This window comes from Macrotis lagotis, chromosome 1, assembly GCF_037893015.1.
Source record: "Macrotis lagotis isolate mMagLag1 chromosome 1, bilby.v1.9.chrom.fasta, whole genome shotgun sequence".
NCBI classification, from domain to species: Eukaryota; Metazoa; Chordata; class Mammalia; order Peramelemorphia; family Peramelidae; genus Macrotis; species Macrotis lagotis.
In genome coordinates, this window is record NC_133658.1 from 392,141,577 (window position 1) to 392,429,934 (window position 288,358).

Here is a 288,358-nt window from a genome sequence, read left to right on the forward strand (position 1 = left end):
AACAAATCCTCCCATTGGCCATATCTGAGAATATGACTCACCATTCTACATTGTCAAATGAGGGAAAGCATGATGCATCATTAATAATTTCGAGTCAAAATTGGTCATTGGATTTGTCAGGGAGGTGACTTTACAATTTGTAGTCATTGTGTAAATTGTTTTACTCGTTCTGCTCACTCTACTTTCTATCAGTTTATATGCACAAGTCATCACATGTTTCTCTGAATCCATCTTTTCATCATACTTTGCAGTGCATTATAACATTACAGTCATATACCATAATTGGTTTAGCTAATGGGCATCAACTTTGCTATCAGTTCTTTCTAACAAGAAGGGAAAAAGTTACCTCATATGGTGAATTTCTCTTATAAAGCTCCCTTAAATATCCTAAATTCTCATATGTTCAATCTATTCATTTTCCATTGCCTCCTCTTCAACTCTACCTTGCCTATGCACAGAAATAGCGATACCTTCAATCATTCCAATCCTGCCACCAAGTGTTTCACTTTCATGTTCATGAACTCCAAACTTCCTTTATCTGATCAACATCTTTTATCATGCCATCTTTCCCTGTCTTATCTACCTGTTGTTCATCTTTACTATGGTCTCTCAATGTGCCTTCCTCAATTTTTTCCTAGGTCATCACTCTCCCATTGCCTGTATGCTTTTTCCTTTCCTATATCAGTGTCTCAGTGAATCAATTAAGCTCTACACCATTCTCTACCCTCAAGTCTCTTGTCTTCTTAGGCTATTGACAATCATGCCTTGTTGAGCCCCAACCTTGAGTTATTCATTCCACCTACATCTCATTCACCTTGATCATTCAGAGTGAATAGAAATAGCAATTGTTTCTGTTTTGGTCAGATAACCTGAGGGTCTTTCACTTCCAGATTGATTTTATTTTTTTGGACTATGAAAGAGACTCATTTTGCTTCTTGCTTTCTTACCTGTTGTCTCAGTCAAATTGTGACCTAGGAAAGACCTAAAAAGACCTAAAAATGTCTCCCACTGCATCCTCACTGGATCCAGATGTCTCTGAAGGAGACACACCCTCACTTAAATCCAACTCACTTGCATGTCATGGTATCACCTCCTTGATAACATGGTCTTTTTTGAGAATGAAGGACAAATATCATCAACCATTTTAAATATCATCAATCTATTTAAAAGAGCTAGAGAAAGTCATGAAATTGTTGGCCAGGGCTATGCAACATTCGTGAAACATAACCTCAACTGAATTGTCTCTTCAGCAAGGCAATTATTTTACACTTCCCTAATAGATGTACTGCCCTATTCACTATAGCTACTTTTCTAAAACTTTTCATCCCTCCTTAAACCTTACCTGATACTCTTCCTCATACACTTTTTTTGCATTTTACATACATATTTCATCACATATTTACAAATTAGTAATTTTGGCATGGGGAATTAGGGAAAGAGATACATAAGGTATCATTTTTATAAAGTGTCCATCAGATTCAGAAGGATTATTTTTTTCTGTGTGTTTTGTTTTGTTTTTCTTCCTCTGGTTGGGGATAATATAGTCCATAACCAGTCAAGAATTTCTCTTTCTATCTCTTGTCCTAGCTCTCTGGATTGTCCAGAGGAGTTGCTTCCATCAAGGTTGTTCATCTCATAATGTTGTTAATGTGTACATTGTTCTCTTGGCTCTACTCCCTTTGCTCAGCATCAGATCCTGTAAGTCATTCCATGCTTCTCTAGAGTCCGACCATTTATGGTTTCTTATAGAACAATAATATTCTATAGTATTCATGTGCCATAATTTGTTTAGCCATTCCCAATTGATGGGCATCCCCTCAATTTCCAATTCTTTGCCAATACAAAAAAGAACTGCCATGAATATTTTAGAACATGTAAGACTTTTCCTATTTTTTACAAATTCTTCTGGATATAGTCCCAGAATTGGAATTGCTGTGTCAAAACGTATGAACAGTTTTATTGCTCTTTGGGTATAGTTCCATATTGGTCTCCAGAAAGATTGGATCCATTCACAACTCCACCAGCAATTCATCAATGATCCAATCCTCCCACAACCCCTCCAACATTGATCATCTTACCTTTTTCTCATTTGGGCTAATCCAATATGTTTGAGATGATACCTCATTGTTGTTTTAATTTGCATTTCTCTAATCAATAGTGATTTGGGGCATTTTTTCATATGTTTATATATAGTTTTAATTTCTTCATTTGAAAACTGTCTGTTCATATGCTTTGTCAATTGGGGAATGACTTGTGATCTTATAAATTTGATGCAATTTTCTATATATTTTAGAAATGAGACCTTTATCAGAACTCCTAATTGTGAAGATTGTTTCCCAGCTTTCTGCTTTTTTCCCCTAATTTTGGCAGCATTGATTTTATTAGTGCAAAATCTTTTTAATTTAATATAATCAAAATCATTCATTTTGAAGTTTATAATGTGCTCTAATTCTAGTTTGGTCATAAATTTATCCTTTTTCCATAGATCAGATAGATAGGGTATTTTTTGGTCTATAAATTTATCTATAGTATCGCTCTTTATGTCTAAATCTTGTACCCACTTTGACTTTATTTTGGTATGGTGTTTGAGATGTGAATCCATGCCTAGTTTTGCCATCTTTTTTGTTTCCTGTTTTTCTAAACTATTTTTGTCAAATAGTGAGTTCTTATCTTATCTTTGGGTTTGTCAAATAGTAGATTGCTGTAGTCATTTACTGCAGTTTCTTTTGAAGCCATACTAATCTACTGATCCATTACTCTCTTTCTTTCTTTTTTTTTTAGGTTCTTTGAAAGGCTATGGGATTAAGTGGCTTGCCCAAGGCCACACAGCTAGATAATTATTAAGTGTCTGAACCTGGATTTGAACTCCTGACTCTAGAGCTGGTGCTCTATCTACTGCACTACCTAGCCACTCCCATTACTCTATTTCTTAACCAGTCCCAGGCAGTTTTGCTGACTGCTGCTTTATAGTATAGTTTTAGATCTGGTAGTGCTAGTCTACCTTCCTTTACATTTTTTTTTTCATCAGTTCCTTTGCTATTCTTGCCCTTTTGTTGCTACAGATGAATTTTGTTACTATTTTTCTTTAGCTCAGTAAAGTAGTTATTTGATAGTTTTATTGGTATGGCACTAAATAAGTAATTTAATTTGGGTAGAATTGTCATTTTTATTATATTAGCTTGACCTATCCATGAGTATTTGACATTTTCCCGGTTATTTAGATCTGACTTTATTTGGCTGAGGAGAACTTTATAATTGTGTTCATACAGTTTCTGGGTTTGTCTCAGTAGATTCCCAAGTATTTAATGTTGATTTGTTAATTGTTTCAGGAGTCTTTTAAGTGATTTTTTTCAGGTTCTCTAGATATATCTTCATGTCATCTAGGAGGAGTGAAAGTTTTGCTTCCTCATTGCCAATTCTGATTCCTTCAATTTCTTTTTCTTCTCTTATTGCTACTGCTAGCATTTTTAATACTACATTGAATAGTGATGGTGATAATGGGTGTCCTTGTTTCACCCCTGAATCTACTGGAAATGCTCTGAGTTTATTCCCATTAAATATAATATTTGTTGATGGTTTTAGATAGATACTATTTATTATTTTAAGGAAAACTCCACTTATTCCTAAATTTTCTACTGTTTTTAATAAGAATGGGTGTTGTATTTTATCAAAGGCTTTTTCAGCATCTATTGAGATAATCATATGAGTTCTGCTGGTTTTACTATTGATATGTTTAATTATGTTGTATGTCTTCCTACTGTTGAACCATCCCTGACTGCTTGATATAAATCCAACCCGATCATTGTGTATTATCCTGGTAATAACTTGCTGTAGTCTCATTGCTAAAATTTAATTTAATATTTTTGCATCAATATTCATTAGGAAGATTGGTCTATAATTTTCTTTGTCTATATTGGTTCTTCCTGGTTTAGATAGCAACATAATGTTGGTTTTATAAAAGGAGTTTGGCAGAACTCCTTTCTCTCCTATTTTTAAAAATAGTTTATATAGAATAGGAATTAATTGTTCCTTAAATGTTTAGTAGAATTCACTTGTAAATCCATCTGGACCTGGAGACTTTTTCTTAGGGAGTTTAATGATGGTTTCTTCAATTTCTTTTTTGGAAATGGGGTTATTTAAATAATTGATTTCCTCTACTCTTATTCTGGGCAGTTTGTATTTTTGTAAGTACGAGTTGTCCAATTTATTGGCATACAGTTTGGTAAAATAGCTCCAAATTACCTTTTTGATTCTTTCCTCATTGGTGGCTAGTTCACCCTTTTCATTTTCGATTGTGGTAATTTGGTTATTTTCTTTCTTTTTTTAAAAATCAGATTAACCAGAGGTTTGTCTATTTCATTGGCATCTCTCCCTTGGTTTTCAGAATTTCTAATTTGGCATTTAATTGGGGATATTTAATTTGCTCTTTTTCTAGCTTTTTAGAAAATACCCAATTCATTGATCTCCTCTTTCTCCATTTTATTCATATAGGCATTTAGAGATATAAAGTTTTCCCTCAAAATTGCCTTGGCTGCATTCCATAAATTTTGGTGTGATGTCTCATTAGTACCATTTTCTTGGATATAATTATTGATTAGTTCTATTATTTGCTATTTGATCCAATTTCCATTTAGTTCTTGGTTTATTTTTCCCTGACCCTTTATTACATGTAATCTTTAACATCATGGTCTGAGAGGTGTGTATTTATTATTTCTGCCTTTCCGCATTTGATTTTAATGCTTCTGTGCCCTAGTACATGGTCAATTTTGGTGAAGGTGCCATGTACTGCCGAGAAAAAGATATATTCTTTTTTGTCCCCATTAAGTTTTCTCCAGAGGTCTATCATATCTAAGTTTTCTAAGATTTCATTCACCTTCTTAACTTCCTTCTTGTTTATTTTGTTGTTAGACTTATTTAGTTCTGAGAGAGGGAGCTTGAGGCCTCCCATTATTAAAGTTTTGCTGTCTATTTCTCCTTATAATTCACTCAGCTTTTCCTCTAGGTATCTGGATACTGTACAACTCAGTGCATACATGTTTAGTAATGATATAGCTTCATTTTTCATGGTGCCTTTGAAGAAGATGTAGTTTCTTTCCTTATCCCTTTTAATGAGATTGATTTTTGTTTTTCTTTTGTCTGAGATTAGGATCACTACCCCAGATTTTTTTACTTCAGCTGAGGTATAATGTATTTTGCTCCAAACTTTTAAACATTTACCCTGTGTGTATCTCTCTGCTTCAAATGTTACTCTTTTTTTAGGTTTGTTTTTTTTTTTTTTTGCAAAGCAAATGGGGTTAAGTGGCTTGCCCAAGGCCACACAGCTAGGTAATTATTAAGTATCTGAGACTGGATTTGAACCCAGGCACTCCTGACTCCAGGGCCGGTGCTTTATCCACTACGCCACCTAGCTGCCCCAAATGCGTTTCTTATAAACAACATATTGTAAGATTCTAGTTTTTGATCCATTCTGCTATCCACTTCCATTTTATGAAACAGTGCATCCCATTCACATTTACTGTTAAGATTAGTAATTCTGTATTTCCATCCATGCTATCTTTCTTCATCTGTGTTTATCTCTTTTCTTTTCTCTTATTCTTCTTCACCAAAATTTTACTATGTTTACCTTTTGACTTTTCTTTTAAAAATTTAACTTTCAGTTTTTTTCACTTATACCTTCCCATCCCCTTTATCAGTCCCTTCTTCCCTTATCTTTCCCTCTCCCAACCCCCCCCCCCCAGTAGATTTAGATTTTTAAACCCAAGTTGGAATGTATTTTATTCCTTCACTGGGCTAAATCTATTGAATAGAATTTACTCAGCATTCACATTCTCCCTTCTTTCCTTCTAAAATTATAAATCTTTGTGCCTCTTTCCTCAGTGTTATTTATCATTCTAATATTATTAATCAGGTATCATCAATCACAGTTTGATTATTTGATTGCTTGATAAGCTCCTATTGTTATCAAGATATCCTCGCAGACTGTGTTACTTGATTGCTTGAAAAACACCAAATTATAATCACAATCATTTTTTACCTCACCCCATTTTCAAGTATCTTTCAAGTTCACACAGTCCTCCACACAAGCCAAAGTATAATCCAAAGCCTTATCATTTCTTGAACTATTTGTGCCCCTCCCCCCAGGCCTATCTTCATTTACACTTTACCTCCTGCCTTCCCCACCCAAGCTATTTAACACCTTGTTAGGTGAAGCAAAGCACTACTGTCTCTCCCATTTTACCCCCCTCCCCACTCCCTACCTAAGATACTTAACCTTGTTAAGTGAAGCACATCTAATTAACTGTAAGAATCTTGGAGATCACTAAGTACTGAGAGGCTCTGGAGATCTCACCTGAGAACTTTACAAATGATTGTAAGTAACAGAGACACTGTCTCAGGTCCTCACAGTTTATGATGCCCTCATTAGACAAGGTACTTACTGCCTTGTGATTAAAGTGAGTCAAAGTATAATGAAGCATTTAAGTTAAAGTTAACACCTCTGCTTTTTTTTTCAGGGCTTTTTGTAACAAATGTAGTGATCTCACCTTGGACCTCTTAAATTGAGAGACAAGACCCAATTATATCCATACCCTTTAGGTTCATTCTCTTCAATTATATTCTACCCTCTAATTATCTTTAGAGAAGTAAAGTTCTTAAAAATTAGAAGTGTTATATCTTCCCTTTTAGGGTTGTATACAATTTGATAGTCAACCAACATTTGTTTAAGACAATTTTGTTTTTTCAGGCCCTTTTTCCATTTACCTTTTTTATGCAACTCTTCAGTCCTGTATTTGGTGATTGAATTCTCTGTTCAATTCTGGTCTTTGTGTCAGGAAACTCTAGAAGTCCTCTATGTCATTCAACATCCATCTTTTCCCCCTGACAATATATGCTGAATCTTCAGGGTAGTACATTTTGGGTTGTAATCCCAGGTCCTTAACTCTCTGAAATATGTTATTCCAGTTCTTTCTATCCTTCAATCTTGTGGATAATGGGTCCTGTGTTAGTCTGATTATGTTCCCTTTATATTTGAATTGTTTTCTTTTTTGCTGTTTGCAATATTCTCTCCTTTATTTGAGGGTTCTAGAATTTGGCTATTACAGCTCTTGGAGTTTTTATCCTGGGGTCTCTTTCTGGAGGGGTTCTGTGGATTCTTTCAGTGGTTATATTGTTTATCTTGTTCTAGTAGATTTGGGCAGTTTTTCCTTTTAATTTTCTGCATGATATTTTCTAGGTTATTTTGTTGGTCCGGGTTTTCTGATCATCCAACGATTCATAGATTGTCTTTCCTGCATCTATTTTTCCAGGTCATTCATTTTTCCTAGAAGGTACTTTACATTTTCTTCAGCTTTTTCAGCCTTTTTATTTTGTTTGATTGAATCTTGTAATCTTGTAGATTCATTGGTTTCTAATTGTTCAATTCTAATTTTTAGGATTTTATTTTCTTCAATTAGCTTCTGTGTTTCCTTTTCCAGTTGGTTATTTTTACTTTTAACAGAGTTGATTTCTTTGGTCAACTTTTTACAATTTCCCTGCATGATTTCCATTTCTTTTTTTTCCCCCATTTTTCTTCTTCCTCTCTTCTTTGGTTTTTAAATTCTTTTTTAAGCTCTTAGATGAGCTTTTGTATTTGAGTTCAATTTATAGACTGTTTTGATACTCCTCTTGTGAGTGATTTTTCACTGCTTTCTACTTCAGACATGACATTGCTGTCATCTTTGTCTGTAAAGTATAGTGAGCACTATAGTGAGCACTCTTTTAGTTTTTTTTGTTCAGCTTTGCTGTTTTAGTTCTGTTCCTGGGGTATATGTAGTATAGATTCAAGCTTTGATTTTTCTAGGGCTGGGTTCTGATCCCTGGCTTGTTGTTGGCCAAGATGCTGCCTATGCAATCCAGGTCTTACCTTTGCAGAGGTTTCCCCCCCCCCCCCCCACCTTATGTCCAGGTTCTGACTTAACAGAGGATTGTTCCCAACCCAGGCCTGTCTTTTACTTTGGTGTTTTCAAGGTTCAGACTTTGTTTGGGGTTGGGATCCTCCCAGCTGGCTTATTATTATTATTATTATTATTATTATTATTATTATTAAACTGTTGGAAACTGGATTGCACTGTGGCTAAAAGTCTCCTGCTGGCTTTCCCTGCTCTTCCACCTCCTGGACTTTATTTTCCCTTTTCCCTCAAAGAGACAGACCTTCACTGAAGTTCCTCCACAATGTCTACAACTGAAAACTTCTTTGAATCTTCTCTTTTTCTTGGTGGAATCTGTAGTGTGAATATCAGAGTAGAGGCTTCATTATCTTTGGTAGGGAAAGGCTCCAGGAGCATGTTAGCTTCATGCTGCCATCTTGGCTCCATTCTGGCATTCTTGGCTCCATTCTGGCATTTTTTTTTCTCAAGGAGTTTAGAGAAGATAGTTAGCTTTAATGATCAAATCAAATGAGGGTTTCTAAGGATAAAGAGAACCTAGGCATATTTATATGTAGCAAGGAAGCAGCTAAGGAAAATTGAAAATTAGAGACTATGCATGTAACAGGGATAAGAAGAGAAGGGACTTGATAAAATAGTATAGAACTGAACTGGTCCACTAAGAGACTGAAATAGGAATGGAAAACAAAGTTAGGTGATGGAAGGGAATTGAGGATGGAGGAGTTAGAAACCATAGTAAGGATGTATAACAGGATTAGTGTCTGTAAGATAGTGAAAGATGGAATGATAAAAGATACTGATCAGAAAAAGGAAGCTTGGAATTCATATTGGGGGGAATGGGATGGGACAAAAGCAAGCATGAAAAGAGAAGGGCCACTTCTTTATGTGAGGTGGCAATGAAGTAGTAGATGAATTATGTGAATTGAGGAAGAAGGAAAAAAGCAGGACCTCTAAGCAAATGGCTCATTTTTTTGTGAAATATTTGACAATGATTTGATCATTAAAGCTAACTATCTTCTCTAAACTCCTTGAGAAAACCATGATTGGTGTTTCCATTTCTTTTCCTTTTACTCTCTTCTAAACCCTTTGGTTAAAAAAAAAGTAAATTCTAAGCCTGATGTGCTAGTTAAGGAATTATGGGATCATAGATACAGAGCTGAAGGAACATTAAAGATCCCTTAGTTCAATCTCCTCATTTTACTATTGAATTTGTATTGAATAAGTGAATTTTCCTATACAGGTAGGAACTGGCAGATTCAGAATTTGAACTCTGGTCCTGTAACTCCTTGTTCAGTGCTATTTCTGTTGTATGAACTAAATACAATTAATCAATAAGCATTTATTGAGCACTTAAGATATTTTAGGCACTTTGCTAAACTCTGGAGGATATAAAAAGAGTCAAAAGACAGTCCCTACTAATAGGAGCTCACAGTCTAATGAGAAAGACAAGTAAATATGTACAAGCAAGCTATATATATATATAGGGAAAAGAGTTGTAAATAATTTTAAAAAAAGGTAATATAATTAAGAGGAGTTTGGAAAGGCTTCTTATAGAAGATGGGATTTTAGTTGAGACTTAAAGAAAAGAGAAGAGTCAGTAGGCATGAGAAGGGAGAGCACTCCAGGCATAAAAACTGCCCAAGAAAATGCCTGGACCAAAATGATGGTGTTCTTATTTGTGGAATAGCAAATCACTGGATTCAAGAGAATATGTCAGGATGTAAAATATAAGAAGATTAGAAAAATTAGGTGGGAGTGGTATGAAGAAATTTGAACCACAGATAGAGAAGATTTTGATTTGGAGGTGATAAGGAACTATTAAACTTTATTGAGTAGGTGGGTGGTATGGTTTAATCTGAGTTTTAAGAAAAGCACTTTTAGTGACTGAATAGATGATAGATTGGAGTGGGGAGATATTGGAGACAGGCAAACCCATCAGCAGGCTATTGCTGCATCAAAGTGGAGGCTATATCAGAAGGAGACATATTTGAGAGATGTTGCGAAGGTGAAATCAAAAGACCTTGGCAACAGATTATATGTGGTGTGAAAAATAGTGAGAATTTAAGTATTCTTGGATTGTGAGCCTCAGGAACTGGGAAGGTAATGATGCCTTCTACATCTTGGGAGGGGAGGAGGATTTGAGATGAAGAGATAAAGAATTCATTTTGGGGCATATTGACTTTAATATGTCTAATGAGCATCCATTCCAAAATGTTTGAAAGATAGTTGAAGATTCAAGACTGAAGTCAGCAGAGAAGTTAGGGTAGGAAAGATAGTTTGAGAATCATTAACACAGAGATGGTAGTTAAATTCATGGGAACTGACATGATCATCATTGAAGTAGCTTAGAGAGAGAAGAGAAGAAGGCCTATTGTTAAAGGTCATTGTGGATTCAGCAAAGAAGATTGAGAAGGAGTGCTCTAATTTGTAGAAGAATGAGGAGAGCACTAAAAACCTAGAGATAAGTGTCTATCAAGAAGAGGGTAATCAACAGTTTCAAAGGGCAAAATAAATTAAGCAGAATGAGAGTTGGGAAAAGTCCATTGAATTTGGCAAATAAAAAATTGGTGCTGACTTTGGAGATGGCTTTTTCTTTTTTCCCCTTTTTAAATAAATATTTTATTTTTTTCAAATTATATATAATAGTAGTTTCTACCTATCATTTTTGTAAGGTTTCGAATTTTACAATTTTCCCCCCACTTTCCCTTCCCTCCCCCCCAGCCCTTACAGAAGGCAGTCTGATAATCTTTACATTGTTTCCATGCTATGCCTTGATCAAAATTGAATGTGTTGAGAGAAAAATTATATATTTGAGGAAAAAATAAAATATTACATATAGCAAAATTATGTAGTACATAGACAACTTTTTTTTTAAATTGAAGGTAGTAGTCTTTAGTCTTTGTTTAAACTCCTCAGTTCTTTCTCTGGATACAGATAGTATTCTCTGTTGCAGATCCCCTAAGATTGTCCCTGATTATTGCACTGAAGGAATGAATAAGTCCATTAAGGTTGATCATCTACTCCGTGTTGCTGTTAGGCTGTACAGTGTTCTTCTAGTTCTGCTCATCTCACTCAGCATCAGTTCATGCAAGTCATTCCAGCCTTTTCTGAATTTCCATCCCTCCTTGTTTCTAATAGAACAATAGTGTTCCATAATGTATATATACCACAATTTGTTCAGCCATTCCCCAACTGATTGATATCCCCTCGATTTCCAATTCTTTGCTACCACAAACTGAGCTGTTGTAAATATTTTTGTTCAAGTGATATTTTTACCCTTTTTCCTGCTTTCTTCAGGATATAGACCCAGTAGAAGTATTGCTGGATTAAAGGGTATACACATTTTAATTGCCCTTTGGGCATAATTCCAAATTGCTTGAGATAACTTTTTCAAGAGGTCTGATGACAAAGGGTAGAAGAGGTATGGAATTATAGTCAGTGAGGATGGAAGGATCAAGTGAATCTGGAGTATATTGTCCTGAAAGATCATAATGAAAATTTCTTGAGAAAGGATACCTATAATCCTAGTCAGCAACTCAAACCCAAGTGACAGTTCTCCAGACATCCAAAGGGTTATGAGCACATAACTTTTCTGAACCATTGTGTTTGGGGTGAATCAAATTGTTAGGAGGACTTTAAATACCTATATCCATTAGATTGCTTAACATGATAGAAAAGGAAAATGGCAATAATAGGTACACTAATGTATCATAGATGGAGTTGTGAAATGATTCAGTCTTTCTGGAAAACAATTTGGAACTATATCCCAAAGGCTATAAAATTGTGCATACCTTTGACTGCTACTAAGTCTATATCATAAAGAGATCATGGAAAAAAGGATGATTTATATGTTTAAAACATTTTGTAGCAGTTTTTTGTGGTGGCAAAGAATTGGAAATTGAGGAGCTGTCCATAAATTGGTAATTGGCTAACCAAGTTGTGATTATAATGACTATATTATGATTAAGAAATGATTAAGGGTTCAGTTTCAGAATGATTTCTATGAGTTGATGTGAAGTGAGAAGAGAGTGTTGTACATAATAACAGGAATATTGTAAGAATGATCAAATGTGAAAAACTTAGCTATTGTGGTCACTATAATGATCCCTGACAATTCTAGAGGACTCCTATTGAAAAATGCTATCCACCTTGAGAAAGAACTGGTGCTCTCTGAATACAGAATGAAGCATATTTTTCTCTTTGCTTTTCTTTTTTTGGCAACATGGCTAATATGAAAATAAGTTTTGAATGTCTTTACATCTATAATGATTGGGGAGGGAGTGAAGGAAGGGAGGGAATTCAGAACTCAAAATTAAAAAAAATTTTAGAAGGACATCTATGGTGCCATTTTTGGGACAGACATTATGCCATCCATGGTTACTAATTCTATTGGGGACCAAGAAAAACATATTCTGGGATTCATATCGCATAGGATACAGGAAATCAGGAGCATGAGATAATTCCACAAAGTTCATGTGACAAGTTAGTGGGAATGGGATAGGACTGATAGTTTGAAATACACTCTTGAGTCTATAGATGAACAAGCAAAGTTTCAGAAGAATCTTCTTTACTTCTCCCCTCAGCCTGTTATGAATAAGATGGTTATTTCATGGGGACATAGAATAGTCAGAGATAATTTAATTCAACATTTTTCATTTTACACTCAAAGAACTATGGTTCAAAAGAGGTTGGACCAACTTCTTATACTAATCCTATTTTTGTGGTTGCAAAAAATAAAAACAAATTAAATTGAGATGATGATGATGATGGTGACAAAAGCAAAGTGTTTTACATATATTGTCTCATGTTATCTTCACAGCAATCCTGGGACAGAGTTATCTCATTGATAGCTGAAGAAACTGAAGCAGACAGAGTTTCAATGACTTTCTCAGAGTCCTAAAGTTAGTAAATGTCTAAAGACAAATTTGAACTCAGGTCTTCCTGACTCCAAATCTAGTACTTTATTTAATGAGTCATCTAAAGAGAAATAGTATTGTAAAGGGAGAGGCCTCCCATCTTTCTCATCCAAGGTTGATGTGTGGTTCATAAATACAAGCTTTGATCCATTGCCTTGGCATTTGTTCTTTTATTTTTAGTGAAAGAGAAGGCAACTATAATAATATTATGAGTTTCAAAATATCAGAAGTGTGAGCCACAAGAAGGTCCAGGAGCAGATTCCAGACTGAATTTTGTAGTCAAGCCTGAAAATCCTCCTAAACTCACACTTCCAGGTAGGTCTTTGACAAAAGTACAGATGTTGAGTATCACAGGGAAGAGACAATGGAGTAGGGAAAACCCTTGGAAAGGCTTTTAAAATCCCTTTAATTCATGCCATTTTTGCATCAATATTATAGTTTGAAGCCTCTGGAAAGGAAAAAGACATAGAGTTTGCCTCATTTCTAATGAGTATGGTTTTTGCAAACTGATTGAATTAAGCTAGAACCACATCAAATGTCTTAATTTTCCATTAAACATATCCCTTTTCTTAACTTTACCAAATATTTTGAAATTCCAAGTAGAAAAAAAACAGGATAGTTCCTGGTTGAGGTTCATGTGATTTTTAAGGCAAGATCTGAGAAACCATGATATTTGTAAGAAGAGGTCTTGACCTCAATTCCTAGCTCTTCTCATTATTTGAGTGACCAGAACTAATCAGTCTATGTTTCTCTCTCTCTCTCTCTCTCTCTCTCTCTCTCTCTCTCTCTCTCTCTCTCTCTCTCTCTTGCTCTGTCTCTGAGTTTCTTTCTGTCTCTGTCTCTCTTTCTCTCTCTCTGATTCTCACTCTTTCTGTATCTCTTTCTCTGTCTTTGTCTATTTGTCTTTGTTTTTGACTATTTCTGTCTCCATCTGTTTCATTCTGTCTCTGTGTCTCTCTGTCTCTCTCTGTTTCTTTCTCTGTCTCTCTCTTTCTCTCTCTCTCTCTCTCTCTCTCTCTCTCTCTCTCTCTCTCTCTCTCTGCTATCTGTCTCTGTCTGTCTCTCTCTTTCTGTTTTTCCAAAGAAGGAATTTTACTTGATGATTCAAATAAGGACCCATATAGTTCTAAATCTTATGAGCCTATAAATATTAAAGTAATGGGCTCATAATAAGAAAGTTAAGAATTAGATATCCCTAGGTTTCCATAGCTCCTCTATTTTTTGGTCCATCTTTGAAAGTTTATCTGCTCCACATTAGGAAATTGAAATTTGAGAAGGAGTCAAGAAAGGGGATGGGGGAGAAAGATCAGTCTTCAAGCTTCTCTTCTTAGCATTGAAGCCCTGGGCTCCTCTTTCTCCTTAATGCCATTCTTCAGGCATCCCTAATTCTGGGCTCTTTGTGGTCTAGTCCAGACTCCCCATACTATGCCTTACTTTGGGGTCTGCTATATTTGCTCATTCAAAATGGCATATCAATCACTTTTGAGGAGGACGAAGAAGAGAAGGAAGAAAATAAAGAGTAGAAGGAAGAGGAGTTGTGGTGAAGATCCCTAGGAAGGTCAGAACCTCTACCTTCTTCAATATCTATTCCTACAGGAGTCCCTCACAGGATTTCTTCTTACTCCCTATTTATCAGGTTTTATCTGAGTATCTGCTGCCCTAGAAAATGGGTTTTTCTGTGAAGGTCAGCATCCTGAATGGGACCCAACATTATCGGACTATAAGGCCAAGTACTTCCTCATCCTTGCCTTGATCTTCTCTCTACTCCTGGTTATCCTGATCATCATTGATGACAGAGTAATCCTATAGCTGCTAAGGGGAGACTCTTCCCCCATTAATTTGATGAAATTACCACAACCCTTTCTTTCACTAATTGACCCAGATTCAGAAAGATGAATTCTGGTTAGGGGAGCTGCCTCTCTTTATTTTACAAAAATGAGCTGATGGATCAACTCAATCTCTCTGGTGCTTCCTTTCAAATGGTCTGGAGTGGAATGGAGCAGACCTGCATGATGGTGCGTGAGAGATGGTGAGAAGTTGTGAAGTGACAATCACCTTCTTCTAGGAATTGCAAATGGCTGCACAGACTGTCTCTGATGGGTAACCAGTCATAAGAAGCCTCCTGATGTCCTCTCAGCAAAGGGTTATTGGTGATATCCAAGCTCTCCATAAGAATGTGTCCCTCAGATAAGATGCTTCCAAACAAGGTTCATTAGAAACTTGAATTGCCTGGGAGGAACTCATCAAATAGATCAGGAACTTACTGTTAGCTGTAGTTGTTTTTAATCAGTTGTGTTTGACCCATGATGACCTTATTTGGAGTTTTCTTAGTAGAGATACTGGTAGTTTGCCATTTCCTTCTTCAGTTCATTTTATAGTTGAGAAACCTGAGATAAAAGGGGCAAAGTGACTTGCCTAGGGTTATACAGCTGGTAAGTGCCTGAGGTTGGATTTGAACTCTGGTCTTCTTAACTCCAGGCCTGTGCTCTGCTTACTGCACCATCTAACTCTCTTCCTACTGAGAGGTAGCAACTTATGGAAAAGAGGGTCCCTGTGTTTTTCTGTTTGGTATCACTATTGTCTAGCAGTTTCCTTACCTCTCTTCTGTATCAGTTGCCTGTCAATCATGTTTGTTCTGAGTTTTCCCATGCAGAGATAATTTTCTTTTCATAGAATAAAGAGAAAATAAAGATCAAGCTAAATAACAAGGAACTCCTTTTACCTTAATCCAATGGAGAGATTCCAGTGCGGTGAATACTGGACTTTGTGGCAGATGGTTGGGGTAGATATTCTGGGGGAAGATGGATCTTTACATTGGATCATAGTTTTTCACATTGAGCCAGGATCCTTGCTTGTAGTCTGAGCTGCCTCCCAAGAGACATAAAGATGCCAGGAGTTTTTAGCACCTTTCAAACTAAGTTTCTTAAGGTGTGTTTTAATAATGCAACAATTCAGACTGTCATCTCCAAGGTATGCCCCAAGGATTTAGCATTGTCAAATAAAATGTCCAGTTTGAATAGTGCAGGAATTTCGCTGTAAAAACTCTTCTCCTCTGATCCTCCTCCTTCAGCTTCAATCTCTCTCACCATACCCCAGGCAATTTACTTTTTATTTTTTTATTTGTTTTGTGGAATTAGATTGTAAGCTCCTCCAGGGCAATGTGTGTGTGTGTGTATTTTGTCTTGGTCTCCCCTACAACTAGACTAGGCATTTGAGAAAAGTTCCTGAATTGAATTGATATTGAACTTACTATATTGTTCTGCTAGGTTTAAGGCCAGTCCTGATAATGTCAGTAGAGAGTGGAAGTGATGTAAGCTTCCAGAAATGGTGACATGACTAGGGAAAAGCAGACTTTGATATCACTCTTTGCATTAAAAGCTGATCATAGTATTTTTTTTTAATTTTTGCAAGGCAATGGGGTTAAGTGGCTTGCCCAAAGCCACACAGCTAGGTAATTATTAAATGTCTGAGGTCAGATTTGAACTCAGGTACTCTGACTCCAGGGCCGGTACTCTATCCACTGCACCACCTAGCCACCCCTGATCATAGTATTTTGATAGGGAGAGTTGATCTCAAGGAAGTATTTGTCTTCCTGTACTGGTCTGTCTATTGTCTTAATATCATGGGGTTGAGGTGAGGTGAAAGGCAAAGATTAACATTGTCTTTTGTCCTGGAAGCCTGCAAGTGGGGTCAGTCAGAACCGCATTAAAAATTTAGTGACACAAATTATTAGACTGTCAATCAATGCACATTAATCAAGCATCTATATATATATATATATATATATATATATATATATATGTGTGTATACACACACACACACACATATATATATATGTATATATATATATGTATATATGTATATATAATGTGCCAAATGCTTTGCTAGGTGCTAGAAATACCAAGAAAAATATAGTCTCTATTCTCAAGTTGCTTTTACAGGAATTCCAAAAGCCTAAGATTAAGACTTTTGGTATATCCTTTATTTTATTTTGGTAAGGTTCTAAAGTAACACTTTCTGTAAAAAGCCTTTCCAATTCCTCTTAGTTCCAGTGCCTTCCCCTCTGAGATCATCTCTAAATTATCCTGTATAGACAGTGATGAGCTGGTAAATGTTTAACACCTGGTTCTTTGGGATGAAAAGCTCAAGTCATAGACTTTCAAGTTTAACCCACACCCTTAACATTTTCTCTTCGACTTTCTTAAATACAGCAAGTCAGTAAAACAATAAAAACAACCCTGCATTTGGAGCATTTGCTGATTTCCATGGTGTTAATGCTCATTATGAAAATTTAATAATGGGCTCTCAGTTTGAACTGACTCCAAAACACCACAGTATACAGTTTTGTATATATTGCTCATATACATGATTGCTTACAAGTTGTTTCCCCTTTTAGTCTGTATCCCCTTGAGAGGTAGATTATTTTTTTTCCTTTTCTTTGTATTCTCAGCTCAAGTCCTATCCTATGGAAGAGGGATAAGACATATTCTGTTAGGCCCAAGATGGCAGAATTAGGAATAACAGGTAGCAGTTGTAAAGAAATAAATTTAAATGATTTGATGTCTTGGAAAGCATCCTTACAAATTGTTGTTCAGTGGTGTCTGATCTTAGTGAACCCATTTGGAGTTCTCCTGGTAAAGATACTAGAGTGGTTTGCCCTTTCCTGCCCCAATTCATTTTACAAATGGAGAAACTGACAAATAGATTAAATTTGTCCAGGGTCACACAGGAATTAAGTGTCTGAGGACAGATTTGACCTCAGGTCTTCTTGACTTAAGTTCTGGTGTCTCTGTGCCACCTAATTGCCCCTTCCTTACAATTAGAGCCATATAAAATTGAAAGAAGCTGCTTTGGGCTGGTCTGGGAGGGAGGAGGGGGAGTGAAAGGGGAAAGGGTGGAAGTGATCCTAAGAAGCTACTGGATGACCACTTCTCAAATATATTGTAGATTGTTAACTTGATAGACTTTGAGGTTCTAACTTTGATATTTTGTGATGCAATCTTGCAAGATGAATCATGAGACAATGGAGCCAGGGGAGCCTTTTCAAGTCGTCATCCTGCTCAATCAATCCAACCTGCTCAGGTCATAGATGAGGAAGCTTAGGTCCTTAGAGGGGAAGTTAATTACCTAAAATCAAGATTGTAAAGGCTGTAACTGATGCATCAGGAAGAATCCTCCCCAGTCACGAGATCACTACCAAGACAGCCCTTCCCTCTCATCTCCCTTCCCTTCTGAGACCCATTCAGTTTGATATATTATCTAGGTGATGAAAAAAACTCAAATATTAATAAACATTAGGATTGGTCATAGACCCTTGCTGGTAATTGACTTCTGTAATTAAAATACTGACAAACTGACTAAAATTGACTTGTAACTCTAAAAATGACTTGTCCAAGTTAATGGGAGAACCTTGACTAAATTCAAGCCTCAGTACTCCTATGCATCCCTCTTCCAACTAGACTGAAAACTCCTTGTGACAGGGGGTTGGCTTCTTTTGGACTTTGTCTGGATCTGTACTTTTTAGACACAGAATCTATACTAACCACAGAAGATGAGGCTGTACAGCTTCCCCTGGTTTTTTTTTTAATCTCCCCATTTGATCATTAAAATTTTCTAAACTATTTCTTTCAATGAGTCATTCTTTCATAGTTTGAAAATGACAAAAACTGGAGACTGTGATGCTGGTTTTACCAGTTCAGAAGCAGTTTTAATGGAGATGGAAACATCTATCAACTCAACACAAATACCCCCCAAAATACAAACCAAAATATCTTCTTCGGCTGCATAGCAAATATGATGTAAGAATTTAACACCATGATTTTATCACTAGAGTAAATATAACTCACCATAAATAAATGTAAATTCATTGTACAAAAAATCCCCAAAGACTCAATACAAATATGGTACATTTGACAATTTCTGCAAACAGATTTTTTTTAAACTCTTAAAAACCAAGTTTTTTCTGGTTCTTGGACACACACCAATTAAGCTGGGCCAATAATACTGGGGGTGGGGTGGGGTTAGGGAACAGGGAGGAGGTCATGGAGATATTGGACTTTTATGTTGAGTGTCCATAAAGAAGTGCTGCTAGAAAATAGAATGAAAAAAAGAAAATACCACAAATTCACAAATTTCCAAAGGCTTCAGATTTGACATTTTCAGCTGCAAGAATTAAGAATATTAACTTGCAAGGGAATTTGAAGTGGGAGATTTTTGAGGTGATGTCATCCTTCTATATAACCTAGGACAAACCTGTGAAAATGAATCATTCCCAGGTAAATCTATATCTTAAAAAGTAAATAAACCTTAAACCTGAGATAGGGTTATCTATTTCCCTGGGGAGGGGTATTAGATCAGCAATCTGATTAACCTACTCTCAGACAATTACAGCCATGTTGAGTGGATTGAACTCTTATTGATCAACATTGGCTTTTCAAAGAGTCTATAGTCCAAATTCCAGAATTGACTCATATTTGCATTGGATGTCTTTTGGCAAAAGCCAGGTAGGTGTCTGCTAGTGTTAGAGAGAGCTTCATTTCATCCCACCTGGGATTGTAAGAGGATCTAGGTGTCTTCTTTGAGCTGCCAGGACTACATCTTGATTGAAAGCCACCTTCTAAGATGTTCAAATGGCAAAGTGCCCTGAACCAGATTCTATCTTTCTAAAAACCCTAGAGACAGGGTTCACACAGAGAATGGGCTTTGCCTAAGGGCTATACTCAGCCATAGGGTTAGCATAAGACTATTGGAAGAACAACCCACCTTGACTGGGAACCCTAGATTGAATGTGGCAAATCAAGTACTAAGGAACTCAATAGCAGCTTGAGATATCTTGATAGGTCAATAGCTGTTCTTCCCAGGAAGAATCTGATTGACCACACTAAATCTTTTGACCTAATAGACCTAGGATTTGTGGCTCTTCTGGTAATTTTATTAGCAACAAGAAGAGAGGATCTGGGTTGCTGTAGCTTCTGATTGCTAATGAATCTGTCCCTTCCACTATCTTGGGAAGCACCACTGGCTTGATGTAGAAAAGGAAAGAATGGTTCTCTCCATTAGAGAATTCCAAGCTTTTACCTGTTGATAATCAGCCCCTTTGATAAATCATAGCATCACAGATCTGGAAGGGACCTCAGAAACCATGTAGTTCAACCCCCTCATTTTATAGATATGAAAACGGAGACCAACAAAGGTTAAGGGACTTGCCCACGGCCACATAGGTAATAAGTGGCAGGGCTAGGATTTGAACCTTAGTTCTTCAACTCCAAATCCAGTGTAATTTTTTTGCACCCCAATGCCTCTTATCTTTCTTTCTGGCCCACAGTCTCCTCCAACAGTTTGGGGAAGCTGCTCAGGAATGCCCAAAAGGTTCACAGAGCCCAGGTGGAGAGTAGTGCCTCTCAGGAGTTCTCTCATAGGAGGCCTCTGTGTGTCTACCTTCTGTTTTCCCCTTGCCTTACTTGGGGCATGAATGTATTCAACTAGCTTCAAGTCTCTTTTCCTCTTGCCTTTCCTTACAGTAAAACTGGCCTAGCTGATCAGCATGCACCCTCTTTCAGAGATTGCCCTTTGAATTCCATCTCTCAGGGGACAGAGACTGCCCAAAGAGGCACTTTAAATGTTGTCACTTGCCCATGGCCAAAGCACCCAATGAAAGAGAAAAAGAACCCCCACCATGGGACATTTACCTCAATGCAATTCTGACATTTATATTAGAAAAGGAATTCCTATTCCCTTTGTAAAAGTCATTTATCGTCCTATAGGCAAGTGGAATTTTGGAAAAGTTTAACTAGGGAGCTGGGAGTAAGTGGAAGCATTTGTGAGAGAGATTCATGCCCCTAAACTTAAGGTAACAAGTTCTCCTTTACCATTTCCCTCTCCACCCCACTTCTTCCTGCAACAGGCTATATCTGATTGTGAGTGAAATGATTTCTCCCTGACATTTACTGAGATTTCATGAGATTATAGATTTAGAACTGGAAAGGACCTTAGAGGTCATCTAGTCTGATCTCTCATTTTGCATATGAAGAAACTAATGACCAAAGAGATTAAATAATTTACTGAAGGTCACATAGTAAGTATCAGAAGTGAGATTTGAACTCAGGATATCTGACTATGGAGTCAATACTCTGCTTCCTCCTTTGGTCAGAGCTGTCCTTTGTACCTGGTCCCCAGGAAGATTTACAAATGGATTGCTGCTGAGCATCTGCAATTCAATTTCCAATCCTAGCAACAAACCATAGAGAAGACCATAAAGGTCCCTAGGTTAAAAGGGCTTTTATATTTAGGAATGTAAAGGCCATAAATGCTTTAGGAGGGCTGTGTCCTATAGGTCCTTTGCAGTTCTTCCTAATCTTGATACTATTCCATGTGCTGTAGGGAGAATGAAATTATAAATTCCCTCCTGGAGAGCAGCAGTTGGGTGGGGTGGAGAGGATTACTAATTTTCTTTTAGAGTCAGAAAAAAGCAAAAGCAAGCACCATCTCCAGCAGGAAACACCACCAAGAAACTTCATGTACTGCATGTGGGTGGGCACTGCCCAATAGCCCTTGGAGGACAGCTATTCAGTCTTTGAGTGCTCTTGGGGCTGAAGTCCCTGGAGTCCAATGTGGTTTGGAGGAGTAGGAGAAGACAGGTACCAAAGAGAATGGACAAGATCAGGAATGTGGGATGTGCTGAAGAGTTGGGGTCTGACCAAGACCTGTGTCTCAAGGCAGGCAGGCAGGTACTCCTTGCCCTTGGTTCTAAGTTCTGCTGCTGCTTCTCCAGAGAATCATGGACACCAGAGGTTTCCATCCCACTTGAAGCCTGCAGATATCAGCACGAGGTCATAGATGGCTATGTTTGCAGAGATGGACACAAGATGGAAGGCCTTAAGGATCAGCCACAGTCGTGCGATGGGAAGAGCTGGAGGCTGTGGGGATGCCAAAGGGTCAAACTATAAATTCTTAGTATCAACACAGAAGAAAATGAGGAAGAAAAAGCACGCACTGCCATTTTTGAATGTCTTTTTTTTTCTTTTATAAGCTATGGGAGAAACCAACCACGAAGATGTCATGGAAGAGCATGCACATGCCCAGCTCTTGGCTTGGGTCAAGGTGTGCTTGGGGTATCTGGTTTGGTTCGATGTCCAGCCCACAGGTCACCAGTTTCCTGAGCCAGCCCTGACACAGTCTGGAGGCAGTCCCTCCCCTCCAACTCCTGAAAGGTTCTTCTTAAGGAACCTCTACACTTAGCAAGTGGTAGCCAAGGACTGGTGGATGGGTGGCTGGAAGCAGCGAACGTGCTCCACGGTGGTACTGTCCGTCTCTACTGATTTCATATATTTGTTCAAGATAGCAAAGACCTCGTTGTTTAGAATCTGGTATTTGCGAATTCTGTCAGCCATCTTCTTCAGGGGCTGTAGCAAAGATGATGAGTGGGGATGGGAAATACAAGGAAGGACAGACAAAGAGAACAGAGAGATGAGAGAAGGCACAAGGGTCACAATGAGAAAGTGTACCGTTTCCTACTCTTACAGTCTAATCCTGATAAAACCCAACCAGATATTCTCAGCAATACAATGATCCAAAACAACCCCAAAGGACTCATGGTTCAGCATAACTGACTATAGAATTTTTACTCATTGTACTATGCTTCCTCCTTTGGTCAGAGCTGTCCTTTGTACTTGGTCCCTAGGAAGATTCACAAATGGATTACTGTTGAGCATCTGCAGTTTAATTTCCAATCCTAGCAACAAACTGTGGAGAAGACCAGAAAGGTCTTCCAGAGAAAGAAATGATATTGATTGAATACAAACTTAAGTATACTATTTTTCACTTTCTTTCTTGTACATGTATAACCAATATCTGATTGCTTACCATCTCAGGGAGAAGGTGGGAATGAAAGCATTTGGATCTCAAAACTTAAAAAAAATTTTGCATTGTTTGAACATGTAATTGGGGAAAATAAAAACAAGTATCAAAAATAAAATAAAATACAAATCTCTCAAAAGAAAGAAAGGAGATTTTGGGGGGGAATTCTGTATTCTTTCTCTGTCCTGTGAGGTGACTTGACTCATTCCATTATCTTATGAGCTCCAAACTCATTGCTTCACACTAACTCCTCACCTAGCTCAGTCATTATATCTTTCTGAATTTGTTGGAATAGTCTGATTTCTTTTCTTTTATTTTGTTTCATTTTAATTTAATTTTTTTGTCTTTTCTACTTTCTTGCACTCTGTCTCTACATTCTCCCTTAGACCCCCCATTTTCCCATCCACCCTGTTTTACTCACCACATTTTTTATGATCTCATCCTTCCCATCCTGCCTCTGCACCTTCAGCAGATGGTAACAGAAGTCAAACAAATCAAACCGCCTCTGCTGTCCAAGGAGGACAATGACAGAGCAGCCAGCCCAGTTCAAGCCATCTCCAAAGCATTGCCTAGGAGAGAAGAAAGCAGGATCCTGGAATGAGGAGGAAGTTTGGGAAAAAAGATTCTCCTAAATCCCTACCAGGACCTGACTGGTAGCATGGTCCCAGAGGTAGAAGGGTTTCAACCATTTTGATCATCTTTATCCTTTTATTCCCAAACTGTACCTTGGTATGAATGAGCAAATCTTATCCATAGGATTTGGAGGTGAGATGCATGATATAATGGAGAGTGTTTTGGATTTGAGTCAGAAAGGCCTGAGTTCAGATACCATCTCAGACACTTTCTAGTTATGTGACTGTTGGCAAATCACTTGACCTTTTTGTGCCTTGGTTTCCTCATCTGTAAAATGAGGTAGTTAGACTCAAAGACTTCTAAGATTCTTTTCCATTTATATCAATGTTCCTATGAGATAGTAGGCATCAACTTATTGATATTTACTATCCTTAATAATAATAATAATAATTTTAATTTTATATATAGTTATGTATATACATATATAGTTATGTATATATATATATATACATACATACATACATACATACTATTATCCCCATTTTGCAGCTGAAGCAACTAAGGCAAAGATAGGTTAAATGATTTGCCCAGGGTCACACACCTAGTAGATATCTGATGTGGGATTTGAACTCAGATCTTCGTGACTCCAGGCTCAACTAAGAAACTTGGAAGACTAGCTTCTTAATACCTTTTATTCTGATTCTGACTTTCAAAATCTGGTTCCACACAACTTAAGTCATCTTCACTATAAATTACTTGACCGACATACTTGTCACTATGTAAACCCTTTACTCCAGTCTGGCTAGTCTCTTCTTTTTCTTTCTGCTTCTTCCAGCTTTTATACTTTGTTTTACTCTTTCGTTTTTTCTTTCTTCTGATTGCCTTCCCTCCTCTCTTCCCATCTATATCTTATTCATTCTTTGAAGCCTAATTCAAGTACTTTTTCCCCCTAAGCAGCCTTTTCTAATGGCATCATCTGACCATGAATTTTCCTTTTTCTAATTTTTCTCAGTATTTGCTGTTTATATTGAAGAACAAATGCCTTTATGATACACCATCTTATTTTGCCTATGATGTACTATTTAGGGTTTGCTTCAGTTTCTGTATGCACATCTTTATCTTTCCAATAGACTATACAATCCTTGATGGCAGGCAAGGACTCGTAATTTTAACTTATCTTGTATTCTCCCCATAGGGATTTCCAAGAGTGAATTACTGAATACTTAGCAGGGAAACTTTAGAGATGGGGGCTTCTTCCCCTCACCTCTCCAATCACTTACTCAGCTGTAAATTCGTTGGTCCCCACAGGGATGCAGTATACAAATTGCATGGCACTCCAGAGACGGTGAAACTCCACACACTCATCCACATGCATGACGCCATTAGTAGGGGGTGGGCCTCGCCATATGGGATCCTGGAGGTAGCTCCGGATGCGCGTCAAGATGACTTCGAACATGGACAGCCCACAACACAGTCGCTCCTTGGTCAGAAGATCTCCTTCTCTGGCAATCGCAATTTGCTGGGAAAGAAAGTATCTGTGAAAGCTTGAGGGTAGTTCTCTCTCCTCCTGTTCTTTGAGATTTTCTTTCCTTCCTTCCCCTCCCTTTGCTCTAGTTCCCAAATCAGCAGAATCTGGAATTTATTCACAAAGAAGACTGAGGTTTTGGTTGGGGATGAAATATCAATGGATTCTCCAGTACTCTAAGATTTCATTCAACATTTTATGATTTTCTTAGTGTGAATATTTCCTCCACTACTACAGACTGGGACTCTTCCATATCAGAGTCCAATCAGAGTCTTCATGAATTGCATCACCCAGTAGTGATCTTAGAAGGTTCTTCAGATGACAGTCACATAATCTGAAGTCCTTATACCCTCTCTCAATTTATTTTACTATATATTATGTTTCAATTTATTTATGTATAAGTTGTTTCCCCCACCAGAACTTAAGCTCAATAAAGGCAGGACTGCTTGCTTTGGGTCTTTTTATCTCAGATTCTTGGCAGATAGAGGGCACTTGATAAATGGTAGTTTGATTGATGCTTTTCTAGTTTGGTAGGAAATGCCAGAGATGATACTCTGCTGCCATAGCTTGAGACTCCAGGGTCATTTCCATGCCACGATGAAGCACTGGAGGAGGTCTTTGGTGCAAAAGAATACTAACCTTACAACACTCAGAACCCTGTCTATCTTGCTATCTCTCCTAAGCTTGTCTTGCTATTCTCCACCTGAAACAGTACCTTGGGATTGAACTACAAGAAAAAATACCCACAGTCCTTGGAGGAATTAATTCATCCAGGTTTGAAACCTCCTGCCCTGGATTTAGCTGTTCTGATTGGTGAGTGAGAGCAGACTTAACTAGCTTGTTCTAATTAACAGCTCCAGTCCATCAGATCATCCTTACATCTCATCAAGTCATCCACCCTGGATCATTGTGGATCATCCCTTTACCCCTCTAGCTATTCACCTTTTGTTCTGGATTCATTAATCAAATGAAATTACCACAATGTCACTAACATGAAATGGGTGTTTCAACAGACTGTCTTGGAAGAGTTAATTCACCGTTTTCTGTCCTCAAACATTAGACAGAACATAAAATTTAGGAACCAGGTCATAAAATTCCACCTTCTTGAGACTTTGAATGAAAGCCTTCTCAGAAATGTCTCATTCTACTATATCCTTATGATCCTAGAAATTTAAAAGAAGTTTTCTTATAAAGTTAAGAATTTTCCTCCTCCTCTTTCCCCCAGGAACTTCAAATGTAATCAATGAACAATAATTGGTAAAGTTGAGATTTATAGTTCATTAGAAAAGCCTGTTGCAATGAAGCTACTAGGGATTGCTATGACAGATACAAACAAGAGAGTAGTCTGCAAGAGTCAAGAAAAAGGATTTCCATACATGAAGATATTCTTGATGTTTCTCCAACTCTGTCTTTAGGGAAAGGATGCCCTAATTCTAGGTGACCAGTTCTGGTTTTTTTTAGACAGAAATATTTCCAGAGTTGAGATTAATTATCCAAACTTGGTTCAACTATCCCTTATGGTAGCCTTTGGCTCTAATTTTGTACTACTCAAGTAACTTTTTCATTTCTGTCTCCTAAGTCAACTTATTTACTAGGAAGAGAAGCCTTATATCTATGCACCCAGTCTCCTCAGGTCAAATAGGCAAGGAAGGTACAGTACTGTCATTCTGTTTCAGAGGGAGGTGCCCCTAAGTGTGTACCAGATACAGGTTAGGGCTAGGGTTAGGGCTTGGAAATACAAGGACAAAAGGAAAAACAGTTTCTAACTTCAAGGAGTTTACATCCTACTGAGTGACATACAGAATGTGTCAACAAAATAGTTGACACAGCGAGTTAAAAATGAAGTGACTTCTAATCAAACACTTTTCCTACTATGCTAAGTTACAATAGAAAACTGCCACTGGTTTCTGAGACATATCCCAATTGTCAACAATAAAAGACCTCTTATCTTTGTTAATTGGGGGGGGGGGTTGTCCTTGACACATCCCTGCAAACTCGGGTTCTAATGTTTCTAGAAAATATGGCAACTTAAGAAGACAAGTTCAGGGGGCCCCTTAACACCTTTTGTATATGTGGTACAACTCATTAGACACTATTCTAGCTTTTGCTGAGTCCTCCGATGAACTCTTACTGGCCCCCAAACTGTTTTGTTAGCTTTCCTGACATTGTTTGGATGACTAAGGTTTGCATCATTTCTTGAAGGGAGAATGGTTTACAAAATTGCTAGCTCCTTTCCAACTTGGACAAAACCGAAAGGGAATTTAACTTGATAAATACTGAGTGTTTGACTAGGGAATTCTAACAGGCCCAAAGACAGTTTATTAAACAGAACCATGAAGTGATTCATATTTTTCTAACAGTAAACAGATGCCAGGCATTAAAAACTGGAGCCCAAATTCTTGTGGGAGAGCACTTACACACATAAGACAAGTTTGCACTCTGCTGGCTTAAGGGAATATTCCCTAAAAGGAAATCTTGGACTATCTGATCCTACCCACTGGGGAACTAGCCTGAAAATGTGCTCATTAACATGGTATCTGAACTGCTGTTCCAGGATGCTTTCAAAAGTTCCCTTCCAGCTCAAATAACAATGATAATAATAAACATTCAGGGGTCTTTAGAATTGGCAACATATTTTACATAAATAGGGTATCCCTAAAGTTTTAAATGCAGCTTAAAGCTTCAGTCTACTGCAGTTTTAAGCTATTAAATTAAAACTATACTAAGATCTATCTATCTTTCTAATCTATCTTTCTAATTGACAATGAAGTGACAGAAGACTCCAAGAAGAAACCCCTAAGTGCCTGTTGTGGGAACTTTGCGGGGGTGGGGGGTGGAGAGTTGGTGGCTTCCTAGTCATGGGAGTCTACACTGTCTGATTCCCTCTACTAAGGAAAAGAACAGGGAGGCATTAGGGTGGTGGCATTAAGTCTTCTAGCAGTCAGCCAGGCTATTTAGGGCAGGCTGATGAAAGGAACAAAACTTGTATACTAGTTGCCCTCTATGTGGTAGTGAGTGCAGAGAGTATATAGGAGAAAAACAGGAGTCCATGGGTCTGGCTCTGGGAATGCTCCAAGTGTTACCTGGGTTTTCGTAGTTACATTTAACAGGGCCTAGAGAGTTATTCCTATGTCCTATCAGTCTGCATCCCCTGAAATCCTCATGTCCATGATATTTTGGGTACTTAATATTTATTTCATTGAATTCCCCCCCCCCCCCCGCCAGGATGTTTCGTACGCCTGAAATGTTGTGTGGTATTTCTGGTCATATTTTCCTGAGTCCTGCAGTAATAATGCCTACATCTGAAGGATGTATCTGGGATGGATGCCACATTCCTAAGAACAACCATAAGGCCATCCATTTAGAGATGAAAGGGACTTTAGATTTCATCAAATCTAACCCTCTCAATTTTATATATGAGGCACAGAGAGGTTAAGTGAATTACCCTGGGTCACATAACTAGTGTCTGAGGCTAAATTTGATTCCTGATTCCAAGCCAAGTACTCTATTCCCCATCCTGCCTGGCTGCCCCAGTCTCTCTGACATACTGGAAGAGCATGGTTGTGATATGATGCCAGAACCCTAGAGTCTTCTAGGCAGGGTTGACATTGGGAATACCTGGGTTTGTATTTTCTGTAATGCTTCTTGTATCTATACTCTATTCCCATGTTCACTGTCACCAACATGATTTAGGAACCTTTTCTCACCTACTTACCTAGACTATTGCAACAGCCTCCAAACTTATCTCTCTGCCTCCATCCTCCTTCCAGAATCAGGGAATTTTGTAACCATAAGGAACTTCAGAACCCATCCAAGCTATACTCAAAGGGAATCCCCTCAAGAACACACCAGATAAGAGATCATCTAATTTCATCTGTTTTGAAGTGTAAACCACCACTTTTGGACAGCATCAAATATTAGCAAGTTTTTTTTTTTCTGACATCAAACTTAAATTTTCCCCTTTGCAACTACTAGTTGCTCCTAGTTCTTCCTTGTGGAGCCAAAGGGAACAAATTTAATCTATTTTCTGAATGATATCAATCCAAATGAATGAACAGAGCTATAATTTCCACCTCAAACTTGCTTTTCTCCAAACTAAATATTCTCAGTTATTTCAATTGATTCTCAAATAACAAAGACACTAGGTAGGCCATTCAAAAGCTTGATTGCCACCCTCAGGAGGGTCCCATGTATGACTTTCAGTTTCTTCATCTGTAAAATGGAGATAAAATTTAGACTACCTACCTAAAATGGTTGCTATGAAGAAAAACTTTAAAGTTCTATAGAAATGGAAGTTATTAGAGGAATATTTCCTAAACAGTAGCTTAAGGCAGTTCTCAAAGGACTCTGGATTTCCACATTTTCATATTATCTAGTATTCTGGGTCAGGTATTACAAAACTTTCTTACACCAGATCCAATTCACATGTTGTCAAATTAATCTTCCTAGTGGACAACATAGACCTCTTCATTCCTCTTCTCAAGAAACTTTGGTGGCACTCTATACTCCCCCAAATGATATACAAACTCCTTGGCCTGGTATTTAAGGCTCCCTATAATCTGGTTTTAATTTACATTTTCAGACTTACCTCTCTTGGTATAAAATGAGTGGCCCATTTCAAGGGCAGTCTCCTAGAGGACCATCATTGAGTCCCTTTCTCCTCCTATTATAACCCTGAATATCAAAGTACCTAAGGTCTGCCCAGCTCCCCTTCTAGGGACTAACACCCGATGGCTTCTTTGCCTTGAATCCCATTTTCGTTCCATCTATTCCCTCATACCCTGGCACCTGGGCATCTTAAGTTAGGTCTCATGCATTCTAGTGTGAATTAAAATGTGCCATTATGCATGATTTGTGCCTCTTTATATTATTAACCTCTTGATTTTTTTTTAATTCTCTTTTTCATCAATCCTAAGGCTGCTGGAATAGTTGGGAACACTTCCAGAGATGTTGAAGGAGGCTTTCTCTCCACTTGAGTTCTTACCTGAGGGGTCCCCAGCCGTTCTATGAGAGGGACAAGGTGAAGAGGGGCATACTTTGCTTCCAGTCGTTTCATCCGGACTTCTAAGCGTTCCCCTTCTGTTTAGGCAAACAGTGGACAAAAAAAAAAGAGAGCAAATACTGAACCTAGAGACATAATCCTATTGTAATATCTAGGGGGATATTTATAAATGAACTTGGAAGTCAGATTTAAACTCTGATTATTAATCAGTGAGTTCCATTTTTGTGTAAAAGGCATGAAAATCCTGAGTTATATGCTTACTTGGACTGAAATGGCAAAATCCTCTCTGCTTTTTTATTATTATGCCCTATTCATCCCTTGCTGGGAGTCACTAATGCTTGAATAACAGCCTCAAGTCTGCTCATTTACAAAAAAACTTCAAAGAAAGGCAAATCCCTTTGGGAAATATTTCTGAGAATCAGTTAGACTCAGGACTAGTCCCTTAGTTCAGCCTATGATATCCCTCAGGATTTTCTTACCTTTAATGTAGACTCGAGGCAAAATGTTCTGGAATGGAGCAGCATGGAGCAAATCACAGACTTCCTCCTGAGACTATAGGGAGGAGGGAGAAAGGAAGAATGAGGGAGGAAGATAAAGTCAGTCATTTTAATCTAAGAATGCTAATGTTTCTAGTGTTCTGGGTGGTTGAGCATATGTGATCAATCTTTGCCTGATGAATCTGAATGCAAGACTCTAAGGACCAATTGTCATGCTCAGTCATGCCTGCCCTAGTTATCTGTTTTTAAGATTTTTTTTTCAATAATGCAAAAGCAGCTCTCTAAACCAAAGCATTCAGACTTTAGCACCATGGCCAAATGGATCTCTTTGACAGAATGGTGAAGCCAGTGGATCTCTTCTCAGAATAATATTTTTAAGTGCATAAAAATATATATCTGATTAAAAGGAAATTAATTTTGTTGAAATATAGGGAGTCCCCAAAGTCCTCACAAGCCTAAAGATATTTTTAAAAAATTGATCATAGATCCCAGGTTAAGCTCCTATACTAGTCAACTCATATGCATTTATTAAATGGTTACAATTTGCCAGGCATTGTACAAAATGCTAGAAGAAACTTACATTCTAAGCAGTGAATTGAAGAGGAATATGGATTTGGCCAGAAGCTTTGGGGGCAACACATCTTGGCTTTTATCCCTTCTGGAAAACGGGAATTGTCTGATAAGCCAATGAGCCTAACTGTAGTTCCTGGACATGTTAACTAAGAGAAAATATTGTACATTCTTCTAGCCCAGCTATCTGAACAAATCAGAAAAGGAAATCAGTATGCCAGAGTGAACAATATGATCACAAACTAATCACACAAACTGCCATTTGCAGAACTCAACTTTTCCCCTAGATCTATCTCTCTTTTGAACTTCCTTATTACTCCTGCTATATTATGTAAATTCCTTCATATATCTGATGACTGTATTCATGCCCATTAAATTTTTTTGCTAGGACTTCTAGGTTCTCTACCAGCTAATCCTAGAAGTGATTGCCATTTCTTCCATATATATGGGAAAAGATGAAAAATGTGAATTTACAATAGATATGCTTTAATAACTTCCAAGATACTCTGAACATTGTTTGCATGCATATTTATTACATACTGTATGAGCTAGACACATTGTACTATGATGCAAAAAAATATGTTTGTTCAGAATTTGAAACTTTTTTTAAGAGATTTAAAATTAAGGAGGAAGATAGAAGAGTATTCCTACTCCCTATCTTTACACAGACACAGAAGGTTCTGTGCAGGGATTAACAAATTTCCCTTTTAGGTGTCAAACCCAAATTGATTTTCCCCTCTTCCTGGTATATCTCTAGTCATCATCCTCTTAAAAAGCTGGATTGTAAAAGCTTCTTAGTAGATTTTTTTTAGACCAATGTTTGGACCTCAGAGGAACTAAAACATAGCATTTCCTTGGGACTTCTGGCTTTGCCATCTTAGTGGGGCTGTTTCTTAGTACAATTGTGGATTTTCAAAAACTTAAATGAAATACTTTATAAAAATAAGAACCTTGGGAAGAAATCTTCCTTGAGCCCGCAGAGGAAAACAATATTGTACAATAACAATACTATTGTGGAAATAGCAGAGGGTTTAGAGTTGGGAGACTTGTGTATCCCAGCCTCTATGACCTTGGGAAAGTTATTGCATCAAGAAACAATGAATATGAGGATTTGAGAGAAACATGGGAAGCTCTGTGTGAACTGAGGAATATTGAAGAAATCTGATCCAGGAGAAGAGTTTACAAAATGACAACAATAACATCTATGAAAACAATCCTAAGAGACAGAATTCTTATCTCATTATCACTAAAATTATGTCTAATTTATGTCTAAATTATGCCTAATTATGTCTAATTTTAGTTTTAGATAATTGATGATGCATACATCCCTTCTTTCAGTAGAGGAAAAAGGGTTATTGGTGTGGATTTTTTCATGTTGTCAGTCTGATGGGTTGGTTCTAATGGGTGAGAATGCTAAATTAGAAAGTAACTAAATTGAGAAGTAACAGTGGAATAAAAACAGAAATAATCAATAAAATAGTTAAAAAAAGAGTTAACAACTTTGAGTCTCAGTTTTCTAACCTATAAATGGACTAGATAATTTCTAAACTCTAATGTTCCTAATTTCATACATAGCTTGTCCTTAGGGTCTCATTGCCAGTCGGAATTCTCCACCAATGAAGCCATGCTCATTCAGTAAGTCTTTTAGTGATGCCCTTTTTATGAACTGATTTCCCTTTCCTCATCTAAATTCCAGAGGAAATATTCAGAGCATCTCCTATCGTGATTATCCCTTGCCATCCATTACCCTTCCCTCTTAATATACCCTCTTCCTTTCAATGAAAATTCTATTCCTCTTTCAAAATCCAATTCAAACTCCACCTACTCTGTGAAGTTTTCCTGAATATCTAGCTCTCAGAAATATCTCCTTTCCTTAGACTCCAAACTTCTTACTATTCTCTTTAATTTTGGCATCTATCCAGGTGAACAGAGCAGCACTGACTAGTGGATGACCTTAGAACATATGACCTCATAGCCCACTTCTGCTGTTTATTGACTGTGTTAGCCTGAGCAAATAACAACACCTTAGTATCCAGGAAACTATAACACTATAAGTTAGACTGAAGATTCCAACTTGCCTTGCTAAAGGCTCTTCCTCCTTGGAAACTCCATATACGATAAAATCACAGATTTGGCTCACCAAATATATGTATGTAATTTTTCAAATATGCATGTCTTATCTTTATAAGAAGATTGTTCTTACAGTGAATGGTCTTTATCTTTATTTTAAACACCTCTTATCTCTCATAGAACCCCAAGCTCCTACAGTAGGACTCAGGACAAAAAGTGGGCTTATCAGATACTCAAATTAATATTCTGGTTAAAAGCTGGATCATACCAATGAGTCCTAGAATCTATATACATTGCTGAGAGTCATGAGCTCAGTAAGGGGCACTGTTTACCAGGGCCAGGGAATCCTGTCAGCTCATGTTGTTTCACCATTACTTAATAACATCATCAGGTTCATTAACAGAGGGTCTGGAGTCAGGAAGATCTGACCTCAGACACTATCTGTATGACCCTGGGCAAGTCACTTAAATTGTTTTCTCAGTTTCCTTACTATAAATGAACTGGAAAAGGAAATCGCAAAATGGGGTCATGAAGAATCAAACATGAGTGAAATAAGTGAAAAACAACAAACCTCAAATTAATTGCAAGGTGAGTCAACAAATCTCAACCCAATTCAGAATCCCCAGGGGAGGAAGTGAAAGATAAGCCTGGGATACTGCAAGTACATCTGAAACTAGAGATGCTTTAGAAATTATGTAAGTACATTACTTGTGATGGGGGTGGGGGAGCCTCTTCGGGGCAACCAGGTTTACAGATTGACAATTCCTTCAGAATAAGAAAGAGGATCTATCCCCTTGAGAGTTTGGCTGGAAGCTTATTCGGTGAAAGGGAGGAAAGGCTGCCATTTTCATCATTTTTGTTCTGCTTGGCCTATTCTTTCAGCAGAGGCTATCATATCTTTGGTTTCTGCTTGATACCTCAGAGTGGACACTAAATCCATACGTTTGACTGTGCAGATTTCCTCCTGGGAAGAGGGCAGGTTGGCATAAAGTATTTTTTAGCATTTAATTATAGTGGGCTAATTTGAGATCCTATTTATTAAAATGCTAAGCATTTGTATGATAAGACCTGTGTTTACCCTTTCATGTATCATACCTACAACAACATGCACAGACAAGCATTCAATGACTTTTAGATTTGGGGATTTTTGCCATTCTTTTTATTCCTTTCTTCTATGAAAAATTCTCTTGAAGCTATGAATTTTATAACTTCAACCACAGTACCTGCAACTGGTGACTATTTTCTAAGTAGAGCAAGGATTCTTGGAGTTTGTGAATTTTCCTTTTTTTAGAAATGTATTGTAAACTATATTTTAATGTAGTTGGTTTTCTTTATCATCTTAGATGTTCATCACTGCAGAGTTGGCTACCGGATGATGAATTTTTTGGCCACAAGAAGTCAGCCAATCAAAAAGAATTCATTTAGTAGCTACTATGTGAAGATAAGCACCTGTTATTGTGAGTTCTTCATTTTGTAGAGGACCAGTGTCATCACAGGTTATGTTCTGACTTGCACATGAATTGGATTCAGGTGAGACAGAGTTGCGCAAAGTGGTCAGCCTCACTATTTCTTCCAGAGTCATTAAAGTCCAATAGAAAGACAAAAATCAAAATGACTGACAATGTCCTGGGATGCAGTGGATGACTTTAGTGTCTTCAATGTCTGACCAATCTCTAAGTACACCCACCTCAGTTGTTTTCATGGCCATTGGAACAAATTGTTCTCATTCGCCCATTCTGCTGGGAGAAGTTTTCATATGCTTGGAGATAAACATATCCCTAACTTTGTTGGATTTCAGACCTTTTGGCTAATTTTAACCTGATTTAACCTGTCTAGCCTCAGAAATTTACTAGCTGTGTGACTGTGGACAGACCGCCTAACTTTGCTTCAGTTTCCTCATCTGTGGCTGCTGTTCATGCTTTAGCTTTATAAGCACCCAAGCTGTACTAGGCTGTGGGACACGGGTTTCTTGAGGTCAAGTTCTATGTATTTCCTTTTCTTTGTATCCCCAGTAGTTAGCTCGGTGTTAAATACATAGAAGACTCTTAGGAGATGCTAACTGACTGACTTACTGTGATACAAAGACAAAAATAAAACAATTTCTACCTATAAGAATTTTATATTCTATCAGGAGAATTAACATACATGCATATAAGTCTATTAAAAATGTTTGCAAAATAAATTGAAAATAATTTTGTGGGTGAACTCTAGCTTCATGTGGTGCTTTGAAGGAAACTAAGGTTTTTAAGAGATGGAGGTAAGGGGCATGCATTCTAGGCTTGGGGTGCAAAACAATGAAGAAAAGGGATAGAGTGATATAATAAATATATATTATATCTATATATGTGAAACAGCAAGAAGTCCTGTTTGACTGGATTACTTTTGCAATATATGCCTCATCTTCATAAAGTTCTGGGCCCACAGATAGAATCACTTGAGTTAAAATTCAAGCTTAGGCACTCACTAACTGTGTGATTTTGGGCAAGTCCCTTGAACTGGTTGCCTCAGTTTACTCATCTCTAAAATGGAGATAGGAAGGCTAGGTGGCACTGTAGGTACCAGGCCTGGAGTCAGGAAGTTATTTTCCTGAGTTCAAATCTAGCCTCAGATACTTAATAGATCTGTGACTCTGGGCAAGTCCCTTGACTCTGTTTGCCTGTTTCTTCATCTCTCTAAAGTAAAATGGAGAAGAAAATGGCAAACCACTCCAGTATCTGCCAAGAAAATCTCAAATGGGGTCATGAAAAATCAGCTGAAATGACTGAACAATAACAACAATAAAATGAGGCTAATAATGCCACCTACTTCCTTAGGCTATTGGGAGGATCAAAGGAAAATATCTATAAAGTACTTACACAGGGCCTAGCAGACACCATATGTTAGCTGATCCTAGCTGATAACAAGAAATTAATCTTTCTAAAATGTAAGTGGAATCATATAATTTCCTTTAAAAATCGCCCATCATTGTACAGGGTCCTGAGCTTTTCAAATTGTCTGCAATCTGTTATTCCATTTTCTCAGATTCCTCCCCAACAGAAACCCATTACTGTAGCCATGTTGATCTCCTGAGAGAATGTAAATATAATTTCATGATCACTTTTGGTCCCAGGATTTTGTTCCTTCTTTTTCCCTTTTCTGGGAAGCCCTTCCCTCATTCCCTCTGCCTATTAGAATTCTACCTAGAATAAAAGTTGCACTTCCTCAACAAAGCCTTCCTTAAACATTTCAACCCCCCAGTGATATCTTTCTTTTCTAAGAACTAAGTAGCACTTTAAATAGAACTATTACTCCTTTGCCACTCTTTTGAATTACTGCTTGTTTTGTGTATATACTTGTCTTGTCTTCAAACAAACTATATCACCCATCCCCAGAAGGATCCTCCTATGATACTGCATGCCTGACCACCCTTTCCAACCCTGGTTATATATTCAATCATATCTCTGACTCTGGTATTTTCTGGGAGCTGTAAGACTTCTTATTCTATATATTGCTATGACTGGATTCTCCTTTTACCAGTCATTCAGGAATATCCTTCTTTGAGATCCATATTATTCATGTTTATTCAGATTCTGGCATCTATTAACCCCTTCTATCAACCCCTGGCTAGAATAATCTTCCTTCCTCGATAAGTATGTATGTATGTATGTATGTATGTATGTATGCATTATATGGGTTACTCAGAAGAATATAACACCTCTGGTATGGGTACTTTTTGAGCCTTTTCAGTGCTGCTGCTTATTCAGCTTTGGGGTCCACATGATTCACCCAACTATCCCCCTTGGCTCCAATAAGCTGAAGCATGTGCAGTGGCTACACTCCAGTAAAACTGTCTCAGTTTTACTGCAGATGACCTAAACTAGATGTATGACAACTCACAGATGTCAAACCCATTGGTGAGTTAGGGGAATATCTACTGTCAAGCATACCCTAGTAGAATGGGAAGATGGGAACAATTTATTCCAATGGTTATGAAGGCTGCTGGAGTAGGCATTGTAGAGGACTTGAAGCTTGGTCAGGCATAGAAGATGCCATGGTCATCCCCTGCATCCTGGGCCATTGCCAGTCATTGTCTTGCCTCTGGACTTGAAAACTCAGAAAGACAGTGAGAGACTGATGACTCTATCTCACTTTAATCCAATTCATGTGTAAATCAAGACATCACCTTTGATATCCTTAGTTCTCCTCTAAAACAAAGGACAAACAATAATAGCAACAATTTAGCATCTGGCTCACAATCTAATCTTTCTACCCCAACAACTGTTCAATATACATAGCAATACTCTCCCAAATACCCTAACTTCCCAATTCCTTAATTTACTCAATTTCTATTACCCCTCCTCTACTCTACCCAAGTTACATAGAGTTGATCACATAGATGTTCCATTCATGAATTCTGCAATTTCTTTATCAGATCATAATCTTTTATCATTCTAGTTTTCCTTTATCCCAACTTTTCATCTTCACTGACTTTTGATTTCTCCATCTTTCAGGTCTTTGCCAGCCCATCATCCCTAAAGTGAATATATACTCCTTTTTTTTCTTTCTCAACCCCTTAGTGAATCAGTTCAACTCTCATTCTCTTCTGCTCCCAAGCAAAGGCCTCTTTATCCTATCCACTATAATGACTTGTCAAACTTCCTCTTTGGATTACACCCAGCATCTACTGCCTTCACTTCCATTACCTGGCTGGCTCAATGGAGCTTAAAAAATCATGAAACCATGCTGACTAAATCAATTACAAGTTTATATTACATAATCTCAACTGGGGTCCTCCCTACAGTTAGGTGATCCTTTTATACTTTCTTAATCAATTCAACATCCTTCCACCACAGCCATAAGTACAAATCTTTTTCCCTCTATTGTACTCCTATTCTATTGTACTCCTCCCTCAGTCTCTTAGGTAAAGACCTTGCCTAAAACTTCACCAAAAAAGTGAGACCATTTGCCAAGAACTCTTAGCATTACAATAGATTAACTATACATAATGAATTTAAAAATATTAATAACAGGGTAGATTGAAGGCTAGGCTTAATTATTTTTGTTTGTTTAAGACTGAGTCTTCCTACTTTGCTGAGGTTGGAAATGAAGTGACCCATTCATAGACCTGCTTGCTCCATTTCTGATCTGGGTTAGTTTGCTTCTCCTTAGACGATTTAGCATTCTGCTGCTCCAAGACTCAATTTACTGGTGCCAGATTTAGAGCAAACAAATGGTAAGAGATGCGATCTCCTTTTCTATCCTCCTGAACTAAACATGAACTATATATAGGCGGTCTTCTTATCTCTAGGGAAAATATTTTTGTCAAAACCATTGTCACATTTTCCCTCAATTTTCCTTGCAAAGCTGTTTATGAGTAACAGATTTGAGTGGGACGAAAGTCCCTCTCAGTGGAGCAAGGACATAACATAAAGATTCTAGGGAAAGGGGATCTAGTAAGTCTTAAATTGTAACTACTAAAAAACCCTGGGCACCCAATGCTAGTCTTCTGTATCATAAACACTTCCAGGATCTGGTGGGTTTCCTTATTGCTAAGATACAGGCCAGCATGTTTTCCTGCTTAGATTATGTGTTGCAAGTCACATATTAGGTCTGGGGCTAGAAATGTTCAAGGGCTGAGGTTTACAGTTGGGGATCAATTCCATTTATTATAAATCACTGGGATGTGAAATCACGAACTGAAATTAAATCCACATCTTGAATAAAGTGAGGGGCATTTTTTCTTTTCTCATGCTGTTTAGAGAGAAGTCAAATGAAAGCAAACTGCTACTTTTTTTTTTTTTAGGTTTTTTCAAGGCAAACGGGGTTAAGTGGCTTGCCCAAGGCCACATGGCTAGGTAATTATTAAGTGTCTGAGACTGGATTTGAACCCAGGTACTCCTGACTCCAAGGCCGGTGCTTTATCCACTACACCACCTAGCTGCCCCAAATTGCTACTTTCTAGATACTGCTAGCAAGTCAGAGATAAATGCATATCTGGATGGTTTGGAATTCACAATACTAGGATACTAAATCATTTCTAGGATCTTAGGTCAAGTAGATTCCTAATCTCTTTATGAAAATGTTTCATATTAACCCCTTCTATCAACCCCTGGCTAGAATAATCTTCCTTCCTCGATAAGTATGTATATATGTATGTATGTATGTATGTATGTATGTATTATATGACCAGGTAGAAATAGACACCTGGGTTGGCAAATCTTTTCTTTCCCAAAATGTCTCACAAGGCTACCCATTACATGGTATAGGGGAAAGGGTCTTGGTCCTGGAATCAAGAGACACAGATTCATATCTCAGCTCTGATACTAGTTATATGATCCTGAGCAGTCACCTGCCAAAGCAGATCAGTAATTTAGATGTAACAATTTGGTTGGCAGTAATCAAATTGTAGTTACTTAATTGTTACAGACTTAAGTGACTGGAACACTGAAAATCCAAGTGATTTGCCCACCTGACCCATAGGTCCAGGGCAGGACTTGATTCTAAGGTCTTTCTTCCCTCTATCTCCATCCCCAATTCCATGCTGCCTCTCAATATGTATGTACATATATAGATTGTTATTGTTACTCCTTAGGGCTATGCTACTCTGCTCAACTAATCCCTACTAAAGTATGATCTCACTTGCTCTTCCAAGAGAAAACACTTCCCAATCTAAATGAATAAATGTCTTTAAATCGTAGGTATGCTTGACAGGTCACCATCTATTCATTGTCTTTGGGTGAGTCTGCTTCTGTGTCTAGTTTGACTTGATTTTATACAGGTTCCACCCCTACCATGGAGGTCACTGGGATGACAAAAGGCACTTTCTACCAAATTGTCTGGGCTTGAAGCCATCTCTCTTGAAATAAATCCAGAAGGAATGGCACCTTTGTGTGTCTTTTAAAAGGAAAACAAACTAACCAACCAATTAGCTTTAAGGAGAGGGGTTCAGAGGCAGAGACATTAAAGAAGAAAGATCATGCTATGGTCCACTGAGTCAGGGTGATACATGGCAAACCCTATGACCTCATCTCTTAGAAGAAAGAAGTCTCTACATTGTCTTTCTAATCAGGGCTTGAGAGCATGTAGGATTTTGTTTGCTTTTTTTCATATTCCAAAATTTTGTATTATCTTGTAATAAATCAAATGAATCGTTGGAATTAAAATGGATGTTGAATTATAAGGTGGTAAATGGCTTAACAAATTAAAGACAAAGGGAAAAAAAGGCAAATCAACAAACCTCAAACCTAAGGTGGGAGTAGCTCTGAGGCATATATTATGGGGAACAAATCTCCCAAAGAACAATTTATGTACAAAGAAAATATAATATCCTTACTCACTTACTCCTCTCATCTCTCTGCTTATAAATTTCCTCTGCTCCCAAAATAACTTGATATGGTTTTAAAATTGGGTCTAAGTGGTATCTCTATGAAAAACAAAACAAAAAAGCAAACCATAACCAATACTTAACAGAGGCTCTCATTTATCAGCCATGCTTAAATACATGCTAAATGAACAAAAATGGTCAGAAAGTACTTTTCTTTTTTTTTTTTTTTTAGGTTTTTTTGCAAGGCAAATGGGGTTAAGTGGCTTGCCCAAGGCCACAGAGCTAGGTGATTATTTTAGTGTCTGAGACCAGATTTGAACCCAGGTACTCCTGACTCCAGGGCCGGTGCTTTATCTGCTTTATCCACTGCGCCACCTAGCCATCCCCAGAAAGTACTTTTGTGAATAGAAAAGCCTAGATCAATACAAGTATTCTCATTGACCACAATATTCATGATTCCATATATATAAATGGATGTTTAGGGATTAAGAGAGATTAAGGGAAATTTCTCCCTGACAAAAGGATAAATTATAAAAGTTGAATGCTAGGTTAATGTTCTAGAGGCCAATTAGAAGCACAGCTTTCTGTCAGAGAGAAAAACAATTCTGACTTTTACCATCAAAGGTGCTTCTAATTAGACCGAAAATCCTCCTACTCTGTAACCCTAATCACAAAATCAATAATCAGTGACCAATCAATACAGGAATGCCAATGCTTTACCTGGTTAATAACAAGATTTAAGTCTCATCCTCTCTTCTGGACTAAGCTTGACTGCATTTTGTCAAAGGCCAGAGTAAAGGATGAGTACAATGTGGGTCTTATGGGGGGAGAGGATAGGTGGATACTTTTTCTGATAGAACAAAATTAATAAATTTGACAGTGATATTCCCTAGCTGTGGTGGGATCTGTTTTGTCATCTGATCTTGTAGCACTTGGCACTCCTATATAAATGGAGAATCACAGAATTTCAGAGTTGGAAGGGTCCACTGAACCCATAGCTAAAAGAAATCCATAAGTAGAACACAACTGAAAAGTAGTCATTGGATTGCTCTCTCTTTGAAAACTGGCAATGGGGATGGGGGAGACCCCACCATATCATTTGGAAAGAAAAGAAAGTTCAACTGAGATTCACAGGACCTGAGTTTGAATATAGGTTCTGCTACTTAACTGCTCCTCTTTACTTAGAGTGTAAGTACTTATTTAATTAATTACAGTGATGATGGTGGTGGGCAAATCTCTTAACTTTTCAAGTCCAGTTTAATAGACTCATGGGATTTGAGAAATGGAAGGGATATCAACAGTCACCTGGGGAAATTTCATATTGAAAGGACTCCCTCCTAGAACATAACTGACCAGTGGTTGTCTAGCCTCAGCTTGAAGATTTCCAAAGAGTCCATTGGCCTTCTTACCATTCTTCATCCAAGATACTCCCTCTCCTGACTGCATTTTCACCAAATGGCCCTCCTTTCACCAAATGCTCTCCTTTTTGTCTCTAGCTCTTAGCTTCCCTGAGTTGCTTTGAGTGTCAGTTAAAATCCCACCTTCTGCAAGGAGCCTTTCCTTGTATGCCCTAATGCTGATATCTTTCTTCTAAGATTATCTCCACTTTCTCCTGTGCAAATATCTATTTTGTCCATAATTCTTCAGTGTCTTCTCCACTAGATTGCAAACTTGAGGGAATGTACGGTTTTGTCTTTTTTTTTCCAGTCCCCAACACTTAACAGAATCGCTGGCATATAGTAAGTGCTTAATAAATAGTTGACAACTAGATTTGACTGCCACTTCTGGAAAGCTGTAATGGTTAGGAAGTTTTTCCCTGACATTATTTACTTCTTTGCAATTTTGGCACAATGTTCTGTCCTCTGGGGTCAAACAGAGGAACCTAATTTCTTTTCAATGTAACAATCTTTTAAGTATTTGAACAGAACTACCATGTCTCCTTCCTAAATCTTCTCTCTTTCACACCTTTCAAGATGAAGATCCTTCTGGATCATGTGATCAACAAGATAGGGAGCCAGATATTTTTTCTGATTCTCCAGGACCTATCAAACTTCTCTAAAACAGAAATTATTCATCAAAATAAAAGTCTTGATGATCTAGGACATCCAGATCCTAAAAGAAGTTTTAAAAACATTCAAGCTAGGACTTGCTCATTCCATCAGGGCAACAATCGGGAACAATTTTGGGCTGTCTGAAAAGGAGAGTACCATCTGTATCCAGATAAGGAGCTGTGGAGTTTGAACAAAGTGCAAGGACTATTCCCTTTAATTTAGAAAAAAAAAAAACAGATAGCTTATTGTCTGATCTTATTACCTCTTAGACTTCTCTTCTCTTTAAGGATATGAGTTCTCTCTCATCACACCCAATTTGGATCAAGGTACAACATGGAAACAAAATACTGACAGAGTGCTCTCTGTGGGGGGGGGGAGGGGGGAGGGAAGCAAGATTGGGGGAAAAATGTAAAACTCAATATCTTTAATAAAAATAAATTTAAAATAAAAAAATTCAAGCTAAAATGAATTAATCTAGCTAACTTTTAAGGTTTCTTCCAGCTCTAGATTTATGATCCTATAAGCTGAAACTAGAAACTAGAACTGAAACTAGAAAGAACTAGAATTCACTTGCAAGTCAGGATATTGTGAAGGTCGTTGGTCCTCTTCAAGTGGACCAACAACAACATAACAACATGGCATGAACTCAAGGCCCTTTGCTAGTCTAGCTGTCCTCTTGTTTCTCTTCAACTTTATCATGTCTTTCCTAAGATATGTCATCCAAAACTGAATAAAATATTCCAGAAATCATCTGACCAGGGCAGAATACAAAGGGACTGTCTATCATCTCATTATTCCTGAAATCTGTGTTTTCTTACTTTGTCTTAAGATCTCATTAGGTTTCTGGCTGCTCTATCTTATTGCTGACTTATATTGAGCTTACATTGATATTACACAACCTTCCCATCCTGATCTTTTTTCAAACTGATTTCTTAGCAGTCATTCCCCTATTTGTACTGGTGAAGATGTTTTTGGAGCCCAGGTGAAAGACTACATTCATTAACATTAAATTTCATCCTATTGGATACTCTTGTCTCAAAAGATCCTTTTGGATGCTGGATTTGTCATCTAGTATGTTAGCTTTCTACTCTTAGACTTGTATCATCTGTACTCCATCTATGCCTTTGTTCAAGTCATTTGTAAAAATGTTAACCTACCTAACTCCAAGCAAATAATCCTTGAAGCACCCCATATTGAGACTCTTGCCCACTTCACATTGAGCTACACTTCTAATGTATCTGTCTTATCTTTGTAGTCCAGCAATACTATTACTGTCTTTTCTTTTGGTTCGGCCAACTAGATGCTTAATACATTTTTTTTGTGCTTGAATGAAAATATGTGACATTTTGTAAGGGAAATCATCAAGCTAACACATTAGCATATTAATCAAAGTGAATTATCTAAAGTCATTTTACTTCTGAGTTTTGAGACAAAAAAAGCTTTAAGAGTTGAATACATGTCAGTATTTACCAGTTTAAAAATTTACATTTTCTGGAATTGTTATTGTAAATAGTTAGAACTATTCCAATAAATTTGGGTATGGCTCCAACCCCATGAGGAAAAAGAAATGGTAATAACAAAGAATCATGAGATATTAGGAACTTAGAAATCTTCTAGTCTAACTTCTGCTTTCAATTTATGTTGCAGAGAAGGAAATGGTACCCTTATCAAATTCACGGAATTAGGGGGTGAGCAAGGGACTAGATTCCAAGTCTTCTGACTCCCAATCTAGAACTCTGGTTTAGGGATAGACCAATCCCATATTATCACTGATATAGCAAACATTTGAAACAGGGAACTTTATCTGCCAAGGTAGATTAGTATCTTAACTGCATTTTATAGTTTCACAGAGTTACCTGAGAACCAGTATGTGTCAGATCTTTCTGATCCTGAGGACAGCTCTCTAAATCCACCACTCTCATGCTGCCTAAAACACTCCTGCTATGATTCTATGTAATAAGGTCACCTTTTATTATGCTACCAATTCCCAAATGTTTTGATCACAATACCCTACAGTTAAAAGGGTTTTGATTAGCTAAAATGACAATTTGCAAAAGTCAAAAAATGAGTTCTCTAATTATGTAGAAGGACAGGTTTCAATGACTGATTTTGTTAGAGATTGTAGTGAATTTTCCATTGTTGAATATTCCTGAATGTGTGATCTGTCATGCATGTTTCTGTTTTTGTCTTGTATCTGGTCTATTAATATCCCTGGGATTTGGATAAAACAAGGAGTCTCTTTGTGTCAGTGCTCTCCTCTGTTTAAAGAATGTAGATATAGATATCTGAAACACAACTAGAACAAGTAATAAAGAAGAAAGCTACAACACCAAGAAAAGCTTTTGTTGCAGAGATAGTAGTCATAGAAGTAGTCAAGAATTCCTGAACCAAGAATAAAAATTCAGCATCTGGTTGAGAAAGCAGAAGTTTAAGAACTCACTGAGATTTGGTGGTCTGAAGAGAAAGGAAGACAAGCCAAAAATCCAATTTGATCAGAAGAGTCAAATCCTACAATTTCTGTGCTAGAAGGGAGCTCATTTATCATTCATTGTGATGGATGAACACACTCTAATATCCAGGCTAAATACCCTTTCAGTCTCTTTGTAATAGTCTACCATAACAGCAATAACTATTCCCAATGCTAGTCTCTGCATCTATGTGACATTCTAGGATCACCTAAACTGAAAAGTTTACACTTATATTATCTTCATTGATTAGAGTAGTTATTGTAATTAATGCTGTTGCTATTACTAATTGTTAATTGACCTGAGTGGGTGTTACTGTTGAGTAACTGGGCATGTTGGGGATGGGGTGGGAATATGAGAAAACCTCACTGCTTTCTGTGGGAAGGTGGCACAGTAGATGGAGTGTCCAGCCTAGAGTAAGGAAGACTCATTTTCCTGAGTTCAAATCTGGTTTTAGATACTTCCTAGTTGCGTCATCCCAGGCAAGTCAATAAATCCATTTTGTATCAGTTTCCTCATCTGTAGAATGAGCTGGAGAAGGACAAATTATTCTAGTGTCTCTGCAAGAAAACTCCACATGGGGCCATGAAGATTTGGATATAACTGAACAACACCAAAAAGCTTTCTAGGGGTGGATGTTAGTAGTAAAGTATAACTATAAGAATACTGGGTGGAGTCAGTAGAGAACAGGGTCTAGGATTATGAGAAGATCCAAGGTTCAAATCCCAGTTTTGCTACCCCCTCCCCCACCCCCAGGCTGCAGATTTGTCTTTTGTAAAAGGAGAGGCTTGGATTAGATCATTTGGATGGTCCCTTCCCGCTCCAGTGTGATCATGGAAATATAGTTATGAGCTGACCCCTTCTGGCATGTGCTGGTATAACCAACAAGCAAACTCGAAAACTTGAAATTGCCAAAAGTTTCTTGACTGATTTGCTTTCCAAAGACTATTCCCTCTGGCACTCCTTGGATAGGGGACATTGTAGAATGGCCAATCAATACCTCATCTAAAAAGACCTATACAAGGGAGATGCATAAGTGTTTTTGATTGATTGGAGGAATTGTTATTTTTGTCCTTCAGTCTAGAAGACTATGACATCAGGGTAGCGATGCCACGACAAGCAAGTGAATTGGATATGAGTGAGGAAGGTACTGTGATAAGTTGCCAACCTCACTTTCTCTTCCATAGTCAACTAGTCCAGTGACCAGATACTGATCAGGACAACTGGGAATGGCCCTGGATGGGAGGCAATTGGGTTTATGTACTTGCTTAAGCAGGTCACATAGCTAAGAAGTATCAAATGTCAACAGCATAAAGCTATTAAAGCTGAAAGGAACCTCAGAAATCATCTGGTCCAACCCTAACTTAATTTAATTTTCTTTCTCTTTTCTTAAAAAAGGTCTTATTAATGTCTTTAGTGTTTTTTTTATCACAATTACATCCAAAGATATTTCCTGTTCCCCATGAACCTTCCTTTGTTACAGAGAAAAATAATTAAACAAAACTGGTGTATACTAGGGTCAGCTCTAAACTAAGGTTATCTTTTCAGGGTGAGCATTTACATGTCAGAAATCAACCAATGCTCTGAATCAGGCTTTGATTTATTGTTTATTCATTGTCTAGACTTAAGAGAATGATGGAGAAAATGTTAATTTAAAAGTGTGTGTGTGATTCATACATTCCCCCTCCCCAGTTGTTGTTGTTTGGCAAGGCAATGGGTTAAGTGATTTGCCCAAGGTCACATAACTAGATAATTATTAAGTGTTTGAGGCTGGATTTGAACCCTGGTACTCCTGACTCCAGGGCCAGTGCTTTATCCACTATACCACCTACCTTGCCCCAATACATTGTTAAACATTGGCCAATATACCACTCACTGAAAAACCAAGAGACAGTGACCATATCTGATGGCATATCCTAGTATTTTGCAGATGAGGAAACTGAGACAAAATGGAGTGATAACCTTGGAGGGGCTCTGAAGTCCCTTCCAGAACTATCATATTATGATCATATATTATTCTGTTTTCCTGAACTACTATGCTCCAGTAACCTCATTGGTTCTCAACTTCATTCTCAATGTTTATCTCAAAGAATTTATTCCTTAGTACTTACAATTTTCTGAGTGCATTCATAGCAGAAAAAAAGTAAACAGTTCTAGATAATCTTAGTCCATGTTTTTAATACTCTTCCCCAAAGACTTAAAACTGCAGAAGCCATCAAAAAAAATCAAAGAGAGAGGAAGCCAAGGCTCTTCTCCTTGTTCCATCATAATTAGCTGAGTGACTTTCAGCAACTCTGTCTAGTCCTTGGTTTCTTCTCAGTAAAATGAAAGGGCCAGGCTTAGGCAATCACTGATTTCTTACTCTAACATCCTCTGATTCTGTGTGTGTGTGTGTGTGTGTGTGTGTGTGTGTGTGTGTGTGTGTGTGTCTCTGTGTCCTTTAGGGGACACAAGATGATTAACCAGATTGAAGTGAGTCAGTCTGAGTGAAAAGACTTTCCTTTCCTGATCAATACTCATTCATTTCTATTTTGCTGAAAATTGGTCTTCCCCTGGGGCAGTATGAGGAAACTTGATTGATGATTTCTGAATCAAGGCTTCTAATTAAAGGTCAGTAAAAGGGGATAAAATGAGGCATATGAAAAGAAGCATCTGTACATTTCCCCACCGGGAGCTTTTATCCTTCCAAGGCCTTGAGCTGTCTTTCCAATCTTCCCCAGATGCTTCTGAGGATAGGTCACCATAGCAACAGAAGGCCACTCAATGATGCTGAAAATCTAGTACCAGTAAAAGAAACAAAGAGCTGTCTCAAGTGTTCATTAAAGAAGAAAGTCAGTACTACCTCCCTAAAAGGAAATAGGAAGAGCAAAGTCATTCTCATTACATAGAAATTTAAAAAAGTATTAGAGCAGGCAGAGACTTCTGAGATCTTTTAGTTCAACCCCTTTATTTGACAGATGAAGAAACTAAGGTCCAGAGAAGTTAGGTGATATCTCTGTGATCACACAGATAATTAGTAGTAGAGCTAGAACTGGGACCCCCCACTCACCCTCCCCCCAAATAGAACTAGAGTCTAGGGGCAGCTAGGATACAGCATAGGCTCTGAGTTTGAATGTGCCCTCAGTTACTTTCCTTAACCCTAATTGTCTCCAAGAAAGAAAAGAACTAGAACCCAGCTATCTTGCCTTAGAACTCAGTGCACTTATCCTTGACTTCTTACCCTCCTTCATCCATTCACTTACTAAGTCCATTGATTGTATCTCCCTGAAATCTCTTGCACATGTCCCCTTCATTCCATCCAATTGTCTACCCTTTTAGTAGTTGGATACCTTCAATGATTTTCTAATTGATCTCCCTGCCTCTATTATGGCTCCTTTTCAATTTGTCCTCCCTGAAGATGCCAATGTTCTTATAGCACAGATCTGATTACATCCCAACACTGCTCTTGCTTCTAGGATTAAAAGGAAATTCCTCTGGCATGTAAAGTTCTCCACAACCTGGCTCCTGTCTACTTTTCAGACCTATTAAATAATATTCCCTTTCATACATTATGTGGTACAGCCAAACTCTCCTCCCTTATTTTTGATTCTTAGAATTGTTAGGGTGTGTGTGTGTGTGTGTGTGTGTGTGTGTGTGTGTAAGTACATATGTACCTTTTGTCCCCCATGAGAGAAAGTACCTTGAGAGCAAGGACTTCTTCATTTTAGCTTTTATATTCCCAGAACCTAATGAAGTAGTGGGATAATAGGTACTTAATGAAGACTCATTGATTGATTTCTGTTAATATTTCCCTACTTCCATCTGAAGTTTACTTCAGGCTATATCAAATTGCCTCCATAGACTTTTCCCTACTTTGTTTCTAATCACAAAACTACTAAGACCAAAGTGGTAAATTAGGGGAAATATATTAAAATGGACCCAAACATTGGGGGTGTGACTTTTTAAACAAAAAAGTATGGGGAAATGAACTAAGATAAAATGTAAATTGTGTGGACAATATAAGGAAAGAGATCCCAGGCCTTACCAGAGCTTGCTCTATGAGGAGACAGAAGAGAATGGCATTGCCCACTTCCCTCAAGCTCTGGAACACATCAGTCTTGAGTTCTGCATACTCAATGATGTCCTTCAGCTGGTGATGGAAAAACTCCAAGATCCCTAGGAGACAGAGAAGACAGATCATCAGAGAGCTCCCAGCTGGCTTTTTTGGGCCGAAACCCTGCATGAGCTTTAGGGATGTGAAGAAAGGAAATCTGGGTTCCTAAGATGCATCCTTGCTGACCTATTCTAGATTTTACTAAGGAGGATAAAAATTGCTTGACTCCTAATTCACAATCCACAAGAAGAAAACTCAGGTGAAAATTGAGTTTCTCATTGCAAGAAAATAGCTCAGTCTAACTTGTCTATAATCTTTTCTTGCCTATGTACAATGTGGTCCCAGCCTGGACCCCTGCCTCACTCCACCTGGACACCAAACATCAAAATGGAAGGGGACAGTTATTTGCCTGAATAATTGTGAAATGACAAAAGCCTTGCTTCCTCGCTGGTTTTCTAGGCTGCTATGAACTACCTCAGAGGCCTTTTTCATAGGGGCAGATCTTTTCAGGAATTTGGAGGAAGAGGTGAGACAAATTGATATATAATACTGATAATAAAACAGTTATATAGTATGTGCTAAGCACTTTCCAATTATTATCCCATTTGATCCTCACAATTCTAAGAGGTAGGTACTGTTATTAACTCTGTTTTAATAGTCCTTTTTATTTCTCAACTCACTTCTGTATTCATTATCTTCAAAGACAGAAAAATCTGAACTCAAGTCATGTTTAATTTGAGTTGGCTCTGTCTGTGACCCTGGCCTAGTTATTCTCAGCACTCTAAACAACCCTTTGAGACTCTAAGTGGAAGAGAATTTGTCCACCTGAACTATAGAAGCTTCCTCATCTGGGAGTGCTTTACCAATGAAATCACAAATCCAGGACCCTAGCTTATACTGCTCCCACTACCTACTTTGGGACATGGGAAGGGAACCCTCTCCACAATGACAGAGGAAGATTCTGAGGTACAGAGAGGTGGCTTACTCAAGATCTTCTAGGTAGTTACTCAACAAACATTTATTAAGCCCTTATCATGTACCAGACACTCTACTAAGTGCTGAGGTTAAGAAAGGCAAAAACAGGCTCCAAGAAGCTCACATTCTAATGGGGAAGACAACATGTAAACAGCTAATCATAAACAAGATTAAGATCATAAACAAATTAAGACTTGCAACTGGAACCCACTTCTCTTAAATCCTAGTCCAAAATTCACTATGATGCTGACAACTGGTGTGCTAAAGGAGAGCTTGCCAAAGGCATCTACTTGAACAGTAATGGAATGAGAATGTAAGCTCCTTGAGGACAAGAACCATGTTATTTTTGTTTTTGCATTACTTCCTGGTGAACTGTTTTGCTTGTAGTAGCCATGAGGCAAATGTCTGTAGAATTTAATGTCTTTCCCAACACTAACCTGGGGAACCGTATTCATGCCGTGGCAACCTGCATATCTTGGGCATCACCTCTATCAGGGTCTTCACATACTGGAGGATGGTTCCCTGTAACTGGAAAAGGAAAAGGAAAAAAAAGAAAGAATGGGAAGAGAAGAAAATATTAGGCTCAAGATCCATTCATGCCAATGCTCTTGCTTTGACTATGGTTCCCTGAGAGGTGAATGTGATATCACCCAATTTGATATCAGTTCCAAAGATGTGAGTCTGAGCATAGATACTGTTTCCCTGAATATTAGTACATGAAACTACAGACTCCTTTGCGTGACATTTAAGACCCTCCACAATCTCATGTCACCACACTTCTTTTTCAGCCTCATTTCCTTATTAATCATCTTCTCCCCCTTTATGTTCCAGCTAAATTGCATTGAATCCTCATTCTTCATGACTCATATAGAAGAGGGATTAGTCATGTTCTCCTTGACCCTCTTAGGACAGAAGTAGAAAAATCAAAGAGCAGATTTAAGGTTGGATGTTAGAAAAAACTCCTTAACAATTAGAGTCATCTATGGGGTGGCTAGGTGGCGTGATGCAGTGGATAAAGCACCAGCCCTGGAGTCAGGAGTACCTGGGTTCAAATCCTGTCTCAGACACTTAATAATTACCCAGCTGTGTGGCCTTGGGCAAGCCACTTAACACCATTTGCCTTGCAAAAAAACAATTAGAACCATCGAGAAATGTAATGAGATGCCTCCTTGGGAGAAAGTAGGTTTTTCTCACTAAAAGCTTTCAGTCAAAGGCTATTGGGTATGTTGTAAAGCTGCTCAGATTTGGAGTGAACTAAAGGGCCTTTTAGGTCTCTTCTAACACTGACTGGGCTGGTCTCCCTCTTCCCATGAAGCCCTCTTTGATTCTCTTTACCTGCTCCTTCTCCTGATCCCACTTGACAATGACCTTTTGCCTCATTCTCCACATAGCATGATGTATCCTTGGCTACTCTTGTTACCTTTGTTGATATCTTGTATCTCTACTGTACCAGAAGTTACATGAAGTCAAAGATTATGTCTGCTCTATGCTTTGAACATCTATTAGAACTTAGTAGAATTCTCTGTATATAGTATGTACTTAGTAAAAGTTTGTTCTATTTTACTATATAGTATCTAGCACATTATTTGCAATATGATGGAACATATGCAGTACAAGGTACTGTAAGCCAAGAATTTATCTAGATGTTTTTTGAAGCTATTTCTACTTCTTCATCCAGACTACACCTTGTTGGTGAATTCCCCAATCATTATACAAATGTCTGTAGTGATGCTAACAACCATTTAATTACCCTCAGGACTTTAAACCCAAGAATGTGGGAGTTTCACCTTCTCCCCTTCTTCAAGAGAAAATTGAGCCATGTTTCTTCACCTTGGTCACCTTTTAAGCCCTGTGATTTATGCCCTAATGCTGGTGATTGCTGCTATACCCTCTAACCCCATCCTAGGAATAAGCCAGATTTGTGCTGAAGCTAACTTGGTGAGAGCTGATAGTTAAATTTTCAATTTGGGCATTTACACTTTGAAATTAGCAAAGGCTATAAATCAGAGTTTGGTGTACTGTTATCTGCATTGTCTAGACTTGATAAAGTATAAAATAATATAGATTAAGCTTTTTATTAAGTTGTGGATACATTTTACCCTCCGCTTCCCTGAGAGATGACTGTAAAACATTTACTAGTATTCCCCTGGATTGTTGTCCATTTTGGGGACAGTCTATTAAATCTAGCCAGTCATCAACCCAATGATTGATTTCTTCATTTTCTATCCCTTGTATTCAAATCTACATACAGTACCATCACTTGTGGAAAGGATGTACCAAACACCTTTGCCTGCATCCCCTTATACGTATTGCCTCATCCTATGAGAATATGGGATTTAATGGGCAAGGTCTGATGCACTATTGTATTTCTATCCCCAGCCTTTAGCAAAAGTAAAATGCTTTTCATTTATTCATTCACCAAAAAAATCATCATTAATGGCAAAACTTAACTAAAAATAGACATGAGTCAAGCCTTCTGAAGGCAAAATAAGGGTTTGCTTAAGCCTAAACTTACCAAACTCTTGACAATCTTCAGCAGCTCTTCCATCACCACAGCAATTCCCTGATAACCCAGGAGTCTGCAGATTGTCTTGAAATGAGGTGGTCCCACAAAATTCCTATAGGAGCTGTAGATGTGGCTGTAGGCGATATTGAGGGGCTGTGGAAAACAGAAAAAGTTGTAACATAAATGGAACACTGAATGATGGAGCTGTTTTTTCTTTCCCTGAATTGTTTTAAAATTCATCTGCTTCAGTGACTAACACTTATTTTTAAAAGAGTTATAATGAAATATATCACTTGCCTCTTAGAAAAGAGGTGACAGACTAGAGGTAAAAGGTGAAGCATGGTCAAAGTGTTGGTTTAATCTTGCTTGATTGTACTTATTTGATACAAGAAAGGATCTGGGGAATAGGTAGTTAACAGGAAGTGATTAATGAAAAAAAGAGCATCTATAAGTTCTTTTTAAAGAAGTAAATAAATGTATCTTTCTATTTCAAGTCTGCATAAACATTTTCTAGGTAGATTTTTAAACATATTGCTTCTAAGTTTTGAGTTCAATTTTTATAATCTGAAGGATAAGGATACTTAGATAATGTGCTCATGCCTAATAGTAATGTTGAATAAAAACATTTATAGCAACATGACTAACCCTTCAAAAAATAGTTACACAGACCTTTCATGTCTTCTTCAATCACCTACTAATATCATGAGAAGGAACCTTTTTCCATTTCTTGGCCTCTCAAATCTGTGATATAAGAATGGCCTGCTTACATCTAAGTTTCTGGAGCTAATTATTTTGCTATAGAATAAGATATTTTGGTATTAAATGCTCTTTGGGATCCACACTCAGTAGAGCTGCCACTGATGACAACTCAAAATCAATTATGATCTGAGTTGTGTGGTAGAAATTATTCTCTCTCATTATAAGCATTTCTGTTATTAGAAATTGGTTGGGAATATTTGGATACTTTTACAATAGACCAGAAACCACATTTTTTTCCTTATTTTTTCTACTATTATAATTAGGGGAGATTGATATAATAGGAAGAATATGCTCCCGGAAGTTGAGAGACATGGATCCTAAACCTGGTTTTACCATTACTAGTTATGTAACCTTGACTTCTCAGGGATGGAGTTAGATTATCTGTATAGTCCCTTCCAGTTCCAACACTGTATATTCAAAAGCTTTAGTTTCATACGTTCTAAGGTTCTCCGAGTTCTAACATTGTACATTCTAAAGTGTACCCCAATTTTAACATTGTATGTTCTAAGGTTCTAGTTCTAACACGTATGTTCTAAAGTTCATCCCAACTCTGACATTGTACATTCTAATGTTCTCCTAATTCTAGTGCTGTATTTTCTAAAACCTATCCCAACTCTTACAGTCTATATTCTAGCTCTTAATTCTGATTCTATAAGTAAACTTACAATTGAAAAGGAAATTTCTTTTGCTATTAATTTCACAATAGGTTTGAAAACCTAAAAAAACAAACAGCTAACTAAAGGAAACAAATATTCCAAAGTCTGGATACTTGTTAGTTCTCCTTACTCCTAGTGCCTTATCCTTTAAGACTCCCTTTCATTTACTCTGTCTATATCTTGAATATACTTAATTATGTGCATGTTATCTATAACCCTCAACCTAGCCCCCATTCAACCAGAATGCAGACTCCTTGTGGTCAGATGCTTATCCTCGCACTTAGCAGGGCTCAGTGACTGACATAAATCAAAAGCTGGCAGGTTGATTACATATATTTTCTTTTCTTTTTAAGATAAGATTGAGTTTATTTTTTAAAAAATAATTAAATTCTTAGTTTATTTAAAAAAAAAGAGTTCTACAATATGAGACCTTAAAAGAAATCCTCTCTGCAACTGAAAACTCTTGGTTTCTATCCTGGTACCTAAAAATGCAATAAAATATTGGAATTATCTTGCTTTAAATGACTCTGTTGTAAAATGGTGAGGCGAAATATAAAAGACATAATATCCCATATTTTCTGAAATGTATCTGTATGTGTTTTTTTCTTTTGCCTTTTCTTTCCCTTTCTTTGGAAAAAGAATTTTGAACATCATCACAGAATAAGTAACTGAGATTGAGCTGCAAAACCACCTTGACCTGTCTCTTACAGGTATTTTGATATTTACAAAACCACAACACCAACCAATTTGGTGGGAGAGAAATGATGAAAAGAACCAATTAGAATGGTATAGACAATATAGCCAGCTAACTTAAAGAAATTTTAAAAAAACTATCTTTAGTTTGTATAAAAGGACTTACTTAACTTGAATTTAGTTTTCTCCCATATCTAAGGTTTTTCTTTGGTCTGGACCTGAGAGTTCACTGGTGTGGTGAAAGATCAGAACAGATTAGCTGCTGCCCACAGATTTGCCCAGGACTTCAATCTTTTTTGGTTGTATATTTTTGTTATATAGCTATCCCCATATGTATAGAGTTATTTATGCTATGTGCATGAACTACTGTGGTATATATATGTATATATATGAAATAAAATTTAACCCCAAATGGACATTTTAAAAGGATAAGATGAATAAAAAATAATATTGGATCCTGGAGTTAATAGTGAGCAATTAGAGTTTAGTGAGTAGGGAAATGATATGGTTAGACTTTCGTTTTAGGAAAATCTCTTTGACATGGAAGATGGAGTAGAGTAGAGAAGGGAGAGATAGGAAGGATATTGTGGAAGGCTATTGGCAATAATCTTGGTGATAGGTAATAAGATCCTGAACTAAGGTAGTTGCATTGTAGGTGGAAAAAAGGAGATGGGCTGTGAAAAATATTGTGGAGGCATAATTGGATTTGCTAGTTGAATGAGAGGGAGGTGTGAGAGAGGCTGCAGTAAGGTGAACCTGAGTGACTGGAAGGAGGGTAGTGCTCTCATCTGTAGTAGGAAGGTATGGAAGGTTGGTTGAAGATTACCTAATGAGTTTTGCAATGCAAATAACAACCCCAAGCAAGACTGCTTATCTTATAGAAATCTTTCTGTCCCACCCAAAATCAAAAAGGAAGAGGTAGATTTGGGCTCTTACTCACTAGTGAGTCCACCCTCAGAGGGATACCTACCATAGCTAGCAGGTGACCTGGGAGGCAGAAGTTAGATAAGCTAGAGGGAGGGTAGGAATTTTCTAAATGGAATCTACATAATTGCCTTTGGTTCTCTGGGTAGCAGTTAGATACCTGCCTTGAGGATCAGAAAGGACTCAGAAAGGGAGAGGTGGGGAGTGACTAAAGGAGAGGCTAGAGTAGGATGCTTCAAGCCTAGAATGGCTGAGAGGGAAGCTGGTATGCAATCTGGGTGTGCTGAAAAATGTTTAACAACCAGTTTTCCAATGTATGAAGGGTCCACTTTAAAATTTAATCTATATCCATAGTTTGCAAATGGTAATTGCATTCTTATTGAAAATTTAATAATCAGCTCTCCAGCCTGTAAGAGCTGACTTAAGCACTCTACAGGATGTAACCTACATTTACCTCTTCCTCCCATTTTAGAGTGCTCTAGGACACTGAGAAGTTAAGAGGGAGGAAAAGAATGAACATTTATTAAGTACCAACTATGTGGTAGGTAATAGTACTTTTTACAATTATAATTTTATTTGATCCTCACAACAACATGGTAAAGTGAAGCTATTATTATTCTCCTTTTTCTCTAGTTGGGGAAACTGAGGCAAGTCATAAGTTTAAGTGACTTGCCTAGCTGGGAAGTTGGATTTGAACTCAGACCTTCTTGATTTATCCATGATCACACAAATAGAATGTGCCCGAGGAAGGACTTGAATACAGGTTTTCTTGACTTACCCACTATCAGAAATGAACTAATATACTTTATTTTAATCAAAGAAACTGTTATCTGATACTTCGTTAGCCATAGCTTTCTGCTACCCAGCACTTTCACAAATAATGTTAATGGCATTCAAAAACTATACTTTAGAAACTTTATGGGTCCTCAAAGAAAAAATCTGTTCCATTCAGTCCAATTTTCCAGCTGCAGGGATCTTACTGAATCCTGATCATCTTAAAACTGAAAATATCTACATTGCATATTTGGGAGCTCTTAAAATCATGATATTTGATCAACTACAATCTCCCTCCCATTCCTTGATCATTTTGGATAACAGAATACATTCATTTTATGAAAATTTCACCTACTTTGAGGTCCTAAAGGTACGTTATATAAAATTATAACATTAATTATGCAAATGCCCACTTTGGTACTATGGAGATGAATTCTTAATATTACTTGAGTGTCATGAAATTCTCAACTAAATAGAGTTAGCATCACAAGGAGTCACAAAATAGTCAAAAGGACACTTTAGTGGGGGATAGGAGTTGAGTTTGGAACCATGTGTCTATTATAGACTCAAAAATATGATAAATTGCTCAAGTTAATATCATATACATATCAGGCATATTCTTTCTTTTTTTTGCAAAGCAATGGGGTTAAGTGACTTACCCAAGGTCACACCATTAGGTAATTATTAAGTATCTGAGGTCAGATATGAAGTTAGGTCCTCCTGACTCCAGGGAAGGGGCTCTATCCATTACACTACCTAGCTGCCCCTATATCAGGTATTTTCATGAAAATGTCCACTTCAGCTCAGTAATCTATTTAGCTGGCTAGTGCCATAATTAAGTTTTCATGTGTAGAGCAAATAAATATGTTAATAACTGAGAGAAATGATGATTAATAACCAATGCTTTGAGGAGATCCAGAGTTCTGCTTTTTCTAAAGTCATTTCAAGGCTCAGTAGCAAAGGACTGATGATAGCAGACATTAAACATTCTCCTCAATCTAGATACTGCTCCCCTATCCAACCTCACTAGAAATTTGGTTCTCTCCAAACCAGTCTTCTGTTCAGTCTTGGTTGGGGGAACATAAATTCTTTGATTAGATTGTTCAAGGTTGGGTAATTGAGAAGTAAATGACATAATCAAAGTTACATTCCCCCAGCCCCTCATTAAAATATGTCCACCTCTCACTGTAATATTCATTCTCTCTTATTATTTACCAATCAGAGTTGATTGCCACCTGAGGTGAGGTTTCTGAGGAAGCATCCACTCTTCCAAGGACATATAAACCATGAGCCCATCACCATGACTGATCTTTGCCATTTGAGAGTGTCATTGATCCTTTTTTAAAAATAAAATGCTAGCATTATTAATAAAATGATTAATTACCTAGAAATGATAGCTCTTAAACTTTTAAAGTGTCATACAATGTAGTATATGTCATGGTATTTTGTATTGTTATTATTATATATGTTTTTTTGTAACAAATCTTTGATTTTATTTGATCTGGAGATTCTTGGGTCACTTTCAAAACGGTTCTCATTTTTATAAATCTTTTATAATAATAAAAAGTCATTTTTATTTCAAATATGATAAGTACTGATAGATATGATTCACATAAACAAAAGCTCTTTGGTGGGTCCTCAATAATTTTTATGAACAAAAGGGTATCCTAAGATGAAAAAGTTTGAGAATTGGGCAGTTTAGTACCTCTTATTTTCAACTTTCTGATTCTGAACTGGTTCTATAAATTTTGTATCACAATATGCCTGCAATACAAGCACTACAAAAACCAAGTTCTCTATTTTTTTCTGTTTGCTTTTAAGAAAAGGGATTTTTTCTTCAAGTGAGTGCCTCTTTAGCTAATGGTCTTTGATAAGAACCACTAATGGTTTGGCTTTGTTGCCTAAGCCCACAGGAGCATGCTAAGATGCTGATCTGGTAATGGTGAGCATTTGAGAATTCTGCCTTGGATAAAAATGCAATGTTTATGGTCCATTAGGCAATTTTTTTCAGTGCCAGTTAACTGTTTCTCCTAACCCATAGTACAGCAAGTGTACATCCTAGGCCTTCTTCAGGACATGCTATTAAGGAGATATTTGGAGAAGATAATGATCACTTTTCAGAACTGTGACTGCCAAAGGGAAGTCAGCTATTAGTCATTTTCTTTCTCCATCTTTTGGCTTTTTCTTGCTAAGGCTTTCTCTAGAATTAGAGATAATCAGGGCTAAATAATCAGACCTTGGGGGAAGTTACTCTAATTTGATTATTTTATATATGTTTTAGGACTGAGACAAACATAATACCTAATAATTCAACTCCTATATTTATATAGCATTTCAAGTTTCACAAAGTCTACATAGGAATGTAGGGTAGGGACTTGAGGGCAGGGACTCATCTTTGTACTTCCAGTGCCTGACACCACAGCACAGGACACCTAGTAGACTTAAAAATGGTTATTGAATGAAAGGATGTACAATTTTCTATAGTACTCTTCTGCACTTTATGGTTTATGACCCCCTCCCATTTCACTATTTCCCTGGAAAGTGGACAGGAGGGTTATCTCCAGAATCCAGCTGAGGAGTCACTTTAGAGTAATCAAAAGCCTGATGTAGTCCTAGAAATATGGAATAAACTCCACTGCCTTGTTCCCCAAAAGTCTTGTTTTTGAAATGCTTGTTTTCTAAGGTCATCTACTGTCAATGGCAGCTCTTCTTAGCAAATATGAATAAATCATACAAAGATGGATGGCAATTCATGAGCTACTAGACAGATTTTAAAGATCATAGATTTAGAACTAGAAGGGACCTTAAGAAAACTTTCTTCTTCTCCTAGGCAAGAGTGAGGGATAAATCCATTATACAGTCACTTTACCACCGCAGGACAAAAATCATTTAAAAAACAAAACAAAACAAAACAAAACAAAACAGGCACAGACCATGCAATTGGAAGACCTTCCTTTGGACATGTTATAGGACTAAGCTCCTTGAGGGGAGGAACCATATCTTTTGTCTGCATCGCATCTTTCATGGATCTTTACCCATAGCAGATGTTTGTCAAATTGAATGGGATTGTTTTCTTTATGTCCTTCAGAAGCCTATGCTTCAAGGTATGACTCAAGCCTCTTGGGAATAGAATTGAAAGTGAATTCCAAAGTCAGCATTAGGCAAAACAAATCCCTTCATCCTTCCCCAGGACACACCAACACATGCAAATATAGAAACACACACATGCCTACAGAGACATGCACATACAACCCCTAAGGGCACCCAGTCTAACCTGCTGACTCAATAGGAAGCTGGACCTTACTGCCCCATAGGGGAATGGGTGGAGAGGCAGAAGGCTGGACATATTCTGATGATGTGAAGAAAAATAGGGATGCAATGGTGATTCTAAGTATTTGAAATTTATCACAAATGTTCCTAGTGGGCATACTACCAATTAACTAAATCTAAATTGATCCTGCTAATTGACTTCGCTAAAAAAAAAGCAGAGTCAATTAGTAGGATTGGTTCATTAGTAATCTTGAACATCCTTTCTGAGCTGACTCAATTAACAGGGCTGAACATTCCTGTCTCTTGAATTCAATGTCTATCTAGTCTTTTTAGGAATGCTCACTTAAAACAGGCTTCATTTAAAGTCAAACTGCATGAAATAATAAGTCACTTAGCTCTCTGGATTTTATTTTTCCCATCTGTTGGACTAGATGAGCCCTAGGGTGTATTTTAGCTCTAAAATTATATGATTCTTCGTGTCTAAAATAACAAGCAACCCTAATTTAAGACTACACATTAACCAGGTTTGATGATGCCAAGTGCATTTTCTTCAGGCAAAGAAGCATCTTAAGGATGGAGGGGAAAAGGGATGTTTTAAAATGGCAAAACAAAACCCAATTAGTATCTGAAATCGAATGTTGTGAGTCAGGTTATCTGCATTCCTTGGGACTCTCTATTGAACATAAGATAATTCCTAATCTTATTTTAAAGAAAGCACAAAGTTAACTAACACTGGAATCAATAATCACACATCTATCAGTTGCTTTTCATCTGATGTTATCCAGTCTGTTAGTTGAACAATCCATATATTTGTTGTCACTCCGACCTCCTTGGTATTTAATTACATAACAGCCTATCTTCCATTGCTTACCCTCAAAGGAACTCCTTAATATTCAAGTGGTTCCATGGACAGGTTTTATATACTATAACTACCAAAGCTGAGATTTCACTTTGTTATGAACTAATATTCTTATAGATCATGATGATTAGTATCAGGGAGTTATATATTTCTACCTTTACTTTTATGGAAATCAGATAATAGTGTCTAAGTTTGCAAGTTCCTTTCAACTCTGACATTCTACATTCTAAATTCCTTTCCAGTTGGAACTTTCTATTAGTTCTAAATTCTTAAATCCTTTCCTACTTTCAACAGTCCAGATTCTAAAGTCCTCTCCATCTCTGAAATTCTATGTTCTTAGCTTCCTTTAGCTCTAACACTGTGTTCCATGGTCCTTTCTAGCTCTGACATTCTATGTTCCAAGATTTCTTTTAGTTTTAACATTCTGTTTCTTTCCAGTGTGTGTGGGAGGTGAGGATGGGAAAAGACTCAAAGCACTTAATTCCATTATAAACTGTTTTGTAAACACTTTGCTTCCCAGAATTCTGGAATCACAATTGCCCTTTTTCTCAAAATTTCAAAAAATGGACTACTTTCTACTTTAGGTTAAAAATACTTTTGATTTTTTCTCTTTCCTTGAAAATTTTACATTTCTCTACTTCTCCTTGTCAGTAATTACATATAATTAGCAAGTCACATTTTGAGAATTGAACTAGTGGAATTTGTGGATCTCCACATTCTAAATCATTTTGAAAAGCCAAAGTCTTTGAAAGTTGAATAAGTTAGCAGTAGCCAAGTTTGGGGTAAAAGAGGGAACTGGAAGACCTGGTTAAGGACAGAATCCTATAAGGTCAGAGCTGAAAGGAACCTCAGAAAATAAAACATAGAATGTCAGATAAAGAAAGGCTGTTAAAGATGGTCGTAAACATCTCCCTCATTTTAGAAAGGGCAAAATTGAGACAGAGAAGAGAAGCAGCCAGTTACATAGTATTTTTTTTTTTTTAGATTTTTCAAGGCAATGGGGTTAAGTGGCTTGCCTAAGGCCACACAGCTAGGTAATTATTAAGTGTCTGAGGTCGGATTTGAACCCAGGTACTCCTGACTCCAAGGCCAGTGCTCTATCTACTGCACCACCTAGCCACCCCGTTACATAGTATTATTACTTGAATCCATTCTACAACTCAATTCTCTAACCACCAGATCAGCTGTGTCCAACCCGCAGCCCTCTGGTTGTATGTGACCCTCAAAGTCATACTTTATTACATTATTACATCTTATTATTATACTCATTGGTATACAGGTTACATTGTAGTCATAAATAAATATTAAATCCGGGGCGGCTAGGTGGCGCAGTGGATAAAGCACCGGCTCTGGAGTCAGGAGTACCTGGGTTCAAATTTGGTCTCAGACACTTAATAATTACCTAGCCGTGTGGCCTTGGGTAAGCCACTTAACCCCAATTGCCTTGCAAAAACCTTAAAAAAAATTAAATCCTATATGTGGCTCTTAACAAATTATTGTTGGGTGATATGGCTAAAAAATTAGACCTCCATGCACTAGATGGTCCAGGTGAAGTAAGCTAGCTGATGGTAGCTATTCTGTTTTTTTTTGGAGAGTGGTATGATTGAGAGACTGTATATAGTAAATGGAAAAAGAGCTAATATGAAGATCAGTGTCAAATCCTGCTTCTGACAAATAATTTGATCACAAATGCTCTTAAGAAGAAATATTAGTATAGAGCTATGTCTACTATGCACACTTCGGTGCTTAAGAGGCAGTGTAGTACAATAGAGAGAGCCCTAAACTTGGGCATTATGAAGACTGGGCTCAAATCCTACCTATGATGCTTATTAACTATATGACCCTGGACAATACTTCACTGCTCTGAGCCTCTGTTTTCTCTTCTATAAAATGAGAATAAAATGAAGAACATATAAATCTTACTTCACAGGGTTCTAAATGAATTAATATATATAAAGTGCTTTTGAAATTTTTAAGTGCTATGTCAGTTGTTTGAAAAATGTCTGGTTAATTGGAAGCTCTCTGTGGTACTTTTATTTTGGAAGTGAGGAGTTGGAACCAATGATTTTAATGGTGTCACAAATACTTATCACTAATTTACAACAGTTGTGTGGCCATTGGAAGATTAAGAGACTTCACTAACATCACACAACAAGGAGAAGCAGGACTTGAACCCGTATCTTCCTGACTCCAAGCTGGCCTACTATGTCCTAGATTAAGCTCCATTGGCACTTGAATGCTCTACTTTGCTAATTATTACTCTCTAGCTCTCTTCTCCTTGCTATACCATGAACCTCTGTCCTCTTGTGTATTCAAGAAAGTATAGTCTTACGTGCATTGGAGAAACCTGTCCTGCCCAGTGAGACTATGGGACATATCCTTTACCTGGCTAGTGAGTAAACTCCATGCTACTTAACCCCTCTACCTCTTTAGCTGGAAAGCTAAGTGACACCATAGTGCAACAGTGCTAGGCCTGGGGTCAGAAGACTATCATCAAATCTAGCCTCAGACACTTACTAGTATGTGACCCTGGACAAGTCACACTTCACCCTGTTTGCTTCAGTTTCCTATCTGTAAAATGAGCTGAAGAAGGAAATTGCAAACCACCCTAATATCTTTGCCAAGAAAGCCCCAAATCTGGGGCAGCTAGGTGGCACAGTGAATAGAGTACTGGCCCTGGTGTCAGGAGGATCTGAGTTCAAATCTGACCTCAGACACTTAATAATTACTTAGTTATGTGACCTTGGTCATGTAACCCTATTGCCTTGCAAAACCCCCCCTCAAAAATAAAACAAAACAAAAAATAAAACCCCAAATCAGGACATAAAGAGTTGGACATGAGGGAACAACAACAAACCCTCTTTAATTCTTTTATTCCCTGACCTAACTGTGACTGGATATTGATTGTGAGACTGATTGTGCCATTCCATAGCTCCTTCCTTGTCCTATCCAGGTGGGGTTGAATGTAGTGAAAAGACCATGCTCAGGATTCATTATTGACTGAGGAACTCAGCAGGAGGATGAAGTAGATGCCTCCAGTCAACTCCCTACTCCTCCAGGCATACTGGCTGCTCTTGGTTTTGAAAGACATCAAAATCGACCTGGCAATGTAGAAAAAGTATTCCCCTAGAAGTATGGAGACTTGGGTTCTAATTTCACACTCAGTCCTTGGGCAAATCATTTTTACCTCTAGGTCCTGATTTCCTCAACAGTAACATAAAGAGTTACTAGTTAATTTCTTAAAGTTTCTTCTTATGATAGTCTGTCATTCTCCAGAATTGGATAGTTAAAATTCAGGTGAAAAAAATGCTGGTGAAGAACACGTAAAGGAATTTCTATCTTTGCAGAATAGGATGACGAGCTCCATCTGACCACTTTTTGGCTTTACTATTATCACTGACTTCCTTTCCCACACCCTTTCTTTCTGTGCTCCTAAATAATCCTATTAATACAAAAAGAGTAGAAGCCACATGTGGTCTTCCTTCTGTGGAAGAGCAATGTTATACTCTGTGGGAGACTGGATTTTAGGAGATTATTATTAATGTTTGGAAAGAGATTTTATGCGGCTCATGATTCCTATAAATCTTGGATTTCCCTCTTAATTAAGTTAAATCCCACTTGTAAATTATGGGATAACCTGTAATAGTCATGAAATGTTGTTTATTACATCAAGAGAATATTATTCAGAGAAACCTGTTTGCCAAGGCAAAGATCTTTGATTCCCTCTGACTAATGTCACAAAACTTTCTCGTTATTTCTGACAACCATTTCAATAATATCACTGGGAACTGAAGACTCTCCAAGACTTCATTTCTTCATGTATAACCTGAGGTGGTTGGATTAGTCGACTTCATAGAATCATTCTGGCTATGACCTTTTAGAGAGTGATCATTTCTCAGATGTGGAAATCTTAAGAGACAAGGATTAAATAAACAAATGAACAAAACTGTTGGGGAACATTGGGAGCTAACTATCTAGTCCTTGCTTTCTGGCATTGACTAGTCTGGGCAACAGAAAACAGAACCAGAAAAGTTGACTCATTTAATAACAGTTCACATGTGTATAACTCCCTATGATTTACAAGGACTTTCCACATAATAGTCCTAAGGGGTAGTTTATGCAAGGAGCACCACTCCCACCTTGGAGACTGGAAAATTGAGACTCAGATGGTGTAAGGGACTTGCCTATGGTCACTAACCATGTTGGAACTAAGGGTCTACCATAGCTGGATCTTCAGACTTTGATTTTAGTGCTTTTTAAAAAACCACACTATGAGTTTGTGTCTCTCTGCACAATAAAGTTATACACCCATTTTATTGGAGTAAATCTTGTTCCTGTAGTCCCCAAATAGGACTTTTGGTGGCTCATTTTGGACATATGTTGGATAAAAGGAGCTGGGATCTCATAACAGAAAATGCTGCTGTGGAGAAAGGGAACATTGAATCATTAAAAAAAATTCTGGAATCACTGAACTCAAAGATGTAGTAGATCAAAATAGAATAACCCTCCCATTTTACAAGTGAGGAAACTGAGACTCTGAATGGTTAAATGGTTAAGCCAAGCCCAAGATTGCATAACTAATGCATAATAACAGAATGAAAAGTAAGGGCTAGAAAAGTTATTAAGGAAGTGAAGAGGCAGGTGGGGGAGGAGAGAAGGTGATGGGTGCATTCAGATAAGGGGGGGAGAGTAAGAAGGGAAGGTAATTTTGCCACAAAAAATTAAAATGAGATCTCTTATATCTTCAATCATGGTTGAAGTGAGCAAAGAAAAATATGGAGAAATAGGAGCATTAAGGAAGAGATAAAATCAAGGTAAGCATGAAATTTGATTTGACTCAAGTTTTTCTTTTTTTAACTCTTTGTTCAAATGGAAAGGAGAAATGCCCCCCTCCCAAGGCTGCAGGCTTTCAGGAGGCAGACCACTGACTGGCTCCCTGAAAACTATGGGCATACAGGTTCCATTGGTTGCCATGGTGAGGGATGCTGACGCTGAAGAAATGTATAATACAAAGCTTGGGGGTGGGGCAGGGTGGTAATGGGCTTTCTCAGTCTGCAGCAAAAGAGACATCAGGGAGAACCCTAACTGTGAGGGAAGAGAAGGAAAAGCGTCATTAATTCTGATTTCTGTCGGCTCTATCACCGAGAGCTGGGCTCTGGCTGAATAGTTCTCCAGGGAAGAGAACTTGGAAGGTAAGATACACAGCCTTTCTTTCTCATGCTCGGTCTGGAGAAACCCCTGCTATTACTAGGAACAGAGGAGAGAACAGGGGATAAATCAACAAAGTCATGGCTTTTAAGAACAAAGGCAAGAGAGGAAGACAAAAAGGACTTATACAGGAATGCAGTGGCATGAGGATTAGGAGAAGGAGAGGATAGGAGGATGAGGCTTAATTAAAGGAGGCAGAGAGACAGGGAATAAATGTATATATATATATATATATATGCATGAAATATATATTTATACACATTAAACATATTATTTATTTATCAGGGAACTTGAAGAGGCTTTCTTAGGGAACTCAGTCTGGCAAGTGAACCCTGGACCAGAATTTTGTTTTTTTTTTACTCAAGATGATGAGGTAACTGTCACAAAAATCTCCTATCCTATCCCTCTATGGGGTACACTTATATATCTAAAGTAATGAACAGCATAGCTCTGAGGGAGTGACTGGCAATCAGCAGCTGGGATCACATCTCAAGTCTGCCACTACTAAGCTATGTGCTCATTTCAAATCACATTATGACTGTGAGACTCAGTTTCCTCAATTTATAAAATGACAGAATAAAATTAGATCATCTCTAAAGTCCCTTCCACTGGATATTCCATGTGAATGAATTGGGTCTTTCATTCCTAGTCAAATTGGGATGGAGAGAATATGTGGCTGTGTGAGAGCAAATGAGAGATGAGAGAAAAGGAACAAGATCCCCAAGATACAGTCCTCTAATAGCCTTTCGAAGATGGGTTCTGAAAACACTTGATGAATCCCTTTAGAACCCATTATTCAGGGAAGAGATGCTCAGACAAATGGAAGTGATATTTCTAAGCCTGAGTGTTTGAGCTCAGATGAAAAGTAAGAGCTATAGTTTTCCTACAGTTCAGTTTCCTTAAGAGATATAGGCAAGATAGTGAGGAGATGGTGATTCGAAAATAACAGCACCTTGGTGAACTCAAGTTCACATTGGATTGTCGAATTTTTACTGGATTATAGTGATAATTTTGCAGGTATGCAAATAATGAGTGTGGTTACTTTCTATTGTTATAGTAAGGGCTTAAGGGGGAGTTCAGGAAGTATTGGTAGCATGGGAGGAAAGTCATTAAACCTTCTAGGTCTCAATTTCCTCATTTGTAAAATGAGGGGATAGGAGAAGGCATCAAGGTTCCTTCTAGCTTTAAGTCTACAAGTAAACTGAAGAGAAGCAAACATGACTTCCCTTCAGATGTGGCTGGGTTAATTTCTTACATTTGTGCCCTTTTTAGGGAGCCTCTTTCGAGTTTTACTTAACTTGATGAACTTTCCTTGTAGCCAGGTTCCAAAGCAATGTTCCTCTGTCTTTTGCCAGGGTACCCAGGCAGAGTACAGTAGTTTTGACTTTGGATGTACCCCTACTGTGAAGGGCTGGCTGAGTGTTTGCAAAGCTGTTTTTTTCTGGGTCTGCCATGTTGTCAGACTGAAGCTGTTCATGGAAGGAAGCCAGAGATTCCAGGAGCATGGATGAAGAGGGCCTGGGGACAGTCTAGGTCCAAGGAAGTGGAAGACATCTCTAGTACCCCACTGTGAAGGGGTATCTCATGTTATCAGCATGATGCATTTTAAAACTTAACGACCTGACAAAGGGGAGCTATCACAGTGGAAAGAATCTATATAAATTGAATTTGAATAGGTATCTGGGAGCTCTAGTGACTAAGTTATTTGTCTGCCTCTTCCTCTCTCCTCATCCTTTTTAAAAATGTTCCTTTTTAAGACCATTCAAAGGTATTCATGAGAAGGGAAAAGGGGAGAACTATCATTGCTCAAGGATCTTGGCCAAGGGGAAGCACTCTCCTATTTAACCTGGAGAGTTAAAGGAGGTTGCCCAATATCCATGGGGACCACTGGATCCCATAGCAAAGGCAGAGCAAATGATAAAAAGAAGGATGCAGAGAGGGAGATGGAAGGGAAAGGAGAAGAGGATGGGATAGGGAGACAAAAAAATATGAAATGGAGAGGGAGATGGAGAAAAGCAAAAAGCACAGATGGTAAATGGAGTTTAGGTCTATTCACTGTTGATCCATCCTTGAGGAGTGTCAATGCTCAGAATTACCCAGACCCCATTTGTATCAAAGGCCCGAAATCTCTCCCATGCTAATAATATTGACTGCATTTTCTTTAGGCAGGGCCCCTCAGAGTCCTGGATTGATCTGCTCTTAAGAGTTCAGACCAGAAAATCATTCTAAATTAAGCTAACTGAGGTCGTTTCAATCCTTCCATCTCTATGACTTTTCCTTTCACTCTGATTTTTCCCTCCCTATGCTTTCACATATGTGTTATTAAGTCTCAGCCATGCTATCTCTGCAGTGTCTCACATCCCAGCCCCTGCTCTCTATTCCCACAGATACTAGATAAGCACAGGCTCTTATTCTCACTCTTTTACTATTTCAACAGCCTCCTAAGCAATATTGCCACATCTGTTCTTTCTCACTCCCCAAAGACATCTCATGTACCCTGCCAGACTAATCTTTCTTTTGGCACAGAACTGATCATTTCATTTCCTTGCACAAATTTTCTTCATGTCTCTCATCATATACTAAGCAAAACTCATCCTCTTGAGCTTGGTTTTTTAGTATCTTCCATGATCTGGCCCCATATTATATTTACAAACTTATATTATTTTCCTCCATATAACGTGTGCTGCAGCCAAAATGGATTACTCATTTTCTCTTCTATGTGTCCTGAATTTGCCTGCCTTTGCTCATACTATTCCCAATAACTCCAGTGCACTTTCTATCCACTCTTTACTTTAAAAAACACCTACATTTTAAATCAATAATCCTTGATTTCTATCACCAACCCTGAAAGAGGGATAATAGCTTCCCTCCCAATCTTGAATCTCACGCAGGTCTTAGCTTATTTTACTTTAAAAATTTTAAAGACCTCTTCTTTCATGGGGGTGAAACATTTAAACATTGCTACTTCAGGAAACATTCTCCAACTTAATAGTGGTGGCCAAACTGTGGCCAAACAGAAATTCATCATCTGGTGCTCAACCAGATATGTCTCTCCAAACCCCAGTGTTTGGCACTTAATAAATGTTGTCTGATTGGTTTAGCAAAGCTCATCTTAAAATGATAGGCCTGTGGTACATCTCTGGGCACAAAGTCAACTCTTTTTTTTTGCAAGGCAATGGGGTTAAGTGGATTGCCCAAGGCCACACAGCTAGGTAATTATTAAATGTCTGAGGCTGGATTTGAACTCAGGTACTGCTGACTCCATCTATCCACTGTGCCACCTAGCTTTCCTACAAGTCAACTCTTGATAGGACTTGCCTGGCACTGTCATACCTTTCAAGAACCCAGGTTCACTACCAGGCTGGGCTGAGATGAAGCACCAGTGGGGAGGTAGGATACAGATGTTACTGGAGATGCCTCCCACTTCTTTGGACTTAGACTCTCCCTTCTTCAGGCCCTCTTCATACATGCTCCTGGAATCTCTGGCTTTCTTCCAGTCTTAGGTCAAGTTATATTTTCTATTTGAAAAACCTTTCCTGATCCTTTAGTTGTTAGTGTCTTCTCTTTCTCTTTCTCCTCTCTCTCTCTAATTTAATGGGTAAATTATCATGTATATTTGTAAGATAGATAGAGATCACATATAATGGCTAAAGAGTTGTTCTTGAAGTCAAAAATATTTGAGTTCAAATCTTGCCTTGGACATATTCTGGTTATTTGTCTTAGGATGAGTCATTGAAATTTTTAGCACTTTAGATAACTAGAAATTGCAGAGGAGCAGACCTTAACTGATAGAGAGCATTTCCTTATTCGAGATTTTTCCATGGCAATGAAGTACAAGTCCAGTTCCTATCCCTATATTTATCTGTTAAGACATTGTTCCACCTGTCCCCCATCTTCTCTCCTCAGTAGAATGCTCCATGGGGGGCAGTGATTATTTTTAGGATTTCATGGTATCTTACTTCTTAGCAGAGTGTGTTGTAAGGTCTTCACAAATGCTCATTGAATTTAGACTGTATTATAGTCACTTTCCTTTTATCTCCTTAGACAGCAAGCACTGTATAAATTGAGATTAAACATTTGAATTGTCCATAGTCTTCATGAAAAGCACATCCTGGTCAAGCTAGGCCATGCTTGCTATTCTTCTTCAGGTTGCTTTCTTTGAGATGGAGATACATTTACCAGAATAAGGAAAATTGATCTTTTCTTGTGCTTTGGATTACAGAAACGTGATGAACATTGAAGTTAAAAATGTTTCTTATACCCAAGCAACTATTTCCTGGTCTACGCTGGAGCCCTGTCTGGAGAACAATTACCATATCATGTATAGACCCAACTGGAACAGCATCTTCTCAGGCTACCTGCGCCACCCCTTTCACCATGAAGAAAGGGTGCCCCAAACACTCAGTTCCCTGGTCCTTCGCCAGCTTGCTCCATCTACTCTCTACTTTTTGTGCATCACCTGCAAGAATTCCTATCCTTCCAGCAACCACTGCACTTTGTTTCACACCCTGGATCAAAGCTCCAAAACTCCTCAAGGTTCCCAGATAGACCCTGGCGTATCTCTCTGGGTGGTCACAGCCCTTCTCCTTACTTGCTTCATGGCCATCTTGGTTTTCTTCTGTCTTCAGTTCTGGTGTTTGAGGTGTCATGAACCACGGTGGACATACCACTCGAGCCAACAGGAGGAAGTGGATGACTTAGTGAGGTGGGCCGAGGGCACTCTGGGCCTTGGGCAGAAAGAGGAAGACCTACAGGAGTTCCCTATGACAACCCTACTGATCAAGAGTTCTAGTGCCACACCTAACAGCTCACCCAGCTCTCCAACTGCTTGCTTCTCCCAAAGGGGGACTCATGATCAAGGTGTTCTATTACCTCATTGTGGACCCTAAATGATAGATGAGTGGTTCAAAAAGAGATGTGCCAACAGAGCATAACCAATTTCATGACATATGTTTAAATAATATTAGTTAGATTGTTTTTTTTTTTCTTCCTGGGCCAGGGAAGGCACAGTTTAGACTTTGGGCAAATATGTTGACAAAAATCACACAGCCCACTGCCAGCGTTCCAAAAAACCCCCATGGCCTCCAGCACCCAGTGGTCTAGTCTCAGTTTATCTCAAGTACAAAACACACATTTTTCACCCTACATTTTGGAATGGAGAGGGCAGAGGTAGAGACATAGTTCCTTCGAGGCAGGGGTAAATTTATTGATTACCTACTTCAATCACCCCCACTTCTCACTTTACACTGGAGGAAGTGAAATCTTAAGGAGATTATATGAATCTAGGTAGTGTATATAATGGAGAGAGAACTGACCTTAGATTTAAAAGATATGAGTGCGAGTTTATTATATGACCATAGACAAGTCAATGAATCTCAGGGATACTTATTTCATTTGTAAAGTGAGGATAATGTAAAATGAGGATAATTTGAACTAGAGAGAAGGTGTGGTATCCTGGACAGAAAGCTGGCCTGGGAGTCAGGAAGACTGAATTCAAGTCCTACCTTTAGTTCATTCTGGCTATGGGACACTGAGTAAGTCACCTTAAACTCTCAATGTTCCAGGACATACTTTTTTGCCCCCAAACTAAAAGTTGTACAATAGTTATTGATCCACAATGGTAGAAGAAGTTCATGAGAAATGAAATGAAATTGCCAATGAAATTTTAGATTGAGCCAAGAACAAAACCAGAGAAATATGCATACTCACTATTTCATAAGGGTGCCGAGAAGAAAGGACTTAAGTTTTTAAGAATGAGATAATGGGTAAGCATTGCCCAAGACCAAACAATTTCTTTCTACAGTGGTTGTTTCTATGGACCCTGAGTCCCAAGCCTGATACTTGAAAAAGAACTTGAGTTTATTTTTTTTGTTCAACTGAAAAGAAAATTATTCTTGTATTTTGGTGGATTTTACTACAATTTGCTACTCCTTAATAATTGAAATGTTCCTCTTTTGTTTCTCCCATTACAAAGCCCCCTGGAAAGCCTCCTTAGCTGTATCTAAGTGAGTATCAGTGAGAAGTTGTGGCTGATGATCTAAAAAGAGCAAGATGGTCTTAGGTTGAATTCATGCATGTGACTATAAATTGAAGGAAGGGAAAAAGATATTCATCTTCGAGCTCTGGTTTCAGTAGTGTGAGACTTGCTGGCCCTTAAGAGTAAAGCCAGTGAGCAAAGATAGTTATCATTCAAATCCCCAATGCTCCCACTATCCATCCCTTCCTTCCACCTCATTCCCATGCCATCACCTAGCAGAGTCACAATATCATGAGCATTTTGTAATTAGTACTGAGGAAGCACAGTGGGGGCAATTGAATTCAGAGAGTTATTGCCATTCTCTTCCCATCCCCAAGCCCTCCCTGATATCAGTATGTGACAGGGATAAAATGAAATACCATATACCATAATTTTATGTTTCCATGAACAATCTAGATTTACAAACTAAATAAAACTGATATTAAAAAATTCTCTAGTATCCTTGTTTCTCTCTGAAGTCCTATCCCTAATCCTTCTGTCTTACTCAGCTACCAGTTTGGGAAACCCTTTGCACTGATGTGGGGTTTCCTACTGATAATTTTATAAGGAATGCACTGATAAATCACTGACCTTGGACCCATAGAGGTAATATGGCTGAACATTGGCAGGTTTGTCCCTCTGTGGTTCCTGGGTGAAGGGAATGGCTGTTCGGACAAAGCTGACAGAGGAGAAGAAAAAGACCAAGAGTTAGATGTGTTCTGAAATCCCAATGCAAGGGTATATGCTGTAACAAAGCCCTTTATGAACTGAATAGAGAGGACAGGCTTCAAAACCATTATTAGTCCAGGGGAATCCTCAAAGGCTGTGATGATCATATTCCATCATATTCAATCAATAAGCATTTATTAACCACCTTGTACGGGGTGAAGCCCTCAGACAGATGTTATAAGTCACTTTTCTACTTTTCTTTTTTTGAAGATTAAATGGATAAGGTGACCACAGAAAACTGAGATGAGTTTTTAAAGCTCTTAGAGAGCTCTATCTAGGTCAAGTAAGTTGAGAGGAGGATTGGGGTTCAAGAAGCCCATGTTTGCATCCAAAAGGAAGAGTATTCTGTTAAAACAGCAAAAAAAAATCATGCTAAAAAAAGCTATTAGTCATAATTATCAAGCACCTGACTTTCAAAGTTTTCCACTTTTTAGACATTCTGTCATTAAGGAAGTTTTATCTTTCCACAGATGAGAAAACAACAGCTTGAAAAAAGTGGTTACTTGGCCTATCAAAAATCAGCAATTTAGTAGGAGAGAGAGGGCTGGATCTTTAGCATTTTATCACCATTTCCTTATATTCTGCCTATATGTGTATGTGTGTATATGCATATACAGGTGTCCATTCATAAGCAAACACATATGACCTATGTATGTAGAGGTGAGTAAATTGGTTAATGGCTGAACCTATGATTTCCTATGTGTCGAGAACTTCCTGGTAAAGAAGGGTATGCTATCGTTCAAGTTGGCACTTTCTCTCCAACTTAAAGTCTAAGTTATCTGAAGCAGTGGTGTCAAACTCATATAGAAATGGGGCCATTAATGATGCATATGGATCCCTGCACCCTCACACTGACATAGAAAATCACATATTAAGATTTTATTTATTATACATCTGACTATTTATGATATCTTGTGGGGTTTTGTTGGCAAAAATACCAGAGTGGTTTGCTATTTCCTTCTCCAGCTCATTTTACAGATGAGGAAACTCAGATAAAAAGGGTTAAGTGACTTGCACAGGTTCTTACAGTTAATAAGTGTCTCTGGCTAGATTTGAATTCAGTCTTCTTCACTCCACATCTGACACTATCCATTGTGCCCCACATTAACTATGTTTTATTGTATTTTTGCTTATTTTCTTAGATGTTTACCAATTTAATTTTCATTTGATTCAGGTTCCATTAAGGAGTATTTCAGGCTGCAATTGAGTTTTGACACCTCTAATCTAGAGAATGGAGACCTCTACCCAGGGTCACACAGATAGTAAACGTCCAGTCTGTAGCTGAACCCAGGTCCTCCTGGCTTCAAGGCTGGCTTTCTAGCTATTATACAATGCTGCCTTTCTTCTCCCCTTTTATGAGGAAATGAAGACCCAGATTGGGGAGGTGACTTGTATAGTCAAATAGCTAATAAGTGGCAGAGAATGAATTCTAGTTCAAGATACCTGACTTTGAGTCCATTCTAATACACTAAGTTGTCTCTCCATCTACCAGCTATCTCAATGTTTTTCTAGGATATAGGGAGGGAATTAAAAATCCTTTCTGAAACATGTATTCTGTTGTGTTGGTGTGTGTATATATAAAAAAGTAGACCTAGGTGCATCTTATGCATGAAATTTGAACATATCTATGAATATTTTCTATATACTGAATTCTATGAATTCATTTCTGTACATACAAGTTCACTGAGTATCACAGTTATTTGTGAACATGATTTATTCTCCCACCCAGAATGTTAAGGAGGGTAAAGGGTCATTTCTTGTACTCCTTTATGTATAGCACACACAACTAGAATGTAAGCCCACTACTCATTTGCATGATATAACTTGGTCAAGTCCATTACGTTCTCAAATACTTAGCTTTATTATGCCCATTATATAGAGATAATAATAATAATACTAGTTACAGTCACAAACCTCATAGCATCATAATGAGGAAAATCACTCTGAAAACATGAATTCTGGCATCTCCTAGAATGTCAGGCCATATACAATGCTTTATATATCACAGTGCCATGCACTGAGGAATTTTTGTTGACTGATTGCAGTTACGTAAAGGCTAATTGGGTTATGTTCTTGTGTAAATATATTCATGAACACAAGTATAATACAGCTGGATATCTGCATGGTCCCTTTCTGTATTATCTCCCCCATTTAGAATGTGAACTTCTGCTTGCTCTTTTCTTTATAGTACTCATTCATTCATTCATTCATTCATTCATTCATTCATTCATTCATGTATATTCTGCTTTCATTCAAGGCCCTTCACAGTCTGGAACTTTCTAGTTTTTTCTCATATTACTTCCTTCATTGCATTCTATATACCAGCCAAACTGGGTGATGCTATGCTCCTAATACGCAATATGTCTTTATGCCTCTCCCTTCTTTTCTCATGCTGTTCCTTATGCCAGGAATGCTGTTCTAGGTAGTACAGTAGATAGAGGGCTGGACCTTGAGTCAAGAAGTCCTGAGTTCAACACTGACCTCAGATACTTACTAGCTGAGTGACCCTATGTATGTCTTCACCTATGTTTGTTGATAATAACAGCACCTATCTTGAAGGATTGTTATGGGGGATCAAATGCAACACTATTTGTAAAGAGTATAGATGCCTTAAAAATACTTATTCCTGCTCCCCCCCCTTCTTTTTCTTCCTTTGAAATTCAATCCAATACCATCTCCTCTGGCATTGTGTTTCCTGAACTCCCTAGTAGATAATGACCACTGCCCCTTAGTACTTTGCTTTGCACTTCTGTTAATGAATCAATCATGTAATATTGTCCATGTTGTCATTGTGCCCTATTAGACTTTAAGCTGCTTAAGGATAAGGACCATGACTTATCTGACTCTGGATCTCCTAAAGTGTCTACATGGTACTCTACATACAGTAGGTGCTTAATATTTATTGTAAGCACATAAACTATGCATGCTCAACTACCCTAGAAGCTAAACCCCACAGCTTCCCTTCAACCTTCACAAAAACTCTCTTACCGGTTAGTGGATCCATTGTAGCAGTAGTTAGGGAGGAAGTCAAAGTTCAGCTCCCAGAACACATGGAGAGTGATGCGGCCATAAGGGGCAGAAACATTATGATTAGCTTCCCGGAACATGGCATCAAAGCTGTCCAGGGTCATGTGCTTACAAAGTAGCCGATGTGTTAGGCGGTTGATCTCCAAAAGCCATTCAAGCTCCTGCCCCAGAGAAAGAAGACAGAGGTGGTCATCTGAGCCTTGACTGACACCTAGGATTTTGTGAAGGGGAATTGAAATAATGGTATATATGAAAATTATTTGAAAAGCAAAAACATGTTAAGGCAATATAATGGGATATAAGAGATTAAGGGCCTTGATTAGATAGAAGTGAAATTGATATAATAGAAACTTAAAAACATACACAGAGCTACTGGTATTGTAGGTCTGAACATGACACACCCCTCTCTCAATAAAATCTAGTGGTTCCCTTCTACCTCCAGCCCTTTGTTTGGCATTTCAAGCTTTTCACAACCTGGACCTTCCAGTTTCCTTATACTTTAGCCCCCTCCCTGTAATCTGCAATCCAGTCATATTATCCTCCTGGCTGGTGTTTACAGATAGAACCTCACCCTCTTCTTTGTGCATTCCCTCATTCTCTCTCTCTATGTCCTCTCTTTTTTAAAAATTTATTTTTACAAGGCAAGGGGGTTAGGTGACTTGCCCTTGGATCACACAGCAAGGTAATTATTAAGTGTCTGAGACCAGATTTGAACTCATACTCCTGACTTCAGGGCCAGTGCTCTATCCACTGAGCCACCTAGCTGCCCCTCTCTCTGTGTCTCTTTCTGTCTTTCCATCTTTTACTCTCCTCCCTTTCTTTTTTATCTATCTTTCTCTCTCTCCCCCTCTCTTTCCTTCTCTCTACTTCTCTGCCCCTCTCCCTTCTCACTGTCTCTTTTTTTGTCTCTCCCTCTATCTTTCCCCTTCTTGGTCTTTCTCTCTTCCCATCATCACCTCCTCTTAGAATTCTTGCCTTTCTTCAAAACTCAGCTCAAATATTTCCTTCTTCAGGAAGTCTTTCCTAGTTCTCCCAAATACAAGAGCCTTCTTCTCTAAGGTTACTGTCTTTTTGCTCTTTATGTATCTAGTTTTGAATTATTTATAAGTTATTTCCTTCCAAAAGAGTAAATTCCTTGAAGGTAGGTACTATTTTTGTCTCTCTTTGTACCTTCATACTTTATCACAGTGTCTAGTATATAGTAAGTACTTAAATAAATGCTTGATTGTTTTGACTTATATTATCTTTTTAATTCTATGTATAATTTTGTGATGTAGTCAGGTGATACAGTAGTATAGAAGGGGTATCTAGGTGGTGCGGTGGGTAGAGCAACAGCCCTAATGTCAATCAGACACTTAATACTTACTAGCTATGGGACCTTGGGCAAGTCACTTAATTCTGATTGCCTCTCATCCATTTCCAGTCATCCTGATTCATATCTGGCCACTGGACTTAGATGACTCCAGAGGAGTAAGCAATACTAGTGACTTTGTAGAGCCCTCCCTCACTTAAATCCAAGTCACCTGCTTGTCATGGCATCACCTCTCTCATGTCATGGTCTTCAAAAACAAAAGACAAACATCATAGATAGAGTGCTGGGTCTGGAATCAAGAAGCCCTGAGCTCAAATTTAGACTTGGACCCCTACTACCTATGAAACTCTGAACAAATCACTTAATCTGATTGCCTCATTTTCCTCTACTGTAAAATAGGGATAAATAACAGCATCTATCTCACAGGGTTATTATGAGGACCAAATGATACACTATTTGTAAAGCATTTAACAAAAAGCATTAAATAAATGCTTATTTCCTTCCTTGATATATACCATCTCCTTTAGTTCTATGAATAACTATGAGGTAGATTGTGTTGTTCAGTCATTTTAATTCTCTCTGTGAACCCATTTGGGGTTTTCTTGGCAAAGATATTAAAGTAGTTTGTTGTTTCTTTCTCTGGCTTATTTTTACAACTGAGTGTTATGTGACTTGCCCAGGGTCACATAGCTAATAAGTGTCTGAAGCCCAATTTGAACTCAGGAAGGTGTTCTGAGTTAAGTAGTACAAGGAATTGGTCCAGATTTGTGATTTTATGAGTGGAGGGAAACCTCACCATAGAAACTCCTACCAATGAAGATCTTATTTGATCCTCACAACAACCCTAGGAAGTAGGTACCAGTATAAGACCATTTTTTTTTAGGTTTTTGCAAGGCAAATGGGGTTAAGTGGCTTGCCCAAGGCCACACAGCTAGGTAATTATTAAGTGTCTGAGACCAGATTTGAACCCAGGTACTCCTGACTCCAGGTCCAGTGCTTTATCCATTATGCCACCTAGCCACCCCTATTATAAGATCATTTTGACAGATGAGGAAACTGAGGGAAACAGAAGTCAAGTGACTTGCTCAGAATCATATAACTAGTAAGAGTCTGAGTTCATATCTGAACTCTGGGACCAGCATTATGTCATCTAGCTGTCTGAAAGGTTACTTTGTGTATGGTCCCAGAAGTTAAGATGAGAATACTGGATAGAATTTGAAAAGAGGCAGATATAAGTTCAATATAAGGGAAAATTTCCTAAAAATTAAAGCTTCCTAAAGTAAAAAGTGCTTCCCTGGGAATTCATGAGCTTCCTCTCCTAAGAGTTTTTGAAGAAAAGTATAGATGAGTACTCACTGACTTTTTTTTTAGGTTTTTGCAAGGCAAATGGGGTTAAGTGGCTTGCCCAAGGCCACACAGCTAGGTAATTATTGAGTGTCTGAGACTGGATTTGAACCCAGGTACTCCTGACTCCAAGGCTGGTGCTTTATCTACTACACCACCTAGCTGCCCCTCTCATTGACTTCTATAGAGGGAATTACTGACCAGGTACCCCTTGGACTACATGGCTTCTGAGGGTCCTTCCAGCATCAGGATTCTAAGAGGTTAAACCTGATGGTCTCTAAGGTCTCTCTTGAAAAAATATTGACTCATAAACTTATAAAGGCCACCCTGGATTCAAATCATTTTTCCTGGTCCTGAGGAAGACTTTGTGCTCCTGTGAAGTTTATAGTCTAGTAGGAAGATATGAAATATATCCATGTAACCATAATATTAATGAAGCATGAAAAGTACATGAAATAGTCTTTAAGGCTTAAGGGGAGAAGACTCATCACTGCCTATAACATTCTATTATTCCCTCATTAGGTTGCAGGTTTCTATAGCAGAAAGCAATGAGACAATCTACCTTTTTGTTGGATTGTGGCTGCTTATGCAGAACCAAACGCTTCTCTCCCCTAATCAATCTGAACTAAGGCCAACCTGACCCAACTGTTTGCTGGGTCATTACCTTGGGCTAGCTGTACTGAGATCTCAGAAAATGATGCTCTCTAGGGTCTATCTTTCTTTGCATGATCAAAACCTGCACTTTTTAAATTTACCAGCAAAGAGCATATTTTCCATTGTGAGGAAAGAAGAGAGATCATTCAGGTCTCTGAGTTGGTCAAAATGAACTCCTGTTCTAACATTATACTTTTCTGAGGTGGTTTAGAGTCACAAGAATGTGCCAAGTGATTGTTTTTATTGTGAAAAGTTGGAAAAAATTCATCACAAAGAGAAAAGTTTCCATTTTACTCTCAGGTTCTATTGAAAAAAATGCAATTATGTTTGCCACCTAAGTATTTTAAGTTCTGGGACATTCAAAAGACATACAGAGAAATTTAGAGCTGGAAAGGACTGTAGATATAATATTGAGGCATCAAAGTAGAAACTGCTCACTTTGGATGATCTGAGTTCAGATTCCATTGTTGTCATTTACTACCGATGTGACTTTGGGTGAGGTCTCCCTAAGCTTCATTTTTCTCTTCTAGTGATTTTGGAACAAAAAATCTCTAAGTTCTTTCTCAGTTCCAGATCTATGATTCTCCATCAGAACTGGAATTAGAATGTTGAATTAAGAAACCTTAGAACATAAAATATAATGTTTTGTTCAATCATTTAGTCATATTTGACTCTTTGTAACTCAGAGATTCTTTTGGCAAAGATCCTGGAATGATTTGCCATTTCTTCTCCAGTGGAACAGCTTTTGCCAGGCAAATAGAGGTTATGTGACTTGCCCAGGATCATATAGCTAGGAAGTATCTAAGGATTGATTTGAGATTTATTTGGTGCAATTCTTTCATTTTGGAGAGGTATTAAACTGACACTCAAAGAAGAGAGGACCTATACAATGTCCTTCAATATTTGTGTTAGAGTAGAGAGTAGATATCAGGGTTCCTATCTTCTACCCCTGGTTTTTTCCCCTTCTATGTCATTGTCAGGGAAACTTTGAGAGATAGTTCCAGGATAGGGTAGTCATATTTGTGTTTCAATCTCCATCATTCCAGTGATACCTGTTCATAATTTTGTTAGTAGCATCTTAGGAAATAAACAGCTATGCCTGTAATTCAGGAGTAGAATTCTAGGAGGCTCCTGGAGAATATCAAAGAGTTGGCAAAATGACTGCTCTGTTTTTGTTTCCAATGAGAGATCATAGGATCATAGATTCTGATCAGGAAGGGACTTGAGAGGCCAATGAAAATGACCCTCTCTCTTTTAAAATGAGGAAACTGAGAAATAGATAACTTTATGATTTGTCCAACATCATTCTGCTAGTCATTGTTGGAGGCAGGATTTGAACCTGGGTCTTCTCTGGCTCTTCTGACAATGCTGCATCTACCCTACTATGTTTATCTCAATCTTGCTCTATTGAGGATAGGAAAAAATAAGTCCTTTTTCTGTTCTTGGGAAAGTTACTTTATAAGCTACAATCAACACTTTTTTCCTTGATCTTCTAGCTCCATGACCCTAAACTCAAGGGCCAATTCAGGGTCCAGACCCGCCGAATTCCCATTTCCCATTCCCTTACCACTATAGAGGTGAGGTCCTCACTCTCAAAGCGGCTGATGGCTTGGTCTAAGGATTTATACATTGCTGCAGAAATGCGCTGGGTAATGAGCCTATTTAGGTCAATTGACCTACCGAGCAGCTGTGGAGAAAGGAAAAAAGTTATTTAACATTTATGAGGGCATTTGAAAAAATGCTAACAGAAGGCTTGGGGCAGGGATTCTGGGCACTGACACAGGTGCCTTTTGTCACTCGTATTCTAAATTTAGCCTCTCTGTTTCTCCTGTACCTCCTTACCTTCCCTTCCCAACCCCATATTCCAACAAACCATCTCAGAGTCACTGAAAAGCAGCAGGTACCTTAAGCATAACCTACTTCTACTACATAGTTAATGCTGTCATATCACAGAGTTGATGCCAGTGGTATGAATGAGGAGTTTATTTCAGGAATGCAAAATATAGTAGAGAGGAAATTTCTTCAGTGGTTAGACATGGATATTATCACATGTGTCCTACATAATAATAAACACTTCATTGGAAAAGTCTTATATGTGTCGATAACATTTGACTGCATGTCATTACTATCATCATAATTTTTACTGTTCCTTAAATTTTCTATCCCTCTAATCCCATAGGGGACATCTTGTAGTGAATGAGTTGCACTGCATTCTCTTAGAGCCATCTTGTGGATCATTATGGCTGTTTCCATAACTGAATTTGATGTATTAACTTTTGGGAAAATGAAGTCACGTTCAATTCAACACATTTCACAGACATTTATTAAACTCTTTCCAGATGTCAAGTTTCCAAGCAATAGTACAAAGTTGGGGAGACTTGGGATCAAAATTCACCTCTGATATTGATGCTGTTTGTCCTTCATTCTAGAAGAAAACCATAACATCGTGGAGGTCATGTCATGACAAGCACATGAATTTGAGTGAGGGGGTGCTGTGCTAAGTCATCAACCTCACTTTCTTCTCTAGAACCATCTGGGTACAGTGGCCAGATATGAATCAGGAAAACTGGAGATGGCCCTGAATGCGAGGTAATCAGGGTTAAGTAACTTGTCCAAGGTAACACAGCTAGTAAGGGTCTGAGGGTGGATTTGAACTACAACTCTCCAGATTCCAAAGCCAGTGCTCTAATCACTGTGCCATTTAGCTGCTCTCCTCACTTCTAATACTTATGTGTTGCATGACCCCAGGTAAGTCTCTTAACCCCATTGTACCTCAAGATACTTCTTTAGGATATATATATATACTTATATACTAAGTCAAAGAGAGGTGGTGATCTGTAAACTAAGGTGAGTGAATAGCCAAATCAGAAATTCCTAATATTAATGAATTCACAGAAGACTCCAACCTACCTTTCCAGCCTTATTACACAGTACTGTCCTTCATGCAATATTTGGTACAACCAAATTGTTTTTTTGTTGTTGTTCCTTAAACCTGAAACTCCATCTCTTGTCTCCATATCTTACTTGTCTCTAGAGGATCCCAAAGCTTAGTATGTACTGTCTCCCATCCCTTAAATTTATTTCAAAGTCCAACTCCTACCTGAGACTTTTTCTTATCCCCTCAGGATTGAGTACATCCCTTCCACCCCACCGTTATCAGGTACATAATCATTTATTTTTGTATATACTCTTTATAAACAGAGCCATATAGATTATCTCCTCCAGAAGAATGTAAGTTCCTTGAGGGCAGTTCTATTTCTACCTTTCTATCTAGCAGGGTCTAGTATGCAAACAATCTAGTATGATTGGCATATGTGCAAGGAGTGTTGAAATGACAAAATGTTCATGGTTACAAATACTTCTTTTCAAATCCTGCTAATTTCTCTGAGGGATCAGTGTTCAGGGACTCAAAGATGTAGAGCTGAAAGAGATCAAGTTTAAATCCCTCACTTTGTACATGAGAAAACCAAAGTTAGGAAAAGCAAAATGACTTGCTCAAAGTTACATACCAATAGAGCCAATACTCAAACCCAGGTCATCTCATTTCCAATCCGGCACTGTTTGTATTACTATATCATGTTATAGATAGTCAGTTATAGAAAGGGTGGGCTGAAATTGCCTCTGATTGTTCAGTTTGCAGTGTGAGCATTTAAACTTCAGAAATCATCAAATGCTATAAAGTCTGGGTTTTCTTTATTGTTCCTATGATTGTCTAGACTTAAGAAAGTATTAATAATGCAAATTAAACTTAAGTATGTGTGTGTGTGTGTGCATGTGCATACGTGCATACATTTTTTCCCCAGTCTGGCTATTAAACATTTCCCAGCACATCCTTGTGTTGCTCCATAAACCTTACTTGAGTTCAACAGGGGTCTGTCCAATAGAAGGGTCAGGGAATGAAGTCATCACCAGACTAGAGGTGTTAACAACATCATTATCATGATCTTTATGTAATAGTTTAAAGTTGGCAAAGTGTTTCGCACGCAGGATCTCATCTGAGCCCTACAACCCCTGATTACAGCAGCTACCACTTCCTTTTGCTCTTTGGGATCTTTGGTACTCAGCCTTTGTTGTGACATTACTTCTCTCCTCTCTCTGAAAAATCAATGGGCAAGGCAGGCCTGTGCACAGACCATTTAATCAGAACAGAGAACTAAGAGCTGCAGGATTGTTCAACTGACAGCTTGTCACACAGTGGGGTCCCCAGAAGTAGGATAGGAAGTCTCCATAGTCTATCTGGATTCTGACTGTCCTGATTATACTCAAATTCTTCACTGGGGAAGTTTTCATGCTTAACTTCTAGACTATTTCCTGGACACTAAGAATCAAATATGAGAATGGGGAATATCAATGTTGATCTTTGGATTATTTAGGTATCTCATAGATCTCATAGCTCATAGATTTCCCCATCCTTCTAAAGTTAAAGGTCTAATCAAGGATGAAATCTCCCACTTATATATAGTAGACATAAGTAAGAAGAGAGGAATTAAAATTTATGTATGATGAATAAAATGTTGATAACTGACTAATCAACAAGTATTAATTAATTACTGTGACAGTTATTGTGCAATGAGCTGGTGATACAAAAACAAAAAATGGCACAATTCTTATCCAGGAGCTTATGTTTAGCCAGTAGAGATGATACTTACCTATATGGGTTTTATCTTATAAGAGAAGTAGCTACTAAATAGATAGCAGTTGATTTGGGGGAGGAAGAGCCTAGTATCTGGTGGGGGGGGGGGGTCAGGAAAGACTTCACATAGAAGGTGACACTTCAGCTGAGCCTTGAAGGACACTAAAGATTCTAAGAGATAAAGGTAAGGACAGAATGTATGCTTGGTGGGGGCATACACAGAAAGGGCCACAGTGGACAGCAGCTTAGGGATAGGTGTGGAAGGTAGGGAAAAAAATAACTTTATATAAAATCTACTTTGTGCTAATACTTTTACAATATTAAGTGTTTTCATAAATACTATCTTATTTAATCTGCAGAAAACCCTGAGAGGTTGTTGTTGAGTTGTTTCAGTTGGGTCTGACTCTCTGTGTTCTCACTTGATTTTTTCATTGTACAGATGAGGAACCCCCACTTCCTCTTCAAAGTTGAGAAAACTGAGGCAGAGGTTTAAAGTCACTTGCCCTGGGTCACATAGCTAATAAATGTCTGAGGCTGGATTTGAATTTTGGTCTTATTGAATCCCTAATCAATTTTCTAACTACCTAGTCACCAGTTCCCTCTGGTGCAACCAGTAGCTACCCAAGGGAGTTAACTAGAAGGAGGAGGAAGAATAATCACTCAGGCTAGTATTCATATATATTATCAAACATGAAATATTATGATGGTTTTTACCCTTCAAAGTTCTAATGTTGGGAGATATGGGGCCTGATATGGTTTCTTGGCCCACCTTTAACAGATCAAGTAGTTGTTTTGGCCCATTCACTCATCTCTAAAGGAGTTTTAGGGATTCTTTGGTTATTGGTTGTCTCCCAACTTACCTGGACATGTCTCTGTTTCAGTAGTGTTTCATAGCGGTTGGATGGTGGATATGGAATAATGACTCCATAATTCTTGCATTCTGCTCTAAAACGTTTATCCAATAGTACACTAGATGGAGAAAAAAAAGATCAATGACCATCTGTATCCAGATAAGGAGCTGTGGAGTTTGAACAAAGTGCAAGGACTATTCCCTTTAATTTAGGAAAAAAAACAAAAACAACCAGATAGCTTACTGTCTGATCCTGTTACCTCTTAGACTTCTCTTCTCTTTAAGGATATGATTTCTCTCTCATCACACCCAATTTGGAACAAGGTACAACATGGAAACAAAGTAAAGACTGACAGAGTGCTTTCTGTGGGGGGAGGGGGGAGGGAAGCAAGATCAGGGGAAAAATGTAAAACTCAATATCTTTAATAAAAATAAATTTAAATGAGAAAAAAAGATCAATGAAAAGAACTATCCTCTGACTCATCAGTTATATCTGATCAGAACAGAAGATCTATGTTATCAAGGTGGTAGAAGTTGAGGGTGAGGAGTCAAATTGTCTGCTTCTTGAGCATGTCCTTCCTTTTCTTTTTACCATACACAGTTAAACGGCTTAAGGAAGGACATGAATGATATTCCTAAATAGAAAAATTGCAAACAAATCAAACTTGGGTAAATCTAAGCATATTTCAAACCTGTCAGAGCAGTTCATCTAAAGCAGTGATTCTCCAATGAAGTATATAACTATGGCCTGACATTTTGGATGTTATACTATTGCAGATAAGGGGAAAATTTATAAATAATTTCATTTAATACAAATTTTACTAATTTTTATAGTATAATATTTCCAACATAAACAAACTTGCCTATTTTACATAGTAAACTCAATGATCAGCAGACTACAAAAATGCTACTGTGTATGTCTTAAAAGTCCTAATTCTCCTGTGATGTTGCTAACTCAAATGTCCACAGGCCAGGACTCCTCACAGTAAAAAATATTGTATCATAAGCCAAAAATTTCACGACCAGAAGTAATTCTCTTTAAATCAGAAAAAAATCATTTTATAATACAAATAATCTCTGCCTATTTTATTTGGTTTGAAAATTCAGATTTTCTCATATTAGGTTTTCTTAAACTGGGCTATAACTATGCTTGAGGCCCCTTCTGATAATCATACTGAGACTGATAAGGAGTGACAGATTGGAGTATGAGTCAGATATTGTCATAATAGTATTGGAATGAATTACAATGACCTTCTGAATCCTGATTTAGGTTCTATTGGTGAAATCATGGATAGCATATCTCTTTTTTAGGGAAGCAAGAAACTAAATCCTTGGCAAATGGGAATATTAAGTTTTACCTTTGGATCATCTTTACCTCAGAGATCTCTACCCTATCCCTCCAAACTTAAAGGTCTGATTAAAGATGAAATCTCCTATTTATAAATGATTGCTATGGATAAGAGGAGAGTTACTTTGCATTTGTGTAGGTGATGCTGATACTTTGATCAATGAATACATATTAATTGCTATGTACCAGGAACTTTGCAAAGAGCTGGAGAAGCAAAAACAAAAATACCACAGTCCTTTCCATCAGGGATCTTATAGTTTAGCCAGGAGAGATGACTTGTTTCAGTGGAGTTTTTGGAGGTAATATCACTCACCACTTAATCCAGGGGATTTTCATACCTGCCAGCCATTGCTTTGTAGTAGGCAAAGATCTGATCCGCTAATTTATACACAAACTGATCAAAACATAGATTGACCTGATGAAGAAAAAGCAGAAAGAATTGTTGGTATCTCTTTATCAATATTACTTGAATTTATGAAATGGAAGAGAAAATAGCTCTTCAATGCTAACTTGGCCCACAGTAAGAATTGAGGTGGCAGAAGGAAACAAAATTCTGGACTCTTAGTGAGAAGGCTTGGATTCCTATTTCACTTATGATATATGATCCTGGAAAAGTCTCTTCAATTTCTTTAAGCTTCAGTTTTTCTCATCTATAAAATGGGAATGTGATATTTGCACTATTTGCCTTCTAGGGTTATTGTGAAGAAAGCCTTTTGCAAATATTAAAATGCAATGGAAACATGATGAATTAGCACTATTATTATTTTGTAGGTGAAATCCCAGGCCCTTCTTCTCTGGGCCTCCAGCTTGTCCTCAGACAATGGCAGTTGCTTAGTCACAAAGTCACTGAATTTCAGAGAAGCAGGAACACAAAGGCTAATCTATTATCAATCAATAAACTACACATTATGTAGGATGTGCCAGGATACAAAGACAAAATGAAAAATTTTCTGCATCAAAAAACTTGCATCAGTGCGAGAAACAAAAAGATCTAGGGTGGGGGAAGGGTCAGTATCTCTCACAAGTTTACCTTTTATCCTGCAATGAATGGCATGGGACTATCTCTCAACCCTAGCCTCTTTCATTTATTGCTGAACTGGTGTGTTTCCATTTCCCATCTAGCCTGGGATAGGCTTTCCAACTCTAACACAAAACTGTTGGGGTGATTTTTTTACCCCCTCTGGCTTCTGAATACTTTTTCCTTCCTGTCTGTCACTTCTAGTAGTTTTCCACATTCCTTCAAAGACTCATAGAATCTCAGAATTAGAAAGAATCTTGGATAACATCTTGTCTAAATTGTATCTTTAAAAAACTTCCTCTATGACACTTCCTGATGAGTGATTATCCATCTTCTACTTGAAAACCTCTGATAATGGGAATTGTGCTTTACAAGGAATTCCATTTTTCATTAGAACAGATTTAATCTTTAGGAAGTTTTTCCTTATAGCTAGGCAAAGTTGATCTCTCTGCAACTTCCCTTTGCTTTCCAGGACAAAGTAAAATATGTTTAAATCTTTTTGTTTTCCCATGACCCCCCCCCATATATTTGAAGGAAATGATCATGTCCTATTTATATCTTCTTTTCTCCAGGTTAAATATTCACAGTTCATTCAATCAATTCTCATATGGCATGGAAAGTCGATATTGATGACTTAAAATATATGGTTTCTATTCTAATCCAGAAATTATAATAAACTGGGTCATCTTTTCTCTCAATTATTAGTCATTGAACAGTTGAGACCTCAGACAAGCTGAGAGCAGGGAAAAAAACCTTAACTTAAAAAGACCAAAGCCACTCACTACATCCTGAGTCATTGCCAAATGTCTTGACCTTTGTCTACCATTGGACTTCTTGACTCTGGAGGAGAGAGTCAGGTTGATTTTGGGCCCCTTTGCCTCACTCAAATTCAACTCATGCTCAAGTCCTATTTGTGAGAATGAAATAAGGACAACAGTAACTATCACAAAATAGTCTCTTCACCAGCCTTAATGCCTCTCTCTGGGCAAACTCCAACTTGTCATTATCTTTCCAAGAATGTGGTGTTCAGTATAGAACACAAAGCTAAAACTTCTATCTCCTAACACACATTGAAAACCTTTATTATACTGACTCACAGTCCATTAATGGTGAACTTGATATGTTCCAGCATGAACAAAGGTTAACATCAGACATAGAAGTTCAACCATCCAACAAAGCAGGAGATATAAATGGTCCAAGGCTGGAGACATAAAAGAAATGGGGATGAGGAAAGGGCAGGGTGTGAAAATAATTGTATAGGAAATGGGTTATATTTGACTGTTCTATCCTGCATTCTTTTCTCACTAGATCCTCAGATCTGGAAGACATAATTCTTTGTGGAAACTTCTGACAGAACTTTTGTATCACTACAATGGTATATAAAACAGAATAAGTTGAACAGTAGGGACATCTGCCTCCCCATTTAACTTAGATGTTCTTTGTTCTATTGGTTTGCTTTTGCTTCCTTTGGTGGTAGTTTTTTTTTTTTTTTTGAAGAATAAGGTATCTAAAATCAGAAATGAGTATCTAACCAATCATCTTCTCTGGACAAAGACCTATGGTAGGCACTGGAGAAACAGAGATGAAATAAGAATTGGTTACAATGGCCAGATTCAGTAAAATCAGTTTTATGCCACATTCCACAAAGCCTTGTCATGCCTGGATCTGTGGCATTCAACTTAGATTGGAATTCACAATGATTTTGGTGTGCACCCCACAGTACTGGATGAAGTTTGGGAAGAGGTTGCTATTCTTGTTCATTTTCCCCCTGAAATAAATATACAAGGCATTTTCCCCCAACCCAGAAACAGGAATTGTCCCCAGGGCTTCCCCAATCATGACACCTTGATTGGTCCTCTACTTTGATATTTCATAGTGCTTTTCTCATCCATTATCTTATCTCATTATCTCATTATCTCTTATGACAGCTCTTCAGGTTGGGTAGGGTAAGGTATTCGGAATGATCATTCTTTACAAGAAATGGAAAATGCCTCAAATAACTGACTAAAAGTTGGTTTGTTTGGGGATGATGATGGGCTCCAGACAGATAACTATTTTTGTTGTAATTGTTTGGATAAGTGACTTTGCCCATATACTGAATTTCCATTATGGAAACTACTTCCACAGATGCTGATCAACAACTCATATGTAACTGAGTCTTACTTAGATGGTAATTTGGGGCATTATATGGTCTCATAGCAATATGGTTCAGAGGCCAGAACCCTACAAGTGGACCCCTTTCCATTCCATCATACTGCCTCCCTGACCCATACTGACCCAAGATGACCTAGACATAAGTGCCCCTTTATTATATTAATCCTTCCCAAACAGCTGTCATTCAGTTTTAGGTCCTAAGGGGATACTTTATAAATTTAATGTCTTTTCTTTTTTATTATTAAAAACATGAAAGGGGCAGCTAGGTAGATAGAGCACCAGCCCTGGAGTCAGGAAAACCTGAGTTCAAATTCAGTCTCAGACACTTAATAATTACCTAGCTGTGTGACCTTGGGCAAGTCACTTAACCCCATTGCCTTGCAAAAAGCAAACACAAAAAAAATAAACCAAAAAAATGACAGATATGATCAAACATCAATATTCATTCACACAATGAACCAAAAAAAAGAGGAGTATGTAGGATACTGTGAATCTATTGTGTATAGATTGGGATTTTTTTAAAAGTAGACATTAAATTTAACTCAGAAGTTCCAGTACTGCCTTGCTTATCTCTGTCTTCTTCTGAACTTCCTTCCAATTTCTTTTATGTATTTTCTAAAATGTTTTCTACTGGCACATCTTAGAGGAGGCTGCCTCTATATTCAAGATTAGAGACCTCCTTTGTCACTTTTAGAGTAGGGGTGAGGCAGAAATGTGAGGTGATGCTTGGTCCTTACCTCAGCTTCAATCTCATCATACAGGAACTGCTTTTTGAACTTTGTCAAGGCGTAATATGCACTGTCATTGTAGAGATCCAAAGGATACAGCACATACCTTAAGGGAAGAAACAAAGGTTGTTTATTGTTAGCTCTGAAAATGATCTCCATCACTATGCAGGATTTTTGGGTTCTCAAGGGGAAACAAGAAGAATGAATAGAATTTAGGGATTAATTAAGACCTGATATATTATATATATATATATATATATATATATACATATATATATATATATATATGTATATATATATATATGTATATATATATATATATATACACACACACACACACACACACACACATGTCCTTGGATACAAGGTTGTCGTTGTCTTTCAGTGTGTGACTCTTTGCAATTCTGTTTGGAGTTTGCTTGGCAGAGATAATAGAGTGGTCTGCCATTTCCTTCTCTAGTCCATTTATAGATAAAGAAACTGAGGCAAACAGGATTAACTGACTTATTCAAGGTCATACAACTAGTAAGTGTCTGAGGCCAGATTTGAAATTAAGGTAGCCATTTAGAATTAGGAAAGAAAATTTTTCACATTTTTTATTGTTTATAGCACTCCTAGGAGGCAGTATGGTATAATGGATAGGGAGTTAACTATGTAGGGAGGAAGACTAGGTTCAAGTTCTACCTCTAATACACATACTAGCTACTTGTTCATGGCCAAGTAACTAAACTTCTTAGTATTTTAAAAATCTAAGACTAAAATTTGCAAATGAATTTCCACACAAAGAGTTCCTTGTACAAATGAACTGCTCCCCACTCCCCAAACACACAATAGTGCACATAGTCTTGAGTGAATTTTTTTTTTAATCCCAGAAATCCACTGATGGGGCAGTATATGGTGCAGTACATAGAACTCCAGCTTTGGAATCAGGAGGACCTGAGTTCAAATCCTACCTCAGACATTTAATAATTGTTTAGCTATGTGACTTTGGGCAAATCACTTAATCCCATTATCTTGCAAATAAAAACAAACAAACAAAAAACTCACTGGGGCAGTACAGAAACCAAAAGGTTAGGTCAGCTAAGCAGTAAATGTAAGGCCCTAAATAGTCTGAACAAAAAAAAAATTCAGGCAGCAGATAGAAGTGTTGGCAAACATACAAAGTCAAATACTCCTGAGAGATCATTTCTTCTCATTACTATTGATGCTCACTGCCATCAGACCTGACTATTATGAAAGTAGCTACGAGTGTAAATGGGGCAGCTGGGTGATGCAGTAGATAGAATACTGGGCCTGGAGTCAGGAATGCCTGCGTTCAAAAGCTGGTCTCAGACTGTGTGACCCCAGGTAAGTCACTTCACTGTTTCCTTCTTTGAAAAAAAAAATGAACTGGAGAAGAAAATGGCAAATTACTCTAGTATCTTTGCTAAGAAAGCCCTAAATGGGATCACAAAGAGTTGGATACAACTGAAACAGCTGAACAGCAATAACAAGAGTGTGTACCTTTGCAATCTATCTCCAAAACTATTTGGGCTAATGCCTAACCTGAGTTTCTCTGTACTTTTTTGCTTTTGTGGGACAATTGGGGTTAAGTGACTTGCCCAGGGTCACACAGCTAGTAAGTATCAGGTAACTGGGACCAGATTTTAATTCAGATCCTCTTGACTTCAGGGCTGATGTTCTATGATGCCCTATCTATTATACCACCTAGCTGGTCCTTAGCCTGAGTTTCTTTTGGACAGCCACACTGCTTCTTCTCCAGTTTCCCCAATAAGACCTATGGTAAGACTTGACCCCGAAGAACCAGATCCCTTAGCAGACATCTCCCCTGCAAGTAGACATCTCCCCATCCCTGCCTCTTCTTACTCCATCATGGAAGGTTCTTTGGTTTCCAGGATATGGTCTGTTAAAATCCAGGGCATGGACATCTCAATAGGGAACTGGATTCGACGGCCCATTGTTAATTCCAGGAAGAATTCTCGGAACCAAAGCTGGGAGAGGTCACAGCACTGCTGTAGGGCTTCTATAGGTGCAAACAAGAGAAACCAGAATTAGTGAAGATGCCTGCAAAGGGGCAGGGGGACCACAGTCCTCACAAGGCTACTGCTGGGCTGAAATGAATCTATGCAAATCATAAAATGATATAATTATGTTTGTAAGTCATTATCATTATCATTATCATCATCATCATCATCAATATTGTTATTGGTCTTAGTAGATCATGGAAGCAATCAGTTTCCTGAAGATGTAAAGGACAAAAATGGAGATATTGGAGAATAAATATTACATAGTAGAGAAATCTTATACAATTCGTCTTTTTTGCTAATCCCTTAAGTGAACTCTCTGTTCACACCAGATGGCTCTCTTTTATGACTCTCTTGCCTTCAACACATGTTGATTCCTTGATGTTTCTCTTTCATCTGAAAAGTTTCTTCTCTGCTCTTGAGAATATAAATTCTATTCTTAGGGCAGCTGGGTGGCGAAGTGGGTGGAGTACTGGGCCTGGAGTCAGGAGAACCTGAATTCAAATTTGTACTCAGACATTTTCTAGCTGTGTGACCCCAGACAAGTCACTTAACCCTGACTACCTCCAAAAAAAAAATCTCTTCTTTTTACAAGACCCTGCTCAAGTCCCACCTCTTCCATGAAAAGCCATTCTGACTACTCCAGCCTAAACTGATTTCCTTTTTCTTAAATCTAGAACACTAAAACATATCTTGGTGCTTATTATATTTATATTATATATTACAATATACATTCATATATAGAATATTCATATAAATCATATATAGAATGTAAGCTCCTTGCAGGTAGGGATTGGTGCCTTCTTTGATTAGTTTCCCTCATACAGTACTTGGAATGTAATGCTTCATAAATACTTGACTAGCTGATTGCTTTGTCCTACTCTCTGTTTAATGTGTATTACTCTAGTGTTTTCAGGAGACTTCAGATCAGAGTTCTTTTTATTTTAAAGTTCTTTTGTATTCCCCATAGTGCAGTGTACACAGAAGGAGCTTAATAAATACCACCAGACTGAATGAATGATCAGCCTTTCTATAAATAATCTAACTTAATTTTGGAAAATAAAATTCTGTGCTAACTTTAGGGGGCAAATGAAGTCATGACTGATTGTTGGAGAAATCCTGATTGTATGAATTATTCAGGATTTCTTGAAAATTACATATGGCATCTTGTTATCCCTGTCCCTGGGGTCCCACTCCTCCTTCATCTCATCCTGTCCAACCCAGACAAAACCCAACCTACAGGGAGGAAAAGTGGTAGAAATACCCTGGAATCCTGCCTTACTGTAAGCAATTATCACTAATTAATGGATCTTAAGTAGCCAACTTGACAGATGGGATGATAGGATGATGAAAGTTATGTTAGACTTATTCCCTGAGGTCATAGAGGCATAGGTCCATTCCTCCCTTGGGGATTATGAGCCAAGCCAGCCACAAACATCTGCTGAAGGAAATTCTGCTAAATCAGGAAGAAAAAAAGCCAGAAGATCCCAGTTTCTCCAGCCTCCCAAATCACACTATAAATACGCTCCATAGGGAATTCAGCAATTATGGAAACAAAAGAGGTTCTTTCAGACTAGCATGGTCTTACCCTTTCTCTGCTCTCTTTGGGTTTGTAATTGAGAATCAAAGCTCACCACTGATGTTGAGCAGATGAGTAAAGAAGAAGGACTGCTTGTGGAACTCCTCAATGGCAAGAACAATTGGTCCATCAAGGCTACTTCTCAAGGTCTTCTTGGAGCCACTTTTGTCTGCGATAAGGGACTCCAACATGGTCCTCACCATGTATAGCTAGAAAGGCCAAAAAGATACCAAAGAATTAGGGAATGGGAACTTCTATTCTAATAATGATGCCCAAAGTAACAATTTTGCTAGAAGTACTGTCCTGCAACATAAGATGGTTTTTGAATTATCTGCAAAAGTTTTTACCACATTCAGTCTATTTTTAGTGTTAGGTATTTTCTATTCAATTCTAATTCTTTGAAACCAATAGTCATATTGGTATACACTATATATAGAGTGGAAGCATAACATACTTTTTAGTTTAACTGAAAATATGAAGAAATCTTATTTCTCCAGCCCAGAGCCCTTTCTAGAAATTTCACTTTAGAAAAGTATGGAACAAAAACACTGAGGCTTCAGAAAGATGGAATAAGGATAGTAAACAAATTCAGAACAGAAAAACTACACATTTTTTTCTATTTAAGATCAGTGCTATTTCATTCTGAAGGAATGAGAATGTGGATCAGAGGGAGGTCCCCTTTGACCACTCTAGGAGAACATTTGAAGACTGGGCGTGAAATCAGGAAGACTGGAATTTAAATACAGCCTTGGATTCTTATTAGCTATGTGAGCCTGGGCAAGTCACTTAACCTCTGTTTGCCTTAATCCATTGGAGAAGAAAATGGCAAATCACTCCAATATCTTTGCCAAAAAATTCCTTTTGACAGTATTGGTGTGATATAGTCCACATGGTCATGAAGAGTCAGACACGACTGAACAACAACACAATCCTTGTCCTATTGCACAGGGCTGACTGTAAATACCCACTGACTGTATCTTTTAAAATCAAACCAACATCCTCCTTTTCTTTCTTTTTTTCTCTGTGAGGTTTTTGAAACTGAGCCAAGGACTATCCTAACAAGGGACATTTACTTGCTAAAGGTTATTTTATTGTTGCATACAGAAACTAATATGCCATATCTTTCTGAAGCCACCCAAGGGACCCAGTACTCCCTAATTCCAAGATGCCTAGCAGCAAGGATTTATTCTGACTCATATCAACAGGGACATTGCCTAAACAATTTTCAAGACTCAGTTCTCCATGTTGTGATGGTCCCCAAAGCAATTTGCTTCTGTAAGTCTTGGATCTGTCTGAATACAAGGAGATGGCCCAATAACAAAAGACAATTATTACAATGCTGTTGCAAGTGCTACTCCCTGTGGAAGTAATGCCAGGGATACAACAAATAGGACAGTCAGAATAACTCAAATAACTCATTTCAACAGTAATCCATCCCATAGTGATGACTTTCTCAGGACTATCCAAATATACACCTCTGCTTGTTAGAATCTATGGTTTAACAGACCATTCCCTAACCATACCACACTATGAGAATAACTATAAAAAAAGGCCTTTGAGTCATGAGCCTCTTTGCCAGTCTGATGAAGCCTAAGCATCACTTTTCAGAATATTTTATAAAAAATTCACAAATGAAGGAAAAGTTAGATTTCTGTTAAAGTTACGATGCAATTTTTTCATAGATCCCTTGAAATCTACCCATGAATAACCTTGAGTGTCTGCAGAACACGGGTTAAGAACTTTTACCATAACATAAATGAATATAAATATAAATGGAGGTGTGTATGGGATTGGGTAACAATGAAGATAAATGCTTCTAGTCCTCATGCTTACTATGTCCCAGGCACTGTCCAAATATTATGTCATTTGATCCTTACAACAAACATGGAAGGTAGGTGCTATTATTTTACAGATGAGGAAAGTGAGGCAAAAAGAAGTTAAGTGACTTGACCAACTCATTTCTCTCTTATTTTCCCTCTCCATCTATCTCTTGGTATCTCTCTCATCTTTTCTTTAGCATCTTTTCCTTACTCCATTTTTATTTCTCCTTTTATTTTTCTTTCTGCTCATCTCTTAGGCCATCCCCCAGAACCTAGGCACTCAGCTTAATGTTCCAAGGCAGTCACAGTTGAGGTCATTGACCCCTGATATGAAAATAAGGACTTGGAGGTGACCATGGTTTAGGGTTTGGGTTCAGGAGATCAAGGTTTGATCCTTGCCTTTGCTATTTTACTGCTATGTTTCTTGGGCAAATTACATTATTTTTCAGAATTCTATAAAATGAGGGAGAATTTTTCAGATGATCTTTAGGGTCCTTTCTAGTTCTAAAATTCTATTATACTAAGTAAAATACTTCCCTCTTATCTAGGGGAACATCAGGAAGAAAAAAAGTTTCTCAATGCATTCTTTTTCCTGTGACTCATTTTGAAAACAGTTTTTTTCAGATTCCATAGAGTTCTTTGGGATCTGTTCCCCTAACCCATCTTCCCCTATTTATCCAACTATCTTATTCTATTAAATCTTTTCTATAGGGGAGAGGGTGAGGAGGAAAGGCTATTCCAAGCAATAAATTATGTTTCATAGAAACCAGAAAATACTCATGTGTTAATTAATCTAAGAGACAGGAAGACAAGGGGAATTATACAATAGTAAAGATATTCAGGTTTGGAGAAGAAATAAATTAATTACTGATTTGATTTGTGATACTGGTTCTCTCTTAGTCTCACTTTCACTATCTGTATAGTAAGATAATAATTATAATATTTAAGGTCTCTTTCAGAGAAATCTATGATTCTATGATGCTGACATAATTCTACAAAGCTCTCTAAGGAGTTCCTTGGACTGACCAAAGTTACCATTATAATTGATACTATTATGTCTGCACAGACAGAAATAATAAGTGTAGATAGAATAATTTACCTTATACACGTATGGTGTTTTATACTTTTCATAGAGTTTTTATGTATATTACCTCATTTGTACCACATAAGAACCCTGCAAAGCAAGTAAAGAATCATCATAATATCAACTCTGTGTCACAGATAATGAGACAGAAACAATGAAAAGATTAGGTCACACAGCTAATTTGGACCATATTTGAAAGTACAACTCTGGTCTCCTGCAACTTGATCCAGTTCTCTTTCCATTCGGCTAACAATAGGTGTTACAACCAGACCAGAATATCCATTTTTTCTTTGAACCCTTATTGGTTTAGGCCTCCAAGCCATATTATCTGACCAGACTGTACCTGGTGCTTCTTACCTGAGTACTAGAGGGCCCAACAGCTCGTCGTGGAACTTTGATGTCAAAGCCACCTTTGGGGTCCTTTTCCCCTCTCAGGCAAGGGTCATTGGGTGGTTCCCGACCTCCCTCCCAGTCACAGATTGTTTTCCGAATAGCCTGTAGAACACTGGAACAGCAAGGGACATGAAATCAGACCTGGTTTTCTGAGAGAAGAAATTAATCTAAACTCATGTGGAGGGAAATAACTTGGGTTACTGAGTGGAAGATCAAAGGGTCATAAAAACAAAGTTAGAAGGAACTTTAGAAGCCATCTAGTCCAGCTCCCTCATTTTACAGATGAGGAAACTGAGGCCAAATGTAACAAAGCAGAGAACCCAAGTCCTCTGATTCCAGTGCTCTTTCCTCTGTATCATAAACTCTTGACTAGTTAAGGTGTCTACAGCATGGGTATTTTTTTCATTTTGGGTTGGGCAAGAAATCTTTCTTTTCAGGCCTTTCTGGCTAAACTCCTTTCTCCGTTACATGAACTGTGCTGATAATTTCCCAAAGAGGGAAACACACCTGATGTCCAAGTACTGCAGCACATTTGGTAAGGAATCAGAATGTCATTCTTATGATAAATGTGATTCTGCCCAGATTTTCTTCTCTGGACTGTAGTTAACCTTTCAACCACTATGCGAAACTTTATGGGAAACTTCATGGGAAAGGGAGAGCCCAGGTCTTTGTTTCACTAACCTGATGAGGACATTCTTCTTCTTCCTTACAGCCTGTCTCAGGGGCTCTCTCAGGGTTACCTGGGCAAAATCTTGCAAGGCAGCATAGATGGTGTTCCTAATGGCCTGGTTAAAGACACTCTCCATCCTGCCCATGAGCACCTGTAGACCTTTGATCATAGCAATCACCTAGACCAAGAACAAACAAGAGTCAATCACACCTAGCCTTCCTATAGCATATTCATTTACCTTTGATTAGAATCATCAGGTAAAGCAAGAAGGGTTGTTCAATTCAGTCCAATTCTCTCATTTTACTGATGAAAGATTGAGGAACTTGGAAGGTCAACCAGGTAGTAAAATGGCAGAAATGGTATTCAAACTGAGAATCTTGACTCCATGGAGTCATGCTGCCTTGTTTTTGACCAGTTCTATAATTTTGTTAATGTAATGAAATCCTAGTGAAGAAACTCCCTCTGCCAATGTAACCTTAGAAACTATTCAGCAACTTAAGCTTTGGTGACTTGCCTAGAACCCTAAGAGGTAATGCGACACAGCTAATATATGTCAGACTTAGGACATGAACCAAGTCTTCCTGGATCTGAGGCTGGCATCCCATTGTGTCTCTGCAGTGACAGCCGCCTCCCCATATTCACTTTATCAAAGCAAATACTAACCATGATAGAGATTAGTAGGACAGGGATTATTATGATTCCATTTTTTCCTTATTAATTTTTTTGTTTTAAGGAAAACAGAAGGGAATGAGAAAAAAGAAGGTCAAGTGCATGAGCAAAGTCATACAATGAGTTGGAAAAGCTGGAATGAGAATGTAATAATCTTAATTCCAGAATCTGAGTTTTATCTGTGGGGTGACCAAAATAATTTCTACTTACACAGGAATTTAATGTTTACAAAACTCCTTCCTTACAATGACCTGTGAGGTGTCCCTTTTCCCAAAATAGAGATGGCGACAATGAAAGAGGAATATGGTCAATGCAATCAGACAATGTCTCTGTGTCCATTTGTCTTCTTTAAATGTTTTTTTGGTTGTTTTTGTTACAAGAAGAGTTTATTGGTGGGGGGAGGGGGGAAGACAGTAAAAGGCTGTGAAACAAGTTGCTCTCCCCTTCCTGTAGAGAGGTGAGGGACTGCCAAATCAGAATAGCAGATACAAAGGGTTTTGCTCATTTTTTTTTTTTGTCATGTGAGAAAGTTCAGTGGGGAAGGGGGCAGGAGAAGGAAATGAATGATTTAAAGATAAAAATCATTAGTTAAACATTTTAAAAGACATTAGTAAAACTGGACCAAAAAAGCCAACAGAAGACCTCTAATTATAGAGAATGGGGACAAGCAGACAGGGAGGACAGACAAGAGGCTCCTAGCCTTGGCATTCTATCTCAACCCTTGTAGTTCATCATAATTAGGAAAGGATTCACAGAACTGGAAAGATTTCAACTAGAGCTTTGAAGGAAAGGTAGACCTTAGACAAGGGAAGTAGAGAGAGGAGGACCTGGGGAAACAAAAATAGGGAGGTAAGAAGTTTTGAGAAGAGTTAGGAAGTAGCCTGAGTAAAGTGAATGATTTGTATAATGGTATCCTAATTGTGTGATCTTAAGTCACTTCATGCCTCAGTTTCCCCATTTTTAAAAGGTTGTATTAGATGACTCCTAAAGCCTTTTTTACTTCTAACATTCTAGAAATTCTCTGTCTCTGTCTCCGTTTCTTGGTGCCCTAGTTAGTTCTAAAAAAATTATAAGTCAATTTTCTCAATCTACATTAATGAAGAAAGGCTCCACATAGAGGGACTGTGCCAACTTTGATGAAATCACAAATGTGGAGCACTACTGCTGAGTCCCTAAGTCTCTCAAAAGTGCACCCTCTTCTGTTTTGGTCAGGACCTATGATTTCATTTGGATAGAGAAATCCTGGTGCCCCCAGCATCAATTCAATTGTTGGTTCTCTTTGTAGAAACAAGAGTTGCTGTTTCTTAAAGAGGGGAATGGTCAGAATGTTCTTCTTGCCTCTGTCTCAGCTTCTTTGCCTTTGTATCTCTCCCTATCTCTGATCTCTCTCTCTCTCTCTCTCTCTCTCTCTCTCTCTCTCTCTCAAATGACTTTACTGATCTCTGTCTCTGTCCCTGTCTGTCTCTCTTTCTTCCCAACCCTTTCTTTTCCCAAACAACTACTCACAATAAATATAACCTTTCCTTTGAAAAATATACTAAATAACGTAGAAATATGTTTAACATGATTGTGCATGATAACTTATATCAGATTGCCTGCTCTCTTGGGGAGGGGAAAGAGAAGGGACAGAAGGGAAAATCTGGAACCCAAAATCTTAAAAAATGAATTTTGAAAACTATCATTGCATGTAATTGGAAAAATAAAATACTATTAAGTGAGAAGAATAAAGTAAAACAAAATTAATTAACACATTGATCATGTCTGAAAAACTATACCTCACTCTATACCCATGGATCATTTTTCTGACATGAGGCAGAAGGTTAGGCTTCAACAGAAATCAATCTGTATGCTTTTCTTTTCTTAGCATTGAAGGCCTGCAGGAGCTTGTCCAGGTCCTTCATACTTTTCCTTTCCTTTCTTCTAGGGAGTTCATATTACCTTCTGACATTAGATAGCTTGCCTAAAATCTGTTTCTCTACCTTTGTCAGCAGGCATGCCCTTAGAAAAAGATTGCTGTTGTTGTTCAGTCAATTTTGACTTTTCTTGGCAAAGATGCTGGAGTAGTTTCTCATTTCCTCCAACTCATTTTACAGATGAGGAAACTGAAGTAAATCAATTTAAGTGACCTACTTAGAATCATACAGTGATCTGATATCAGATTTGAACTCAGAAAGATAAGTCTTTCTGACTCCAGACTCTGCCACCTAGATGCCCTTGTTTTACAAATGAGGAAACTGTGTTACAGAGGGAATATAAGTAGAAGCAGAGCTAGGATTTCAGAGCTGCCAAGAAAGTCAGCATTCTCTCCACTGCAACATCTTCTATGATATGAAGGTTGAAGTAACTAAGTAAGCACTGAACCAAAATAGAAGCAGAATGTCAAATATTCACCAAACACAATGAGAAATGAGTTGATCAATCAGTTTTAGTTCCTTTTGGAAAATACCACAATCCTTGATGATTGATACTTCTCAGGTGCCAAGATTAGAAAAGGCAGTCAAGTGATATGGTGGAGATAGAACACTAAGTCTGGAGTCAGGAAAACCCAAATTAATTCTACTTCTGATGCTTGCTAGCTGTCACTTAACTGGCCTGCTTCAGTTTCCTCATTTATGAATTGGTAATAATAATAACACTTAACTCTCAGGATAATAATGGCAAAGCACTTTGTAAACTTTACAAGTGCTTGAAAAATGCTAGCTAGTAAGAGAGTGAAAAGCAGCCATGGTTACACTAATGGCAAAGAGAAAGACATTCCTTTCTCATTATTCCAACCTAGTGATAATCTTTTCAGTCTAGTAGATATGGGCTGTCATTGACTGGCCAAAAAGTAGGTCCCAAGTCAAACCCTACTTGGTCATTATTTGGGCCCCAAATGGCTCAGAGGGAATAGAAATAGCAATTGTTTCTGTTTTGGCCAGAAACCTAGCCTGATTTTTCTTTTGATTAGGTAAAAGAGGTCATTCTCTGCCTTATTTTTTACTTACCTTAATCACTGAATGGGTGTTGTCTCAGGAAAACTGAGATCTATTAAAAATCATAGCTTAAAAAAGTCAAGATCTCCCACTGCATCCAGAGATATCTCTAGTCATGCTGATGTATATCTTGCCACCAGACCCAGATGGCTCCCATGGAGAAAGTGGGGCTGATGACTTTGCACAACCCTCCCTCATTTAAATCCAACTCACTTGCATGTTGTGGTATCACCTCACTGATGTCATGAACCTCTTCCAGAAAGAAGGACAAACAATAACAATAATGTCTAGAAATGCTTTTAGGGAGGCTGACTGGGAAATAAAAGCTCCCAGAGGGCAGGGTCCATTTGGAAAGGTGATTGTATATTATAATAATAATATTTTTAAAAAATCTCTCTTTTGCTTATTACTTGCTGACTGAAATGTCACCCTTGGCCTTCATTTCTTTGCTTCAGGTTTTGATGCTTATGAAATTAATTGCATATTCCTTTGGGAGAAGTAAGAGAGTTGATTTCCCAAGTAATAGGGAGGCAGATTTGGATTTGAAATTAGGAAGATTCCCTAAATAACAATTAAAAATTTTCCATAAGTAGAATGGTTTGACCCAGGAGATCTTTAAATGCAAGCCCAGAACTACTTGTCAGGAAACTTATATGGGAAATTTCTTCTTATGCATGGGTTACACAATGGAACTCTGAGGTCACCTCCAGCTCTGAGATTGGATGATGTCATAAGAAAGTTAACAAGAAATATTTGTAGATTATCACTATGTATAAATGGGAGATAAAACCAAAAAGGTAGATTGATGTCAATGGGGAGGGCAAAAGGGTGCCACTAAAATAGAAATTGTACTTGGGGCCTTAGCCTAAATATTCCTGTTAGTTCTTTGAAATTGAAGAGTAGAAAAGGGATATCCTCACCTCTACGAAGGCAAACTTTTCCTCACTGGTGTAGTTGTAGCGGGTGGCTCTTTCATACTCTTCTGCTGTGCCTGGGCAGTCCTTGTTGCAGAACTTGTCAGTTGGATGAACCAGCTTCCAGGAGTACTGGAGAGGGGAAGAGCAAGGATGAACACCTGTCTGTTTTTAAAAGCAGGACCAAGGGAGATGCTGTTTGGTTGGGGTTGGAGTTGAGATCACTTACCACCTCCATGACATGAGCACTCCACTTGGAGAGCAGCTGGAGCCCCCGTAAAGCCAGGTCGAAGAGCTCCCTGTACTCTTCATCTGATTTCTGGCTGTCTAATCCAGAACCAGTCACCACCTGGAGAATATCACCCAACAAGGTGGTCAGACCAATCTGAAAACTTATTTCTCCCACCCTAGCCCTGAGCTCTGCTCTTGCTTCTAGTTATGGAAATTTTTCTAAGAGAAACAGGTCTTTTCATTCATTTTTACTTGCCTTAGGAGTAAATAAGGAAAGCAAACGGACCAATGATTTCTTTGGTGTAGGGTACACTTTTCTGAGGAAACTTCTTCTAAAAATTCATCTTCTCTGTAATTTATAATCTTAGAGAGTCACCTAGAGCGATGAGAGTTGTGATTTGCTAGAATCACACAACTATTATGTGTCAAAGGCAGATTTTGAACACAGGTCTTCCTGAATCTCAGGCCATTATCCATTAAGGATAATTATCCATACCTTATCCATTAAGTTATCTTGGCTCTAGGCTTAAATAGCTCTGCTTTTGAATGTTACTTACCCATTATAGAAAGACAGACTAACAGACCCAGAATTCAAAGGGACCTTTTGGACATCTAGCCCAAATATACCTTCCTACATACAATTTTTCACTTTCTTACCTTATTTTGTCATCTCTTCACCTGTACTGCATTTCCTTCTTCTCTAGTCTATCAAAATCATATCCATCCTTCAAGAGTCAACAACCCCCATACACCTCTGTCAAATTTTCTATAACTACTCAACCTAAAATGAAGTTTTTCTCCTCTGACATTCATCATCAACAGTTATCTCCCTTTATCTGACATTTCTTATGTGCTGCCTTGCATACATGTTTTTTTTAATATTCCTTATCTCCTAAGACAAAATTATATACAAGTTCTTTTGGGGCAAAAACTATGTGTTTTATTTTTTTTAATCTGACCTACTTCCCCAAAGTTCCTGTGAAAGTGTCAAACACACAATAGGAGCTCAATGACTACCTGACTAACTGTTGACTGAAAACAGGACCAAATCAAAATATGGCATCAGATCAAGATAGTCTGACTAGTCTCAATGATTGCTGAAGAGTCTAATCAATTACTTTGGTAGTCTTGTCTATGGCTGGTTAGAACACAGTATAATGTGATCATCATTGCAGGTTTGAGCCCTGTGCAATCTGTTTGGTTCTGCTTCATGGCCATGATGAGATTCCATGGTATAGTGTTCAGGTACTAGACTTATAGTCAACAAGACCTTAATTTAAATTCTGTCTCAGATACTGTATGATCCTGAGCAAATCAATCAACCTAACTGTGACTCAGTTTTCTCATCTATACAAGGAGGTGGGTGGACTCAATGACCTCTAAGATCCCTTCTAGTTCTAAATTTATAATTCTATAACCCCTAACTTATATGCTTCATGCCCAAAGCAGCCACGTTATTTGCAGAGGGAGAGGGGAGAAGGATAACTAAGGATATTGTTTTGGATATAGGACATTGTTATCATATTCCAGTAATAGGCGGGGGTTAGTTTTGTCTATTGATACTTTTCTTCTTTTTTCTTTTTTTCTGTTATATGAGGTGGCTCAGCTGAATAGTGGAATACTCAAAATACAAATATGCAAAAAAAAAGCTATCAATATATGTTTTTAAAAAATGTAAGTCATTAGCCACAATATGTGAGGATATAGATGGTAACTCATCACTAAGAAGGAAAAGCAACTCCAAACCTGTGATTCTATTGATAGCATAGAATTTTTAGTCTTGGCATATGTGACCCAAAATAGATTCCAAGAGTCCTGCTGAAGCTCTCTTATGTTGGCCAAATAATAAAAGCATGGGGAAAGCTATTGACATCTCCTTTAGTTCAAAGTATAGAAGAGAATTCAAGATTGTTCTGGAATCAACTTGAATTGTCCCCTGAGAGTTCATTGCTAATTACCTCAGAAATTTGCATATGCTACAAATTAGGACCTGATTAATCATATTGTTGGTTGTCTTGACTTAAAAATTTAATGGATAAAAGATTAAATTTAAAAATGTATCATAGTTCTTTTTTTTCCCCTTGGAGAGCCACTTTTTAAACATTTATTAGCATACCTCTGAGAGAATCCTCAGGTTGACATTCTCCTCATTTAGTAAGATCTACAAGCTTTCAGAACTTTATCTTTCTCCTTTTTCTCTCCCACATTCTCTCATTTTTTCTTTCTCTTTCTGTTTCTGTCACTCTTTCTGTCTCTTGATCATTTTCATTTTCTTTTTCTGTCTGTCTGTCTGTCTGTCTGTCTGTCTGTCTCTCTCTCCCCTTTTTTCCCCCTCTCAGGGAACTGGAACCTCTGCTTCCTCTTGCCTTCCCACATCCACTCCCAGTAACCCTGGGACAGGGCTCACCTCACTGTTGCTATAGCGAGCGAGCTCGGAGATGAAGCGAATGTGGTCATCCCGGATCTGGACCATCTGCTCACAGATGTTGTACTGGGGGCTGATGCTGCTCTGGGTGCATGTCCACCTGGACAGAAAAGTATGGGGTCTGAGTAGGCACCCAGCATCACACTCACGGGTGGGGTAGAGTCGTCCTTCTTTTCAAAAGTTGCTCCTTCTGTATCCATCAGTCTGTCACTAGGGCCTTCTTGGGGCTTTGGAACAAGCAAGGACCCATGAAAGTGATCTAAATCAATCAGCATGGCTAAGCCAAATCTCCGAAGGACCCACAATGGAGTGGGTCAGAACTAGCTTCTACACACATACAGGACCATCTTCTACTGACCACTGCAACCCTTTTAGGCAGCTCCTTTCCACTGTATACTTACCTGACAGGTAGAAGGGGTAAGAGAATGACCAACCCTCTTCTCAGCTACTCTCCAGGACTGCAAATAACTCAGCTTCTGGTGACTGTAGAAAGGCAGTGCAAACTTTGCAAGATGCCAATTCCATTGTCTCACCATCCTGGGGATTCATCTTTATTTAGGATAGGGGCCTGGGCTGGGGTTAGTTGGGTCAGAGTGGAGAAACTCCACATTCCAGCCTTCACAAACTCATCACTTAAATGAAATCCCTGTGGTGGAGGAAAACTACCCAACAAGATACCACATTTGACCAGAGTCATTGACTAGATAGAGACCCAGAAAGAATGATTTTCTTTGTCCAGTGTCACAAAGTCAGTTTTCACCCAAGTGGGAAAAGAACCCAGGTATCTTAATGCTAACCCACTCCTTACCCAATATAAAGCACCTGCCTTCACCCTTAACTTCTTATCTCTGACAATTCAAGTACACTTGGGGAAAAATGAGTTTGAAATTCTCAACTTGGTGCCCATTTCAGAAAACCTCTGCACACAATGTGATAACACAGTGGGCAGCATTGGCTAGGGAGAGACAAAAGGCATCATCATCATCATCATCATCACTATTATAAGTGTCAGTTGTTTATAGAGTGACGCCAGATTTGCTTTGCATATTATCTCGTTCCAGAGACTCAACTTCTGACTTTACTTTGGCTAGCACAGGCCAATGAGATCTTACCATTCTCATCACTTAACCTCAGTGTCAGATTTACAAGAAGCTTGTTAACCTAAGACAGACTGAATCCAAGGATGCTGTATCAGATTTCTTGGAATGCACTGCTGATAACTGTGTTTCATGGTGCAAAATGGGGTGATTTTGTGAGATGGGCTAGGATGAGACAGTCAAACACATTTCACGTTCAGTAGAGTTATCACTACATCAATGACTAAAGGTAACTCACTTGTGATGCCTGCATAGTTTCCAAAGCAAGAAATATTCTAAATGCAAATGAGTAGAGAGAGATATTCTTTGCTTCCTGGGGCACCCAAAGGCATGGGTACTGGCAAATCCTAACTTCACTTAGAGGAGTGCTATGGTTATGCTCTGAACATGTTTGTACCCTGAGAACAAAGAGTGGGTAAAACCGTGTTCAGAGCACCCCACCACACACACAACTGCACACTCTCTCTTTACTCCTAACAGGTCACGTGCCCAGCAAGCTCGACCTTGCAGGTGCCTGGTGCTGTGGCATATATCCTGATGCCCAAACACTCCCCAAGCTAGGGAGGGATGAGGGGCCCAAGCTGCCCCCTCAGCCATCCTGCCAGGTAGGACCACACAGCAGCCAAGAGACATTACGGCAGGCACTCACTTGGATTTGTTCTCCTCATAGTGAGCACTGGTCTTAATGTATCTGGCCAGTTCTATCTGCATATCGCCGAATAAGGGGACCACCTGCAGCTGCTGCAAAGGAAACAAAACAACATAACAAATAAGAGATTGAATGGGAAGATCTCAGAGGGATTTTCTACGATGGCAAAGGAGAAGAGAAGTGAGCATGAAGACATGAGAAGTTTGTTCCTGTGGAGATAACTCCTTGTTCCCTCTAATGGCAGGAACTATTTCACTTTTGCTATTGTATTTAAGTACATATTAAGTACATATAGTAGGCACCTAATGTTTTGTGAATTAAATTTCATAGATCTAGGTTATGGATGTGAGCTCAGAACTCATGTCTAGGGATCCTTCTCTTAGGCATTATTGTCCTCATTTTATAAATAAGTAATTGAAGTTACCAAAGATTAAGTGACCTATCTATACTCACACATTTAGTTAGTGGGCCAGTCAGTTTTAGAAACTCATCTGATTGCTAGTTCCATGCTATTTCCTCTATACCATGGTACCTCCCTCAAGTCAGTAGAAAAACTCAGGCGGATTGCCATTATTCTCAAAAACAATTACTATTTCACTTCCCTAATAGAAGGAAATTAGAGACTGGAAGGAATGAAATTATAAAACTATCATGAGAACATAAAGAATTTTTTGTTTTTTTGCTTTGCAAGGAAGTGGGATTAAGTGACTTTCCCAAGGTCACACAGCTAGGCAATTATTAAGTGTCTGAGGTCAGATTTGAACTCAGGTCCTCCTGACCCCAGGACCAATGTTCTATGCACTGCATCACCTAGCTACCCCAAGAACATAAAGAAGTTTAACTAAAAAAATTATATATTGGGGCTCTACATTTAAATAAATAAAGCATTAGAAGAGATGCCTGGGGGTGTATTCTCTTCCCTTAGGGATCCTGAAACATAAGAGTCTAGTCTGACCATGAGAAATTCTTCCTGTGAGACCTGAGACTGGAAAAGATCCTCTAATCCATCAAGGTCCTTTTAGCACTGATCCTATGATCTTAATTCAATTTGAAATCTTAGTTTGGTTCTTCCCATGGTATAATGCAAAAAGCCCTAAATTTGTAGCCAAATGACAATGACCTTGGACCAATCATCTCAACTTTGAGTCTACTCCCTCACCTATAAAATGGGGATAATGATACCATCCTACATATCTCTCAGAGTTGTTAGGCCTAAATAAGAAAAAATATTAATACAAACATAAATTGTTAGTGCCTAGTATGTTTTATATTTGCTGAATGATTGTAGGAATAAATGTGAACCTTGTTTAAGCAGAAAATGAGATTGGGAGATGCCTCTTTCAATGACTTTTCTAGATGATAGGGAAGGGATGTGATGATTCAGAAATAAAAGGTCAACCACTGCCTTTCTCATCTATGGACTATGGAATCATGGACTATGGCTTGAAAGCCTTTCTTACAGTATCCCAAAGCCCAAACACAAGTAGCATCTCATTGTGTTTCTCCAGCTCTCCCTGAGTAGATGGTGGTGTTCTCGTTAATCTTTCACTTCTCTTGGACACTTCTGTTTGGGGATAAGTTTCATTTCAGACACTCATGAGCAAACCCCTTTGATTCTCCAGTGTGTGGCACTTCCCACAGCAGTCTACACTTCAGTTTTTCCACTGTCATTTGCCCTGAACCCAACAGCAGACACTAACCTTAAAGAATTTATCTATTTTGCTGAGGTTTATTCTCTTCTTGGCATCCAGTTTGTAAATGTTACTGACATTTCCATCCATCAAGTAGAGGCCAAAGCCCATGACCTAGAAGAAGAGAAGGAGGGAAAACTTGAGAAGCTACATCCAAGGCATCACATGGTCAGATCCCCTTGAAAGCCATTCTCTCAAAAGAATACATCTTAATTTTTTTTTCAAGGCAATGGGGTTAAGTAACTTGCCCAAGGTCATACAGCTAGGTAATTATTAAGCATCTGAAGCCGGTTTTGAACTCAGGTCCTCCTGACTCCAGGGTCAGTGCTCTGTCCACTGAGCCACGTAGCTACCCCGAAAGAATACATTTTAAAAAAGCATTACTGCTCACTTCAGCTTCAGATAAGGAAAAGAAGAAAGAGATTGGGTTCTAATTTCACTTATATAAGAGACCTTAACTTCTCCCTAAAGAGAGACACTAAATGTATAAGATAGTATCTAAGGATCAATTAAAAGATTTCAACTTTAGGTTTATTTAGCCTGGAGAAGGACCCCTAGGAGAGAATGTAGTGTTTTCCAATACAGGGTGTCTCAAAAGTCTTGGTACTGAAACTGTACCAAAGTTCTTCAGATATTCTGCATTTGATAATTTATTATAGGAAACAGAACCAATGGTTGGAAGCTCAATGAAAGTAAGTTTCTCCTCAGTATAATGTAAAACTTTCTAACAGTACTAATCAACCATGGAATGGGTGATGTTACAAGATAGTGAATTTCTTCATATGAGTCTTCAAATGAAGGTTGGATGATTATTTGCTGCAGAAAAGATTTGTATTCAGATATGGGATGAACTAGATTACCTCTCAGTTTCATGGTATCATAGTACTCAGGCAAAAGAGGGACTTTCCTCTTCAAATTCTGATATGCTGTAAAATGTTCCAAAGGGTCATTCCCAATGTTGTTAGATTTCAAAGAAGGTCATCTTTCTCAGAGGGTATCCTTTGTCAGAAATTAATTTTTTAATAACCTTCTAAATTTCACATACTACACCATAAAGCTTTTCATAAAGACCCTGTAGGGAGTGGCCTTTATGAAATAAAGGGAAAGAAAATAGAAAGACAAATATCCCTCCACCCAAAGCAAAACTTTCCTTTGATCACTAAGAATATGTAAGTTCCCATTGAAAAATCTGAGAAAAAAATTTCTCAGTATATCCTTAAATGGTGGTTAGCTTTCTTTTTAATTTATTGGTACGGTATCGCCACCTGGTGGTCGAAGAATATAATACATCTGACATGGATACAAGCAGATTTTTTTTTAATCATTGTACCAGTAACAATAATAATAATTACTAAAATTTATATAGTACTTACTTTTTCTCAGGTACTATGTAAATTGCTTTACACCAACAAACCTGGGAAGTAGGTGATATTATCATTCCTGTTTTGCAGAAAAGGAATCTGAGGCAAACGGTTAAATGACTTGTCCAGAATCATAAAACTTGTTAGTGTTTGTGTCTGAAGTCAGATATGAAGTTGGGTCTTCCTGACTTTGTCCGGCATTCTGTCTACTGTGCTACCTAACTGTTCCATATGAATGATTTAAAGGAGGAAGATGACAAAGATGATGTTAAAAGAACAATTATAGGGGCAGCTAGGTGGCACAGTGAATAGAGCACCTGCCCTTGAGTCAGGAGGAACTAAGTTCAAATTCAGCCTCAGACACCTAAAAATTGCCTAGCTGTGTGACATTTAACCCCATTGCCTTAAATAAATTTTTAAAAAAAGAACAATTATTGGCAATGGGAGGGGGAAGAGTGAAAGAAAGATATGGAAAGGAAATGAGTAAAGCAAAATCTATGATTACTTGGGCATATGAGTTAAGAATTCTGTCTGGCTAGTGCCCTAGAAATGTTCTAAGAAAAGCATAACCATGATGCTCCAGGTATGAGATCTCATGGTCCTGAGCAGGCCTCTCCTGGTACAGTTCAAATAGGTTCGGGGAGATGACCCATAAAGCCAAACTCAGCTATGGAAATTTGTTGGAGAAAATTGAAATAGAAGAAATGAGTAGTTCTTTCCTAAGGAAAACTCTAAGGGAATAAGGAAGCAGGGCATTATGTGAGAATATTGGGGGTGATCTGAAAAGAGAGTCATTAGGAAGGAGGAAGAGGAGGACAGAGACAACTGAAATGGGAGTTTAAACAACTGATAATTCAGATGAAATATTGAAAAAAGAAATTAGTCAAAATGAAAATGAGTTTGTTTGATTTGGTTTGGCTCAGGACTGTTATTTATACTGGTAGGGAATTCTATGAGAGGAGACTCTATCTGCTGATACAGGTTGGAACCTTCTCAGCAACTTTATCTTAGAGAGGCTCCTTGGACATTGAGAGGTTAAAGGGCATACATGATGTAGTAGAAGTAAAACATGACCCTAGTTCTTCCAGATCCAGCCTTCTATTCACAATGCCACACTACTTTGAGAAAAAAGGAACAATGGAGTCAAGCTGGAAATGAGAGTAAGATACAATTAATATAAAGGAGTCAGAGAAACATTGGAAAACTTGTACAAAGAGATGTAAGGCAAAGGAAGTAGAACCAAGAGAATAATATGCATGACTACAATGATTAAAAGAAAATAAGACTAAAAGAGAGAATCTAGATCACCATGATTAATCTGAGCTCCAGAAATAGCAGAATTCCCAAGACAGCAAAATTTAAATTATATGTAAGGAATAGTCTTTGTTTCAAAGAAATAAAAATGAAATAAAATTCTCTTCTTTCAGAGGAAAGATGTGCTACAGGTCTTTATGCTATTGTCATAGTCTCTACCTATCTGTGTTTTTTTTTTGTTAACTCTTTTTCTTTAGGATTCTATGGAGAGGACAGGTTATTGGGAAGTGACAATTTTAAAAAATGAAGATAGGTCTAGAAAAGGGGAAGAGGCAAGCTGAAAATACACATAATCAATAAATTCTTTTACCTTAAGGAGCATATGTTTTTCACTGGGGGTTAGGTACATCTTATTCTCATAATAATCCACACAGATGTTGACAATGTCAGCCAGCAGCTCCTCATAGCCTGGGATTACCTCCAATTGCTGATGGAGACACTGAAGAAAACACCCTCAGTGTTAGATACACACCCAAAATCTTTGCTACTTTCCACCCCAGAACTTTCTGTCTACATGCCTTTGGAATGAGCCATTATAGTTTGACAGTGAGAGGTGAGAGATCTGAGAATCCAAATTGTTAGGGATAAGCCTGTTCAACCATGATGATTTTTACAAGTACTGGTTAGCAGGATACCTATTAGCCCATTGAAATTTCCAGTACCATCTTTTAAAATGTCCAAAGGACATATGAAGCTTGTAAGGAATCTCCGAAACTGGCATTATGAGGGATAACCAATGGCATTGTCTGGATGAGACAATGAAAGAAATAATTCTTTGGGCAATATATTATTTATCTTTCCAATTTCAAGAAATATTATCCAACCATCTGAAGGCAAGATAAACAATGAAAACCCAAGGGATTTGAGCATGACACCTTTCCACAGAGGAATAGCTTTTCTCAGTCTTGCATATGAGGTCCACTGTTTTGCCTGATAACATTTCATTAATATCACATTGGATTGAGTAGCAGCTGGGAGTAACAATGTTCTGGAAGACCTGAATTTGAATCATGAATCAATATTCATTCTAGCTATGTAACACTGCCTCTATTTTCTCCTTTATAAAATTGGAATGATAATAAAGAATTGTTATGGGGATCAATTGAGATAATAAAAGTAAAGCATTTTACAGTCTTTAAAATTTTATATAGAAGACCTAAATTAGTTGTCATGCACCCAAAGCTGGAGACTGGTTAGAAGAGGATACCAGAAGCTAACTTTTGGTAGAAAAAGAAAGACTGAAATCATAGTGAGATGAGTTTTTCATTGCTTCTTTGGTTTCTTTGTTAAAAGGCTATTATAGACAATTAGACTGGGGAGATAGTCTCTGTCACATAGGGATTAGGTTGGTCAATGCCTACAAGACATTCATTCACTACATGCTTTCCCTTGTCCACCCAGAGTTAACATTCCTGAGAACACCAACACAGGGAGGAAGGAAGGAGAGTGGGGGACAAAAAAGGGAAATGGGGAGAGGAGGTAAACCTGTGTCTTTCACCTGTGTGATCCGGTTATGGTTTGCCAAGAACATGGAGAGGTTCTGAGACTCCTGGATGGACTGTGGATCAGCCATCTTCCTCAAGAACTGGGCTGCTCTGAAATGCAGAAAATCCCCTCAGAAAATTCCCCAGGAAAATTCTGGCAAGGTGGCTCTGAGCTGATCCTGAAACTTTTCACCTTCTATGCTTGTATTTAAATGAAAGTTTTCCATTTCCTCAAGCACAAGAAACATAATGTGGATTCTATTTTTAAGACCAAAGAATACTTTCAAGGGCCCAGATGTGTCTTCTACTGCCCCTATCTCCCCCAAACTTCTGATTGTATCTAAAAATATATTCTGCAAATCTCTGGGAGACTGAGCCCTTGGCCCAAGTGCCACCCAAAGTTTAGGCTGTGGGGCCTGTTAGAAGGTTTCAGCTACATCCCTCTCCCCAGCTGTAATGAAGGCAGGTAAGGCTTTGGGAAGGGGATCCCCCTGACCTCTTATATGCAGAGTGGTCATTTTTGACACTGCACTTCATGTTCTTCAGCTCATCAAGGACGGCGAACATGTTGATGAACTTGCCAAGGGTCAGGAGGTAGGCCTCAGAGACAAAGTCCTTTCTTCGCTCTGTGTGGCATAGTCTCTTCACCTCGCTGCAGAACCGCTCAATAGCCTTGCGCTGAAAAATAATGCAAGAAGGGTTAGAGCAAACCAAAGGTGGCACTGAAAGACCAATCTTCCTCACTGACAAGTTCCTAAAAGGACTTCCCAAATCCAAACCTGATTTCTTTCCTTTTTTAAATTTTAATTTTATTTGCTCCCAATTACATGCAAAGATAGTTTCAATATTTAACCAATTGTAAGTTTATGAGAGCCACATTTTTTTACCTCCCTCCCCCCCTCCCCATGACATTGAACAATCTGGTAAATAATGTACATGTATAATCATATTTAACATATTTCCATATTAGTCCTGTTGTGAAAGAGCAATTAGGACTAAGGGGGAAACATAAGAAAGAAAGAAAAACATAAAAAATTTTTTAAAGTGAACATAATATGCTTTGCTCTACATTCAGACTTTATAGTTTTTGTTTGTTCTTCTCGATGTAGATATCATTTTCCATAATAGATCCCTCAGAGTTATCTTTGATCACTGAATTGTTGAGAGGAACTCCATCCATCTAGTTGAGCCATTTCCCATTGTTGCTGATAATGTGTACAATGTTTTCCCAGTTCTTCTCACTTCCAGCATCATTTGTTTATGCAAGTCTTTCGAAGCTTTACTAAAGTATACCTGTTCATGATTTCTTATAAAACAATAGTACTCCATAACATTAATACATCATAACTTGTTCACCATTCCCCAATTGTTGGGCATATTCTCAATTTCCAGTTCTTTGCCACTACAAAAAGATCTGTTTTAAATATTTTTGTACATATGGATCTTTCCCCCCTTTTTATTATCTCTTTGGGATATAGAACCACTAGTAGTAATGCTGGAGTCCATGTGTCCCTGAGCTACGTAAGTCAAGAGATATTCATTTAGCAAGGACCTACTGACATCACTGTTTTCCAGTCCTCTCCAGCACTAACCCTCTACTCCAATGACGTTCTTCCCTTACCTGCTTCCTGCATACCACAAGTCCATTCTGTTTCCCTAGGCAAATTTTGTTCATGGGGAGGAGTGTCTTAGAAGATAGAGAACTAGTTAGCCCAATCCATTTTTTTTATAAATGAGGAAACTGAGGCATAGAAACTTTATGTAATTTGACCAGAGTAAAGGTCTGAGAAAGGATCTGAACCTGGGTCTTCTTGACATCAAATCCTTTACTGAATCCTACCTCAGATTTGGCAGTAAGGAAAATACCATTTCAAGACCCATCTCTCATACTTATTAGATGTGTGACCTCTCTGAGTCTCAGTTTTCTAATATGTCATGTGAGAATAATAAATACCTCTACATGATTGCTATGGTAATCAAATGAGATTGTATAGTGTGCTTTGCAGTTTTTAAAGCACAAATAAATAAGAATTGTTGTTGCTATTATCTTTATTTTGGACTGAACCTGTGATTCCATTAATACAGAGAACCACTAGTGAGAAAACTCCCTTGACTAATGCTTAGTTTTCAACTTAATGTTTTGCAGTTATCTTTCCTCATTTTACTTCGCCTGTTTAAAATTTGCCCCTCAAACTAATCTTTCAAGGTCTAGCTCTAGGTTTATCCCCTTCCCTGACAACTCCGGGATGTGATGGCTCCCCCTTCTCTGAGTTCCTGATGTGCTGAAGACACCAGATCATAGATGTGGAATTGGAAAGATCCTTAGGACATCATCTAGTCCACATCCGTCATTTCACATATGAGTAAACTGAGGCCCAGAGAAGTTAAGTGACTTGCCCAAGGTTAACAAGTAGGCATGAAATGGCAGAGCCAGAATGCAAACCAGAGTTACCTGCCTCCAAACCCTCCTTCCTGGGTTACCCATTTGTCTGTTTCACTTCCTCTAACCTGTGAGCTGAGAGGGCAGAGCCCGTGCTCTGGGGTTTCTCTTGTGTGCCACCTGCATGTCTCTTCTAAGATACTCAATGGATTCAGTAACTAGCTGCCTAATCAAGATCTTTGGGTCAGTCTAATGAAGAAAATAGAGATATTAGAGTAACAGGATATTTATAAAATGGCTTTAAAGTTTATAAGATATCTGAAACCCTACAGCAACCCAATGGGGTAAATACTATTGGTATTATATCATTTTACAAATGAGGAAACTTATAGATGAATCTCAGTTCAATTATATGACTTATCCATAGTAATGAAGTTAATAAGTGTTTTGAATCCAGGTTTTTCTGACTCCCATTTCCAAAACACTGTCATGCCTCCCTATGTCTCTAAGGCATATGAAATGATTCTCATTTTGGTTTTAACTGTTCTGAATTGAAAAGTAGGTTTTGAAGTATGTAGACCAAGAAAGCTGTCTGTAAAATATCTGTGATCATTTTATTATATATAAAAATTATATATATATATACACATGTATGTTAATGTTACATGTGTGTCACATATATAATATTAAAAGGTATATACATAGACAAATATGGACATTCATATATGGGTGTGTATATGTGAGTACATGATTAATAAATTCACATGTGTGGATGTTATTCTAATCACCTAGCCTTTAACCAGATAAGACAAAATGAATGAATAAACAATAATGTTCCTCCTCCCCACTCCCACCTTCCCCAATGCTTTGTTCTGTGCACCTTTCCAGGCCTACTTGAAGTTTTAACAACCTTGTCTTCCTTTCTTGCTTCCTCTTTTCTTCTTCCCCTTTTTTTTTTTTTACAATTGCAGGCAGGGTGTTAAAGACTAGTGCTGCTGATTTCTTTCTGATAAGCTGAGAACTCTTTAAGAAAGAAACTGACTGTAGATCTCTGATTCCTTTTTAACCTGTTTCCTGGGGCAGGTGACAAGTTCACCAAGTTCACTTTCCTTTCCCTTTTAATAAAAGGGGAGGGTGAGACCTTCCCAAGATAGTGATCATTGAGGAACAATAATAAAGATTTCTCAGCCTCAATGCAGCCAAGTGACCTGGATTATGTGGGGGTAGCTGTCAAAATATTGCTATGACTTTTCTTGTTAATACTTCTCCTGCAAGAAAGGATTTGATGATAACACACATTCCAATTATATTTAGAGTCTGTAATGTGCTTTAGGATCATACATTTAAAGCTAGACTGAAACCTTAGAGTCTATCTAATCAAAAAATATATATAATATAAATATATACACACAGAAGATGTGTATATTTTTACACATTCTACAATGAAGTAATTGAAACCTAGAGAAATTAAGTGAACTGTCTAAGATCACACAAACAGTAAGTGGTAGAGCCAGGATATGAATCCATATCCTCCTATTCCAAATTCAGTTCTCTTTCTACTGTACTAAGAGGTTTTCTTTACACAACCCATTGCAGTAGGTCACAAAAGCATTTGACCAATGAGAAAATTGACCCTCAGAGAGGTCAAATGACTTGCATGGTCAAATAGCTATGAAGTATTTGTGGTGGAATTCAAACCTAGGTTTCTGGACTTCATTATGCCACACTACCTACATGCCTCTAAAGAGTGGGCAGTTAGAATATGTGAAGTGTCAGGAATTCCTAAACCCTTATCTTTGGATTGAGAAGAGACTCTTCAAAGATATCTCGACACCCTTTTCTACCTCCAAATCAAGTCCTCACCTGAAAGTACATGAATTTCATCAGTTTGGTAACCTCTGGCTCCAGAACTTCCACAGTCTTCTCATAGATCTCCACACGATTGGGCTGCTCATTACATTTTACCTGTAGGGGGATAAAAGACCATGGAATGATAGATGCTTGGGTGATAACATAGAGATCAAAGATTGGCTTGGTTGGGAACTGGATGGAAGGCTGGTGGAGACAGGAAAATAGCCAAGAATTTCTCCCTTCTTATTTTCTTTCTTTCTCTGTCCTTCTCTTCTATTCTCTATCCCCAGTGGAAATATATGGGCAGAAAACAGATTCTGGGCAGAGAAAAAATGTTCTTTTCATCCTTCTGGGGGCAACGCAGAGGACAACATCTAGGCACATTCTGGTAAATGTTTAAAACCAATGCTCAGAGCTGGAGGGGTGGGGAGGGATGTACACACATCACACTTTTAAGTTTGATCTTCATTATTAGCATTTTCTCCATCACATTCTTAAGTCTTGACAATGAACCAAACAATAAATCAAGCCTTAGTTTATAAAATTTGGCAGTTTCCAAGATGTGAATCTATACATTGAAAAATGAACAACTCTGGCTCTTGAGAGCTGATTCAAGTTGATCTAGGATCCATGGATCCCCACTGTCCCACCATAAGCTCAGAGGATGTAGAGTTCAAAGGGACTGTAGAAATCAAATTCAGTTCCACAATTTCCCCAACAATGAAATTGAGCCACTGATAGAACAGTTATGTCATGATAAGAACCCAAATATTGTGTCTCCAGATAGTTCTTCTTCTATTCTATCACACTGCCTGAAACAAGTAGCCCAGAGGAAAATTCTATCCCATATGTAGAGCTGGGCAGATTAGAAAGAGATACTTGTTAAGGATCAAAAAATATTCCACTTAATTTTCATGCGCTCTGTGAATCATAGGCATTTACTTGCCACATCAAGACAGCATGGTGGAACGGCTAAAGAACTGGCTTCAGGGTTGGGACTCCCTGGTCAGACTCCTGTCTGACACACACACACACTGACTGTGTGACTGTGGGCAAAACACTTAACCTTAAATGCCCCCACTCAACTTTCTAAGATCAGAGGTTATGTAGCAGCAGTCAATTTTCACTGGAAGCCAAGGGTCAACACTAATAAAATCTGGAACCAAAAATTTGTAAAGTCAGTCACTTATGCTATACTCTCCTCCAGAGATATGCACAGTGGAAAGAGTACTAGAGTCAAAAAATCTGGGTTCAAATCTTGTCATGAGTAATGCTAGTCGAATCACTTCAACTCTTTGAGATGCATTTTCCTCATCTGTAGAATGAGGCAGTTGGACTAGCTGATTTCTAAGGTTCCATCAACCTCTAATTCAAAGACCTTCATTGTAAACTTCTATGAATTCCTCTTCTGTCTAAGAAGTCTCTTCTTATTTATGACTATTTCTTGGTATAAAACATTAGGCAACAGTATCCACTGAAGGTCAAGGAGAGAGAGGAGACATGCAGATTCCAGGAAGCTTCTTACCTGGGGGATGGCCCGGGAGCAGCTTCTCCAGGTGTAAAGCATGACTGCATATTCATGCCCTTCCTCCAACATTTCATTCTGAAACAGAGATAAATATCTATGTTCCTGGGACTCTGCACCTTAGTGAGAAACAGCTACTTCTCCCCAGATTTCAAAAATGTCCCCAAATCTCTAGTAAGAGCCTTGACTTCTCCCACAATGAGATCTAATTCCCATACAAATGATTCAACTGAAATTCTATACCAATAAGAAAACTAAAGTGAGTGAATCATTCCTCTTCCTGGCCATTCTGACATCAAGGCTTCCTGATTATCTCCATTCAGGTTATCATATCCACTTCTTGGCCTCCACTCCAAAAACAGCCTTAGGCTCAGAAAAAATAATCTTTCACCTATTTTGTCTGAATTTAGGCCTCCATCTCACTTCCTGACCTTCTCAAACCCATGCTTTCTGTGTGGCTGTTTTTCCACACCCTGACAAATTAATGTCCCCTTTATATGTTATCTTCCCCCAGTAGAACTGTAAGTTTTTTGAGATCAGGGGCCATTTTGTTTACTTGTATTTGTATCCCCAGCACTTAGTAAGGGCTCAATAAATGTCCTATCTATCATCTATCTATCCCATTCAAATATCCATCCAACTCTCCATCCTTTCATCCATCTATCTATCATCTCTCTCTCTCTATCCATTTATCTATCTCATTCATTCATTTATCCATCTGTCCATTTATCTGTCCATCCAACCATCTATCCATCCATCTGCAAACCATACTTATAGCTGAAAAAAGTAAAATTACATAGATTTGTTGATCTGTAATAATGAAAAGAATTGTTCACTGGTATAGTAGGCAGAGAGTTGACTAGAGTCAAGTCCAACCTCTGACATATATCAACTGTATGATCTTGGTCAAGTTTCTTAATTTCTTAGTGTATCAGACAACTCTCTAAAACTATAAGTTACAGAACACTTGTTCTGCACTGTAAGCTGGAAGAAAATGATACCAGGGAAATCACAGGTCTGGTGAAGAATAATAATAATAGTAAAAAAATCCACAAAATGTACTTATTTCACTAGATATTAGCTACTGATCCTCTTTATACCATTTTATCTATCTAATGCTTCCTTTTCTAGTTCTGACTTTTTGGACTTCAACCCCCATGCCTCAGCTGTAATCTCAATCTGAAACTTCCCTCAGTCCTTGGAGAATCCTCCCCCTGGAGATTCCATTTACTCGTTGCCTTTTTCCTCCTGTAACATCCCTCTGCCTTACTGGTCCTCTTCTCTATTGGTGGGGGAGAGAGGGAAGTTCCATTTGGGTAGGGAAATCTTTATGTACCTCCCAGCTAAAGTTAGCTTTTGACTTTATAGGCTTGGATGTCATGCTCCTGTAGGAGTAGCTTTCTCTTCCCCATCTCCCTATTATGTTTTGTCTTCCCCCATTAAAACGTAAGATTCTCAAAAGCAGGGAATTATACTTGTATTTGTATTTTCAGGGCTTAACACAGTGTTTGGAATAATTATTTACTAAGGGCTTCTTGTTTGTCTACCTACCGATGAAGAAATATGTAGCTAATTGTTTGGCTGGTAGTGGTTAGTTTTTTTGAACAACTCTACCTTTTAGAGCAAATGTTGCCGAGAATCAAATGCTGAATTCCTAAATAAAGTGCTTAAAAAAAGAAAGGAAGCAAGGAATGAAGGAAAGAAAAAGGGAAGAGAAGGAAGGAAGGAAAGGAAGGAAGGAAGGAAGGAAGGAAAGAAAGAAGGAAATGGAGGCAGAGAGGAAGAAACAACTCAAAAGACTCTAAACTAAAACCACAGAAGAGCAGCTGGTGGAATAAAACTCAGGCAATAAGCATCCTCTACCATCTGCCCCAGCATTCACATCAGAAAAGGGAACCTAAAATGAGAGATGCTTTTTTCCCATTCAGTAGCACTTAACCCTTCCCCCACCCCTTCACTCCTCTAGTACTGTGGCTGTTGAACATTTCTAGGCTGGGGTGGATGGGAACAGGCTCTGGAGTTTCCCCATATATAAAGGAGGAGGAGATGCTTCTTTGGAGGTAGAGTTGCCTGGGCTGATTGTTTCACCACATATATGGATGAGAAGACATTCATGCTCTCCTGGATAACAACACAATCTGATTTTTGACTCTGAAGGTTCCCAAGGGCTCTTCAGGTCCTTCAATTATTTAGATCATAGTCTAGGTCCTTGGCTATTCTCAACAGAGCACTTTGTCAGGGGCTTACTGTATCCATCCAGTTATATTAGATAGTAACCTTGTTGCCATGCAGGCAAGAGATGCAGGCGAAAGAACTAAAACAAATTTTAGAAATCATCTAACTCAATTCCCTCATTTTAAAGATGAATTAACTGAGGTTTAGAAAAATTAAGTGACTTGCCCAAGGTCACAAAGAAGTAGAACAATGGGATTCAAATTCAGATCTTTTGTCTAAGACTTCCCTAACATCCCCACAAGAGACAACATGGTATAGTGGGTGGAAGATCAGTCAGGAATAGACAGGGTTCGTGTCTTGCCTCTGATACATGCTATCAGAGTGACCATAGGCAAGTCACAACTTCCTAGGCCCTCAGGTATATGTTACATATCGGTTGTCCATTTACATCCAAGGAGGGAATGTTTATGCTGGAACTTCCCTATACTGATGAAATTTCAGGACTGGACCAAAAAACACATTCCCTCTTCACCAAATGTGTGTGTGTATGTGTGTGTGTGTGTGTGTGTGTGTGTGTGTGTGTGTGTATATATATATATATATGTATGTATGTATATGTATATGTATATGTATATGTATATGTATATGTATATGTATATGTGTATTACTGAATTTAGTCTCAAATTTCCAGCAATTCTCACTTAGTTTATAACATAATATAATGGGTACTGGATTTGAAATTGGAGGATCTGGATTTGAATCCTTGCTCTGCTATTTCCTAAGTGACCTCACACAAGTCACTTCAATTTCCAAGTCTCAGTTTCCTTTTCTGGAAAATTGAGGGAAATGGGTAAGATAATTTCTAAGGTCCCTTCCAGCTTTAAACCTAAGATTTAATAGTCTTTCTAACCGAGTGCTTTAGTCTGTCTTTTTCTATATAATTGCAAAAATGATAATTTAATTTTGATTAGATTGGAAAGAGCTAGATTGGAAAGAGCTCCAGACTGGAATTGATGAAATCCAGGTTATTTCTCTAGTGAATAACTGTGAGTCATTAGTAGTACACTTCACTTTTTGGGGGGTGTTCAGGCATTTTTCAGTAGTGTTCAATTTTTTGTGACCCTATTTGGGGTTTTGGGGGCAAAATACTAGGGTGGTTTTACATTTCCTTTTCAGCCCATTTTATAGATGAGGAAACAACTAAATAGGGGTAAGTGACTTGCCCAGGATGACTAAGATAGTAAGAGTCTGAAGCCAAATTTGAACTCAGAAAGTTGAGTCTTCCTGACTCCAGGCCAACACTCTATTCATTGGACCACCTAGCCATCCACCTTTCTGTTCTTCATCTATCAAGTGAGGAGGTTATGCCAAAGGCACCTTTTAGTGCTGAAATTCTAGAATTACTTTGAGATATGGTCAATATTCTTAGAGGGAAGGTGACATTATTTATATTTCAAAATTAACTATAGAAAAGATTTTCAGTTCTGACTTTTGAGTGCCCATCCTCATAAAACAATGTTCAACTGAAGAAGGTAATACCGTCTTCCTCCTTCTCCTCCCTCTTGCTGTGGTTGCTATTTCTGTTTAAACCCAAAGAGCAAGAAAAATTACATAGAAAAAAGCAAGTTTTCATCATTCCATTCCATTTCATTAATTTCAAGCAGCCAAGATGAAAGTTTTGGATTAAGATCCATTTCATTATGTATCTATTTCATTTGTCCATGGTATCCTCTACCCCATAACAATAAGTAAATAATAAATCTGTGATGTCAAAGCACAATACAAATCTATAATCTTGTAGAAAAGTCAAGTAAATTATATACTCTCAGGGCAGGCGGGTAGGGAAGAACAGGGGAAAGGAATAAATATATATTACATGCCCACTATAAGGTAGGTACTATGTTAAGCACTTGAATATTATTATCTCATTTGATCACCACAACCTGGTGAGGCGGGCACTATTATGAATCCCATTTTACAGAGTAGGAAACTGAGTCAGATTCAGGCTAAATGACTTGAGTCATACATGGAGTGAGAAAAATGATTTTTACTCTCTAATATTAATAACATTATTAATTGAGATTAAGGTTTTTCTTTTCTGTTTCCTCAATCAGAAATAAATCCCTATAGATTATGCATTCTCTGAAGGACACTGCTAATAGAAGAGATTACCCAAATCCTCATGGTACATAGTTGGAATAGAAAACCTTATGTATAGAATTCAATTGAGGTGAATTCTAGACCATTGTGTTTTGCTCAGACAGTCTTGGGTAGTGTCTAAATTGCCCAGGTGGGGTTGTCTGCGTAGAGATGAGAATGGGTTATTACATAATGAAAATCATATTCCCTAGTCTTTTATTAGAATAAGTCTGTCCTTCATTATAATATTTATTTTCTCATTAATTATAAACCAATCAGAGTTGATTTCTGGCTGTTGGGAACACTCACTCTTCCAAGGGCATATAAGCATTGATCAAACTCCATGACTGGTTTTGGTTTATGAGAGAAAGAATAATAATCATCATTTTATTAATAATCTGCTAGCCATACTTAATAAGATGAATTGCTAGAATTACAATTGTAAGGATCTGTGCTTAAATGAATCGAGGCCTTCCTGATTTCAGGTTCAGTCCTTTAGTCACAATACCACCTTATCTGCCTCTGGCCAAAGAACTTGGAATGTTCAGTTTTAGTAAAACATAAGAGTAAAGGCAAAGGACACTGGGCAAGAAACCCATCTGAAAGCTACTTGAAAAGTCAGGTACCTTTGTACTATGCATACAAATAGTATTTAGTTCCACTTGAAAAGTTTCTACCCCTAGGACTTTCCCCTAAAGTCCTCCCCACAAGCCTTATCAGGGTTCAAAGTTGACCCTGGGTCTCAAAGGGTAAATCCAAAAGCTGAAGCCATTAAGCTAGAAAAGAGTCCAAAGCCAAAAAATAGTCAACATGTAGTTCATCTAAGGACTCATCTGGCTAAGGGAGTTGAAGGTTCTTCACCAAGCAATGATTTATTCAGGACAAAATAATTCACAAAACCAAAGGTGCAAAGAGGCTACTATCTTTGGCTGTGATAGAGAAGTCCCACAACAATGAAATTATGTATTTTAAAAACTATTGAAATCTTTCTCAGCTCCTTTGCAATGATGGAAGACTATGATGGCAGACTTTTTTGCTAGGGTGGTAAGCTTTTCTCAAATTTTCCCCTCTTCATTTTCGTTCTTAGCTCTAAAGGATGCACTCTGAGAGGAGTGGGAGGAGGGACATATTGGGGAATATAGATAACATAAAACAAAACACAGCAATAAAAATTATTTTAAAAACAAGCAAAACCATTTGAAATGAGCCTTGACTATGTGTTTCCACTAATACCTGTGACTGATGTTTAAAAAAAACTGCTCACCATTCTTTGCCACAAAATAGCCTGAGGAGAAAAGACTTATTTGGGGAAATAAAAGATTAGAAAATGTGACCTTGGGGCGGCTAGGTGGTGTAGTGGATAAAGCACTGGACTTGGAGTCAGGAGTACCTGGGTTCAAATCCGGTCTCAGACACTTAATGATTACCTAGCTGTGTGGCCTTGGGAAAGCCACTTAACCCCATTTGCCTTGCAAAAAAAAAAAAGCCATTAAAAGAAAATGTGACCTTACTAAATAAAAGAGAGATTACTGTGTCCTGGTATCTGGAGAAGGTTTCTTACAGGGGGTAAGGCTTGGGGTTGGTCTTGAAGGATGGGGAAGATTTAGGGAGGAAGAGGAAAAAGGAAGCATCATGAACAATAGCAAGAAGTAGGGATCCATGAGCATGGAGGACTGGAAGAAGATGAGTTAAGAAGACTTCCTAGAGCTGAGGATATTACTGGGGGAAAGAATGACTGTACACTTCTGTGTATATGTGTTCATGCAGGTCCATCTTCAGATCCATCTTCATAGACTCACCATGCTGGAGTGCACTGTGGCCTGCTCAATGTACCTCGCAATGCCTGTCACAAAGGCATTCCGGTCCTCAAAATTTGTGTCAAAGTTAGCCTGTGGAAATCCAAAAATTAGAAATCATTACCAAAGGGAAGAGAAGAGTTCTAGGGGCATTACTAAATGCCTTCTGTTGAGTGGGGTTTGGCAACTGGGGATCTCAATGCTTCCATAAATCATAAAGAGTTTAAGCTCCCCAGCTGAAACAGAAGCGGTCATTGTGGCATGACCTTTACAAGGCAGGCCAAGGGAACTGCTGGGATGCTGGGTCACTAGGAAGAATATTACAACTCTTAGAGTGATGGCATTCTCCCCAACCAGAAATGTAATCTGCCAAAACCAAAGCCAGGAGCAAAAGAAACTGTTAGGGTTTTTTGAAGAATTTTCCTTTTCCCACCAATAAAGGGATGGAGCAATCAATATGTCAATAAACATTTATTAATCACTTAACGTGTTCCAGGAATTGTACTGAGTACAAGAAGTATAAAGATAAAAGTGAAAAAGTCTCTGCCTTCAAGGAGTTTATATTCTATTGTGTCAGGCTAGGTATAATAGTTAAATCTGTATCAGAACTATCATAATAGTTAACATTTATGTAGCATTTCGTTATTTACAAAGCACGTCACATGTTATCCTCACAACTCTGAGAGATAGGTTCTTGTCCCCATTTTATAGATGAGGAAACCGAGACTAAGAGAAGTGAAGTGACTTGCCCAAATTCACATAGCTAATCAGTGCCTAAAGCAGGATTAGTAATCTTTTCTAATCTGGTTTCCAATAGGTGTTATGTCAATGGGTGAGTGTCCAATTTCATACCCACTATAATTGAGTAAGAAATTGGAGGAAAACAGTCCTCCAAAGTCCTCCTTCCAATCAATCTGTTATGGCACTGAGGTAATTCTAAGTGAAACTATATTTTGCATATATTCTACATGTATTTATATGTCTACATATCTCCTCTACTAGAAAATAAGGTTTGTGAAGGAAACTGTCTTTGTATGTCCAGAATCTAACACACAGCCTGACCCAGAATAAATCCTTGTTAAATTCTTATTGATTGATCAATTCTCAAGTATTGAAATATTGGAAGTAAACATAGTACTGACAATCCACTAACCCCTGGAATTATTTATTAGCTACCATGAATAGCTAATAGGAAAACAAATGAATGAACTTTCATGGTGGAAAGTTTAACTTGCCTAGAGTGACTGAACCACTGGCTATTTTCAAGGCTAATTGGATCTGCATCAGGAGATCCCTCCGCTGCATTTCTTCCTTGGGTGAGCCAATCAATATTTATCACAAACATTTTCATTGCACTTAAAACAAACAACCATGACCCAGGCTCCCCAAGCCATTATCTGCTTTAGGGAGAGCATTTTCGCATACATGAAGGAAATGTAATTACAGTTGAGCTCCAGGGGTTTTTAAATTGCAATATTTAATTCATGATGTCAGTGCTGCTAAAACTGAGCAGTTAGAACAGTTCGTAAGTTATTTGGAGTCACAAAAGATCAGGGGAGGGGAGAAGACCCTCATACAAACACTTACACAATAGTGCCTGGAACACCATTTGCAGGATGGTATAACAAGCTACACTTTTTAATACAACTTTTTATAAATGCACTTATCTTTCATGCCACAAATTTCTACTTTCTACCATCCACAGGGATTTATTTTGTTTTAAGTCAAGTTACATATATTATTGTGAAATCTCAAGGTCTCTGACAATAACCTGCAGAAATGGTACAATTTCTAAACTTTGACTAGGGTTTGTCTTGACCTTATTCTCTACAGCTACTTTCCTAATCTGCACCTGGGACTGGACCTCTTGACTTATCACTTTTTATCCTCTTTGATGCTGTCCTGGATCTCTCACATTCTCCTTCAACCTCCCATCTGCTTGAGAATGGATCTTGTCAGGTGATGCTTGAACCTTACTATCCTGGGTCTGATCCTGAAGGTACTTACTTGGTACATGATGGAAGATGGTGGAGGTTCGATGCATGGCTGCTGGTCGGGGAGAGGCAGCTCCTCCAACAGGTCCACATTGGAAAGGGCATCTTCCAGGGTGACGTGTGTCGTCATGGTTGCAGTGTCTCAATTCTGTTCTGGCTGCAGAGTGAGGGAAGAGGACAGATTGTTTGGAAACTGCAGATGTTGCCAGAAATTCCTTCCCATCTCCACCCTGCGCTAATATGCTGTAGCCACACTGAGGAAGGGGAAATTGCCTTGTAATCAATTCCTGTAATTAATGCCCAAGAGAAGTGACTTTTATAGCATATGCTGAATGGGGAAGCAAGGAACTACATGGCCTTTGTTGTGTTATGGATCCCTTTGGCAGTCTGATGAAGTCTATGTACTCCTTCTAAGAACAATGTTTTAAAAATGCTTAAATATGCACATAGGGGATTAAAGAGGAAATTCATTACATAGAAATTGTTGGGGCAACTAGGTGGCATAGTGGATAGAGCACCTGCCCTGGAGTCAGGAGGACCTGAGTTCAAATCTGGCTTCAGACACTTAACAATTACCTAGCTGTGTGACCTTGGGCAAGTCACTTAACCCCATTGCCTTGGGGGGGGAAGCTTAAAAAAAAGAAATTGTTATCAAAATTTGCAAAGAAAATGTCATGGACCCCAGGTTAAGAACCTCTGACCTAGAACACAGAACACTAGAATGAGGAGTTTAAGGATCCTCTATTTAAAAAAAAATCACAGGACTCCATGATCTAGATAAGACCTTAGAGATTGTCTCATTCAATCCCCTTCATTCTATGGACAATAATAATAATAATTCCCACTGGTTAAAGGATTAGAAATTGTTTTTGTTACAACAGTTCTTAAAGCAGTTTATATAGGTACCTTTCTCACCATTTTATTGATAGGAAACTAAGGCTCAGCAATTAATTGTCAGTTCTGAAATTAGAACTCTGGTCTTCTGACTAAAAATCTAGTCCATTATATGGATAGAGAAACTGAGGTGCAGAGAGGTAAAGTCATTCCTCCACATCCAGTGGTAGGATTCAGCTTGTTTGCATCCATTTAGCAGAACCAATACTCAATTTTTAGTGTTGAGTTTGGTTAACCAGTTGGTAACACAGCACTTGTAATCAGCATTCTCTCTAAGATTGGTGCCTCAGGAGTTGCCCAATGTGGAAATCACAAATTTACATTCTTTACTCTTTTTAAATGTTCATCTATGCAACAGCATTTTCTAAGCATCCATAGTAATGTTCATTCCATCCATAGGTGAAATAAAATTGATGAAACGATGCTTGCAATATATATTTATTCATTTCTTAAAATTCATTATATTTTTGATGAAATACCACATTTTAATTCTCTCTTTTTTTGTTACTTTAGTAAACAATAATATAATGTAAAGAGAAAAAGTGCCAAATAACCAGAGGGTGACAAACTGTCATTTGTTTCCATTTTGTGTCACATCCAAAATTTCCCTGAGGTCTTATGAGTGCACTGGTGTTCCCTGAACAGTGAAATCAAAAGGAATTTGGGACATAATGAGTCAGTAGAAATATAGATTTCATGGATTATCTTATCTTCCATTCCAGAAGCCATGGAAGTAAGAATAAAAGAGTTAGAATAGGCAGAGCTTTGGTTGTGCATATGTTCCAACATTGGCTGCTATGGTCACATGGCTGCTTTTGCTCCATAAGGATATGTTTGATTACTGTGAGTAAAATAATCTAGTAATAATCTAGCTTTGTGTATCTCTTTTATTGTTATTTGAGTATTAAATGCATGAAATATAAAACTACCTTTAAATATATCTTTTTTTGCAGACTTAAAATGGCCATTAGGGCATTTAGATTGTTAATTTATTTGAATCCCACAACTGCACACATCCCCTATTTGACCTGGAGGAAGCTTAGTACCAAAGAAGTTAAGTGGGTTATTCATGGACACACAGTTGTCTTTCAAATGTGACTCATTTCCTTAGTTTCTATAGACATTAGATTTGGTCTAACAATTTAAATCCTGAAAAGTTGGGAAGATTTATGTGAAGTGATCTAGAGTGAAATAAGCAGAACTAGGAAGATGCTTTATATGGTAGAAACATATTAAAGACAACTGAGTAAACTTAAGAATTCCAATCAACATTAATGACCAATGATGATTCCAGAGGCTTCACTATAAAACATGATAATCACCTCTAGACATAGAGGTAATGGAATTAGAACATAGAATGAGAAATGGTTTTTGAACATGGTCAATGAAGACATTTGTTTTGATTGACTTTCTATATATTTGTTGTGAGTTTTGCTTTTCTTTCTTTAAAAAGATAAATTATATTTTATATTTTATTATTTATTATATTATATTTATTTATATTATATTTTTAGGTTTTTGCAAGGCCATGGGGTTACATGACTTGCCCAGGGTTACACAGCTAGGTAATTAGTAAGTGTCTGAGGCTGCATTTGAACTCAGGACCTCCTGACTCCAGGGCTGGTGCTCTATTCACTGTGCCACCTAGCTGCCCCAATAAATTGTATTTCAAAAAGATAAATGAGATCCTGACAAATAAACCATTTTTTTTTCAGAGAAGGGGAAAAAAAATTGTACCTGGACCTTGATGTTTGGAAAGTCACACTAATCAAATGAGGCCCAAATGGGAAATTCTATAGTAAGGTGCAGGGCTTAAATGATCTGAAATGAGGTAGAAAGGAATTTTTCAGAAAAGGAGTTTTATTCCTGCATGTCAGTGTGTTTGATCTTGGAGAAAGGAAATAAAGTGAATCACTACATGAACCAATTAAAACATGAGGTACAACTAAATGGCTACAAAATGGAATTGAGGAACCATGATTCCTACTTTGTCTCATGAGCTGGGGTTCTTAAACTTTTTTATGTATTTGAACCCTTTGGCACCCTGTTTTAAAATGCCTAAATTTAAAAAAAAACAGAATTATAAAGGAAACCATTTATATTGAAATATATTTATAAAAAAAGATTTTAAAGTTCATATACTCAAGGTTAAGGACCCCTTTCCATCCCTACCCCACCTCCCAAGAAAATAATTTATATGGGATCACAAAGGAAACTGAATAATGAAAAATGGTTATCAAATATTTTTAAAGTTCATATACTCCAGGTTAAGAACCCCTCCTCAAGTTCACCCCCCCCTTTATTTTAATAGAAGAGCAAACTGGGGCCATGGGAGATTGTAACTTGCCCAAGAGCACACATCCAGTAAATACCAGAACTGCAACTGGCACCTATCTTCCTTTTTGACTAATACACTACTGTTTCAAAGGTTGGTGCAGTCAAGCATATATTGCAGGTTTCATTCTCTCCCTTTTTACTATCACATTTTAATCTCTCTTTTCATGCTTGAATTGGTTCTAATAAATAGAGTGAGAAAGAAAGAAAGAAAGAAAGAAAGAAAGAAAGAAAGAAAGAAAAAAGAAAGATGAAAGAAAGAAAGAGAAAAAGGAAGGAAGGAAAAAGAAAGAAAGAAAAAAGAAAGAAAGAAACAAACAGAGAGAAAGAGAGAAAGAAAGAAAAAAGAGAGAAAGAAAGAGAGAAAAAGAGAGAAAGAAAGAGAGAGAAAAAGAAAGAAAGAAAGAAAGAAGGAAAAGGGAAAAGGAAGGAAGAAGAAAGAAAGAAAGAAAGAAAGAAAGAAAGAAAGAAAGAAAGAAAGAAAGAAAGAAAGAAAAGAAAGAAAGAAAAAAGGAGGGGGGAAAGAAACATAGGAGGGAAAGAAGGTAGAGGGAGAAAGAAAAAAGAGGAAAGAAGGGGAAGAAAGAGGAAAGAAAGAAGGGAGAAGGAAAGAAGGAAAAAGGGAAAAAGGAAGTAAAGGGAAGAAAGAAAAGGAAATACAAGGAAGGAACAAAGAAAAGCAGAAGAGGGAAAAAAAGGAGGAATGGACAAAGGAAACCATGAGAGAAAAAGAAAAGACAAAAGAGGGGAAAAAAAAGGAAGAAAAACTTCATGAGAGCAGAATCCAGTAGACTACTACAGACCAAGCCAAAGCAGGTGCAAGGTACACTGATACCCTGCCAATCTTGAACTTATATCCCTTTGAGACTAGTCATATGAAGGGCCAATAGCCTCTGGACCTGATGAAGATAAGAATCTTCCTAAACCTCTGTGCAGATGACTGAACTATTTCACCCTTAAGGGCTCCTGTGAGTACACCTTCCTGTTATGAACTGTGGTAACAGTTAAAAGCCACAGCCCAACAAGGATCATGTTCAGTCAACTTCTCCTTTCCTGCCTTCTGTGTACCACCCACTGGGTAATCTGCCATCCAGGGAAGTTGGAGGCAGTGTGGTGAATCAGAGAGGTCACTGACCTGGGCATCAGCAGCCCAGGACAACAGACTTGGTTGTGCTAATTGAACCACTTCTAAGGTCCTTTCCAGTGTAGGACTTGTCTGATTCTTTTAGATATTTAGTTTCTTCTTTTGGATTTCACCAAACCTTTCATATATTTTTTTGAAACCAGAATGACCCTGAGGAAAGAAATGGAAAGAATTGGATTTGGATTCAAATACTATTTTTTTCCTAGGTCAACTTGTTTTAGCCTGCTTAACTAGTTGTGCGATGTGAAGAAAGCCTCGTAATCTCACTGACCTCAAAACTTTTATCTGTAAAATAGGGAGTGGGGTGGGGGTGGTTGTGGTTGAGCCATCTAGGATCCTATATGTTGAGAGTCAATAAATAAATAAATGAGTGAATGCACATACTTACAAAACAGATAAATTAAGACCATGTATGCATTTATATTGCTCACTTGTGTCTAACACTTTGTGACTCCATTTGGAATTTTCTTGGTAAAGATACTGGAGTGGTTTGTCATTTTCTTTCTCAGCTCATTTTATAGAAGAAAAAACTGAAGTAGAGTTAAGTGACTTGCCCAGGGTCTCACAGGTGCTCAATTTTGGACTCATCTTCCTGTCTCCAAGCCTGGGGCCCTATCCACTGCACCACTTAGCTGTCCCAATATGTGTATACACAAATATCTAAAAGATTCTTAGGTAGCACAGAGGATAGAGCACCGGCCTTGGAGTCAGGACAAGAATTCGAATTTGTTCTCAGACACTTGACTCTTTACTAGCTGTGTGACCTTGGGCAAGTCATTTAATCCTGATTGACTCATATCCAGGGCCATCTCCAGTTGTCCTGATCCATATCTGGCCACTGGATCCCAATGATTCTGGAGAAGAAAGTGCTGGTGACTTAGCACAGCCCTCCTCACTCAAATCCAATTCACATGCTTGTCATGGTATCACCTCCCGAATGTCATGGTCTTCTTCAAAAAAGGACAAACATTATTCCCTCTGCAAAAGCTGCTCCTCTGAATCATTTCTGAGATTATTTATATCTGCTAACCACCTGAGGGAGATCAGAGAAATTTACCTATATCTTAGAAATCTCTGCAGTCTGAAGATCAACCAGAAAAGAGGGGGAAAAAAAACCTTGAAAATTGCATTAAATTCCATAGATAAGCACTCACTCTGCTAAGTATGATAGAAATTAAAAGATAAAATAGTAAATGTTAGGTATGTTGTCACATGGTGATGGAGAGACCCAAAATATTGTGAGAAAATTTGAGGAGGGACAGAATAGTTTCAGGGGAGATCAAGGGAATGCTTCATTTGAAATGATGGCAATTTAGGTGAACCTTCAAAAAAGAAAGAAGGAATTAGATGAGCAAAAGTGAGAAGGGAGCAATTGCAAACTTGTGGAATAAATGGTCAGCAAGAACGAGAATGCTCCAAGGCAGCAGGGAATGGAATAGAACTGGAGGAATAGGTCATAGTTTTACTGCCTGAGATGGAGAATGTATAAGTAATTTTAAGATAAGTAAAATTAAGAAAAAAGAGGCTACAAAGGTAGGCTGGAATCTTGAATGCCCAACTACAGAGTTTGTAAAGCATATATACCATTTCAGCTTCCCCAAATCAATTTTACATTGCAATCTTAGGTTATTGCCCAAAGTAAAGTTTGCCTATATTGTCTTGCTTATTTTTCTTGCTTGGATTTCCAGATAATTATGGAAGCTTTCTACTGAAGATGATTCGTGTTCTTTACCATTTGCACATGGAATAGGTCCAGCAAAACTACAATCTCTCCATATGTGATAGGGCACAGATTTGTCTTAATAGGCAAGACAGACTGTTGATTGGTACAGCTGGGAAACCTAAGTATCCTTGGTTACACAAATGACAGAGCTGGTGATACATTTTTCAATACCAGCTCTGGAAGTTGCCACTGGTTGTGGCAAGAGAAAAAAGGGTGGCTCAGTTAACAAGGGTGTTGTGAGAACTTGGCTGTGCAACTGAAGAAATTCTGGCCCCAGGAGCCCAGCCTTGCTAGCATATTAGCAATGGTTTTGTATTAGAATTCCCTATTTTGTGCCCTGGTAGGAAAAAAAGTGAAAAAGAATAATCTTGTTTTGGGAGTAGGAAACTAAAGTTCTTACGGTTTCTACTATGAATAGTTTAAAAAAAACCCTTTTGACCTCTGAAGGTTGGAAAAGGATAAATTATAAATAAGAATAAGTCATCATCATAGGCTAATGGATAGAGGGTCAGGGCTAGAGTCAGGATCCCAAGCATTCAAGTCCTTCTTTACACACACACACACACACACACACACACACACACACACACACACACACACACACTTGTTTAAGGACAGGTCACTTAACCTCTTAGTGCCCCAGACATTCTAGTTTGTTTGGATTTTTGTGAGCAATGGGGTTAAGTGACTTGCCCAAGGTCACACAGTATCAAGTGTCTGAGGTCAGTTTTGAGATCAGATCCTCCTGACTCCACTATTCCAACTAGCTGCCCCTATTATTCTATTTAAAGAATAAATAACACACTAGCAGACAATCTGCATTAGTGGAGGGAATTTTCACATTGGGGATTATGAAAATAATATAATAGTAGATCCCTACCACCACAAACTTCCTACCTCCCCAAAACAAATAATAGTGTATGGCTACATAAACTTTGTGATTTTCCAAAGAAATTATATTCCTATTAATCATGTATCTAACAGCCCTGTTAATTAGGGAGGTCAGATATTTCTATTTGACAGGTGGAACAAATGGACCACAAAAAAGTAAAGTGAATAGAATAAGAAAAAGAATGGAAGTCTTCAAAAAAAATTACGAACTTGACAAACATCCGCAAACATTAATATTTCCATAATCAAAAAACACAAAAGGGATGTTTACATGTGAAACTGTAAATCTTTTATAAATAAATCTGTATTACATTTAATAGGGTAGTAAAACACTGTCCTTTTTTGTGTCCCCTTTTGAACTTCCTTTTGTTCTTTTCTATGTTTTATTTTATTGATATTCTTCTTTTAAAAACTCACTTTCAGCTTTTCCCTTCCCCCCAAACTCTTCTTGCCCCCCAAATAAAAGTCCTCCCTTATAACAAGTAAGTATGTCAAACAAAACAAATTACTGCTTTGATCATGTCTAAAAATGCATTCTCTCATTCTATATCTATAATCCATCCACTCTATCAATAAGTGGGAAACATACTTGTTTCAGAATCAATCTTCTAGAGTTATGACCTATCATTTTATTGATCAACAGAGCAACAGGGGTAAAGTTTTTTTTTAATCTTTCAGATTTAGATTTCTTTATGATGTATTTACTATATAAAATGTTCTCCTGGGTGCTCATTTCCCTCTGTTTCAGTTCATACAATTTTCCCCAGTTTTCTCTGAATCCATTCCCTCCCCCATTTCTTACAGTACAATATTTCATTAAATTAACATTCCATAGAATCTGTATTTTCTGATAATTACTCCAGCTCTCTTTTGCTTATATTGTACCTGCTTTTGCCAACCTTTTAAAGGTACCAAGTTGATTTTATTATTTATTAATCAGAAATAACTTTTTGGCATAATAATCTTTCTAAAATGCAGCTGTGATCATGTCATTCAAAATTTTTCAATCACTTATTACTATTCACCAAACTGCAAGTCCCAGCATTCAATGTTTTGGCCCCAATTTGCCTCACTAAACTTACATCCTTTTATTTCCTTCCATATATCTATGAAGGACAAATATCACCATCCTATATCTTAAACTCTAGCCAGACTGAATCACTTACTTGTAATTCCTTTTCCTCCTATCCCTGTGCTTTTTTTTACAATTTCCTTGATCTCGAATATCATCCCAAACATATCTCCAACTTCTTTGACTAAATAATAATATTATTTAACATGCATCCACACATACAAGCATGTAATATATATATATATATATATATATACATATATATAGTGACTTATATATGTCAGATGCTGTGCTAAGTGCTATCATCTCATTTGATCTTCACAACAATCTTAGGAGATAGGTACCATAATAATCTTCATTTTACAGATAAAGAAACCAAGGCAAACAGGGATAAAGTAACTTGCTCAGAGTCACACAGTTAATAGCTGTCTGAGACCTAATTAGAGACCCAGGCCTGAAATCAGGAAATTGAGTCTTCCTGAGTTCAAATTTAGTCTCAAACAATTATTAGCAACTACATGAGCCTGGGAAAGTCATTTTACCCCTATTTGCCTCAGTTCTTCAAGTGTCCAATGGGGACATAACTGGATAAAGAAATGGCAAACCATTCCAGGATCTTTGTCAAGAAAAACCCATGGACAATGTCAATGGGGTCATATAGAGACAAATATGACTGAACAAAAGAACAAGTTTCTGACTCCAGGATCAATGCTCTGGTCACTGCACTACCTAGCAGCCAGTCAAGATCATTTCTATATAAAGTCTGCATTGATTCCTATAATCAAATAGGAAATCTCCCTCCTTTGAATACCCTTTGTTCTCATCTCTCTGGTGATATCTTGCTCTTTTGTTCTGCTTTGTATTCTAGTTATTTAAGTGTTTGTCTTTCTAGGGATGTTATGATATTAAATGAAATGTAAAGAAGTGCCAACATTTTGTTATTCCTTCACAAAGTGTGAAGAAATACTTCATCAAACTTGATAGAATTGAAAAGTCATGCATCAATGGCTCTTTAAAAAGCAAGACATCCTTCTTTGGAATTCAGTCAAGGAAGGAGATAGCTATGACAAATAAGAGAAATGAAACACCTATAGAAAATCAGACTCATGAAAGTGAATAGCTTCTTGTACATTGGAAAGGAGGAGATTCTTTCATTTCTCTTCCCAATCAGTCCTGGAATCTTCCCATGGCACTTGCTCAGAAGACTTTGCCCAGAAGGGAAGACCTGGGGAGGCCATCATAATGATATGCTCAACAAAGATGAGACATCTAGGAGGAGAGGAAAGAGGATGACACAAAAAAAAAATGCAGATATCAAGACCTTGCAGTATCAGAACTGTCTTGTGTTCTATAAGTATATGCCTCTCTAATAATGTACTCCACAGATGAACCCATTTGTCCTAGTAATGTTTTGGGGATTTGTGAAAGAAGAGCCTCATATTTATGGGTAAAATGGCTTGAAATAATAATGGCAAGCATTTGCAAAGAACTATATACATGTGTCTCATTTGATATCCTTTGAGGTAAGTATTGTAATCCCCACTTTATAGATAAGGAAAGTGAGGCTGAAAGAGCTTAAGTGACTTGCCCAGGGTCATATACCTAGGAAGTGTCTGAGTCTGGATTTGAACTCAGGTCTTTCTGATTTCCAGTCTAATGCTCTTTCCTAGTGAACCACCTGTCGCTACTGTTCTTATGATGGCACCTCAGTAAATACCTTTGCTTTGTGCTACTTATGTACTGTCTGACTGTTAAAAGTAAAAATGCTAGTGGCAGCTTGTGAATTCTAGTTTTAGGAATACAAAACTACAGACCTGGGGATAGTCACTTCCTAGGGACTCAACCTTTGAGAACATGTTAGAAGCAGGTGACCCTAGAAGGGATCCTACAGATAAATCCTGATTTTGTGAAATGTTTGTTATTCTTGTTTAAATGGCTAATCTCACTTTGCCCATTCATTATAAAATTATCTGAATTCCTGGGATCCATAGCAAATAGACAGTTATATAATATAGTGATAAGTTATACAGAGAAAAGTACATTGGACTTAGGGTCAAAAGAACCAAGTTCAAGACCTTTTTTCCATTCCGTCATCACCCTAATTCAGGTATCACCACCTCTTGCCCAGGCTATTGGTTTCCATGCATTCAACTTCATGGCTCTCCAATATAACCTGACAATTCTGACCACATTACTCCCCCACTCAAGAATCCCCAGAAACTTCTTCTTGCCTCAAGGAGAGAATGCAAACTCCTTTATTTGACTTGGACTTCTTTGGGACTTTACAGTCTGAATCTAGCCTCCCTTTGACTCTTTTTTATTCGATCTAGTCAAATTGATTCACTTATAATCTCCCCCCAATATTCACACATACAACAATCCACTTCTCACCTCCATAACTATATAGGTTGTCTGTCATGTCTGATATTTCCTTCTTCCTTCACATACTACCACATACAAAAATCTTCCTATAGGAAACCAACTTGATCCATACCCCATTCCCCAAGTTGTTAGTGTCATTTCCCTGGAAATTACTTTTTATCTACATTATGTATATTTTGTATTTAACTGTCATTATACATAGTCATTATGCACACATTATACACCTCCCAACCCAATGTAACTTCCCAGAGGGCTGGAACTGTTTCATTTTTTTTAAAGACAGCTAGATGGTAAAGTGCATTAGGCCTAGAGTCAATAAATTGCTCAGTTGTTTCAGTCCTATTTGGCCACCTTCTCGAGGTTTTTTTTGACAAAGATGATGGCGTAGTTTGCCATTTCCTTCTCCAGCTCATATCACAGATGAGGAAACTGGGGCAAACAAGGCTTTGAGACTTGCCCAGAGCCACACAGCTAGGAAGTGTCAGAGGCTAGGTTAGACCTCAATGCTCTATCTACTGTACCTAATCTTTTGTCTGCCTCAGTTTCCTCACCTATGAAAATGAGAATAATAATAGCGCCTATCTCACAGTTTGTTCTGATGATAAAAGAAGGTAACATTTATATATAAAGTGCTTAGTATAGTTACTAGCACATAGAAGATTAATAAATGCTAGTTCCTTTCCCTTCATATACCCAGCATCTGACATATAGCAGGTGTTTGACAGATGGGCTGATAGGTGGCTGAATAAAATTCCAGCTCTGATATTCACTAGTCATGTAACCTAGATCAAGTTATGTGATTACTCCATGACCCCTTTATATAATAATAGAAGTATACTTACATATATGTCCTACATCCCTTACAGGTTTGTAATGAGAAAAAAAATTCATAAACCATTAAGCACTTTAGAAAAGCAAATTATTATGAAGATGATAAGTCTTTTCAATCTCTAAATTTCCTCCCAAAAAAGTACAGTTCTACCATCAGCAAACTCTGAGTTCACTTTCCAACCAGGTACAGACTCAACTATCCTTTGCTTCAAAGACTAAGGATGGAAAGAAACTGAACTGTCACTGAACTAATAGATACCACAATCAATGAAGGCAAGACACACCCACGTTGCTCCTCTGAGCAACTTCCTGCCTTACCAAGGCTTGAACCAAAGGAGGTACCAGAGGAAGAGGCCCAAATGCCTTTTTCTCTACAACAGTCTTTTATTATTTTTACCACAGATAGTCCATGGGGTTTCCCCAATCTAGCGAGAAAAAAGTCCTGTGATAACAAATCTCTCTAGACTAGAAGACAGAAAAATACATTGAGCTATTCAATTATAGAATGCCTGAGATGATGGGATTCTGTAATTTAACTTGTAGTATGTCAGAGCTGGAAGGGAACTGGAACATGGAACCTAGAAACTAAGAACCAGAAATGACCTTAGAACAGAGATTCTCAAAGTTTGGTTTGGGGACCTCTAGATTCTTTCAAAGATTCTTTCAAAGAGTCAGTGAGATCAAAATTATTTTCATAATATTATTAAGATGTTTAAGTTTCTAATACAACAAATATTGTTGGGTATAACTCACATAAACAAAATCTCTTTGGAGTAGTATCCTTGATAATTTTTAAGGATATTTAAAGAAGTCCTAAGAAGTTTGAGAACCACTGCCTTTAGAACAAGGAAGATAAAACGTCAGTGCTAGAAAAGATCTGAGAACATTGAACTTTAGAATTATAAGACATCTTAGAACATAAAAAGGGCATGTCAGAATTGAAAATGACCTTAGAATATAGACATTAAAGATAAAAAGGAACACGGACCTAAGTGTTAGAAGGCACCTTACAATATCCAAGTTGGAATGTCTGAGAATGAAGAATGACTGAGGTGGAAAGTATATGAAAGGTCATTTAGTTCAAACCACTCATTTTATAGACATGGCCCAAAATGGGGAAGTAACTTGGTCAAGGTCACACAGCTAGTTGAAGAATGAAGTCTCTTCCCTTCCCAGGCAGCATGGAAATTTTTACCATGAAAATCCAATGTGATTCAATCTACTAGGACAGGATGGACGGAGGAGCAGGATGTCTGAGAAATAATATATATATACACACACACATACATACACACATATATACATATATGTATGGGGCTTGATATGGATTCTTTGTTTAACTTAGGTAAAACAGTTCTCAGAGTTTCTATGAACTTTTTTTATCAATGGATTTTAGGTTGATGAAAGCAATCTAACCTGATCAATTTTCTTTACTCCTATATCAAATCATGAGATCACATTACTAATTTCATATATATATATATTTTTTTCAAGGCAATGGGGTTAAGTGATTTGCCCAAGGCCACACGGCTAGGTAATTATTAAGCGCCTGAGGCCAGATTTAACTCAGGCACTCCTGACTCCAAGGCTGGTGTTCTATCCACTGGCCACCTAGCCGCCCCTCGTATTGCTAATTTCAATCCAAATATTTATTGTCTTCTAAGTAGGGGAAGTAGCATCACATTGTGAGTAGAGGGTCAGCCTTGAAGTGATTGAGGCTTGGGCCCAGGTCCTGTCTCTGATACTTCCTAGGGGGATCAGAAACTCAGTGTCCAGAAAGCAACTCAAGAAGACTAAGTTACTGATGAGTTCCTGAGTTGGCCTGGGGAGGGCATTTCTGCCTAGGGAATCCCAATGAAATCACCAGATACAGAATTAAGATAAAACACTATAAACTGAAGACTCAGACTGTGATTTTTCTGCAGTTTAGTCTTAGTTGCATAGACTTAGAACTGAGAAGTTAAGAATGAAAGGTGAGAACACTGACAACTAATATCGTAAGAAGCAAGATTAAAACTATTCTTCCTGTCTTCAAGGTCAACTTGATTATCAGTTGTGCCATACTACCTTTCTTTTAGCCTCTTTGTTCTGTCACTTCATATAGACTTTTCCAGGCAAAGATGCTGGAGTGGTTTGTCATCTCTTCCAGTTCATTTTATAGATGAGGAAACTGAGGCAAACTGGGTGAAGTGACTTGTTTTATAGATGAGGAAACTGAGGTAAACTGGGTGAAGTGACTTAACCCAGAGCTTACATAGGCTAGTAAGTGTCTGAGGTCATATTTGACCTGGGGGAATAGTGGGAGATAGAGTTGGACAGCTAAGGTTAGGTCACATTTACTCTCCAAGGGAACAATTCTGGGTCCAAGACTAAATTTTTCTCTTAAATAGATAAGAATCTTCTTGTACTGATCTTGTACTGACCTCTCATTTGGCGTGTGACCTGGAGGGGGAGGGGATGTGGAAGTACAGAGCATGTTGTGAGAAGCAGTCTTTCTCAGAATTTTGAAACTCACTCTTAGCAATAATATCAAGGTTTCTGACTAAGAGTAGAAATTTTTTGGCAGCCCAAAGCTGACTAATTCTCATAATTCTCTTTTGCCTAAAAAGGACTGAAGGTGGGGGCACAACTGCTCAACTGATCACTGTCACTTTTTCTTTCTTACCAGGCAGATCAGAAGACCCTAACCTTTCTCTCCATCTTTTCTTCCTTGCCCCTCCCTTCCACCACTAGCATGCCAGGTCAGAGCAGAGCACTGAATATTCTGTCTTCTGAGTGTCAATGGAGAAGCCAGCCCCATCAGCGCTCATAGGATAGACAATTGAGTAGGTCCACAAGTGGCTCCACACTCTGTTAACCAATTTGTTTAACTGCTTCCTGTGTTGCTGGTGGAGGGACCTTGCTGTTGATGACAGATTTGGATTTGGGTGTGTGTGTGTGTGTGTGTGTGTGTGTGTGTGTGTGTGTGTTTCAGACAGAACACAGAGAGTCAGAGAGAGAGAGAGAGAGAGAGAGAGAGAGAGAGAGAGAGAGAGAGACCCAGAGACAGGGAGAAAAGGCAGAGAGGAGTCACATTATTAGAATTACTTGCTAGTGATTCCCTCAGAGCCTGTGACAACATTTGCTAATGGGACCTTAGGTAGTCCACCTCAAAAAGGATATATGAAGATAAGGGAGCTGGACTAGAAGATCTCCCAGATCCCCTTCTAAATTTTCTGCTGCTGTGATTCTAAATTGGGGCAGGGAACCTCTGGGTCTGGGGCCATAAGGTTTGCTATCTGGTCCAGACTTGAAATTCAATAAATCTAGGAGGGTTTTTTTTTTTTGGGGGGGGGTGAGTTAAATAAAACCAGATATAACAGGTAAATGATGTTATAAATATCCAAATGGCCCTTGGTAGAAAAAAAATGTTCTCTACCTCTGTTCTAAATGCTTGTTGTGTGACCTTGGGCAAGTCACTTAACCCCATTGCCTTGCAAAAACCAGATACAGAGAAAGAGAGAGAGAGAGAGAGAGACAGAGAGACAGAAGGATATCAAAAGGAACTGTTAGAGTTGTCAATTTGTCTTAGTCTCAATAAGAATCTGGATAACTAGCTTTTCAATGTGAGCCATTCAGATATTAAAATCCATAAGCTACTCTGATCATTCTATGGCTAGCAGAAACCCTAAGAATAGGGGTAGCTAGGTAGTACAGTGGATAGAGCACTGGCCCTGGAATCAGGAGGACCTGAGTTCAAATCCAACCTCAGACACTTAATTACTTAGGTGTGTGACCTTGGGCAAATCACTTAATCCTATTGCCTTCCAATAAAAAAAAACCCCTAAGGATAAACTTTACATTCTGTACATGCCTGACTTTTTCCTTCTTCAGGGGCAATGCCCTTGAAAGCTTTAATCATCTGCTTTGGATTTTAAATACCTGGCCAAGATTGGTCTTAAGGACATAAATTTTTTTTGAAGCATATTAGGAAATTGTCTACTCAATGAACATTTCTTAAATCTACTACAAGGGTCAGCAACCTTTTAAGAGGAAGACCAAAGGTTCCAGTTTTTTTAAAACATTATTTAACATTCTTTATTTTTTACATTTTGAATTCCATATCCTTTTCCTTCCACCTGCTCCTGCCTCATCCACTGAGAAGGAAAGAAATGTGATTCGATTTTACATGTGAAATCATGCAAAATATGTTTCCATATTAGCCATGTTGTAAAAAAAAAAATAAATAAAAAAATGCTTCAATTTGCACTCAAATTCCATCAGTTCTGACTTTCTGGAGCTGGATAGCATTTTTCACCTTAAGTCTCTTGGAACTGTTTTGGATTAGAGTAGCTAATTTTTTCATGGTTGTTCATCCTTACAATATTACTGTTACCATATACAATGTTCTCCTGGTTCTGCTTGCTTCATTTTAAATTAGTTCATATAAATATTTCCAATTTTTTCTGAAACCATCCTACTTGTCATAGATCCCTTTCCCTAGTAGTGGCATTGCTGGGTCAAAGGATATTCAGTTTTATAACCCATTAGACATAATTCCAAATAGTTCTCCAGAATTATTGGATCACTTCACAACTCCACCAACAGTACATTAGTGTTCCAATTTTTTATATTCCCTCCAACATTTATCATTTTCCTTTTTCATTATATTAGCCAATCTGATAGGAATGAAGTGGTACTTCAGAGTTGTTTTAATTTGAATTTCACTAATCAATAGTGATTTTGTATATTTTTTCATTTGGCTATAGCTATTTTCTTCTGAAGATTTCTTCTTCTTTCTACAAACTGTTCATATCCTTTGATCTTTTATCAATTAAGGAATGACTCATTTTTATGAATTTTACTCAGTTCCCTACATATTTGAGAAATAAGATCTTAATCAGAGAAACTGCCTATAAAAATAGTCTTCACCTCTCTCCTGCCCTCCTCAGTTTTTGTTTTCCTTCTATTTTTGGCTGTATTGGTTTTGGTTACATTACTTTTTTCTTTAATGAAAGAGAAAATCCTTTTTGAAGGTAAATGTCTTCCTAATTCAAATTCCTAACTCCAGTACATCCTCTACACAGCTGCCAAACTGATATTCCTGAAACACATATCTGACCATATTACCCTCCAACTGAAAAATTGTCAATGATTTCCCATTAAATAATAAATTTTCTTAATATGAGGGTTCACAGATACTCCAAAAAGTCTTTGGATAGATTTCAAGAGGTCTGTGGAATTGAATGGGGAAAAAGAATTTTATTTTCTGTAACTGAATTTTATAATTTCCTTCCATCATGATTAAAAAATATTCTGAGAAGGGATCCACAGGCTTCTCCAAATTACCAAATGGGTCCATGACACACAAAAATTTAGAACAAAAACCAAAATCCTTCAGCTTGGAATTTTAGGCTCCCCACAATTTGACTCCCATCTACTTTTCTAGTCTCATTCTATTATTATTCTCTTTAGTATATTCTCTATTCCAGTCAGTTGTCTGGTTAACCAGCTGCTACTTGTATATGACCTTTTCTCTCCAACCTGTACATTTTCACAAATGGTACACCATGTGGTCCACTATGCACACTCCTTATTTGCCTCCACCTCAAAAATCACTAGTTTCCTCAAAGCTCATACTAATCATACCTACTAAGAAAAAAGTCACTTCTGATTCTTCCATGATCAGGATTCTCTGTTGCTCGCTACTGCTTATATTATCTTGTATGTACCCTGTGTACACGTTTTTTATCCTATTAAAATGAAAACTCCTTGAAAGTAGGGTCTATTTCCTTTTTGTCTTTGTATGGTATTCTTGGTAACTTGCATAATGCAAGTCCCTTGTGCAAAATAGTTCCTAAAATGTTTCCTGAATAGGAATGAATTCTGGACAGAGTGCTATACTAAAAGGCAGGCAGTAGAAAGCCATAAAGATTGTCTGCAATGCTATCCACTAATTTAAGTGCAGAAGGAGTAAGAAAAAGCCAGCCTTCAACCCTCCTCAGTGTGAAAGGTTTTCATAGGTTGCACAAAGGTAGAAGTGGGGGAGCTAGGATAGGGCTTGATGTTGACACATGAGCTGGGAAATGACTGTGCACACAACCCTGTGCTGTGGGGGATAAAAAAAGGAATAGAAATGTGGTCTCTATCAGAGGCGCTGAAATTCTAGTACTAAAACAATGGGATTGAAATTCAGTTTGAAAGAACATTTGTGGGATGTTTCCCTCAAAGACAGACACAGAGCTTACTGAATGCAGAGACTGTCTTATTTATCTTTACATTCCCCACAATGCATTGCACTTGATAAATACTTGTTTGAAAGAATGCATGCATGCATGAATGAATGAATGAATGATAGAGGGATGACCAGAGAGTAGCTATTAAGTTTGTCTTTCTTCTCTGCCTTTCTCTAAGCTCGCTATAGGTTGAAAACATCAAATTTGTTAAGGAGAGAGGAGCCCTTTTAAGGCACAAGAGGATGCTGCATTGTCCACAGTATGTTATTTGAACTTCCCACCCCTCCCCTGGAATTTGTTTTAAGCCAGTTATTGTTTCACTCATACCTATCTCTAAATGCTACACTCTCTAAAGTCACCTAGTGACAACATGAATGGTGAGTTGGTGATCAATCATAGAAACCCCCATTCCTGTCTCAATATTAACTCTCAATCTCTAAATCAATTGGTTCTCTTAGGTCTCCCTACAGAGTTATGCTTACCTTCCAGTTCCCTTGAACCCCATCTTGATTGGTGTCAGCTTTTCAGAGCATTAACTTTGAGCATTTCAGAGCATAACAAGAATCCAAACCACCCCCACTGTAAACCAATCTCCAGGCAAGGGTAGATCTTCAAATCACCCCCTAGCAATGATATGCACCCAATCCATGCTTTTAACTGTTTCTGGCACCTGGGAATCAGGGATTGTATTACCATCACAGTCCTCTAAGTAATGGGAGAGAATAGGGAGTCAATCTCTCAAATTTTCACATTTGGATAGGCATCCCACACTCACACACAATACTGAAATGTCTTTCTATACCCAAGACTTTTTCAGAAGCCATTTCAGAATTTCTGAATCACAAAGTCCTTTTCAGACCCTTCATCAACTCAGCAGTGTAGACCACAATCCCCCTTTTTAGATCAATGTACAGTATGCAATTAATAAATAGTCTCTTGAGAAATGGAAGGGCATCAGTCCAAATGATTCTAACATTCAGGAATATCATCATCATTCTTTCTATTTCTGTAGCAGTTTTCTCCTAAGACTTTTTGCTTTATAGACATTATCTCATCCTCAGCATTTCAAAGATCAGGCAGGTAGCAAATAAGACTGACTCCATTTTGGAAATGGAAGAACTGAGAACAGAGAGGCTCTGGGACTGGTCTAAGGTCACATAGCAAGTCAGTGATATAACTAGTCAAGGGGAAGTCCCGGGACTCTATACCACTGTTCTATTCATCAGTCCTAAACAGACACAAGACTAGTTTACTTTACTAGTTTACTTACTAGTAGCAAAATGTTCCCTGAATTTCTCTTGTTGATTGTATAACATTGAGCATATGGGGGGAAATTTCCTTCCTGACCTTCTGTTCTATGCTTTGAAGTGTGAGAATTGCCTCAGCCTTTGCTTACATGACTTTCTTTAGCTCTGGAATATTCCCCCTACCTTTCTATCTATTTAAATTTCAATCCATCTTCCAAGGTCTAGCTAAAATCTTACCTCTACCATAAATCCAGCCCCGACTCATGTTCATCTTTGCCACCTCTTCTCCAGACCACAGAGAAAACTAAACTTCCTTAGTTATTGAAATGAGCTTCTCCAGGAATTCTCATAATGCTCCTACACAACCCAAGACAGAGATGAGTTCAAGAAAGCTTTGCGATTCAGAAATTTTAGGTTACTAAATGAAGCCTCAGCAGAGATGGAAAACCATGGCCAGTGCAACTATGTCATTAGGCTGCTTAGGTGGCATCAAAGAACCTACCTGCCCCACAGCTACCACTGGGGGAAAAAAAAGGAAAAAAAAAAAGCAAAGATATCCTTGGGAGGAAAAAGTCCAGGACAAATTGGCCCCTAATATCTATAGTCAGGTAAAACTGGGATGAAATTAACATAAAAATAATCTTGAGGGGCAGCTAGGTGGCACAGTGGATAGAGCACCAGTCCTGGAGTCAGGAGTACCTGAGTTCAAATCTGGCCTCAGACATTTAATAATTACCCAGCTGCATGGCCTTGGGCAAGACACTTGCAAAAAAAAAAACCCTAAAAAAATTTTTAAAAATAATCTTGCAGGAAAAAGTAGGCACAAAGGGGCTATTTTATATAATATATATATATATATATATATATATATATATATATATATATGTTAAGGGATAGGAAAGGGGAAAGGAAGTATTGAGGAACAGTACTGTAAAGGAAACCAACAACTGAATATATTGTCAAACAACCTCGGTTCAAAGTTGGGCTCTCTTCTGTTTTCTAAGTGACCCATGGGAGGTCACCTCACCCACCTAAATCATTTCACCTCATCTCATCTCCTTGGGCTTCACTTTCCTTATTTACAAAAAGAAGAGGTGTACTGAGTGATCTAAATATATTATTTCTTTATAATCTTTAAGATCTTTAAGAGCCTTTCTAATCTTAAATCCCATGATCTAACTTTGTGTTAGTGATAGTAGGTGGTAAGAGTTTAAATGACTGGGTGGATGTATGGACCATATGAATGCTCATACTACAATATCATACATAGGAAATGAAAGGATCTTAGAGGTAATTTACTCAAATCCTTCATTTTACAGTTTGGGAAACTGAAATCCAGAGAGTTGTGAGTGGTTGGGATCTTATAACAAGTTGATGATACCATTCACACTTAGAATCTATATATCTCCTGACTCTTCCTGACCCTGACCATAGGATTTCCTACTCTACCATTTAAACCCAGGTGGGAAGAAAAAATAATTCACTATTACTTGGTAACATCTCCCTGAGTCACTGACCAAAAGCATAGATCCTACAAAGGACCAATGTATATAAAGTTGTGCTCCTCCAAATGACAGGGATTCTTAATAGCTTACATTTACATGGCCTCCTATGGTTTATGATGTTTCTTCTTTATAAAATTCTCTGAATTTCAGTTTTCTAAACTGTGGGAGCAAATTTTCTCTCTGGCTTCTTCCAGTGCAAAGCGAATGAACCTTGGAGGCAGTAAGCTCTTAGAGTTAGATACTAACTATTGGTTAAGTTAATTAATCTCTAGCCTCGGTTTCCTTATCTGAAAAATGGGGGATAATAAAGCACCTACCTCCCAGAATTGCTGTGAGGCTCAAATAAGAACACACACAAAAAAATAAAAATATGGACTGGATGAATCTTGCAAATATTGAAGCACTGTATAAATGCTAGTTATTGCTGTTATTAATATTATTCCCATTCTAAATATTATGAGCCTATGAGTTTGGTAGTATAAGTATTATTGTCCACATTTGACAAAGAAGAAAATTGATGCTCTGAGAGTCCAATTGAACCCAAATCTCTTAATTCCAAATCTAACATTTTTCATTACAAGACACTTTAGATGAGACATAGAATTATAGAATCTCAGACAGGATTCTGAATAAGAACACACCCTATAACCTGTTGTTATCTTGCCTTTACTTAAAGACCTTTGATGAGGGGAAAACTCCACCTCCTGAGGCTGCCCATATCACTTTTGGACAGATCTGATTGTTAGAAAATTTTTGTCCTTAGTTTAAACCTAAATCTCCCCTTAGTGCTTACTTCTGTCCTCTGACCAAACAGAGCAAGTGATAGTCCTTCAAGTCTTGAACAGAGGGAGGTGTCACAATGGATAGTGCTGATAGAACTTGGAGTATGAAAAACCTGAGTTCAAATCCAGCCTCATACACTTACTTGCTGTATGACCCTAGACAAGTCACCTAACTTCTGTTTGCCTCAGTTTCATCATCTATAAAACAGGGCATAATAATAAGCATCTACCTCCCAGGGCTTTTGTGGGGATCAAATGAGATAATATCTATAAACGTACTTTGTATTGCTTTGTTATGGGAATTTTTTATTTCCTTTTATTATTTGGGACTCAGGGTTATTCCTCTTGAGTTTTAATTAACTACAAATATGTTTTAATATTAACCTCACCTGAAAAAAGCTATCCCATGGGATGTGAAAATTTATTTCAGCCTTAAGCATTCCTTAAGAAGCCAGAAGAAGAATATCAACTGTTCCTTACTCCAGGTTACACATAAATAAATCCTCTTCCTCCTCAGTCTATTTATGAATCCTCTAAATGTAGTTTAGTCTGTTACCTGACTTAGTTTACCTATGAAGTTTGTTTGACAAGATTTGTTTCCTCGGGGAATGTATAAGATTATGACTTTGTTCAACATTTATGACATCAAAGGAAGTATAGGATTATGAATTTTTGAGGGTTTCTTTTTTTGGCTAGGCAATGGGGTTTAAGTGATTTGTCCAAGGTCCCACAATTAGGGAATTATTAAATGTCTAAGGCTGCATTTGAACTCAGGTTCTCCTTACTCCAGAGCTAGTGCTCTATACACTGCACCACCTAGCTGCCCCAAAAGTATAGGATTATGGATCTAATCTTCTCTTTAACTTTTATGTCTCAAGAGAAATATACAAGCTTGCAATATGTAAAAAAAATTTCTCTGTCATTCTGTCATAATTTTGCCTATAAGAAGCCTTTTTTTAGAATCCTAATAATTGTTCAGCTTTTCTCTGAGACCTGAACCTATGCTTGAACATAATAATAAAATCTAGGTTTTTAGCTCCATAATTTCTGCATTGTGGTAAACATATATTTGGCAGCTATTGCCTACCATTTGAACTCAGAGAGAAAATATTTCTCCCATAACAACTTAAATCATTATATGAATTCTAGTTATTATTATTATTATTATTATTATTATTAAAGCCTCTTTTCTCCAGGTTAAATAAACAATTCCTAAATGATTCTCCTAAGGTGTGATATTAAGACCCTTCACTCTTCCACTCACCTCTGGCATCTCAGAGGATTTCTCATCTCTCTCTCTTTCTCTCTCCTCTGGGCATCAGTACCCAAATGCTCTTCCTAGAATTGGACCTGATAATATAGATATCATCTGATCCAGTAGCTTGTATAGCCACTTCCTTATTCCTAGACAACATGTCTCTCTCTTAATAGATCAATGAGGTGGATGAATGATTGGTGTTATTACATAAAAATAAAAGGTTGAATCACACCAAAAACAGAGATGCCCTCATGATTCCTCCAATGAAGACTAAAACCACCAGTTTGAAGGCCACTTAGTAGAGTCCTTTGCAGCCAGCAGTGGTCCCCAGAACTCTTTTTGTGATTGTTCCAAGTCTTCAAAGCTGGGGGTTGATAAATGTCAATTTGTGCCCTGTGCTAATTTTAGAAGAGCTGTTCTCAATGTTAATGAGCAGCCTGCTTTATTCCTTACCTAATTTTGCTTGCTGGTCAGTGTCAGCAACACAGACAGAGTAAGCGTTCTATGGGAAATGGAGCCTCCCAATGAATGAACACAGTGGGGATATGAATTATTAAGGAGGCACATTGTGTTCCTTATCTACTGCCTCTTTTCCTCCATCTCCACTAGTCTTCTAATTTTTCCCACTTCTCTCTCTCTCTCTCTCTCTCTCTCTCTCTCTCTCTCTCTCTCTCTCTCTCTCTCTCTCTCTCTCTCTCTCTCTCTCATAGTCTCTGCTCTTAAATGACTCCCCTCATCCCAAAACTTCAATTTTATTTGATTTGTATTCAATCCTGATAGTCAAATAAGCTTAGCCTATTTCTTAGAGCAAGATTTTGGCCTTCTGCTTTTCAGCATGTATCCAACAGGAAGGCTTGGGTGTCTGTGGAGCCAGTCAGAACTGGCCAGGAAATATAATAAAAGAGCTTAGAGAGGGGGGAGAGCTTAGAGAAGGGCAGAGCTAATGCCACCAGACAGAAGGTTCATCATTCAGAGCTGGCCAACGGCACCCAGCTTTGAAAGCAGTCACATTGCCCTGTTTACTTCTGCTGGAAAGCTATACCTTGTGCAGGGACAGCAACATACAAAAATATTTAATTTTCGTGGGAGATCAAATCTACCTTTCCAAGGATGAAAATAACCCTTGGTTCTCTCTCTCTCTCTCTCTCTCTCTCTCTCTCTCTCCACCCTACCTTAGTGGATTACTTTTATGATCCTTCACCCTCATACCTACCTTCTCGAAAGGTTAGAACTGTTTCCTTGTTCTTGTCTTTGCAACCCACCCCCCTAGTGCTTATTTTAGTACCTTGTACATAGTAAGTATTCAATAAATATTTGTTGATAAGTTTCTGTGTGACATGATTTCTGTATACTGGAAAGACAAACCAATCCCTCTACACCCCACCAAAACCAAGCTAATACCTAACTTATTTTTTACTTTTGGAGTTTCATTTCTTTGGCTTAAAATTCTATCACAGAATCATAGAATTTAGAACCAGATTTGAAACTTGGATCACTTTAGTCCAACCCTCACCTTCCAATTCTCCTGAGGTCAAACAGGATCTTAAGGACATACAGGTTGTAAATGACAGGGACAAATATCCCTGGAAGAAGTAATGGGCAGTCATTTGTACATACCAGTCAGGCACACATAGACTTTTCTGAATAGAATTCAGAGGTCAGAGTAATGACAAAGCACGAGACCAGCAGTCGCTGGCAGGTGGTGAAGGTGATTAGGGATAAAGAAAACAAACTGCCAACCACATTTGACCCAAGGCTGATACTTTTCTACAGTTGATATTTCTCATTCTTTCCTCTGTCCAAACTTTGAATGTCTTTGAAAACTCTCCTGGAGCTCAAATTCAGAGACTTGAAGAAAGTGGGAAAGGGAAAGCGACAATGGTATTCCATAGTCTGGGTCCCTCACCTGGCTGGGGTTGGGTCTGTCCTCTTGCTACTTGCCACAGAAACTGATATTGAAGGCATTAAACAGTGCCAGGAGATACAATGTAGAAATTAGTTTAGGGAGAAGAAAAGGCTTTTGACTCTGGCTCTTGGTGGCACAACACAGGTCAAAACATGTTTGAGGGAAACCTCCACAGTTAATGATTGCTCAGTATGCTCCAGGCATTTTGTGGGGACACTGACCTTACTTCTCAGTTGAGGAAACTGAGTCTCCTTGAAATGAATCAACTGGTTCATAAGTATAGCCTACATCTGTGATCTGTTCACCTCATCAGCTTGGTTCTGACAGCCCACTCATTCTCTAGTCACTTGGTCAATACATATGAAGTTCTCCCTGAAATTTCAAGCTACCACAACACAATATCCCCCTATATAATGACTCTGTACAATTCAGCATCATATATCAATGTTGGTATCATCATTTATATATATGTATGTGTATATACATATACATATATAGTGCTCTCTCCTTCTCTCTCTCTCTCTCTCTCTCTCTCTCTCTCTCTCTCTCTCTCTCTCTCTCTCTCTCCATATGGATGTGTATGTCTTGGGTTCTTATGATTTTAGTGGGTGTTTAAATATGATCTGGTCTGATACCTGCCTTCAAGGATTTCACAAAACCAATAGAAGGAATCAGACCTCGGCAAGGACAGCTGTCAAAGTAGTACAATTTATCTTCTTTGCAGGGATACATAAACAAAACACTTCCTGAGTGCCAAGGGGGAAGTCTTTGGAGATAGGAGCAAAATTGAAGATATCATGGGGGAGGGGGGTTGGAGTTGGGCTTCAAAGCATGCATAAGAATTCAACAGGCAAATAAGGGTACATTCCAAACATGGGGAACAGCATGAGAACCAATGCGCTGAAGCAAAAGGGCTCAGTTTGTCTGGGAGAGATGTCCACTTTGGCAGAGCACAGAATTCTCCCAGGGGAAAAATACGAGATAAGAAAAGAAAGAGGATGGCTGGAGGCTGGGGAAGATCTTGAAAGTCAGACAGAAGATCTTGACCTTTCTCACCAGGTAGAATGAGCCTAGTTTCCTAGGCTTATTCTCCAACCCACCTCTGAGGCCGCTGACTGGGAGAGGCCAGTGGAGGCCTGAGACCTCATAGTGACAACTAGTCTTCCCGTCTTAAGTCCCCGAGCTGAGACTGTCCGTCAATGGTTCTTGGGCTCTCTCCTGAGCCTTCCCTGATGTCTCTTGCTACTCCCAAGCCTCCAGCCCAAGCTCAAGTTGAGTGATTCCTCATAGATCTAGGGGCCACCCGTGGAAGGGGCGGGGGGGAAGGGCGGGTGCTGGGGGGGGGCGGGTGCAGGGTGGGGGGCGGCCTGGGCAGCAGCGGCGGCGGCGGCGATGGCAGCAGAGGCGGCGGCTCCGGCTCTGCAGTAAACAAGACGCGGGGATGCGGCCGTGCCGCCGCTGCAGGTGTCTCTAGGCATTGTGGGAGCTCCTCTTCCTCTCTCCCCTCCGTTCCCCGGGCCCTGGGGCCCGCACCTGCTGCAGCCAGACCCCGCAGTGCCCCTGCCCCGGCTCCTCTGCGGTGGCTGGCGGGGCCCCGGGCTCCCCCTCCGGCCCCCGCCACCTCTCTGCCCTGGGGCCGCGTGCGCCCCGGCCCTTCTGGGCTCGCCCGGGGCCCAGATGTGGCTGGAGGGGAGGGAGGGGCTGGAGCCGGGGCTGGTCCCCGCGGACATCTGGGGGGGCGGGGGAGGGAGGATCGCGGGGCCAGAACCCGCAGGGCCCCGCCATCCAATCCCGCACAGCTGCGTGCGCCCCGGGTGCCCTGGGGATGCTTCTAAAAGGGAGAGGGACTGCTGCGGTGGTCTTGTCCTCCCGCTCCGCTGCCGGTCCCCATCCCCACCTTCATCCACATCTTTATCGGCCCCTTCGCCTGTTTTCCTTCCGAAGCCACGCCGCCCCCCGGCACCGCTTACCTGGCGTCTGGGACCGGCGAGGCGGCCACGGGATGGGCGGCAGCTCCAGGGCACAGGCCCACGGGCGCGGGGGCCGGGCCGGGGCCGGGGCCGGGGCCGGGCCGGGGCTCAGGATGCTCTGGCTCCGGCTCGGCTCCGCCGGCGGCTCTGGGCCCCGCCTTCGCCCCCGCCCCCCTCGCCACCCCCCTCCCGTCTCAGCCGCGGCTGCCTCCGTGTGTGTCACACAAAGAGCAGGAAATGGCCCCGCGACCGTGTCCTTCCCCGAGTGGCGAGGAGCCCCTCACCTGGCCCCGGGCGGAAGGGCGGAGCGACGCGAGACCGTGCTCCCACCGGCAGGCCGGGGCTCTGCCCTCTCTCCCAGGCCGGGCCCCGGGGCCTGACTGAACGGGAGGCGGGGACTGGGACGCGAGCTGGGACTGAAATCTCTCGCAGAGAGGGGACGCGCAGCCTGGAGCAAAGGGAGGGGAAGGAGCGAGATGAGAGCAGCATTTGAAGAGGTTCAAGTCCCCACAGCTCAACTGAACCCAGGCCCATTTCAGTTGAACCCCGGTCCAACTGTTCCATATTTTGAGCAGAACTGCACCTGCCTAGGATATATAAAGAAAGCATCTGGTCCCTCTTAGGAGACTGGCAGCCCTAAGGAGATTGTTGTGCAACCTACCCTCCCTTCAATCAGATGTACTGGTCTATAGACACAGAAGACTCTTTCTGCTTTGATGGTTCTGATTCTGGCAATTAAGGTGTTCCATAATCCAGATCCAGGTGTTCTAGATCTAATCTAGCTTTCAAATCTAATCTCATACATTTTCTGTTCCAGGGTTTCTACCCTACCTCCTTATTTTCTTCCTCCCTTTTTTCATTTTACATTACCCCTCCCCATGCCTGAAATGGACGTGGTGCAGTACCAAGAGCAATAACTTTGGAGTCAGAGGACCTGATTCAAGTTACACATCAGAGGTTTACCACTTGACTGTCACCTAATCTTCCGAGACCTCAGTTTCCTCACCTGTAAAATTACCAGATGGCTTCTTAGATTCCTTAGGGCTTTAGTCCTATAATCCCTCCATATGTCCCTGTGATGAATTCCCTTCCTTCCAGGCTAAAGTCATATACTATCTTATCCATAAAACCTTCCTTAACTATTTGGTCATTTATCCATAAACCATTATCTCTTAATCCATATCTTTTATTTATTTTTTTTTAGGTTTTTGCAAGGCAAATGGGGTTAAGTGACTTGCCCAAGGCCACACAGCTAGGTAATTATTAAGTGTCTGAGACCGGATTCGAACACAGATACTCCTGACTCCAGGGCTGGCGCTCTATCCACTGCACCACCCAGCCACCCCAATCCATATCTTTTAATCTTGTCCACAAATAAAGCAGATATTTTGTCAAAATGCAGATATTTATAAAGCCTAGCCTAGGACCTTCCTTACATATAGATGCTTAATAAAGGTTTATTGAGGGTGGCTAGGTGGCGCAGTGGATAGAGCACCAGACCTGGTGTTAGGAGTTCAAATGTGACCTCAGACACTTAATAATTACCTAGCTATGTGGCCTTGCAAAAACCTAAAAAAAAAAAAAATAAAAAAAAAGTTTGTTGAATTTCAGGGAATAGTAGTAGTAGCTGATCTGAGACTCATAGTTTCTTCTTCATTCTGCAATTGGCCAACCCTGAAGCATACATCATAGGATTATAGATTTAAGGCCAAAAAGGAGCTCAGAGACCATCTAATCCAAACAGCCTGGTAGAAACTGACAAATGATTTATCCAAGACCACACAAATAGATGGAGGTAGGATTTGAATCCAGGTCATCTGTCGCCAAATCCAGTAGTCTACCTGCTATACCATGCTGCCATATTTAAATTGTTCTGATCCTAAACACGTCTCCTAAGGGAAGAGGGAAGAAGGAGGTATGATATAAAATGTCCCAGAAGGAGCAACTAGGTGGCTCAGTGGATAGAGGGCCAGCCCTGGAGTCAGGAGGACCTGAGTTCAAATCCGGCCTCAGACACTTAATAATTACCTAGTTGTATGATGTTGGGCAAGTCACTTAGCCTCATTGCCTTAAATAAAATTTAAAAATTAAAAAAAATAAGATGTTCAGTACTCAGGAGGTTTAATTTACCTTTCCAGTCTTATCTCACACTAATCTCCTCTCTTATCCCCTTTGGCTTTAAGTTTCCTTTTCTCTATAATGGAAAAGTTTAAATTAGGTTATTTCTAAGCTTCCTTCCAGCTCTAATGTTCTGAGGGTAAGAATACTTCAGTGTCCTCAAATTTCCTAAATTTTTTAAAAAATTAAATAACTTTTATTGATATCTTTTGTTTCTACATCATCTATATTTTCCAATACATCATTCCTCTTGTCTACCTCCCAGAGAACCATTCCCTATAACAAAGAATAAAAAAGAGGTGGGAAATTTTGTCCATCATATTAGAAAAACCCTGACATTTTATTCAGTTATAAAATTATAGTCCCTTACCTCTATAAAGGATTGTGTGGATGTATATGTGTTTCTGTGTAGGAAATATTTAAATATTTCTTGAAAAAGCTGAGAAGATCCCACAAATAGCCATTCAAAGTATAATATACCATTTTCTATATGATACATTTCTTTTCAGTCTATAAGAAATCAGTCAAAAACCAGACTCCTCTGCCAATGGGAACTATACATTATTAAAGAAAACTTAAGGGACTAACTATGTGTAGTTTTTAGTTTTATAACAAATTGTAGACTTTTGTACAGTTTTCATTTTTCCCATCATCTTTTGTGACCCAGGGCTGTCTGATGCCACCTACTGGACAGTTTCTCTACTGGTCCCCAGTGAGGCTTGTAGGAAATTCAAGCTTTACATAAATGGGGGAGTGAGTGTAGAATCATTTCTATTTGTCGTGGAATGTGAGAATCTATCTGTGCATTCCAAAACCATTCCAAAACTAAGGACTACCAAAACATAGCACCAAGTTTCCTGAGGGTCATAGTACCATAAATTTAATACTAGAAGTAATTTTAGAGAGCATTTAGACCAACTCCCTCATTTTACTTATTAAAGGTAAATGTTTTGTTGATGCCTTCCTCAGTATATAACATTTCCTACCCCACCTCCGAGGAAGGAGATATGCTTTATTGTCTTCTCTGGTATCATCAATGGTCTTTCAGCTATTTCATTTGTTTTGTTGTAATCATTGTGTTTATTTTCCTTTTGATTCTATTTAATTCTCTCTGCATCTTCAACACATTTCATCTTTCTGCCAATCAATCATTTCCTATTGTTCAAATATAAGTTTTTATATCACAGTGGACTTTTTGGTCATTCCCCCAATTGACAGGAATGTCCTTTGCTTCCAGTTCTGCTATCACAAAGACTGTTGCCATGTTTATTTTTATATATATTGGACTTTTGTTTCTATCTTTGATTTTTCATTTTATGAATAAATAAAATGTAAAGAGATCATGGGATCAGACATCTAAAACCAGAAAAGAATGATAGGATTATCTCATTAGAATTGTAAGATAGTTGAGAAGTCAATTCCCTCACTTTACAGATAAGGAAAATGAGGTTCATGGAGCTTAAATAACTTGCCTGAAATCTCACAGGTCATATGTAGCAGAGCTGGAATTCAAACCTATATCATTTTGCATTGGGTTAATTTCTAGCAATAAAGTTACTCGGAGAATGCCCTTCCTCCCCTTAATCTTATTCTAGCTGAGTAATTCACATAAGACAACAGTTTTTAAGACGAGCCTTCCCTGTGGATCACTGATACTCCAGGGACCACTGACTTATAGAAGTATAACAAACAACATTCATCCTTCTAGATCATAGTTTCTTTCCCCATTGAGAATAAAATACATCTCCTTAAAAGACAACAGAGGAGAAAAGAATCCCAGTGCCACTGGTCCTTTTTAAGAATGAAGGACAAACAACAAACAAAACAGAAGAGCAGATTGATGAGCTATTAAAGCAATATGTAACTTATTAATGGAAACAGTCAACAAAAGAATCCACAGGAAATGATTTCTCCCCCCTCCCCCACTGAACACCTCTCACCAGAAAGTGTTTTAAAAGGAAGAAAGAATTGTGTGGACAATCTGGAGAGATGGGTTCAAATACTACCTTTACAACTAAGCAATTACATGACCAAAGACAAGTCCTTTAATTTCTCTGAATCTCATTTTTTTAAAAAAGAAAGGAAGGAAGGAAGGAAGGAAGGAAGGAAGGAAGGAAGGAAGGAAGGAAGGAAGGAATGGAAAAAGAAAGGAAAGGAAAGGAGAAAGGAAAGGAAAAGAAAAAGGAAAGGAAAGGAAAAAGGAAAGGGAAGAGAAGGAAGGAAGGAAGGAAGGAAGGAAGGAAGGAAGGAAGGAAGGAAGGAAGGAAGGAAGACTTGAATTGAGGATAAAACAATTAAGAGCTGAAAAGGTGCTTGGTGATCACCTAGTCCTATAATTTCTACTTCTATGATTTTTGAAGCATAGAAAATAAAGTTGGGGAAATTCAACTATTTTTCATGTATTGGAAAAACCAAGGAAGGTCATTAATGTAAGTGAAGATCATGGATTTAGAATTGTAAGGGACCTTAAAAACCACCTAGTCCAAAGCTCTCGTTTTAAAATTAGGAAACTGAGGTCTAAAAAGTGAGTAACTCAAATTTTTTCACAATGCTGATGCAACACAATTCTGGATAGGGCTTTCAGAAATATAAACCTCATTGACAGGAATCTTCTCAATGTCTTTGGTGTATATTGGATTGGGTTTAGGGTTAGATCTTTAGACCTTGAGTTGTCACTAATTAGTTAAGTAATGTTGGCAAGATCTTTACCCTTTCTGAACCTCCATACTGTAAAAGGAGAATAGGATAATCAACCTCATTTTTCCTCCTCCTAGATTCCCTGACTTCCTTCAAAGCACCTGTTAGGGAAGGGGTGGGAACCGCCTGGCCTGAAGATAGTATAAGGTCCGAGAAATCATTTGGTCTCCCAAGGCAACTGGAAATTCAATAAATCTAGGAATTTTAAGTAAATTAATTAAATATTTAACCAAATATAGCAGATTTATTTTCAAGTTGATAATTTCTATGACTTGGGAATGATATCCAGATGACCCTTGGCAGAAAAAATGGTTTTCCACCCTTGTCTTAGGGGAAGTCCTTTTATGTAGTCCTCAAGTGTTGGTCCTCTCCCTCTCTCCCACACAAATTACTTTGTAAATTCATTATAGTTATTTATCCATGGGCTTGTTGCATACCTCCCCCTCTCCTGGCAGTAGAATGCAAGCTACTTGAGGACAAAACTATGTCATTGTTTTTTGCATTCTCATGATATAGCCCAGTGCCTGAGACATTGTAGGTACTTAATAAATTCTTTTTTAATTGAATAGAGAAAAATATCTACCTTTCCTGACTTACAGTTGGCATGTAATAAGCATTGGAAAGATATGTGCAATGCCCTACCAACATGAATGATTATTTATTTGGTAGAGGAAGACATTTATGCAGACACTACCCCAGAATTTAAGGCTACCCACAGAGTCATTTTTGATACAGGATTATTTGTAGGCTGACTATATCTTAGGCTATACCCAGTAAGGACTTACAGAAATCCTGACCCTCATAGAATTTCCACTATCATCATGCACCTAGAATGTGCAATTCTTTGGGGTTGGATGATGCATCACTGTTTCTAGGCTTCCAATTTTAAATGCTATTTCAGAAGAAATTTTTTTAAAGGCAATGTGAGAAAGATGTGGAGGTGGCTGTGGAGGATAGCTTTGAATAAAGAATCAAGGATTTTTATTTTTTTGCCTTTCTTCTTCCCTTCTCCTTCTTCAACCTTCAAACTTTGCCTAAAAACTGAAATTTTTAGAAGCTGTATCTAAAAGTGCTCAAAAATGATAACCCTTAAAAAACCCTGAATTTCCTTTGAAAATAGTTTATTACTGTTGTTATAGTATACGTGATGTAGTGGAAACCCAGCCAGAAGACCTGGTTTGAATGCTGTCTCTTCAATGGCCTAACTCTGTGATTATGGACAAAACTCCTTTTATTTGAGCCAAAATAACCTTTACTTCTAAATAGAGATGAGAGATAGCATAGGGTAGACAATAGAGAACTGCCTTCTGCTTCAGAACAACCTAGGTAACCCTGAGCAAATCACTTAATTTTCCAATGTCCCAGGAAACTAAGTCCCCCCACCCTCAAAAAAAATCAGATTTGCTTTTGTGGAGCTAATTTCTTCACTGGAACTCCATAAACAGAAATTAAAGTCTGGACTCTTTCCTTTCCCTTCCCCCCCCAAAAGAAAAATGGAAAAATTTTAGTTTTGATATTATTATGCTATACCTCCCTACAGCTATGCATTTTGTAAATCTCAAAAAGCTATGTGAATGCAACCACACTTTGTCTCGAGCCTGAAACACTTTTTCTGATAACTATCCAAAGTGGAGCGAGATCTGACTCCTAATTGGCTGAGAAACCCTTAAAGATGAATTGCCTGTAGTAACAGGCAATTCAGGGAAAGAGTTTGAGACAGGTGACTGAGAAAGCAATGGTAAAATAGGGATTATTATAGAGAATAATTATTCTCTATTTTGAATGGTAAACTAGGAATTCTCTACCCACCCTCATCCCCAGTCAGATTTGTGGAAAAACTAGTTCCTAGCATATTCCTTGACTTTCAGTGCTTGCTGTCTAGCAGTTGAGAGGGGTTCTCCCTAGTGAGATCATTCTTTCTCTTCCAGAGCTGAGACCTTAACTCAATCCCAAAAGCTCAACTATTCTTGTGTAGTCTTTTATCTACTCTAATTTGTATGATCTCCCCAATATATTTTTATTATTTACTTTTGTTAAAGAGGCTTTAATTGCTTAGTGCTTGATAGGAGCAGGCTATTAACAATGATAAGCTAGGTATTACTTTCCCCTTGAGAATAACTAGGGAAATTCTTTTATTCTGACCCTGTGGTACGCCTAGACTACAGTTATTTGATGTGAGGTAGATAGATAGAATTCTAGTTTGCTATGCCTCTTGGAGACAGGAAAGTAAAGAAGAGATTGACCAGCCTCAGTGGTCCTAGAGACACTGTCTGCCTTACTCTTCCCTCCTTCCCCAGATTTCAGACTTGTAGGTCTGGCCCTCCTACACTCCAGAAAAAAAGGTGGAAACTGGAAATTTCTACCTCAGATAAGATATCTATCCATATCATCCACAAATTAGTCACATCTTTACATCAGTTACTAACTATATATTCATATATTTACATTTGTATAATAATAGCAGATATATCTATATATTCACATTTTTGTTATAATCATATCTGTCCATTATATTTACCTATGATATATAATAAATATATAGTGAGAAGTCTATATTATTGTTGGGAAGAAAGTGCATTGTAAATCTAAAGGTACTATAGAAGTGTGAGATATTATTTTTACTCTCCAGGAATTATATAATCATCTGTTTAAATATTGGTTCAGGGGCAGCTAAGTGGTAGTGGATAAAGCACTGGCCCTGGAGTCAGGGTACAAATTCAGCTTCAGACACTTAATAATTACCTAGGTATGTGGCCTTGGGCAAGTCACTTAAACCCATTTCCTTGCAAAAACCAAAACCAAACCAAAAAAACCAAGCAAACAAACAAACAAATAAATAAATATTGGTTCAGTTAAGTGTCTTGATAATAGATCAAAAAAAAAGAAAAGAAAAAACTAACTGCGTTTGCATGAGATCTTAATTACAAATAGTTCCCCTACTTTTGCAATCTGTTTTGTCTCCAGAGTGCCCCATTCTTTCTCTTTAGGATTTTGTTTTTCCATGGATTCATGTAAAAACAATTTTTAACATTTGTTTTGTTTTTTTTTTTTTTTTTAGGTTTTTGCAAGGCAAATGGAGTTAAGTGGCTTGCCCAAGGCCACACAGCTAGGTAATTATTAAGTGTCTGAGATTGGATTTGAAGCCAGGTATTCCTGACTCCAATTCTGGTGCTTTATCCACTACGCCACCTAGCCGGCCCAACATTTGTTTTTAAAAAATTTTTGAGTTCCAATTTCTCTCCCTTCTTCCCCTTTGCCCCCACATTGAGAAAGCAAGCAATTTGATATAGGTTATAAATGTAGGATCATGCAAAACAATTCCAAAATAATTATATTGTGAAAGAAGACATAGACCCCCCCCAAAAAAAATTCAAGATAATAAAATAAAAATAAAAGTATGCTTCAATCTGTATTCAGAAACCATCAACTCTTTTCCTGGAGATGGATAGCATTCTTTATCATAAGTCCTTCAGAGCTGTCTTGGGTCATATTTTGTTGAGAAAAGCTATGTCATTAACAGTGGATGGCTAGGTGGTGCAATGGATAAAGCAACGACCCTGGCGTCCGGAGTACCTGGGTTCAAATCCGATTTCAAACACTTAATAATTACCTAATTGTGTGGTCTTGGGCAAGCCACGTAACCCCGTTTGTCTTGCAAAAACCTAATAAAAATAAAAAAACCAGTGGATCATCCCACAATGTGTTATAATCTAGTTTTGAGATTATGCAGATATAACTAAAATAACCTTAGTTAGAGATTGGGCCTGTAATTTCATTTATACTGGGAAGTTTCAGGTGAAGAAACTTCCTCTATCAATGGAGGCTGGCCCCTTCTCATTTTGTAGTTGTTTCCTCAAGAGAAAATGAAGATTTTATGTCCAAAAGAGTTGCCCAGGGACACCAAGAGCTAAGTGACTTGCCCATAGTAAGAGAGAGACCCAATATATGTCAGAGGTAGGACTTGAATCTAGCTTACTGACTTCCAAACCATCTTCTGTGACATGCCTCCTTCTTATCCAGATATTAATACACAATATAACATTCCCTGAGGGACACTATTGTGTTGTGGAAAGAGGTCAGTGAACTAGAGTTTTGTTCCAGATTTGCCACTAATCCACACCTTTACTCTACCTTTTTGTGTCCTAGTTCCTTTAATTGTATAATGAAGGAATCAGAGAGGGTTAAGTGATTTGCCCAGGGTCACACAGCTAATAAGTGTCTGAGCTCAGATTTGAACTTCTCTAGGCCTGGCACTCTATCCTTTATCCCACCTTTCTGAACTCAAGATATATTGTATCCCTTAAACACATTAAGTTTGATGTTGTTTTGTCAAGAATGTAAAGAGGATGTGTAGGAGGGACGCCTGAAGCCCAGGCTTGTTTCATTTCGTCTCCCCACCCCCCATGTTCTCCAGCAGGCTGAAGAGACTGGAGGAGGGTGATTAGTTTCTGCCGTTTTCATCTCCACCAACTGTGTTCCCTCAATTTTAGGTCTTGCATGCAACCCAGTTCTATTTAACCATGTAACAGAATAGCTTTTACAAAGAAATATTTATTTCAAAGCTATAGCAAGAACAAACATTCAAACATTCCCCTGACTCCAAACAAAGACGTGAAAGTGGGGGAGGAAACTCTCTAGGGAGGGGAGGGGGATTAGGTTCACAGCTTAACTCAGTTGCTATATAGTATTAGTCCCACTAAATTCCAAATCCAAAGGCCCCTTGGACATGAGTCCCAGTATCCTGGTTTCTCAATTCTTCCCTGCTGGGTTGGCAGCAGTATCAAGCCTGGAATTCTGGTTCCAAGGTTATTAGATCTGGGGATTCCACCTCCTAATCCTAGAGAAAAGCCCCACACCCAAATTCTTGGGGCCATTGAAACTAGAAGAAGGGAAAGGTGGTTGTGTGCATGGTGATCATGATTTGGAGGAACAAGACCTTCAGCCTCAGGACATTTCCAGAGACAAGGAGAAGGGGAAAGGGAGAGAGACAGAGTCAGAGACAGAGACAGACAGACAGACAGACAGACACACACACACACACACACACACACACAGAGAGACAGAGACAGAGACAGAGACAGAGACAGAGAGAGTCAGAGAAGGAGAGACAGAGAGAGAGACAGAGAGATACTATCAAGTCTGGTAGTTTTACAGATACTACCTGTTACAGCTACCCAGTCAATGGAAAGAAATCTTACCCTGTTGTAGGGTAACAGAAGATGTCTTCTATCAGATCCTTATCATCTTCTACATGAGGCCCCCATCTTAGATCATTTTATGTAGCAAAGTTCCATTATAAGTGAAATGGGGATCCTGATTGCTACCTTATAAGAGCATTTTACAAAATGATAAGACAATTAAACAATAGGTCTTAAAATATATTTAGAACAGTCTTTAATAATATGTCATTAGTTTGCCCATATATGAAGTTGATTAATGCACCTTTCCAGGGTGCATTACAGTAGCTGAGATGCAATAAGCAAGTTGGTTTTTATAACAATAGCTAGCATTTATACAGGTTATGTATCCCCAAAGTCTTAGGAATGGTATTTAAGGTATGTAAAGTACTTTTACAGATATTATTTCATATTATCTTTTTAATGTGTTTTTTTTTAGGTTTTTGCAAGGAAAATGGGGTTAAGTAGCTTGCCCAAGTCCACACAGTTAGGTAATTATTAAGTGTCTAAGGCCAAATTTGAAATTAGGTACTCCTGACTCCTGGGCCAGGGCTCTATCCACTGCACCACCTAGCCACCCTCTTAATGTGGTTTTTAATGTTATCTCAGGTGATCTTTATAACAACTCTGTGAGGTAAATGTTAAATGTTATTGTGTCTGTTTTACAAATAAGGAAACTAAGGCTAGTGTCACATATCTAGTAGAAGCCGGGGCAGAATGTGAACTTGGGTCTTCTTGTCCCCAAGTCAATCTATTGAACTACCTCATTGCCTCAATATGACACAGGCAATTTAAATGTCCTTTCCAGTTACCCCAAAGGAATATGGGTTTGAATGATAATGTAAAGAACATGGGCATGGTCTGAGATTCAGGGTTCTAGTCTGAGATCTATCTCTAAATGTAGTAGAGAAGTCATCTATTCAATGTCCTCATCTGTCAAATGGAAACAATATAGTACCTTCCCTATTCAGCTCTATTTTAAAATTTGAAGATATTTTGAAGTGGAAATATGTTCTCTGTTTTGTTGTCCAGTTGTGAATAACTCTTTATGACTCTATTTGGAGTTTTCTTGACAAAGATACTGGAGAGGTTTGCCATTTCCTTTTGTTCATTTTATAGATGAGAAAACTGAGGCAAACAGGGTTAAATGACATGCTCAGAGTCACACAGTTAATAAATGTTGAGTATAAATTTGAACTCAGGGAGATGAATCTTCCTGACTTCAGGCCTAGCACTCTATATACTTCAGTGCCACCTCACTGTCCCATGATTTGTCCCCTCCTCAGTTTTAAAGTTTGAAAGGCAGTTTGGTGAGTGGCATAAGACAAGGATCTTGGAACCTTCAGACTCTTAAATTCTGTAGTTCTGACTGTGCTACTTCCTGCTTATGTCCCTTCACTGATTTAAAAAAAAATGTAATTATGTTTGTTACTCATTATCCTGTGTTATATTAATCTAGAACCATAAGAAGAATCCCTTTGACCCCAAAGTTCATTAAGGATATGTATAAATGGAAGTATTGTGTGTTCTTCCTCTGAAGAATGTATGTATTAGTAGACTCTTGTCAGTTTGTAAGGGTTATGGCCTGTGACCCTCTAGCTGAGAGCCACAGAGGACTAAAACCAGATGTTTGTCTTTGCCTTTGGTCCATTACAAAAGGTATGTGGTCCTGATCTTGGGAGGTATCCCAAGACCAATGTACTCTGATCTGTGATGTCCACAGTTGATCAAAGGTGTTCAGAACTTGAAGTCACATTTTGAGACTGTCACTGATGTAGTTATACAGCATCCAATGAAGGCCAATGAGAATGGTGGTCAGTTGAAGGAACTGGGGATGTTTGACCTGGAGAAAAAGATTTACATAAGACTTCCCAACCTTGTTTGTGTCATGGATCCCTTTGGCCTTTTGGCCAACCAGGAACTATGAATAGATATTGCAAAGAGGCAGATTTAGATATACTAAAATCAAAACTGCACAAAAGTGAAATAAGCATCCTCAGGTAGCTCAGCTTCCCTCTCATTAACTGCTTCTGGCAGTGGTTGTCCAAAAGATTAATTTTACCTTTCTTTGTATTCCTTTGTATGAATGTTTAGGGCTGGCAAAAAGTAAGAGCTTAATGAATCTTTATGAATTGATAACAACTAATTGAGAATGAGCTAGAGGAAATTTTTGTTCAGGTCCTGGTTGGACCAGATGAGCTCTGAAGTCCTTTTACGTTAATGATATTCTGGGGAAATTAAATAAATTCATCCATAAGCAGAAACCAGAGTGTCTAAGTAACTTTGTCACCTACTAATGGTGGGACCTTGGGAAAGTCATTTAATTTCTGCTGACTTCAGTTTTCTTGTCTGTAAAATTTGGGATAAAAATAGTACTTAACTTCTTGGGTTGTTGTAAAAATGAGATAATATTTGCAAAGAGCTTTGAAAACCTTAAAGAAGTATATTAAAGCCAAATAAGATTGAATTAAGGTGGGGTGGAGCCAAGATGGCAGCAAGAGAAGAAGCTCTCCTAGGTGCTCTCTCCAAAATAATTTCAAAAATCTTAAAATTATGACTCTAAATTTTTGAGAGGCAGAAATCACAGAAAGATCCAGGGAGGCAACTCTCCAGCCCAAGGCAACCTGTAAAATAGTGGAAAAACTCTGTTCCATGTGGTCAGAGGGGCAGCCTGGCCAAAGTGAAGAAACTTTAGCCTCCCTGGAACAGCCCCAGGGCACCTGGGAGTGCTAGCTCCCAGCAGTAGAAGCAGTTTCCTGACCTGCATCCCAGGGAGTACAAAGTACAACTTGGAAGATCAGCAGGGAGACCTCTGCCAGAGCAAGCATGAAGTCCAGACCCTCAGCTGGTCATGACACTCAGCATGCCCAGATCTAGGAAACAGAAGTAGGCTCATGGAGCCAGCAAGCAGGAGCCTCTAGGCAGCTCTGTCATGAGTGCTCAGCCCACCAAAGGTAAGGAAGTAGAGGAAGACTTCTAAAGTCTGTTCTCTGTCCCTGGAGCAGGACTCTGGAGCTCTGACCACATTCAGACCCTGATCACAGTATTGGCCCCCCATAGAACAGGGAACCCCGCCGGCCCCGTGGCAGAGGGGTGCGCTTGTGGCCATTCACAGACCAGGAGAGTAGTCAGAGCCTCACACACTGAGGTCCTTGTGGGGGTGTCCCAATAAAACTCAAAAGCTCAGGAAGCACCCCCAAACCAGGCACAGACTGGGGAAAGGAAATAAACAGAAAGAAAAAAGGAACCAGACCATTGTAAAATACTTTGTCTATGATCCCCATGAGGATCAAAATACTCAATCTGAAGATGAGGAAGTACAAGCTTCTGCATCTAAAGACTCCAAGAAAAAAAAAGAAGTTGGGCTGAGGCTATGATAGAGCTCAAAAAAAGATTTTGAAAATCAAGTAAGGGAGATAAGAAAAAAATTGGGAAAAGCAAAGAGAGAGATGCAGGAAAAATATGAAAACGAAGTCAGCCACTTAGTCAAGGAGATCCAAAAAAATGCTGAAGAAAATAATATGTTAAAAACCAGCTTAGGTCAAATGGATAAAACACTTCAAAAAGTTATTGAGGGGGAGGCTAGGTGGCGCAGTGGATAAAGCACTGGCCCTGGAGTCAGGAGTACCTGGGTTCAAATCTGATCTCAAACACTTAATAATTACCTAGCTGTGTGGCCTTGGGAAAGCCAATTAACCTCCGTTTGCCTTGCAAAAAAAAAACCTTTAAAAAAAGTTATTGAGGAGAAGAATGCTTTAAAATGCAGAATTGGCCAGATAGAAAAGGAGATAAGAAAGCTCTCTGAGGAAAACAAATCCTTCAGATGTAGAATGGAACTAAAGGAAGCTGATGACTTTATGAAAAATCAAGATACAATACTTCAACACCAAAAGAATGAAAAATTAGAAGAAACTGTGAAACATCTCATTGAAAAAACAACTGATCTGAAAAACAGATCCAGGAAAGATAATTTAAAAATTATTGGGATACCTGAAAGTCACGATCAGGAAAAGAACCTTGACCTCATTTTTAAAGAATTCCTACAGGAAAATTGCCCTGATATCCTAGAAGCAGAGGGCAAAATAAAAATTGAGAGAATCCACTGATCTCCCCTGGAAAGAGATCCCCCCCCCAAAAAAAACCCCAGGAATATTATAGCCAAGTTTCAGAACTCCCAAATCAAAAAGAAAATATTACAAACAGCCAGAAGGACACAATTCAGATATTGTGGAGCTGCAGTCAGGATCACACAGGACTTAATAGCAACTACATTAAGGGCTCGTAGGACTTGGAATGTAATATTTCAGAAGACAAAAAAGCTTGGAATGCAACCAAGAATCAACTACCCAGCAAAACTAAACATCCTCTTCCAGGGGGAAAAGATGGACTTTCAATGAACCAGGGGAATTTCAAACGTTCCTGTTAAAATGACTAGAGCTGAACAGAAAGTTTGACCTTCAAGTACAGGACTCAGGTGAAGCATAGAGAGTGGAGGAGAAGGGTAAACTATGAGGGCCTTGATGATGATGAACTGCATGTATTCCTGCATAGAAAAATGATACTGATAATACTCATGAGAAACTTCTCATTTAATAGAGCAGATAGAAGGAGTCTTTATAGATGAAGCACAGGAGAGAGCTGAATTTGAAAATATAATATATTGTAAAAATGGAGTCAATGGATAAAAGGGAAATGCACAGGGAGTAAGAGAAAGGAAAGGTGGAATAGGCTAAGATATTTCATATAAAATATTTTTTTGCAATGAGCTTTTGCAATGATATGGAAGGGGGGAAGCTGAGGGGGAAGGAGGGAACCTTCACTCTCATCAGAAATGGCTCAGAGAGGAAACAGCATACACACTCAATAGGGTATAGACATCTAGAGTAAAAAGGAGAGAAGGGCGACAGGGGGGAAGGGGGGATATGGATGATAAAGGACAGGGTAGATCATAAGAGAGAGTAGTCAGATATAACACATTTTCATTTTTACTCTTTGCAAGGTGCTGGGATTGGGTGGCCTGTCTAGAACCACGGGACCAGGTAGTTGTTGGGTCTCTTGGGTAGTATGTGGGCTTGGGGCCTCTTGGTCCCAGGGCCGGTGCTCTGTCCGCTGTGCCACTCAGCTACCCTACAGCACATTTTAGAAGAGGGACAGAGTGAAAGGATAGAGAAAAAACAATATATGGTAGTGGGGAGGAATTGATGGAGGGAATTACAATCAGCAACAACTGTGGAAAAATATGGAAGTAACTTCTGTGATGGTCTTATGATAAAGAATGTGATCCACCCAAGAAACATTTTTTTCTCTTTCTTTTACTTTATTTCTCATGAGGTTCTATATTTTTGTGGGGGAGGGAGTATTGTATTTACTTTTAAACAAAAATATTTTAGTAATGCATAAATAAAATCATATTAACAAAAAAAAACAGGAGGAATGGGAATTCAGGGAAGCATGGAGGGATTTGCATGAACTGGTGCTGAGCGGGATGAGCAGAACCAGGAGAATGCTGTTTACCCTAACAGCAACATGGGGGTGATCCTTGATGGACTTGCTCATTCCATCAGTGCAACAATCAGGGACAATTTTGGACTATCTGTGATGGAGAATACCATCTGTATCCAGAGAGGGAGTTGTGGAGTTTGAACAAAGACCAAAGACTATTACCTTCAATTTAGGAAAAAAGTTATCTTATTATGTAATTTTACTATCTCTTATACTTTGTTTTTCTTCCTTAAGGATATGATTTCTCTCTCATCACATTCAATTTAGATCAATGCATACCATGGAAACAATGTAAAGACTAACAGACTTCCTTCTGTGGGGGGTAGGGGGAGGGAAGCAAGAATATGGGGAAATTTGTAAAACTCAAAATAAATAAAATCTTTCCCAAAAAAGCTACATAAGATTATTATGATTATGATTATGATTATAATTATGATTATTGTCCCACTTCAAAATTTCTCCCAGATCATTCATTCATCAAGAATCCAGATGAGAAACATATGACTGGGTAAATTATAGGTATAATTGTATACCAGATTCCAGGCATTTCCACAGAATTCTCATACCAGGAATTTTCTTCCTCCTCATCTCCACCTCCTAGTTTCCCTAGCTTCCTTGCAGTAGGGAATTCACCTTCCGCAGGAAGACTTTCCTGGTCCCACTTAATTCTTGTCTCCTCCCACTGTTGATTTTCTTCAATTTATCCAATCTGTAATTTCTTTGTACATAGCTGTTTGTATGTTCTCTCTCCCATTAGACTATGAACTGCCTGGGAACAGGGTCTGTGTTCTACTTTTTTTTTTTATCTGTCTCCAGATACTTGGTAGGTTCATAATAGGTGCTTAAGAAGTGTTTATTGACTGATTTCCTAGAGAAGTTAGTGTAGTGTAGTTGCAATGTGAATTCGAAGACAGTAGGGAAGTAGGTTAAAATTCTACCTCCAAACGTTTTTAGTTGTGTGACAAGTCACTTAACATCTCTGAGGCTCCGTTTTCTCATCTGTATAATAAGGATAATATCTGCAGTTCCTACTTCACAAGATTGCTGTGAAGATCAAGTGAGATAAAGTATCTTACCTGCCAGCTATTATAGTTACAACATGTGTGGAAAACAGATGCTTTCTCACCCATGGCTAATGGTCCTTTGGCTAATTAAGTATCTCCTATGGAGTAGTAACTTATTAGTGGCTTAGGTTGTTTCTTTCCAAGTGCTGACTATTCGAGGTATTTTCCCTCTCATCTTCTATGCGATGAAATTCCAAACCTTTTTGGGAAAAAAAAAATCACTTACCTTTCCTTCTATATAGCATGAGCCTGAAATTTATGACCCAAAGGTCAAATTCAGGTCAATGAGTTAAGAATATTTCTTTATATATTTAAGTATAATAAAATTTTATTGAAAAATAGAGAAACCATCCTTAGCTCACAGTCTTACAGGTTACTAACTTCTGCTCTTTTGACTCAGTAATTTCCAGATCATTAAGTGCCCAGAAGCTAGTAAGTTTCTGACAAACCAATATAACTGTATATGAACCCACTTCTTTTTTCCCCTTAGGGGTCCCAGTTCTGACTGGTGGTGACTGATCAGTGATGCATTACAGCTTCACTGCTCTTTCACACAGAAGGTGAAAATCAATTATTAAAAGTGATGAACCTAGACCAGGAGCAAGGGACAATGTTAAGAGTGATGGTCCAGAGAACCTAGGTTCAGATCTCAGCTTTTCCTGTGTAATCTTGGCTCTGAACCTCTCTGGGCTTCATTTTCCTTATTTGCAAAATGGAAGCGTTGAGCCAGATGACTTCAAAGGTATCATCTATGTCTAAGTTTATAATCCTCAAGGGAATTTTTAAAAATGGATCCCATTAATTATATTAATTGACAGCAATTTTGTATGTGTCAGACCTTGTTCCAGATTCTGGGAATATAAAAATACCAGTAAAAAGAGTCCCTGTACTTAAGGAGTTTACAGTCTAATTGGAGTAGACGACACGTGCATGTATAGATATATTTAAAATCTATACAAGATTGGGGTTGTTGTTTTTCATTTTTTGTTTTCAAGTGATGCATAATTGTACAAAGATGTCAGTCTCACTCTCTCTTTCAGAGTTATCAAAGACCAGTGATAGGACAAAAAGTCAAGATGACCTTGGGTCCTGGCCAGGGATGTAGTAGATGACTTTGCCATCTTCAATGTCTGATCAAGCTCTAGGGCTCTACAGCACCTGCTTCAACTGACTTCTTAGCCAGTGAAATAAATTATTCTCATTTGCCCAAACTGCCTAAAGGAAAATCTTTACATGCTTAAGGAAGTCATCCTCCTAGTTCACTGAAATATTTGATTATCCTTAACCTAGTTTAGTTTATCTGCAGAGATGGTTTGACTAAAATATGGCTGCTGCAAAATAGATTGAGGAGATTTGGTAGTGGCACTTATAGTTGGTGGAAAAGGGGAGGTGGGGGTCTGGAAAGATTTCAGAAAAAGACCTGGGGGGAGCTATGTGGTGCAGTGGATAGAGCACTGGTCCTGGAGTCAGGAGGACCTGAGTTTAAATTTGACCTTAAAAACTTAATAATTACCTATCTGTGTGACCTTGGGCAAGTCACTTAACACTACTGCCTTAATAAATAAATTTTAAAAAGGAAAAAAGAAAGAAAAAGAACTGAACTTAGCTCTGAATAAAACTAGAGATCCTGAGAGAAAGTGAGAAGCCTCTGATTTCCTTATTAGTGGGCATCCAACATCTTTTTACAGCCTTCCAATGATGGATGCTCCCTGTTACAACCCAATTCATAATACTGTAAATATAATGTACTTTAACTGACCTTAGTTTTGCCCCATGAAGTTAAGTTTACAGTTTAATATCTCTTCAATATCTTTAAAAAATGTTGAAGGTGATGATCAGATTCCCTTATGTCTTCTCTTCTCCAAGATAAATATCCCCAATTACTACATGGCCTCAGTTTGCCTCAGTATCCATGAGTATCCTCTCTAGGTTGTCATTTGTACTTCCTAAAATGTGGAACCCAGAACCAGACACTGTACTCCAGATGTAATCTAACCAAGGAAGAAGTCTGATAGCAGGACTATCACTGTCTTTCCTTCTGAATACTATCCTACTAATTTGACCTAAAATTCTTCCAGTTTATTGGGTGGCTGCTATATCATACTGCTATCTGCTATTGGGCTTACATGTTCACAAAAGTCACTAAACCTTTTTCACACTTTTTCTAGACACATATTTCCTATTACATATTTTTGGAATTGATTTTTGAAGCAGTAACTTAATACTTGAACTTATTAAATCTTATTTTATTAATTCTTTTGTTTCAGTTTATCAAGATCCCATTTGATCTCAATTTTGGCATCCAACATGTTATCTATCCCTTCAAGCTTTATAACTTCCAATTTGATTGGGTAGGCATCTATGCTTTTATCTTCATTTCTGTTAAAATTATTAAGTAGTACAGGTATAAGGACAAAGGTCTCAGACTTTCCACTGGAGACCTCCCTCTTCATTGGTTTCAACTCATTTACTGATCCTTTGGGTCTAGTTAATTAGTCAATTTTGAACCTAAGCAAAATTTTAAGTTTTTATTTATCTCTTTAGGCTAAATCCAGGTGAGAGTTTTTTAATAGGTATGAAAATTTTGGTCAATCTATGTTTAATAGTTGAACTGAAAACTTACTATATACCAAATTCTATGCACCATAGCTACAGTGGGAAGAATTGTATTTATTGAACTTATTTCATGCTTTGTGCAATAAGAGAAAGTAACATTTATGGTACATTATTTCATTCCATCACTAGGTACAACTGTCTTCTCATAAATAACTCTAACTTATTCAAATATAAATATACATTCTCAAAGGAATATTGAAGGTCAATGCAAAATGAGACTAGAATTGAAAACTGATCTGACGGAGAGTCTCTTATTGAGACTCTGGAAACCATTCTCAGAGAAAAGAGCTAACAAGAAAAAAAATGGATTTGAAACATTGGATAGCTGAAGAATGAAATGTATCCACATGACCTATCAAACACAATAAATCTGCTCAAAAAACAAATAATCAAACAACATAACAAAAAGGATATTACAGAAAACAATAAGACCACCGGAATTATCAGTCCAGATGTTTCAATTCTAGGCTGAAAGTTTCAGAGGTAGTGGCAACTTCACCAATAAAACAAAATAAAACCATATATATATATATATATATATATATATATATACACACACACACACACACACACACACACACACACACACACACACACACACACAGAAGTTGTCTTAGTTGGGTGAGTAAAATCATTTACTCCCCTTATAACTATTAAGGCATCTGAATCTCAATTTAGTAAATATTCCATATTTTACAAAGTTTGCAAAGCATCTTAAGACATGGTTTAGTCATTTCTCAAATAACTTTTTCTGAATCATATAGAAGATTAAACCTATATTGTATTTGGTTGCAAGGTCCAAAAAAAGGCAGCAGAGGCTTTTTTCTCAAAGTCTACCTAAAAATAATCCTACCACTACCAATTAAAAAATCCAACAACATGAAAATCTGGAATTTTATATTCTCCTTCACTACAGAATTAGAAAGAGCAATGTTATAGCTTATACAGTAAATGGATTCTTATAATAATGCTGCTTGGCATGCAATTTTAGGGGGTCAAGCCATTGACCTATCAAACACCATTATTTTCCAAATGATCATTGTCTAATCATTTGTTTAGGAAGACTGATTAGAAAAAAGCTGAACTGTTAAGGATTGCTGGCAGATATTTTCCCTGTATCCACTTGGTACCTAATAAATGTGTGTTTAGGCTGCAAGAGGACTGGAACTGGGGTCAGTTCAAATGTGACCTCATGCACTTACAGGCTTGAGATCCTGGATAAATCATCTAATTTCTCTTAAATGAGATAGTATTTTTAAAGCACCTAGCACATTGTAGGAGTCTAATAAAGGCTTGCTTGCTTCCTTATTTGCATGTTTAACTAAATTGAAGGTAGTCAGATCAGTAAGAAGTAAATGATACAGAGTAGATGAATGGAAATTTCATTCTGGTTCACAGAGAAAGGATCACCTCCCATGGTCATCAGCTTATGAGGGACTGCAGGATTTCAAAAACTCTACTGATTTGTTCTTCTCTCTAGTTCTTAGCTTTATCTTTTTACTCTTGCCTTCTATCTAGGAAACTGGAATTTCTCACCCAACTGATAGTTTCCATTCACCTGTGTTTTGAGGGAGAATGAACTGACTTCTTGTATCCTCTTGGAACCTAGCTCTTGTGAACTTTGGAACCTAACCCTAACTTTAAACCTTTCATTTTGGTTTGCTCCTAGCCTGACTCATACAATGATTTGGCTGCCCCGATGGTAAGATTAGAGCAATGCAAAAAGCTCCAAGAAAAGTGCTGTGACCCATTTTTAAATGCACAATTTTTCCCCTGCTCAGTAAGGGAGGTAGGAGTTGTACAATCTCCTCTGAGCAGAGAGGTGCCAGTGTTACTAGCTACAACCGAAGCAAGATGCTGCTGAGCTCATGAGTGCCATGGCATAGTTCAACCTCCTCTGCATGTTGGCAGGAAGCTGTGGTTTACAGTAGTTGGGTCAATGTATTTGACACAGCTGATGCAACCCCCTCTTTCCTTATAGGGCTGGGTAGGGGAGTGTATGCTTGGCCTGCTGCAAAGCATGTAGACCTGGAAGCCTTTGAAAAATCTGGAACATGGAACTATTGAGTCTAATGAAAGGTTCATTTAGTCTGTGGAGTTAGAGTACAGCTTCCCCTCATCCCCCTCAGTTTCATACTCTGTCCCCAAGAAGTTCAAGAAATATCCAACAAAAAGCTTCCAGATTGAGGCTTGTCTTCCATGCTTGACATTAGTTAAGTGATGGGCTTCAGGATGGTAGCACCCTCTGCCTTCTTTTCTGGATTCCAATCTGGCTCCCCTAGCCTCCAGGCAATTCTCAAATCACTGCTTTCCTAGCAGCTCTGGAGCTTACTTACAGGTCTCATGGCCTTTAGAAAGGATTGGGATAATGCTCTGTGGAGGTAGAAATTCCCTGTCCCCACTTGGATGATTGCTGCTCAGGGTGTCACAAAGACCCTTAGTTAGAGCTTGGATATGGCAGTTCCCAAAGACCCTGGCTTAAAGTGCAGATTCAGCTATTTCTGCCAGCTGACACAGTAGGCTAGTGAAAGATGGTCTGTCTTCTGGTTTCTAGAGAGAAGAAGGAAAGCACAGTTGTGTGAATCTTCCTAAGAGACAAATCCCACAGCCCTAAGGCAGTGTTTCCCATTTTGTATCAGTCCAAGTCACAATTTATCAGCATGAACTCAGTCATTACAAATAAACAGGGTATGTGTGCATATACATACATTAAATAAAAACCCCTCATTCATAATTTAACTTTTTTTGAACCTTTAATTAGTTAAAGTCTCTTCCTTCTTGATCCCTCTGCTTTTCATTATTCCAGGATTATCTGTTGCTCTGTTTGGTTTCAACTTGGTTTTTCCTGCAATAAGCCCATTACTTCTAATCATATCACCATGCTGCTACCTCAAGTCTTGGTTACCACCTGCCTTTCGATCATCTCTCTCCTCTGCAAGATCAAACTCCTCTCAATGCTTTCCTTTCTAGAGGGCACTCCCAGATCACTGTATTTTACACTGGGGCTCTTCCTGATTTCAAATACATGGAATGAGATGCTCAGGTGATCTTGCCTCTCCCTTTCTATCTCCTTATGTGTAATATCTTCTTCCTTAGATAGTCAGAAACTTGAGGGCAAGAACTGTCTTTTTCCTTACTTGTATCACTAATTCTTAGTGTATTGCCTGTAGATGCTTATTGAATTGAACTGAACCGAATTAAAGAAAAGCAATTGACTAGACATTTACTTGTAAAATACCAACAAATTCTTGGGATCAGTTAGTAGCTATTTAGTTGAATAACTTAGAAATTCTTTGTCTACTTCCTTGGCAAGTAATGTGATCCCCTGTAGTCAAAATGATAATGAAAAGGTTCTGAAAGATTTTCATCAGAAAAAAATTCATCTATTCTACATTTCTAGAGCAGGAAATTTCATTAACTCAGACCTTTTGGAAAGATTTAAAAAGGAAATTCAAATTATTCAGAAAATTCAATTAGCCATATTCTGTCAATTCAGAGTAAAGGAGGGTTAGATGGATGGATGGATAGCTAGCTAGCTATCTAGCTAGATAGATATATAGATAGAGAGAGAGAGTTTACAAAGCAAGAGAGAGATCATACATCCTTTCTTTGTAAACAATCTTGTATTTCACTATTTTGCATTTAATTTACTTATCAATTTTCTTGTCTCCTCTATCAGAATGTAAATTCTTTGAAAAAAAGGAGATTGTTTCATTCTCTCTCTCTCTTTCTCTCTCTCTCTCTCTCTCTCTCTCTCTCTCTCTCTCTCTCTCTCAGTGTTATTAGTACCTAATACAAAGCTTGGACATAGTAGGCATTTAATAAATATTTGATTGCTATATACATACATGTGTGGAAGAGACTTCAAATTTTCAAGAATCTGTAATTTTATCATGAAGGATTCTCTTTCACTATGACAGTTCATAGCTACTCAATGCCTAAGGTCTTTGCAAATTTATGTGGTCAAAAAATTCCCCATCCTAAAGTCAGCCTAGGGAAGAGTCCTGAATTTATCTCAGCTGGTGCATAAATGACAGATGCTCAGTCTGTCGATTCTCTACTGCTCTGTACCACTGACCCACTTCCCATCAGGATAGTTTCCTGCTCAAATATGGCATCACCCAGTCATCTCTGTTATCTCTTTCTTTCACCTGAAAGTATTTTTCCTAGGGAAGAACTCCAAAATGACAAGGACTTGAAAATGGAGGACTCTCATACTGACCTCTTTCCAGCAATCATTCATGATCTGATAGATGGAAGGGGAGCATAGCCTAGGTTTATACAACCTATATCCAGTGCTGATATCCTCCACCACCTTGGTGTTGCTACTGTTTTCATAAGGTATTTTACCCTCGCTGAAGACTTCCCACATTAGGACTCCTACAGAAGGGAACAAGAATATTATGATTAACAATAACAACTTGTGATTCTTATTACTGGAGAGGTTGAGGTTGATGAGTAGCTTGAGATAGGTTTCTGAGGGGCAGTGAGGCTAAAGCTGATCAAGAGTCTGCACTAAGTAAAGCACTATCATTGTGAACCCCCAGAAGCAAAGAGCCCCTCACACTCCCTCAGCAGGGGTGAACTGACCCAGGGCCAAGATGGATCAAGACAAAATTCCAGACAAATCAATATCGCAATAAATTAGACCCAGGAGTAACTGTACTTAGAGTCTATGAGAAGGAAGACCCTGTCTCCAAAATAAAACACAAATAATATCCACCAAAAAAAAAAAGATGTAAAAATCACATAATCCAGGCTTCTGTCAGCTTGGGCTAATCATTCTTGGCCTTTAACAAATACCCAGAACTTAACATCTCTCAGGATATTCTTCCTTAGCTTCAATCATAGTAGCTCCTAGTAGGATTTAAGCCCATTTTTTTTTCAATCCACATAAACAGAACATATTTAGAGATTAGAAAAATCCACCTTCCTCTTTTCATTGAAGAGGTGGAGGGCTTTGGGGTGTGGAATGTTACTTACACATGCTATCAGACTTAACTGATGTGTTGGGAAGTTTGATTAAATTACATTAAAAATCATTGTTACTGGAACAGACTAGATGAATAGGGGTTCAGAAGTGAGCAGTATATTCAGAAATAAATGTGATAAAAAGGCAAAAAGCATCAATCAAACTTTTTTTAGTGTAGCATATTTGAAGAAAAACATTTGTAGTTGGCTTGTGCTTCAGCCCCCTTCTTCCCTTAGGATAATGCTGTGAGTGTCCATTTGTACAGTGCTTGCAGTTCAAGTCATACTAGCTGTGTTAGGGAGATTTATAAATATTATATTCATATTTTCTTTATTTTACAGATGCAGAAATAGATATTCAGAGAGTATATGGAAGATAAAATTCAGAACTGAGATTCAAACTAGATTTCCTGGACCAGAGTAAGTACAGTGCCTTTCTTTTTCTTTTTAACTGCATCATACTATCTCTCAGGTCTAGCCAGCATGGTTTTTATTTATTTTTTTATTAAAGATTTTACTTGAGTTTTACAGTTTTTCTCCCAATCTTACTTCCCCCCCCCACAGAAAGCAATCTGTCAGTCTTTATTTTGTTTCCACATTGTACATTGATCCAAATTGAGTGTGATGAGAGAGGAATCACATCCTTAAGGAAGAAACAAAAAGTATAAGAGATAACAAGACCAGACAATAAGATATCTGGTTTTTTTTCTAAATTAAAGGGAATAGTCCTTGAACTTTGTTCAAACTCCACGGTTCTTTATCTGGATACAGATGGTATTCTCCATTGCAGACAGCCCAAAATTGTCCCTGGTTGTTGCACTGATGGAATGAGCAAGTCCATCAAGGTTGAACATCACCCCCATGTTGCTGTTAGGGTGTACAGTGTTTTTCTATCTCACTCAGCATCAGTTCATGCCAATCCCTCCAGGCTTCCTGAATTCCCATCCCTCCTGGTTTCTAATAGAACAATAGTGTACCATGACATACATATACCACAGTTTGCTAAGCCATTCCCCAGTTGAAGGACATTTACTTGATTTCTATTTCTTTGCCACCACAAACAGGGCTGCTATGAATATTTTTGTGCAAGTGATGTTTTTACCCTTTTTCATCATCTCTTCAGGATATAGACCCAGTAGTGGTATTGCTGGATCAAAGGGTATGCTCATTTTTGTTGCCCTTTGTAGACAGCATGTTTTGATGGAATAAATACTGAATTTGGAATCACAGGGATTGAGTACATATCCCAGATCTGCCACTTAACATCTCTGTAACTGGAAAAGTCACTTAACTTCTCTAGATTTTTGTTCCCTGGTCTGCAAAATGGGAGGAATTGGACTTGATCATCTTAAAAGATTTCTTTCAACTCCAAACTGATAAATCTATTGCCTCTGTTGATTTTCTTATTGTTCCTTCTAATATCTGATCTTTTCTTCAAACCTTCTGCAAATTGCAAATGTTTGGGCTTAGAGTTAGCCCTGACCCTCTAAGATTAACTTGATTGGGTGAAGCTATGCTAATGCTGTCTTTCTAATATAATAGAAGAGCAAATATCTTGCAAATAGGTATTATAATTACTGACATACTGATTAACTACTATTGGGGATCAAAAGAAAATAAGATCTTATTTCTGTACTCTGGACAATTACATGGAGTTGGTAATATAGGAGACATACACATATATGTATGAATATGCATCTATCCATATATATATATATATATATATATATATATATATATATAAATTCAAGGTAACTAGCTCGAGGTAGCTAATGAGAAAAGAGAGCTAGATTTGTAATAAAAAATGTAGAAGTCAGAGAATCTACTTTAAAATCTTTATTCTGTCTCTCATTACCTGTATGACAGTGTAACTTCTCTGGTCCTCAGCTCTTCTGTAAATTGGCTGGACTAGCTCTAAATCTATGCTCTAAAAAAAAAAACAAATGAATTGTGTAGACCAGGGCTTGGCAAACTATAGCCCAAGAGTCATTTCTGATCCTTTGGTCTGTTTATGGTAAAGACAATAAATATTACAGAGGTCTGAGGGCAAAGTGAACATGCAGCACCAAAAATGAGATGCCATGACTTGAGCTGGGCTAAAGGCTAAAACTTAAGATAAGAAGAGCAAGAGGTGTAGGGGAGGTACTTCAAGCAAAGGGAGTATTAAGAACAAAAATCTCAAATGGGAAGGATTTGAAAAAGTATGACTATAGTTCTGATGTTACATAAAGAATGAGTAGGAGAAAATGATAGAGGGAAGACTGAAGTCATATTGATGAACCTTGACTTCAAGGTTAAAGGGATTGCTCTGAAGACTGGGGAGTTGCTAAAAGTTTTTGAACTGGGTGGCAGCATGTGCACAGTGGTGTTTTAAGAAGATTAATCTAGGGGCAGCTAGGTGGTGCAGTGGGGCAGCTAGGTGGCACAGTGGGGCAGCTAGGTGGCGCAGTGGGGCAGCTAGGTGGTGCAGTGGATAAAGCACCGGCCCTGGAGTCAGGAGTACCTGGGTTCAAATCCAGTCTCAGACACTTAATAATTACCTAGCTGTGTGGCCTTGGGCAAGCCACTTAACCCCATTTGCCTTGCCAAAAACAAAAACAAAAAACAAAAAAAAGAAGATTAATCTAGCAGTGGAGTGTAAAATGGAATTGAGAGGGGAAGAGTTTGGAGGCAGAGATCATTCATTTGGGAGGTGGTGAGAGCCCTGGTCTTGTTATATTGGGGCAAAGGAATCGATTAGACAAGCAGGCAGCAGAATCTAGACACCTTGTGTCTCAATGCCATGCAAACTGGGCTGACTGTAAGACAATGCAAACACTCAGAACAATTGGGTCACTAGAGTATTTGGATGCTTCTCTGAAGGATCACTCAAAGCAGTGGTAATGAACTGAGACCCATCCCACTCCCAACACCCACAATAGTCCTTATCATCATGATCTAAAGGCATAGATAAACCATCTTGAAGCTCCAATATGAGAAGGGAAGGGTTTCTAGTTCACTGAGCTCTCTTATATGTATGTCAGTGACACTGCTTATACCATATAAATTAACATTTAATATTTTATTATTTTCTGTGCTATATGTCATCTGAAACAAAATTATACTCTTGCTCATTTAGAAGGAGTCACTGCACTGAATTCCAATCTATGACTGTGATGCTGGGTTCTCAAAGGCAGTGCCAGAGGGCATGATCCTTCCAAACCACAAAGGCTTTGATTACAGACTTGGTGTCAGACTACATGATTGTCATATGAAGATCAGGGTAGCTAAATTAGAGAAAGTTTTATAACAAGAAAAGTAACATTCCTATGGTTTGTTGACCTATTTTAATTCATTTGATCCTCACACCAACCCAATAGAGTAGGTCTTATTATTATTCTTCACTTTGTTGTTCATCCTTCATTTTTGAAGAGGACCAGTGACATCATTTAGTGAAATCTTGACTTGCTTGTGAATTGGATTTAACTGAGGCAGAGTTATGCTAAGTTGTTAGCCTCACTTTCTCTCCCAGAGTCATCAAAGTCCAGAGGCAAGACAAAAATCAAGATAACTGATGATGTCCCAGGTTATATGGGAAAAACAGGGCATCTTTGGTCAAGTTCTAAACACTCCACAGAGCCTGCTCCATCTGCTTTCATGGCCATTGGAACAAGTTGTTCTCATCCGCCCATTCACGTTTCACATACTTGAGGTAGATACTCCCCCTCCCCCTCCTCCAACTCACAGATGGTTTTCAGTTACCCTCATCCTGGTTTAACCCATCTGTCAAGATGGTTTTGTTGGGGTGTGGCCACTGTGCATGCTACAGCTTATGGGAGTTACAGATGAGAGTTGGGTGATAGGTAAACACCAAAGACAATGAGGCCACTTTACAGATGAAGACACTGAGGTTACTATGGGAAATATGAGGCAAATAAGGAGGGCACACTCCCTGTCTTGACTTCAAGGAACTATTTTATTGGTACTTCTGCCCACTAGAGATTTGCCCAAGGCCACACACCTGGTAAGTGTTTGAAGCCATATCTGGATCCAGGTCTTCATGATTCTAAGTTCAGCCCTCTCTGCATTGAACCACCTAGCACTAGATCATCTCCCAAAGTAGAAATGACTATCTAGAGAGGTACTGGGTTCACTTTCCCTTCAGATCTTCAAGGAAAAGCTAGTTAACTGTTCATTAAAGGACTATAGGTCTAGAGCTGGAAGATATCTCAGAGTCCATATTATGACTGAAGAAGCTGGGGCATAGAGATGTAAAGCACCTTGCTTAAAATCAAACAGCCAGAATGCATCTGGGGTGAGATTTGAACCCAGACCTTCTGGCCTCTTAATACTTTATCCATTATATCATGCTGCTGTCACAATTAAAGACTAGGAGATTCTTATTCATGCAGATATTGGGCTACATCGAGATTCCTGAGATTCCTTCTACTCTGAGGGTTTATCATATGGGTAGTGAATTTTTTTCATCTAAAGGAAGTTATGAAGGAAATCATTGAGAAATTGCCTTCTGTTTCCCTCATATCCCCCACAGTAGGTAACCAGGAACACTTAGCTAGGTAGTGTTCAGTCAATAGTTATGTATTAATGTATCAAGAAAACTTCCCTGAAGAGGGCTCAACTAAAAATAACTCCTCATTTCTTATTCATAATCATTTAAAGGAACATAAATAAACTCAAACTATTAGAGTTGCAGAGGACCTTAGACATAACTTACTTCAAACCACTAGGGTGATTTGTTTTACAGATAAAGAAACTGAGGCCCAAGGGACACAACTTGCTAAAGGTCACACAGTAGATCAATGGGGAAGCTGTCAGAAACTTACCAAATGACCACACATCAGATTTGCTGCTATAACGACTGAAAGAGAAAACCTCTGGGGAGGCCCATTTCACAGGGAACTTGGTACCAGTGGAGCTTGTATACTGGTCATCCAGAACAAACCTGAAAAAGAAGGGCAGGGAATGTGGTTCAGAAAGCCATCTCCAGAGAAGACCCCCCACCACTGAAGCAAGCCAGTGCTCCATCCGGCTTGTTGTTACCTTGTCATGCCAAAGTCGGACACTTTGATGACCTGATTTTCTCCCACCAAACAGTTCCGGGCAGCCTGGAGTCGAGACAGAAGGAAAGGGAAACAGTTTGCAAGTAATCAGTAATTAAAGAGTCTCTTATAATCATAGTATTTTGCCTGTGTTGTTTGTTATACAGGGACATCAAGGGAGCTTTACAAACATTAATTAAACCTTGCAACACCCCCGCTGGAAGTTAGTAAGAAGTTATCCAGATAGCAGGCTGCAGGGGTTGGCTCCACTAGCTTATGCCTGGGATCCCTATTGTGAGAAATCTGCAGCAATCCGATTACCAGAGATGAGCTCTGACTGACGCAGTCTGGTATGAGAGGAAATTATAGCATAAGGGACCAGATAAATCATGTCTCTTTCCTTAGATGTCCAGGAGCAATTACTACAGCCCCTTTTATATACTGACTGCCTTCACATTTGCATTGTAAATAATAGTAATAATAATAATAATAATAACTAACATTTATATAGCACTTACTATGAGGCAGACACTGTGTGAAGAGTTTTACAGGTATAATTTCATTTGATCCTCACAATAACCCTGGAAGGGAGTTGTTATTGTTATTCCCACTTTACGGCTGAGGAAACTGGTTTAAAAAAAAAAGGTTAAATTACTTGCCCCACACAGTCAGTAAGTTTCTGAGGCTGGATCTGAGTTCAGGTCTTCCTAACTATGGGTCAGGTGCATTATCTAATATGGTACCTAACTGCCCCCTATTTTGTGTACCTCCCATCTTCCCAACTAGATTCTAAGTGTCTAGAGACCAGAGTCCATAGATCATTTGTCTTTATATTTCCTAACTCCTCCTACATCATCAGAAATGAGAAGCATATTCTGTCCAGAGTAATTGCTCATCAACTATTTTGTTTGTTTGGTGTAAGGAAACTCCCTTTGGCAATGAAGATTGGCAAACTCCTCTGCAACTTAAAGTCTTGGAGTTTAGTGGGGGTGGGGGATGGGCTGTTAAGAAGTCAAATTACATACTCCAGGTCATACAGCAGATCTGTGTCACAAGTAGGACTTGAACCCAAGTCTTTCTGATGCCAAAGTTTTTCTTCTCTCTTCTATTTCATGAGAGCTATCTTTCATTTGTTGAAAGATTAAACTGAAAATATCTCTTAATCAAAGAAGTCAATGGGATGCAAAGTGGACTTGGTGGACTTGGAGTCAGAAAGCCTTGGGTTCAAGTTCTGGTTGCTTTACCAATAATCAGGTGAGTAAACTTTGTTTTTTATCAGTGGGTACAGAATCATAGAGACAGAAGGGATCATTAAGATTATATCTAGGGGCAGCTAGGTGGTGCAGTGGATAGAGCACTGGCCCTGAAGTCAGGAGTACCTGAGTTCAAATCTGGCCTCAGACACTTAATAATTACCTAGCTGTGTGGCCTTGGGCAAGCCACTTAACCCCATTGCCTTGCAAAAACCTAAAAAAATAAAAATAAAAAAAAGATTATATCTAGGGGAAGTGAATAGAGCACAAGCCCTGAAATCAGGAAGACATGAGTTTAAATATTGTCATGGATACTTACTGTGGACCTGGACAAGACACTTAATCCTGATTTTCTCCCAAATTATATTATTTAAAAAATAATATCTAATTCAATCCTCTTATTTTCAAAAGAGAAAAGAAGACTTGCATTCCAGTCTCATCTATTTTGTTATCTTTTATTTATGATAGGTAGTTAAGTAGGAGGGGCAATTGTTAAAAAAGTCAGGAAGACCTAAGTTTGAATCCTGCCTCAAATATTAATTAATCATGAGACTCTGGCAAGTCACTTCACCCTTGTGTCTCAGTTTCCCTCAGTTTCCATTTCTGTAAAATGGGGATAAAAATAGCTACTTCCCAGAGTGGCTAGGTGGCACAGTGGATAGCACTCACCCTGGAGTCAGGAGTACCTGAGTTCAAATCCAACCACAGACACTTAATAATTACCTACCTGTGTGGCCTTGGGCAAACCATTTAACCCCATTTGCCTTGCAAAAAGTTTTAAAAAATAGCTACTTCCTAAGGTTGCTGTGAGGATCAAATAAAAGGTTGTTTGTAAAGCATTTTTGCAAGTCTTCAAGTACTAACTTCAAGCCTAACTAAGGACAACTTGGCTCCTCATTGCAGAAATATATGCCATTTTGACTAAGATTGAATGCCAGAGACATTGATTTCCTTCTTCAGCTTGGCAGGTTGGCTTAAATAATAACTTACCAGGTCTCTGTGAATGACACAGGCTTCCTCCAAGTAAGTCATTCCCTCACATACATCTTGACACATGCCCAGGAGAGTCTCAGCAGAAAAGAGTCCACGTTGGTTTCTAAGGTAATCGGACAAACAGCCATGCTCCATGAACTCAAACACTAGGCAGATAGGGGCCTGCTCCAAGCAGACTCCGTAGAGCTGGACTAGTTTAGGATGAGAGAGTTTCCTGGGGGAAGAAGAAAAGGGATGAGGGAAAAGGAATCAGTCAAGTAGACATCATTGTCCTGGAAATGAGTTTGAGGCATTGTTCAACATGTTCTTGTGTTGTCTTGTCCCATTGTTGATCTTTTGCTTTGTTAATCTTTCCTTTGATTTTCAGAATTTCTATTTAGAATTTAAATTAGAGATTTTTTAATTTGCTTTTTTCCTTTTAATTTTTCATCATATAACCAATTGGCTAGCATCTCTTTTTCAGGCTGGTTTAAGTGTTTAGATGTATATTTTTTTCTCCTAAGTACTTCTTTGATTGCATAGAAAACATTTTGGAACATTATCTCATTATTGTCATTATATTTAATGAAATTATTGTTTGTATGATTTATTTTTTGATCTACTTACTTTAGGATTATATTGTTTAATTTCCAATTAATTTTTAATCTATGCTTCCAAGGCTCTTTATTGAATGTAATTTTTAACAGAATTGTATAAATTTTATTGCAATCTTCAGAAAATGATGCATGGAATATTTCTACTTTTTCTGCATTTATTTTTGAAATCAATATATGGTCAATTTTTGTGAAAGTGCCATGTATAGCATTCAATTTTTCCCAAAGGGCTATCATATTTAAATTTTCTAAATTCTATTCATCTCCTTAATTTCTTTCTTATTTATTTTAGGGTAAGATTTATCTAGTTCTGAGAAGGGAAAATTAAGGTCCCCCACTAGCAAAATTTTATTGTCTATTTCTCTTGTAACTCATTTAATTTTTCCTTTAGGGATTTGGATACTATGTCATTTGACATATGTTTGGTAATGCTATCAGTTGGTACCTTTTAGCAGGATGTAGTTTCTCTGATTGTGTCTTTTAATTAGGTCTATTTTTGCTTTTACTTTGTCTGAATTTATGTTTGTTAACCCTGCCTTTTTACTTCAGCTATAGCACAATAGATTCTACTTCAACCCCCACTTTAATTCTGTGTGTATATGTCTTTTTCAAATCTGTTTCTTATAAATAACATATTGCTGGATTCGGTTTTCTAATCCATTCTGCCACTTGCTTCTGTTTTATAGGTAGTTTCATCCCATTCACATTCATAGTTATGATCAACTAATTATACATTTCCTTCCATTCTATTTTTTCCATTTATCATTTCTCTTTATTTATCTCTGTCTCCCTCCCCCTTAATTCATATTTCCTCAAAAGTCTGTTTTGTTTTTGACCACTGCCTCCCTTAATCCACTCTTATCAATGCCCTCTCCCTTATACTCTTCTCCTTCTATTTCTCTTTTGGATAAGTTAAATTTCTATACCCAACTGAAATTGAATATATATATTCTTCCTTCTTTGAACCAATTTAAGTGAGTGAGATTTAAGCATTGTCTCTCTCTACCTCCCTACTTTCTCCTCCACTTTAAAAGCTCTTCCTTGTGCATCTTTTTTATGTGAGATGATTTTTCCCCTATTCTTTCTTTCCCTTCTTCCTTCTCCCATGGATATCCATTTTTCTCATTCTTTTACTTTTGTGTGCAGCCTGCCCCATACTATGAAAAAAAACCCAGTACAACTACTTTTGACAAATCACTGTATACATCTTTTTGAGAAGGTAGTTGGGGGAGGGGAGAGAATATCTTGATCTGTGATATGGAAACTCCTTTGTCCATGCATATCAGTAAATAATCTGCAACATAATATCTTGGAAAGTTGCTTGAAGCACTGAGAGTTAAAGTGGATCCATCTGGGATCACCTAGCTCATATGAATAAGAACCAAGAAAAGGCCAGGACTCCCTGATTCTCAGCAGTGATAGCACAGCAGATAGAATAATGAACCTGGAGTCAATATGACTTATCTGGCCTCAGTCACTAACTGTTTGAGCCTGGACAAGTCACTTAACCCTATTTGCCTTAGTTTCCTCATCTATAAAATGAGCTGGAGAAGAAAATGGCAAACCACTCTAGCATCTTTCCAAGAAAAACCCAAATGGAACCAAGAAGAGCTGGACCTGACTGAACAGAAACCTGCTGACTCCAAGGCTGGCCCTCTGTCCATTAACCATGTGGTAGGGCAGCAGTGGATAGAGCATTGGCTAGAGTCAGGAGGACAGGAGTTCAAATCCAACCTCAGACACTTGTACCTATTAGCTGGATGACCTTGGGCAAGTCACTTAACCATAATTGCATCTCATCCAGGACCATCTCCAGTCATCCTGATATTTGGCCACTGGATTCAGATGCTCTAGAGGAGAAAGTAAGGCTGGTGACTTAGCACAGCATCCCCTTACTGAAATCCAATTCATATGCTTGTTATGGCATCACTTCCCCTGATATCATGGTCTTCTTCAAGATCCAAGGACAAACATCATCATATCATGTGGTACATTAAAATGAATTTATAAAAATTTAGGATCCAGTATAAGGTAGTAACTGGGTTGTAGGTGACAAATAATTCCCACTGTGCTTTCCTAGCTAAAGAACAGCAGTATTATATTTAATATTAAATGCCACATTTTAGGAAGGTTACTGGAAATCTGCAGTGTATAGAGTAGTGGACCCAGCAGAGTCCTGTAGATTGTCATATGAAGACTTAGCTGTTAGGGACTGTTGTGTAAATTATCATCACCTTGTGCCTTTGAGCATCAGAATCTTGTTTTACTAAGTGCCACAGGAGTGGGACTGGATTAGGGTCTGGGAAGGATATTTAAGCACTTGTATTCTGGTGAATAAATGGAGCACTTGGAGATTTTGATGGGGTACTTTTCTCCCTTGTCATGATTGTCTCCCGCCCCTCCAATGCTTGCCTGGGGAAAATTGAGGGAGTCCAGAAGTGGGACTCAACATATGAGTCCGGAAAGGGACTCAAAACTTGCCCAGTAGGTTTAGAGTAGGAGATATAACAATAATAAATGTCTCCAAATATTTGAAGTGCTGTCATATAGGAAAGGGATTAGATGTTATTGGTTTTACCATTGAATATCACCTCTCCTCCCCCAATGATGGGACTCTGTTGTTGCCTGCTTATATGACTGCTCAATTCCAAGTCCCTCTCTCTCATCCTATCCTTCTTCCCTCAGGAAACTCCCTCATCCCAAATTGGTAGAACTTTAGGTTATATGTTTGGAATGGGTCTTCTTCTGCCTTGTGTTTGAGTTACTAGAGAATGGGGGGTAGAATGGGAAAAGATACTAGAAATCCAGTTTTCACTTCATATAAGGAAAACTTTCTAACAATTATTATTTCCTAAAAATGAATGACAAGTAGTGAATTTATCATCACTAGGAAATGTTCAAGGGGAAGACACCAGCATGGATCTGGGTTTTGCACCTTAGCACAGAGGTGGTTTTGGGTAAATCACTTTACTGGATCTTAGTTTCATTATCTGTAAAATGATGAGTTAAACAAGGTTTCTCATTTTTAGCTCTACTAACCATGATCGTTATTTGAAACAAAACTTCCACAAACCTTTCTAAAACTGTTTACTTGTCATGCTGTCTTGGAAAAGGAATTTATGCATCAGGCATGACTTGTACTAAATGAGTTCTGAGATCCCTTTTAACTTTGGGGTTTAACTTCCTTTTAGAAGGTGACATATAATTCCCCTGACAAGGAAGTTGGAAAGCTCCACTGTTTTTGTGTATATAAATACTGAATATCTTTCCAGTGTATCTTTCCAAGGTCAATCTCATGCTCTAAAAAACTAAAGGCTTTGTGTATATGACAGCACTGCATGTAACTGGCTGTTTTGGAAAGACATTACAAAATGACCTCTTAAAATGATTTTTCTCCCCATTCCCCAGTGGAATTAGGGGGTCAGGAAGACCTGTATCCTAGGCTAGCTTCTCATACATACTAGATGGGTGACCATGGACAAGTTCCTCTCTCAGTTCTCCAAGCAACTGTCCAAGGCTCTAAATTGAAGAGGAGAGCTGCACTGGAGAGTGAATTAACTAGGAGGGCTTCTTACCAACAAAAATCATTAGGCTAAATTAAACAGGCAAAAAGAATTATCAGTCAAACTACCTGGATATCTTTAGCACTGTCTAAAGGAACTAAAAAAAACCAAACTAGGCTCAAATCTTCTAGTGCCATTGGTCAGACTATGTATCCCTACTAGGTCCTATATGGAGCATGTTTGACACTTTCTAGGTAAAAGAAATCCCCTTCCACTGAAGAACAGATTCCAGAGCAGATCACTCCAGTCTGTCATTCACTCTAGTACTGATCACTTACATCATGACTTCAGCTTCCTCTATGAAATCTTCTTCTGACATGGCCCCCTCCTGAATGGTCTTGATGGCAACCTTGTTCTTCCCCAGCCAGTAACCTAAATGCACCAGGCCAAACTGCCCACTGCCAATCTCCTGCACAAAAGTGAGTTCTGATGGTTTGATCACCCATTTGCCTGTGGGAGATAGAGGAAGAAGATATAGGAAAGATTTCAATATTCAATTGCTTCTCTTTTTGACTTCTTATCTGTCAAAAGACAGCAATAATGCAACTTCTCGTGTTTGTTATTGCTAATTCAAGAGATGGGAAAGGGTTTAAGTCCTTTTCTCCACTCATACTATGAAACCATAGACAAATGTGGACTGGAGGAATAGAGAGAGACATCGATTAAGGCATTTTGAAAAAATATTACTGAAAGTCTTCTAATAAGATCCCAACTCAATATTATTTGAGTACTAAAGCAGCATTTTTCATAAATAGGTAATGCTCAATACAATTATTTTTGGTTCATTCATTGGCACATGCATTCAATAAACATTTGATGAGTATCTGATATGCTTTAAATACTTTTCTGGAGACTGTGAGGATACCAAGAAGTATAAAGCACAATTCTTGTCCTCAAATGCCACACAGTACATTGGAGAGATAGGAGGCAATCCTGAGAGGGAAAGAATGCTGAGTTTGAGGTCAAAGGATCTTAAATGGAAGTCTGACAGATGGAACAGAGATTAGAAAAGGAGGAACTGCAAGGCACTAAGATCTGTATACACAAGATGAAAGAGAGATGATGTTGCACAAATAAGCTTCAGAATCATGGGTACAAATAGAATATTCAGAGAATGGGAAATTAGAAAGCTGATGTTGGGAAGAAGTGGAATCTAAGGTGATCTTTCTTTTTGTGTATCCTCATCATATTTTAATTGAATTTAATTAATTAATTAATTTCCCAATTATATACAGAGATGCATTTCAACATTCATCCTTTTGCAAATTGATCTAAGGTGATTTTCAAATTGCATATTAATTTTTAAATGTAATTATATCTTTATATTTTAAATATACTTTACAAATATGTATTTATTATGAATATACTATACATCATTATATAAGATAATAACATAATTGTTATGATATATCATATTATTCTATTATAAATGTGTTTTATAGTACTATGAAGTAAAAATGGTTTGGTACTTCTGACACATTACTTTTATTATATTTAGGATCCATGTGGAACTTTATTATAGAGACTATCACTTGTATCATACTGGCAAAGTCACCAGATTGAGATCTAGAAGAAACCCTTATACAGGAGACTAATTCTCTGAGTTTTCAGATGAGGCATCTGAGGCATGTGAGGCCTAAGAAATTAACTGAGTCACTCAGTAATAATATTTTTATAATCTTTTAACATTTGCAAAAAATTTTACAAATATTACTCATTTTACCCTTACAACACCTAGGTTGGTACTATTATTATCTCTATTTTAGAGTTGAGAAAACTAAGGCAGGCTGATGAATTGTCTGGGATCACATAGCTAGTAAGTCCAGACTCAAACTCAGGTATTCTTGACTCCTAATCCAGTCCTCTATTCACTGTATGACATAAATGCTCTAAATTGAATATTATTGACTTTGACACCTGAATAGGGATTTTAATAATAACAAAATTGTCACCTGTGGCCAGCCTGTGGAGGAGCCTTTTCATGTCTAAGTTAAATTGACCTTCAGGTAGCATCTATAGGATCTATCGTGGGTCCAACCTGGGTCTTTTGCTACTATGGTCTTTGAGAGAAGCCAGGGTCTTCTGTAGACCATGATGAACCCTGGCAGAGAGACTGTGGTAGAGCAGTACTTTGCACAATACCTAGAAACACCCAGACTGAGATCCTTGAGAAGTGGGACTAGGATTCCTATTTCATTTATGCTCCACTGAGCATTCTTCATTCTGATCTCCAGGCTATCCACAAGACTTAGCCTACCATGCCCTAGTTACTCTACCTGAAGTCTTACTACAGTCCATTGCACAATACCCTGTGCCTCTGCAGCCTCTTCTTCTGACTTTATTATGACTCCTAGAACAGGGGAAGGGAACATCCTGCCTATGGGCCATTTGGTCTGGAGCTGCTGTGGCAACTACAGGTAGGACTTGAAATTCAATAAATCTAGGAGCTTTTTAGAATTAATGAATGAACGAAGCATTTGACCAAAGATAACTGGCAAATGATGTTATGAATATACAAATGACCCCTGGCAGAAAAAATGGTTTCCTACTCTTGTTCTAGGACCTCCACTTAAGGAACGTTAGTGGCCAGGGTAACCATATCTCATTCCTCTTCGTGTTGCACTTCAGACTTCCTCTATCATGGCCCTAATCTGGGCACCTTTGTTGTCTCCACACCCTCACTTCTCAGTTTCCTTTTATGTGCTGTCTTCCCTTGTGAGAAGGCAAACTTCTTGAGGACTAGAATTGTCTTTTTTCTATGTATATTTATATTCTCAGTTCTTATCATTTAATATATATTAAATAAATACTTATTGAATGGCTAATGTGGAAATATTTTTTGTTTTTGTTTTTTAGGTTTTTGCAAGGCAAATGGGGTTAAGTGGCTTGCCAAAGGCCACACAGCTAAGTAATTATTAAGTGTCTGAGGCCAGATTTAAACTCAGGTACTCTTGACTCCAGGGCCAGTTCTCTATCCACTGCACCACCTAGCCACCCCAGAAATCTATTTTTCATGACTGCACACGTATAGGCTATATCAAATTGCTTGACTTTTCAGGGAGGGGGAAAGGAAGGAGAAAGGGAGAGAATTTGGAGCTCAAAATTTTTAAGAAGAATGTCTATTTAATATTTTATTTTTCCCCAATTACATGCAAAAGCAATTTTAATTACAATTATACCCAAATTAAATTACTTATTTGTTGCCATACCAATCAAACTCCCAAAAAAACTATTTTACAGAGCTAGAAAAATAGTAACAAAACAGAGCAATAAAAGGTCAAAAACATCAAGAGAACTGATGAAAACAAAATGCAAAGGAAGATGGTCTTGCTGTACCAGAACAAAAAACTATAATATAAATATAATATAAAGCAGCAGTCATCTGGTGAAGAAATAGAGTAATGGGTCAGTGAATTGGAATAGGTACAAAAGAAACAGTAGCAAATGACTATAGTAATCTACTGTTTGACAAATCCAAAGACATTAACTTCTGGGATAAGAACTCATTATTTTACAAAAACTGATGGGAAAACTTGAAAACAGTATAGCAAAAACTACGTAATCTCACATACTTTGTACCAAAATAAGGTCAAAATGAGTAAAAAAAATAAACATAAAGGGTGATACCATAGACCAATTAAGAGATCAAGAAATATTCTATCAGAGAGGGGAGAAATTTATGTTCAAACAAGAAATTGAGCACATTAAAAATTGCAAAATTGATGATTTCAACTATATTAAATTTAAACATTTTTTGCACAAATGAAACCAACACAGCCAAGATTAGAAGTAAAACAGAAAACTGGAAAACAATTTTCATAGTTAGTGGTTCTGACAGATGTTCCATTTCAAAAATATATAGAGAATTGAATCAAATTTATAAAGTTACAAATCATTCCCCAATTGATAAATGGTCATAGATTACAAACAGGCAATTTTCAAATCAAGAAATTAAATCAATATATAGTCATATGAAAAAATGTTCCAAATCATTAGTGCTTACAGTAATGAAAAAAATTATGAGGTACTAGTACACACCTGTCAGATTGACTAAGATGACAAAAAGGGAAAATAATCAATATTGGTGATGTTGTATTAAGATTGGGACATTAATTCATTATTGGTGGAGATGTGAACTAATTAACTAGTTCAACTGTTCTTGAGAGCAATCTTAAAATTTATCCATAGAGCGACAAAACTGATAATGCTGTTTGAATCAGCAATTCTAATAATAGAGCTATATCCAAAAGAAATCATAAAAAATGAGAAAAGTCCCACATGTTCAAAAATATTTATAGCAGCTCTTTTTGTAGTGGCAAAGAATTGAAAATTGAGGGGATTCCCACCAATTGGGTAATGGCTGAACAAGTTACAGTATAATATGGCATAATGTTATGGAATACTATTGTTCTATAAGAAACCATGAATGGTATGACTTCAGAGAAGCATAGAAAGAATTACACTAACTGATGCTGAGTGAAGGGAGCAGAACCAAGATAGCATTGTATACATTATTAACAACATTGTGAGTTGATCATCCTTGATGGATGCAACTCCTTTGAGCGTTCAGAGAGCTAGGACAATTTTGGGAGACATGTTAGGGACAATGCCATTCACATCCAGTGGTGGGGGTGGGACAAAAAAGCACATAATCTGAATGGATACTGTATTCACTTTTTAAAAACTATCTTCTGTTTTTCCTTCCTATCCCATGGATTTCTTTCTTTTCCCTTAGTCCTAATTCCTTATACAAAAAATTATTAATATGTAAATATGTTAAACAAAATAATTATGTATAACTTTTACAAGATTGTTTGTCACTGAGGGGAGGGGAGTGGGAAGGGAGGGTGGTAGAAAAATATGCGATTTATAAATATGAAACTGGATGAGTGTTGAAAAACTTACATAACATGTAATTGGAAAAATAAAATATCAATAAAAACTCAATTTTTAAAATTTTGATTTCCAAATTCTCTCCTTTTGTACCTTCCCAATCATTGAGAAGATAAGTAATTTGATATAGGTTATACATGTGCAGATGGGCAAAACATTTTAAAAAGAATGATAAGAGCTGTTTCATATGTAATTGGAAAATAATTTTTAAATAGAAAAAATATTTGTTGATTGTATAAATGGAATGGATAAATGTTGAACAGTGCTATATATATATATATATATGTATATATATATATATATATATGTATATATATGCTCATTTACACACATTTATCTATAACCCACCCAGATGTCTTGTACATGTCTACATATACATATATATTCTAAGTACATTACAATCTTGTCCTGAAACATAATGATGAAAGTCAATTTTAGTTATAGGGAATTCTGGAATTAGCATTATTTACATCTAGGAAATAAGGCAGGTATTTTAGTTACTGACCTAGAGTTGGAAATGACAGCTCACAAAAACACTCACCATATCTCAACCCAGCTGTGATAGGGGCCTTTTTTCTCCAGGAACAAACAGGGTACCGTAAACGTGTAACAAGACCTGTGTACACAAGAAAAGAGAGAGCCTAGGGTGAACATTTTGTTATAGGAATGGTTCAGATTAAAACTATTTGGGGTATCTTCTTTGGTGTGAAAATTCCTTTTCATTATAGAAAACTAGTACAAAAATATGCTTTATTATCTATAGGAGCCCTGATTGGGAGGTGCTAATGTTTGTAACAAGTCATCTCTACAGCAAAATCAAGGTTTTTAAACTCAGAATAGGCTCCAGTGATGCCACTAGGTTCAAGGATTTGATAGCTATCTTGGCTTCAGGTCAACTGGCTTGTGATAAAATAATCAAGTCCAGAAAAATCCTTATTGTTTCTCACTTTTTTCTGAAACTCCCAGGTAAACCATGCCTCTCTGACCCTGATGTGCAAGACTCACCTCCTCCATTGTGCTGATGATATTTGATCAAGTTGGGGATGGAATCAAACACAAATTTTTCTGCCACATAGTATCGTTTGGGTTGGTCATTTGTCTCTTTGATGTGATAGTGCTTGATACATGGATTGTTCTCACTAAAAAAAAGCATATGATTTCTAAGAATGAACACATTCATTAAGTATAGGTGAGCCCAAAGTCCAAATGCTTTTTTCACTGAACTTCTGCAGAGTGCAAATTAATACTTGGTTTCAGGTACAAGGAGTGATCCCATCCCCATCTATGTATTTATTCATATCTACCATTACTCTAAAACAAAGAAGCATAGATTGGAGTAATAGTTAGAAAAAAACTTCAGAGCCAGAAATGAAAAAAGCATTTATTAAATCCTTACTATGGATCAGGTACTAAGAATTTAACAAAGATTCATTTATCTTATCTTCATAGCAAACCTACAAGGTAGGTGATATTATTATCTCCATTTGACTGTTGAGGAAACTGAAGGAGAGAGAGGTTAAGTGACTTATCCAAGGTCACAGAGCTAAGACATCTCTGAGATAGAATTTTCAATCAGGTCTTCCTAACTCTGGACTTAGAACTATCAACTGTGTCAAGTGAATACCTCTAAAAAGACCTGTATTCATGTCTTATCTCTAACATATATAAACCATATGACACTGGACCTGTCATTTAATTTCTCAGTTCCCCAAGAAACTTTCTAAGACTTGTGTCAAAGAAGTTTATGTGTTGGTTCAGATGATTACCTCATCAAGGTTTCCTACATCAATAAAATTATGGATCTGGATACAAACGCATAGCTCCCCATGCCAGTAAGATCAATCTCCTCACCCTTCCCAGCACATACCACTATGCCTTTCTTTGTGCTGGTATGGTTTCTCTTGCCTGGAAAATCCTCCTCCTTCCATTCTATTTATATGTCAGTCCTACCTTCCCAGCACCAGTCCCGCCTCCTCAAGAAGTCTTTTCTGACTTATTTAACTCACATGAAGCTTCCTCTCATCAAGTTTTAGTTCCTTCTCTGTAAAATAAGAGGACCGGATGAGGAGATCTGAAGTCTCTCCTAACTCAGCCTCCAAGATCCTGTGGTCCTTCCCTGAACTCCTCTTATATCACTAGTCTTAAACTTAAACTACCAGATAGTTTAACATGTACTCTCTAATTCTGTGTGTTCTTTGTCTTTCTTGCTAGACTGAAAGTCCTCAACATCATATAACATTTTGTATTCCTATAGTTAAAATATGTCATCAGACACTGTGGGACACTGGGTAAGTCACTTAAAACAAAACAAAACAAAAAACAAACCTCTGTTTGCCTCAGTTTCTTCATCTGTAAAATAAGGATAGTAAAAGGGTTGTTGTGAAGATCAAATGAGATGATATTTGTAAAATGTTTAGAGCTCAGTGCCAACACTTCATAGGTATTGAACAAAAGCTTATTCCCTTCCCTTCCCCTGTGTCTCCCACAACTTCTTCACACCATCCAGGTTCCCTTGGTTTATATTTCCAGAAGGCAACTACTCTTCTTAGAATCATCTTGGAAAATGTCAGCAGAGTTTAACACATTTTTTGAACTAGACTGATGAAGAGTTTTAAAGAGAATGAGAAAATGGAGTGGTAAAGACTTTCAATGCTTGTATCTATTATTTCAAGATTCTACCTGTTTGACTTTTATTTCACCCCTAATCAGAATCCATGCTTCAAGTAGAAGGGACACAGGTAATAATATTCCTGTCATTTACTGTTACAGAAAGACCAGGGATCACATTGGAGGAAACATAGGAGATTATAAACTCCAGGCTGGAGATTATATTTTGTTTTCTTTTCTCCCTCCCTTTCACCTCTCTTAAAATCATCACACATTTCAGACTTGCCTCTGGCTGAGATATTGCTCTAAAACAGTCTGGTGTACTGTCATAATAGAACTATTGCATGACTAGAACTTTTTCCCCAGCCAGCTGACATAGGCTAGGGAGGGTGAGAAATGCTGCATAGGGAGGTGGGGATGGAAAGTAAGTCCTCTTCCTCCCCACACTGGTCCTGCCTTTTGGAGGACTCAGACTATCCACTTGGTGAGACATTTTCTCCTCCCCTCTGCCTGCCACCTTCTCCTAGGGGTTTGAAGATCAGGAATATCAGTTCTGCTGCTGGGACAGATGCTGATTCTCTGGGGAATGGGCCAACCCTCTCCCACTATATCTGTACCAGAGATGTGCTATCTTCCCCACTAAAAACTGAATTGACCACCAAGGGAAAGAATCCCTAACTGCAGCACTGCATACTGTACCTTAAGATAGCTTTGGTGAAAACTGAAAGAGTGTATGTTCCTGGGGTCCTTGAGTCCCTCACCATGAAGGCTCCTTCTTTGCCCTGTAAAAATTTCAGAAGAATGGAGATTAGCTATCAATCACTGGAAACCAATCAGCTTCAGGTGCAGCCTTGACTTCAGATTTGGAAAAAGCTATAATTCTCATAGCAACTGGAACAAAGTGGCTCCACAGTGGTATTATACAGAGGCAGAATATTAGTAGCTTGCATTGATGTAGGGCTTTCCATCCATAAATCATTTTGCATACTTCATCTCATTTGATCCATACCACAATCTTGTGAAGTGAGTAAAGTAAGCTAAGATGGACTTTCTAATCCAGTCCCTCACTCCTTGCCTGCCTTCTGCCTCATCCTTTGATGCCCAGAACCTATTTGAGTAGTTAAATGTGATAAAGATCTGGCTCCTTTCAAAGTACCAGTCCAATTTGGCTTCCCCTCTTCCTCTTCCCCAATACCTAGTGCTCTATCAAACTGTTTGATTGGGGACACTATTTGGATGTGATAGGAATCATTCATTCTATTGTTTCTAATGAGATAGAGGATCACCAAGCCTTATTATATGCCTTTCTATCAACCTCCAGTCCCTGGGCACTATCATATGACTTTACCTCTGTAACCTAAGAACCCCTGAGTTTTGTCATCCATTGTTCTAATGGCCCCTATAGGACTTTTAGGTCTTTCAACTGAACTTTCTTTAATGTATTGTCTCCCCAAATACAAGTGTGAGTCCCTTGAGAACAGGAGCTATTTTACTTTTTCTATCTGTGTTTGAATTCACAGTGCTTGGCTCATAGTAAACATTCACTCATTCTTTTTTTTAATCATATGGGAAAACTGAAGCTATGGAAAGTTAAATGACTTAACTCAAAGTCCTAAGACTAATAATATAACTAACATTTATATAGCACTTTAAAGCTTACAAAAATTTTTCCAAACTATTTAATTTGAGTCTCACAACAACCTGGCAAAGTAGACATTGCTGATATTTTTATTACCATTTTACAGATAAAGAAACTGAGGCTCAGGGGGTTAAACAATTTGCCCAAGGCTTCCTAAATCCAATTGAAATTCACAGTTTCTCTGTAAGTAAACTATGAGTAAGACAAAGAGCTAGAGTTTACATTCTGGCTTGCTGGCTCTGAATGCTTATTATATTGTACCATACCTCCTGGGTGATATATCAGGACCTCTGAAATTCTACAATTATATATTCAATTTTAGCACATCTGGACAGAGCACAGATACCTGGAAAGGGGTATCATATCTTATTGCATCATCTATTTATACTCCTGAATATATGGGTGTATTAAATTCTCTGGAACAGATTTTGTTGGAGGAGAAAGAAGGAGGAAGTAAAGACTCCAGAGGTCAGGTTGGGAAGGGAGTGAGAACAGGTTTCCAGCAAAAGGCCAATTGTACTTTCAAATTTTGCATGAATGCTATCTTTTATAATGGGAATAATAATAATGATATAAATATTATTATAGCATTGTATCATAATATAATCATTTATAACAGCATGATATATTATGTTAATATAAATAATAATATATCATTAAAATATTACATTATGCAATATATTACAATTATAGTATATGTTATTATAAACATTATTATAATGTTTTAAGGTTTGCAAAGCACTTTACAAATATTAATTTACTTTATCCTCATTCTGAGGGGTAATCACTATAATTATCCCCATTTGACAGATGAAGAAACTGAGGTTAAAGTGACTTGTCCAAGGTCAAACAACTAGTAAGTATCTGAGAGAGCTCAGGTTTCTTGATTCCAGATCTAACATCTATCCACTCCACCACCTAGTTACCTGGATAAATGGAGAAAACTTCCTCAGGTGAACACAATACTTTACAAAGTTTCTGGTTAGAATGTTCTAATTATTAAGAGGCAGCATGATGTAGAACTTAACTTGAAGGTATTCTTAACTTGGAGTCAGTGAACTTTTTTTTAATATTTTGATCAATATGCATAATTGTTTTCCTTTGCTACTCAATTTGTTTTATTTTATGCATCAATTATATACATTATTACATGCAATACATTATTCTGAGAGGTCTCAAAGGGCCAATGACACAACAAAAGTTAAGAATGAAGAGTAACTGAATTTGGACTCTAGATGACCTGAAATGCATCTAGGCCAGTCTACTTATTAGTTGCATGACCTCAGAAAAAATACTTCCTCTTTCTGAGAGGGTTTTTCCCTTATCTGTTATATATAAGTACAGCATTTGTACTATCTAACTCATAGGATCTTATGAGGAAATTACTATGGAAATATGAGAGACCCCTATTTTCCTGGGATGTTTAATCTTTATCAGATGCTGGTACAGATCTCAAGCTTAACCAATGTGCAGGTATCACAAAGTTGAGAGAGGATGACAAGTTTGAATGGAATGAATCCTATAGTAAGAAACCAAAAATACCTATTGGGTAAATCTAAGAGATGAGATTTAATGGTCAAAACGGAAAGTTCTACTTTGATCCAGAGATCAACTTAAATGTTGGATGGAATATGTATGGTCAGACAATGATTTGTGTGAGAAAAGATTTGGTGGTATCAGTGAATTGCAAATTCAAAATGTACTGGCAATCAAAAAACTATGCATTATCTTAAGATGCATTAAGAATGGCAATATTCAGAATGAGAGAGATAAGAGTGACATGGACAGATGCTGGACAGATCCCAGCAGACCTACATCTATAGTTGTTTTCTAAGTGCCATATTTTTGGAAAAACATTAACAAGCTGAAACCTGTCCAAATGAAAGCACTAGGTATGATGAGGGCACTAGAGGTATGACATCGAAGAACTAAATAAAGGAAATGGGTATGCTTGGAAGAGAGAAAGGAAAAGGGAAAAGTGTTATGCTTATGAAAAGTTCTTAGTTTTTTTCTCTGTCCTGTCTCCCTTTGGCATTATGATGAAACCTCTAGACCCCTTCTCAAAATAATATTTTAAGTATATAAAATAAAATAAAAAAGATTATTTTCTGTAAGGAAAATCAATTATATTGAAATGCATTTATTAAAATAGAAAAAATAACTCAAGTGCTCAGATCCCACATTAAGAAACTTTGCTTTGGAGGGAAAATTTAGGAGAAGTAGTAGCAGAAATGTAATTTTCAGCTCCTGTAAAGAAAAGCTTCCTAAAATTTGGGTTCCCCCAAACAGAATGGGCTACCTTGGAGAGTTTAGATGAAACCTGGATGACTTTTTTGGTGGGAAGGTGGTAGAGAAAATTTTTATCCAGTTCTGTGTTTGACTGCATAGCTGCTGAGGAACCATACAACAATGGGATTCTGAAGGGTTCTAAGAAAATCATATGAATGTATTCAAGATTTTTATTTTTTCTTTGACTAGAGCTAAAATTTCATAATTCTCTAAAGGAGGGTACCATACTTTAAAACCTATCATTTGTATAACCTCAATATAAATAGGCAACCAGGTGGCACAATGGATGGAGTAACTGAGCCTCAAGCCAGGAAGAACTGACTTCAAATTCAGACTCAGATACTTGCTAGCTGTGTGACACTGGACAAGTCACTTAATCTCAGTTTCCTCAATGGTAAAGTAGGAATAAAAATATCACCTATCTTACAGGATGAATATGAAGAAGGAGTAAGAAAATATTTGTTAAGTACTTGGCACATGATACACACTTAATAAATGTTCACTCCCCACCCCCCTCAAATGACTTCATCAGACCCTTTCTCTGGAATAGGTTTTGTGATAGTAGAGAAGTAGAGAGGACTGTGGCTTCCAGGCTGGACACTAAATAGACAAAATGGACTTTCTTTAAAATTTTGCTTAGGGCAGTTGTTCTAAGCTCACAAGGGATAACTTGATGGATAAGTAGACCCCATCCAAGATAGTTGGAGGAGTTACCCTCCCCCCTTATTAAATTCCTAGATAGAATATTCTAGTTCCAAAGGGATAGCATGAATTCTCCAGCAGAGAAAGCAGTAATAGATGCATCTAAACTTGTATGGGAAGTTTGTAAATCATCTGTTAGGCTGGAAGATTTGTGTACCTAATACATGTAAGGATAGAGATAGAAATTACTTTTACAATGCTATGAAGATTGTTTTTAAAAGGAGCTATTGATTCTTTGAAGGCATGTTGACCTGGGTCAGTAGGTGAGTTGTTTGATTCTATCGAAATAGAAGAGGGAGGTCATTTCTTGGTTAGCAGCTGAAGGTTTCAATCACATCTGCTTGAACTTCTGAGTCTGTTGTTTTGTACCTGATAGAACCTGCTGCTATATCTCTTCTGATTGCTGCTCTGAGCAGTCTTTAGTTTTAAAGGCAGGAAATATTGGTCAGAGGGTAAAAGCAATAAGAGTCACAATTCTGGGGAGGGTGAGTGAGCCAAACTATGACAAACCTTCATACTTCTGTCAAGGAGTTCAGAAGGTGCCAAAATCTCTCAGATTTCATGACCTCAAAAAGAGTCCTCATTTACAACTGTCACTCAGAGAGTCTCTCAATTATCAAATTAACATTCCTATTTTAAAGATAAGCAAATTGAGCCTCAGAAACCTCAGGACTAGGGAGGTCTTTTGGGGAAGAAGATAACACTGACTTTGGAATCAGAGGATCTTTGTTCACATATCATTCCTGCTACTTGCTACCTGTGTTACATTAGGGATGAGAACTGTTGTTATACCAAGATGACATCAGCTTCTCTATACCTTCTCATTGCTCTGCTCTTTGAGACCATCTCAGCAGAACAATCATAACCCCTCATTCCACATGATAGCCCTTTCTATACCTGAGTAGACATGATAGAGTGATCTCCTAAACTAAACACACAGCTAATCTTCATAGTTCAGATTTGTTGCTAATTTCCTCTTCTTCCTAATTAGTCCTAATTTGTAAGGTTTCACTTTGGCATCAATTGTGTGTACAAGTTCTGAGTATGTGACCTAAAGAAAACTTTTCTTTAGGTCACATACTCAGAAAGATCAAGTATGTCCAATGTTACATGGTCAGCAATAGAGTCAGGATGATTCAAACCCAGTCCTTTTGATTCCAAATCCATTATTCTTTCCACTATACCACTGCCTGAAAATAGAATTAATATCTTCAGACTCCTGGTGGCTCCTGACTCTTACTTCAGTGGACCATATTGAATTCTTTCCCAATAGCCTGAAGTCAGTCAATATTTTTTCTTGTCCTTTTAGCCAGGATTTGAGAAATAATCCCTTGGTTATGACTGTAACTATGATGGTAGTCAGAAAAAAAAGTCTGACTTAGAAAAATCATTTGCAGCTCACCCTAGTCCATCTGCAGTTAGTAAAGACCATCACATCCATAATGATTGGTCACTAAGCCATATCAATTCAACACAGACCAATTCTGTGGATTTTCAGAGTATCATAAAAGTAAAGTTGAAAGGACTCTCAGAGACCATTTAGACCATTACAGATGAGAAAACCGACAATCCAAGAGCTTATGTGACATACCCAGTCACATACTAGTAAGCAACAATAGTGAGATTTGAATTCAAGTCCTTCAGCAACATGGACAGTGTTCTCTTTCTATTAGAACATCTAAGCACAGATTATACTAGCCCCAAATGGAAATGATTGCATTAATCTAGGGAATCAACTTGTCCCTTTCAAGTCAAATACAAAACAATTTCCTCCCCACCCCAAGTCCAACCTAAAGGTCATTGTACTTACCTCATCTAAAAGGAGTTTTTCTGCTTTGTCTCGACTAATGCTCTTGTTGTACCACCTGAAAGTAATTTTAAAAAGTCCTTGTCATCTGAATTATGGAAATTTTAACTATATAATTATAAAAAAAGGATCAGGACAGAAAAATAATGTTCTTATTCTTCTTTCATCAATTTTTCCCAAGCAATAGAAAAAATATAAAATAACTTCACATATAATATTTAATTTTTCTTATATTACTTTTCATTTCAAAACACAGTGGGTGGGTTATATGTGGATGATTCCTGGGGCTGCTCAAACATTAATGTAAATTAAATGACTATAAAATAGTCTTTTAAAATAGCAATAACCATATTTTTACATAGAGACTCAGGCTGAGTCTACCACAGACTCAAATACTGATAAAAATATTTGTTTGTGTCTCAGTTTGTTCTTTTAAATAACAGCATCTAAAAGAAGAAAACAGATGAATTGGGAATGGAAATAGGGTGGAATTTCTAGCAAACCATGTGAGAGAGGCAACAGGAGTAGTGGACAGAGAGCCAAACTTGGAGTTAGGAAGCCCAAGGTACAAATTCCATCTTTGACACATACTGGCTCTGAGACTGTGGTCAAGTCACTTAACCTATCAGAACTCCCAGGGAACTCTTTAAGATGAAAAAGGAAGAATAACAGTTGGTTTGCTTTGATAGAAAGAGCTTATATTCATTGCGAGTTCCATACACTGATGAAATTACCAATCTAGTCCAAAATGAAAACAAAATAAAACACATCTGATTCAATAGTCCTCAAGTTTTTTCTCTTGAGTAAGCAATGATGGCAGGGAAAGAGGAAATTGGAGTGAGGATCATCACTCAATATAAAATATTTCATTGGAGAATTAAAATAGGCAGAAATTCTATTTAAAAAGAATTTATACTTTAGAGTCTGCATGGGACTATAGCTGCCAATAAGGCAACAAATTTGGATGCTTAGGCTAAAAAAACAACAACCCTCCCAATCAATCAAGTCAATTTGACAATCTGAATGTAGCTTTTCACACAACATAATAGATCTGTGAAAGCTGAATCTCAATATATAGGGCATCTTAATGGCTCCCAAGTACTCAAGGTTACCATAGTGTCTACTTCTATGTTTACTGTATAGAAAAGACCCTGCCAGCATAAAGCCAAGCATGAGGATGAAAAGACAAGAAGAAAAGATTTTTCTGTCTTAGGGCATTTGTCCTTGTGCAAACATAACACTTCAATGACTGATGGAATTTTTCACTTTTCACAAAGTTTTTTTGATGATGGGCAAAGAGGAAAATAAAAAGTCAACAGGATTTAGAATTGGAATAATTCCTTCAATCTCATCATACCTCTTGGAGGTAATTGTTGGCAAATAAGAATATTGTTATTTTACTCAAATATTTCACATGTGTGTTTCCCTTATCCTCTAGATATTCTTGCAGCTGATGGTTCTACTAGTCACATTAGTAGGATATATTCATACACACATACACACACACACACACACACACACACACACACACACACACACAAACACACCACTGCTAATCAGTTTAATAATAGGTCCAAGGGTAAGAGACTCTTCAGGAAATGATAACCCATATTTTCTCATTACTATACTTCTTGGTACTATCAGAATTTCAACAACAAATAATATCCATATCTGGGTTGTCAAAAGCCATAATGATTTAATAACAGTTCTCATTAATCTACATTCTTCTGACATCCCCAGTCTCTTTCAGAAGACAAGTACTTTGATCCTGAAACTATATATTCAGCTGGGAATGGAGGGTAGGGGGAAGTAGTCACTGTTTACCCTAAATTACTATCTATGTATTTTCTTCTAAAGGAAATTAGGAAAGAGTACTATTATTTCTTCCACAATCTAGGCTCACTACATAGAAATGATTTTTCACTTTGAAAACATTGCATGTAAACTCCCTGAAATCCAGGTTGTGTTAAGGATCTCTTTTTTATGGAAATTTTTTTTATCATTTTCCTCTTGTCTTCTCAAGGGCAGTCAATAATCTGACCCATCTAACATGTCCTCTTCCCTTCCCACAGAAACATAATACAATCTTGTCATTTAAGCAAGGACATTCCTTGAATATGGAATGAGAAATCAGGGTGATGAGATTTTGAAGGATTCACATTTCTAGAGGTTGAGTTGAAAGTGGCTTGAGACTGGGGGAGGGGAGCAGAGATAATTTATATAGTCAGTACAAGATTTTCCTCTTACAATTTGCACTTTGCTCTCCTTCCCTAATCCTCTCCCATCATCATCAAGGCAAAAAAAAAACCCCAAACAAACCACAAAATGCTTCAGGCTCTTCTATCATGACTTCTTTTCCTCTTCAAACCAGTCTGTTCATTTTAAACTAATTTCATTTAGATATACATGAGAGAGTTGAGTGAAGAACCTCTTGGTATAGCCCTATCTCCCTCCCCCCATCAATAAGCAGTTGGAAGGTAACTTGCACATATCAGATTACAAAGTCATAAGAATCAAGTAATAACATCTTACTCATATGTTTGCAGGTTATTTGGTGATTTCTCTACCAGGTAACTGCTTGGTACATATCCTTCATGCCTGTTAAAACATGAATTGTGGTTAGACAATTATAGAAATGCCTGTTCCTAACTAACTTTAGAATCACAGAGCTGGAAAATAGAGATGATCCAGTGACTCCTATATTTTGCAAATGAGAAGGCTGAGATCTAGGGAGCAGAATTGATTTGACTAAGATCATATTGCCAATTTCAGGTAATGTAATCTAATATTGAGGTATTGGAAGGGGTGTGTGAGCATATGGAGATCAATCTCTCCCAAAAGGGAGAAGGCATTCTGGTGGAAGGGGCTCATTTATGAGCCCTTGTCCTTGAAACTTTCCATATCTCTGCACTTGGACAATCCTAGCTCAGACATCAGATATGATTTTGGGAACTCCAGAAAGGTCTTCTTCTCTCTAAATATTTTCTTATTTTCTGACTGATGCTTGAAATTCCACAGTTAGAATTCCACAGTTAAATTTCACAACATCATGACAGATTGATATCACAAATTGGAAGAGATTTCAGAAGTCATTAAATCTAGCCCCATGACTGAACAGTATAGGACTAAAAGAAATTTTAAAAATCATGAACTCTATAAAGAAAAGGTGGGTTTTAATATATGTTGATATATACATATGCATACCTCTCCCACATAAAAATTTTATTGTATTGAGGATATCATCCTGTATATGAGAGATCTTTACATCATGATCAGAAATGGCAACAATAATAGAATTAAATTGAAGTGAAAGGAAAATAGATTGCTACTAATACCTAAACAAGAATGAATAAAAGTTTGATAATTTATTCATATAGCCCATCTTCTGTTCACTGCAAATTTTCCTCTATTGGAAAAAAATTAATTAGTTTCCTTTTTCCTTATGGAAATTGCTTGTGATAATTGTTTTTTCCATATTAGTGCCAAAAGTTTGCATTTGGGAAACAGAATTAAAACATTAAAAAAAAAAGTGATTTTCCAGCCACAGTTCACAGAAGATATCAGTGAATAATTGTGAGCCCTGATTCAAAGCTCACTCTTATCTTGACAGGGAGAAATGAATAAAGCTTATTCTTAATCAGAAAGAGTCTGCTTGGTAGAGGTAGAATCAGCTGACTCTGTGCATTAGATGAGGAATAATCACTTGAAGAATCTTATAGAAATAGCCTGGCTCTCCAAAATCTTTCATGGAGAAGGAAACCAGCTAGAGGGAAGGGACTAAGTACGTATTAAACATCTACACTGTGTTAGACATTTTGTTAAACACTTTAAAAATATTTTCTCATTTTGATCCTCTCAATACTTCTGGGAAGTAAGCATTGTTATTATCTCCATTTTATAAAAGAGGAAGCTAAGACAAACAGAAGTTAACTTTACCAGAGCCACAAAACAAGTAAATTTCTAAGGTTGAATTTGAGTTTAGGTCTTGCTGACTCTCCATTCAGTTCTCTATTCACTGTACAATATAGCTATTTCTAGTATCCCCTTTATTGAATGACAGAGTAGAAAGAATTATATAGTCGAACCCTCATTTTACAAATAAGGAAAAATGAGGCACAAAGAGAGGAAGTCATTTTTTTCATAGCTAGTGACAGAACTCAGCTTGCCTGACCTCTTTACCAGTGTTTTCTCTCATATCACACTTTTATTCTTGTATTAAAAATCCAATTATCTGGCAATATGGATGATCGAAAGAATTTGCCTTTTTATCATAATGTCTGATATTATTAGTCAGTAAAAAAATCATTTATTAAGTTCTTTGTACCAGGCAGTATACACTCCCTCATGAAATGCATTCTATTGGGGAAGCATGTAGGAGTATACATACATATATGTAGATACATGATGTATGACACATTACATGTATTCACACTCACACCCACACTTACACACATACATATGTGTGTGTGTTTATTTATAAATAATATGTTACAGAGAAAATGTAGTATAATCTCAGGGGGAAAGGCATGATAGATTTAGGCAAAAGGCTTTGAAGATAAAACTTTCTACCCCATTTATTCAAATCACTGAAGGAAAAATGCTTTATTTCTTTAATGTTTAATTTTTGCATAAATGACCTGCCTCTATTCTTCTGTGTTTAACCTTTCTCTCACTCATTGCCTTTTAGTTATGGATCATTTTATCCCACTAGACTCAGGTTATCAGTGTTTAGACCAGTCCTTCTCTGCAAATTAAATACAATGCATAACTTTCATTTTGGGTCTCTGTGGTCTGTTTGCTTAGTCACCTCTCAAACCTTGGGTTTTGATCGAAGTATTGCCTCCATCTCCTATAAGACTGAGTTGAAAAATTGTTATAAGAAACAGGTTTATGACTCATTGCTCCCTGGAAATAGCATTTTAAATATATAGTAAAATTATAGGAAACTGAGTCATAGAGAAATGAAGTGTTCTGCCCAAGATCACATAGTTTACTCCCTGAGATTAGAACCCACTTAGGTCTTCTGACTCTAAGTCTGACCCTTTTTCCACTAAAAGTCTCATTAACCTTCCCAAAGAGAAATTATGCCCCAAATTCCTTTTTTTATGACAAGTTTTAAATGTATGTTGCAGAAAATGTCAGACCCCTATATAAAAGACTTTTGGGAGATAAGATGGTTTCATCTTCCGGCTGAGGTTTAACTTTGCAGGGGACTAGTTTTGCTTTCTTTTCATTTTGTTAAAAAAAATGAAAATAACCTTGTAGAAAGGAAACAAGCATTTAATATGGTAACTACTATGTAAGTTAATGGCACTTTACTAAGTTAATTAAAAATATTATTTCATTTGGGCCTTACTACAATCCTTCAAGGTGGCTGCTTATTATTTCCCCGCATTTTACAGTTGAGGAAAGTGAGATACAGAGGTGTTAAGTATAAAGTCACATAGCTAAGACTGGATTTTAATTATAAAAGGACAAAATACATTCCTGTTTTTTTTTGTTTTGTTTTGTTTTTAGTTTTTCAAGGCAATGGGGTTAAGTGCCTTGCCCAAGGCCACACAGCTAAGTAATTATTAAGTGTCTGAGGCTGGATTTGAACTCAGGTACTCCTGACTCCAGGGCTGGTTTTTAAAGAGTTTTCCTTTTAGTTAGAGAATAAATCAACACACATTCTAGAAGCTACATTCCTTCAAAGGTGAAAATGCATACATAAGGGAATATACATTTATTAAGTATCTATTATGTATCAGGATAACTAGGCTAATATTATTGCTCCTTACAACATTACTGGGAGGTTGGTTCTATCATCCCCAGTCTACGATTGAGGCAGACAGAGGTTAAATGACTTTTGCAGGGTCACAGAGCTAATGGTGGTACAATGAGTGGATGGAACACTAGACTTGAAATCATTAAAACCTAAGTTCAAAGCTAGCTCCAGACAATCTCTAGCTATAAGACCTTGGGTAAATCCCTTAACCTTTATTTATATCTCAGTTTCATCAACTGTAAAATAGGGGTGTTTCAAAACCCCTTCTCCGAAAAATTGGGAGGATAAAATGAGATAATATCAGTAAAAGCTCTTAGCACAGTGCCTGGAATATATAAAAGAGTCATATACATGTTATTCCCTTCCCTTTGCTTCTATGACATTCTCAATAAATAGTAGGTTCCACTCTACTGGTATTTGCTTGGTGCTGTCTTTGCTGATCAGTGTTGTCAGTTTTTTTTTTTTATGCAGGAGAATAGATTTGTGGCACTCAGTTTTAGTTACATATACAATATCATGAATACTTTTTAAAACTCTGTATCAGGATCAAAGTTGGCAATAATAATCAAGTCAATAACGTAAAAAAGCAAGTTGATTGTCATTTCTAAAATTTAAAGCAAAAATAAATAAGTATCTGCCATTTTTGCCATTCTTTGATGTCAGATTTCCTCTACTTGGGTGAAGGTCCCCTGATAGAACAAAAGAATACTCATAATGCACAAAGTATTTTAGCAAAATATTCAAATAATAGCAAAACCACCTGGTCTCAAATGGCCTCATTAACAATTTAAGCACAGAGCAGTTGCTCATAAAAGCTAACAACTGGTGGACTCTTAAATAGTTAATGAAGCCAGTCTGGCAACAATTATTATCCCCATTAGATAGATGAGAAAATTGAGACTCCAAGATGAAGTGGTTTGCCTGTGGTGACATAGCTGGGGTAAGCTGGGTCTTGACCTGGGTCTTTTGGCACCAATTCCCTTGCTCTTTCCACTACCTCCAACTACTTCCATAGATTGCACACAGAAAATCTCGCCTAGGAGAGTCTGAAGAGAGGTGAACACTTAGTGAAGAGTTAGGAAATCTGATTTGGAGCTTTTCTGCACTAAACATGTGACCCTGTGCACATCTGCAATCTCAATTTCCTAATTTATATATTAGAGGACCTTTACTTAATTATTCCTGATGTTCCTTTTAGGTTCTACAAAAGTTTAAAACAATATCAAAATTTAGATAAATTTTCAAATGTATGTTAACCCCTAGTCAACTAGGAGTTAAAATCTGAGTTATGTACATCCCCATATTTATGCCATTTTCAAATTTTAGTTAGTTATTTATATTTTAGAGGTTTTAATATGAGATTTTTCCAGTATTTTAATGTCACCATTCTAATAAAAGCTGGATAACCAGTGCTTAGCTTTGTAACATCAAGAGAAGTTAAGGGGAACCCTCAACTCTGCCACTCCCACCTTTCACCTTGCTTTATCCTCTGTGGCATACGCTGTTTGTACAGGCTAGGTAGGCATAGAGACGATTCATGACTGGAATGACTGGAAGTGGTTAGAATGAGAGAGGGAGAGGCCACCCCCAGGTCTCCTACTCTCTCCTCACACTGACCATTGCCAGAACTAATAAACTGGCAGACTGTTGGGAACCTCCCAATGCCTCCATATTCTAACCAATAACATAAGAACACTAAGACTTGAGGTCTACATGGGAAGAAGCTGCATATTATGAATATCTGTGCTTATTCTTAGGTTTATCCTGTGCATTTCTCTGGCCTGATTTCTAAGCCTTCCCAGCTTGGTAGGATTTCTCTTGTGCTTCACTGGCATAGGTCTCCAAGCCCATGAAGACTCAGAAGACATTAGTAGAAGTACACCTTTGAGGACTACACAGTACACTACTCCTTTTTCTTTTTACCAGACAAATGCTACTCTGTGTGGTATGCCTTCTGCCATGCCTAATACTTACATAATCAGTGTCAGATTCAATCAAGCTGTTATGAGTTTCAAAGCCTGTAAACTGCAGGCATTGATGGAAAAACCCAGGGAAATTTCAGCCTAATAAGGGGCCAACTCAGTGTTCAAGGTGGGCTTTTCTATTTCTGAGAAAGAAACAAATCTCTTCCATTCTTGCAGAGTCAAAATGAGCAATTTTTGCCCTATAGACAAATAAAGGTAGGGGAAGTTCTTCCCTGGTGAAGTTTAGGGGGATGTAGCAGGATGGAACATTGAAAGGATTTTAGTTGCTGAAGGACTGATGACTGTTGGGAATGCAGGTCTGGGTTGGGATGAGGAAACATGCCCTAGAATAGCTATGAGGTTTCAAGGCAGTGGATGCAGAGAAAGAAATTCTTCCAGGGACCTTTTTCAATTTTTTAGAGAAAGTCTCAGTGGTCCACTCTAGTTATGATTCTATTTTCCTGCCTTCAGAAACCCTTTTCCCCCTAATTTTCATTCCTTCCTCTTCTCTTTCCTACATCCAAAGTGGTCATCAAAATTAGTAACAATAGAGGAAGTGTTCTAACTTCCCTTTCAAGTCTTGGGAATAAATTTAAAAGATACTCTAATTTGCATGAACTGATGCTGAGTGAGATGAGCAGAACCAGAAAAACATTGTGCACCCTAACAGCAACATGGGGGTGATGATCAACCTTGATGGACTTGCTCGTTCCATCAGTACAACAACCAGGTACAATTTTGAGCTGTCTGCAATGGAGAATACCATCTGTAGCCAGAAAAAAGAATTAGGACTTTGCAAAGACTATTGCCATCAAATTAGGAAAAAGAGCATTATATTATAATAAAATTTTACTATCTCATACTTTATATTTCTTCCTTAAGGATACGATTTCTCTGTTATCACATTCAACTGAGATCAAGGTATAACATGGAACCAATGTAAACACTAACAGAATGCCTTCTGTGGGGGATGGGTAGAGGGAAGCAAGAATGGGGGAAAAATTGTAAAACTCAAAATAAATAAAATCTTTCTTCAAAAAAAAAAGATACTCTACCCGTTCTTGTCTTGGACTCTCCACCAATGTATCTCTGAATTGTCGAGCAAGTAATACTCCTCATTGCTTTGTAGGGTAAGCTCCTGTGGATCATTTGTGTTGTAGTCATACAAGGCAATGACTAGAGCTTCTTCAGGTTCTCTCAGTGACCGCTGTGAAAAGGGTAAAACAAAATAAAGATAGACTTAAGGGAATCAAATTTTGAAAATGGTCATTCAGTCCCTGAATTGGAAATTAGACCCATCTCCTGACATGAGAGAAATAAATTTTGTACAATGCATTAAGATATCAACTAAGACAAATACTCTGGTTGGTTTAATATCATAGTCAGGATCAAGGGGCACTTTGAAAGTAATTGGTTTTTACTTTCTTCTTGAAGAAGTAGGACACTCAGGCTGCTATGCCAGAATGGAGTTTCCTCTGAGATCATAGAACTTAGTATTAGAAATCAGCAATGTCCAACACCTAAGATGGAAACAAACCATATTTAGGTTTTTGTGGGCCCCCATTTAAACCCACAGTTCCATGCTAGGGTCTGTAGTGGGACCAAATGGGGATTTCCAAAATTCTCTATCTTGATCAAAGAAAAGAGGTGAGGGGAGATACTTATAACAAGTTGTTTTTTTTTTTTCTGGCTTCCTCAATGAGGGAGAAGGAGGTGGGAAGGAAAGAATTTAGAGATGAAAATACAATACAATTAAAAAACAAAAGAGGTGAGGTAATTAGAATCTACAGAAAACTTTAGGCCCTAAAAAAAAAAAAAAGATTAAGTACTGGGGCAGGACTCATTCCAGGTACAAGAATGATGATGATAAGAACTAAGACAAAAACCCTTTCTGCATTTATGCCTTCATTCCAACTTCTCCTCTCTTGGTTTGGAAAGAACCCCAACTCTCTCTCTATCAAATCTCTCTAATCTTTGTGGTTAAATTGAATGGCACCTCCTCAATGAAACCCTCCCTGGTTACACACAGAACAGCAAGATGTCAACTTCAAATTCCTCTCAGCACTTCTCCTAGGCTTCTTTTCATTCATCTTGCTCTCCCCCTTTATCGTAGTTATTTTTTTTTTTGTAAACATGCCTTCCTCCTGAATTAGATTGAAATCTCCTTGAGAGCAAAAACTACATCTTATCTATAATCTATATCTCATACAGAGCCTGGCACTGAATAAGTAATTAAGCTTTTGTGAATCAAAGAGAATTAAATTTTGAGACTTTTTGCTGTTATTTAAAACCCTTGACTCAATACCTTTAGTTACTAGTTGTGAAAACATGAGACTGTAAATGACTGTGTATGATACCAGAATAGGGAGGAACTTGGAAACCCATGATCCTTTCCATACTGGATCCAAATGCAAAGAATTCAGGTGGAAGAGTGGGTGGTGACAACTGACAGCAAGGAAACAGATGCTCAACAGTATAGGGTTTGAGCAAGAAGTGAAAGTGGGGCATGAGAATGAGGTCAGGAATGGGAGAAATCTCCTGAAGGACATGAAAAGAACAGAGCAGGAGGCTCAGGAGAGTACCACACACCTTCTTGTCAAACACAGGGAGCTTGCCACCCTTCTCACTGAATTTATGCTAACAGTGAACCTCAGGCAGTTATATGCTGGTCTATGCCAAGTTATGAACCAAGTCATTCTGAAATATCCTGATCTCCAGAAAGGCTTATATTCAATTCTAAATATTTCAGTGGATTACTGATTCCCTTTGTCATTTATTAATAATTCTTACTAATTTTACTTTAGTGGAGTTATTATAAAAATAAAAAGGCAGCAGATTGGAATGCGAAGCCATGGGTTTCAGAATTGGCAGTACCCTGAACTTATGTGACCTTAGGTAAATCACTTCTTTTTGGGTCTTGGGTTCTTCAATTGCAAAATGAGGGAGTTAGTCTAGAAGTGGTCTCAAAAGTTCCTTGAGGCTCTAACATTCTATGTTCTAATATGACCTCCAGTTTTGATAGACTATCTTAAGGTCTCTGCTAGCCCTAATGTTCTATGCTCCAAGATCCTTTCCAGTTGTCCTTCCTATCCTATCAATGGATTTTCTCAGGTTACTTATAGCTCTCATAGCCTACAATCTAAGGTTCCCTTTAGCTCTGACATTCTCTGTATGATATAAAACCTCATTTTAAACTGAAGAAAAAATCAATTAAAGCCATGGTGTAACTCAAATAGAAACACATCTTTGTGGATTGCTATGTTGACTTAAAAAAAGGCACAAAATAACATCATCCATATGCAGTATATTTTTATTTATTTTGTGAAACATGTCCCATTTTAATATGATTGGGTCATTCTGGGGAATTTGCAGATTTGCATAAAGCTTTCAGATTTGACAATTCTGTTCTAAAGCAATTTCTAACTTAAATAATCTATGTTCTTATGACCAAAAAGCTATGACACTATGCATATCTTTTGACCCATATATTATATTTATATCACAAAAAATCAGAGAAAGGGAAAAGATCTTTGTGTATAAAAAAATCTATAGCAGTTTTTGTGATGTCCAAGAATTGGAAATTGAGGGGGTACCCATCATTTGGGGAATGTCTGAATGAATTGTGGTATGTGATGAAATACTAATATCCTATAAGAAATGGTGAAAGATGGTTCAAAGAAACTTGGGAAAGCTTTAAAAATGTTCTCAGGTTCCCTTTCAGATGTGACATTCTCTTCTCTATGTTCCAGGAAATCATGATCAAGTAGAAAGAATGCAAGAATGTAGAAGTCTGAAAATCTAGGTTTAGATAATTTGGGGTAAGTCACTCGATTTCTCTAGATCTCAATTTCTTCACCTAAAATGAGGGGGGGACTAGATAACCTTTGAAGTCCCTTCTAGCTCCAAATCTATGATTCTACCAACCTAATGTTCCTTCTGGCATTAATACTCCATGATCTTTTTTCTCACATGCTTTCCCCTCTGAAGATTTTGTTTTAAACTAAATTTTATCTTTTTTCATTTATTGAACTTTTATATTTCTTTCTCTTTTCTACTTATCATCCAATGAGAGACAGAAAAGGAAAACAAAATCTTGGTAACAAATAAACATAGTCAGGTAAAACAAATGACCATACTGGCCATGACATTTCTATTTTAAGATTCATCCCAGCTCCAACACCTTGTTCTAAGGCCTCCCACTCCTAATATTCTATGTTGTAAAAGTCTTTTTCTAGCTCTACCCTTCTTTCTTATTATGTCTGCTTCTTGCAGACTGTCTTAAATCAAACTAGCCATGTTTGCCATGTGGTGGTAAAATCAGAGAAGTTTAGGTGAAGGAAGCTAAAACAACTTGTACAAAATAAGATGAAGGGATTTGTGGTGTTCCTCCTTTTTCCTTCCCTATTATTGTTTTCTATCAATAGAGAACATTGAGAACTGACTGGATGTGTTAAAACATTTATTTGCATGAAGCAAACTGCCAACAAATTGAAAGACAAAGTTGTGTTCATAGTTCTGTTGCATACTGACACTGTTTCCTTATCACAATTTGCAGATCTTGCTCTTCAAAACTGTAATTTCTCCCACAGAAAAGGTTAGTGTTTATTTAGCTCAATTTGTTTGTGTTTGTGTGTGTGTTTAAAAAGTTATCAAAAATTCTAGCTCCAATGGCTAAAAGGACAGAGAAGAGAAAAGTATAGAGAGATTCACTGATTCCAGGACTCCCAAGTCAAAAAATTTAAGAAACTGGAATAAGAAGGGAGGGAAAATGAGGGAAAGGAAGAGAAAGGAAAGGAAAAGAAGGGAAAGGAAAGGAAAGGAAAGGAAAGGAAAGGAAAGGAAAGGAAAGGAAAGGAAAGGAAAGGAAAGGAAAGGAAAGGAAAGGAAAGGAAAGGAAAGGAAAGGAAAGGAAAGGAAAGGAAAGGAAAGGAAAGGAAAGGAAAGGAAAGGAAAGGAAAGGAAAGGAAAGGAAAGGAAAGGAAAGGAAAGGAAAGGAAAGGAAAGGAAAGGAAAGGAAAGGAAAGGAAAGGAAGACAAGGGAAAGCAATAAAGGGGGGGAAGAGAGGGGGAGGAGGGGAAAGAAAGAGAATGAAGGGAAGAGGATCATAGAGAATTATCAAAACTGGATGTTGCTTTAGAGATGATCTATTCTAATTCTATGATCCCAAATTCCCATGGTCAAACTATGTGAAGCTGTCTATTCTGTTTTTGAAATAATTTTTAATAGAAATGTCTGAAGATATAACAAGCAAAGACAAGCTAGCAAGACTAAAAAAATACTATAAGGAAACCAAGTCCTAGAGAGTGAAGTGTCTTGCCAAAGTAGTAAGTAGAAAAACAAGAATCTAAAGTCAGAGGTTCTGACTCTAAATCTATTGCATTTTCCCCTGTATCAGACTAAGGGAAAGAGGGTGTGGTGAATCTCTGCCATATGTTGCCAAGAAGGTTGTGAAACTTTGTATGTGGCATTTAGAGAAAAGAGTAGATATCTGTTTTGCTGAATAACTTAAGTATAGCTCTTGCCAAGGAGATGGGCTCATTCTTCTAGTGCAGTGATTCAAGGTTTGTTCACCTGGGAACATGCCAATTTTATAATGTCATTCTTCTGCTTGGAGAGAAATGGGCAGAGAGCTCTTCTTGTCTTGGAAGAATCAGCTTGAACTGAAATAATGGGGAAAGAATTCTCCATATGGAATTAGAGAAGCTATCTGGAATTACAAACTTCTCTACTGTCCTCAGTGAGGAAAAATCTACAATAAGATTTTATCAAGAAACAGCATTGGTACATGCTTATCTCATGTTATATATTAAAATGTCAAAATATATCAGTCATTTTAATGAGCTTATTATTCTCAGGGTATTGTGCTAAATTCTGAGGATATGAAGAAAGGCAAGAAGTAGTTCTCAAGAAGCTCATCATCTAATGGAAGGGATAACATGTGAAAAACTAGAAACAATAAACTATATGCAGAGTAGGTGAAAGGTAGTTTTAGAGGAGAAAGCAAGACCAACTCGGGGAGAGGAGAAGAAATTTAGGGAAAGACTCCAGTAGACAAAATTTGAGCCAATTCTTGGAGAAAGACAAGGATAGTGAGTAGCAGAAGTGAGGAAGGAAAGCATTATAATTATGGAACAGGGACGGAGAACATCGGACCCAGGGGCCTTATATGGCTGGCAAAAAACACTTGGTTTGATGCTTCTTTGGCAACTACAGGTGAGGGGCATTTTAGGGGTGAATTAATTAAATGTTTGACCAAATATAGCAGGCTAGTTTTTAAGTTGATAAGTTTGTGTGGCTGGTAAATGATGTTATAAAATAATATCCAAATGAGCCTTGGCAGAAAAAAAAGATTCCCCATTTCTGCTATAGGGCATGGGGGATAGCCAGTCCAAAGGCATCCACAGAAGCAAATCAGTTGGAGTTTAGGAAGGTAGTATTTTCTGAAGACTGGAAAAGGTAGGAAGGGGTCAGATTGTTAAAGATTTTTAAATGCTATACAAAAGACTTTATATTTGGTTCTGGGGGTAATAGGGAGCCACTCAAGTTTATTAAGTAGATAATATGGCATAGCTAGACCTGTACTTTAAGAAAATTACTTTGGTAACTGAGTGGGGTATGGATTGAAATGAAAAGATCAATTAAAAAGCTATTTTGAAAAATCCAAGTAAGAGGTAGTGCGGGTCTGAACTGAAGTGGCTGCTGTCTGAGTGGAGAGAAGGGGACATCTATAAAAGATTCTGTGAAAGTACAAATGACAAGATTTGATAATGGGCTGGGTATAGTGAATGAGTATGTCTCTGAGGTTGTAATCTTGAATAATTGAGGAGATGATGATACCCTGGACTTTCATGGGAAAGGGGGAGGGCTTGGGAGAAAGTGAGTTATTTTGCGAGCATATTGAGTTTGAAATTTCTACCAAATAATACCTTTTAGAGTTAAATTATGGGAGACTGGATACTTTTCATTATTGCCAATTTGTTTCTGTGGGGGGTTTTCTTTTTCCCAATGGAGATTCAAGCTTTTCAAGAAGCCAGACCATGTCTTTCACCTGTGGAACTGGACTCTCCCTAATCAAGTGACTGGCAAGGGTAAAGGAGGAGACCTGATTCTAAGGGATGAACTTGAAACAGAGTGGGAGAGAGATTCTGTTTCAGAATTAGTAGCAACCAATGAAAGGTTTGCCTAAAGCTTTGTGGATGTATGGGAATATCTGCTCAGAGTGTGCACTAGGATCAATAACTGCATATTGATCATATGTTATACAGTGAAGGGAGCTTTTACTTTAATTTGATGACCATAACAACTCAAACTTATAAAAGCTATGTGTAATGATAGATTCCTTTAACGTTAATTATTTTTATTTGATCCTTACTGTGAAGTAGGACAAGTATTTTCACAATTTTGTAGTTGAAAAGACTGATGCATAAAGAAGTAAATGGACTTGCCCTAAGTCAAAGAGCAAATTACATAGTGGGGTTAGACCTCAGGATCAAGTTTTCTGATTCTAAGCCTAATCCATTGGTCTTTTCAATACACCACACTGGATCACCAAATGAAGTAATATGAACCCAGGATATCTACTCAGTGGATTTGAGTTGAGTGATCTGAATTGACTTGAGGTCTATTGCTACTTTTAGCCAGTTTCCAAGAAAAGGGAGTAGAGAGAAGAAAACATAGAGGGGAAACATGCATCCAGAGCCTTGGGGTGAGTGTCAATTCATGCCAAGAACCTTATGGCTTTACTTACCCGGTTGTCTTCAGGAGTGGGAGGAAGAGGCTTCTTTGAAGCTGAAAAGAACAATCAGAAAAACAACGTAAATGTAAAAGCAAACTGGGCAAACCCCAGAGACAAACAACCAAGGGATGTGGGGGCTTTTCACCGAAAAAGAGCAGCAAAGAGAACAAAAGGATAATAGTGAAAAAAAATCACATGCCTGAGGTCTCTCTTCTAAGTTACTCTCAACTTGGGGGCCCACCAATGTTTTCAGTAGTCTGCAACTTCTCTGTTCATATGTGTGCTCACCATGTCTAGCCCTCTCTCTTCCTACTGAGCCTCACTTTACCTGTCTGGAACAGCTACTCTAGCTTCCACACCACTAGATTCCTCAGGAAATTACCTAGGACAAAAGAAACAGTGGGGATGAATGACTATTCATTTAATACTGAAGTAAGTGGAGGTGTACTAATTCACAAGGCAGAATAGGTAATTTGCTCTTTATAGTATATGATGAAGAATTATGGTCTAAAAGTGGGAATTAATGACTCAGGGGAACTAGTGAATCACTGATTTCCTGACACTGCTGTTGGCTCCTTGTCACCTCCTGCACCTCATTTCTGAACAGACTTGAACTGGGGGTGGATAATGTAGGTTGGTTGCCACTGGGTTCCTTTTTTTTCCAATCTACATGCTATGTTCCAAGCATCCACATAATGGATTTTCATCTTTTGTCTTCTTTCTTCATCAATATCATTTCTCCTTACTTTCTTTATTGGAGTTTTTGACATCTAATGATGCTCAAGTTCATTCTAGAGAAAAGTGACTGGGGATGGGGGAGGAGATCTGAGATGATGCCATGCCTAGGTTGAAGGAATAGGGGAAGAAAAGATTGAGAAAAAATAGTACCTTAGCATAAGATATTTACAAGTACTGCTAATTAATATTGAATTGCTTTGCATTATTTGGGATCAGGAAACTGAGGTGAAATCCTGATTCAGGCATTTATTATGGAAACTTGAGGAAGCTCTTTAAGCATACAAGCCTCAATTTCCTCTTGTGTAAAATGGAGAGTGGAGGATGATAAATCTAGAGGTAGAAGGAACTTCTAGGGCTACCTATTACAACCCCCCCTCATTTTACAAATGAGAAAACTTGAGGCCTAAGAAAGTTTAATATCTTACTCAATGTCATATAAGTTGAAATATTAGAAGGGAAAGTTGACTCTATAGCCAGGGTCCTTTCCACTGTGCTACTCTATCACTAGTGATATAGCACTGACTTCATAAGGTTCTTAGGATGATCAGGTGAAATAATCAGCTTTGTAGAATTTGGTGTTCAGTTGTTTTCAGTCATGTTCTGACTTTATTTGGGGTTTTCTTGGCAGAGATAGTAGAGTGGTTTGCCATTTCCTTCTCCACCTTATTTTACAGATGAGAAAACTGCATCAAACAGGGTTAATGATTTGTCCAGGGTCAACAGCTAGTAAATATCTAGGTTGGATTTGAATTCAGGTCTTCCTCTTGCCTAGATCATGCTGGCTTCTTGTTTTCCTGCCTTCAGTTACCACTACTTAGCTTCTCTGACCATGCAACAAAGATGAAATAACCACATGGTGTCAAGGATTTCATGAATTTTCACAAAAGAAAAAACATGTAAAACCCTGTAACAAGGTTAGGCGTGGAAATGATTGAGTGGGGAGTTCTTTATTTCTTCATATGTGGATGTTTCAGATGGGAGACTCCCATTAATGAGCAAATTATCCACCTCTCTAGATGTATGATTCTTATTAGAGGGGCACTAGAGTAGGGATGGTCAAACAGTCAATCAGTAAGAATTTATTATGTTCTTATACTCAAATACTCAAAAGAAGCTGTGATCACATCAAAAATGGAAGTTCCCTTGAATGATACATTTTTCACTGCCTCCTCTTCCTCACCTACTTTGCACTTCTCAAAATATTGTAATTTGGTTTCTGACCCCTTCTATTTAAAGAGTTCTCTCCAAGGTCACTAAGCAGCTTTTAATTACTAATCTGATGACCTTTCTCCATCCTCTTTCCATTTGACCTCTCTAGCTTTTAACACTATTGTCCACCCCCTCCTTAGTAACTAGATACACTTGGCTTCCATAACAAGGCTCTTACCTGGTATGATTACTCCTCCATAGTCCTTATTTACTCATCATTCTTCTTCCTGTGCCCTAAGTGTGGGTGTCCTTTTCTAATATTCACTTTCTATAATATCTCCCTCTTAGAGATTTTATTCACTATAATGGTTCAATCATTACCACTTTACATATTAATTATAAATCCTTATCTCTTTACTGAATCTCTTACTGATAGATAACTTCTTGCCGATGTCCTGCTGATATTTCAAATTCATCATGACCAAAAGGCAATTTATTATTTCACCAAACCCACCCCTTCTTTAAACTTCTTTATTTCTATTGAGAATGTTGACATCTTCCCAGTCATTCAAGATCAGAAATTCTGAGTCATTTTTAACTCTTTCCTTTACATCATCCCACCCCAACCCTTTGTCCAATATCAATTAACTGTCAAGTATTATTAATTTAATTTCTATAATAACATTAATATTTGATGCCCTCTTTCTATTGATATGCCCTCTACCTTAGGTTGGACCCTCATCACCAGTCATCAAGATAACTCTACTAGTCATTTGTTTGTTTGTTTGCTTGTTTTGTGGGGCAATGGGTTTGAATGACTTGCCCAAGACCACACAGCTAGTAAGTATCGTGTCTGAGTCCAAATTTGGATTTAGGTCCCCTTGACTCCAATAGCTGGTGCTCTGTCTGCCTAGTTGTTTTTAGGACTCCATGATTCCAGTTTCTCCTCCCACTCCTTCTGAGTAGTGACTCAGTTGCCAAAATTAGCATCAAAACATTCAGGTCTGAGTATGTTACTTTCCCCTGCTCAAAAATCTTCAGTACCTCCCTATTAGTAACTTCTAGGATAAAATACAAACTCTCTTAGCCCAACAATTCAAGTTTTCTGTATTTTTACTTCAACCTTCCTTTTTTTAGGCATTTAGTCTTCTCTCTCTCTCTCTCTCTCTCTCTCTCTCTCTCTCTCTCTCTCTCTCTCTCTGTCTCTCTCTCTGTCTCTGTCTCTCTTTGTCTCTGTCTCTGTCTCTGTCTCTGTCTCTGTCTCTCTCTCTCTCTCTGTGTGTGTGTGTGTGTGTGTGTGCATGTACTTGTGTCTCAGTCTATTTGTCTGTTTGTCTGTTTGTCTCTTGTCTCTTTGTCTCTTCCTCCCCCCATATTGTCTCTCTCTCTGTCTCTAGTTTAATGTCATTATTTTCTAGGCAAGGAAGCTGAAGCCCAGAGAGGTTGAGTGGTTGAGTGAATTATCTGGGGACACATAGGAAGTGGCAGTGGGATTTAAACCTAGGACAATTCTCCAAGTCCATATTTAGTGTCCTTAAATTTAATAGTCAGAGTTAAAAGCTTAGTAGATTTTAACCTTTTTTGCATCATGGTCAACTTTGGCAGTTTGGTGAGGATCCATTTCAAAAGAATGATGAGGTAAGTTTTTTTAATCCATAATTGAAGGAAATGCTAAGCTAAGTTTAGAAAATAGCTGTGAAATTTTTTTCCTATCCAAGGACAGAGACTCCCCCCCAAAAAATTTATGATCTCCTTCAGAGCTCCCTGAACTCCAAATTAATAACTTATTATCTAAAGCAGCTTCCTCATTTTACAGATGAGTCAATGAAGTTCAACTAAAGTTCAGAGTTGAAGTTAGTTGCCTGAGATCATAGAGCCAGTTAGCAGAGAAGCCTCCAAAGTAGTTCCAAAGGTAGAACATTTTCTTACCATTCTTGGTTGGATCATACTCAGCACAGCCAGATGCAAGCTTCTCAGTCTGAGAGCAGCATCTCCACCTCCCATCCATCCAGAAATTGGGGTGGTACTTAGATACCAGACTGTTGTTATTCTTGGTTTCTGAAAGAGTGATAAATATTTAGGTAAAGAAAGGCAGCTGAGATGTTTTGAAGACAAATGGAATGACTTGTATCCCTAATGTTAGCAAAAACAATCTTTTTGGTTGATCACAAAAAAATATTGAATATGGAATCAAAAAGCCCAAGTTTCAAACCCATGTACAAAACTCACAAAATCTCTTTCATCAGCATTTTCTTAATCTGTTAAACATAAATAATAATACTTAAATTGCTACTTCACTGGGTTGTTGGAAGACAAAAACATTGAACTTGGAATCAGAAGACCTACAACCAAATCTTGGCTCTGCTATTTTACTACCTTTGTCATCTCAGAAAGTGTTTTAAACCCATGGACCTCAGCTTCCTTACTTATAAAATGAAAGAAATGGAATGATATCATCTCAAATAGAAACATATTTCTTTAGGCTGATATTGAATTTTTATTGTTCAGTTGTTGTTGTTCAGTTCTGTTCAATTCTTAGTGACCCCATTTGGAGTTTTCTTGGCAGAGATAGTAAAGTTTCTTTCTCCAGCTCATTACACAGATAAGGATACTGAGGCAAATACGGTAAAGTGATTTGACAGCTGGTGACTGAAGTCATGTTTGAACTTAGGAAAATAGATTTTCCTGGTTCCAGGCCCTGTCCTCTATCTACTGTGTAATGGAGTTACCCCAATTTTGAATTAGAAAATCACAAAACAACATTATCTAGGATATATTTTGTTAAATATTTGCAATTATTTTCAGGAGGCATGTAACCAACTTACCTCAGTTTGACCCCCAAAGACTAGATGATCTCCAAAATTCTTTCCAAGTATAAACAATGACAGTGAATATCACTCAGAACAACCAAAAAAAATCTCTTGAAGAACAAGTGGAACAACAGAAAAAAATGCTGAATTTGATGTCAGAGGACCTGAATTTCTTGTTACTTGTGTGACCTCAGATAAGTGATTTCATATCTTGAGGTCTCTAAAATGAGGAAGGGGGGCAAAGATGGTCCCAAAATTGCCTTCCTGCTGTCAATCCATGATCCTATAATACCTATATTAAGGACAATAGCAGAAAAATCAGTGATCTCAGTTTGTGCCAGTGCTGTCTAGGGAGTATGATTGGGAGACTTAACTTCCAGACTTAATTCTAGGATTATCTTTGGGTAAGATAGGAAAAATAATTTCAGCTCTCTGGGCTTCATTCTCTTCATCTATGAAATGAGAAGGCAGATCACTTTGAAGTTCCTTTACACCTGCAGTATTTTGTACCTCTATTCAGATTGGCAGCTTCTAATAGACAGAAATGGCTTTAATTACATCTGATTTTGATTCTGTTCAGCACACATCTGGAATAGAACTTAATAAATGCATCTATAGATGGCTGTAAGGGCACCTGATTCTAAAAGACTAATTGTCGATCTTTTAAAGAAGTCAAAGGAAAAAAAGATCGTTGAAAAGAGATTTTTCTTAAAAACTGAAACCAAAGAATACTTGTTCAGTTGCTACCTCTAAATTATATACTTTTCTCTAACACAACTTGTCAGCTTAATAAATTGTGGTCAAGCAGGGTAATCCTAGGCAAGAAGGCACTATATTAACGGTAGGGCCTTATTTAAAATAAAACAAACAATTTATTAGTTTGGTGGTAGCTAGGCACAGTGAATAGAACAGTGGACCTGGACTCATGAAGTCTCATCTGAGCTCAAATCCAGCCTCAGACACTGTCTAGCTATGTGATTCTGGGAGACATTCAGTTTCCTCATTTGTAAAATGAGCTGAAGAAGAAAATGACAAACCACTCTGTACCCTTGTCAATAAAACCCCTAGTGGCGTCACAAAGAGTTGGATCCAATTGAAATGACTAAATAACAACAAAATTGGTTTATTAGAGGGGAAGCAGAACCCAGTAGCTAGAGGGCTGGAATTGATGTCATGAATATCTGGGTTTAAGTTCTATGTTTGACATTAGCTGTGTGACTGCAGTTTAGTCTTCAAGATTTTTCTACAAAGTTATAGATTTGCTTAAATTTTTTTTGGTAAATGAAATTTCCCTCTCTCAAAATAAAAAGAATCCCAGAGCTTTCATGTGTTTTTAAAGTTACTTATTCATTGTTATAATCATAGGCAAAGGCTGATTACCTTCTTTAAGAGCCAACACCCATCTCTGTCGGCTCTCTCGATCAGGAGCAAATACATATAGGAGATAATTATCATGCACCACCTGGAGTGAGAGATATGCAACAGAATTAGTAAATGCAACACAAACCTGTTGGCAGACAAGAAATTTTTTTGCTTTATGGAATTTTGACCAGTTTTTTAGATCAGTGGCTCTCACTTTTTGGTCTCAGGATCCCTTTATTCTCTTAAAAAATATTATTGAAGAGCCAAAAAGAACTTTTGTTCATGTGAGTTATACCTATTAATGTTGACTGTATTAGAAATGAAAACTTCTCAGTATCATTTCAAAAATAGTCTTAACTTTATAGGCTCCTTGACACTGTAAACCAAAAAAGTCTCAGGATTGTAGGTATCTCAGAACACACCCTGGGAATTGCTCCTGTGTATATAAAACATTTGGATCCTGAGGCATTATATAGAGACAAGTTTTCTGGAGTTGGAGTCAGTTAAAACTATCTTCAAATCTGCCTCTGATAATGAGACTTTTGCAGGAAAGTCACTTAACCTCTCTAACCTTCTTTATTTTCTTCTCTGTAAAACTGAGATAATCACAATGATACTAGTACTTATCTCCCAGAGTTATTGTGAGGGTCAATTGGATGATGTATGTAAAAGTGTTCCAAAATATCATAGAAATACCAAATACTCTTAAAATGACAAATGGTACAAATAGTTAAAGTGAAGCAGAAGTTTTTGGTGGGTTTAGTAATTATGTAAAATTATGTAACTTATGTAAAAAAATAAAAAAATTAGGTAAAAAAGAGGTAAATGTTAGACTAGCAGCTAGGTGGTACAGGGGATAGAGCATCAGGCTGGAAAACTCATTTTTGTGAGTTCAAATCTGATCTCAGGCTTTTCAACTGCGTAATCCTTGGCAAATTACTTAACCCTATTCACCTCAGTTTTCTCATCTATAAAATGAGTTGGAGAAATACCAAACCACTTCAGCATCTTCACCAAGAAAACCCCAAAAAGGGAGTCACAAATAGTTGGACACAATTGAACAATGGATATTAGGCAGAATAGATTGTTGTCCTTAGATTCTATAACTGCTTGTATTCAGCAAAATAACTTGTACCTACAGCAAATCTCATTTTGACACTATCAGGAGATAAATTTCTTTTTACCAAGAAAGTACATTTATTTCTCAGGCTGCAATTCTGTGACAGTTTTTGCTTGTTCTTCCTGGTATATATGATATAAAGATATTAGATGGAAAATATGCAATCAGATTTTCAATCACTAGGCACTGAAGTAATTTCTTTCAATTTAAGTCTTTCATTTTCTTTCAAAAAAGTCATATCACAAGGATCTTTTTTCATAGGAGAGAGATTCTCTCCTCATGTTAGGTTTATAATGAATGTTCACAGTTTCAGTTTGGGAGAACCTTCAATAAGGGAATATTAATCTACCTTTCCAATTATATATCTCATCAGAATCATACCAAAACAATCAATCAATCAGAAAGTATTTATTAAGCAGTAATATGCACTGTTATTGTGCTAGATATTAGAGATATTCAAATACTCAAATGATCTGTGATCTCGTCAATTTTAGAAGTTCCCTTCAATGTTGCAAATTATAACCCCTTTAAGCTTTCCACTTCTTTTCAGCTCTTGTCCTGCCTTCTCAAAAGTATATTACAAGAGGTCTACCCAGCATTATAGATGTCTTACTGACTTCAAGTCACATTATGAAAATACCAGTGAATCTCTCTGGCTAAATGACAACTGTCCTTCACCCATAACACAAGACCAGGCCATCCTTTCTTCCCATCATACGTTTCTATGATGGCATCTTTTATTTGTTACTTTTCTCATTTACTCATTAGTTATATGTTGTAGCTCATTCAGACCTACTGTGCCTCTCCATTACCCTCTGATATTCATTTTACTTCTTCACAGACGGTTGTATTATAGGTCTTGCTGCCATAAAGAAACAGCATAGATTGTTAGTATTAAAAAAGTAAGCTTTTAGGGGTGGCTAGGTGGTGCAGTGGATAAAGCACTGACCCTGGAATCAGGAGTACCTGGGTTCAAATTTGGTCTCAGAGACTTAATAATTACCTAGCTGTGTGGCCTTGGGCAAGCCACTTAACCCCATTTGCCTTGCAAAAAAATAAAAAGTAAGCTTTTTTGCTTCTTGGGAAACTTAGAATCATTAAAGGAACTTTGTAATTTCTCAAAAAAATCCAACCTCCTCTCTTCTTTTTGTTCAACTTTAAACCTACTTTTTTATCTATTAATACTGTCTCTACCCAGATATACAAAGTGATAAATGAGTTCTAAAGATTTTTCTTCCAAATTCATATCAAGATTTGGACAATAGACATTCTTCAATTTCAAGATCTTTCCTATAGGGATGGTTAAGTCAAACTTTTTTGAGCAGTTACATATCTCTTCTAGCAAGTTCTGAACTGATCCTGGGTTTTATGTAACAAAGTACAATGTCATCCATATCAGGAATATCTGGAGGAGCTAACCACCCACAGAGCAACCCTCTGTGAATTACTCTACCCTAAATCTTCTTTATCAGAGTGGCAAAAAAATATACTTTGGGCAAACAAATATCTTCTTATTAATGGCTTTGTGTGATATTTATCAGGGAATTGTTGAAGTAATTTCTGTTGTGATTTCTATCTTTCAGTGACTGATTTTTATATGTTGATGGGAACTACAACACTGGAAAATAGCCTCTGAGGGAATATTTTGCTCTACCAATCAAATTTTTTTTCATAGTCAACAAATGATAAACAAAAATAGAATTTTATCTTCTGTACATCTCTCAGTCAATTGCTAAATGTTATGTTTTTGTTCATTGTTGAATATTCCTTGTGAAAGTCTAAAGACTCCCTACACCTAGTCTCATCTAGGATGTCATTGATTGGTATACAGATGACTTTTATAAAGATTTTGTATACATTGGGGGTTAAGTACATAAGTCAGTAGAGGCTTTTTTTTATTTTGTATCAATAAAGTTTGGGATGGTTTTATTTTCCTTCAGTATCTTTGATATCTTCCCTTCCTTCAGATTCTCTGCATATCCATCTCTCAAGGGATACATATATTATTATCATATATGTGTATAAATATATGTATATATCATATAAAATATATATAACCATCTGCTTTCCCAGTCTTTCTTCTCTTTATTGCATTTCTACTTCCCCTATAAGCACATTTGAGACTAATATTAGGGTCCAAATGTAGTGGTTCTTAGCCTTAATATAGGAAAGTTTATTCTGGCAATCATTACATATGCATTCCATTTCCTTCTACTTCCTATTCTTTCATTTTTGTTTTTAATTGGTTGAATTTCTTGCCAAATTTTCTTTAAATTTTTCTTTTTTTCCTACTATCATGAAAGATGCTACTTTATGAAACAATACCGCTCATAATCAGCTATTATCCTTCTTCATGAGAATATACAAATGAATTTATATTGTAAACAAGTATTGCCTTTAGCTACCATCTCTCTGCTTGGAAAGTAAGTCCAGTGTTGCTGACCACCATGCTTTCTGGCTATGTTTGTCTCTTTGTTGTGGTAGTAGATTTAAAGCAATTAAACTTCTATATAAAAACTGTGTCAGTGATGTTTCTGATGTAAAATTGTGCTAATGTCATGTCTGATGTTCATTTCCCATATCTGATTGAGATAAGATTCAGGGTTTTGTGGGAGTCAAAAAAACTCTCATTGGGGAAATTACCTCAAGCAATATAGAACAGCGTTATCTCTGCAAAGGACAGTTTTAGAGTTGCCTGAGGTATTAAGTTCTCCCTTGCTCAGGGTCATACAATTAACATGCATCAGAACTGGGAGTTGAACCCCAAATCTTCCTGAAGCTGACATCAGGAATCTCTCTCTCCACTGTGCCACAATGCCTCATTTCATTGCTAATTGCTTGTTTAAGTAATCCAGGTCTAAGTTTTCATACTCCTTATCTTTTTCTCATTATGATTTATTTTCCCTGACATATCAGTGATCTGACGATAGATAGATAGATAGATAGATAGATAGATAGATAGATAGATAGATAGATAGATAGATAGCTTATTCTGGTATAATTTCCACATTTTTAAAAGCCTTTTTTCTATATTATTTCTATATTTGTGATGGTATTTGTTGCTTGTCATGCTCCAGAGTTTACCAATTCCATTTTTGAAGAAAGTGTTCATGTTATAAAAGTTGTATAATCTACAAGTTTTTGGCTTCTCTCATTCTTTTTTCCTGAACCATATTTTTAAATAGAATTCTCATATTTATTGTCCACCTATTTGCCCATAATACTGTCATAGGAACTGAGTCATATTAATCTTGTCTTTCTTAGAAGTTGCAGATAAATGGAAGGTTGACTCACAAGTACATTTTGGAGAAGCAAAGAAAGGATTTGGCAGAGTTGGTTCTGTTATGTTTAACAACTAGCTTTCCACAACATACTATTAAGTTTAATCGACATTATTATCATTTTTCTCCATCCTTTTCTTAAGTCTAGGCATTCAACAAAAACAATAAATCAAACCTTGATTTATAGGATTTTCCCAATTCTAAGGTATAAGTGCTCACATTGAAAATTTAACAACTGGCTCTCTTAATCTGGTTTGATCTGACTCCAATACACCTCTGGTTCAAAAGCATCAAGAAACTTTATTTCATGGCATATCTCATCATTTCATATTGTAACTCATTGTTAAGACTGTAAAAACACTACTATCAAACTAGTTTATGTATCAGTAATAGTCACTGAGGATTAAGAGGTAGAATAATTCTATAATAAACTTGATGAAATCTAAAATAAATCAATATATACTGATATTTGATGATTTCAATGCAAAGTTATGAATGGTTAAAAAAATAGGATTTGGTAATACAACAATAAAAAAAAATCCTTGTTCTCAAGGAGCTTACATTCTAATCATGGAGTTGCTATTGTTTAGTTATTTCTGACTCTTTGTAACATCATTTGGGGTTTCCTAGCAAGGATATTGATGTGGTTTCCCATTTCCCTCTCAACTTATTTTACAGATAAGGAAACTGAGGCAAATAGGATTAAGTGGATTGCCTAGGGTCATACAGTTAATTAAGTGTCTGAGGCCAGATGTGAATTTAGGAAGATGAATCTTCCCGACTCCAGACATACCACCTATCTGCCCTCTTGGGAGACAACACATACACTTATAAGTACCCAGAGGTATGAGTAAAATATACATAAGGGAAGTACAAAGGGATGGGGGGGGGGGATTGATAGTAGGCAAGGGGATAAGGAGAGGCCCTATATAAGGATATGATATTTAAACTGAGCTCTGAAGGAAACTAGAAATTATTCACAACTTCAAAAAATTCATGATGAAATTATACCTCCCACCTCTGTGCAGAGAGGTGCCAGACTAGAAGTAGGGAATCAGACATTCTCAGACAAGGCCTGAAGGCAAGGCTTCTACTAGGGGCAGGAAGGGAAGAATTGATATGTGGGGAAAGATTGAAGGAAAAAGTAGCATCATTAAAACATTTTAAAAGAACAGAAGAAAAAAGAGGAACTTATGGGGATTCAAAGTGATTTTCCTAGTCTTCTTAAACAATATGCATATTTCTCTTTTAAAAAAAACTATATAACAGTTTCTTATCTAATTTCTTTCCCAGCTTCTTATAAGAATCTTCTTTCTAATAGTGGAATTCAGGTTCCTTGAAATCAGGGTCAGTTTTTGCTTTTTTCTTGTATACATAGTCTTTAGGATAGGGTCTAGTATATAATGTTTAATAAATGCTTATTGATTGTTTGATTGTCCTTTGTATATTGTTCTTTTGTGTTTGCAAATAATTGGTAAATTCACAATAGAAAAATTATTAAAAGGCAAACAAATAATCTAGGATTCTAAGTCATGGGGGTAAAAGAGTCCATTATAAATTAGGGGAACTTGATGAGAGTTTGGGTTGAAATTTATCCTTTATTCTCAAAGAAGACCATGACATTAGGGATGCCACGATATGCATCTGAATTGAATTTGAGTAAGGGGGTACAGTGTGCAAAGTCACCAGCCTCATTTTCTCCTTGGGAACCATTTAGGTCCAGCAACCAAATATGGATCAGATATGGCCTTTTTAAGCTAGGTCTTTCCCAGGTCACAGTTTGACTGAGACAATGCCCATTCAGTGATTAAGGTCAGGTAAGAGAGAGATGAGGAAAAAGAAGTCAAGAATGGCCACTTCCAAAAAAAAATAAATAAACTAGGAAGACAGTCTGTGCAAAGGCCATGTGTGAGAAACTGAGAGAAGGGAAGTTTATTTGGACTGAAAAATATATACCTGAAAGTCGTATATCTGAAGGCTGAAAAAGTAGGTTAGAGCCAAGCTGTGAAGGATTTTAAATGCCAATCAGAAAATGTATTTAATTTTAGAAGTAACAGGAGGTTGCTGTGTTCACTGAAGAGTGTTCAGGAGAGTGTCATGGTTAGTCCTGTCACATAGTAATAGCACTTTGCAACTTTGTAAAGAAGGGATAGGAGAAAGAAAATCCTTGAGGCAGGGAGAGACTAGGATGGGATAATATGGGAGCCCTGAATACAGTGCAGAAACACTGCCTATGAGATCTAGTTGTTCTCACTCAATAATAGCCATGCATTTACTAACCTAAGATGCTGCTGGTTTATCTATAGGGTCTCAAGCAAATCACTTTTCCTGTGTGGGCATCCAAAATTCTGTGGCTTCTATGCTAACACACCTTCTGTGCACATCTATCTTACAGTTATTGATTAGGCATCATCTGATTTGCCACTGAGGTGGGGGCCCCATCAAAGGAGGGACACCTTTTTACAGAATGGTGAAGAAATTCCTTGGGTGATGGGCTGAAAATTTTGAGATCAGCATGTTTTGCCCACAGTTATTGAAACTGAAACTGAAACCTCTCTGTGCAATCTATTAATGAAAAAGAGAACACAGATATCTTAGGGGCCATTTCTGAATTACAGACACCATACCAGAGACTAGTTGGTCCAGTGAATAGAGCACTGGACCTGGTATCAGGAAGACTTATTTTCCTGAGTTCAAATCTGGTCTTAGACACTTATTAGTTATATGACCTTGGTCAAATCACTTAACTCTATTTTCCTCTGATTTTTTGTCTATAAAATGAGATGAAGGAGAAATTGGAAAAATCAAGTCCCAAATGGAGGCACAAAGAATCAGGCATGACTGAAAAAAATGATTAAATAACAACAAAGAAGAGTAAAGTTTGTATCTCCTGCCTGTATCCTCTAACTGTATCCCAGTTACTGTGGCACTAGGAATAGTTGACTTACTTGGAAGGGATATTTATAGTGGCAAGGAATACTGATGTCACTCTTCACAATCTCCACACATTTGATTCTGGAAAGTTCAATGGAACCCTTCAAAGTTCGCTTTTTCTGTGAAGAGAAAATCATAACTCTAATTAAGCAAGCAAAATTCAAAAGTTTTTTCCCAGAGTACTTCTGAATGGCAGAGGCAGTGATGTAGGACAAAATTCTTAATTTGATGTCAGAGGACCTAAGTTCAAATCTGAGCTCTTTTGTTTGCTACCTTGCCTACCAGAAGTACTGAGGTGGTGCAATGGTTATAGCATCATAACTAATATCAGGAAGAACTGAGTTTGAGTCTGTCCTTATATATTTATAAGTTTTGTGACTGTTGATCTGTTTCTTTGTAAAATGACAATCTTGATACCTTCTAAAATCTCTTTTGGTTTTAAATCTAGAATTCTTTGATTAAAAATTCAACATTAGCTTCTTCCCCTTTCTTCCCCAATCCTTAGTTCTCCTTAGTTGTGAACAAGCCTTCCCTTTGCCAAAATTACTGTGAACTGGTCTATCGCCATCCTTCAGTGAGAATGATTGCTTGCTCTGTATAATGGATGCAGATGCTGCTCAATATCAATAGGACATGCTCTTAATTGTTTTCCCATTGGTGATATTAAGTTTGTATGGGTCATCTAATCATAGATATAAAGCTAGAAGTAACTTTAAAATGCATTTACTCCAATCCTCTCATTTTGCATATATAGAAACAGTCCAGAGAGGAGAAATATCTTGCCCAAGGTAAGAAAGGTAGAAAGTGGGAGAACTAGAATTTTAATTTGGGACCTGACTCCAGATTGGGCAATCTTTCCATTGCACCAATACACAGTATTTTACAAAATTTCCCCATGTGACTAATGATATACATTTGAGAGTCAGGCAGGTTAGGTTTAGATAAGACAAATTCTATGGTCATAAGAACAGAAGAGCTGGCTGGTTTATCTATGATTCCAATTCACTGCCTCTTTAGTTCAACAATTTAAACCACTTGCACCCTTAAATAACACTGTGAGCTGGATAAATTTAACATTCAGTCATCACTTTCTATAATTTTCCTTTGACTAGTTGTGGTACCATCATGTTGTTGCAATTGGACCTATCTTTATTATATATCACATTCTATGTCTATTATTATATTCTCATCAAAACCTGCCCATCCAGGGCCCTTCCTATGCTAGACTGAAAAAGTAATCTATGGTAAAATGTCTACTACTTACTTGTAATTACCAGTGGAAGTCTATTATAAAACAGTTCTTTTCCTGACCCATGGATGAAGAGAGAGGAAGGAAGGAGTAATAGAATTTGGAACTCAAAACAACAACAAAAAAAAAAGTTTAAAAGTGTTTTTATGTGTAATTAGGGGAAAATATTGTTTTTTAAAAAGTCTTTAGGGGCGGCTAGGTGGCACATTGGATAGAGCACCGGCCTTGGAGTCAGGAGTACCTGGGTTCAAATCCGACCTCAGACACTTAATAATTACCTAGCCATGTGGACTTGGGCAAGCCACTTAACCCCACTGCCTTGAAAAATCTACAAAGAAAAAAGTCTTTGGGCAGAGATTAGATAGCTATTTGTTGAAGATACATAATAGAAGCTCTAGTTTAGATAAAAGCTGAATCAGAAGAAGTCTAAAGAGTTCAAACCTAAAATTCTATGATTCTAGGACTTACAGCTTCATAAAATGAAAGTTAGCCAGAATAGAAAAAGCGGCACCTGTATCATCAACTTATTTTGTGACTTCGGGCAAGTCATTTTACATCTCTGAGATTGTTTCACCACTTGTAAAATTTTGTAAAAATTTACAAAAATATCATTTAACAGTGGTCATTGGGGGTGGCTAGGTGGTGTAGTGGATAAAGCACCGGCCCTGGAGTCAGGAGTACCTGGGTTCAAATCCTGTCTCAGACACTTAATAATTACCTAACTGTGTGGCCTTGGGCAAGCCACTTAACCCCACTGCCTTGAAAAATCTACAAAAAAAAAGTCTTTAGGCAGAGATTAGATAGCTATTTGTTGAGGATACATAATAGAGGCTCTAGTTTAGATAAAAGCTGAATCAGAAGAAGTCTAAAGAGTTCAAATCTGAAATTCTATGATTCTAGGACTTACAGCTTCATAAAATGAAAGTTAGCCAGAATAGAAAAAGCGGCACCTGTATCATCAACTTATTTTGTGACTTCGGGCAAGTCATTTTACATCTCTGAGATTGTTTTACCATTTGTAAAATTTTGTAAAAATTTACAAAAATATCATTTACCAGTGGTCATTGGGGGTGGCTAGGTGGTGTAGTGGATAAAGCACCGGCCCTGGAGTCAGGAGTACCTGGGTTCAAATCCTGTCTCAGACACTTAATAATTACCTAGCTGTGTGGCCTTGGGCAAGCCGCCTAACCCCATTTGCCTTACAAAAAACCTAAAACAAAACAAAACAAAAAAATACCAGTGGTCATTAAAATGTTTTAATTCTAAGAGTCTATGGACTTTACATGGATGATTAGTAACAGCTGCCTGTAAGAACCTCTATGAGCACACTGTCTGCTTAGATACAAGCTAGATTATCCTTTAATTCTGCCACAGCTGGGATTAAACTCTGTAGTTCTCACTATAATCATAGCTCTTTGGCACAGCTCATCTGAATAGCTTCCAAAACAGGCTAAGTATAAATGATTCTTTTCCTGCATCCATCAGCAACTACCCAGAGTTACAGACTTTTGAGTTATAAAGTTTACAAAACTTCCAGTTTTTAGATCTCTCGTCCACTTGATAGTAAAGCTGATGCAATGAAAGTAAAGAAAGTAACAGTAACTGCTGATGTTTCTATATTTGGGGACAAGTTAAAAGATGTCTTTTAAAACTTTGCTGAATTGAAAAGTTAATGTGAATGCTTCCCACATTCCTTCTGATTAATAACTGATTAATTTCTCCTTGTCTTTGTCATTTTTAAATTTTATTTCTTTATATCTATTTTTATTTAATGGGGGGAGGAGATGAAAAAGGGGGGGGGAGAACAAGTTAGATAATTTCATTAGAATTCCCAGTGGGGAAGCTGCCTTTACTTCTGCGAATTGGAAGTACTTGCTTTGCAATTATCTTTAGAGATTTCCTGAGGAAATTGAAAAGTTAAGGGCCTTTCCTGGGATCACATTGTGTTTGATAGGATTCGAACCTAGGTTTTTCTAATACCACTCTAACCACTATACCACTGTCTCTGTCCTCCCTATTTGTTAATGTTCTTCATTTAACCCTTCAGTTTCTCCAATTTCTATCATATGGGAAGCATATGCTTCTTTGAGTTATATGAATATATATATATACATATATATATATATATACATATGAGGATCAGGAGATATTTCTCTTGGAAAAAGAAATGACTTGCGGAGAAAGTAGAACACGTATGTATGGAACATGATAGTTGTCTCAAATATCTGAAGGGCTATCTTGAAAGATTAGATTTGTTCTCTTTGATCCTACAGGGCAGAACCAAGAGTAAAGAGCAGAAGTAATAAGGACACAAATTTAGATTTGATCTCAGGAAAAGTTGCTGTAATTGAGAGTTCTTCAAAAGTGGAATAGACTGATTAAGAAGTGGAGGTCTTCCAACTTTGATGAGATGACCAGGTGGGGATTCCTGGGGATTCCTTTCATGAATGGATTGATTAGATGGATACTGAAGTCTCCTCCAGTTCTCAGTTTCTGTGATTCTATGATTCTTGACCACTGGGGTAGTTTTATTATTTGTTCTTCATTCTTGAAGAAGACCATTGGCATAACAAGATGATAACTTGAATTGCGTGTGAATTGGATAAGAATGGGATGGAATCGTGCAAAGTAGTCAGTCTCATTCTTTCCTCCTGAACCATTGATTTCCAGTGACAAGCCAAGGTCAAGACAACTGATGATTACCCAGGATAAAGTGGGTGATCATGGTCTTTCTAAATTAAGTCTCAGCAGAAAGAATAAGGACAAGCAAGTGTTTGGAATTGTTCTTGTCCCAACTATCACAAATTGGTGTGATCCTGGGCAAGTATTTCCCCCTTTGTGACCTCATTTTCCACATTTATAAAAATGGGCAAAATGGATGGGGATAGGTGCTTCAAAACTATGATGATAAGATTCTCCATTGTTTAAAAGACTATGGTGATATATGTAAATCAGGAGCTATGTAAATAAGGCTTGAAATATGGACGAAGAAGCTAAATGATGGTTTGAGGGTCTGAATTAGAAAGAAAAGTCTGCATGGGAAATTCTTAAATTTTAGTTCAATTACAAAAGATCTACCTTTGGGGACAAAAATTTGCTCCAAAGAGTTTTCAATATTCTTATTTTAAGTGGGAAGCTAAACTAAGACTGTGGTTGTCTCTAAGACTCAAATCAGATGGTCTTAAAAAGCTTGATTTTCTGATGATCTCATTGCTTATATGCTTGAATGGGCTTAAAACAGTAGTCTTAAATTCCTTTTTCATTATCATATGACTGTCCATGTTTGCCTTCAGAAGCCATTCTACTCTCCCCCCGCCCAGTTACAATTTCCTTATTCTCTCTCTCTTGATACTATATGGGTTTCCTGATGCCTTAGAAACAACTAGCCAGCTGTGCTTAAGTGAACCATGGGACAGGAGGTTAAACACAATTCTGCATCTGGGAAGTGCCTATTACCCTGTAATCTCCCCCAAACAACTGTGCTATTTCTGAAAATGCCTGGGTAACATAGTTCAAGAAAAACAATAAAAGGTCACTCCCATAAGCCAGAGGAGCAAGCAAAACTTGCCCTTTGTTTTTTCTGTTTGTTATTCTGTCTGCCTAGCTCAGGAATATATTGTCTTTTGTCTCATCTCTTTCACCAGTTGGGTGAAGAACTAGAAGATATTTGGCAGCCTTGTGGCTTCATGTAGAATATTTGGCATATATACATTCACAATTCAAAAAAACTATTTATGTCCATTATGCATGCAAAAACTATACATTCCAAAAAAGTGTCGTTTTAACTATTCTTTTAAAAGAATAAATTTTATGGTTGTGTGGTTCAGTAGATAGAAGTCCACCCTTGAGAGCAGAAAGTTCTGGGTATAAATTGTACCTCCATCATAGACTAGCTGTGATACTTAAAAACTTCTTTATGCCCCAAGAAGTTCTGTAAGACTATTAAGGTACACAGTGATGAATGGAGCATGGTATCCACCTCCCAACAGAAATATGGAATCAAGGTGCAAAATGAGACATATATTTTTGGGTAACAGCCAATATGGGTATCTATCTTGATTATAAATGGTTGTTAAAATAATTTTCTTTTTCCTTTATTTTTTTCAAGAGTGGGAGGAGAAAATAAATTTTTTGTTAATTTTTGTAAGATTACATTTAAAATCAGATTTAAAGACTATGAGATACAGATTAGTTGTCAATATGCATTGTTAGGGGGTTTCTATACCTAGAGTTCCCCTCAACAATGAAATCAGACTCTTCCATGGACTGGATTCAATTCTATAGCCCTGATTTCTTACTCTAGGATCACTATCCCAGGGATGATAATAATAATTTTCCCAGGGATAACATTTACACACACACACACACACACACACACACACACACACAAGTGGCATGCATGTATGTGATATATGCATACTTATGTAGTCATCTGTGGATGACTTTTACATATATATGTATATATATATATTATTACTAGAGTTCTTTCTCATTTAGTTTTTAATGTATATATTCTTTATTAAGTACTTTCTCATTTGATTTTCTCATCTCATTTGATCCTTACACAATCCCAGAGGAGGGGAAGAGACAAAGCAACTGAGATGAATGAGGTTAAGTAACTTGCCCAAGGTCACTTGGCTTATAAGGTGTAGAATCAACACTAAAATCCAGATCTTCTGATCCCCAAATCTCCTACTTTTCCCATTATACCCATGCTTTTCTTTCAATTCTCCCCAACCTCTAGTCTTTTCCTCAGCATGTGGTATAATACCATAATAACAGTTGTCCATACATGGCGATACATGATTTGGTTTTGGTGGTAATGGCTTAATTATAAAAAGATAACTTGTTATATGGGATAGAGTATTGGATTAACAGTTAGGAAATCTGGGTTCTGCTTCTATATTTGCTGCTAACTAGCCAAGTGACATTGGTAAAGTCTCTGCTTTCTCTGGTCCTTAATTTTCCCCTGTGTAAAATCAGCTTGTTGGGCTAGAAGATGTCAGAGGTCCCATAGAGATTCTGAGATTCTATGATTCTATGAGTTAGTAAAAAAATTTCCAGGAATCTCCCTGAAGAATCTAACAATACCCGTGTGAAAAGTACCCAGGATGAATCATGAGTCCACGCACTTCCTTCTTGATTTATACACTTTACACAGAACACCCTATTTACCCCCTAACCATTCTCTCCTAGGATAACAATGGCAGTGTTGACTCAAAGCAAAAAAGTACTATTAATAGAAATACAGGTGCAGCTCCCAAAGGCTCTCCCCTAAACCCTTCATGCTAATTAAATGAGATTTGTCTTTGGTAGAGTTAAAGGTTTGAGCAGACAGTTATGAAATGACAAACTCTGAACAACCCATGACTTTGTCCTTTCTTCTTTTCCATAAGACCTTCCTCATATAGACATCACAGTCACATAATTTTCCTCCTTCTTGGTGGTGAGTGCCACAAGGTTGATTATAGTATGGAGAAGATCATCTTGATAATCTTATAATGGACCCTTTTTATCAAATTTTGCACCCTGATTACTACCAAAAGAAAGGAGAATATTTTTCATAGCCCCATCACGTTGTGAATTTGACAGCAGAAGATGACAGATGACAGATGACTTCCTATCAAGCAAGTAAAAGATCTAGCAAGATTGTAGCAACCATGGTAGTAGGAGTATAGAGAGAATCTTGACTCCAATACTTCTGCATGTACACATGAAGCTATAAGTTCAGAGACTGTGATGTCCTACTCAGAATCTTTCAATTAGTGACATTCCCTTGAAATATTAGCCAGGTTTACCTTATCTTATGTAAGAATAGTTCCCTATATGTTAAGAGATGCTCTAAAAAGAACCTGTTAAGTATAAAATATCCTAATCGCAAGTCTAACACGACAGACATTTCATCAGAAAGAAGTAGGGTTGAGATTTTTACTCAGATATTTGGAGCCAAAGTGGAGGCTTCCAACTAAATTATCTGGCACAGGTATCTCTTTGCTTCCGCTCCAGTCTGCAAATGCTCTTTCAAACCACTAATTATTTCAGTGCTAAGTAATTTGAAAGGCAAGTTTAAAATGCTTTTGTGTGGCTATCTTTCAACACATTGTGGTTTCTGTCACTGGTCTGGGTGAAGTTTCAGCATTCACCTCAAATTCAATTCTATGCAAGAATCCATTCCTTATACATACTAGGAGCCTGATAAATAATTGTTGATAGATTGACCTGAATGTTAGCAAGGGATATTACTAATAAAAGGTTCCATGAAAGAGAAACTTTTTATCTTTGTATCTCAGGTACTAGCATATTTCTTTTCTACTGTGTGGATTTAATAAATATTCCTGAATCTAAATGAATGAAATTAAGTGGAGAAAGGGGACGACTGATATAAGATAGGCCTCAGAGAGATAGGTTATAACCCCTCTTCATTCATTCATTTAAAGAAATATATTAAGTACCTACTAAATGTTAGGCATCAGAGATACAAAGATACAATTCCTGCTCTCAAAGATTAGGGTAACTTTTTTGACATTGTTATTGATTGAGATTGTTGACTGAGATTATTGACTGAAGTTATTGATAGACATTACTTTATTGAAGTAAGCAAATACAAACTAGTTATGCAATGTAAATACAAAGTAATTGGTAGAGGGATACCAATAGATGAAGAAATCAAGAAAGAGTCTATGTTAAGAATAGGTATCTGAACTGGACTCTGAAGGAAACTAAGGATTCTTATTGTCAGAGACAAGGAAGGAATGTACTTAGAGCACTGGTAGATGTTAACACATTTCATGAGAATATTCACCCAGGAAATTTTATTTATTTTTTAAAGTAAACATTTATTGATTACACAATCATAAAGGATATTGTTCTAGAAACAAAAGAACTTAAAATTAAACTTAAAAAATCAAAATTAAGCTTTACTTTAAAATCAATTCTGCAAATGACTCCATTTGGTCAACCTCTTTTCCTTCAACATAGAGTATTCTTTTCACCCTTGTCTTCTTGGATTTTTTTTAAAAAAGGAGAAGCATCTTTGTAGTGATATGCAGCATGTTGGAGTTTAAAGTACATCCTTTTAAAATTTTAACTTTTTGCCTCCCTTAACATTATTAACTAGAACTCTGGAAAACAAAAATCGCAGAAGAGTCAAAGGGGAAAATAAAGCTTAGCTGATTTTCCCTTGACCAAGCCACAGCCAATTGAAATGGCCAGAGCAGTACCTCAGCCTCCTGGGAGGTGAGTAGCCATTCCATAGGAAATGGGCTCTACCAAGGGGAAGCATTACCAAAGCAGGCAAGAAAACATAAAGGCCTGGAAGGACATGGAAGGATCTTTGACTGTGGAGCAATCAGGCCAATAGACATTCCTACTTTTTTCTCCTTCTCCAAAACCTGTTGGAACCATGAAAGGAAGTAAATTGGAAATAGAGGAAAGAAACAGGAGGGGTAGAGGTGGCAGCTGCAAGCAACAAGGAAACTGGGGAAAAGCCTCTTTCACCATTCTTGGGGTCTGGATCCCAGTTGACACTACTGTAGTGACAAGAGGACTGTTTGCACATTATATGTCAGAGCATACCCAGCATACATTAGATATAAGCCTGTGATTTTTAGTCACACTCTCTAGAAGCTTATGTTCTATTGATTCTGAGAAATGCTACTATGGAACAGAAAGAGCTATGAATGAACTGTTCATCTCTGGAGGATTTCTGATGAAGGCTAGGCATCCTTTTCTTGAGGATGTTATAGAGAGTTTTACTATTTAGAGTATAGTTTGGATTAATAGGTAGCTTAGTGAAAAGTGCTGAGCCTGGAATCAGGAAGACTCATGTTCCTGAGCTCAAATTTGTCCTCAGACACTTTCTAGCAGAGTGACCTTCAAAAGTCATTTAACCCTCAATTTCCTCATCTGTAAAATCATCTGGAGAAGAAAATGGCAAACCATCTACTGGTTGCCAAGCAAACCCCAAACGGGGTCATGAAAAGTCAGAAATGATTGAAATGACTGAACAATAACTACAAAATTGGACTAGGATTCTCAGAAGTCCTGTCCAATTTGAAGATTCCTCAATTTTAGAGCAGTGTTTAATCATAAGCCTCCTAATTTCCATGTAATGATTGTCTAGGTATTATAGAGTTTTTAACCCCACACCCCCAAGGCAAAAGAAATCAAGGACAGTTGGGCATAATTCTACAGTGGTCCATATTCTGGTGCCTTAGTGAACCCTAAAATTTGTTAGACTAACCCTGCTTTATAATGGGAATTTTATTATGTTAGGGAAGAGTTGACAAGGACAATGAATTTTTGTCATCATTTCATTCAAATTTACCTTTCTTAAATCAACTGATCAATTAGCTAACTTTTGTTAGCACCTATATGGACCAGGCACCATGCTAGGTGTGATTGACACTCTGTCTTCAAGATTACATACTACAGGGCAAAATAACATGTGCACACATAATTAAATAGAATAGACAGGGTAAATAAGAAGAAATTTCAAGGTATATTAGTCGCTGAGGGGATTGGGGAAAGTAAGATGCTGAATTTGAATTAAGCTTTGTAGGAGGCTAGGAATCTTAAAAGGTAAGGTAAAGAGAGGGTGAATTCCAGACATGGTGTCCCTCATGTGAAGCTAGGGAGACAGAAGACTTTGTCTCATGATTGGGGAAGAGCAAGGAGGTCAGTTGGACTGAAATGGAAAATGAATGGAGAGGAATAATGTACAATGTTTCTTGATGGATAGGTTGGAACTGAGCTGTGAAGGACTTTAAATGATGAACAGAAAAGATTATTTCCAAGCTGGGTGTCACAGAGAATCCCAATTTAGAAAAAGTTCATTCACTGCAGCAAACCAATTATTCTGATCCAAGGGAAGGAATAATTGTAGAACTGAGACATGACTGGTCTTTTGTTTAAGCTCATGATTAGTACACAAGTGCATATCCTAGGTTCTTCTTGTACTTTATTATGGAAAGGAACTCTCAAATTATTAATTCTGACCTATCCATTCTACAGATAAAGAAACTCAATCCCAGAGAAGGTAAAATGAAACAGTCTGAGATGTGAGAATGAAGACCTGGATTCAGATCGCAGCTCTGTCATTTATGACCTGGAAGACCTTGAGAAAATCATTTTACTTTTTTTGCCTCCAGTTCTTCATCTGAAATATGGGCATATTAATATCTACCTGATATATACTGAATTTGTGATCCTGAGTGAGAAACCCCTTAACTTGATAGTGCCACAGATAACTAACTTTCTAAGACTGTAAATGAGAGATTAAGTGCTAATATGCAATGGTGGAGGGAATTTCTTCACTGGGAGTGAGGCAATGCAAAAGAAAAGAAAAATAAACAAAACTCACCTCATAGGGTAATTTTAAAAATGTGTGTGTATGTGTAGGAAAACAAACTTTTTTACTGATCTGATCAAAATGTAGCAATAAGACATTTCTACTGTATTTTGACCAACAAAACCTTCATTTTCACTCATGAAAAGTTCTTGTTAAGACAGAAAGACCTATGTGAATATATTATTAGTTAATAGAAGAAATAGAACTGAACCCAGGCTTCTCAGTTTCCAGTTTTTCCTCATATCAGGCTTCATTGAACTGATGGAAACAAAACAGCACTTAGGAGCCTTGGTTGAGCTACTGTGAAAGCATGCAATGTAAAATTCTAGAATTAAAAACTAACATAAAGTTGCTGGGGATTGGGTTATCTAGCATGGGACCAGTTTGATGCAGTTATGTGAGAAAAGCCTAAATGTATTTTTGATGATTTTTCATCTTCCTTCCTGGCTCATTTTTCCATTGGCACAAAAATTTCCTCCCTCTAGAGGCCCAGTTCCCTTCCTCTCTCCTCTTTAGTTAGCATCCTAGCTTAGTAATTTTTTGGATCCTCCCTCTGTTCAAGATTGGGTGGCTACCTGCTTCAGGGTTCTCCTAGGTGTCTTAACTGCTAGTCTGTTAATACTAGCTAATAATGGCTTATGTGTTCTTTCTACCAGATAATATTTGCCTTTTCAAGCAATGGGAAAATTTTAAGGACCTTAACACCATCATTGGGGGAGCAATTTTGGAGCAGGGTTTTGTTTTTGCAACTCATTTAAAGCATACCACAAAAGCATCTATTTCTCCTAAGGGTGAGTATATGTGTGTGTGCACATGTGCATAAGTAAGTTTGAGTGAGTGTGTAAATGTAGGTGAACAGATTAATATAATACAAAGTTGGCATGGTAGTTGACATTTAGGATATTAAAAAGAAGAGATATAGAAAGAGGGCATTTGAAGTATGATGCATTGAGGCCTGGGAGAAAATGGCACATCAGTTTTAGTGACTAGCTCATAGTCCAATTTGACTAATATACAGATTTTAGAAAGGAAAGTAGTCAAAAATAAGGTTAGAAATGTGAGTTAAAATAGGATTATAGGGTGTCCTAAATGCCAGGTTAAGGAATTTGTATTTTATCCTTGGGAAACAGGGAACCACTAATGGTTTTTGAGCAGGGGAATAACATGGTAGGAATATTGCCTTATTAAGAGGAACTCAAATGTCTTTTTGAGGATTAAATTTGATGAAGAGCCCTTCTGAATACAAGCATTATTATAGTGTGCTTCAATACTTAGTTTCCCATTAGAAACATAATCTTCCCTTAAAATGTAATATCTTGAAGATCAAAATGGGATATTTTGTGGTCTATTGTTCTTTAGAGTGAACATTTAGTTTAACTCAATACTGCCAACCATCTTCACTGCCTAATTAATTCTCAAGCTTGATGAATGTCACTTTAAATGCTTAAATTGAAATGGAATAAGGGATCTAGTTAAAGTTCACTTAGAAAGGGGGTGACAGCGAGGAAATTAGAACGTTAAGCAATAAAACACATCAGTGAGGCTCTATGTAAATTATTCTGGTTCCATGGAAATTATATAGTAACATAAAACCCTTGGACCAGATTATTAGCCTATAGAGAACAGCCTACTTTTACTGGATTTCAAGGAACTAGAGGGAAATTTGATCTAAGGGGGAATTTTATATGCATGGGAAATTGCTTAAGCTATTTCTGCTCTCACCTTTTCGCTGGCCCTGGAGTGTCATGAAGTCAAATAGGAACACTGAGTTTGAGTGAAAATAATTGTGGTAGATCTAATAATTAATGGAAGAATTGTATAATTGATTGTGAGCAGGTTCCAAAAGGTGGGGGGACAGAATTTTAGCATTTGTCTATGAGGTCTTTGGAAGGGCTCAAAAAGTTATTTTATTTCTGTGGGTTCATTATGATGGAACATGAACATATTTCATATTATATTGATCTCATAGCATGAGAAAATGAACCTTTGTTCTTTCTAGTTTTCAAGAGTTTCCGAATCTTGTGCTTTTATGAACTTTATTCTCTCCCCTCAGACACATTAGTATGGAAATTGAAGTGATATAGGCACCATTCCCTGAACAAAAGTGTTACTTGTTGATCAGAAGGGAGGAATTTTCATCAGAATCTTAACCTGATCTGTTTGCTTCATTTCCTCATCTGTAAAATATCTGGAGAAACTACTCTCATATCTTTGCTAAAAGAAAAACAAAACCCAACAACTCAAGAGAGGCCATGAGGAGTCAGACACAACTGAAATGATGGAACAAAGACAATTGTAGCAACTCTACATTGCTGTCAAACTGGAATACTTTCCATCCCTAATTTTTGTCTTGCTTTCTTTAGGTTCCATGTCTTTTACTCACAATATTCCCCATGCCTGGAATTTGAAGGCTTCCTTCAAAACCAAATAAAACTTTCCTTATGAAACCTTTCCTAACTCCTCACTCTCTTCAATTGTAAACAAAGTGGTTTTATTACAAGTTGTCTCTAAAGTTTCTTTTAAATCTAAATCTGATCTCAAGCCCTAATTATTAATTTACCAATGTAGCCTATTGACAATCTTTTCTGTTGACTAAGTTTCATATGTGGTGTAATGAGGAAAAGGCAATACATTTGGAACTGACAAATCTAGAATTCATATCTTTGATAATAATTATTGAATCTCAAATATGTTACCTCCCATTTCTAGACCTCAGTTTCAGTAAAATAAAGAGATTGACCTAGAGGTCTTCTGAGGTCCTTTGCAGATGATCCCCTTCTCTGTTCCTCATGCTTGCCCCTCCATCATCTTCCATCAACATGTTTTAGTGAATACACATAGGCCTCACCGAATCTTTCTCTTCTTTGAAGATGCAGTTCAAACACAAAGCTCCTCCTAATCCCCCTAGCCACTAATTCTCTTCTCCAATGACCTTGTATTTAACTATCTTTATTAAGTTCATTTAGTTACTTTATTTATTTAGTTAGTTAGATTATCATTATATTTATTCTGGAAGCATTTATTTAGGTATTTTATGTCTTAGTCTTAGTATACATGTTCTTTATGGTTAGGGATTGTTTTATTCTTTGCATTTGTATGCCCAATATAAAGTGCTGAATAAACACTTGTTGATTGATTAATTGATTAGTCTTATGTTCTTGGAAACTGCTATAAATCCTTTCCCATCAAAATGGAATGAGAAACTGGCAAAAGTATAAGTCTCAGAAGTGAGAGATGGAGAATGTGGGCCTAATGGATTTTAGTAGTGAAATCCTCTCTATGTCTATCTAGCCTTCAAACTTAGCTCAGGGTCTAGCCTTGGATTTTTTGACAATTGTAGCCCATCTTGGGCTCTCTCTCTCTCTCTCTCTCTCTCTCTCTCTCATCTCATATCATTGACTATCTATACCACACATGATGCCACTTACCATATACTTCACCTATTTTTATTCAACTTTTCATATGAATACATGTTGTTAGTATAATGTAAAGAGCTTGCTCATTTACTTCCTAGTTATATGGATTGTATGAGTACAGTTATAATTATATGAGTACAGTTAATTCATTTGACCATTCTGGACCTCAGCTTCTCAGTTTCCTCATCTGTAAAGTGGGAAAAATAATACACATTCCATACATATATATATATATATATAAATGCATATATATCAAAACAATATAGTTGATTTGAAGGAAATGCTTTGCAATTTGCAAGTGTCAAGTTATTATCCTTTGCCCCCCAAGTCTCAGTCTCATTGATATTTCCTCAGATGGCCTAGTACAATGCCTTGGATGTTGCAGATATTTAATAATGTGTTCATTTATTGTCTAATCTTTCTTTTTTCCCTCTCACTTTTATCCTCTCTTAAAAGCAGTGATTACCAGTCATGATTTAGAACTACTCCCAATGCATTTCAAAACAATTAATAATGATTCCTTATTTATTCTTTTTAAAAAATTAACTCCATGTAACATTTTTTGGAGGGAGAATCATGTAAGTACAAAAGAACCTGAACAACCAGACAGTGTAGCAACTTGGAAAGCTTGATCACTTTACTTTAGAGATATGGGGGAAATGGTAAACATGAGCCTAACTCATTTCACTCCTAGACTTTTCTTTGTATCCATAGAATCAAACAGTGGAACTGTTCACGGAGCAAAGACAAAACAAAATTGGCCCTTCCTGGAAGTAAAAGGGCTAAATAAGACACTAAATTCTTTAAATCCCTTTCCAGAAAACTGTTCAAGATCCAAAAGATATCACTCACATGGATTGAAGGAGGATAAATATCTTTTGTAACGCAATCAGATGATCTAATTTAAATTTATGGGTTTGACAAAGAACTGCACAAACCTGAATTTTCCCATTCTTTATTATTATGAATCAGTTGAGAGACATCATGGTGAACTAGAAAGTGTTCAACTTAGAATGAGCCCTGGGTTCAAATCCCAGTTTTTCCATTAAACACTTAGGTGACCTTGAACAAATCACTTTGCTGATTTTGAGCTTCAGTTTCCTACTCTGAAGAATGGGAATGATAATTTTTCATTATTTACTTCATGAAGTTATTGTTAAAAAAATTTGTGAACTCTAAATAATCATAAAAATATTAACTATTTGCTTTAAGAAGGAATTACATACTTGAGAAAGACTGAGAAAAACATTAACAAAAATTATTCCCTTTGGACCTTGGGCAAATCACTTATCCCTTAGTTTCTTCATTTCTAAAAAGAAAGAGTTGGACTTGGCATATCAAGTCCCTTCTAACTCTAGGTCTACGGTCCTATGCTTAGTTGGAAAAAAATCAATAACCAGAAATAATCTGAAAAGAGAACTGAACTAAGTGTGCAATGTATTTTAGTCCCAGCTCTTCCCATCCTCTTAACTAATTACTTTAACTGATTCACTCACTTTCTGGGTCTCATTTTCTTTATCTGAAAAAACAGGGTTGGACTAAATGATCTCTAAAGTCCTTTCTGGCATCTCAATTTAAATTAACAATTCTTTTTTGATGTATAAAAGTACTAGCTCTCTCTCTAATTTCATAGCTAGTTCACAATACAGACTAGTAGCAAACTTGTGTGGTCAGTGAGCACATATTTCAAGTGAACACCTGGCAGGTCTTATTTGAGATCATTCTTATCCTGTTACATATCATTTAATGCCAGGTTTTTGAATTGAACAAAAAAGAATCTCTTGTGATGAAGAAAAATTCTGGTTAAAAGTAATTTAAATGAGATCAGTTACTTCAAAGAGAATTGGAGCTGTTAAAAGCATCCTATTCTAAAAAAAACAAGCAGAAACAAAATGTCAGACGGTTGTCAATAACTCTCTCATTAAAAATTTTTTTATTCAATTAGGCAATCAACAAACATTTAAGTGTGAACAGTATGTTAAACACTGTGTTAGAGACTGGGGATATAAATTTGAAAAATTAAAACACCTGCTTGCAAGAAACTTATTGAAACTATTTTTATACATCCCTATCACTTTCCCAAAATTCTCCCAAACAATAGAACTTTCTCTCAAAACAAATAAGTATGGATATATATATATGCATGAATAAGATATGTATATATATGTATATATCTAAAGATATATAAGAAGAACTAGTACAATGGACAATAACAATTATTCTAATGAGGATGATGATGACAATGTAAGAAAAACACTGGACTGAACATCAAAAGACTAGGAGTTCTAGCTATGGCCATGTGACTGATTCATTAGCTCTATGACCACTGGACATGACATTCATTGACTTTCTATTCTTCCATAAGTTTCCTCTTCCATAAAAAAGACTATTGCGCTAAATGTTTTATGTTCCTTTCCAACATCTAAAATATAAAGCTTTTATTCTTTATATTTGTATCCTCAACACCTATCACAGAACCAGGCACATAGTAGGTTTAAGAAACAAATGCTTAATGAATTGACTGTGAACTAGCATTTTCCATGTTATTTCCATTTTCTAAAACTTTTATTTAATTCTTTTGTCTTTATGAGGTTGGAAGATCCTATGAAGTTATCTTTCTAAAGCATGGGCAAGTCTTGTCACCTCTTCGTTCAATAATTAAAGTTATTTCTTATTGTTTGGGGACAAAATATAAACTCCTTAATCTGACCATTCAAGGTATTCTAATAACTGGCCCCAATCTACCTTCAAAGATCTTATTTTCCACTTCTCTCCTTCATATAGTCATGTACATTCAATTAAACTGACATCTCCCACCACACCACCTGCCATTTCTGTGAATTCATATGAACCATTCCCCATTTATAGAATGGACTCCTTCTTCCTTATCTCAACTTTTAAGAATCCTCATTTTTACCTAATTCATGGGGCAGTTACCAACTTCTTTGTCAAGCTTTACAGTCCTTCCAGCTGAAAGTATTCTCTCTCTGTCTCTCTCTGTGTCTCCTAAAATTTTCCTCAAGTAGTTTGTCTTTATTTTTCTTTGTTCCCGTGGTTCCCTGTCTTTAACTTACTGTTTTCTACATATCCATGCCCTTATCCCTTCTGAGGAAATGTAAATTTCTTTAAGGGTAGAGACTCTTGTCAGTTTTATCCTATAATAAATATTTGTTGAATTGAATGGTCCAGAGAGGTACATAATTAGGGAAGATATTATCATCCCATATTATAGAGCCAGAAATAGGATAGTATCTAAGAAATCATCTTCCAGCCCTCTTATTTTTACAGATGAGTCTGAGAATTTGAGAGAATGTGACCTGTCCAAGGTCATACAGTAGTAGGTTGCAGAGCCTCTTTAGGTCCTCTTAAGAGATGATATTGAAGGATGGTGACAAGAACGGATCCTGTCTTAGGCGCTCTCTCATAAAACTCATAAGCTAAGGACTCTAAATTTTCGAGAGACAGAACCCACAGAGGGACACAATGAGGCAGTTCTCCTACTCAAGGTAACCTGGAAAAGAGCAGAAATGCTCTGCTCCCCAGGATCGGAGGGGAGGCCCCCCAGAGGGGTGGCCTGCCAGAGTGAAAGAACTTCAGCCTCCCGGAGGCAGCCTCAGGGCGCTGTGAGCCCAGGCTCACAGCAGCCAGGGAGTCTCCTGAGCTATGCCCCAGGGAGCACCGAGGTGAACAGCGGGGGACCTCTGCCAGAGCAAGCATATGAAACCCAACCCTCAGGGCATACAGAGAGCAGCTTGGCCACTGCATTCCAGATCCAGGAACAGAAGCAGGCAGAGCTGGTAAGCAGGAGCCCCCAGGGCATGAGCCCATTGAACCTAGGAAGGGGAATGAAGAGAGAGAGACTGTGAGCTCTGTCCTCTGCCCCTGGAACAGGACTCTGGGGCTCTGACCACATTCAGATCCTGATCACAGTCTAGGCCCCCCCCATAGAATAGCAGGCCCGCCCACACCTCAGCCCCATGGCAGAGGGGGGCGCTTATGGTCATTCACAGACCAGGAGGGAGGACAGAACCTCACACACTGAGACCCTTGTGGGAGTGTCCCAAAAGCTCAGGAAGCACCCCCAAAAAACAGGCTTAGGCTGGGAAAATGAACAAAGAAACAAGAGGAAGACCATTGAGAAATATTTTGCAAATGAGCCCAAGAAGGATCAAAACACTGAGTCTGAAGATGAGGAAGCACAAGCTCCTGCATCTAAAGACTCCAAGAAAAACAGAAATTGGGCTCAGGCTAGGATAGAGCTCAAAAAAGACTTTGAAAATCAAATGAGGGAGTTGGAAGAAAAACTGGGAAGAGAAAGGAGAGAGATGCAGGAAAAACATGAAAATGAAGTCAGCAGCTTAGTAAAGGAAATCCAAAAAAATGCTGAAGTAAATAGCATGCTAAAAACCAGCTTAGGTCAAATGGATAAAACAGTTCAAAAAGTTATTGAGGAGAAGAATGCTTTAAAAAGCAAAATGGGCAAGATGGAAAAAGAGATAAGAAAACTCTTTGAGGAAAACAAATCCTTCAGACAAAGAATAGAATTCAGGGAGATTGATGAATTTACTAGAAATCAGGAATCAATACCTCAAAACCAAAGAAATGAAAAATTAGAAGAAACTGTGAAATATCTCATTGAAAAAACAACTGATATGGAAAACAGACTTAGGAAAGATAATTTAAAAATTACTGGAATACCTGAAAGTCATGATCAGGAAAAGAGCCTTGACATCATTTTCAAAGAATTACTACAGGAAAATTGCCCTGATATCCTAGAAGCAGAGGGCAAAATAGAAATGGAGAGAATCCACCAATCCCCCTGAGAAAGAGATCCCAAAAAAACAACCCTTAGGAATATTATAGCCAAATTCCAGAACTCCCAAGTCAAAGAGAAAATACTAAAAGCAGCCAGAAGGACACAGTTTGGATATTGTGGAGCTGTAGTCAGGATCACACAGGACTTAGCAGCAACTACATTGGAAGCTAGTAGGGCTGGGAATATAATATACCAGAAGGCAAAAGAGCTTAGAATGCAACCAAAAATCAACTACCCAGCAAGGCTGAACGTCCTCTTACAGGGAAAAAGATGGACTTTCAATGAACCAGGGGAATTTCAAATGTTCCTGTTGGAATGACCAGAGCTGAACAGAAGGTTTGATCTTCAGATACAGGACTCAGGTGAAGCATAGAGATTGGAGGAGAAGGGGAAAATATGAGGGACTTGATGAACTACATGTATTCCTGCATAGAAAAAAAATGACAATGATAATACTCATATGAACCTTCTCAGTTAATATAGCAGGTAGAAGGAGCTTTTATAGTTGAAGCACAGGAGAAAGCTGAATTTGAAGATAAAATATGGTGCAAAAATAGAGTCAATAGAAAAAAGGGAAATGTAATGGGAGAAAGAAAAAGGAGAAGGGGAATAGGCCAAGATATTTCATATAATAAGATTTTTCTTTATTACAATGAGCTATTGCAAATCTCCATTATGTACTTGTTCATTCTTCTCAAGACTTTACTTTTAATAAACAACTTTTCTATGAATATGGTGGGAAAGAGCACTGGATTTGAAGTTGGAGGATCAGGATTTGGGTCTTGGCTCTGCCATTTATTAACCAGATAATTTTGGGCATGTAATTTTGTCCATCATATACTAAATTAAGTTATTGGATTGGATGGTAAATCTACCTTCCTATGAGATGACAGAATCAATCAATGTATGTTAACGAACTGCCTACTATGTGTTGGGAGCTGGGGTATAAAAAGACAAAATAGTATAAATTCTTAAGGATCATAGCTCTAAAACTGAAAAGGACCTCGGAAGTCATCTAGCTCAGTTCCTTCATCTTGAAAATGAGGAAACCATGTCCTCTTGAAAATGAGGAAACCATGTCCCAGGAGTTTGAGAGAATTGTCTAAAGTTATACAAATAGGAAGTAGCAGAGATGGAATTGTAACTCGGGAAAGTCAGTGCTTTTTCCAAGAAGACTGTAGAACAGAAATTAATAATCTATAGAGTTTCTGAGCTGGAGGGAACTTTGGAGATCATCTAATGAGATGGAATTAGAACCCAAACTTCTGATCCTTATTCAAGGAAAATTTTTCATTACCTAGTTCAAGATATCTTGACATTTATTTGAACAGAAAGCCCTACATGCAGTTTTCTATATGTTGAACCAAGAATCAAAGATACTAGTCCAGGCACTCCCACTCTCGATGTTGTTTTGGGTAATTCACTTTAAGTTTATTGATCTCAGTTGCCTGATAAATAAGGATAGTTTCTAAGGGTCCTTCTAGTTCTAAAATTCTATGAGTCTCAGAATCAGGTTGCTATCCCTGAGCTGACAGTAATCAAAATTATAGCTCTTTCATACCTCCACTTAAATGCTCATGCTGTTTGGTGATGGTACTTTAACTCTTGTTTATGCAAGGGAATACGATTTATCACCTAATTGATAAATCCTTTGCAAAAAAAAGAAAAGAACATTAAAAGAGAAAATATTTTGAAGGCTAGTTTTGGTCTTCCAGGAGATCTAGGTAATACTGAAGAAAACTTACGATATTTGTTTTAGGTGAGTCAAGCCTTCCTTACTGTACCCCCTGTCTCCGTCTCTGGAGACCTTTTTTCTCAGGTGTCTAGGACCCTCATGAGATTTTCTTGCTCCTTTCACCAAAACCCACCCCCGAGGAAAGACAGTCATTTTCCCCTTAGAATGATTTTGTTCTAGGATTCTAGATAGTTCCAAAGGATATTAGATTTGTCAAGTAATTATAGATATCAACTAGGTGAACTTTATTTTACAGAGAAGGAAAATGAAAGTCACAAAGGGTAAGTGATTTACCTATAATCACTTGGCTAGTTGATAGTAGTTTTGAGACAAAAACCGAAGTTTCCTGAATCCGTGATATTCCATCATTTAAATTCCCTACTTGATATAAAGATCTCTATAAATGATAATCGAGAAGCTAGATGACTCAGTGGATAGAGCACCAGGTCTGGAGTCAGAAAAACCTGAATTTAAATGTGGTTTCAGACACTAGTTGTGTGACCCTGGACAAGTCACTTAACATTGTTTGCCTCAATTTCTTCATCTGTAAAATGAGCTAGAGAAGGAAATGGCAAACTGTTCCATTATATTTTTCAAAGAAAACCCCAAGAAGGGTTCACAAAGAGTTGGACATGACTAAAAAATGATTGAACAACAAAATAAATGGCAATGTTCCTTTAAATAAGTTTTTAAACTATGTAGCGTAATAGGAAGTGGTTTTTCATATGGAATACTCTTCTAAAAGGACAAAAAGGATCAGCATAAGTGAAGATTCCTATCAAGTAAATGTCCTTCAATTGGGGAATGGCTTAGCAAACTGTGAGATATGTATGTCATGGAACACTATTGTTGTATTAGAAACCAGGAGGGATGGAAATTCAGGGAAGCCTAGAGGGATTTTTTGCATGAACTGATGTTGAATGACATGAGCAGAACCAGAAAATCATTGTACACCATAACAGCAACATGGGGGTGATGATCAACCCTGATGGACTTGTTCATTCCATCAGTGCAACAATCAGGGACAATTTGGGGCTATCTGCAATGAAGAATACCATCTGTATCCAGAGAAAGAGCTGTGGAGTTTGAACAAAGACCAAGGACTATTACCTTTAATTTAGAAAAAAAAAACAACCCTGATATCTTATTGTCTGATCTTGCTATCTCTTATACGTTATGTTTCTGCCTTAAGGATATGATTTCTCTCTCGTAGCATTCAATTTGGATCAATGTATACCATGGAAACAATGTAAAGACTGGCAAATTGTCTTCTGTGGGGGGTAGGGGGAGGGAAATAAGATTAGGGGAAAAATTGTAAAACTCAAAATAAATAAAATCTTTATAATTCAAAAAAAAATAAGTGAAGATTCCTCCCAGCTTTGACATGCCACATTCAAATTCCCTCCGAATTCTGACTTTGTGTATTCTAAGTTCTCTCTTAGCACGAACGCTATGTCTAAAGAACCCTTCCACTTTTGACATGCAATGTTCTATTTTTGAAGATTTCTTTTAGCTCTGATAGTCAATGATCTAAGGACCCTTTCAACTAAGAAATGTGACTATTTATGAAAGTGACTATTTAACTTTGGAAATTACACACACACACACACACACACACACACACACACATTCTACCCCTACCTATATTTAGTTCATATTAATTAGAGATCAAGTGAGATCAACTTTCTTAGTGACTCAGTGCAACTGTGACCATAAGGAGTCATTTAACATGTTAGTTTTCATTTTCCTTCACTTGAAAATTCACGTGTTCAGATCATTTCCAAACACAATATCATGGTAAACATATTAAATTTAGAAGAAGAGAATATTGTTTCACATTCTAGCTCTTCCATTTAATAACTTTGTGACTCTCTGAGTATCAGTTTCCTCAACTGTAAAATGAAGGTACTGGACAAGATGATTTCTAAGGTCCATTTGAGTTCTAAATCTATGATTCTGTGCCTTCAAAGAGATTTGGGGTAATTATGCTTAATGAAATCTTGAGAAAAAAAAGTGTAATATTCCTAATGACAATGTTACTCTTAAAGTCAAGTGGTCTACAAGAAATGGTGGGTTGTGAGGGAGACTATCACTTTAGAATTTAGAACTGAGAAATTAAGAAGAACCCATAATTCACTTACCCCAACAAATCCTACTGTGATATCAGAAAAAACCCCAATGAATTACCTTTGTTTATATATGTGTATTATAAACACAAGACAACAATATACTCTTGGAGTCATAGCAACATATTCTTGGTTTTCAGCAAGGAATCTTTAGTCAGTACATTTATTTCCTAGGATTGACAATTTGTTTTTTTGTATCAAAGAACTTACTACATAATTAAGTTTTGCCTTTAGAAAATGTTTTCTAAGGAGTAAAGCCTGATACAAAACCATTAGGGTGGGCTATTATTTGAATATTATAACTTTAAAACACTTTTTTATGCCTGAAGAATAAATTGTCTAATTTCATTGCTCAAAAAGGCAATGCTAAATAGAGCAAGCAAGAATAAGTGAAAAATGCAAACCAAAGCAAGGGAATATTTAAGAGTCAAGAAATATAGTTATAACTTGAAACAAGGACTTAACCAACAGGTGCCATTTAAAATAAAACTATAGTCATGTTATGTTATTTTTGAGCGCATTGGGATAAAATATTTGTACCTGGTTTCTTAATTATTTTTTTGGTGAGGGACTCGAGGGACTCTTCTGGCAATCTGTGTAACCTTCAACTTCCTTCTTAGGATAATGTTTTGAAATGCATTTTATATATATATATATATATATATATATATATATATATATATATATACATATGTAGAGTTTCAAACAAAGTTATTCACATTGAACTAGTTATGAAAATATCATAAAAATAATCCCCCCAAAATGTTAAGATCTCACCATCTAGACTGAGAACCTATGGTCTTCTACAATACCTATCACAATCCTTTAATCCCAGTATGTCTTAGTTATTACAGATTTCTTTCTGTTTTTTTAAAGATACATGATCTTAACATTTATACACACACACACACACACACACACACACACACACATATATATATATACACACAAATACCCACATAAACATGTATACATACATAGATACATACAGACACCTCTCCCAGAAAAATAAGTTACATAATTTTAATGTGAACTGTATTTGGTTGACTAATAACCAGGAAGTCACATATGCTTTGTTGTGCTAGTTTTCATTCAAGGCTTTTACCTACTTTACATTAGAGATTTTGTCTTAGTATTGAGGAGAACTGAGTTGTGGGTTCAGTAATTTAAAAGGACCTGATCCCATGATAACAACCTCCAGGTCAGATCCTAAATATAATATGTTCATTATTTTTAAGATATTTATCAAGCACAGAGGAAATCAACATGTTATAGCAAAAAGAGGACTGAATTGGAAGGAAGAAGATACCATTTCAGAGTGACTGCTAATTAGCTACAAGACCTTTCACAAGTCATTTAAAACATCCCTAGGCCTTAATAAAGGGTTTAGATAAGATGATGTCTAACATTCTGTGATAACTTAAATCTCCTTTTTTTAAAAAAAAATGAAACTAAAACTTGTGTCTATCCATGTTATGGAGACAACATGGATATAGAATTATAGATGAACAACCCTTCGAAAAAATAAAAAGTATTATTCAAGAGATGATCACAAAAACCACTGCTTCTTTAAGCTGAAACGCATTCTAAAGACAAATATCCTACTAGAAGATTAATGATTAAGATGGCAAAGTTTAAACTAGAATGTAGGCATCCTGATAATTCACTGCTCTTCCCTTCAGTAAATAAAGTAATAATAATATAATTGTTTTCTCTCCTCTTGATAAATGGAAACAACCTGATGACTAAAACTTTTAACTGAAACTAGACAAACAGATGGAAATCACATTGATAATGAATCCCTAAGTAACTATGCTATTCTAGAATAGACAATACTGTCTTATGCTCTTCACTTTGCTCTCTGCAGATCCATGAACAATATCTTCATTGCTTTTTGTTTTGCCAACCTATGGACAAAGTTTGAAATAATCTGAATTTGACAATAACTGAGTGATACATTCCTAAGGACTCTGACAAAAACAGAATATATAATTTATAAAAACTTGAGCTCCCTTTACATTTTCAAAGCATTAGTTCATGCTCTCTAGCATACATTCCATTCAAAGCATTAATGGGGGAAAAAAATTAGCAGTCACATACCCCATGGCGGTCTTCAAAATATGCCAAGTTGGCTTTGGTTAAAACAAAGAAGCGCACTTTGAAGTTGGATGGGGAAGTTCTTCTCTTTTGTTGGGATTTTTTGATCAGTTGTTCTTCCAGAAGAATACAGTTATTCATTGTCCAGCGCTGAAAAAGTTGAACACTTTGGACATAACCCTTTTATACAACTGGAGCAAGCAATTCAGGAAAAAAGACTACGAAGGGAAGACGGTTAATTCTCAAAGCACTATTGAACAGCAGCCTAGGTGCCTCCAGTTTTATCTTTCTATCTATATTCAGTCAGCATCGCTTGGCTTCCTTTCTGATGTCAAAAGCCATAACCACATCCTTTCAAAATTCACCAAACGAGGTACCATGGACTGAAAAATATACCCTTTACTGTATGTTTTGGAAAATTATTTTGAAGGGGACAATGATCAAAGTGAATTTAAGGATTAGTTCTTAAATTTTTATAAAAGTAAATATCTGCATTTTTTCATAACTTGGCCAATACATGAGTTATTTAATTAATAAAGTTAATGTATTCCAAAAGTAGATGGCTGCTGATCTACACAAAAGTGGGAAATATATCTTGCTATCCATGGGGCCTTTCAACCTAACTTTAGCAAACCAGATCTTGATGGAGAACCAGAAAAGATGTATTCTGGATAGGTATAAATAAAGGAAACAAAAAATTGTAAGTTTCTGATATAGTGAAAGAATTATTTAAATGTTTATTATTTTGCCTTAAATTATGAAACCACTGTTTAATTTCACACTTTTTATTGGTTAATCCATTTACTCTACTTGATAAATATTTCTGCTTAACAAAAACTTGAGATTATGGCCTTGTCATTACTTAAGACTCAATTTAATTAAAACGAAATTCATTATTCTATACCTGAAACCAATACCTATATCTAATTTCCTGATTTGTGTTCATAGTATCACTATTAAGACAATCATTGTGGTTTGAAACACTAAAGTCTTCTTTGAATATGAGGGATGAAGAAAAGGGAGGCACCAGCCAATTGCCAGGGGAAAGAGTCAGAGAATCACAGAGGGCACTATAGTTCAGATTCTCATATGGATGGACTTTTGCAAAAGGCTTCTCACTGGTCTCCCTGCCTCAAGTCTCTACGCACTCCAAATGAATTTCCACTGAGTAGTCAAGGTGATTATTTTAAAGTATAGGTCTGGACATGGCCCTTCTATGCTCATTGAGGGCCAGTGATTCCCTATCATCTTCAGGTTCAAATACAAAAATTTTTTCTAAGATTTTTTTCATAACTTGATTCCTTCCTACTTTACTATTTTTTTCCTCTCCCCAGTCTCTACAATAAACATGTTTATACTGGTCTACTTGATACCCTTTCTGCATCTCCCTACTTTTGTAGTGACTCCCTCTTAGGTCTGAAATGCCCTGCTCCCCACTCCCAATTCTGTCTCTTAGCTTTCCTGACTTCCCTAAACAAACAGCTCAAATCCAAGCTTTGGAAAAAGACTTTTCTTGTCCCTTCACCTCTCAACTGCAAATGCTTTCCTTTTTGAGATTAACTTTTTTTCTTTCTTTTTAAATATATCTTGCATATATTTAGTTTATTTGAAATCTATTTCTCTCCCCCAACAATGTATAAATAAGTTTTGCATTTCTTTTTATTCCTAATATTTAGCATGGTGTCTAGAACATAAGTGCTTATTAATTTTACTGACTGATTGAATAAGGTCCCTATATACTCTAAAATTATGGATTTGGGGCATATGACATGGCTTGGTCTGCTCTTTCTACCTCCTATCTTTCCCTTCTTCAATACATCCTATACAAATTAATATCCTTTAATCACAGACCTAATCATGTCATTCCTTAATGTACTCCTTTTTTATAAATTTTTTATTTATTTAATGCAATGTGGTTAAGTGGCTTGCCCAAGGTCACACAGCTAGGCAATTATCAAGTGTCTGAGGTCAGATTTGAACTCAGGTCCTCCTGATTCCAGGACTGGAGCTCTATCTACTGCACCACCTAGTTGCCCCACCCCTCAATGTGTTGGGAACCATTGTGTATGGGAGCATTGTGAATTATCTTCACCTGGTGTCCTCAAACACCAGAGTCTTACCTTACTAAGTGCCATGGGAGTGGGGGTGGATTAGAGACTGGAAAGGTATTTAGGCACTGGTGTTTTGGTGAATAAACAGAACACTTGGAGATTTTGATGGAGTATGTGTCTCCTTTGTCATTGTTGTCTCCTGCCCCTCCAACATTCACCTGGGGAAAGGATAAGGTAGTCCAGAAGTGGGACTCAACATCAATATACTTCTAAAATGCTTTTAATGACTCCTCACTGACTCCAGAATAAAGTTCAGATTTCCTAACCTTGTGATCAAAACCTTCTATTATTTGACCTCCTTTACTAAGACTGATTTATCCATCACTACTTTGTTTCATGTACCTTATGCTCCAGGTATGTTCAGAATTCCCTCCCTTCCCCTAATCTTATTTCCTTTATTCTCAGGACATCAACTTTCCCCACTTTCATATCTTTGCTTACCTTGTGGCCTACAAATGTTTTATCACTTAATAACTGACTTTACTGATCAGTACATTCTTCAAAACCCAACTTGAATGTTAGCTCCTCTATGAAGTTGCTCAATCCCCTAGCTAAAGCTCTTCCTTCTCTGAATAGCCATGGCACATGAATTTGCTAATGCATTGCATTATAGTTTTTGAATCTATTTTTTCTCCTTTACTAGTTGATAAGCTCTTTGTGGGAAGAAACACCATCTTATTCTTGTATTCCCTACAATTGATGATGTTTATCCTTTGAAGACCACGTCATCAGAGAAGTGATTCCATGATGAGCACATGAATTGGATTTGAATGAGGGGTGCTGTGCTAAGTCCCTAGCTTCACTTTTCTCCTCCAGAGTCATCTAGGTCCAATGATCATTTATTAATCAGGATGACTGGAGATGACCCTGGATTCAAGGCAGTCAGGGTGAAGTGACTTGCCCAAAGTCACGTGGCTAGTAAGTGTCTCAATATAAAGACACCCTGAAAGCCCCATTGAAGACCTTTGGAATTGATTGTACAGAATGGGAAACATTGGCACAGGACTGCCCAACATGGCATGCCCTCATCAGTGAGGGTGCTGCATTCTATGAGAAAGGCAGAATTGAAGCAACTCAGAGGAAACGTGACATCCATAGTTTAGAGTACCTACCCCAGGTGTTCATGTGGACTATTTGTACCCAACCTGTGGTAGAGCATTCTGAACTCATATTGGTTGATCAGCCACAGGACACAGGACACACTGTCATTCATCTCAAACACAACAATGTCATGTTGGTCTGTTTCAGTAACCAAGGATAAGAACCAACCAAACAAACACAAAGCTCCTGAGGCTGGATTTAAACTCTGGGCCTTCTGACTCCAAATCCAGTACTCTATCCATAGCACCACCTGGCTTCCCTGCCTTACAATTACTCTTAGCATTGTGTCTTGTGTGTTGTTCAGCGATTTCACTTTTGTTTGACTCTTCATGAACCTATTTGGAGTTTTCTTGGCAAAACAACAACAAATAAAAACAGAAATGATTTGCTGTTTCTTTGTCCAACTTATTTTGCAGATGAAGAAACTAAGGCAGAGTTAAGTGATTTGCCCAGGATCACACAGGTAGCAAGAGTCTGAGGCTGGATTTGAACTCAGGTCTTCCTGACCCTAGGTATGGCATTCTATCACTGTGCCACCTACCTGCATTGTAGGTACTCAGTAAATAGTTTTTAGATGAATGAAAGTATGAATGAGTGAGTGAATGAATGAATGACTAGGTATAGTGATTAGGTATATAATGGATAGAATACCAGATTCGGAGTCAGAAATACTTGAGTACAGTCATTTGACAGTTCTTTAATCCTGGCCAAGACACTGACTTTTTACAACTTTACTTTCTTCATCTGTAAAATGATGATAATAATAACACCTACCTGCCAGGATTGTGGGGGCCAAATGAGATAAGTAAATGAATAAAGTCCATTTCTGACTTTCAAGTCAGCACATAGATACCAGATAACAAAATCCTTTTCTGGGTGACAACTAGTTGCCTTACTCAAGTCTAGAGCTAGAACCAGCAGCAGGTGCACTAATATCTTAGTAAATTCAAAAAAAATTAACAAATTGAAATTTGCTGCTTACCTTTCCCCTGTTGACTCCCTAGAAAGGATATGAGAGAGAAATCAGTAAAAGACATTGAGAACTGTGTTAGGAAAACAAATGATTGCATTCACAATATAGCTCAGAATACTGGGATGGGACAAAGCTCATTTGGTTGGGGAAAAACTAAGATCAGAAAGGAATGGAAACTAGGCCCTAAATAGGCTGGCCCAAGCTGATTTTTTTTAAAGAGAAGTATCTAAGTGACTATGGTCATTTTATCATTTAGAAAGCTTAAGATTTAAATCAGAATTACTTCCCAAAGTCTCTGCCAAGTTTCTTTATAGACTGATGCCTAACCACAGCTTGGCCCCTGCCACCTCTACTATACAACTTTGATTCAAGAGTCCTATCTCTCCTGGTTATAAATTGGGGATTTACCCACCAGGTACTTACTGTGAAGAGGATGGAAATCTCCCCACCCTCACATCCTGCTCAGCTCACAAAGCTGTCCTGATGTACAATCATTGAAACAGTTATAAATAACTTCATGTTCTCTTTTACTCTTTTTTTCTTTCTTTTTAAATAAAAGACAGGAAAGCAGCAAGAGCTATTAGAGATAGCCCAAGAAAATGTTCTCCCCACAAAATGTTCTTCCAGTAAAATCTGTCGATTTATAATCTGAACCCACAAAATCTTGACTTTGACCATCTCTAATCATGTATGTTGACATAAACTTGAGGTTTATCTAGGGTAGTTCATCTTTCATGCTCTGTAGCTGATTTCTCCAGCCTCAGACCATTTAAGATTATTTTTAGGTCTGTGGTTTTGTGGACTTTTTTTTTTTTAAACAAAGATAGTCATAGAATTCTAGAACTGGGAAATCTCTTCTGTCCAATATTTTCAGTTTCATTTAATATGGGGTTTCTGTGTTCTGACCTAAGGATTTTCAAGTAACTTTTAAATACAGTGACAAAGGTTAAGGGGTATCATGTATTTAACGTTCACAGATTATACAATCAAAGGCTTAATTACATGCTTTCTAGGTCTTAGTTTGGAAAAGTAAAGGTTTAAATGTTCCTTCCTTCTTTTAGTTGAGGATTGAAGACTATGAGTTCTGAATGCTGCATAGCCCATCAAATGTATACATTATCAGTTGGTTTTTCTTATCTATTTTTCTTTCATACAAGATATGACTGATTGATGGTGAAGGTTATATCTGGAGATCATTAAAATGTAAAAAGATATCTATAAAGCACACACACAGAGTTCCACTTGTTGATTGTTTATAATGACTTCATTTTGTCTCCCTAACTAGAAGATAAATTCTCTGAGGGAAGAGACCATATTGTATTCACAATGGATAGAACATTGAGTCTGGAGTTAGGAAGACCCGAGTTCAGATCTAGCCTGAGATGCTTACCTGCTGTGTGACCTTCAGCAAGTTACTTAACCTCTATTTGCTTCAGGTTTCTCAACTGTAAAATGGGACCATAATAGATCTACTCCTCAGGGTTATTGTGAGAATCAAATAAGATAATATTTGTAAAATACTTAGCACAGTGCTTGGAGGCAATTAGTGAATGCTAGTTATTATTTTAAACATTATTGTTGTTGAGCTTTTGTATCCTCTATAGACTTGAGTATGTACCACTTCAACAAATATATCAAATCAGAGGAATGAATTTTGAAACAGAATGAGTGTCCTGAATTTCTGTGATTTCTTGTAGTATGGGGGTAAGAGAGAAAACACATTTTCTGAAGGTAGTAAATTTTCTTAAGGGAAGAATAAAGGTACAGGATTTGCCTTGAATGACTTGAATTTTTTTATTTTCATATCTGAGTATTTTAGAAATCTCAAGAGAAAGAAAGGGGAGTTGAGAAAATGGTGCAAGAAATCATCAACGTGGAGAACATTATTTTTCTTCATTTTTGTCCATTGGTTGAATTTTAAAGTGCCTCTTTACAGTTATTCATGAATTTATTCCACCAATAAAGTGCATAATTAGGGCATTTTTCTTCTAGGCAATCAATCCAACAGGCATTAAGTGTCTAATTTGGGAAAGGAAATGTGCAAGGTTCTGTTCTCAATTCATTTAAGAGTTAATGGGGGTGGGCGGAGCCAAGATGGCGACATGAAGGGATCCAGTCTTAGGAGCTCTCTGATAAAACTTCTCAACTAAGGACTCTAACTAAACTATCGAGAGACAGAACCCACAAAGGGACCCAGTGAGGCAGTTCTCCTACTCAAGGTAACCTGGAAAAGAGCAGAAAGGCTCTGCTCCCCGGGTCGGAGGGGCAGACTGCCAGAGCAAAAGAACTTCAGCCTCCCTGAGGCAGCAACAGGGCACTGGGAGCCTCAGCTCACAGCAGCGGGGGAGTCTCCTGAGCTGCACCCCGGGGAGCACCGGGCACAAAGTGGGGGAATAGCGGGGGACCTCTGCCAGAGCAAGCACATGGAGCCCAGCCCTCAGGGCACACAGGGAGCAGCTTGGTCTTTCGGCTGCGCAGACCCAGAAACAGAAGCAGGCGGAGCAGGTAAGCAGGAGCCCCCAGGGCATGAGCCTATTGACCTAAGGGAGGGGAGTGAAGAGAGAGAGACTGCCTAGCTCTGTCCTCTGCCTCTGGAACAGGACTCTGGGGTTCTGACCACATTCAGATCCTGATCCCAGTCTAGCCCCCCACATAGAACAACAGGGCCCCCCCAACTTGGCCCCGTGGCAGAGGGGGGCGCTTATGGTCATTCACAGACCAGGAGGGAGGACAGAGCCTCACACACTGAGACCCTTGTGGGAGTGTCCCAAAAGCTCAGGAAGCACCCCCAAAAAAAGGCTTAGGCTGGGAAAATGAACAAGCAAAGAAACAAGAGGAAGACCATTGAGAAATATTTTGCAAATGAGCCCAAGAAGGATCAAAACACTCAGTCTGAAGATGAGGAAGCACAAGCTCCTGCATCTAAAGACTCCAAGAAAAACAGAAATTGGGCTCAGGCTAGGATAGAGCTCAAAAAAGACTTTGAAAATCAAATGAGGGAGTTGGAAGAAAAACTGGGAAGAGAAAGGAGAGAGATGCAGGAAAAACATGAAAATGAAGTCAGCAGCTTAGTAAAGGAAATCCAAAAAAAAAAATGCTGAAGAAAATAGCATGCTAAAAACCAGCTTAGGTCAAATGGATAAAACAGTTCAAAAAGTTATTGAGGAGAAGAATGCTTTAAAAAGCAAAATTGGCCATATGGAAAAAGAGATAAGAAAACTCTCTGAGGAGAACAAATCCTTCAGACAAAGAATAGAATTCAGGGAGATTGATGAATTTACCAGAAATCAGGAAGCAATACTTCAAAACCAAAAAAATGACAAATTAGAAGAAAATGTGAAATATCTCATTGAAAAAACAACTGATATGGAAAACAGACTTAGGAAAGATAATTTGAAAATTATTGGAATACCTGAAAGTCATGATCAGGAAAAGAGCCTTGACATCATTTTCAAAGAATTACTACAGGAAAATTGCCCTGATATTCTAGAAGTAGAGGGCAAAATAGAAATGGAGAGAATCCATCGATCCCCCCCGAGAAAGAGATCCCAAAAAACCAACCCCCAGGAATATTATAGCCAAGTTCCAGAGCTCCCAAGTCAAAGAGAAAATATTACAAGCAGCCAGAAGGACACAGTTCAAATATTGTGGAGCTGCAGTCAGGATCACACAGGACTTAGCAGCAGCTACATTGGAAGCTCGTAGGGCTTGGAATACAATATACCGGAAGGCAAAAGAGCTTAGAAAGCAGCCAAGAATGAATTACCCAGCAAGGCTGAATGTCCTCTTCCAGGGAAAAAGATGGACTTTCAATGAACCAGGGGAATTTCAAAGGTTCCTTTTGGAATGGCCAGAGCTGAACAGAAGGTTTGATCATCAGATACAGGACTCAGGTGAAGTATGGAGATTGGAGGAGAGGGGGGGAAATATGAGGGACTTAATGAGGATGAACTGCATGTATAGAAAAATGATACTGATAATATTCATATGAACCATCTCAGTTAATAGAGCAGGTAGAGGGAGCTTTTATAGTTGAAGCACAGGAGAAAGCTGAATTCAAAGATAAACTATGATGTAAAAATGGAGTCAATAGGAAAAAAAAGGGAAATGGAATGGGAGAAAGAAAAAGGAGAGGGGGAATAGTCCAAGATATTTCACATAATAAGATTTTTTTTTATTACAATGAGCTATTGCAATGATATGGAAGTGGGGAGGCAAGGGGGAATGAGGGAACCTTTGCTCTCATCAGAGATGGCTAGAAGAAGAAACAGCATATATACTCAATGGGGTATAGACATCTGGAGTAAGAAGGAGGGGGGAGCAGGGGGAAGGGGTGGGGATGTGAATAAAGGAGGAGAGGATGGACCATGGGGGGAGAGTGGTCAGATATAACACATTTTCTTTTTTACTTCTTGCAAGGGGCTGGGGTTGGATGGCCTGCCCAGGACCATAGGGCCAGGTGGATTCTGGGCCTAAGGGGTGGTAGGGGGGCTCAGGGCTTCTTGGCCCCAGAGCTGGGGAATCTGTCTGCTGTGCCACTCAGTGACCCTACAGCAGAGTCAGAGTGAAAGGAGAGAGAAAATATAGTACATGGTAGTGGAGAAATAAGAAAGGAGGGAGTTGTGATCAGCAATGGCAACATTGGCAAAATATGGAAGTAACTTTTGTGATGGACTTATCATAAAGAATGTGATCCACTCACGACAGAGTTGATGGTGTTGGAACAAATACCGAAACACATGTTTTGTTATTATTATTTGGGGGGGGGGTGCAGGGCAAGTGGGGCTGGGTGGCCTGCCTGGGGCCACATAGCAGGGTGATCTTTGGGTGTCTGGGGCCATATTTGGACCCAGGTGCTCCTGGCTCAAGGGCCAATGCTCTGTCTGCCACACAACCACCCCTACTATTATTACTATTTTATTTTATTTTATTTTGGGTCTTTTTTTTCTTCTTTTTGGTTTTTGCAGGGCAGTGGGGATCAGGTGGCTTGCATGTCACACGGCTGGATGATTGTTGGCTTTACGAGGCTGGATATGGGCTCGGGTGCTCGTAGCTCCAGGGCTGGTGCTTTGTCCATTGCGCCACCTGGCCATACCTACAATTATTACTATTATTTTTTAATTTTAATTTTTTTCTCTCTCTCTCCCCTTTACTTTTTTCGCCCAAACAAGTCTATCTATATTCATGGGGGGAGGGGTATTTGTTTACTTGTAAACAAGAATATTTTATTAATGTAAAAAAAATTTGTACAAAATGAGAATAAAAAATAAATTTAAAAAAAAGAGTTAATGGGGGGGAGGCTAGGTGGTGCAGTGGATAAAGCACCAACCCTGGAGTCAGGAGTACCTGGGTTCAAATCTGGTCTCAGACACTTAATAATTACCTAGCTGTATGGCCTTGGGCGAGTCACTTAACCCCATTTGCCTTGCAAAAACTAAAAAAAAAGAGTTAATTGGGAATAGAACAACAGGGCCTCCCAACTCAGCCCCATGGCAGAGGGGTGTGCTTGTGATCATTCACAGACCAGGAGGGTAGACAAAGCTTCACACACTGAGATCTTTGTGGGGGGTGTCCCAATAATACTCAAAAGCTCAGAAAGCACCCCAAAACTAGGCACAGGCTGGGGAAATGAGTAAACAGAGAAAAAAAAGAGGAAAACCATTGATAAATACATTGTCTATGATCACAATAAGGATCAAAATACTCAATCTGAAGATGAGGAAGTACAAACTTCTGCATCTAAAGACTGAAAGAAAAACGGAAATTGGGCTCAGACTATGTCAGAGCTCAAAAAAAGATTTTGAAAATCAAGTGAGGGAGATAGAAGAAAAATTAGGAAAAGACATGAGAGAGATGTAGGAAAAACATGAAAATGAAGTCAGTAGCTTAGTCAAGGAGATCCAAAAAAAAAATGCTGAAGAAAATAGCATGTTAAAAACCAGCTTAGGTCAAATGGATAAAACAGTTCAAAAAGTTATTGAGGAGAAGAATGCTTTAAAAAGCAGAATTGGTCAGATGGAAAAAAAGAGATAAGAAAGCTCTCTGAAGTTAACAAATCTTTCAGACAAAGAATAGAACTCAGGGAGATTGATGAATTTACCAGAAATCAGGAATCAATACTTCAAAACATCTCATTGAAAAAACAACTGATATGGAAAACAGATTTAGGAAAGATAATTTAAAAATTATTGGAATACCTGAAAGTCATGATCAGGAAAAGAGACTTAACATCATTTTCAAAGAATTACTACAGGAAAATTGCCCTGATATCCTAGAAGCAGAGGGCAAAATAGAAATGGAGAGAATCCACCGATCCCCCTGAGAAAGAGATCCCAAAAAACCAATCCCCAGGAATGTTATAGCCAAGTTCCAGAACTCTCAGTTCCAAGAGAAAATATTACAAGCAACCAGAAGGACACAATTCAAATACTGTGGAGCTACACTCAGGATCTCACAAGACTTAGCAGCAACTCCATTAAAAGCTTGTAGGACTTGGAGTATAATATACCGGAAGGCAAAAGAGCTTAGAATGCAACTGAGAATCAACTACCCAGCAAAATTGAATGTCCTCTTCCAGGGAAAAAGATGGACTTTCAATGAACCAGGGGAATTTCAAAGGTTCCTTTTGGAATGGCCAGAGTTGAACAGAAGGTTTGATCTTCAAATACAGGACTCAGGTGAAGCATAGAGAGTGGAGGAGAAGGGTAAAATATGAGGGACTTAATAATGATGAACTACATGTATTCCTGTATAGGAAAATGATACTGATAATACTCATAAGAAACTTCTCATTTAATAGAGCAGGTAGAAGGAGCTTTTATAGTTGAAGCACAGGAGAGGGCTGAACTTGAAGATATAATATGTAAAAATGGAGTCAGTGGCTAAAAGGGAAATGTAATGGGAGTAAGAGAAAAGGGAGGTGGACTAGGCTAAGATATTTCATATAATAAGATTTTTTATTACAATGAGTTCTTGCAATGATATGGAAGGGGGAAGGCAAGGGGGAATGAGGGAACCTTTGCTCTCATCAGAGGTGGCTCAGAGAGGAAACAGCAAATATACTCAATGGGGTATAGACATCTAGAGTAAAAAGGAAAGAAGGGAGATGGGGGAAGGGGGGGATGTGGGTGATGGAGAAGAGGGTGGACCATTGGGGAGAGTGGTCAGATATAACACATTTTCTTTTTTTACTTCTTGCAGCAGGCTGGGATTTGATGGCTTGTCTGGGACCACAGGGCCGGTTGGTTGCTGGGCCTTAGGAATGGTATGTGGTCTCAGGGCCTCTTAGCCCCAGGGCTGGTGATCAGTCTGCTGCACCACTCAGCTACCCTATAGCACATTTAAGAGGAGAGACAGTGAAAGGAGAGAGAAAATATAGTATATAGTAGTGGGGAAGTATGAATGGAGGGAGTTGCGATCAGCAACGGCAATGGTGGAAAAATATGGAAGTAGCTTTAGTGATGGACTTATCACAAAGAATGTGATCCACCCATGACAGAGCTGGTGGTGCTGGAACACAGACTACAGCACATATATTATTTATTATTATTATTGGGGGTTGCAGGGCAAATGGGGTTGGGTGGCTTGCCCAAGACTGAGCTGGGTGATTGCTGGGTGTCTGAGGCTGGATTTGAACCTGGGTACTCTTGACTCCAGGGCCGGTGCTCTGTCTACTGAACCACCTAGCTGCCCCTATTATCATTATTATTATTATTATTATTATTATTATCATCATCATCATCATCATCATTATTATTATTATTGTTTTATTTTATTTTATTTTGGTTTTTTTGGTTTGTTTTTGCAGAACAATGGGGTTGGAGTGGCTTGCCCAGGGTCACACAGCTGGGTGATTGTTGCTATGTCTGGGGCTGGATTTGAGCTCTGGTGCTCCTGATTCCAGGGCCAGTGCTCCATCCACTGTGCCACCCAGCTACCCCTATTATTATTATTTTTTTAATTTTAAGTTTTTCCTCTTTCCTTTACTTTATTGCTCATGAGGGTCTATATTTTGGGGGGCAGGGTATTATATTTACTCTTAAATGAGAATATTTTAGTAATGTATAAAAATCATTTCTACAAAAATAAAATAACTATAATTTTTAAAAAAGAGTTATGGGGATACAGCAAACAAATGAAGTACATTCAGTTGAACAAGTGTTTATTAAGCTCCTACTAGATATTATGTGAGGAATGGTTCAAAGACAATTGGAAATATTCCCTGCTCTTAAAGTGTTTACATTCTATTAGAGAAAAACAACACTGCATAAATATTTAAATTTTTTTAAAATAGAAAAATTAAATTCAAAATAATTTGGGGAGGGAAAAGAGCATGAACAACTATGGGGAGCAAGAAAGACCTTGTGTGGGGGCGGAGACAAGATGGTGACATGAAGGGATCCAGTCTTAGGAGCTCTCTGATAAAAACTCATAAACTAAGGACTCTAACTAAACTTTCGAGAGACAGAACCCACAAAGGGTCCCAGTGAGGCAGTTCTCCCACTCAAGGTAACCTGGAAAAGAGCAGGATTGGAGAGGTGGCCCTGGAGAGGTGGCCCACCAGAGGGGTGGCCAAACAGAGCCAAAGAACCTCAGCCTCCCGGAGGCAGCCCCAGGGCGCTGGGAGTCTCAGCTCACAGCAGCGGGGGAGTCTCCAGAGCTGCACCCCGAGGAGCACCGGGCACAAAGTGGGGGAACAGCCAGGGACCTCTGCCAGAGCAAGCATGTGGAGCCCAGCCCTCAGGGCACACAGCAAGCAGCATGGTCTTTCCCCAGCCCTGATCCAGGAAAAAGAAGCAGGTGGAGCTGGTAAGCAGGAGCCCCCAGGGCATCCATTGAGCTGAGGGAGGGGAGTGAAGAGAGACTGCAGAGCTCTGTCCTCTGCCCCTGGAACAGGACTCTGGGGCTCTGACCACATTCAGATCCTGATCGAAGTCTAGGCCCCCCCATAGAACAGCAGGGCTCCCCCCCACCTCAGCCCCGTGGCGGGGGGGGGGGGGTGCTTATGGTCATTCACAGACCAGGAGGGAGGACAGAACCTCACACACTGAGACCCTTGTGGGAGTGTCCCAAAAGCTCAGGAAGCACCCCCAAAAAACAGGCTTAGGCTGGGAAAATGAACAAAGAAACAAGAGGAAGACCATTGAGAAATATTTTGCAAATGAGCCCAAGAAGGATCAAAACACTGAGTCTGAAGATGAGGAAGCACAAGCTCCTGCATCTAAAGACTCCAAGAAAAACAGAAATTGGGCTCAGGCTAGGATACAGCTCAAAAAAGACTTTGAAAATCAAATGACGGAGTTGGAAGAAAAACTGGGAAAAGAAAGGAGAGAGATGCAGGAAAAACATGAAAATGAAGTCAGCAGCTTAGTAAAGGAAATCCAAAAAAATGCTGAAGAAAATAGCATGCTAAAAACCAGCTTAGGTCAAATGGATAAAACAGTTCAAAAAGTTATTGAGGAGAAGAATGCTTTAAAAAGCAAAATTGGCCATATGGAAAAAGAGATAAGAAAACTCTCTGAGGAGAACAAATCCTTCAGACAAAGAATAGAATTCAGGGAGATTGATGAATTTACCAGAAATCAGGAAGCAATACTTCAAAACCAAAAAAATGACAAATTAGAAGAAAATGTGAAATATCTCATTGAAAAAACAACTGATATGGAAAACAGACTTAGGAAAGATAATTTGAAAATTATTGGAATACCTGAAAGTCATGATCAGGAAAAGAGCCTTGACATCATTTTCAAAGAATTACTACAGGAAAATTGCCCTGATATTCTAGAAGTAGAGGGCAAAATAGAAATGGAGAGAATCCATCGATCCCCCCCCGAGAAAGAGATCCCAAAAAACCAACCCCCAGGAATATTATAGCCAAGTTCCAGAGCTCCCAAGTCAAAGAGAAAATATTACAAGCAGCCAGAAGGACACAGTTCAAATATTGTGGAGCTGCAGTCAGGATCACACAGGACTTAGCAGCAGCTACATTGGAAGCTCGTAGGGCTTGGAATACAATATACCGGAAGGCAAAAGAGCTTAGAAAGCAGCCAAGAATGAATTACCCAGCAAGGCTGAATGTCCTCTTCCAGGGAAAAAGATGGACTTTCAGTGAACCAGGGGAATTTCAAAGGTTCCTTTTGGAATGGCCAGAGCTGAACAGAAGGTTTGATCTTCAGATACAGGACTCAGGTGAAGCATGGAGATTGGAGGAGAGGGGGGAAATATGAGGGACTTAATGAGGATGAACTGCATGTATAGAAAAATGATACTGATAATATTCATATGAACCATCTCAGTTAATAGAGCAGGTAGAGGGAGCTTTTATAGTTGAAGCACAGGAGAAAGCTGAATTCAAAGATAAACTATGATGTAAAAATGGAGTCAATAGGAAAAAAAGGGAAATGGAATGGGAGAAAGAAAAAGGAGAGGGGGAATAGTCCAAGATATTTCACATAATAAGATTTTTTTTATTACAATGAGCTATTGCAATGATATGGAAGTGGGGAGGCAAGGAGGAATGAGGGAACCTTTGCTCTCATCAGAGATGGCTAGGAGAGGAAACAGCAAATATACTCAATGGGGTATAGACAACTGGAGTATGAAGGAGGGGGGAGCAGGGGGAAGGGTTGGGGATGTGAATAAAGGAGGAGAGGATGGACCATGGGGGGGAGAGTGGTCAGATATAACACATTTTCTTTTTTACTTCTTGCAAGGGGCTGGGATTGGATGGCCTGCCCAGGTGGACCATAGGGCCAGGTGGATTCTGGGCCTAAGAGGTGGTATGGGGGCTCAGGGCTTCTTGGCCCCAGGACCAGGGATCTGTCTGCTGCACCACTCAGCAACCCTACAGCAGAGTCAGAGTGAAAGGAGAGAGAAAATATAGTACATGGTAGTGGAGAAATAAGAAAGGAGGGAGTTGAGATCAGCAATGGCAACATTGGAAAAATATGGAAGTAACTTTTGTGATGGACTTATCATAAAGAATGTGATCCACTCACGACAGAGTTGATGGTGTTGGAACAAATACCGAAACACATGTTTTGTTATTATTATTTGGGGGAGGGTGCAGGGCAAGTCCGGCTGGATGGCCTGCCTGGGGCCACATAGCAGGGTGATCTTTGGGTGTCTGGGGCCGTATTTGGACCCAGGTGCTCCTGGCTCAAGGGCCAATGCTCTGTCTGCCACCCAGCCACCCCTACTATTATTACTATTTTATTTTATTTTGGGTCTTTTTTTTTTCTTCTTTTTGGTTTTTGCAGGGCAGTGGGGATCGGGTGGCTTGCATGTCACATGGCTGGGTGATTATTGGGTTTACGAGGCTGGATATGGACTTAGGTGCTCGTGGCTCCAGGGCTGGTGCTTTGTCCATTGCGCCACCTGACCATACCTACAATTATTACTATTATTTTTTTTAATTTTAATTTTTTTTCTCCCCCCTTTACTTTTTTGCCCAAGCAAGTCTATCTATATTCATGGGGGGAGGGGTATTTTGTTTACTTGTAAACAAGTATATTTTATTAATGTAAAGAAAAACATTTGTACAAAATGAGAATAAAAAATAAATTAAAAAAATACCTTGTGTGGAAGAATACCTTGGTACTGAGTCTTCTAGGGATGTGAAAGAGAGTAATTCAGGCACAAGGATAATCTGTGCAAAAAATATGGAGATGAGGGATGGGATACCTTGCCTGGAAATAGCGAATAACCCAGTCTGGCTAGAGCAAAGAGTGTCTGAAGGCAAGTCATATGAAATCAATCTGAAAAAAAATAAAGTTGAGATAGATTGTGAAGGGTCTTAAATTTCAAACATTGTCTGTATTTTATCCTAGAGGCAATGAGGAACCACGGAAACTCTTTGAGCATGAGTGTTATCAAAAACTTGTACTTTTGGAGTATAAATTGTGTGAAGGATAGATTTAAGGGTAAGTATAGAATAATGTGAGGGGATCATTTGGGAAATTATGATGATATTCCAGGTCATAGATTATAGGGCATAACTGAGCTGGTGGTGATTATGTGATGGAAAGAAATGGAGAGATGTGAGAGAAATTTTGAAGGTAGAAAGTATAAGATTTGACAACTAATTGTTTATGGGGGATATGAGAAAAGTTCAAGCAAATGGAAACTCTGAGATTGTGAACCTGAAAGACTAGAAGGATGTTCACATCCTTTACAAAAACAGAAAAAGTATGAAGAAAGATAGGCAAGTTTTAGAGGAAAGATAATGAATTCCATTCTGGGTATACTGAGTTTGAAGAGCATAAAAGGATAGCCAGGGTGACTGATGATATTGGATTAGAGCTTGAGAGAAAGATGAGGTTTGGATATTCATATTTTGGAGTCATCCACTTAGAAAAGTAAATTCATGGGAACGTATAAGACAACAAAGCCCTAACATAAAATAGAATGGAGAGAGAAAAGAGTCCAGGATAGAACTTTCAAACATAGCCCCATAAATGAAGTGGGACTTGGAGGATGAGTCAAAAGGATTCTGAAGAGTGGCCAGGCCAGTATGAGTACCAGGAGAAAGTATTGTCATGAAAACTCAGATATTAGAGGGAATTCAGGAGAAGGGGGTAATTAACAGTATTGGATAGTTTAGAGAGGTCCAGAAGGATGGAGATTCAAAAAAGCCCACTGAATAGGAATAGATTTTTTTTTTTAGGTTTTTGACAAGGCAAATGGGGTTATAAGTGGCTTGCCCAAGGCCACACAGCTAGGCAATTATTAAGTGTCTGAGACACCCAGGTACTCCTGACCGCAAGGCTGGTGCTTTATCTACTATGCCACCTAGCCGCCCCTGAATTTGAATAGATTAATGGTAGCTTTAATGAATGGAAGTGCCAGTTGAATGGTGGGGTTGGAAGCCAGACAGCAATGGTTGAGAATGTGAGAAAATGGAGAATTTTTTTCCCTTAGGAATTTGGCAGTGAAAGGGAAGTGACAACTTGAGGAGGAGAAAGGAATATATTTTTTAAAATTTTTAAAGGATGAGGGAGATCTGGGCTTGTTTATAGGCAGGAGGGAAGCTAATAGCTAAAGAGAGATATAAGATATGAAAAGGAGGGTTGAAAGGTTAAGCCCTGGAAAGATACTGTAGAGGGTGGGAACAAGTGGAACAAATGGAGAGCTTAGCCTTGGGAAAAATAGGATCACTTCTTTTCAAACTGGAAGAAAAACAGAGGAATGATGATAAGAGCATTTGGGGTGATAGGGAGAAGAGGAAGCTTATAACGGAGAGTCTCAATTCACTTAGGAAAGCATTTACTGCAAAAGAATGTTAGACAAGGGGGTAAAGGTAGAAGGTGACTTGAGAAAGGGAGGGAAGGTTATGGACAGATCATTGATGGAGAGGGAAAGTGTGATAGGCATCCATCAGCAATGAGTTATCAGTGGAGATCAGATAACAATTTCAGAGGGGAACATTTTCTGAAAATTGCTTAGGGAAGAATTAAAGTACAGGATTTGCCTTGGATGACTTGCATTTACTTTATTTTCATATCAGGATATTTTAGAAATCTCAAGGGGAAGAAAGGGAAATTGAGAAAATGGAGCAAGAAATCATAAACAAGGAGGACATTCTTTTTTTTTCCATTTTTGTTCAGCAACTGTTGTTTGACTCTTATGGTATTCCAAAGAGAACAGAGAAGGCAGATAATCCAGAGTTTGGGGGTTGGAAAGGAGTGAACCATGAAAGGACTAGAAGGTAAGGAATTTAAAGGGGAAAAATACTAAAGTTAAGGAGTAACTATAGTTGTCAAGATTTCAAAGGGAAGAAAATAAGGTCAGAGAGGGCTCATAGAGTGGGAAATAGAAAAGGACTGGAATGACTAAAAGTTGTAGGGAAAAGTTAGGGAATATAACAAAGTTTAAAGGGAGAAGCCCATGCATGTACAATAAGAAATGAGAAATCTGAGAAAAAAAGAGGCCACTTTGATCTGGTGTGGGAGTTGGAGGGGGAGGGAAAATGGGACATTGGTAGGCATCATGGAAGTTTTATGAAGAATGTAACATTTGAGATGACTCTGCACGAAGAGCAGGCTTTCAAGGAAATTGAAATAGAGGAGAATTCCATTTCAAGAAGCAGAGGTGGTATGAGCAAAGACACTCAGACAGGAGAGAGCAACACTCAATCAGGGCATGGAGACTATTTCAGTTTTACCAGAATATTAGATATTTGAAGGGAAATGAGATGAATAAAGCTGGACAAGTAGTTTAGCATCAGATTGTAGAAGGCCTTAAATAGTAAAGTAAAAAAAAAGCATCTTTCAATTGACAACAGAGAACCACTGAAGCTTTTGAATACTAAAGTTGTAGGGTCACAGTGGTGTCTTGGGAAAATGATTCTGATGTGACGTGAAGCATGGATTGCAGAGAGAAAATGATAATAACTGATATTTCTGTAGTATGTTTACAAATTCTTTCTCATTTGATCCTTCTAGCAACATTATGAACTAGGTCTTGAAGGCATAATTATCTCACATTTTTACATTTATAGAAAATAAGACTGAGGTTAAATGACTTTTCCATGATTACAAAGCTAGAAAGTACCACATGCAGGATTTGAACCCAGGTCTCTCCTGACCTCTGTCTGGTCCAGGGTATTTTCCAGTATATTATGCTGCCTTCTGGAAACAGGAAGATAAAATTGTTGTTGTTCAGACATGTCCAATTCTTCTAGACCTCATTTGGGGTTTTCTTTACAATGATGCTAGAGTGGTTTATCTTTTCCTTCCCCAGTTCGTTTTATAGGTGAGGAAACTGAGGCAAGCAGGGTAAGGTGACTTGCTCAGGGCCACATAGCTAGAAGTGTCTGAGGCCAGATTTAAACTCAGGAAGATGATTCTTCCTGACTCCGGGATTGGTACTGTGCCATCTAGATGCCAGGAAGTTAAAATTTAGGTCTTTAAGTTATGGCTAACATGCATAGAATATTTTAAGATTTGCAAATTGTTTTACACATGATTCATTTGAAACTCATAATGATCCTTTTATTTAGATGCTATTATCAATTTCATTTTACAAAAGAGGAAACTGAAGTACAGAGAGGGTTAAGTGACTGGTCCTAGCATCACATGGGTAGTAGTGTCTGAAGTAAGATTTGAATTTAGATCTTCTTGATTTTGAGTCCTACACTCTATTCATTGTGACACCCAGCTAAGTAGAATAAATGTGAAAGAAAACTGATCTGCCATTTTATTATTTATCATTGTTTAATATTGGGGGGTGGAGCCAAGATGGCTGCATGAGGGCAGGAATTCCCAGAAGCTCTTTTCCAAAATATTCCAACAACCTTAATATTATGTATCTAACAAAATTCTAGAGAGGCAAAACCCACAGAAAGACATAGGGAAACAATCTTCCAGCCCAAGATAACATGGAAAATCCATGGGAGGGCTCTTTTCTATCAGGGTGGAAAGGGGCAGCAGAGCAACCAGGGTGGTGCAACACCAGAGCAAACAAACTCCAGCCTTCAAGGAACAGCCCTTGGGGTGCCTGGATCCCTGGGGAAGTCGGGGGCAGCTGGGCTCATGGCAGCAGAAGCAGTTTCCAGACTCCCAATTCAAGAATCACCAAGCACAACTTGGAACGTCAGTGGGAAAATTCTTCCAGAGCACAATGCCCAGGCCAATGCAACCCTGGTCCTAGGAAGGAAGCAGGCCTGCAGAGCCACTCAGCAGGGAGTACCCTACAGATGATTCTGGAGTGGTCAGTACACAGAAGGTAAGGGGGGTCATGGGAGACTGTCAAGGTCTCTTCCCTATTCCTGGGACAGGACTCTTGTGCTTTGTCCATATTCAGACCCTGTTGCAATATAGGGTCCCCTATTGCCATAGCAGAGTAGAGACCTTCCTCACAGCTCCAGGGCAAAAGGGGGGGTGGGGGCTTGTGGTCATCCACAGACCAGAGCACAGGTCTGAAGTCTCTCATAAAATAGTGGAAGAACTGAGATCTTTGCAAGGGTGTCCCAATAAAACTCAATAGCTTGGGAAGCATCTCAAAACCAGGGCATAGGTTGGGGAAATGAGTAAATAACAACAGAAAAGAATCAGACCATAGACAATTACTTTGGTCCCATGAAGGATAAAAGCAGACATTCAGAAGATGACAAAAATCAAAGTTTCTGCATCCAAAGCCCCCAAGAAAAATAGGAATTGTCTTAGGCTAAGCAAGAGTTCAAAAAATAGTTTGAAAATCAAGAAGGAGAGGTAGAGAAAAAATTAGGAAGCAAAATGAGAGTGATGCAGGAAAACCACAAAAACCATGTTAGTAGCTTGGTCAAGAAGATACCAAAAAACACCAAAGATAGTAGCATGTTAAAAAGCAGTTTAGGGGGGGCGGCTAGGTGGCGCAGTGGATAAACCACCGGCCGTGGAGTCAGGAGTACCTGGGTTCAAACCTGGTCTCAGACACTTAATAATTACCTAGCTGCGTGGCCTTGGGCAAGCCACTTAACCCCATTTGCCTTGCAAAAACCTAAAAAAAATCAGTTTAGGTCAAATGGAAAAAGAAGTGTAAATGGTCAATGAGGAGAAAATGCATTAAAAATCAGAATTGGCCATATGGAAAAGGGGATAAGAAAGCTCTCTGAAGAAAACAACTCCTTCAACTGTAGAATGAGCTAAGGAAAGCTGATGACTTTGTGAAGAATCAAGAAACAATAAAACAAAACCAACAGAATGAAAAGCCAGAAGAAAATTTGAAATATTTCATTGGAAAAACAACTGACATGGAAAAGAAATCCAAAAGAGACAATTTAAAAATTATTGGGCTACCTGAAAGTCATGACCAGGTGAAGAGCCTTGAATTTTCACTGCATGGGAAGATAATAATTATAACTCATATGAACCATCTCAATTAATAGAGCAGTTAGAAGAAGCATAAATAGACAAGGGATGGAGAGAGCTGAATATGAAGGTATAATATGTTATAAAGATAGAGTCAATGAGTGAAAAAGGAATGTACTAGGATATAGGGAAAGGAGAGGTAGAATGGGCCAAGATATTTCACATAAAAGAGTCAAGAAAAAGCTTTTGCAATAGAGTAGAAAGGGGGAAGGATGGTTCAGAGAGGAAACAACATACACACTTAATAGGGTATAAAAATCCATCTTACTCTAGAGGGAAAAAGGAGAGGAAGAGCATGGGAAAAAAGGGGCCAGGAGGAAGGGATGGGGGTGTAGGTGTTATGGGAGAGGGTAATCAGCTACACTATACTTATTTTTGTTTTTTGCAAGATGGTAGGATTGGGTAACCTACCTGGGACCATATGACTAGGTGATTGTTGGGTGTCAGGGCAGGATTTGGGCTCAAGTTCTCCTGGTTCTAGGACTGGTGCTCTGTGTGCTATGCTACTTGACTAGCCCCATAACATACTTTTGAGGAGGGACAAAGTGAAAGGAGAGAGAGGATAGAATAAATGAGAATGGGGAGGAATGGATGGAGAGAAATACAATTAGCAATAGGCAACTGAGGGGAAAAAATATGGAAGCAACTTCTCTGATGGATTTATGATAAAGAATGTGATCTATCCCAAAGACAGAGCTGATAGTATCTGAACACAGATTGAAGTATATTTTTTTCTTTTTCTCCCACTTTATTTTTTTTGAAGTTTTTCTATTTTTGTAGGGGGTGGAAATTATGTTTACTTTTAAAACAAAACTATTTTGGTAATGTGAAAATAAGTAAATAAAATTTTAAAAGAGGAAAAATTGTTTAATGTTTACTGTTGATCACTAGTATATATCAGTTTATTAAGCCATTCTCCAATTGATGGACATTCACTCAATTTCTAATTCTTTGCCACCACAAATAGGGCTGCTATGTCATATATACTCTTTTTTAAATTTTTTAATTTTTTTTTTTTAGGTTTTTGCAAGGCAAATGGAGTTAAATGGCTTGCCTAAGGCCAATTATTAAGTGTCTGTTCCTTTAAAATAGAAACTGAATATTAAGTTCTATCTGGTAAAAAAACTCTTATATGTGAAGAAACAGGTTTTGTTTGGGTGATAGTTGGGAATGATGTTGATGAATAAATTCAATTTTTGTGTCACCAACAGTTTTCTCAATGAAGCAGAGGCAATTTGGAGTCATCATGTTAGGCCAAGGAACTGAACTCCATTTTTGTACACTTGCTTTAATTCCTATGAAAAAATATTTCTAAGAAGTAACAGATAAAAACTTTATCATATAGGTCACAGACATGAAGTCACAAGTGTTATCACTGTGGAAAGCAGAGGGTGATTAAAAACCTCTGAGAAACCCCTGAAATTCCAAACACACTTGCAGATTTACTACTGACTTCCAAAGGTACCATATTTGGTAGTTTAATCATGTCACAGGGACCCTATACATAGCTTATGACTCTTTATTCTTGTTCACTGCTGATTCTGCTTTTAAATTGTACTCAAAGGAATAAGTAAAAGACATAGTATTCTTATTTAGCAATTTTGCATACTGATGCAAAATCTGGAAATGTGATAACTGACTTAGATCTACTATGTGGTTTTCCATTACCCTTAGGTTCAGTTGCATTTTGATTCTTTTTAAACTTCAGTGTTCTTTCATTTGATAACTTACAGTTAAGAAATGGCATCATTAAGAGTATATATATGAGGGACAGCTAGGTGGCATAGTGGATAGAGCACTGACCCTGGAGTCAGGAGTACCTGAGTTCAAATTGGGCCTCAGACACTTAATAATTGGCCTCCTGCAAAAACCTAAAAAAAAAAATTAAAAAATCAAAAAGAGTATATATGACATAGCAGCCCTATTTGTGGTGGCAAAGAATTAGAAATTGAGTGAATGTCCATCAATTGGAGAATGGCTTAATAAACTGTGGTATATGCATGTGATGGAACACTATTGTTCTATTAGAAACCAGGAGGGATGGGAATTCAGGGAAGCCTGGAAGGATTTGCATGAACTGATGCTGACTGAGATGAGCAGAACCAAAAGAACACTGTACAACCTAACAACAACATAGGGGTCATGATCAACCTTAATGGACTTGCTCATTCCATCAGTGCAACAATCAGGCATAATTTTGGGGTATCTGCGATGGAGAATACCATCTGTATCCAGAGAAAGAATTGTGGAGTTTGATCAAAGACCAAAGACTATTATTTTTAATTTTTAAAAAAGTTATCTTATTATGTAATTTTGTTATCTCATACTTTATTTTTCTTCCTTAAGGATTTGATTTCTCTCTTATCACATTCAACTTAGATCAATGTATGCCATGGAAACAATGTAAAGACTAACAGACTGCCTTCTGTGGGAGGTGGGGAGAAGGAAGCAAGATTAGGGAAAAAAATTGTAAAATTCAAAATAAATAAATTTGAAAGTTAAAAAAAGTATATATGACAGAAAAGGAGGTAGATTAGGCATATAGTAAGTATGAGGGATAATAATAATATTTAAAGTATAATTCTTTAAAGTATATACAGCATTTTAATAATAATAATAATAGTTAACTTTTTTTTAGGTTTTTGAAAGGCAAATGGGGTTAAGTGGTTTGCCCAAGGCCACAAGCTAGGTAATTATTAAGTGTCTGAGACCGGATTTGAACCCAGGCACTCCTGACTCCAAGGCCGGTGCTTTATCCACTACATCACCTAGACGCCCTAATAGCTAACTTTTTAATGCTCAAAATGTTAAGGTAATATGCTAAGCTCTTTACAATTATTATCTTATTTGATTCTTACAGCAACCCTAAAATATCATTATTATCCCCATTTTACAAATGAAGAAACTGAGACTGATAAAGTTTCAGTAAGTTGCATAGGATCAGTTAGGCAGAATCTGAGGCTACATTTGAACTTGAATCTTCCTGACTCCTGGACTAGTGCCCTATTGACTGTGAAACAAAGCAGCTTCTCACAGATAAAAGATAACAAGATAATAGATTCTGCACTGGAATCCACAAAAAAATTAAAGAAACAAGAGAAAGGGTCTCAAGGCCTTTTGTTGGAATTCTCCAGGAAGGATTTATGGAAAGGCATGGAAAAGAATAGTACCACATGCACAGGTCCAATCTGTACTAGTACAGAGCTTGTCCGCATTGGGAAAACTTGTTAGGACTTGGACTTAGGACTTGGTTCAGACACTTTGCATTCTCTTAAACAAAATTAGGAATATTACCTCATATTCAATTGAAACCTTCCATTGTGAGCTCCCTCTTCTCCCCTAAAAAAACTAAACAAAAGATGTCAGAGTAGAACAACATGTGAGAATCAAATACTTAAATCATTTTTTTTTCATGAATTTTAAAGAAATTTCTTTCATTCCTTCATTCATTCAATTTTTATTACTCAAAAGACCAAATATAAAATTATAATCTTATTAATCAATGAATATTTGTTGGGTGGTTAGCCACTTGGTGAGAAGCATATGAAAAGTAGGAAGTGAGGAAAAGTTAAAAAAAAAGTTAAGATCTGACAAAAAAATATATAGTATCATAGATTTAGAAGAAGAATAAGATTAAGGAGTTCATCCAGATGAGGATTTTTCTGCTCAAAAAGGGTAACATTTAATACCCAAACCAGAATTCTAAATGAAGTCCTCATGTGCTAAAGCACTCTTTCTACCAAATATGTTAGGGATCATTATATTCTGAATTTCAAAGGAAACTCAAGATTATAGATCAGAGGTTAGAATGAAAACCTGGAAAACTGCAAACCATTTTTCACTGATTTGATCATTACTCTTAAAAAAAACTTATTTCACAATCTTTACCAAGAAAACCCCAAATGGGGTCAGACATGACCAAACAGTAATGTGATCTACAACCAATAGTCAAAGGATATCTACCTTATATGATTTTCTCTCACATCTTATATATGCATGGTCAGATTGAGTCTCCAAAGAATGGTTAGTAAGTATTTCCACTCTGGATTCTTAGGGGGTAATCTCAAGAGGTGAAGGTGATTCTTTTAAGGATATCAGTTCAATCACACATTCTGGTGTGCTTTTCTCAATATTAATCACTGTTGCTGAACTTGTGATCCAAGGAGAAGAGAGATAGAAAGATATTAAATATAACAAAATATGCATAGCAAGACTTTTTTGGTAACTAAAAATTATAAATATCAATGAAGAAATAGCTAAAGAAATTATGTCATATGAATGTAATAAAATTGTACTGTAACAGATAACAAATATGAGGAAATTCAGGGAAACATGGGAAAACTTGTATGAACTGTTGCATAAGTGGCACCAGGAAAACAATATGCAAAACAACTAAAATTACATAAATATATACATATATATATATATATACACATATATATGTATATTTAAAATGAGTGCAAAAAAAGAGCTGAATTCTATGTAGATTACAGTGACTTGTCTTAAACCAGAGGAAGAGTTGAGGGGGAAAACCTTCTTGTAGATAGTGGAGGATTCTGGATATGGAATCCTGATTAACTTCTCAGACATAGACCATCTGACTTGGTTTTCCTTAACTATTTTTCTTTGTTCTAAGGGGAATGGGAGGAAATTCAGGAATTCAACAGGAATTCAATAGAACACTAGAAAAAGTAGTGATAACCCCTCTGGAGACCTCACCTATTAATGGCAAGGAGATTGAGCCAGAAGGAATGTGACAAATAGAAACATTTTGCAAACTTTAAAGTGCCATAAATATGTCAATTGTTATAATCATCATGATTAGAAGCTGGATTAATGTAGAGGGCTAAGCAGGCCAAACAGGTGGCAGAGCATTTAAGTTGCAGGGCCTGGAGCTAGGAAGACTCATTTTCATGAGTTCAAATCTGGCCTCAGATACTTAAAAGCTATGTGATGCTGGGCAAGTCACTAAACCCTATTTGCCTCAGTTTCTTCAACTATTAAATGATCTAGAGAAGAAAATGGCAAATCAATCCTGTGTTTTCCCCAAGAAAATCTCAGTCAGCCATGACTGAAACAACTGAACAACAATAAATGCCAAGACCATATCATTTTCTTTTCTGAATATGTGCATTTATTATCTTTTTTAAAAAAAATATTTTATTTTTCCCCAGTTGCATGTAAAAAAAAAATTTGGAACATATATTTTTAAAACTGAATTCCAAATTTTCTCCCTCTTGTCCTACCTAATGAGTAAGGACTCACTGAGAAGGCAAATAATTTGATAAAGGTTATACATGTGTAATCATGTAAAACACATTTTCATATTAGTCATGTAAAAGAACAACAAAAGAACTACAAGAAAAATAAAATAAAAAGGATGCTTTGATCTGTTTTCAAATTTCATCAGTACTTTGTCTGGGAATGGATTTTATTTTTCATCATAAATCCTTTGGAGTTGTCTTGGATCATTGCTTAGAATAACTAAGTCATTCACAGTTAATCATCTTACAATATTGTTATGTATTATGTACAATGTTCTTCTGGTTCTACTCATTTCACTTTGAATGAGTTCATTTAAGTTTCTCCAGGTTTTTCTGACAGCATCTTCATTTCTTATATCATAATAATATTCCAACATAATCATTTACTAAAAACTGTTCAGCCATCCCCCAAATATTATTTTTAATTTTTTAATTTGTTTTTGGTTTTTCTTTCTCATGGTATATTCTCTTTTATTCTGATTCTTCTTTCACAACTTGCCTAAAATGGAAATATATCTAACATAACCATACATATATATAACTATATCAGATTACTTGCTATCTTGGGGAGGGAGAAGGAAAGAGAGATAAGAGAAAATGTGGAACTCAAATCTTACAAAAAAACGTATGTTAGAAATTATCTTTACATATAATTAGAAAAAAATGAAATACAAAATAAATAAAAATTAGGAACAAATAATTTCAATCTGCATTAAAACATCATCAGTTCTTTCTCTGGGGATGGATAGTATTTTTCATCATAAGTCCTTCACAGTCCTCTTGGAGCATAGCTAAATCATTCATAGCTAAATCATTCCACTTATAATATTACTATTACGTTGTACACAGTATGTTTCACTTTATATCAGCTCAGACAAGCCTTTCCAGATTTTTCTAAGAACATCCTGCTCACCATTATTTAGAACAGTATTCAGTCATAATCACATACCACAATTTTTTTCCAGCTTTTCCCCAATTGATGCCCATCCCTTCAATTTCCAATTATTTACCATCAGAGAAGAGCTGCTAAAAATATTTTTGTACAAAAAATCCCCTACTTTTGTCTTTTTTTATCTTTTTTGGGATACAAACCTAGTAGAGGTTCAATGCTAATTTTTTAGCAAACTATTTTCTTCAGTGAATTTTTGTGCCTCTTTCTCCATTTTTCTGATTCTCTTTTTCAACGCATTCTTCTCCTCATTGGATTTTAGTACATCTTTTCTCATATAGCCTGCTATTTTCTTCAGAATTTTTTGCACCCCCTTTACCAAGCTGTTGACACCTTTTTTTTACGGTTTTCTTGTAACACTCTTAGTTCCCTTTCCAATGTTTCTTCTCCCTCTCTTATTTGATTCTTAAAATCTTTTTTGAGCTCTTCCATGGTCTGAGTCCAACTCATATTTTTTCTTAGAGGCTTTGGTTATAGGAATTTTGACTTTGCTGTCTTCTGAGTGTCTTGTCATCATAGTAACTTTCTATGGTCAGATTTTTTTTTCTGTTGTTTCCTCATTTTCCCAGCCTATTTCTTGACTTTAAACTTTGCTAAAATGGGGCTTGGTTTCCAAGGCAGAGAACAAACTGTCCCATGCTTCAGGGGTTATGTGCAGCTGTTTTCAGAGATACTCCTCTGGACCTTTAAGTTTTTTCAATTTTTCCAAGGTGTTATGAGTTAAATAGAGGTATGTTTACTTCTCTCCTGGCCTTTGAAAAACCATAAGCTCTTTTTTTTGTCCCGGAACTGTGATGAGGGTCCTTGCTCCACTGCAGACACAATCTCTGGTATATTAGTGTTCTTCCGGGTCCTGGGATTGCCAACCAGGATTGCAACCCGGATCTGAGTATGGGCAAAACAACTGAGTTCTGAATCAGAGCTAGCAAAAAGGCCTCTATAATCTCTTTTTGAACAGTTGTTTGACCCCCTTACCAACTGTGACCTGAGAGCTCTGAAAGCAGTTCAAGGCCTGCTTTAGGTTTGAGGAGCTCTTGTCTGCACTGTTGCAGCCTGTACTAGATTGCACTCCACTCTTACCTCTCCTGCCAAACTTTTACATTATCTTGGGGGTGGAAAATTGTTTCATCTTTTTCTTTTGTGGGTTCTATCCCAGGATTTGTTTTAGGGCATTATTTAAATATCTTTGGAGGGGTTTAGGCGAGAGTTCAGGCAAGTCCCTGCCTTTTCTCTGCCATATTGTCTTCCAATTTTTTTTTTTTTTGGCTTTTTTCAAGGCAAGGTGGTTAAGTTACTTGCTCAATGTCACCTAGTTAAATAGCTATTAAGTATCTGATGTTGGAATTGAACTAAAGTCCTCCTGACTCCAAAGCCAGTGCTCTATCCATTGTACCACCTAGCTGTCCACTGACCCCCAATTTGTATGTATTATTGCAGTATCGTGTATCATTTAGTCCCTGTTATCCCTCTCAATTGAACCTTTTAATCACTACTAATTTATTGTAAGAACTTTATGTTTTCCTATTCAATCTCTCTCCTTTCCACTCTGCTGCCAGGATCACAGCATCTGAATCTAGTCTTTTAACTCTTCTAAAAAGTTTTCAGTGACTTTTAACTGTCCATTAAATAAAACTCACCTTTTCCTAGTTTTCAAGGTTTTCTAACTCAGGTGTTGCCCTACCTTTCTAACTTTATCTCTTATTACTTTTTTTTACACTATAATCAAACTTTTCTCAGGCTCGCCCCTCCTTACCCAATCTAATCCCTCCCCATAATCTATTCCAGTTTCATATCTTTGCTTTCCAAACTCAGTATTATTCCTCTCTGAGATTACTGAATTAATTTTCATCCTCTAATACAGAAATGTTAAATAAGGTTGCCTGCATACTATGCAGGGTAGACAGGGACCCTTATGTTTGGGTTTGTTTTTGGCTTATTCAATCATGTTTTTTAGTCATGTCTAACTCTTTATGACCCTGTTTGGGGTTTTCTTGACAGAAATACTAACGTGGTTTGCCATTTCCTTCTCTATCTCATTTTACAGATGAGGAACTGAGGCAAACAGGGTTAAGTGACTTGCCCAGATCCACAAGGGTCCTGAGACCAGATTTGAACTCAGAAAGATGATTCTAGATATGGCACTGTATCCACTGTACCACCTAGCTGACCAGATGTATGGATCCATGGCTCACATTTCCATTTGAGTTTGACAGCACTGATTTGAATTTTACAACAAACATGTATTTAGTACCTATTTTATGTCAAACATTGTTCTGGGCACTGGGGATACAAAGAGAAAAAAAAACCCCAACCCCAAAACCAAAGTTATTTCTACTTTTAAATAGTTTATCAAACTCAAATATAACCTCTTTAAAACTTTCCCTATGACCTTGTCATACTGTCATCAGTAACAGCCTTCAAATTCATGTAGCTTTTTGTTTTGTAATTCTTTTGTGTGATAGAAAGATAGAGTGGAATAGAGAAAAAAAGAAGAGTTGTTCTCAGAGTCAGGAAGACGGTTCAGATCCAGTATCTAACACACACTAGACTTGTAACTCTGGGCAAGTCATTTAACTTCTCAATATTTTTAGACAGCTCTTTAAGGCTGCTTCTATATTGGTAAAGTCCCCCATTCACGAATCCTTACATCAGTGAAATCACAAGTCCATGCCCTAGTCCTATAGTGATATGTGGGTATATGTCTCACATACTCCATGAAATTAAGGACTAATCTTTTTGTCATCAGCTCTTGTTTCTGTCCTTTTTTAAAAAATTTAATTTATTTGTTTATTTTGAATTTTACAGTTTTCCTCTAATCTCACTTCCCTTTCCCTACCCCCCCACAGAAAGCATTCTATTAGTCTTTACATTGTTTCCATGGTATACACTGATCTAAGTTGAATGTGATAAGAAAGAAATCAAATCCTTAAGAAATAAAAATATAGTATAAGAGATAGCAAAATTATATAATAAGATAAAGGGTGTTTTTTTCTTCAATTAAAGGTAATACTTTGGCCTTTGTTCAAACTCCACAATTCTTTCTCTGGATACAGATGGTATTCTCCATCGCAGATACCCTCCAAATTGGGCCTGATTGTTGCACTGATAGAATGAGCAAGTGCATTATGATTGATCATCAACCCCATGTTGCTATTATGGTATACAATGTTCTTCTGGTTCTGCTCATCTCACTCAGCATCAATTCATGAAAGTCCCTTCCAGGCTTCCCTGAATTCCCATCCCTCCTGGTTTCTGATAGTGTTCCATAAGGTATATATACAACAATTTGTTCAGTCATTCTCCAGTTGATGGACATTCATTCAATTTCCAATTCTTTGCCACCACAAATAGGGGTGCTATGAATATTTTCATACCAGTGATGTTTTTACCCTTTTTCATGATCTCTTCAGGTTATAGACCCAGTAGTGGTATTGCTGGATCAAAGGGTATGCACATTTTTATTGCCCTTTGGGCATAATTTCAAATTGCTTTCCAGAAAGGTTGGATGAATTCACAGCCCCACCAACAATGTATTAATGTCCCAGATTTCCCACATCCCTTCCTACCTTGATCATTGTCCTTTCTGTTCATATTAGCCAGTCTGAGAGCTGTGAAGTGGTACCTCAGAGATGCTTTAATTTGCATTTCTCTAATAAGTAGTGATTTAGAGCAATTTTTCATATAACTATGAATCACTTTGATTTCCTCTTCTGTAAATTCCCTTTGCATATCCCTTGACCATTTGTCAATTGGGGAATGGCTTGATATTTTTAAAAATTTGACTCAGTTCTCTGTATATTTTAGAAATGAGTTTTTTTGTCAGAAATACTTAGTTGTAAAAATTGTTTCCCAATTTACTACATTTCTTTTGATATTGGTTACAGTAGTTTAATCTGTGCAAAAGCTTTTTAATGTAATGTAATCCAAATTATCTAGTTTGTTTTTAATGATGTTTTCTATCTCTTCCTTGGTCATAAACTGCTTTCCTTTCCACAGATCTGACAGGTAAACTATTTATTCATCTTCTAGTTTGCTTAAAATGTTGTTTTTTATGTCTAAATCCTGTATCCATTCTGATCTTATCTTGATAGGTTGTGAGGTGTTGGTCTAATCCAAATTTCTGCCATGCTAACTTCCAATTTTCCCATCAGTTTTTATCAAAGAAAGAATTTTTATCCCCAAAGCTGGACTCTTTGGGTTTATCAAACAGCAGATTACTATAATCATTTTGTGTCCTTTTAAAAAAAAAGGATTTGGCATAATGAATTTCTTCAACCAATGGCAATCAGCAACTGCTCTTCAAGTTTTAGACTCAAAAAGCTACCTAGATCCATGAATCAGTCAACAAATATCTATTAAGTACTGTGCTAAGATTAAGGATATAAATAAAAGCAAAAACAGTTTCTACCATCAAGGAGCTTACATTCTAATGAGGGAGGAGAGCAAAAGAGGGGAGGAAATCTTCAAAAATACCGCTTAACTACTTTGACGACAAAAAAAGCTGTTGCTTAGAAATAGGTGGTATCTGGAAGGGGAAGGTCAGGATGTTGGGGAGGAGGGAGGGTGGGGACAAAATGAAATTACTTTGGTGGGTAGCTGCAGAACCCTATCTTGTGGTTTCTATAGGGCAAGGGCCCTTTTAGGGGTTGGGGGAGGAGTGAACTTGAAGTAGTGGGCAAGTCTGGGTAGGGAGAAACTTGGGTAGAGTATGGGGGTGGTGGAGGAAACAAGCCAGAAAGGAATGGAAATAGTCTTAAGGGGATATGAACCAAATGACTATCTAGGAATCTGAGCCATTAGCAAGTGAGCTGGTGAGAGAAAAGACAAATCAGAAGGAGGAGCACATGTGATAGGAGTTGCCCAACTTTGCTCTGGAGATTCCCAATTTTTTATTTGGCTAGCCATTCATTTTTTCACTCATTTCTCATTCCAAAATGGCAAAATTTCAAAATCTTGGAAAGCATCCCCTTCTCCCCCTTTTTCCCTCTTCCAAGTTTAAATAAAGCATATTTTTCTTGTTTGTTCTATAAGGGATGCTTGCTAAGAGAGGTGGCATGTGGTGTCAAATACACAGGATTAACTCTGTCATGAACTTTCTCTACATTTCCTTTTTTATCTTGACTATTCATCAAGAGATGAAGGCACAAATACCAACATTTCTCCATCAAGCAGCTGCCTCTTCCTCTGAGGTATCATCTGAAACATCTGATGGGAAGGCCCTATCAGGTAGCAGTCAATATTTCTGACAACAAATTTCATCACCATGGTAATAGCTTTGCTTGTATAAGCACAACAATCTGATGGATTGGTTAAATGTTTGGCTCATGGCCTATATTTATCTAGGAAAGCATGAAGCACACCACAGGAATAGCATGGTCAACATGCAGTTGGACAGCAGTGGTTCCTTAGAGAGTGATTCAACTTGTTCAATTGAACAACTGATCAATAAACATTCATTAAGGGCCTACTATGTGTTAAGGACTGGGAAAACAACAATATGTAAATGATAGTCCCTTGCGTCCAAGAATCTTACAATTTAATACACATTTTTTATGTGTCCGTGATGTGTGAATCACTTTGCTAGGAATTAGTGAATCAAAAAACCAAACAAGATCATATCCTATTCCTCACAGAGCTTTCTCTCTGGTGGGAATAAAGGAAAAAGAAGAAATATTAAGGCAAATACTTAACTCTAATACAATATTATAAAATGAGGGGATGGACTTAATCTTTAAGGTAGCTTCCAATTCTCAGTATATGGTCCTACTATCCCATGATCTTCATTTATAATATAAATAAAAGGAATGAATAAAATATTTGATATTAGAACAGGAGACATTACTTATACCATAGGAGTAAGGGTAGGATATATTGACTTAGGAGGGCATCTTGCCTACAGTTTATTGAAGATGTGCCTGACTGTAGAATGAGAATCTCAGTGTATCTTCACTGTGAAGGGAGTAGATTATGTCAGGGAATGATTTCTTTGCAGAGTAGGGAATCATACAGATCAGGTATTTTGGGGAGGAGCTAAATACTGTCACCTCAGGGACTAGTGTTTGGGTCCCTGCCTTGATTTAAGTATAAATCAATGAAACTTTCTTAAATCTGACTCACAAAGGCAAAGTTTCAGATCTATCTAAATAATAATATGGGGGCAGCTAGGTGGCATAGTGGATAAAGCACCGGTCTTGGAGTCAGGAGTACCCGGGTTCAAATCTGGTCTCAGACACTTAATAATTACCTAGCTGTGTGGCCACTTAACCC

General features: G+C 37.7%; 3 protein-coding genes across 4 annotated transcripts; 1 reads left to right on the forward strand and 2 right to left on the reverse strand.

Annotated features, from left to right (window-relative positions):
- Nucleotides 1-18,501: 18,501 nt before the first annotated feature.
- Nucleotides 18,502-151,760, reverse strand: CYFIP2 (cytoplasmic FMR1 interacting protein 2). Of its 2 annotated transcripts, none has more exons than XM_074212525.1 (31): nt 151,675-151,760; nt 125,534-125,677; nt 123,530-123,619; nt 117,417-117,494; nt 115,904-116,005; nt 112,157-112,338; nt 111,675-111,771; nt 110,487-110,615; nt 107,511-107,615; nt 105,811-105,902; nt 104,047-104,164; nt 101,638-101,757; nt 101,415-101,540; nt 96,862-97,028; nt 96,145-96,292; nt 92,939-93,092; nt 91,147-91,303; nt 89,290-89,386; nt 85,719-85,795; nt 84,043-84,151; nt 80,117-80,236; nt 75,201-75,400; nt 72,075-72,162; nt 52,334-52,477; nt 50,256-50,346; nt 48,775-48,905; nt 30,274-30,346; nt 29,777-29,871; nt 24,548-24,786; nt 23,116-23,263; nt 18,502-22,240 (listed from the first exon to the last, which is right to left on the reverse strand). In XM_074212525.1, the coding sequence occupies exons 2-31, from the start codon at nt 125,648-125,650 to the stop codon at nt 22,073-22,075; spliced, it is 3,762 nt and encodes a 1,253-aa protein (XP_074068626.1). In that variant the 5' UTR covers nt 125,651-125,677; nt 151,675-151,760; the 3' UTR covers nt 18,502-22,072. The 2 variants fall into 2 exon arrangements, with proteins under 2 accessions (XP_074068626.1, XP_074068627.1); XM_074212526.1 differs by lacking the exon at nt 151,675-151,760 and adding an exon at nt 129,884-130,071.
- On the forward strand, nt 69,694-71,298 carry FNDC9 (fibronectin type III domain containing 9). The gene has a single exon (XM_074212527.1). It carries the CDS (start codon nt 69,697-69,699, stop codon nt 70,354-70,356), a length of 660 nt encoding a protein of 219 aa, XP_074068628.1. The 5' UTR covers nt 69,694-69,696; the 3' UTR covers nt 70,357-71,298.
- Nucleotides 151,761-171,367: 19,607 nt separating the features above from the next.
- On the reverse strand, nt 171,368-255,118 carry ITK (IL2 inducible T cell kinase). Its single transcript, XM_074212528.1, has 17 exons — nt 254,850-255,118; nt 230,073-230,177; nt 222,742-222,823; nt 220,481-220,609; nt 216,677-216,717; nt 209,984-210,135; nt 203,730-203,795; nt 201,201-201,255; nt 195,460-195,542; nt 193,159-193,292; nt 192,695-192,769; nt 187,539-187,710; nt 183,102-183,318; nt 180,860-180,924; nt 180,643-180,761; nt 175,071-175,228; nt 171,368-173,398 (listed from the first exon to the last, which is right to left on the reverse strand). The coding sequence occupies exons 1-17, from the start codon at nt 254,985-254,987 to the stop codon at nt 173,327-173,329; spliced, it is 1,863 nt and encodes a 620-aa protein (XP_074068629.1). The 5' UTR covers nt 254,988-255,118; the 3' UTR covers nt 171,368-173,326.
- Nucleotides 255,119-288,358: the final 33,240 nt, after the last annotated feature.

Bases quoted from the DNA above. Each gene is read 5' to 3' on its own strand.
- FNDC9 (XM_074212527.1), top strand. From the start codon at position 69,697: ATGAACATTGAAGTTAAAAATGTTTCTTATACCCAAGCAACTATTTCC.
- CYFIP2 (XM_074212525.1), bottom strand. From the start codon at position 125,650: ATGACGACACACGTCACCCTGGAAGATGCCCTTTCCAATGTGGACCTG. The intron at 104,165-105,810 runs GTGAGTGCCTGC...TTTTCTGTCCAG, and splicing joins TATGAGGAGAACAAATCCAA to GTGGACATGCACCCAGAGCA. The intron at 101,758-104,046 runs GTGAGCCCTGTC...GATATTCTCCAG, and splicing joins CTCGCTATAGCAACAGTGAG to GTGGTGACTGGTTCTGGATT.
- ITK (XM_074212528.1), bottom strand. From the start codon at position 254,987: ATGAATAACTGTATTCTTCTGGAAGAACAACTGATCAAAAAATCCCAA. The intron at 220,610-222,741 runs GTAATCAGCCTT...TCACTCTTTCAG, and splicing joins GGTGTTGGCTCTTAAAGAAG to AAACCAAGAATAACAACAGT. The intron at 192,770-193,158 runs GTGAGTCTTGCA...TTGTGTACACAG, and splicing joins TCATCAGCACAATGGAGGAG to GTCTTGTTACACGTTTACGG.